The sequence below is a fragment of the Stigmatopora argus genome, chromosome 14 (genome assembly GCF_051989625.1).
Source record: "Stigmatopora argus isolate UIUO_Sarg chromosome 14, RoL_Sarg_1.0, whole genome shotgun sequence".
Taxonomy (NCBI): domain Eukaryota; kingdom Metazoa; phylum Chordata; class Actinopteri; order Syngnathiformes; family Syngnathidae; genus Stigmatopora; species Stigmatopora argus.
The window spans coordinates 7,991,608-8,264,857 of record NC_135400.1 but is presented as its reverse complement, the minus strand read 5'-3'; the positions used below and the strand labels follow the sequence as shown (position 1 = coordinate 8,264,857).

The 273,250-nt window shown below is 39.0% G+C and overlaps 15 protein-coding genes across 33 annotated transcripts; 8 read left to right on the top strand and 7 right to left on the bottom strand.

The window, feature by feature from the left end:
- Window positions 1-7,978: 7,978 nt before the first annotated feature.
- Window positions 7,979-11,716, bottom strand: txn2 (thioredoxin 2). Its single transcript, XM_077618636.1, has 4 exons — window positions 11,598-11,716; window positions 10,427-10,692; window positions 10,200-10,323; window positions 7,979-8,749 (listed from the first exon to the last, which is right to left on the bottom strand). Exons 2-4 carry the CDS (start codon window positions 10,690-10,692, stop codon window positions 8,633-8,635), a joined length of 507 nt encoding a protein of 168 aa, XP_077474762.1. The 5' UTR covers window positions 11,598-11,716; the 3' UTR covers window positions 7,979-8,632.
- Window positions 11,717-18,132: 6,416 nt separating this feature from the next.
- LOC144088305 (CCN family member 1-like) lies at window positions 18,133-31,627 on the top strand. The gene is made up of 5 exons (XM_077618635.1): window positions 18,133-18,352; window positions 21,263-21,476; window positions 24,699-25,139; window positions 25,582-25,760; window positions 28,857-31,627. Exons 1-5 carry the CDS (start codon window positions 18,302-18,304, stop codon window positions 29,163-29,165), a joined length of 1,194 nt encoding a protein of 397 aa, XP_077474761.1. The 5' UTR covers window positions 18,133-18,301; the 3' UTR covers window positions 29,166-31,627.
- Window positions 31,628-32,504: 877 nt separating this feature from the next.
- On the bottom strand, window positions 32,505-36,821 carry LOC144088304 (ATP-dependent RNA helicase DDX39A-like). 2 transcript variants are annotated; one of them, XM_077618633.1, is made up of 10 exons: window positions 36,658-36,821; window positions 35,916-36,132; window positions 35,704-35,831; window positions 34,604-34,880; window positions 34,409-34,527; window positions 34,210-34,341; window positions 33,728-33,837; window positions 33,418-33,562; window positions 33,073-33,220; window positions 32,505-32,702 (listed from the first exon to the last, which is right to left on the bottom strand). In XM_077618633.1, exons 2-10 carry the CDS (start codon window positions 36,121-36,123, stop codon window positions 32,686-32,688), a joined length of 1,284 nt encoding a protein of 427 aa, XP_077474759.1. In that variant the 5' UTR covers window positions 36,124-36,132; window positions 36,658-36,821; the 3' UTR covers window positions 32,505-32,685. The 2 variants fall into 2 exon arrangements, with proteins under 2 accessions (XP_077474759.1, XP_077474760.1); XM_077618634.1 differs by having other exon boundaries at window positions 36,542-36,665.
- Window positions 36,822-37,601: 780 nt separating this feature from the next.
- On the bottom strand, window positions 37,602-42,690 carry gcat (glycine C-acetyltransferase). Its single transcript, XM_077618960.1, has 9 exons — window positions 42,415-42,690; window positions 41,785-41,915; window positions 41,119-41,220; window positions 40,894-41,040; window positions 39,956-40,110; window positions 39,742-39,824; window positions 39,056-39,227; window positions 38,020-38,141; window positions 37,602-37,900 (listed from the first exon to the last, which is right to left on the bottom strand). Exons 1-9 carry the CDS (start codon window positions 42,632-42,634, stop codon window positions 37,749-37,751), a joined length of 1,284 nt encoding a protein of 427 aa, XP_077475086.1. The 5' UTR covers window positions 42,635-42,690; the 3' UTR covers window positions 37,602-37,748.
- A 698-nt stretch (window positions 42,691-43,388) lies between these two features.
- Window positions 43,389-49,856, bottom strand: tom1 (target of myb1 membrane trafficking protein). Of its 6 annotated transcripts, none has more exons than XM_077619681.1 (16): window positions 49,702-49,856; window positions 48,603-48,687; window positions 48,452-48,530; window positions 48,215-48,364; window positions 47,979-48,113; window positions 47,744-47,881; window positions 47,013-47,129; window positions 46,708-46,841; window positions 46,582-46,624; window positions 46,394-46,517; window positions 46,118-46,184; window positions 45,962-46,019; window positions 45,374-45,439; window positions 44,967-45,029; window positions 44,828-44,867; window positions 43,389-44,055 (listed from the first exon to the last, which is right to left on the bottom strand). In XM_077619681.1, the coding sequence occupies exons 1-16, from the start codon at window positions 49,751-49,753 to the stop codon at window positions 43,961-43,963; spliced, it is 1,446 nt and encodes a 481-aa protein (XP_077475807.1). In that variant the 5' UTR covers window positions 49,754-49,856; the 3' UTR covers window positions 43,389-43,960. The 6 variants fall into 6 exon arrangements, with proteins under 6 accessions (XP_077475807.1, XP_077475809.1, XP_077475808.1 ...); XM_077619683.1 differs by having other exon boundaries at window positions 46,708-46,838; XM_077619682.1 differs by having other exon boundaries at window positions 47,744-47,878.
- Window positions 49,857-52,952: 3,096 nt separating this feature from the next.
- LOC144088968 (bMERB domain-containing protein 1) lies at window positions 52,953-59,224 on the bottom strand. 2 transcript variants are annotated; one of them, XM_077619739.1, is made up of 6 exons: window positions 58,894-59,224; window positions 56,987-57,101; window positions 56,048-56,121; window positions 54,588-54,702; window positions 54,160-54,230; window positions 52,953-53,604 (listed from the first exon to the last, which is right to left on the bottom strand). In XM_077619739.1, exons 1-6 carry the CDS (start codon window positions 58,916-58,918, stop codon window positions 53,486-53,488), a joined length of 519 nt encoding a protein of 172 aa, XP_077475865.1. In that variant the 5' UTR covers window positions 58,919-59,224; the 3' UTR covers window positions 52,953-53,485. The 2 variants fall into 2 exon arrangements, with proteins under 2 accessions (XP_077475865.1, XP_077475864.1); XM_077619738.1 differs by lacking the exon at window positions 58,894-59,224 and adding an exon at window positions 57,761-57,971.
- Window positions 59,225-59,362: 138 nt separating this feature from the next.
- mfsd6l (major facilitator superfamily domain containing 6-like) lies at window positions 59,363-63,333 on the bottom strand. 2 transcript variants are annotated; one of them, XM_077619737.1, is made up of 2 exons: window positions 63,187-63,333; window positions 59,363-62,187 (listed from the first exon to the last, which is right to left on the bottom strand). In XM_077619737.1, the coding sequence occupies exon 2, from the start codon at window positions 62,144-62,146 to the stop codon at window positions 60,473-60,475; it is 1,674 nt and encodes a 557-aa protein (XP_077475863.1). In that variant the 5' UTR covers window positions 62,147-62,187; window positions 63,187-63,333; the 3' UTR covers window positions 59,363-60,472. The 2 variants fall into 2 exon arrangements, with proteins under 2 accessions (XP_077475863.1, XP_077475862.1); XM_077619736.1 differs by lacking the exon at window positions 63,187-63,333 and adding an exon at window positions 62,936-63,137.
- A 587-nt stretch (window positions 63,334-63,920) lies between these two features.
- On the bottom strand, window positions 63,921-71,790 carry LOC144088600 (phosphoinositide 3-kinase regulatory subunit 5-like). 4 transcript variants are annotated; one of them, XM_077619111.1, is made up of 18 exons: window positions 71,765-71,790; window positions 71,192-71,294; window positions 70,825-70,925; window positions 69,960-70,028; window positions 69,738-69,876; window positions 69,459-69,528; window positions 69,194-69,371; window positions 68,422-68,590; window positions 68,283-68,351; window positions 67,151-67,839; window positions 66,941-67,063; window positions 66,423-66,548; window positions 65,867-65,960; window positions 65,725-65,801; window positions 65,187-65,280; window positions 64,682-64,755; window positions 64,486-64,604; window positions 63,921-64,424 (listed from the first exon to the last, which is right to left on the bottom strand). In XM_077619111.1, exons 2-18 carry the CDS (start codon window positions 71,289-71,291, stop codon window positions 64,277-64,279), a joined length of 2,439 nt encoding a protein of 812 aa, XP_077475237.1. In that variant the 5' UTR covers window positions 71,292-71,294; window positions 71,765-71,790; the 3' UTR covers window positions 63,921-64,276. The 4 variants fall into 4 exon arrangements, 3 of the variants coding, with proteins under 3 accessions (XP_077475237.1, XP_077475236.1, XP_077475238.1); XM_077619110.1 differs by having other exon boundaries at window positions 71,488-71,783; XM_077619112.1 differs by having other exon boundaries at window positions 64,300-64,424; window positions 64,566-64,604; window positions 71,488-71,783.
- Window positions 71,791-72,163: 373 nt separating this feature from the next.
- ntn1b (netrin 1b) lies at window positions 72,164-109,703 on the top strand. Its single transcript, XM_077619741.1, has 7 exons — window positions 72,164-72,427; window positions 73,630-74,662; window positions 89,226-89,414; window positions 93,852-94,001; window positions 95,824-95,877; window positions 99,425-99,499; window positions 106,434-109,703. Exons 2-7 carry the CDS (start codon window positions 73,648-73,650, stop codon window positions 106,754-106,756), a joined length of 1,806 nt encoding a protein of 601 aa, XP_077475867.1. The 5' UTR covers window positions 72,164-72,427; window positions 73,630-73,647; the 3' UTR covers window positions 106,757-109,703.
- A 1,214-nt stretch (window positions 109,704-110,917) lies between these two features.
- On the top strand, window positions 110,918-175,113 carry usp43b (ubiquitin specific peptidase 43b). 3 transcript variants are annotated; one of them, XM_077619656.1, is made up of 18 exons: window positions 110,918-111,292; window positions 123,070-123,289; window positions 126,833-127,520; window positions 132,960-133,106; window positions 147,500-147,600; window positions 151,471-151,563; window positions 152,823-152,958; window positions 154,236-154,380; window positions 158,301-158,463; window positions 162,190-162,301; window positions 166,295-166,398; window positions 167,229-167,306; window positions 167,402-167,531; window positions 168,578-168,926; window positions 169,184-169,342; window positions 169,822-169,995; window positions 170,925-171,983; window positions 173,523-175,113. In XM_077619656.1, exons 2-18 carry the CDS (start codon window positions 123,222-123,224, stop codon window positions 173,531-173,533), a joined length of 3,717 nt encoding a protein of 1,238 aa, XP_077475782.1. In that variant the 5' UTR covers window positions 110,918-111,292; window positions 123,070-123,221; the 3' UTR covers window positions 173,534-175,113. The 3 variants fall into 3 exon arrangements, with proteins under 3 accessions (XP_077475782.1, XP_077475783.1, XP_077475784.1); XM_077619657.1 differs by having other exon boundaries at window positions 110,919-111,292; window positions 126,518-127,520; XM_077619658.1 differs by lacking the exons at window positions 110,918-111,292; window positions 123,070-123,289 and adding an exon at window positions 126,329-126,426 and having other exon boundaries at window positions 126,518-127,520.
- A 2,934-nt stretch (window positions 175,114-178,047) lies between these two features.
- Window positions 178,048-196,290, top strand: grb2b (growth factor receptor-bound protein 2b). Its single transcript, XM_077619446.1, has 6 exons — window positions 178,048-178,279; window positions 179,758-180,009; window positions 190,357-190,454; window positions 192,967-193,089; window positions 193,435-193,603; window positions 194,453-196,290. Exons 2-6 carry the CDS (start codon window positions 179,932-179,934, stop codon window positions 194,636-194,638), a joined length of 654 nt encoding a protein of 217 aa, XP_077475572.1. The 5' UTR covers window positions 178,048-178,279; window positions 179,758-179,931; the 3' UTR covers window positions 194,639-196,290.
- A 4,122-nt stretch (window positions 196,291-200,412) lies between these two features.
- Window positions 200,413-220,401, top strand: bptf (bromodomain PHD finger transcription factor). 4 transcript variants are annotated; one of them, XM_077618262.1, is made up of 31 exons: window positions 200,413-201,151; window positions 202,167-202,983; window positions 203,760-203,980; window positions 204,051-204,236; window positions 204,815-204,958; window positions 206,106-206,276; window positions 206,380-206,459; window positions 206,650-207,002; window positions 207,681-207,812; window positions 207,915-208,044; window positions 208,202-208,337; window positions 208,423-208,650; window positions 209,080-210,556; window positions 210,683-210,807; window positions 211,259-211,387; window positions 211,548-211,698; window positions 211,892-212,012; window positions 212,107-212,362; window positions 212,435-212,562; window positions 212,652-212,709; window positions 212,814-213,025; window positions 213,437-214,505; window positions 214,622-215,958; window positions 216,033-216,115; window positions 216,200-216,425; window positions 216,585-217,126; window positions 217,207-217,383; window positions 217,469-217,661; window positions 218,077-218,161; window positions 218,454-218,640; window positions 219,657-220,401. In XM_077618262.1, exons 1-31 carry the CDS (start codon window positions 200,641-200,643, stop codon window positions 219,691-219,693), a joined length of 9,702 nt encoding a protein of 3,233 aa, XP_077474388.1. In that variant the 5' UTR covers window positions 200,413-200,640; the 3' UTR covers window positions 219,694-220,401. The 4 variants fall into 4 exon arrangements, with proteins under 4 accessions (XP_077474388.1, XP_077474389.1, XP_077474387.1 ...); XM_077618263.1 differs by having other exon boundaries at window positions 204,812-204,958; window positions 208,426-208,650; XM_077618261.1 differs by having other exon boundaries at window positions 204,812-204,958.
- A 1,094-nt stretch (window positions 220,402-221,495) lies between these two features.
- On the top strand, window positions 221,496-225,511 carry kpna2 (karyopherin alpha 2 (RAG cohort 1, importin alpha 1)). The gene is made up of 11 exons (XM_077618265.1): window positions 221,496-221,634; window positions 221,863-221,969; window positions 222,051-222,191; window positions 222,668-222,756; window positions 222,850-223,118; window positions 223,204-223,298; window positions 223,689-223,952; window positions 224,448-224,681; window positions 224,787-224,969; window positions 225,066-225,215; window positions 225,295-225,511. Exons 2-11 carry the CDS (start codon window positions 221,913-221,915, stop codon window positions 225,382-225,384), a joined length of 1,572 nt encoding a protein of 523 aa, XP_077474391.1. The 5' UTR covers window positions 221,496-221,634; window positions 221,863-221,912; the 3' UTR covers window positions 225,385-225,511.
- Window positions 225,512-226,096: 585 nt separating this feature from the next.
- On the top strand, window positions 226,097-264,180 carry smurf2 (SMAD specific E3 ubiquitin protein ligase 2). 2 transcript variants are annotated; one of them, XM_077619087.1, is made up of 19 exons: window positions 226,097-226,617; window positions 245,066-245,104; window positions 246,346-246,454; window positions 248,313-248,446; window positions 250,331-250,396; window positions 250,644-250,728; window positions 250,911-250,994; window positions 251,117-251,331; window positions 253,074-253,158; window positions 253,710-253,868; window positions 253,980-254,027; window positions 256,257-256,458; window positions 258,172-258,275; window positions 258,533-258,647; window positions 260,161-260,339; window positions 261,210-261,468; window positions 261,550-261,751; window positions 262,076-262,151; window positions 263,467-264,180. In XM_077619087.1, the coding sequence occupies exons 1-19, from the start codon at window positions 226,566-226,568 to the stop codon at window positions 263,564-263,566; spliced, it is 2,313 nt and encodes a 770-aa protein (XP_077475213.1). In that variant the 5' UTR covers window positions 226,097-226,565; the 3' UTR covers window positions 263,567-264,180. The 2 variants fall into 2 exon arrangements, with proteins under 2 accessions (XP_077475213.1, XP_077475212.1); XM_077619086.1 differs by having other exon boundaries at window positions 250,620-250,728.
- A 2,728-nt stretch (window positions 264,181-266,908) lies between these two features.
- On the top strand, window positions 266,909-272,480 carry ddx5 (DEAD (Asp-Glu-Ala-Asp) box helicase 5). Of its 2 annotated transcripts, none has more exons than XM_077618649.1 (13): window positions 266,909-267,080; window positions 267,681-267,864; window positions 267,987-268,083; window positions 268,619-268,752; window positions 268,829-268,894; window positions 268,996-269,137; window positions 269,247-269,407; window positions 269,485-269,657; window positions 269,836-269,946; window positions 270,023-270,084; window positions 270,157-270,216; window positions 271,409-271,643; window positions 271,782-272,038. In XM_077618649.1, exons 1-13 carry the CDS (start codon window positions 267,034-267,036, stop codon window positions 271,807-271,809), a joined length of 1,500 nt encoding a protein of 499 aa, XP_077474775.1. In that variant the 5' UTR covers window positions 266,909-267,033; the 3' UTR covers window positions 271,810-272,038. The 2 variants fall into 2 exon arrangements, with proteins under 2 accessions (XP_077474775.1, XP_077474774.1); XM_077618648.1 differs by having other exon boundaries at window positions 266,910-267,080; window positions 271,409-271,630; window positions 271,782-272,480.
- The last annotated feature ends 770 nt before the right edge of the window (window positions 272,481-273,250 follow it).

The window sequence follows — 273,250 nt, the reverse complement described above, 5'->3', positions numbered from 1 at the left end:
TCCAGGTGTGGAGTTTGCATGTTCTCCCCGGGCCTTTGTGGGTTTTTTCCGGTTTCCTCCCACATTCCAAAAACATGCTTGGTAGGCTTGTTGGACAATCTAACTATTGCCCCTAGGTGTTACGATCGCGCCGCGACGTCGTGGCGCGATCGGGAAGATTCGGACCCAGTTGCGGGGAAGCAAGGGGAGGTGAGGCGTGCAGTTCTCATGACAGTAGCTTTAATCACTCAAACGCTTTACAAAATAACAAGGGCTTGTATATCCCAAAACGTACAGAACTGGAGTATGGGGAATAATACCTAGTAGCGATGTATGCTGTGACAAGTGGTGTGTCACGTAGGAATTACGCAGTGTCCGGCATGAACGATCCGACAATGACTAACCATTTGCGTGGTGCTTAAATACCCACATCAGGAGGTAATCACAGACTGTTTGCCGATGCTCTGACCTGACGGCAAACCAGGAGGGACAAATGGGCCACTCCTGACACTAGGTATGAGTGTCCGCCACCTCAGCACCCCCGGCACCCAAGTGGGGATAAAGCAGTTCAGAAAATGAATGAAAAATTGTCATCAGTTCAGTGTGCCCGTTTGTTGTGGTTCTTTATATAGGCAAGCCGGTATAGGCTCCAGCACCCCGTGACCGTTGTGACAATAAGCGGTACGGATGTTGACAGATTCTGATTAAACACTGAAGTGATGACAACTGCTCCAATAATCTCTCACCCTAATTGTTTTCTTACAATGTATGTGAAATGCGTGAGAGTTGTTACCTTCTTCCATGAAATGTTATTTGTCCACGAGCACCACACTCCAGAAGTGTTGTTTATCAGGTCAGGGTGTTTTGCTCTTTCTTAGATGGTGGAACCATAACATCCTATTGATTGGAATTCAGATTTATATGTGTGCAAGTTACTTGAGATATCCCCAACAGACGATGGAATTACTTTTTTATGTGAAAATGTTCCATCTAATGCCTCTGTCCATCATCATAATGTGTTCATTTCGACAGCACTAATATATAGACATGCTTCATACGTGGATACATATATGCTGTATATATATTCAGTGCAAATACATACTGTGAACTTTAATTGTTTAAGCCAATTTTTACAAAAATGATTAAAATTGTTAGTCAATTTCAACAGTGTTAGTGTTTCCTGAAAAAATCAGGAAAATATTTTTAGAATGTGTTGATATACTAATGTAACTAATCTGTGCATTTTTAGATTTAATGTATACTATTCCATCTCGACAGTAAAGACTATCCCAGCAGACTTCTTGCGAAAGTTGGACTACACCCTGGATTGGTCAATCAGGGCATAGTAACGGTAAAATTTCCTCTCTATATGTATATAAGGAATACATACAATATAGAAGTTGTTATGGGAGATTTCAGACTAGATATAAATCAAATTAAGGTTATTCATAAAAATATGCTTGGAAGAAACTCCTTTATTGTATTTAGAACTATTATTTTCCACAGTAATTCTGTTTTAATATCTTCTTTAAAATCTCACGTGGATAAATTGTGCACTTACATTATGAATGCGAAACTTGGATCAGATCATTTTCATTTTTGGGTAAAAAAAATAGTGTGAAGTGGAGCTCCATCTGAACTTAGCCAAAAGGTTGCCAGATAATCAGATGTGTAATTCATTTTGACTGGGTGGGGCGAAAGAACGAACCGCTCCCAGTCAACACAGATTGGATGTTTAGCATTGTGGCCGATAATCATGGGCTGCCACAATTAACTGACTCAACGATTAGCAAAATAACCATCACCTATTTGGTCAATAAACTGTTTAGAGACACTTTTGACCTCAAAATTGTCATAATGCTTTTTAGCCTCTTGAAAAAAACCTATGGGGATGCTTTATGAAGCAAAATATCTTTTAAAAATATACAGAAGAGGAATTTAAAAATTGTGGAAGAATGAATAAATAAATATGTATATGATACGAAACTGGCATTGATAGTAATAGACATCGAATTCATTTGAGCCGGAATGGCTGCCAGTGAGTGATCATATTTCACTCCCATTGACAGCGGTTGCTGTCCAATCCATTTTGACTGGGTGGTCTGGCTGCATGTAATGTTTACAATAAACAGAACGGTTCGGTGTGAACTTGTTTACCTCAGATATTCTCCTGATCTTAGACTGGGCCAAGTGGAACTGCTGGCCATGTGCCAGTATAAATGCCACAACCAGCAGGGAGACATTAATGGTGGAATTAAAGAGGGGGGGTGAAGAGTTTGTGAAAAGGGATTAATGAATCAACAACACTTTTGATCAGTTGGGGATAATTAAAGTTATGGTTTGGGACGTGAGAACTTGGATGAACGAAGGAAGGCTATACAAAGGGAATGGAGCTTGAATAAATATGTTTTTTTAAGTTCGTTTTTTTTCTATCCTACATTAGAGTTGATTCCAAATGCAAACCAGATGATGATGTTGCAATATCCTGGGATGGAAAAAAAAGTTTGCACTATTGCATCAGTATGTACTTACTATTATTCAATACAATACTGCATTATTCAGTCACTGTATATTAGAGTAGATGTGGCAAATTCAAAGCCCGGGGGCAAGGTCTGTCCTGCAATGTCATTTTGTTTGTTCCATGGAAGTAAATATTGTGGATCTAACTTTTTTTCCAGAGAAATAAATTTTAAATGAATCATTTTTCCCCTTTAAAAAACATGTTTTCTGTTTTTTCCTCATCTATTTGTAGAAATAAAAGCAATGTTAACTGTTTTCGGTTTAAAACAATCCAAACAAACAAAAACCAAAAATCAATAAAATAATATTTGCTATTAAGAGGCTAAAAAAGTGATTTGATTTTCTTGACAAACTTTTTTAGTTAAATCACATTTTTTGAATAATGTGTGATTTATGTTTGCAATGTGTCATTACAGAGGGAAATGCCACAGTTTACTGACCGATCATTGCATGTATGTGGAGTACAACAACGAACATTCAGCATGTTTGGCCTATTTGGAAATATCAATAAATCTCACTCTGCTCTTTGCTGGGATGGGTGGGAAGTATTTGACATGTCAGTTGCTGGGTCAAAGGTTAGCTTGTTATACTGCTTGAGCTGGACCAGACGGAGAATGGGACAACAGAAGAGAGGAGGAAGAAAAACAGTTCTCCACCGAATAAGCAACTTTGACATAGAAGCTCCTTTAGAAAAAAAATATATATATACTAAATACTAAAAAGGCACAGAGAACTCCTCTTCCAAAGCCAAGTGAAAGTTACATACCTCTAGAGCAAGGGTGTCAGACTCGGGTTGGTTTGCAGGCCACTTTAACGTCAACTTGATTTCACGTGGGCCAGACCATTTTAGATATAATATTTAAATTTTTTTTTTAAATAAATGGATTAAAAGAACTGGATTAAAAGCCCTGAATAGTCCGTTTTTTAGGGCTAAAACAATGTTTATTTTAGCTTTTTTAATATATAGATTTTACAAAATGATTTTTGAACTAAAAACACAGAAAAAATGGATTAAAAAATTACAATTATTGATTTAAAAGGGGGAAAATCAGGAAATGTAATATACATCTATACTCTTCATTTTAATTCGATCCTAAAACAGAAAGTCGGCACTCATGATTTACTTTCCCGGGCCACACAAAATGATACGGCGGGCCAGATTTGGCCCCCGGGCCGCCACTTTGACACATTTGCTCTAGAGAGTTTTAAAACAATTTCAACTATTATACCTCCAAATCTTTGACTGACTGTGCTAGGCTCCAGCGCCCCGCGACCTTAACAAGGATAAGCAGTGTTGAAAATGAGTGAAGTACTTTATTCATGAGGGTAAAGCTACACTACATTTGAAAATGTAATGATTTGCAGCAAAATTGATGAACACAATTTCCTTTAGCTAAATGTACGCTGCATTCTTAAAACCGTTTGCGTAATTCTACTGACAACACAACACAAGCGTGAGTTTGTTGCACAATAGCACAATGGGGGGAAAAACAATAGCAAATACTTCTGGAGACAAGCAACTAATGGAGGATGATGAAGAAGGGCATGGAATAACCAAATATGGAAACATAACTCTGACCTCAGCATCTCCTTTCTCCTCCTTTCCAGTGTGACCCAGTCTCCTTTTTACTTGCCGTTGGTTGTAATAGCAGTAGGGTGTGTCTGACATTCAGGGTGTGTCACGCTATTATAGCCAGCAGTCAGGAGAAAGGGACCTATTCAGTCTAAACACATTTGAAGGTTTGCATGTTAACTGACTGACCGCACTGTCTATAAAATCACTAAATGTGTGTGGCCATTCATGCTTTGGCGTGGGAATGCGAATCGATTTCCTAGAAAAATTAAAGTAAAATAGATCCAATATGTGATATTAGGAAACAATAAATGCTAAATTTGGCCCTTATGTTTTATCACACTGCATATCATGGAGCAATAGTGTTGATAAAAGTAGGTTTCTAATTGTTTTTGGTTTTGTTTCCAAACACTACCTCGTCAAAATTACAAAAATTATTTAGATTACTTCATACATTATTTCATTCATTTTCTGTAACGCTTGTCCTCACAAGGGTCGTGGGGGGTGCTGGACACCCTGAATCGGTGGCCAGCCAATCGCAGGGCATAAGGAGTGGGACAACCATTCACGCTCACACTCATACCTATAGGAGCCATTTAGAGTGTCCAAAAAAGCCCACAATTCTTGTTTTTGGGACGTGGGAGGAAACCGGAGTACCCGGAGAAAACCCATGCAAGCCTGGGGAGAACATGCACATTTTACACAGTGAGGCCGAAACGCTAACTACTCCGCCACCAGGCCGCCTCATACAATTTAAGTGAAAAAAATGTAGATTTAAGGATGTAATGGTAGGGCCAAGTGTTTGACAACCTTGTCTACAATCCACACAAATAAATTAACACCAAGTCAATACAATTTTGGTGGATACTTACTATATGACACGGGTCTCCCCAGGTTGTGTAAAATGGCAAACAGTGTTAAGTGTAGTCACAGCCAACAACTTTAGCACTCCTGTCTGACCCAGATCTTAAAGCGGTGCCCTCACACCTGACCTACAATGAAAGAAAATTCAACACACGTACAAGAATGTGTTTGCAAAAAATACCATTCATTTCTGAGGCTGACCTTCCAAAACTACATTCAGTGTCGAATAAATAATGAAGAGGCAACTTTCGAGTCCTTCACTGTCTTCCTGTTTTTCGGTAATCAGGACACAGGAAGGAGTGATAAGACACATGTTGGCTCACACGTCTGAGTAAGGAATGTTAAGTGAAGGAAATATAGACAACTTTCCCCTTTCTGTTGGAATGTTGGAAAAAATCTGCTCGGGCCGGGCAATAAATCAATTGATGAATTAATTTGAGTTTTTTTATTGCCAATAATATTGTGAGGGTTTGTTTTAGTTTGTTTATTCAACAGAAAAAAAACTATAAACAAGTTATTCAATGGATTCCATTACATAGTATTCAACCCATTCACAGCCATTGACAATAACGTTACCTCCCACTCAAAACAGATTGGAAGTCTAGCGGCGTCAATGGCCGTGTGCGGTCGATTGGTCGCCGGTCTTTTGGTCGCCGGCCTTTTGGTCGCCGGCCTTTTGGTCGCGGTCTTTTGGTCGCCCGGACCGCGACAATGGGCAACCAAAAGACCGGCCTAATAATTACCAGGGCATTAAGTATAACTAAATAGTAATTCACAGTTTGTATTTAGGGAATTTGAGCAACGATTTAAATGGTAATTACCAATAACCTTCCGGGCGACCAAAAGACCAGCGACCAAAAGATCGGCGACCAAAAGACCGGCGACCAATCGACCTTGTACCGTCAATGACAGCCACTGAGTTGAATGTGTGTTAAACTTGTTTTGACCTTTCTGACTTTTGTTCCTGTCTCTGTAAAATAAAAATCTGATAGAAGAAAAAGGTTCAGTCAACAACCACACCCAGAATTTCAAGTTCAGTGTTATGTATAAAATATCAATACACCAATGAATTTACTGTAAACACAAAAAAAAATCCATGGCCAAGTCAAGATTCTGTGTTATTCAGGGTATTTCTCCATCCACATCATAAAAAATGTAGCCAATGACCTAGTTATTGAAGCCTTAAATTAACACCAAACACTGAATTTCAGTTTCTGAGAAAACTAAACAAATCAGACCAGTCATAGAAGAATTCTGCAGCTCTGCCTGTCTGCAGTTTGACCAGCAGTTCTTGCACGACTTTTTTGCCTTATATGGTCACAAGAGAGAGGAACAAACATTGGCGCAGACCGAGTAGCGAGGATGGAGGTGTGGTCTAGTATTGTGTTAGCCGGAAGAGGTGTAGAGTTACACACTACCCTCGAACCTTTGGAGCCTGTCGTCATTTCTCTGTTCTTGTCTAACAGCACACATCAAGAGGATGAGGTGTCGTGGGGGATCGAAGGTGGTTTCAAGAGAGGCGGGCAATATTTACTTATGGTACATCATTAACAAGGATGCTGTCATTCAGTCCTACACATCCTGAAACTATGTTAGGAATTCCTTTTTATCCTACAGCCAGGATTTCATTCAGCCTAGTATTTGCTTTCATCATTCAAACTAATGTAATGCCAGTGGAATTCCCCTGACTAATCCTCCTGTGGGTGCTACCGAACGTCTCTGCAGGCACACGACCTTGCAGTGATCTCATCAAAGAAGGGAAGAGTTGGGCGAGATGGTTTAAAAATAAAATGCCAGATTGTTTCACCAGATATGTGAGGAATGATTTTTTTTTCTCACACGTACTTTTTTTAAGGAGACAATGAGGGCAAAAGAATGTTGCTGCTGCTAGGTTAGTTGTGTAGGGATGGGGGCAATAATGATACAATAAGTCCACAGTCAACCCAACTTAGTTTGCATTGTAGTGACCTTTTTTTCCTGTCAATGACTAGTGGACAGCTCAAACTATTACACACAATGGACGCTACACCCTGCAGGGGCCATGTATTGTGTTTTTAAGGCATGTGCTACTCGTTCGGCCTCGAGGTTACAGCATCCTTTGTTATTTGTTGAACTTAAAAATGCCATTGAACAACCACTATGAATCCCAGTGGATCGTCCTCACACATTTCAAATGGAAGAATATGAAATTCCAACCAGAAACCTGTTTTGCCTAGTTTGTTCATTCAACTGTATTGTAAAAGCATGGGAATTCATGACGTGTATTCAATTATAATCATAATTGCTTCCACACCCTCTCCTGGTGCGCAGACACAAGATTGTCAAAATACACCAAATAAAAATAGACAGAAGCTCTTGTTAGTAGCATTACTGACAGTGTCATAGAACAGGGATAACAAATTCATCTTTCCCCAGTCCACTGTATCGATTTTAAAAAGAACTACTACTTTAATAGTTGATAAATCTTTTAGAAATATTGCTAATATAAAAATATTCTAAATTATAAAATTTGTTTTGTAACCCTACATGCCTCAATGCACATATTTGATACATGAATTTTCAACTGTACTTTATCTTCATAAAAAGGGACAAATATACAAATTAAAATTGAAAATCTGTAGTTTTAGTTCTGAGGGCTAAGTTAAAAAATGTTTTAGTCTGCGTCACTTGTTTAGTGGTTTAGGTTTCAAAGGGTAAATTTAGTAAACATTTTATTTAAATCTGGCCCTGGGGCCTTGAGTTTGACACCTTTGCAGTCAAGTCATATTTTTCATCATGGGACTTGCCATAAAAAGTTAAAATTTTTCAACTACTTATAAACTGATTTCTCTCTTATTACAACAAAAGAATGCACAATAAATATTTCTGAAAACGTCGTTAATGGGATTCTTTTTTAAATACAATACACAGATGTGAAAGCCATGACGTGCTTTGCTTTTGGCTATGACAAAATGTGAATTGCCTCAGTCACACAAATACTGTTACTTAGCATTTTGAACTACTCTATTTTTTTTTTTTTAAAGACGCATTCTACAAACCAAGTCGATTTCAAAACGTATTTTGATTTCTTTATTACTTCATGTTTTTGTTTAAAGTACAGCATTCATTTGTGTAATAAATGAAATCAAATTTGCCGTTCCTGTTTGTTGTATTTGTTTTGTTCACAGTCTGGGCTTAAAAGGAGCCGATGCACAAACGCACACAATTTTCATCACATTGCTAGGCATATTGGTGTAAAACTATCATTTGTATGGTTTGGATCATGTTAGAGAAACGCTTCCCTCGCGTGTACAAGAGCAGCTATTACAGTTAACCCTGTAGCCACATTCAACTCACTTTTTAAGATGAATTCTCTCTACTACTTTAAATCTTCATCCCTCATTTTACACAATTGTTGTATTTCTCCCTTCTCTTTTCACATAAATGTTCTATAAAGCTCTGAATAAAGCTGTCAATAATGACAGTAAGTGCTCAAGAAAGGTGCCAAGCATTTACTTCCAAAGACAACGGAGGTCCGGATGCATAACTAAAAGACCCGGAGACAGACGAGACAGGAGGGGGGGCAAAAGCGATGAGTTTAGAAAAGAGGGGTGAGCTCAGATGCAACATTGCTGCTTGACAGACTAAACTGGCTTGCCAGGATGATGGAAAATGGCACCGTGATGTTGGTAAAGTGACAGGCCTGGGAAAACGAGTTTATTTCCCAATGATCTTGCTGACAAAGGAATCCAGTTCATCATCCTCTTTGATCCCAGAGAATTGGGCGATAATATCCCCTCCTCTCATGGCGATAACTGTTGGAACAGCAGACACCTGTAAGAGCAAACACAATCACTGTCATAATTTTACCATTTCAGAGACAATGTGACAAGGAGATTTCATGTCAAGTCCCATCTCTTAAATCTGCTTGAGTTTTAATACTACAGCAGTACCTCGTGATACAACAGCTCGTCATACGACGAAAATTTCGATCGAATAATTCGCTCGCGATACAATTAAAATTTCGAGATGCGACCAAGCCAGGTGGCCATGACATGAGAGGCTGTTTATCATTGTAGCACACGGTCTTTTTTTACCGCATCTCTTTCGTGTATAACAAGATCTACGAGCACCGAACGATTTATTCAGACGAGTTTCGATCAAGAAACGCACAACGCGCATGCGTGGGCAAAAAGAGGGCTTTCTGGGTAATGAAGTATACTCGTACACACAACGCCGAAAAGGCAATGGCACTCTTTCTCAGAATAAAACTTCATTACCCACAATCAATAAGTGGGTAAGCTCAGCTGTTGCATTTCCTGTTATTATTATCTAATACGAGGAGTATTATATTACTTCTCGTTCACGGCTCATAAGAACATCAGCAGCACTGGCTTGCAATTCCCTCTGTAATATTTCTGGTCGCAACTCTCTCTCATAGGCGCCGTTCAAAGCGGTTGCGACCAGAGATATTACAAAGGGGGAGTTGCGAGCCAGTGCCACTGATGTTCTTATGAGCAGCGGAGCGATCGCTAATACTACAAGACTACTTCTCGTTGGCAAGTGGTTGTGCGTTATCCTATTGTGAGGACATTTGTGTGCATCATTTTCGGATTATTTTGAAGGAAATACGTAGTACAACAGCAAACAGCCCATTGATAGCGAACGTGAGGGTGGAGGCGTGGCAAACAACTAACCAGGCCAGAACGAAGGTAAAAAGAAAAAAAGATTAAAACAAAATTAGAATTCAGTTTTGTGTAAAGTTACATTAAACATATGTTAATTTAAATTAGTTTATTCCGTTTACGAGTGTGTTGTCGTGGAAAAAAACCTGAACTGGTGTTTTTTAAGACGGTTGGAACGAATTAATTTGTTTTCAATTCATTTCAATGGGAAACGTTCGCTCGAGTTACGAAAACCTCGACATACGATCGCAGTCTCAGAATGGATTATGATCGTATGTCGAGGTACCACTGTATTAGTGTTTTAAAGACCTGGGATATAAATTGATTTTAGTAGAGGAGTTTAATTTTTCGCCATGATTAAAAAAAACATGTAAATTGAGTTTGTTTGTTTTTTTGGCCAAAAAGGAAATTTAGCTTAACCTGTTTTTAAAAAAAAAAAGAATTACCAAGTGTGTAATGACTGTATTTTGGGTTTGACGGGATAAAAATAAGAAAATATTATATTTAGGAAAGAAGTTTTGCAATCCATTTAAAATTTGCTCTAAATCTCTCATGAACATGTTTATGGCCATTTAAAGTAGTTTAAATGTCAAACTCACCCCATATTCAATAGCCAGGTCTGTGTGATCGTCAATGTCGACTTTTGCCATTGCAACACGGCCTTTTTGTTTTGCAATAGCCTTCTCCAACCTTGGCCCAAGGATTTTACAAGGACCACACCATCTAATAACACAACAATTATTGTACTGCAACGTTCAAAGTTTTGTGACAGTGAAAGACATCGAATCAAAAAATATTTAAAAAAATCTGAACTATGTATACTCACTGTGCATGGAAGTCAATCAACACTGGAAGCTGACTATTAATGACCCTCTCTGTGAAGTCCTCATTGTCCTGGACATTAAAGGAGACTTGACGACGGGAGGTGCGAGGAAGATTGTGTGAGGGGGACAGGAAGGATGCTGAGGGTGAGGAAGGCTGCAGGGAGGTGGAAAAGGACGAAGAGGAGATGGCAGTGAAGGATGCTGGGAGGTATCGGATCTCTTTGGCAGAGAGTGTCCAAATCCTGCGCATCAGTAGCCTATGAGCCATCTAAGACAAAGACATGAAACAGAAGAACAAAATATGAAGGTTCATAATCCAAAGTTCTTGTGAAGAAAACTAAGTTGGTTGATTCATGAACTTAGTTATACCTCAGCCAATAATCCGTACTATTTTATACATTGTAATTTTATTAAATGCTGTATTTACCTAGAAAAAATTCCACTGGGGTTGACATAATAAAATTCATGTGTATCAATTCAAATTATTCCATGTTCCACATCGTACCGATGAATGTGAATGCCCACAGTATTTCCACTTTCAAAACAATTTCTTCACAATTCAATAATCTAGTTTTGCTTCGAATAAAACTGTAGGGGTATTTCTATAAGCATTTTGTTTTTATTTGATTTTACTTGTCATTTTAATGCTTGCCTGACTGGTGGATAGTTGCATTTCCCACTCAATTGTTGTGTTTCAATTCATTGTAGTTAAACGTCGTCTTGTAAAAACAATTTTATGTTTCAATATACTTTGAACGTTTTCATGTGTACTAAATTAAGATTGCCAAATAGCGTCCCATCTTAAGGAGCCATGTTTCTAACACGCCTTGGCGAGTGACACATGATATTGACCTGATCAGATCCAAAGCTTCGTTTAAGATCTATTCTTGTTATAAACGCCTTTCTTCTGATCATGTTCCTCTTAAGAAGTTTTGGAGTCATTGTGTGCTAGATATCAGCAATCAGAGTTCTTCCTTCTTCCATTAAGATGCGTTACATATGACTTTGCCCCCTTCGCCCTCCTCCTTGCCCAAATAAGCAGAAACCCGCATTTCACCATTGAAAGACAAACACGATCCTCAAAGAAAAACATTACAATCAGAGAAAAAATGCTAGAAACTTGACACACACGATTAAGAATGTCAAGAAAATAAAGTAGATCAAGATTTTTACCTTCCAGCTTGATGATCGGTGGTTGGTCTCAAGGACCAAAGTATTGCTTCCGGGGTTTGGCAGCCTTTTAAGCTTTTCTTTCACACAGCGTCGTAATTACTGCCCTCTGCTGGTCAAACCTAAAATGGCGTGCATATGAGGGCTAAGTGATTGAAATCCTACCAAGACAACTTAAACAACAATTTCAATAATATTGAGAATGTATTACTTCATCTTATTTACTAAACGTGTCTTTTGGTTGATCTATTTATGATTATTTATTATATCTTAACATCTCATATATTTGTAGGTTTGTTTTTTTGCCTTTTTGATATTTTTTTTCTTGTCAATGGTTATATTTTTATGCATTCATTTATTCATTTTCTGAACTGCTTATCGTCACAATGGTCACGGGGGTGCTGGAGCCTATCCCAGCTCACTATGGGCACGAGGCAGGGGACACCCTGAATCGGTGGCCAGCCAATCGCAGGGCACAAGGAAATGGACAACCATTCACACTCACACTCATACCTAGGGGCAATTTAGAGTATCCAATCAGCCTATCATGCATGTTTTTTGGAATGTGGGAGGAAACCGGAGTACCCGGAGAACACCCACGCAAGCACGGGGAACACATGCAAACTTCCCACAGTGAAGCCCCAGATGGTGTGGTAACAAACATGAGCTAATTATATAACTTGTGATGTTTAATGTCAATTAAAATGATACAAATTTTATTACAAGTCACATGGTCAGCAAACCTGAGGGATAAAAGATTCTTTGGGGCAAATATTGGGAAGCAGGAAGCAAAGAGTATTTTCTCTACTTTTCAAAAACACTGCAGCAAAAGAAGGTGGAGGACGCAATGTGCAGATAAAGTCAAATATTTATTACTGGCATTGAGCAAGGGGGGTTGCAGACGGGAGGTGGATGGACTAGATCACTACAAATAACGTGATATTTGTATCCGAGCAAGCCAGACAGAGTGGTAGGCCACAGTAGAGACACAAGTCCCACTTTCTCACCTCCCATCTGTCAGCTTACATGTAGCCCACCTGCTTCCTGAAAACACCCTCGTCCTGTCTCCTCACTAACTTCAAAGATATTGATGTGAGACACACTCTCTTTCTTGTCTAGAAAAACCAAGATACTATAACTCAACTATATTTCTGGCTGATATTTTCCTCTACTTTTATGATTTCACACATAAAAGGACTCCATCTGTATAAAACACTCTCAAACAAACTTTCCCAAAAGAGCCTATGAAAACAAATTTATATTAAGCTAAATTGAAACGTTTTCTCCTTTCTCCCTATCAAAGTCAGCAAAGGTCCAAAATGGAATATCTCTTATAGCTTATCCTAAATTAATTCATTCATTTTCTGAACCGCTTTATCCTCACTAGGGTCGTGGGGCCTGCTGGAGTCTATCCCTGACTTTGGGTCAGACGCGGGGGACACCTTGAATCGGTGGCCAGCCGATCGCAGGGCACAAGGAGACGGACAACCATTCACACTCGACAATTTAGATTTTAGAGTGTCCAATCAGCCTACCATGCATGTTTTTTGGAATGAGGGAGGAAAAAGGAGTACCCGGAGAAACCCCAGGCAGGCAAACCCCACACAGGTGGAAAAACCTGGATTCGAACCCAGGACCCTAGAGCTGTGAGGCTGATGCACTAACTACTCAGCTGCCAGGACACCCGCTTGTCTGGAATGTATGATATAAAATCTTTCAAGTAATTCTCCCAAATAATAATGACAAGTGGAGATGTTTGCAACCACAACATTAGCTCATCATAACCCTATCTTCTTCCTCCTCCTACTACTACTACTACGACTACTACGACTACTATGACTACTACTACTACCACTACTACTACTACCACCACCACTACTACTAAAACTATTCTTACTACTACTACTACCACTACTACTACCACCACCACCACTACTACTACCACCACCACCACCACCTCCACTACTACTACCACTACTACCACTACCACTACTACTACTACCACCACCACCACCACTACTACCACCACCACCACCACCTCCACTACTACTACTACTACTACTACTACTACTACTACTACTACTACTACTACTACTACTACTACTACTACTACTACCACCACTACCACTACTACTACTACCACCACCACTACTACTACTATTCTTACTACTACTAAAACTATTCTTACTACTACTACTGCTACTACTGAAACTATTCTTACTACTACTACTGCTACTACTAAAACTATTCTTACTACTACTACTGCTACTACTAAAACTATTACTACTACTACTACTGCTACTACTAAGACTATTATTACTACTACTACTACTGCTACTACTAAAATTATTATTACTACTACTACTGCTACTAAAACTATTACTATTACTACTACTACTACTACTACAACTACAACTATTACAACTACTACTACTACTACTACTACTACAACGATTACAACTACTACTACTACTACTACTATATTAGTGCTGCTACTACAATAGAAAAGTCATTTCTGGCAGATGGATGTGTATACCACCTTTTGATTGTTTGGAATTATTTTTCCAACAGAGGACGCTGTCCTAGGAGCAGGGAGTAGGAAATAGGGCAGTGGGTGTTTATTAGACTGTAGCAGTTGGGGTTTGAACAGAGGTGTGCTGTATGTGCAGGCCGAGGTAGGATCGGTGTGTCCGGGACGAGAACACACGAGCCTCAGTCCATCTCACCGCTGGCCTCACATAGCCGTCCTGCACATGTTTACCCTCAAACTGTTTGTGAGTGAGGCTCCTTTTTCAAGATATCACGCCCGCCCCACCGGCCCCCCTTTCTGCCAAATAAACATTGCACCGGAAATTGCATGGATATCTGGGATTTTTGAGGGTCCTACTGGAAAGCGGGAGAGGGCTCGAACAAGGGTGCTCTCTGTGACACCTAGGCGGTGAGGAGGAGGTGTGTATATGGGGGGCGGGGGTCAAAGACTCTGAGGGGGAGGGAGTGGCGTTGGTATCCAGAGAGGAGGGTGCGACCTTGCCTTGGGTGCTGGGATGGGTGGACTCGCATCAGGAATATACCCAGTCACTAGCAAGTATAGGTGACCCAGTTTCATATGACCCCATCAGGAGTGTGTCTAGGTTGACTCCCACGACACTCTAAAAATAAAAAGATAAAAAATTATATATATATATATATATATATATATATATATATATATATATATATATATATATATATATATATATATATATATATATAATCTGTAAAAGATTATAGTAGAAATATATGGAAGCAAAGCACTAATATTCTTAAAGGCAAAGATAGTATGTAGTAGTTGTTTTTTGTTGCTTTTTCTCATATCTTGTTTAAATTTAAAAAGAAAATCAAAATAACATCACACATAATAACAGCTTATGGATCTATCAATCTACGGTAGAGGATGATGACATTGTACCTCTTCTACTTAGTACCACTCTATCATTTTTTTCCAATTTATATTCTTCTCATTCTATCCGGCCTGTAATTGAAATGTCATGTTATTCTGTTTTGTATACCATTTTTGTCATGTGTTCAATTACCCTATATTCAATGCGCTCATGAGACATTTTTATACATGTAAGCGGTAAAACGGGAATGTTCCATTTTTAGTTCAAATGAATGATCTCTTCTTTCATTGGAAGTTTTGAACGTGCTTGCATCTGCAGAGAGATAAACAGCTCTTAACCATAGATGACTGGGCAGCCATGAAATAAGTGTTGAGTGAATTTTTTTTAAATGTGTATGGATGGAGACATGTATATATGACACACCTTTTGCTAATGTTACTCTTATGTGTTTTAGACTTTTAGTGTTTGGGAAGTCAACATTAAAGTTCCAGTTCTTGGTTTAAAAATAACTTTTGGAAGTTAATTCGGTTCCTGTGCTAATCCCTTCTGGGCCTTTCTCTTTGCTTGTTTTTCTGTTCCATATAATCTGTTTTGGAAAAAGTTGGGTGCTAGATGGCCACTTTTAGGTTGTGTCATGGCACTTTTACCGCAGGAAAAGTTGCAGAATATCTCTGAGGTCACTGCTAGATCCGGGGTTTATCCACTTGTCTTGAAGGATGTAGGACAAGGGTGTCAGACTCGGGTTGGTTCGCGGGCCGCATTATCGTCAACTCGGTTTTATGTGGGCCAGACCATTTTAGATATAATATTTTGATTTTTTTTAATAAATGGATTAAAAGAACTGGATTAAAAGCCCTGAATATTCAGTTTTTTATAGATCTAAAACAATGTTTATTTTAGCTTTTTAAAATATTTTTTTAGATTTTACAAAATGATTTTTGAACTAAAAACACAGAAAAAATGTATTGAAACATTACAATTATTGATTTAAAAGGGGGAAAATCAGGAAATTTAATATACATCTATACTCTTCATTTTAATTTGATCCTAAAACAGAAAGTCGGCACTCATGATTGACTTACCCGGGCCGCACAAAATGATGCGGTGGGACAGATTTGGCCCCCGGGCCGTGACTTTGACACCTGTGATGTAGGATATAAAAATGTTATGAACTTGATAAGGACAGAAACAAGAAAAACACCATTACACAATTATCAGGATAAAACAATAGATGCCCAAAACATCCAATTATAATTTAAAAAGGTAAGATTTTAACCATTTTTTGAATGTAGGAAAATGCATACAGGTACGGATGGATTTAAGGAGTTGAATAGGCAGCAACACGTTGTGTATGAACCAACAACAGATTATTATTAGTAGTATTAGCATTTTAAACGTGATTTCCACTTTGAAGACCATTTAACATTCGATTTGTGGTTTGATCTCAGAAAGTAATGAAAAATCTTTCTTCCATTGCTTCCTTCAGTTTACTGTATACATCTTCCCATCACCTCATGTACATCTTTAAAGCTTCACCTGACTCGTTTTGAAGGTTTCCTCTGTGTCACCTGCTATTGCCTAATTTTTCCAACTCTTTCCCATTCATTTTCCGTCCAACTCTAACCATTACTTTGGCTGACTGCCGAGAATGTTTTTCGGTGAACTTGTAAAGCAAACTCGTTTCACTCAGAGTAGACCATTACAAGCTCGCTGTCATCTCAGAATCAAAAGTTCAGAGGCTCACAAAGAGTGAGCTTTTACCAGTAGTGCTGCTATCCTCAAGGGCAAATGACTACCTTTGCGTTGGTGTGTTTGGAAATTTGGTAGGTTTGTTTATTACGTCTGGGATGGAAGCCACTGATGTCAAAAAAATCTTTGAAGTGTGCACTGACATTACATAGGAATATGAGGAAAATGAAAACACTTGTGCACGCGCACTGTTTGGTTTCACGAGCAGCTTTTTCTCTTGACGCACGGGACTTGTTTACACGGCCTGGTTACATCACCTCTGAGCGCTGACAGAGAGAGATGGACTGTGTGGGAAGAGGATGGAGTACTTGCCAATGCAAAATTTTGTACTCTGTAAGCCTCTTTGTGTACATGTCAGTGTCAGCACATACGCCGTAAACAAAATGGGATTGTATCTTATTATTATTTACCCTATACAGGGCATGATCAATTCCCTTTTGTGATCTCGGTGACCTTTGACCTCATGATCCCAAAAATGTAATCACCACTTTTGTTTATTATTATAAACATCCTGTAGGTTTGATAATTGCAATATCTGTTCTTGAGTTATCTTAATCACAAATATACTGACAAACACTAACGCCTTCCGCATGTCTTATCCGCTGGCAGCGGTAATAAACATAAAAAAATAAAAATAAAATAAATTAATAAATCAGTTTTCCCCCCAGTTTTGTTTATTTTAATATATTTCTGTTTATTTTAATAGAAGACATCTGAAAAATATTAATAACAAAAGAAAAATTACAGTTATCTCATTTTTAAAAAACAATTCATGAATTAAAATTGATTTTTTTTGCTATTAGAGCCTCAAAAATGAGGAGATGGAGAATTTTTAGATTCCTTTATTGATCTAACTGCTTATCCTCACAAGGGTTGTGGGGGTCCTGGAAATTATTAAAAGGCACGAGACCCTCAAACTGGTTGCCAGGCAATCGCAGCAATTTTTTTTAGATGTCTGAGCTATTCAACTTTGGGTAAACAGATTGACAAACATGTCTGAACTCCCAGTCCAAATAAATTGGACATTGGACGTCTATCACTGTCAATGGCAGTTAATGCACAGATGGGAAATGAGGTTTTTGTATGTATGCAGTTTTAACATCATGTACACAGGGCATATAACATGTCATGTGGAAAAAAATAGCAAGGTGGAAGGACCTATGGGTGTGAAAAGGACATTAAAGCAGCAAAATATTATTTCCACTTGATCATAAATAAATAAACAGCCAAAGGCCGGGTCGTCTTTGGAATGTAGTAATTCAGATTTTTATGAATGACCGCATTCATGTGTGGCCACACCCCCTTTTAGTCTAAACTACTGCTGGTGCGCACTTAATGCTCATTGGTTTAGAAAAGTAGCAGTGGGTTTGGCTGCTATAAAAAGCATCACGCTCATATAAAAACAACCCTAAAACTTTGATCGATGACATTAAACAAGTGATGGAGGATGTTTCATGAACGTAGAGTGAATTGGATGTAATCTTTTGTGGGCAAACTCTATTGTTGTCGGACCGCAAGAGGATTAATTCTTCTTTAACAAGTCACGCTTCTTGTCTTCTATGTGAATCAGCTGACAGCATGGGCAGACTGCTGGTACTTGCTGTCATGCAAGCGGTGACAGTCGCTTTGGTGAGTGTGAGAGCTTTATCATTTTCTCCAATTGACTTTCCATACAATGGAAGTGCAGAAACAATGGATATAAGCCACTCTAACAATTGTTTATGTATTACCCAAAAGCCCGATTGTATAATTGACCGAAAACACTTCATGAAAAAATGCCACAATGTGTTTATTATCCCATTGTTTTCATCTGATATGGATTTTTTATGACCAAAAATTTATTCATTCATTCATTTTCTTAACCGCTTATCTTCAGAAGGGTCACAGGGGGTGCTGGAGCCTATCCCAGCTAACTACGGGCACCAGGCAGGGTTCACCCTAAATTGGTGGACAGCCAATCGAAGGGCACAAGGAGATGGACATGTGTCGGCCTCACAGTTCTGGGGTCCTGGGTTCGAATCCAGATCGGTCCACCTTTGTGGAGTTTGCATGTTCTACCCGGACTTGCGTGGGTTTTCTCCGGGTACTCTGGTTTCCTCCCACATTTCCCAAAATACCTCTAACCCTAACCTTGTCCATCACCCCGTGCCCTGCAATTGGCAGGCCACCAATTCAGGGTGTTCCCCCGCCTCGTGCCCAAAGTCAGATGGGATAGGCTCCAGCACCCCCTGCGGTTCACAAAATGGATGAATGAATGCCAATATAAGCTATTATTATTAAATAACTGTCCTAAAAACTCCACTAACGCAACAAGAACATTTGTCTTTTGTTTTTTGTATATAATGTTCATATTATGATGAAATTATGAATATTTTACTTTATCTATTCATTTGGGTTTGTGGCTATCGAATTGAATTGAATTGAATGGAACACAGAAACAAGGGTTAAAAAAATCTTACCGTTCTATAGGACTTCATATTAATTAATTAATTACTGTTTGCCTTTGACGGCAATAGACGTCAAATCCATTTGGACCGGGATGAGCTGTCAGTGATTAGTGATAAACAATCACCGTGGAAATTTTAAAGAAAATGACTCATCTGAAGTCAAAGGCACATCAAGGTGATTATTTAATCACCCCAGTTCAAATGGATTTAACATCTATTGCTGCCAATGGCAGTGATTGAGTGAGATAATGAAGCAAGTAGTATATATGCATAAACTGATGATGTGAATGTTTTTTTTAACTGCAAATGATTAAAAAGAAATAATGTTTTGTTGTTTTTTTGCCAAAAATAAAATCTAGCAACCAGTTATTGTTCCATGATAATTATTTTGTTTATTTTTTTAATTATTACTTTCTATTTGGGGACTGACAGCACAAATAGAGAAAAATAGACAGGTTAAATGTTTCAATGTTTAGCAATATTTCAACCCTTGGCCAAGTGACTATTTTTATTTATTATTTTTATTATTATTTCAAAAAGAGCTTGAGCCCTTAGACATTGCATTTTAGCTGATGTAAGCCACAACATTAACATTTCGAATACAAGTCTGCCCTATATGACCCCAAAAAGGATGCAATTCCTTCAAAATATTTTTATGAATGAAAAATATGAATCGTGTTAAAAGAAAACTAAATTAAAATGAATAAAAACAGAGCAACACAGAAGACAATTGTTTAGCATGTCTGCCTTACAGTTCTGAGATCGAGGGTTCAATCCCTGGTGGGGATGTTCTCCTCATGCCTGCGTGGGTTTTCTCTGGGTTTCTTCCCACATCCCAAAAACATGCATGGTAGGCTCATTGATCACTCTAGCTAGGAGTATGTGCGTCCATGTTTTTAATCTCCTTATACCCTGCGATTGGCTGAGAGCCAATTCAGGGTGTCCCCTGCCTATTCTCTATTGTTGGTTTTGACAGGCTCCAGCACCCTCGCGACCATTGTGAGGATAAGCGGCTGGAAAAATTGATGGTTGGTTAAAATTTGAAACATACGTACTGTATTCATGGCCGCTAATAACACTTTAAAGTATTTTTTTGTTAAATTTCATAGTATTTAACTCATTAAGATAAGGATCAATGCCAAAATTCATATGAATTTACTGAGTGCACATGTTTCAGTGCCATTGAGGGAGTTACACATCTAATCTATTTTGAAATTTCTTCATTCGGCCCTATTGAAATGGATTGGATGTCTATTGCAATCAATACCAGCCAACGTGTTTAATGGCTGGCCTGGAAAGGTTTTTTTTTGCGGTATCTATGTTTTTTTGTCCTATTGCCTTTTTTAAAAGTCCTTTAAAAATAAGGGAAAAATCCATAAACCATATTGCCAGGACCAAATATGTATTTATATATAGTAACATACTATAGTATATCTCTAAGTACCTCAATAGAGGTAGTTAAGTTGTTGCATCACGTTCATTTTGTCTTCATTAGTATTCTTTGACTGGTTTATTTTTCACAGTGGACGATTTTCTAGGTCGTTTTCTTACCTGACACGCCGAAACATGTCAGATAAGAACACAATCTAAAAAAAAAATCATTGTCTGTGAAATGAACCAGTCAAAGAGGCAGAGAAACTACATAACATAAAACGCTGAGATACCCCACCAGTCCGTGAGGGGGATTCTATCTGTCCTTGTTTGTTACAATCAGAGACCATTCATTTTCATAAAATGTCTGAGGTTGTTGCAAGTTATTTGAGTGTATGTATGTGTGTGTGTGGGAGGGAGGGAGATGGTACAGAACAAAAGATGTAGGGGAGGTGGTGGTGGGGTTCGGGAACATTGCTTTCATCCATTCTAAACCAGCAAAATCCTGGTAGAAGGTGACGGTTTGTTACAGATATCCCCGTGGGGATTGGCACAGAGCTGGGTATTCAGCCATTGCTCAGCCTGGTGAACTTCGAGGAATTTCTGTGATGTTCGTAACTTGAGTCTAACTATTGTCCTGTGATTTCTAATGTAGCTCTCCATTGCATGGAAATCGCTCCAAGCAGTTTTGACATCTTGTACATCCCTTTCTATTACATAGGTGACTGCAGAGTGTCCGGTGGTGTGCGAGTGTCCAGCCGGGCCACCCTCCTGCCCCGCGGGGGTCAGTTCTGTCCCAGATGGATGTGGCTGCTGCAAAGTATGTGCGGCGCAGCTAAACCAGGACTGTCACGAAGGACAACCCTGTGACCACCATAAAGGCTTAGAGTGCAACTACGGCAACGATGTTGGCCGTACCCACGGCATCTGCAGGGGTAAGAAGTGGTGAGATGGCCACCGCAGAGAGTGGTTTTGGGATTTGATCGGATTTCATGGGGTTTTCTAAAGCTCAGGCCAAGTTAAACTGAATTTTTTGGACTATAAGTCGCACCTGAATATAAGTTGTACTAGCCAAAGAATGCGCAATGAAAGGGATAAAATATATAAGTCTCACGGGAGTATAAGTGCATTTTTGGAGGACAGTTTTTTTTTTACATTTTTCAGACACCAAGAACACCACATGTTAAAAGAATAGTAAAATAGGGAACAATAGACAACATGTCATTTTATTATCTCTTATTTTATCGTATTAACAGATTTTTTTGGATCACTATAGCCTAACAAACACAAAATAATCTGTTGGGGGTCAGAGTTAAAAAATAAAATACACATATAAGTCGCACCTACGTATCGTAGGCCCAGCCGAACTACAAAAAAAGTGTGACTTATAGTCTAGAAAATACGTTAATATCAAAACTGTTTTGAATGAATGCATCTGGACACTTTCAATGCAAATTGTTATGCAATCATGATAAAACAGTATCCAATGTTATAAAATAAAATATCAAAAATAAAACTTTGGTGCCACTTTAAGACAGACTTGACCATAAACCAAAATTAAACAAGCAAAAATAAACACCACGGGAGATCAAGTAGTGTGGTCCAGTTATTGCTAAAAGTGGAATTGGGTCAACATTGCATGTAATCAGAAAGTGACAAAACTTAAAAATGTTTGGGGTGCTGGAGCCTAGCCCAGCTGCCTTCAGGCACCAGGCGGGGGGCACACTGAATTGGTTGCCATCCAAACGCAGGGCACGAGGAGGCGGGCAAGCATTCATGCTCACACTCATACCTAGGGCCAATTTAGAGTGTCCAACTAGCCTATCATACATTTTTTTTGGAATGTGGGAGGAAACCAAAGTACCCGGAAAAAAACCACACAAGCCTGGGGAGAACACGCAAACTCCACACAGGAGGATCGACCTGGCATCGAACCCAGAACCCCGGTGTCATTGAATTTTTCCTTTTTGTTTTCATCGCTTACGGCAGGGGTGTCAGACTCGGGTTGGTTTGCGGGCCGCGTTAACGTCAACTCGATTTCATGTGGACCAGACCATTTTAGATATAATATTTAGATTTTTTTAATATAAATGGATTAAAAGAACTGGATTAAAAGCCCTGAATATTCAGTTTTTTATAGACAATGTTTATTTTAGCTTTTTTTTAAATATATTTTTAGATTTTACAAAATGATTTTTGAACTAAAAACACAGAAAAAAAAGATTTAAAAAATACAATTATTGATTTAAAAGGGGGCAAATCAGGAAATTTAATATACATCTATACTCTTCCTTTTAATTTGATCCTAAAACAGAAAGTCGGCACTCATGATTTACTTTCCCGGGCCACACAAAATGATGCGGCAGGCCAGATTTGGCCCCCAGGCCGCCACTTTGACACATGTGGCTTACGGTATGTGTTTTGTCGATGTTGCCAAATTATTATTTTAAACAAAAACGAAACAATTTTACAAAATTTCACACTAACATAAAATCGTACTTTTGTCTTCATATAAAACCTGAAATTTGGATCTAAGACATCTTGCCATTGGCTTATTTTCAAAATGATGAATTTAAAATCATTCAATGTCTTTTAAGACATTTCAATGATCCGCAGGAACCCTGCCTAAGGGTTGTGTAAGGGAATGTGTATCTTCAGGGAGGAGAATCTGGCTCCTGAGCCATAAGCTGCAGTTTCTCTTTGATAGGAGCTTGAGGTTTGAAGCCAGAGCCACCTTTGAAAAACAGAGCACCTTCATGAGCTGCACACGGAAAACCGTCCAAGTCCGGGATTTATATAAGTAGTTCAGTGTGTACACAAACAACCCCATGAAACACACAAACACGTGCACACACAAGGTGGTATTTTTATGTGTTTATTTGGGGGTGTTTCTATATAAAGGGGGGTATCTGGGGTGAAGTATGAGGGTGTCCCACAAGGAGAGCGACATTGTAAACAAGTCAAAAATCTTTTATGGGCTAAGAATAGAATTTAATGTACAAATTTGGAGATAGTGTTTCTCTCCTGTTTTATGTTTCTCCCAGAAGGCTTGATAAATAAGTGTAAGCCTTAAAAGGGCACTCATTGAAAACATTGTCTGCCATTGATGGTGCTAAACACCCAATTAATTTTGACTGGGAAAGGCGAATGGTTAAAATAAATTGGAGATCTAGGACTGTCAATGATATAGAAACATGAGCCATTAACCCCAGTTTAAATACATCGGATGTCTATTCTTGTCAATGGCAGGTAATGAGTTAAACAGTTTTTAAGAAATTAAGTCTTCGTGGAGGGGCTCTGATTAGTGTTTATTTGCTTTTGCTTTGTTTTTGCATTAATTTTAGGGACATTTTATTTTATAATGTTTACATTTATTTATAATGTTATCTATTGGTAAAATTATATCAAAAATGATTCATAACTTTATATAAAATTTTGATCTGAGGTCCATATATGTGGACATCACTTAATAATGTCGTCTATTGAAAATTAAGGTTGATATTGATTAGATTTTTTAAAAAAAATCCCTACAAAAGGGTTTTAAAAGAGTTAAATGTTAAAGAACACACAAAAATATCAGAGCATAGTATCTATCTCAAATGTTTCTTCTCCGTTATTTGTGCTGTCAACTTTAAATTACAAAATAGTAACTTCAAAGGAAACAAATTCGATCTTGTGGAATAATTCTATCGAACAACAGATTTAGTGAGTTAGTTAATAGTTTCCTTTTTGGCAAGAAACATCAACAACAAAAACTCAAATTGATTATATGATTAATCATCTGCAACTTTGAAAAAATATTGAATGACAGCAAAGGCAAACAGCAATGTTTTTTATAAAAACCTAAAAAAATGTTAAGTTGACTTTTTAAAATTATGACTGATAGTCTTGGAAAAAGGCACGCACATTCTTACAATAAAATTTTAGCAAACAAAAAAAAATACAATGGAATACAGCGCCTGGGATTTATCTTTCAATATCACCAACACACTTTCAAACGTTTCTCCAAACACGATGAAAACCTGAATATTTTTCATGTTTTTTTAAAATACTTTTTCTGTTGTACAATTTTATCCAAGTGTAAGGGCACCATGCAACGTGTATAAAGAAAGCTTTGTGGGATACGCTGCTAATCATCTCGTCTTTCTTCCTATTAGCAAAGGCAGAGGGCCGTTCCTGTGAATACAATGGGCGTATCTACCAAAATGGCGAGAATTTTCAAGCCGGCTGCAAGCACCAGTGTACCTGCATCGACGGGGCGGTGGGTTGCGTCCCTCTTTGCCCCAGCCACGTCCCCTTGGCATCACCTTCCTGCCCGGCCCCGCAACTGGTAAAGGTACCAGGCCAGTGCTGCCTCAGCATCGACTGCCACAAGGGAACGACCATCATGCCACCAGCACATCGTCGACCTCAACCTCCCAGTTACCCGCCGTACCCCTTCCTCCCCTACCCCGTTTACCCTTACGTGAAGCCGTACGCCAAACCTTACCAGAAGCTGTACCCCTACAAAGCCAAAAACGAGATGGACAGTCTGGGAAACGAGCTTATGGAGGTGGGCCGCAAATGGGACAAGCCGCGTGGCCACAAGCACCTGGCGGGTAAGTCATGAGTTGAGCGTCCGTCTGTTTCCTGTGCGCAGTAAAGCATCGTGTTTTAGCCATTTTGACCCCGGGACACACAAATGGCTCCACTGTCAGCCTTTCGCTGCGAGTATGTGTCAGCATTTACGTGGGGCTTGTTTTCCACTAGCTCCCTGCACACCAGAGGTGCTCTCTCTCACACATACACACAGGTCTCATACAGCACATACCTCTGTCACCCAGCCTTCCCTCTCTGTAATCACCCGCTCTATGTGTTAGTGTTGCCTTTTCACTGAATGAAGCCAGTGTGCTTTACATCTCTATTTGCCTCTCCTCCTTCCCTCAACCCCCTCCCCTTCTGCCATTTCAACCTCTAAATTAACGTTCGCTGATTTTATCCTGCAACTTTCTGACCCGTTTTGCGTTGGTACTTCACACTGGATTTTGTTCTTTCTCACAGCATGGAGGCAGGTGGGAGATCAATGCGTGGTCCAGACGACTTCCTGGTCGCAATGTTCTCGCAGTTGCGGGATGGGAATTTCCTCCCGCGTTACTAACGACAACGCTCGCTGTAAGATGGTCAAGGAGACCCGACTGTGTAACATACGGCCATGCAGCTCTGTTTCGATCCCAGCAAAGGTGAGGAATATGCCAGATGCCACCTTAGTTTACCAAATCTTCCATCACATAGCTCCTCCTCCACTACATGATTTTGTACAAATAAGTTCCAACACATCAACAAGGGCTGGCTCTAGAGATGACTGTGTAGTTCCCCTCAAAAAGAGTGCATTCAGCCAAAGCACCTTGTCTGTTCGTGTCTCACATGACTGGAACTCAATGCCAATTAACATATGTGAACTCCCTTCTCTGAATCTCTTAGCTAATCATCTTAAAGCAGGGGTGTCAGACTCGGGTTGGTTCGCGGGCCGCGTTAACGTCAACTCGATTTCATGTGGGCCGGACCATTTCAGATACACTTATATAGACTTTTATAAATGGATTAAAAGAACTGGATTAAAAGCCCTGAATATTCAGTTTTTATAGATCTAAAACAAAGTTTATTTTAGCTTTTTTTAAATATATTTTTAGATTTTACAAAATGATTTTTGAACTAAAAACACAGAAAAAAATCGATTAAAAAATTACAATTATTGATTTAAAAGGGGGAAAATCAGGAAATTTAATATACATCTATACTCTTCATTTTAATTTGATCCTAAAACAGAAAGTCGGCAATCATGATTTACTTTCCCGGGCCACACAATATGATGCGGCGGGCCAGATCTGGCCCCCGGGCCGCCACTTTGACACATGTGGGTTAGCATGTCGGCCTCACAGCTCTGGGGTCCTGGGTTCAAATCCAGGTCACATCCATCTGTGTGGAGTTTGCATGTTCTCCCCGGGCCTGCATGGGTTTTCTCCGGGTACTCCGGTTTTCCTCCCACATTCCAAAGAGTGTACATGGTTGTCCGTCTCCTTGTGTCATGTGATCGACTGGCCACCAATACAGGGGGTCCCCCGCCTCTGGCCCGGAGTCAGCTGGGATAGGATCCAGCACCCCCCCGTGACCCTAATGAGGATCAGGTGGTTCAGAAAATGAGATGAGATGAGCATTGAACAAATTGTACAAAGTAAAATGTGTTCATCCAAGGCTACCAATCCAATGCAATGTTGCCATGCAATACCCCCTAAGGGGCTGGTATATTATCGGGGTAACATTAGAGCAATTAGTGAAACCTGCCCACCAAACACCCTGGGAGAATGCTCAACCTCCCATTTATTCATATTCCAAAACATTTGAGTTAAATGGCACAGGTGGTAATATATTCCTATATTTCCCACATTATATTTTAGAATTAAGTTGTGCTTGTCAAAGCAATTTTAAAGTAACATTTTTATTATATGAATATATTTGCAAACTTTATATATTACATGATAAAAATAGAATAAATAAAAAAACTGTTTGAAGACTGAATTTTAGTTTCAAATATATTTCATTAATTCTACTTGTGTTCAACACAACACAGAAGGCTGGTTTTCACTGAAACAGCATTAATTTCATGCTAATAATAATGAATAAATAAATAAAAAACATGTAAAACCCAAGATACATTGTCTACCACACTATTTTAGCCTGTTTTTCTTCAGTAAAATCTCCAAAGCCAAACTATATGCCTCTAATACTAGAAGGATTGTATTTTGGTATTGTCACATTAAAGTAATTGTCCCACTCAGCCATCTCTTTACTGTGCAATATTTGTTAAAAAGCACTCAAATCACCCACTCTTTTGTTCCTTCACATAATCATCATGCACACCACCCCCGGCAAATGTTCTGCCGACCCACTCAGGAGACTTATGCCTTGTTACGCACCTGTTTCACGTAATGTTTGCATAGCTGTCGTAGGCGTTCAGATGTGCATGACTGTCATTTGTTGCTTATTGTTGACATGCTCTTAACTCGTGCAGTGTTCTGACCTTTTGTTGTTTTCTCTGTCTCTTGACTTTAGAAAATTAACTTTGCTTTCAAGTCTGTGTTTGGGTAATGACTTGTTTCACACTGCTAGTGCCAACAAAATGGTAATGCGATATCACTGGGCTGTCTCAGGAATGCCGTTTTCTGCCAACTGTTTACTTTAACGCTAATCCAGTGGGTGGTGCGTAGGCATGCAATAGCAGGGGTGGCCAAGTCCGGTCCTCGAGAGCCCCTATCCAGTCTGTTTTCCATGTCTCCCTCCACCAACACACCTGAATCAAATCATTGGGATTGGTATGAGGCTTCTGGACAGCTTGCTGATGAGTTGATCATTTGATTCAGGTGTGGTAGAGCAGGGAGATATGGAAAACAAACTGGATAGGGGTTCTCGAAGACCAGACTTGACCACCCCTGCACTAGGGCTTGTATCATCTGACATATAACATTGAGAAAATAATTAAAAATTGGGAAACTTTTTAAAATGCTGCCTTAATTTTGTACATGTGTAAATGTCTGCAATGGTGGAGCATCCAATGAATGATGTCCAATTTTTAAAATTTGGGAATTTATAATAATTGAACTATATAAAAAATTCTGTTCATTCATTTGCTGCTATTCCATCTTGTGAGGCCAATGACTGCCAGTATTAAATAGTTAACACCGAAAATGTAAACTCTATATCACAATATTACCATCAAGAGTAGACCCAAATCAAATTATACTAAGACCACAAATTTCTGATGACCTTTAGTCGCGTAAAAACAAATAAATAACTGCGTAGCAATATTTTTTGCAACCAAAAACCGCATCTAGACATTAGTTTATCGATATTTCAACATTTCTCGATACTTGACAACTGTCCTCATAACTGAGAGGGTATTAGTTTGAACTGGTCGCCGCCCAATCCCAGAGAAAATAGCATTATAAACCCAGGGGGATCTCAAAAATGTAGTAAGAGTACCACCACCTGTGTGGTGTATCCATATCAACGAGAGTAATGCTATTTCATCAACATGAAAGAACAAAAAAATGCATTTCATGTTTAAAAGCAGATAAAAGCTAAATAAAATCCAAGCGACCTGGAATTGAACCCACGACCCTAGAACTGTGAGGCCAACTCGCTAACCACTCATCCGCCAGGCCGCCCGTATTCTTTAATATGCCTGTTTTTAAGAAATTTGAGTTAACGGACACCAGTTGATAGACACTTTTTCCAGGCAAAGATATCATCAATTTAATCTTGCTCCTCTTTCCCTACAGAAAGGAAGAAAGTGCTCTCGTACCCACAAGGCCCCCGAGCCTCATCGCCTGTCCTACGCCGGTTGCAGGAGCACTCGCCTTTACAGGCCCAACTACTGCGGCGTGTGCAAAGACGGCCGGCGCTGCTGCTCACCCCGCCGCACGCGCACCGCCAGCGTCACCTTCGCCTGTCCCGACGGCGAGCGCTTCACCAGATCCGTCATGTTCATTCAGTCGTGCAAGTGCAGCGACGAGTGCAACCACCTCAACGAGGCGGCCATGCCTCCGCAGCTCTGGCTCTACGGAGACACACACAAGTTCATTGACTAGTTCACTGACTAAGCTACACAGAGCCTACATTCCCATCAACAACAACAACAACAACAAAAACATTGTATCCCCCACACAATGTCCCTATTTCACAGGGTAAAAAGGCACTTCCTATTTCAAGATACTTGTGATTTTTTTTTTTTTTTCCATTATGCCAGTTTATTCTAAATCTAATCACTTTTTTCACAATACTGTTTACCAACATTAATTGAGCCAAGACCAAGAAACTAAAATAAAACAAAAACTATTGTGCTTGAAGTCAAAAGAGCCTTCAAAAATAGTAAACCATAAATGGCAAAAATGTGTTTACACTATGCCAAAGACTGACTAAATTAAAATTTCAAATGATTTTTTTTAAAATCCTCTACAGTGTATTAATCAGTTACAGTTCACTTTTTTTTCCTTTCAAATATTATGGAACAACTTTTAAGTGTGAGAGCATTTAACGAAATCCATAAGTACATAACTATTTCATTAAAATCGAAGTTACTACGCAGTGTTAATTCTCCAACTAAAACATATGCCTTTTTTCTTACTACACTAACGTATTTTAACTCATTACTTGCCAGTGACGCTCAATTCCTATTGATTGGGAGGCCTGATAGCACTTTATTTAAAAATCTTAATCTTAAATCATAAAGACCTGGCATTTCAATGATGGCCTAGAAAGGGTTAAACTTTATTTTTCTTTATTATTTGCTTTGGAAAACACATTATTTGTAGAAAAGAGGTCTATATATGCCAATGATATAAACATAACAACTCAAAGCTTTTCCACTAGATGACAAGAGTAAAGAAAATATCTAACTGTTATCAACCATACATTATGTAAATCCATTAATCAATACTATACTTTTTTTTGCTCAATAAAGGTTTAATTTTTTTAATTAAACTAGATTGGGAGAAAAGTAAACAACATGGATATTTCAATTATATAGCCATCAATATGCGGATGATATTTAAATAACAAACACACACACACACACACACACAAAAACATAATTTATATATATTTACAAATAGGGAGTTGCTTTTCAATCACCCTGTAGAATCTTGGAGTTTTTTTCCTGGATTTTTCAGAGAGAAAGGCTAGAATTGAACATCGCTACTTTAGTGTAGATTTAAAATGTGGTGTTTTTTTGGTCCTTGATGGAGAGTTTTGCTTCAAGCTGTGCACCAAGACCCCCCTTGAACTTTTGAGACTTTTTTTGCTTGCTGGGGATGTAAATAGCGGAGACACAAATACACAATTAATTGTTGCTGATTTATTTTGTTGTTCATGAGGGGAAGCGGCCTACTATAGTACTGATAAACCAAAAAAAACGTGGAGAGTACTTGACCCAAAGGCCTGATGATAATGATGATGTTACTTTGACATGCACCAGGCCCTCATTTGGTATTTATTCATTTCTATTTATTGTTGGGTTTCACACACAAGCACCAGAACAACAACAACAACAAAAGAGATCTGAACTACCACAGATTGACCTTGATTATATTAAAGATGGATGACGGTTACAGAAACAAAAAGATGAAATGATGTGTTGAGGTTTGAAATGCATGTCAAAGGTTGTTTACACAGCTGGATTTATCCCCATGCTTTGATTCCACAAGAAACTGAGGCATTTAGCAAGCATCGGAAGAACAAGCCTGCCTGAGAATCTGGCGTTGGGAAAAAGCGAGCGCCTGTTTCTGCGTAAATTACAATCCTGAGAGATAAATCCTTGCTCCCTTGGGTTGCTATAAAAATTGCACACTGTTTGTACTGAGGTAAACCTATCATTTGTGATGGGAGGGCGTAACCGCCGCGCTGGCGAAAAGGGCCTGTCATCAAGCAGCTTCACTTGGAGGCTGAGTCATGAACTGGAACCATTAGTCATGCTTCTTGCTGGTACTGGAAAGTGGAGGCAATGGAGAGACTGTTGTGAGAAGCGTGTTTTAGCCTCACAGCAGGCAACAAGAAAAATGTTATGGACATTTTTAGGGAACTGGATGCAGTCACACTGCTTGTCCTTACAAAATACTTCGAAAAATTCGATTCAATTAGTCGTGCTGGGCCATAGTGGTTTGAGCATTTTTTTTTCTCTCTCCCGACCATATAAGCTTTCTTAGTGAAATTATGTCAGATAAAGGTTTATTTTTTTGGGGGGGATTGTAGGCCATCTGTCCTGTGCTGTTTGCCTAAATAGATGCCGTTGCTCTGAAACTATACCTTTAGTTTTGTTATAGGGACAAACTAGAGCAGGAAAATCCAGGCTATATATGGGCCAACCTTTTTACCAGTTGTTCTGAAATAGTCCGTGTATATTTTAGCACTGAATACATGTGGATTGGGATTTTGTATGCATTTCAGTGCAAAATGTTGAGGATTGTGTAAATCTATGAGTGTACATTAGAGTCCATCTGTAATAACTGCAGCATGATTTGAAATGTTTAATCCATTAAAGACTTCTACAGAGTCAGTTATTTTTGGGTACAAAGAAAATAGTATCAGCCATTATATACATAAGTCAGTGTCAGGCGGTATGAAATGTTAAAATCATATATAGTGCGGGCAAATTTAGGTCACATTAGAGTTGAAATGGACAGGTCATGTGCAAATTTGTTATTCAAAAATGAATGGGAATTAGAACTGGCAATAGAAAAAAAGTTTTTTTGATATTATAATTTCTTGGACACATACTGCTGGGGTCAAGTACAATCTTTTCATCCGCTAAACTTTCCAGGAAACCAGAAAAACTACTTTTTTGTTGTGCCGCAGCAATAAATTGAAAAAGGCATGTTCATCACTCTAATTACTCAAAATATTGTTAAAGAAAATACAATTATTAACAGAGGCATTTAAGGACTGACGTTGGTTTTGTGACAAACTATGAAGTTGACTAATTATAGGCAGATTCATGCCTGACAGACAATATATAATCTACTGAACTGTGTCTGGAATTAATGATGCTAAGATTTCCAAAGGATCTCAAATACTAGTAATTTGCCCTGTATAGGGTTAAATTAGCATACTTTGAACAAAGGGTGTATGATGTACTTTAGAATACTAATGACTGTCATGGAAAAAACAAATTTTCCTTTGAAATTAAAACTTTTTTATTGAACAAATACAGCTTTCTCTTGGTGAAAAACATTAAAATATGATTTGTAATCACACAACTTGCATTTCCTTTACAAAATATGAAGTTATTTTAATTTGTTTTCGCTTTTCTCATTCTAATAGCAGTTTATTTTGGTGTTCTCCCTTCAAGGGTTCCAGAAAACGTGAAAATCCTTGATGTTTTTTTCTACAAGACAAACAAAACCGATCTAGAATTGAAGGTGACAACAGCAAAATGGCTTTTTTAAAAATGTTTAATTTCACTGAACAAAAACATGACAAATAAAATCGACCATATACCATGTCCCCAAAATTGGCAATAAAAATAAAGTATGATGAACAGGAACCATCGGAGCTTTCAAATACAAAAGAAAAGTAGGTCTAAGCAAAGAGGCGATGTCTGCCGGCCCGGTAGATTCATCTGGACTGCTCGACTAAAGTGGAAAAAGAGAGCAGACATAAGTGTGTTAAAAAAACCACCCAAAACCTCACAGGACAACAGCTGAACATATCAACTTCTCAACAGGTGAAACATGTAAAAGCTGTTTCAATTTGATGTGAGCTGTGTAGCTGCATAACAGCAACAACTGTTTTCCCAAGTTGCCCAAACGACTAAATAACACCGATTATCTGCACCCCACTCTTGACATCAGACTCCAATGAGCATTTGCACGGAGGATAATTACAGGTGATTTACAGTAAAGTGACCACAATCTATTTAATTCACACTCTTATCTATTCCAGTGGGTCGGACCACCGGGCTCAGCCTCATTAAAGCTGCTATTAACAAATGCCGGGACTTACTGTAAGAGGAGATGTCGATTTCATCGGGCAGCTCGCCCACATTGACCTCAAACCGGTCCTGCACGTCGTTCAGGGTCTTGGCGTCAGTCTCGTCCGACACAAAGGTTATAGCTAGGCCCTTGGTGCCAAACCTACCAGCGCGAGCGACCTGGTTGACACACAAATGTGGAATAATCATTCACCTTTTAAAAAAGTAGGGTTTCTTTCAGTATTTTTATAAGCCGGGTGGGCATTTTTTTTATGATGTTACCAAATGACCGGCCGGATTTGATGAGCAGGCCCAATTTGATGTTGACTTCTCATGGAAAAGGGGAGAAAAGTGAAGGAAATATTTTACATTCTTACCCTGTGTAAATAAGTGTCTGAGTCTTCTGGCATGTCGTAGTTGAATACTATATTGACTCGCTCGATGTCCATCCCTCGACCAAACAGGTTGGTGGACACCAAAATGCGCCTTTGGAAATTTTTGAATTGCTGATAGCGAGACAGTCTGCAGAGGGGAAGCAAAGTATCATAGGTTCAGTCTTACTCTACCCGCTACTCTTTGAAGGATATTATGTGTACACCAAAATGGTGCCACCAAAAAGCAGCATTATGATACTTGGGGAGGTCAGCAGAGCACATTTCATGAAAGAAACACGTGTGGTAGCCTCACCTCTCCTGCTGAGCCATGCCCTTGTGGATGGCAATGGCAGGGAAATTCTGCTCCACCAAAAGTTGTGACAAGGCAATGCAGCGCTGGACTCTCTTGACGAAGATCACCACCTAGAGGCAGAGCCGGGCATCGCATACTTGAGTCATCAGTCTACAAAATTCCTCCTTGGTCACACTGCCTATTTGTAAATACACCTGCAAGAAGAGGTTTGGCTACCCCTGACAATTTCCATCATAAACCATTGGCTATTTGGTTCTGCAACTTCATCTATATACATTATATCTATAATATATAGACCGATGGTTGCTGGGCATGCACGCTACTTTCAAATTTGTTCCATAGATTTTACACTATATGGATGCAAAATGCACATATGTGAGTCTAATAAGTTTCAATTCTGGTATGTTAATAGAAAATTAATGACAATGGTGGAACTCCTCAGCGTGTTTATACCTTTTTTATACCATTGTAATTTATCTCACCTGGTTAAATTCCAACACATCCAGAAGGTCAAAGAGCTTGCGGTTCTTCTCACTATCCTTCAACTTGCAGTAGTACTGTTGCAGGCCGTGGAGGGTCAGTTTGGTCTCATCATCCACAAATACCTCCATGGGCTAATAAACAAGTGAAGAACTCAAGTTTAGGCCTGGTAGAAAGCAACCTCATGTGCGTTTCACTCACATCCTGCATGAATTTGCGACAGACTGGTCGGATCTCCTTGCTTAGCGTGGCACTGAACATCATGACCTGCTTCTCGTGCGGCGTCATCCTGAAGATGTCCTGTACGTCACATCTCATGTCTGCACAAAGGCAAATCAAACTAAGAAACTACCCGTAAAAATAATCAACACCTGAAAATAGCTCAAAGGAACCTACCAAGTTGTTCTAACATTTTGTCACACTCATCCAGGACAAAATGTTTGACGTTTTTCAGGTTAAGCGTCTTGTTCCTGATCAAAGCGAGGATGCGGCCTGGCGTTCCGACGACTATGTGGGGGCAGTTCTTCTTCAGCACGTCCTCGTCGTTTTTGATGGCCAGCCCGCCGAAGAACACCACCGTTTTGATGGTGGGCATATATTTTGAGAAGCGCTCGTATTCTTTGCTGACCTGGAAGGCCAGTTCTCGCGTGTGGGCCATGACTAACACGGCTACCTAAACAAAAACAAAAAAAGAACAGTTAATTTTCTGGACAATAGACAACATGCAATCATGTGATGCTTTTCAGCCGTCCTCCAGTGAATAATTTAAACGAGTTTGTAACTCAGTCCATTAGAATTGGAAGGGCTACCAGGCCTCCCCTTTTCAGATGAATCGCAAATTTCCACCCCTTCCTTGTCATTATTTAGTGCACCTCAGTGTATATACACGTGCATATTTGACATCACAAAATGGCTGCTAGTGTAAATCGTGTCATTTTTTCCCTTTGAAAATTATGATCGGTTAAAAGGTTTGACCATATGAATGAAGACCAAAAACACCACTGACCATACGAACAGTTTCTGTTGGATTATAAAACTATTCAGTATCATATTTGTCGTTGAATCCTAATATTTACAAGTTGACTAAATATCAAGTTTCAAACCAATTTGTCATGCACATTTGCCAGGCCATAGGACATCAATATTACAACTTCTAACAAACAAATGTAGAATATTATTTTGTCTTTGTGGTCCTCAAATGTTGCTGTATTTGGTCAGAGTCAAGAAAAAAAACAAGTTTGGAGATGTAGGCTACGAAGGCCGTTGTAAATAAGTCTTTCTTTGAAATATTAAGGAAACATCATACAGCATGTAAAATCCGACAAATTAGGCCCATACGTTAAATAGCAGTAACGTTTGTTCACGGGCTTGTTGATATAAATAAACAACGCACCCTTTGGACTAAAGAAACCACTTGATTTTTATAACATCATAAAACTACCTTCAACAAAGAAACAATTTAAAAAAAAAACAAGGTGTGAATGAGGAATACTAACCTGTCCATCGACTGGTTCAATTTGTTGAAGCGTTGCCAACACAAACACAGCCGTCTTGCCCATTCCTGATTTTGCTTGGCATAGGATGTCCATACCCAAGATAGCTTGTGGGATGCATTCATGCTGGACTATCAAGTCAAAAAAAGTATCTTGATCAACAAAAAACGTCAACATAACAACTTCAGGCTATGACAAGTTAAGCAAGGCATCACCTTCGGATGGATGTTCAAAGCCACAATCGATAATGGCGCGGAGTAACTCTGGTTTAAGCAAGAAATCCCTGAAGCCAGAACTGTGGATTGAAACGTAGGACCCCTTCACCTCCTTCTTGCCGCCGGGGGTTGCACTCTCAGTTGCCCCTTGAGGTTCGTCGTCGTCTTCGTAGTCGAGCAGCTCATTCTCAACATCATTCTCTGCCATCTTGTCACACTACAACAATAAAATCATACAATAAACTGCACTTGGAAAGCTCTATCAATCAGTAATAAGACAACAGTTAGAAAAAAGTATCCCATGGCAACATGTGTGGTGGCTCACTTGAATTTAAGGCGGTATAAACACGGGAGTTCATGCTAATGCTAAAATGAATCGCATTCTTTGGAACATAGCAGCTAAGGCCTCGAACTTAAAATTTGCCGGTTGGCTGCATTGTTGGAGTAACAATTCACTGGGTGGTATTTTAGCAAGGCTAAGAGAAAAATGCCATCGGGGTGTTTGAGATGAACAACTAGGAGGATCTAAACTAAGCAAATTGTGAATTAATGATACTTTCACTGACTAAGTCAGTCAACCTCATTGATGCTAGGCTACAGTATGCTAACCCGCTTTCCAGCTGCACCTCATTCAAACGCAAATGATGATTATATTCAATGGGTGATCCGCGTACAACTCTTGGATAATTTCAAAAGGACTCGGAAGAGGGGCGACCCGCTTGATATTATTAATTTTCATTACCTGAATAATATGGTCGAGATGTAACTCCAACGATGAAACGAAACCACATGGGAGGCCTCAGAAGGTTTGGACTAGCGACCGGAAGTCCCGCCTATTGCGACCCACGTTTACACCATTGGTGGATTTAGAAGTAGGAAATAAAAAAGGTCAGTGATTGGACAATCGGAAGTTTACTAAAATAGCCCCATGCCAACCTGTCTGTATATAAGCCAATTGGTACCCTAAACACTACTTTACTCATATAAGACTCAAGCTATCAATTCCCCGAAGTGTTAGAGCGTCGACCTCAAAGTTCTGGGGTCCTGGGTTCGATCCCAGGTCGGTCCTCCTGTGTGGAGTTTGCATGTTCTCCCTGATCTTGAGTGGTTTTTCGCTGGGTACTCCGGTTTCGTCCCACATTCCAAAAACACGCATGGTAGGCACTCTAAATTGCCCCTAGGTATGAGTGTGAGCGTGAATGGTTGTCCGTCTCCTCGTGCCCTGCGATTGGCTGGCCACCAATTCAGTGTCCCCTGCCTCGTGCCTGAAGTCAGCTAGGATAGGCTCCAGCACCCCCCGCGACCCTTAATCACTCCTGGGGTCTGCCCCTCTTGAGTGGAGTCTGCATGATCTTCCCATGCCAATATATGAGTTTTCTCCCACATGCCCAAAATATGCATGGTAGGCTGGTTAAACACCAAAATCATCATCCGAGGGATGCGTGTGAGCATAAAGCATTGTTTGTCTCTTTGGGCCCTGTGATTGGCTGGAGACCAACTCAGGGTGTAGCTCACCTCCTGTCCAAAGCTATCTGGGGTAGGTTTCAGCACCCCCACTACCCCAGTGAGGTTAAGCTGCACAGAAATTGAATGAATGGATGGAACTCAGAATGGTGATGTTTACTATCATATCTATTTTGAAATGTCCCAGTAAAGACAGCCCCCTCCAAAAGATTCAAAGGCAGGTTGGAAGTCTTTTACTTTATTTCAGTTTCAGGCGGTGAAACACATCATCAATCGCATTTTTTCTGACCATTACCCAGAAATTTCTGTGCAAGCACTTTACTTTTCATCAGCAGTATCGATGCAAGCAGTAATTTCTAAGTTGTCCTTTCAGGAAATGACTCCATGCTTCCTACCCGTCTGAATGAAAGCATCAACGCAGTGGTCAATGTCTTCATCCGTGTGGGCGGCTGATATTTGAACACGAATTCTGGCTTTGCCTTTTGGTACGACGGGGAAGGAAAATCCGATCACATACACTCCTGTGGATGAGAAAGGCATTTTTATTTTATCTTGAAAGTTGCTCCTCTCTAAATTATGCACAGTATTTACTGTGTGGATAAAGGAAAGAAGAAAAAAAATACTTTGACTTTATTCTCACCTAGCTTTAACATATCATCAGCCATTAGAGAAGCAAGCCGTGCATCACCGAGCATGACTGGACAAATTGGGTGAGCAGAGCCAGAGATGGTAAAGCCAGCATCCGTCATTTTATTGCGGAATCTGTAACAGAACACATGATTACAATCACCTATCTATGTAATAATGAATAGTAATGCAGTGTCACAATGCAGTTTATAGTGTTAAGTCTAACCTTTCTCTTTAGCGCAAGGGTGTCAGACTCGGGTTGGTTCGCGGGCCGCATTAACGTTAACTCGATTTCATGTGGGCCGGACCATTTTAGATATAATATTTAGATGTTTTTTTAAATAAATGGATTAAAAGAACTAGATCAAAAGCCCTGAATATTCAGTTTTTTTTTATAGATCTAAAACAATGCTTATTTGAGCTTTTTTTCTTAGTAAGAGAAAATCATTTATTTAATCATTTGTTTTTCATTGCAAAAGGAAACCAAATTTTTCTTTAATTATGTTCCATATTAAATTGGAAAACAGAAAATATTTTTATATATTTTTAGATTTTACAAAATGATTTTTGAACTAAAAAGAAAAAGAAAAAAATGGATTTAAAAATTTCAATTATTGATTTAAAAGGGGGAAAAATCAGGAAATTTAATATACATCTATAATCTTAATTTTAATTTGATCCTAAAACAGAAAGTCGGCACTCATGATTTACTTTCCCGGGCCACACAAAATGATGTGGCGGGCCAGATTTGGCCCCGGGGCCACCACTTTGACCCCTGTGCTTTAGCGAAAGCAGTGTGTTCTGATTCTAATAGTATTTTTTTCTTCTTCTTCAGAAAATACATGCAAATTTCTTGCCTAGCTTTGAGTTTGACACAAATGATATATTAAAAGAAAATACAGAAAATCTGATTCACTGTTCTGCAATTTCTTGAACTAATTCCAGTTAGTTACTACTTTCACACATTAATGGTTGCTCATTTCCATGCAGTTAGGTAAGATTATTCCTTTCGTATGCAAACACAGTGGACACTAGAATAAAATTGCTACCTCATGGTTTTGGCTGACATGCTCTGCGCAATCTCAGCGGAGGCGAGTAGAAGCTCGACGGCCCGTGTGGCGCAGCCCACCACTGGTGGGGGAAGGGAGTTGGAGAAGAGGTATGGGCGAGATCGCTGCCTCAGCAAGTCAATGAGGGGCTTCGGACCTACCGTGTAGCCACCTGACATGAAGAAGAAAACAGAAAAATCATGCAATTACACCTGATTATTGCATTGGAACTTTTTATAGAACGTTGGACGTGTGTCCACATTCTATTTTTGAAAACTTCTAGTTGTGTTTATGCAAACCTAATGATTGTATGATTCAGTATAATGCTGTCAATGTGGAAAAAAGGCAGAGAAAGCTCAAAACAAGTTTTAAAAAATGTTAAATGTAGAAAAAACGGAATGTGAATAAAGTGCCTCTATTTGTGCTGTCAGCTCCCAAATAAAAAAATAATAACTACATTAACAAACACTTTCTTATGGAATGATCTGCTCATTAATTGGTTGGTACACATCTTATTAGGTTAAAAAAAACAACAACAACTAAAAATGCTCTCAAAATAATCATTTTTCCAAAACTATTTAATTCATAACATCAATTGAGAAGTTGTTATGCCCATGGCTATCCAGTAGCCAAGTGAAAAAGAAGTAATATCAATAAAGAACAGATTTAAGAACAATAAAACGCACCAGCTGCACCTCCTAGTGCTTTTCCCAACGTGGAGTTTACGATATGAACTCGGTCCATCTCTCCCAGCAGCTCATCGGTTCCTCTGTGAATAGATATAATCTTCAACTTCCCAAAAAATAGTAGGCTTCAGAATTTGCCAACAACCCACTGGCATTTGGATGTGGGCCTTTTCAAACACTTAAGGTAAAGGTTAAGGTAAGGTAATGTACTCACCTACCACGGGGCCCAAGAAAACCAGTGGCATGGCATTCATCAATGAAGACCATGGCTCCGTATTGGTCAGCCAGATCACAGATTCCTGTTAATGGTGCAACATCTCCATCCATTGAAAAGACTCCATCTGTCACTACCAACCGCATACGACATGACTGACAAACACAAATATTACGAATGAGTGCCTCAAGTCATTACAAAACTGCAATGCAGCATAGGTCTGGGCAATAAGTTGATTTTATAAATACAGTTTTTCATTACGGATAATTAATTAACAAGTAGTGGGAGTTTTTATATCTTTGTTGTTTTTACCAAAAAGGAAATAAGCAAAAAATAATCACAAAATTATTCCATAAGAAAGAGTTGGTTTGAGAAGTTATTACTTTTTATTTGGGGGCTAACAGCACAGAAGGGTTAGACAAAAAAATCAAAATTTGTCCTAAACATTATTTATATTACTTTTTTCAACATTTAAAACTTCTTTTGGACTCATTATATCGTAAGTGACTTTTTGGTCATTTAAAAAAATAATAATAATAAAAAAAAGACCTGCTTTCCAGATATGTGGACAAGTAGGCCATAAATATTAACATTTGATATACAAGTGTGTCTTACAAGACAATAAGAATGATGTCCACATACATTGTAAGGGCACCAGATGTCAATTATGATGTTTTTATTAATTCAATCATTTTCTGAATGGCCACAAATAACACTCACTATTTTACTCCTTCAGATTTAAATTTGATAGTATTTAATCCTTGTCTGCCATTGACTATGACAAACGTCCAATTCATTTAAATTAACAAGACTTTCAATGCCACTAGGGCAACAGCATCAATGGCAGTCAATGAGTTCAAAGACAAAGGGTTCAACTTGTTTTTCGCGTTTGGTTGGTTCTTATTGTCTGAAATGGGAAAAGGAGGTTTTCCATATACCTGAGACTCCTTGAGCTTCTTTTCCAAATCATTCAGGTCCATGTGTTTATAGCGCAGTCTCTGCGCCCGACACAGACGGATCCCATCAATAATGGAGGCGTGGTTAAGTTCATCTGACAATACGGCATCGTCTGGGCCCAGCAAGACCTACGGACGTAATTGAAATGTCTAATTTAAGACATTTCACAGGTGCAGCCAGATATCACCGGCTAGAGAATGACCCACCTCAAACAGTCCAGCATTGGCATCAAAACAACTGGCATAGAGGATGCAGTCTTCCCTCTCGTGAAACTCTGCCAACTTTTGTTCCAAGTTTTTGTGCAAATCCTGCAAATAACAAAATGTACTCAAATAATTGGCATGTGCAAATGGGAAAGTTTTCTGGAGGACCTGCCTTCTCAGCAAGTATGAAATTAGAAAACAAGGTCAATGCTGTGATAGAATGTTGGAATCAATGTTGTTTAAGATGAGTAATTTTTAAAATTTTGCTGCAGGTCTCTTTCTTTTGTCCGAATAATATCAGAGAGCTTTCGGTAATACAAACAAATGTCATGCATGGTGTAATTAAATCAATAGAGGAACTTTTCAAAATTTAAATTACATTACAAATAAGAGAAATATACATTTTACACTTCATTATGCATTATATTATATTCTGGATTGCAGTAATGTATATCTGCAATTCATCATATTTTGTATATACATATACATATATAAAAGAGAGTGATAGATCTTACTACTACATGACTACATTCATAAGGCATTGTTACACAGCACAATCACATTTAATGCACATCTGTATTTATAGATTTCATATTTGGCATGATAAAACAGATTTGCCTAATGTTTTAGTTACAGATTTGTGCATCCCCTGTTGATTGAAGACTTTACCTGAGTACCACAGATAAATCTGACAGAGCTCAATCCAGCGCCATATGTTTTGAGTGCATCAATGCCTGCTTGAACCACTTCTGGATGACTGGATAGTCCAAGGTAGTTGTTGGCGCAGAAGTTTAAAATCTCTGAGGGAAAAGAGAAATCTCATGTCAAGTTTGGCAACCCACTGCTTCCGAGGCCTTGGTTCGTTGCCGTGTACATTTTATGAAATGTTAAATAAGAAACAGAGGGTAATACTTTTTTACTAAAACTTGAGCACAAAAGACAAATGAATGTTCATTGAACATTTCAGATGAGAAAAAAGTTAACCTGGGCTATAGATAGTTTTTTTTAAATCCCCAAATGTGAGCATATTCATGTTTTGAACATATTTAGTGTTCAGTTTAGTATCATGACCTTCCCATAAAAAAAAATCCAGGTATTTATAGATGAGCTATGAAATCCACTAAAAATATTAAGGATTGTATACCTTATTCCAATGTACCGTGCAGGGAATGTTAAGTAATGAGTGTCACGAATTTCCACGACTTGTGATTTTTAAAAGGAGGCTGTCAAATTACATTACTTGTTAAAACGTGACCCACGACGAGGATATATTTGGAACCGACAATATTTTGATCTCACCGCTTCGGCTTCTGTCCACCTTGATGCGCGGTCCCTGTTTGGACGTAATGATTCTCTCTGCCTTCCACGTCCCTGCCACGCGAATAGATTCGAGCTCGTTGTTCAAAATAGTTTTTGCTTCTGCAACAGCTGCGTAACTTCGATTTCCAAGCGAAGTAGAGAGCCGCAAAACCCCGCGGAGAGGATTCAACAATGTCCAGCCAGTTTTTCCGAGAGACATGTTGGTTAATAAATGCTACTTCTTTCAGCAGACGCCGGAAGTTGACATAACCAAAAGTGAACAAAGGGCGTGGCACTTTGGACCAATCAGATAACAGAAAACGTTTTGTAGTTTTTTTGTATCTGCAATAGCAAATTGCATTTCGTAGCAATAAATGAATAAATGCATTTTTTTAAAAGCATCCTGTTTCTCAACATTGACACCAACAATGGCCTGAAAGACGTTTTCACATTTCTAGGTCAGAAAATGTACATTAAACAATCATACTTTAACCCTTTGTAAGGTAATATGAATATTTTGGGAATGTAAAAAAATACGCTGAAATGAATTGGAAGTCGAGCTCCGTCACTGGAACTAAATCATGTCAAAACATTAATAGTGGAAGGCAGTGAATGTATTGAATATTATGAAATCAAGAAAAATCTACTTTACTTGTCTACTTTACAGTATTGGAAGCCATAAACAGAATATATTTCAGTTTTAATTTAATTTAATTGTTAAATTAATAAAACATTTATGTGGAGTTTGCATGTTTCCCCAGGCATGGCGTGGGTCCTCATGGAATAATCTATTAAATAATTGGTGATTAGATTTTCTTTCTGGCAGGAGAACAACAAAACTCTTTTTGTTAAAAATAATCTGAAATGTAAAAAAGCAAATTAACTATTGAAATTGATTATATTGTTCAAGTCCATCCAAAATAGAATGTCATATATTTCAATAGACTATACATTAGAAAATAAAAAGCAAACTCTTGGTAGTTAGGTAACTCATTTAATTGCACTCGGCATTTAACTTAAAACATGTTCACAAAGACATTTCATGGTGGTAAAAAAAAACAAATAAACAACTAAATTATGTTTCCTTTGCATCCCATTTCAATATTAACATGAAAAATGCCTCAACTTTTTATCTCAGGAACTTCCAATGTTTTTGTTCACATAATTCAACAGTGTTTGCTACTTTGACTGAGATGTTATCTGTAACTCATTAGATGCCACAAATATAATTCATAGCAATATAGTTATCTATGTTGCAAAATTTGTTTAAGTAACAATATTCCAGGTTTCCTTCAATTGTAGGAATGTAATAATAGAAATTGTGCAAATATTTGCATTAGAATCAATAGTAATTACATCAAGTAAAGTCCTCTGGCCCTCATCCACTCATTAAAACCCCAGCAAAGTAAAAGCAGGATACAAAATAGGTAAATATAGGCTGCAGTCCCCCGTGTGCTTTTGATACAGAATACCAAAATACATCTCTATCTGTCCCTGAAGGCAGAGGGATGTTCTGAGAGTTGCGAGTGGCAGGCTGTATTGCAGCTCAGGATTCTGATTGGTTGGCATCCTGGGAAGACTGTCGTACGGAAGGTAACCGCTCAGCTGCTTTTGCTCTTTTTGCCAAGAACCTGTCAAATTCTTCAGAAGGGGAAAACCACTATTAGACATAAAAACACTACTAAAGGAAAATAACAATGAGAAAAGAATCTGATGTGAATGCACGACAATCAAAGATGGATGACATGAATCAGAGTTTATCGGTAGTTGGAGTGAGTTTGCGCTCTCGACTCGCTGCATGTTTTCATTTTGTATTTTTGGGTGTGACTTCGGGCTCTGCATTTTGTTGTCATTGCCAAAATTTTGCATTTATTTTCAGCACAGTTCCCATCTCTCATCACTATAGTCTTTCAATAAACAGACAATTTTGCTATGACTGTAACTCACTACATTGATAAAGTACTTGTGACATACTATGTATGTCACATGAGTACTGCAGAAAGACTTGTAGATGTCCTTAATCCAACAAAACAGGTGTATTGTTATATCTCTTTCCTACCATTGAATCCTACCCTAATTGGGGCATCTCAAAAACTGAAGTGTCTTCCTATTGTCATCACACTGAGCCACTGAAGTCCAGCATTAGATGAGAAGTGACCTTACACAGCCTCCTTGATAATTAGGCAAATCTACCACTAGAGCACTAAGGATACATTATTAACTCTTGGTAAGGATCCAAAACAATGACTGGCCCTGAAACTCATAACTCAAAATTTGGGGCACAAAAACTCATGAATTAAGGTAATAAGTCCAATGGGCTAAGCGTGAAGAAACACAACAAACTTAGTCTGTTGATATATGCACAAGTCAAGTCAGTTACTCGCTAACGCAAGTCATTTAAAAGATTGCATACCTTCGCTCGTGACACCATCAGAGTCCTCAACGTCGTCATACTGTCGCAAACAGAAAATGCAGGTTACAGCACATAAACAGAATGAAATATTCCAAATATTTAATATGTGTAAAAGCTATTTTATTCTCCCACAGTTCACCTCATCATCCAACTCGAGCCACTTTTCAATATCATCCATTACGTTTGACTGCTTGACAGGTATCTAAAAGAGAGGAAAAATGTATCAAATAGAATATAACGATGGTGGCTTTCTCCCGTCAAAATACAAGGACACCACACCACCACAACATGCCACAGAGCAAGTGGCATATCAAGACAGAGCAAAGCAAATATTTATTTCCAAGCTCACCAATGTCAACTCAAAACATAATTGATGTCTTGGACATTTTAAATAGCATGCAAACCAAACAATTTACCGGCTGAAAAATAAAGCGCTGACCAAAGTAAAAGTGAACCGCAACCTTAAACTCCAGCAACAACAACGAAACTGCTAATAAAAAAAGGATGCATGGGGTAATCAGACACAATATTTAGACATGGACCCACCATTCCCCTTTTAATCATCCAGTCTAACTTTGGTGAGGAGCTGTGGGAGGATGCTGGGCTGTAATCCTTCGTTGCATAGGTAGAGAATTATTCCAGAATAGGTTATATAGGTTTAGATTTGTGTCTTGAAACTAATGATTAAATTACTAGAGACACAACAACAGAGCAAGATATACTGAACCATGTGGAGAACAAGAGGCACTGGCATACTATAATACTCATGTGTTCCAGAATTTCAAAAGATGACAATATTAAAATTGTGTATTAAATAAAACTCGTGAGAGATTTCCAATCATGTGGCCATTTTATCATTCTGCTGTGAGGGGAAAAAATACATTAGCCATCAATGCAAAGGCTTGGTGTATTAAAATATGGTTAAAAGTAAATGTGTGTTTAGTAGGAAAGTCAATGAATAAGAAAAAAATATAAAACTATGTCTAAGTTTTCTATTGGAACATTGTCTACTTTGTCCTCAAGGTCTCATTATCAAAAACGACTACCGCAGCCAAAACCTTGACTTTTTTTTCTAGTTACAAGCAACTACCGAGCTACAAAACTATCATCTAAGCAGACAACAACTTTGCTTACCGCTTTAGAGTTTTCATGAGCTTGAAGAAGGCCATCCAATCCAATGTCTATATGCTCACTGAAAACAAATTCACAACAGATTAGGCTTATTATATTTAAAGATTCAGAATAAAACACTCCAAAAACATATCACTGCCAGTCTGATATTTCCAGTACCTTGCTCTTTCAGTTGAACCATTTCTTTTGTGTAAAAATCCATCCACATCATCTACTTCGCTTGTGTCTATTCATAAGACAGAAAAATGTTTTATGAGGTGAGCGAAAGCAACTGTGTTGAGTTTGTAGAATGCAAAAATAAATGACTAGACCAAGTGTAAAATCTCAGCATTAACACATGCAGTAGTTGGATATAGTGCAAGATAATTTTTAATTTTCACAATTAATTTATTGATAGATTAAAAAAAAAATACAACAGCTTTAAAAAAAACTTACTAAGCCCTGCCATCTGGCTGGACAAACTGTCCTCTTTTGATTGGGTGAGCGAGCCTCCATTGACAGCTGATGCAGCCCCAGATTGGCTCATATTGAGGTCTGTTAGGTTTACATATGAATGGCTCTGTAAACAAAGAAAGGATGAGAAGTGACATTGAAACAATGTGTATTTGGAGCAGATCACCTACCTGTTGGGTTGTGTTTGGACCATTTGTTACCTGCCTTTCAAACCTTAAGAAAAGGAATCAAACAATGATAACAAAGGTGGATCAACAACTTTGCAAATTGTGCCCCCTCGGAAAAAAAATCTTTACCTATGGTAGCGCAGGAAGGCAGTGTTCATCTCATCATTGGTTGCTAATAACTCTTCAATCAGTTTCTCCTCACTAAGCCTGGGGACAATCTTCACTATCCTGTCTTGCATTTCCTTACATACTGTGTATAGCTGCTAAAGACACAACCAAAGAGAGTATGTGTGGGTTGGGGGGGTTGTGATAGTGCAGATGTGGCAAATAGATAAAGTGCGAGATCAGTTAAGGGCTACGGGACTGGGTTGCAAATGCTGTATTTCTTTGCAACATTGGTTAAAATAAAACATGCATATGTGTAAGTTTTGTACCTCCAGCAACTCCATGTCAGCTTGTTTTACCGTGATAGGATCCAGTTGACTCATCATATCGGACATCATTGTGAGGTTGCTCCTCACCGCACCCAGCTCTGCCTTTAATGCTCCTACCTGGAGTATTAAACGTTAAAGAGTTAACATTCTTGCAAACACATACACGCAACCCTTTCACTACTGTCTAATAATAAAACATGTATTTTAAATGGGCCTTACAATGGCTTCATTTAATTATATGTTTTGCTTTAACGACAATATAGACAGGCTTTGTCTAACACTACAAGAATTGAACTAAAACTACATTTCCTGTTTTATACAAACCCAAGGAAGAGCTATGTAAGTTACATCTGAATAATAGATCAGGAAGGGGAGTGTGTGAGAAAGTGTGCCAACATGTAATGTGATGAATGGAAATACATCACGCGGTACCTTGACGTAAGACTTTATCTTGTAACTCACTTCACTCATTTATCAAGTTAGTTTTTGAGATAAGCCTGAGCTAAAGGTTAAGTGTTACAATAGAAATGTTTTTGTGTTTTTAACAATGAGAAACTAATGGCTACATTGCCATTTTTTTCTTGACTTCACAATAATGTGTCTGAGAATCACAAGTGAAAAAAATTGCTTCACAAGAAGAAAAAAAAGCAAAACAAAACAAGATTTAACCCCTTAAATCAAAGTACCGCTGGATGGTGAATAAAGAGCAAAATAGCCACAAAGTCCATCACCTGACTGGGAGTAAAGGCCTCTCCTCCCTCTATTGCTTGCTTTAGCTCAAGGGTCTGGGGTGGGATTAGGGGAGGTTTGGAGGACAGCAGCGGAGCAGGGACAGTAGTAATGGCAGGCCCGTTTTGAGACGAGGTCTGCTAAGCCAGGCACAGAAAAGACCCGAAAAGAAAGTTGTCCAAAGATTGTAGGCCAGCATCAAGTAGTCTAGAGACCCGAGTGAGAAAGTGTTGATACCCTTTTGGGAGCTTGGACTGATGGGTAGCCATCTAATTCCGTCGTAGGGAAATCAAGCCCTTTCCTTCGCAGGTCTTCATAGACTGCTACCACACCAGTCAGGTCGGGCGAGCTACGGAATGCGTCTGCCCACGCCTTAAAAAGACGACAAGAGCAAAATAGATTTGACGGTATGTGACCACAGAGATGCAAATACAGATTTAAAAAAGCTTTTCTTCCTCGCAGTGCCGGCCGACCTGTATGATACCGAGAACTCTGTCGTGCACGATAAGAGGAGGGTTGTTCCTGGGAATAATAGAACGGACCAGAACCCCCTCGATGAAATCCCTTGCAGTGACCATGATATGAAACCTGTAGCCACAGTTCTTCACGCAGGTTTCCAGCACCTAGAATCAGAGAATTTTCTGTCTCATTTCTGATAACACGTAACAAATAAAATAATAAGAGGCTGAGGGGTGTGGAAGTAGACTCACAGTGAGTGCCAGCATGACTTCCTTAAAGTTTTTGTTCCCCACAATCCTTTTCTTAATGGCTCTGACTGCATCTTTAGGTCTGGAATGAAAGAATATTGAGATTAGTGATATCCTCGGCTTTGAACAAATATGCACACGCAGAAAAACACACCCTTCTTCGGCGCTGTTGATCATATCACAGATCTCCATGTTGAGAGCCCAGTCTTCTGATGGTAGGCTAGAGCTTGTTGCTATCTCTGTAAAAGACAAAACAAAAGATAGCTCGATGTTAAGGCTACCAAGATTGGTCGAGTAATCACGACAATTTTGACAATTAAATTAGTCAACAAGAAATTTGTAATGAACTGATTGGCTGCCATTGACAGTTTAATCAATTTAAAGCGGGTGATGTAAATGATGTGTTTCTCAGTTTGAACTTTTAAGACTATATACGTATATTGAAATATAGAAAATAATACTGGTTGTGCGAGTGTGTTTTATTCTTGTTTACACAGGAGATAAATTCATCTTCATGTTATCTTATTAAAATAAATACTTCAACCAGCTACCTCTATGAGCAGCAGAACATTTGTTTACACCATCTACAAAGTTTTCACAAAAGGTGAAACATGCCCTGTGCCACAAGGCTTGAGTATTCAAAATAGAAATATAGTTAAAGCATATTTTTTGAAAATTTAAAAATATATCAATTATATCTTAAACATATCACCACTTAAAATAGTGGAAATATTAGTTTCTAATTTAGCAATGTGTCATTACAGTGTATCTCTTAAGCCTTAAAAAGCTTCCAGACCAGTATTATTTTCAACCAAATAACATTCTGACACGCAGTAAATTCAATTAAATAGGCCAAATGATCATGTTATGCTTAGGGTTTTCAACTGTATTTTATTTGCATTAATAAATATAAATGCATGAGAACTGGCATCTGATTGAGGTCACCAGGAAGTGGACCTCATTTCATCCAATCAATTTGCAGCATGACGATCTTTAGACCCCGCCTTTGTCTACCCATTGGTTAACCAGCGCGTCATTTTAGCATTATCTATTCCTCTGTCAGTCTCAATAAAGGCGTAATTATTATTAAAGTAATGCCATTTTGATATATCAAGTATGATATTAGATTTTTGGACTGAAAATAAAATACTAATAAAAGGTCCACAAATGTCGGCGAATAATGACTACGAGGATGCCGGACCTGTATATCGCTACATTGAAACCGTGCATGGGTGGTTGGAAAACAAGCTCACCGATTCGCTGTCCCACGGGCGTGCTGAACGGGTTCCCCAGTAAAAACTCCATTGTGGAAGCTATAAAGGCCCAGCAGAGCACCGATGAACCGGGCGAGCAGACGAGCTCGCTGCTGCTGCACCGCGCCTGCTAGCTGCACAAAGTGGGACACTAGTTGAAGGTGCGTCACGAATTAAAGGGATAGCCTCGTCGAATTATTACCCAGATGCGTTGGTAAAAGTGTGCCACCTGCAGGCAGTTTTTATTACTACAAGCATCGAATGGTTAAGATCCACTGACGAGAAATATTACTTGCTACCATGGAGACAAGTGAAAACATTTATCGTGTCCATACGTCTAGTCTCATTTTCTGAACCGCTTTATCCTCATTAGGGTCGCGAGTGGTGCTGGAGCCTATCCCAGCTGATTGCAGGCAAGAGGCAGGAGACACCCTGGATCGGTGGCCAGCCCTTCGCAGGGCACAAGGAGACGGACAACCATGCACATTCATACCTAGGGGCAATTTAGAATGTCCAATCAGTCTACCCTGCATGTTTTTGGAATGTGGGAGGAAACCGGAGTTCCCGGGGGAAAATAGATGGATAGGGGCTGTCGAGGACCGTACTTGGGGACCCTGCGCCAAACTATAACTCTAAACCTAATCCTAAACCTAACCCTAAACCTAACCGTAAACCTAACCCTAAACTAACCCTAAACCTAACCCTAAACCTAACCCTAAATCTAACCCTAAACCTAACCCTAAACCTAACCCTAAACCTAACCCTAAACATAACCCTAAACATAACCCTAAACGTAACCCTAAAGCTAACCCTAACCCAGCATTTAGGGTTAGGGTTAGAGGTAGGGTTAGAGTTAAGGTTAGGTGTAGGGGTGGCCAATCAAATAATCGGGATGGAGTTGATCATTTGATTCAGGTGTTGTAGAGGAATAAGGCATGGAAAACCGACTGGATAGGGGCTCTCGAGAACCGGACTTGGCCACCCCTGCGCCTAACCCTAACTCTAAATTTAACTCTAACCCTAACTCTAGCCCTAACTCTAACCCTAACCCTAAATCGAACCCTAAATCTAATCCTAAATCTAATCCTAAATCTAACCTAAACCCTAAATCTAACCTTAACCCTAAATCTAACCTTAACCCTAAATCTAACCTTAACCCTAAATCTAACCTTAACCCTAAATCTAACCTTAAACCTAAACCTACCCCTAAACCTAACCCTAACCCTAACCCAGCATTTAGGGTTAGGGTTAGAGGTAGGGTTAGAGCTAGGGTTAGAGTTAGGGTTAGGATCAGGGGTGGCCAAGTCTGGTCTGGCCAAATCAACAACTCATCAGCAAGCTGTCCAGAAGCTTCATAACAATCCCGATGATTTGATTCAGGTGTGCTGGGTGGAGGGAGACATGGAAAACAGACTGGATAGGGGCTCTCGAGGACCGGACTTGACCACCCCTGCCATACACTGTATAGGCTGCATTATGCCATTTACCTAGCATTTATATTGTATAAACAGAATTTTCCATTAAAAGCTTTTTTTATGGCGCAAAATTGACAAAAAGAACAGAATTCATTTGGAACAATCCTTCCTTACATCCAGAAAGTCACATCTCACTAGATTAGCACTTGACAGCAAACAAAGCAAAGGAAGTGAAAGAAGTTGTGCAATGGCCCAGGCGATAACCTGACCCGAATCCAAATGAGCACAAAGTATGAGGCGGAGTGCAAATACTAGTTTGCTGGAAAGGAATACAACGGGAAAGTTTGATTAATTAATTGTGTGCATACAAACACACACACGTGCACCCGTATATACTACATATGCACACACACACAAAAGCATTAAACATCATTTTGCAGGCCTCTGCTAAGTCAAATTTAAAAAAAAACCTAATGAAATTGAAATAAAGTGACAGTTTGTGATCTGGAATTTGTTATTATGTAATTTGTCTTCGTCAAGATACAAACTATGGATCACTCTAGTATTGAAATACAGTTAAAGCTATTGAAGAAAACTACTTAATTGTCAATGCCTCATGACACATTTCTAAAACTATTTTATGTGTCAGCCGAAACAGTGAGACAGCCCACTTTTTCAACTAAGGCCCAATTAGAGAAGGTTGGCATGTCTATCTATTCACACTATGTAGTCCTCTAATTAGTCTTCAGATTAAATTCAGAGGGGACCGTTGGCTCTGCTTGGGTCTGCTCATATGCAACCACATGTGACAGCCTTCCTCCGGCTGCCAAGGAGTCAGATAACTACAAGAAAGAGGCTGGCAGGAAAAGAAAAAAGAAGAATAAAAAACACATTGGTGCACTGCGCAGTTGATGGTAAAGATATTAGTTGCCATGTGAACAATAATGCAGTGTTTTTATCTGGGAAAGGATTGCTTAGCAATTGATTTCGCATTCAGCCCACCACACTTGGGATTTGGTCTAAACGATGATGCTATAAAGGTGATTTCTTTTGAATCAGGAGGCCTGGGGGTGAAGCTACTTTAAACCCACCCACTATGAGTCATCTATGTCCGTCCGCACTGAGGTGTGGGGGCAAGAGAGTGCGTCTGTCAAGGGAAAACTAATAATCCTCAAATGCTGTAACATAATCGCACACGTGGTAAAAGATGGATGCCAAAACATTCAAATACGGGAAAAAAAAACAAGCCATTAAACATAAACTTTAATTTAAGGCAAGGAAAACTGTCTGATTTAATGAACATGTGTACATTCTGAAAGCTCAACTATTTGCTCCTTGAGACTTGATATGAGCAATTAAAAAAAAGTCAGATTCATTTGAGTGATGCCTTTCATACTGCCAAAGTGCTCTCATTTTACTGGTTTACTTTAATCAGCTTCCTTTGGCAAATAACAATATGAATACTCAAAGCTAACACAGTCTGTTCATGCAACATCACTTTAGCATGCATAGATATATTTGTCATCCAGAAAGTTTTCATAGAGGTGGCCAGATGGGGACACTTGACTCATCGGCTGCTATTGATGGTGCAAAACGTCCAATTTATTTTGACTGGGAGTGATGAATTAACAAATTTACTCAGTTTCAACTAGTTTGTCAACGCATTTGTTGCTCTCAGTCAAACTGGATAAGACGTAGCATATGCAAATTGTGATATTACCATACCTGATAATGGAGAAATTAAGTTCAAATGAACTACGACCCCTCAAATATGCATATGCTTTTTCCAAGTAATTGTTTTTTTTTGTAGTTTTTAAACAAAAACATTTTTGATGAGATTCACATGATAAAAGTAATTTCTGTCTTTTTAAACAAATGTCCACTCATATATACTTTGGTTCATTTTGCTATATTTAATATTACTAATGATCGAATGTGCATAGACTAATAACAGTATATTTATAAAGATCTACATTATATACTATCCAGGGGGGTGTCTAGTACATTTTAAGGGGTCCATAGCAAACCACTGACCACCCTAAACAAGTGTGTATGTTATATTTTTTATCTTTTGGGTCTCCAAACTTTCCTAGTGAACTTAATTTGACATCCAGTATATTGTGAAAGCACTCTTGATCCTTTTTTCCACATCTCATTTTTTTCTACTAACAAGGAGACAAAAGAAAAAATGTAGCTTTTGATTTATACAGTCACCAACATTTGAAATAATTCTATGCTGAGAAGCAAATATCTATAACTTTTTAGTAATGTTGCCATCACTTTCTCTCACTTCAAAATCACAGACAACTAGCAGGGAAAAGCAAATGTTGGTATGCACACAACACGGTGTAAACAAGCACAAGGATGCGTTACATAATTGAACACGTGAAGCCGCAACAGTCTTTCAATAGCGTTATTCCAGTTTTAGTGAGAAATGGTGCTGAAGCGTGTGAAGATTTGGTCACCACCTTCCGATCTTGCGTGGCACCTAATTTGAAAGGGAGGCATACAGTAAAAGCTCAGTTATAACTACTTTGTCAACTTTTACAATACGGCATTTGTTTTATTTATTGACAGTATTTTTGGACTATAGGTCGCACCCGCTGAAGAATACATAATGAAGAGGAAAACATAAATATATACCGTATTTTCACGACTATAAGGCGCACCGCATTATAAGGCGCACCCTCAATGAATGACATTTTTTTTCCATATATAAAGCACACTGGATTATAAGGCGCCCTGTCTATTTTGGAGAAAATTTAAGACTTTTAAGTGCACCTTATAGTCGTGAAAATACGGTAAGTCGGATTTTGGAGAGCATTTATTTTATTTTATCAGGAACCGAGAACAGACATACGTTAAAGTAACAATAGTAAATGGAGAACAACAGTTCAGTAACATAACAGTTTTTCTGATTACTAGCCTAAATACAACATAAAAGGCTGTCGGTGGCCAGAAAAGGGGGAAAATTGAAAAAAAGTGTGACTTTTATTCCGGAAAATACGGTATTAAAATTTAGATGCTTGTAAACAGTGCTCACCTTTTGTCCCAGAAATATTTTGCTGTATGGGCTGTAGGACTGCTGCCATTTCTTGGTCTTCTTCTCTTTCTCTGTGAAGAACAACTGTTGAAATTAGTTCTCCTGTTGAACCTTTTAAGGAAAAAGACCAACGGATCTGATCTACAGAGAAATTCTCGTCTCATGATGCCTCCAAAATTGGAACAAAATGCATCAGAATCATCCTTGCAAAGTAATTATACAATTAAACGTGAATAGAAGGGGACTACTTGCTTTAAGACTACTACAGTCTCACGGAAAATTGATTTGGAAAACATACTGAAGAAGAGGGGAAGGGAGAAGAAACAGGCAAAACAACCTAAAATAACTTTGAAAGAAAAAACATCACCTTTCCATCATGAAATAATATTTAGAAATTAAGCTTGTACAGTGTCAATGCAAAACCTCACCTGAGCCGCTCAAACTCCGCATCATCGACAAGAAAGTCTCTGGTCTCCACCAGTTTGCTGATTTGCTGCAGCAGGTCCTCCTCCCTTTTTCTAACCTTGTCGGATTTGCCTTTGTCTGCACAAAAATTTCAAATTTTGACACAAAAAGACAACTAAATCATCCACCAATTTTGCCATTTAGTTTCATTAATACATGACGTGTGGTAGAGTATGTATATGAATTGCTTCCTTGTGCCAACCGATTCAAGGGTCTGCCCCGCCTACTGCCCACAGCTATCTGGAATAGACTCCAGCACCCCTGCAACCCTTGTGGGGATATGAGGCTTGGAACATAAATGAAAATAATCGAACATTTTCAATCTTTATGAATAACAGTTGAGCACATGAAGATTGTTGATCCACTCCTCTTTCTCATCTCTGCTATTTGCCATATTACTCAACATATCTAGTTGAGTAATAATATCTTGTATTGTAATTCTTGAACACAGCAATTCAATTGGTGCATAAACAATAATAGATATCAAGGTCCGGAAGCCTCTTTTGTCAACTAAATAATATTCCATCTTCCAGTTTTCATGGTTGCGGTGGTCACCAACCATGATCTACAATGTGGATTTTAAGAAAAACATTATTGTCCCTTAGGCTAACTTCTTGACAAACAGTACTGACATTCTTTATTTGCTAGCTTGTATTTTAAGTGATTTTAAAAGCAACAACAACAACAAAAGGCCCAGGTTTATGACTCACAAAAACCCCCAATTGAGAAGTCAAGTAGGGAGACCTGTTAAGCCGGTTTGAGACCTATGCAATAACATATTGCATTACGGTATCAGAATTCACTCCTTAAAAGTGAATGAGAAAATATACAGGAACTGCCACACTTTCTTTTGCTGCCAAGATCTAAGACTTTTTAGACGTATATAAGCAAGGCTTATTCGTCTTCCAAAAATCTGTGTTTACAGTACAGTAAGATGATGAAACACAAATCTCACACAAACAAGTAAAACCATTATAGATCAACTCATTCACGGTCAACCCTCCGAGTCCAAATGGATTGGATGTGTACTCATGACAAACTCATTGGAATTCACAGCAAAAGGATGAAAAAACCCACATGATTGGACGCCTATATTCGTCAATAGAACGGCGCGAGTTAAAGCATTCCTAATGTATTGCTGGACGCCGTTACTATCTTCACATTATTGAAAAAAATATGTTCTGTGGAGATCAAAATGAATACATGCAAGCTATCTAGTTATTTATTTTTTATACACTCATTAAATGCAATGCATTCTGTAGCGATCTTTTTAGTTGCCACAGCAACCTTTCTCTCTGCTCTGGTTGTAATACAAACATATGGGGTGGAAATCATCATTGGTCAGTGCATTTCAAAAAATGAGAAATTAGCCTTGAAAATCGAGGGTCAATCCTGATTTAGAAGATTGTTCCACAACACGGACCTGGATTGGACACCAGCTTCTGCAGGTCTCCCTTCAGCCTCGTGATTTCATTACACAACTGAATGTCGTCTATCCTGTGAGGGTAAAAAAAAAAGTACCTGTCATTATAAAATGTGACCTTTTAATCATTGCAGAAAAAAGGAAAGACCGATATTTGATTTAACAGTAACATGAAAGATGTGAAATAATGGAAAAGAGTAGCACTTATATACAGTTTTTAATGCTCATTCACGCTTTCATTGTGAAGTGTGATGTGTTGTCAAAACACACCAGTTGCTATTTTGGTGTTCATCTACGGACATCTCCTTATGGACATCTGCTTATGCACAATAGAAGTGCAAACAATGCTCGTACCGAAATAAAAGGACAGGAAGGACAGAAATAGAAACTCTGCACTGTTGACTGAAGAGTGTGTAAACTTCAAACGCCAGCACCACACTGTGCTAAATTCATGAAATGTTTTACTACTGGAATGATCGTCTGCTTAAGAATGATTAAAACATTATTATTAGATAAATTCCAGCATCCCAATTCTGTGAAATCATAGAAAGATGGTAGTTTGGTAAGTGTGTTCTTAAACTTCTCAAATCATAATTTACATGATTGCTCCTGTTGATGTGGTAGAATGCCATTCTCTGGAGGGTCAACTCTGTTTGCACACCATAACGCAGTTTCAGTATTTCACTATTGTCTACTGAAACTCCTAAAACTGGAATATGGTATGGGCTATGAATATTTTATCAGTCCTTTAAGATGGATGACCAACATGCAACACAACACATACACAATAAAACAATGTAGCTAATAGCTCTAGCAATATTCCAAGTATATATTGACTATCAATGTGAATAAATACTGGTATACACATTTTTTCTTCTTCAAAGGAATTGGCTAACAATGGCCAGATTAGCCGATTGACATGCTTGTTGATTGTCTTACATGTATCTGAGCTCTGATTCTCTCCGCACGAGCACGTTTCGTAGTCGCTCAATTTTGGACAGCTCCTTTTCAATGTCCTCGAGTGTGACCGAGGAATCAGCCATAGAAATGACATCTGCGCAAAGATCAACACTTTCAATAAGTCCCGGGGTTACAAAATTATTCAGTTTTCAACTCACATACACATAAAGTACAGTGCAAAATTATACCGTAGAAGTTATTTGTAATTGTAATGTAACATAAGAGTGAGACTTCAATAAAGAAAGGGTCATTCACAGCTACATTTTTAATAAGCACGTTTATTTGGTGGTTTAATTTTGCATCTGATGGATGAGCCGACGCTCCAGAGACCAAACTAATTTTAACAAGCAATTAAAAAGACAATTTTCCATAATAAGTGCCATTTAAAGGAAGAAATGAACCGTAATGGTGTTTATGATAAAACACCTGTGTTTTTCCTTGCAATAGAAGATGCTTACTTAACAAGTTTGTTTTTGCTCAGCAACAATCATAAAAACAGTTGCAGGCCTTCTAATAAGAGAAAACGGTCTTGTAGGAGAAAATGTACAATATGAGAGACAAATAAGATAAAATTGCTTGTCGGCTGATGCCGGTTTTGATAAAAATAAACTCCAGGTGCCAGTTCACGTGCTAATTGACGCCATCATTTCAGTGTGACTGAATAACTGCAGCAAGCCCCCCATCCTCCTACTCCTTTACTGCTCACCAGTAGGGATGAGTCACCCAGTAGGGCTGAGATTTGGTTTTAATTACCTGAGCTTGGCTGAAAGAACCTTGATACACACTCACATAGTGAGTCACCACTGATGCCACAGCTAATTCCACCAGGATGTTGATGACTTTCTCCTGACACTTCATTCATTTAAATGGACAAACTAATAAATGATCCATATTGGACAATGCTAAGTAAAAGAGATGTCAAAATAACATGGCACCTTGTTTTTAATATTATTCTTTCGCTAAAAAGACTTCCACTTTGCCATGTTGACGTTTGATCAGCCTGTTAATTTTAGGTCTCATTTGCCTAATTGGTTGTCATTGACAGTGGCAGACGACCAATCCATTTAGACTGGGAGATAAGCATTGACAACCAGTCCTCCCAGTTTAAATGATTCAGACGTTTCTCATTGTCAATGGCAGGCAACGATTTGAATACTATGAAAAAAAAGACCCAAGCTTGTTATTATAGGCCATAACCACAGAGCATTTGTTTTTATTCACTTAAATTTGTATTAATTTAGCTCTTATTAGCATTTTAATGTACTATGATGAAAAAATATACATTAAAATATTAATACAAGCTAATTTAGCTTGTATTAACATTTTAATTTATATGTTTTTATTTACAAGAACATTTTATAAAAAAATAACAAAAATGTAGGTTGAATAATAATTGACAATATAATACGCAAAGGTTTATTAGTGTGTGGATTATCGATAGAAATTCTGCGGGCTTTTTAATAAAAAACTGAAACAAATAACACATTACTATGATCCTGCACAAGCAATATTAACTACTAAATGTATAGTTATATTTTCTATTCGTGGGGAGACTAGGGATGTTTTTAAATATTACAACTGACTTAAAGTGTCAACATTTCCAGAAAGTAAGATACAATATAAATATTATGGTATGGCAAAACTAAATAAAGGACAACTGTCCCTTTCTATGTTCTAAAAAAAAAGCACATGGTATGCAAACATTAATTAAGCAAGAAAAAGTATGAATTAAAACAGTTTATCATTCAGAATACTGGACATGCAAAAAATACTTCTAATAACGTTCAATGGCTAATAATACGCTATGTAAAAACAAAACAAAAAAGCAAGTGTTTTAACCTCAACACCAAACATACAAAAAAGAGGTACACAAAACACAAAGTCACCTGATTTCTCATTTTCCTCATCCATTTGTGCCTCATCCAAAATCGCCTTTTCCAGCTGTTAGTTGCTATTCCATCATCTTCAATCAACACTCCCAATGAGTGCAAAATCTGAGATGACAGAAGCACTGCTTTTGGGGAAAATGGGAAAAGCTGCGCGTGGATGCTGAACGCGTTCCAACACTGAAGACACTGAAAGGACCACAGTCTGCAAACCACTGCTCAAAAACGCCTCTTAGTGTCAAACAAATGCAATGACAGGCCACCATTCTAGGATACTATTTCCAACTGACTTAATATCTAAATAAATTGACTTACTTTGTATTAAAAAATATGCTTTATGTTTTTCTTTAGATAACATGGTACAGAAAACATGATTTTCCCAATACAGCAGCCAAGGTAGATGTTCAAAGTTGTTTCCAGGCAGAGTTGGTTTCTTTAATCATTCCAACACAGGACATACATGGAAGAGTTTAAGTTTTCGACATAATTTATTGTTTAAGACACGTACAAAATAAATGTACAGCTCTATCAAGTCACCTGACCTCAGCTTTAGTGGGTGTGACAGAAGTGAACGCCACAGCAGTTCATCCCCACCTTGTGCAAACATTTTGTATTTGTATTTTATTCAGCGGATTTATACTTGAGGCTTACTCGGCTTTTCAACAGAAAAAATGTTTGCCTCAAGATGAAGGGCTTATGTTGATACATATTTGCATTTACAAACAGTTGATGCGCCCCCAAAAACAACAACATACTGAGCAAATGACTGAAAACAACTCAATCAGGTTAAAAATGTCTTCGATTGATCATGTTTCAGTACTATTGACGACAATAGATGTCCAATCCATTAGGACTTGGAGTAGTGGTGTAGTAGCCAATGTGTTCATCTAAAACTATTTGACCTCAACATAATTTCTTAAAAATATTAATTTACAAATTTGAATTGCTTTAGTCTGAGCAATATTAATCTTCAACTTTTTAGAGTCATCTATTTTATATTCTACTTGAATTACCAACTTTTACTGAAGTTCATATCTATAAGAAATTTTGGTTCGCATTACTGAACCTATTATTCGTGATTAATCAATGCTAGTTAATGTGTTAAAGATTCAAGTAAACCCCTACATATTCACATTCATGTTAGCTGTTTTTGTGCTCAGTCCAAAGCCATTTGGGTAAAGGTATCATATATGTTGGCATATACTGAGAAGTTATATTGAGTCAAGAATAGGGCTCTGTTGGAAATCCAGGAACATCTGATCAAATAACTACGCTGATGGGAGTTGAGAAGTTTTACTACCTATAGACAAACAAAAGTGCTTTGTCACCCTATTTTGCCATCTAGGGTGGTGCTCATAAGGTAACAAACCCTGGCAAAGTTGTGAATATGACTGATGATGTGGACTTATGTATTATTATTTTGTTTACAATTTGTTTTGCCAACCATTAAATAATTGTAAACAATTTGCAAATACTGCCAGCATATATTACAGTATAAACACAACCCTCTAGGAAGGTACAAATGGAAACTTTACACTAAAAAATATTAGTGCATTCATTTTCTTTAACACAGTTGAGTTCAGTGGTTTAGACCCCTTGCATTAGTGTTATTATTGCAGCTATCATCTTCCAGCGCTTTATCCAGCCAGTCTCTTTCTTGCTCCGACTCGGAGTCGCTGGCCTCGCTCCCGTCTGCCGCCAAAAGACGAGAATAGTTGATCCTGTACTGTTGAGGGGCGTTCCACTGGAGCAGTGGCAGGCAAGTGCACCACAGGATCAGAGCTGCGGCCACACCTCTGAAGAGCCACACCAGACCAAACCAGCGGACCGCGAACCCACCGGCGAAACTTCCAAGTGCACCCCCTAAGTCAAAAGACAGTGCATTATAGATCCTCCCGATGCTCCTCTCTGTTCCCGGTGTGGCAATGTCATCACTCTGCGCTTTGACGGCCCACCAGAAGGCTCCGCAGCTGAAAGAGCTCAAAATCTGAACGGGCAGCGCAGCCCATGGTCCCCACAGGAAGGAGTAATACATACACTGCAATCCGAGCGCAGCTGCCCCCAGCGCGAGCAGCCTTCCTGAGCCGAGTAGTCTCGTAAGTCGGATGGCTACCAGCGGGAAGGCGCCCTGCGAGAGCAACGCCAGGCTGAGGGACAACCCCATTTGCAACTCGTTGCTGTGGTGATCTTGCATCTGCCACAAGAGGAAATTGTCCACGGTGGAGCGCGTCACCCCCACCAGTATGGCGGTGACAGCGCAAAGCGTCGCGCGACGACAGCCATGCACCAGCTGCACGGCTTTGATCAGTTTGTTAGCCATGCCTCGCTGCTTGTTTAGGTAAAGAGGGAGGAAAGCCGCGACGGGCAAGGCTAGCATGAACACGCCGGCGTAGCAGAAAAAGTGCACGGCGCTCCTGGAGATATGACCCACAATGAAACAGTTTAACTGGCTGACCAGCAGCCCTGATGCTGCGACCCCAATCGCGGCGCCGATTATAGGAGACGACCCGGTGCTGCTGTAGTGGTCAGAGGCGTCAGCGAAATCTAGATAATCGTACAGACCATCCTCTGCTGTCCACTCGAGAGGGGCTGCCACCAGCTCCCACAGGGAGACTGTGATAAGTATTAAGAAAAAGAGTTGGTGTTGAACATCCATCATTTTTAGGCTGGACAGAAAATCTTGGGGTCCTTCCTTGTCATTTTTCTCTGTGTTCAGTTTGAGTTGGGAGCGCTTCTTTCTCACTGAAGTCGAGTTGAAAAAAACAAGGGTCCTGTTTTTTGGTTCGGCAGTACTGTTTGCTGTAGTCTGATTGTCTGAATTTATGATCACTGAATGGGAAAAATTGACAGTGGATTGGGGGACGAGAGTCGTGCTGACTTTTGGTGGCCATTCCGTGGGGGGCGGTGCACTTATCGGGTCAGACTCATTGCAGGCGTTGCGTGTTTGCAGATCTATCGGCGGGACAAGAAGCACGACCAATGCCACCATGGCTGAACACACCAGAGAGCCGTGTAGCACCACTCGTCTCTTGTTGTACATCTTGACGAGGAGGGTGCCGAGGGGGCGCCACACTAGCGATATGAGGTGCTTGGTGCCCATGACGATGCCTGTCATCTCAGGTGTGAGGCCCAGCTGTCTGAAGTAGAGCGTGAGGAATGGGAGCAGGCAGGACTTGCCGCAGGAGAAAAGAAAGTGAAAGGCTCGGGCAAGACCGAGGGTCTGCTTGATGTTGATCTGCTTGGTCTTTTTCATTGTTGACTTCCAGGTTATTTGATGAGCTTTACATGGAGCAACTAAGGGAAAAACAGTTACAGTTAGGTGTGAGGAAAGTAAGCAGTCAAAAATATGAAGCAAAAAAAAAAAGTCTTTGTTTTTACCCTCATTTTGCACCAGCACATTTTGATCATTGTCCAATCAATTTGGGGATCAGTGAATAAACCTCCAAAGTATCCCAAAATAATTATATTATCATCAAACTATTAAAAGACGGTATAAATGACATTCATTTTAAAGAGAGTTGTTTAAAGTATTTAACTATCATAAGGGAGAATTTTGTAGATCTGGAGTAAATAACATAACTAAAAAAAACTTAAAAAAATCTGGGATACTCACCTTTAATTGTTTAAAATAGTTTGAGCATTGATAAAATGTTTGTTTCACTGTCAGGCCACATTCTGCATAAGATAGCTAATCCTCCCTAAAATATATTTGTCATTAGCGGAATACAAATATTACTCTGCTTTGAAGGTGTGGGAAAATGTACAATTAATGATAAATTTAAAAAATTGAATTGATAACTCATGATTCAATTTCAAAAGTGAAATGTTTCATTATTCATACAATCAAACTGCGATTCTAATTCTATAAATAGACATTATAGTATGATACCAAAACATTTTCAAGAATGATGCAGGACATTCTTAAACATAGCATTAAAATATTGATCAGGAATAACTGTCATCTGGACGCAAATCAAAAAGTGAGCATTAATATCATTACCAAAAATATGATTTAAATAGTTCTTGTCAGAGACAAGTGTACCTGATGAAGTGTCCGTCGAGTGAGTGTATAAATACACATCACACAAAAGTTGACGGGAAACACATTGCAGCGAAATGGTTTATTTTGCTGTTTATAAGCAATGAGGAACTTGCCAGTCTGTAACACCTGTCAAGCTGGACCCACCGGTTCGCTTTATGAAGACGTGGAATTACGCGTCCACGTCACATAACACCCGTTTCCTTCACATTTTAAAAAACAAAACATGAAATATTTTTTTTAACCTTTTTTACCTCATTAAATAGTAGTTGCACTTCACTTGTTCCCCTCAGCAGGTGAAGCATTTTCCCACTATTTAATATCGCCACCTGTTCTAAACTTATTCGGGAAAATGTAAAGTCCACTTTTCCACTTGTTCATAAGACGGTAGCGACCTCTTCAGAGTGGAGACCAAAGTGAAAGAAATGTTTGCTTCATTGCTTCATTTGTCATTTATCTGTCACCTTACATTAAAATATTATAATACTTAAATGCACTTTATTCCATTCATTCATTTTCAGAACCACTTTATCCTTACTAGGGTCGCAGGGGGTGCTGGAGCCTGCCATGCACACTCACACACATACCTAGGGGCAATTTAGAGTGTCCAATCAGCCTTCCATGCATGTATTTGGAATGTGGGAGGAAACTGGAGTACCCGGAGGAAACCCACACAGGCCCAGGGAGAATATGTAAACTCCACACAGATGCACCGACCTGGATTTGAACCCAGGATAATTAAATGCACTTCTACATACATAAGAATAAATTAGCATTAATTTAATTCTAAAGGTTAAAGGTCATAAGTCAGAACTTTTTAATAGCTGTCTTATGTGGTGACCACTGTCTCTAAAAGGGTTAAAAATAAAATAATTAACAAAGATTTAGCTTGTTTAATAAATATATGCAAAAAATAAATAAAACAATGATGCATTTAAATCCAACACTTTTAAAGCCCAAACCACCCAATAATTGATCACAAATGAAATGTATTTAAACTCTGAGCTTTTAATGGGCCCTCAGAACAAAAATACTGCAAAATATCAAACATAATTTGTCACAAGTAACACATCTATATGAGACATCAGTTTTCATCAGGGCAAAAATATCAAATTCCATGGATCATATATGAAATATCAAGTGTATCAACCCATGAAGGGTTCAAAATAATTCCTAATAAATCTTGAGTCTATGTTGAAGGTCTGCAAGATTGGTCAAGATACTTGATGAAAATCTTGAAAACTTTTAAATAAACCTCGACCATCGTGCATGCTGCCAATATCAAACTTATTTTATTAGTTGATCCATCAGTATGCTAGTGCTTTTATTCTACTGGCTTTTCCTTCAAGTGTGTGAGGTAGAAAAAGAAATAAAGGGAAGGCAGAGCATGGAGCAATAAGATGCATGCAGAGGCTGGACTTGGCCAGGTAAAGACTTAAAGGATTTCCAGTCTGAACTGCTTCCTGGCTTACAGCACAAAGACACATCAACCCTATGGACACAAGAAAACAATATATGTTTACGGCCGCTCGAATGTGTGATTGGTGTTGTACCTGGTGACACTTTGCAGGAACTTTCTCTCATCTTGATCCAGACACACGGCAAAGGTGTCCCCCTCTTTGCAGCTGCTTACCTCAACTCTGTCGACGTTCACATTTGATATCGTGGAATTCTGCCAAAAGGGTGTTAAGGGTGAATCATGATGTGAGTGAGGTGTTTTATTTACACCATCAAAGGTACACCATTCACCTGTGTGTTGTTCTTTTTAGAGCTTTTCTTTGGGATTTCTGTCACAGATAGCCACAGGCTTTCGGGTCGGGACTCTTGAAAATAAAATTACAAACATGAATAATTTTAAATGGAATCAAACCCTTCATGCAAAAATTACATATAATTTTTTCATCAATCAATTGTCATCGTCAATGGTTAATATTACTTGGATGGATATTGTTGTCAATGGGATCCAATTAGTTATAAATACTATCAAAACAACAACTTTTGAAATTATACTATTATAATATTTATACATTTATTTATCATTATTAAAATAATATGACAATACAATTCGGATTACTGATTTAAAAAGAAAACGCTATTAACTTTTTTTTCAAATGTCAAAATATCAAAAATAGTCACTTGCCATATAAAGGGTTAAACATCTTAAGTTTCAACTTTTGAATAACTGTCCACTATAGTGACCACTGTCCCTGCCAGGGTTAAATGGGTTACAAAGTTGAAAATAAATCTAATGTACCTAAATGTCCAGCTCTGGTGGAAGCTTTGTGAACATTTATGGATGTGCAAATCAAATCTTCTTGGATCCACTGACTCCTTCGACTGCAGGCCACCTGCAACCACCAACGAACTGAAATATTTGCTCAAAATTTGAATGGTGGTTTGTAGTAATTTACATAAATGTATGAAGGTACGTTGCTTTTTCACCATCTAAACTAAAGTACTTTCCGGACTATAAATTGCACTTTTTTCATAGTTCTGATGGGCCTGCGACTTATATATATATATGCACTCCAAAAAATGAGATACTCCAGTGTGAGTTAAATATACATTTTTCTTCTTCATTGTCCATTTTTTGGCTGGTGCGACTTATAGTCCGAAAAACAACTTTGTCAGGTGCTTTAAAAATTTCTTCTCCCCCATCTTTCCCCAAAATGACTTCCTTAAAATGTCTAATTCCATATTTAGAATCCTGAATACGGGATGAAAATAAAGTTATAATCTAATATAATCTATTTATTAGTTAAACCTTTTCCTCATTCGTTGTTTTGTAGCACCTTATTATAGGCAACACTTAGTGTTAAAGGGACAGCCTCGCTCTCTTCATTGATTCCAAATCTCTTGCTTGCAGCACCTGTGAGTACAATGTAGCATTAGACAAAGTGCATTCCTGTTTCTGGCTGTCATAGTTTAACTAACCCATGGCCTTGACTCCTCTGGTTGCAGCCTTGTGTCCAAGCTCTAGTGAATGAATGAAAACTTCACTCCTCTTCCCGCCTCCAGCCAGGCTCAGCTGTGCAAATGAAATGAGAACAGATAATCACATACACAAAAAACATGGAGACATCATGTGTGTGTCAGAAGAGGAAGTAGTTTACTTTATTTTCCACACTATGAGGCGCAACTAAAAGACTTAGTGTGCCTTAATATATGGCTCAATATTGGTTAATCATTGTATGAAATTCCCTTTAGCACAGTTCTAGTTGATGTATAACACAACCCTTAACCATTACTATTACTACGACTACAGCTCCATCTAGTGAATGTATACATATAGCACCGTAATTATTATTACACATCTATTTAGTTGATGTATAACACAACCCCTACTTCTACTACTACTGCACATTATAATGAGCGGGCCCCTTTAATGTGAAAAAAAATCAAGATAGGCCATTCTTTGAATGTACACCTTATATTCCGGTACGCCTTATGGTGCGGAAAATACAGTAATTACAATTTAGTCATTGCTAACCTCAGCCCGGTAAAGCTGCACTAGCAGAGGTTGATCTGCATGCCTACAATAGTAGAGAACCAAGTCAGCCATCAAGGGAAGATGCTCTACTTTGTACTTTGAACTATTATCTTCGTTCCATGCAGGCTGCAATACAGAAAACATTTCTCAAAATAAAATATAAGCATGACATTTTAAGTCCACTGGAATGTTTTTCCCCCCAAAAATTAATATGCTACAATGTGGCTTTTTCGGAGAAAATAAATAACCAAAACATAGCACGTCTCTGCATCATAAAACGACCATTTTCACAATTAAAAAAAAAATACATTTGGAATGCATTACGACACTAGTGCATGCATTTTGGGGTTATTTTTTTCCGTCAAACACAGCTGTTGAAACGTTGGACAGAAAGGTTTTATGAACATTTATGTATTTTATTAAATTATTATTATTTTGTCTATGAAGGTGAAGTCGCATGTTAAGTCTTGTGTCAATGAATGAAGCTGAATATGGGTGGGTGTAATCAGTGCGTTTACCTGACAAAGAACATCTGAAGAAAGACTGAGCAGACTGTGGACACTTCGATCATACCAGGGGTCCATCACACCCAACATCTGGGCTAAATCTGTCGAGCTGTCCTCTTGGGAAAATCTATTAGGCTGTCAACAAAATGCAAGATGACAATTAGTTGCTTTTACTAACTTTCATTTTCATGTAAGGACACAAGGGAAGACTGGTGATCTCACCATAGATGCAGATTTAGTTGAATATTCTGTATCTGTTGATGAGCGTCTTTCACTCGGCTTTCCTGTAAAAGTCCTTTTTGTCGGAACCAAGTAAAACTGCAACTTGCACATCTTGGTGAGTCGGGGACATTTGGCCTCTTTCTGTTGCAGGTCACTGTAAGCCCTCGCCAATCGTCCGGCCTCTCTGTCACGCCCGAAGACCAGTACACGCACCAGGATTTCTGCCAGTGCAGCATCTGATTCGTTGCTGCTCAGAATGGGCCGTCTGCGGATGCAGAGATGCTTCTGGGGGGTGGTGGGATTTTGGAGAGGGCAGGACGCCGTTTGAAACTGATCTTGGCTGGAAGGAGATTTTTTTAGATGTGTTCCAAGACTGCGTGGATTCTTGAAAAACAGGGAAATGTTCTCCAAGCCTATGAGACTTTTAGATTTCTTCTTGGGCTTGTTTCTAGACTTTGACTGGGTTACTTGTCCCTTGGCTGTGTCATCACAGTAATCACTTTCTATGTCTGATGAAGTGTATGTTGGAGATGCATAGCAGCTGAAGGAGGAAGAGTGACAGGATGTGGATGTGGATAGTGAATGGTTCTCCATGACTTCATTTTCCACATCAATGTCATCCTTATCTTGTTGACAAGTTGGTGGAAAATTTAAGTAGCATTCTTTCATGACAATATTTGTGAGAAAATCTGGAACAAGGGGAAAGTGGCTGACTAGTATTTTAGACATGTATAGTTAATGTTTTAAGTCATGTGAATTAGGGTTAGGCGATATGTTGATTTTATATATTAATTTGAGCCTTTAATTGACAATGTTAAAAAAATGCTTAATACAGAATGTTTAACTTTGTTTGATGGGGCAAACAGACAAAAAAGGGGAAAAAAAGATATTGGAATCAGAGGTTTTTCCACTTCATTTACATTATATTACGTGCCTTATAAACATTTGGTATATAATTGTGGCAAACATGATCCAAAAAGTGAAGCCACTTTTTCATTACTGTTCTTTAAAAAAAATAGGCTTTAGGGGGAAAAAATCTGAAACAAAGTGTTAATTTTTGGTGGAAAAAAATCTGACATTTTATTTTTAGTCCAAATCGCCCAACCCTGGAGTGAATGAAACTATCAATTACCAAAGTTGTCATTTTCCCAGTAGCTTGTGTGACATTTTGGAAAGGGTAGTGAAAAAGTCTCAGCACACCCTGATGAGACAGAAAAGATGCTGAGCTTGAGAAGTAGCAAACCGTGATGCTTCTTTTCTAATTTACTTACCTGTATTGGAGTAGTTTTCTCCACTTATTGCAATAAGACTTAAAGTGAGCCGCTCCATAGTCTGTAAAACACTTTGTCTGGCACTTCTCTGATCTGCTGTTGAGGCTGCTGTTTCCATGCAGTAGGTTATTCTCTCCAGTAGCTGCTCCAGCTCAAAAAGCTGTTTCATCTAAGGCAAATTAGGTTATAGGCATCTAAATCACAATGTTTTCCATGAAGAAATTGTTAAACCAGCATATAAGCATAATCAAAGAGGCTGCTACATATCGCAACAATACATTGTATAATCTATTGTATTTGGCGTGGTTACCAAGGTAACCCGATGACTACGGGTTATCTCTAATATTTTATGTTCATATTTAGTAGGTAGATTCAACTAAAAAAACTAATATTTTTATTCATTATAGAAATGTTTTGATTCTTGCCTGGATATGTGGTAATGTCCAATTATAATTTAGATAATTATTAGATCAAATGAGCCTTCATTGCCATTGTACAAGTACAATGAAAAATGGCTTCCAGGTCCCTATTGAAGGAACATGAATGACAGGTTCAGAAATATATATAATAATTATTATTATGAGTTATTAGGCAATAATTTGGAAACTTAAGCCGAAAATACTCAATTAGTTGAATAAGCATGTCATTCTTCATAGGTGTGCCAAAATAAAATATGAAAGCTTTTATAAGCTATAACATTTAAAAAAAGGCCCGCCTTAAAATAAATCCCCTGATACAAAGAATCCAAAAACAAATTAATGCACATTTTCACCTGCAAGGCATCACGTAGTCTTTGCAGGTGGATTTTGGTTCCCAGAACAGCCTGAAAGCTCTGCAGGATGAGAGTAGTAATGATGTCTCGCCTGGACTGATGACTTGCACTCAGTTGTTTAGACACTGATTGTATCTCAGGGGAAATATCTTCATCTGGACTCACTAAAAGCACCATCCTGATTGAGACATATTTACACATAAGAAGAGCGATCTATTCATTCCAAAGACGAAGATGTCAGCTTTGGAGGTCAGATTGCACTTACATGGTTTTAGAGTGTTGGTCCGCAGCAGAAATGCCATGCTCTGCCTTTACTAGTCGCTGGAACGATATGCCTAAAACATATTCAAGTCCACCCAAGTATTTTCTGTACTTTTTAACCATCCCCCTGTACTGAGCATTGGAAAACTGTACACCCACACAACCCTGGATCGAACCCTCGACCCCAGAACTGTGATGCTGACGTGCTATCCATAGTAAAACATTAGGCACATTTTATAGATTTAATTCAGCCATTCATGGATCCCACTACCACCGACTTTACCTGGTGCTCTGAGTTCATTATGAATGATATTCAGCAGATGTTGACAGGAGGTGCAGTAAGGCTCTGGCCATGACAGGAAACGGTGGAAGACTGAGTAAGCTTCCAACAGCACATCACAGTCTGGATGTAAATAAGGAGTCTGTAAGGCAAGAAAATACTAATCGTAAATGAAATAGACATTGCGATAACACATAGTAACTTCTTAAAATGGCATCCCCTCACTTTTAAAAGTGTTGAGGAAAACAGGAGAGTCAGAGGCACGACGAGTTGGTACTGACACTGAACAAGTACCTGCAAATGACAAAAGGTACTTCAATTAAAACGCTGAGTAACATAGTGTTGGGGTTATTTTGGGTACTATTATAAATGTGCTTGAAATATTAATCATTATATGTGGAATATTAATCATTATATGTATATGTGAAATATTAATCATTATAAGCAGACAAACGCTTAGTATAATTGTTACCGAAGGACACTTCCCCCTGCAGCTGGCTCCGAGGACGTTTAATTGTTTTGCCCTAGATCCGAGAACTATTGACTTGACATCTCACCCAATCCCGGGCTCCGAGGACTGTTGATCTGGGTTTGCAATGAAGATCTGTGAAGGACTCTTAAATTGCTTTGACTTGGATTCCGGAGCAGATGGCGATAAGCGAATCGACTTCTGAAAATACTCGCATATTGTTTTTAAAATAGTGTTGCTCGTTTCACCTAATATGGAAATTGTTTTGCTTGCTTGTGTAAATTCTTTTGCAGTTGTTTTTGCCTTCCGACCTTAATTGTTGTTTTGAAGACCTGATATGCAATTGTTGTTGCAGGTTTTTTTTTTAACCTCAATTGTGTTATTCGGTTAGCTTATGCAATTGTTTTGAATAAGAAAACCTTAATTGTTTTGATTCTAATGCAACTAAATGGACAGAAGAGGATATCTTTCTTTAGAATGATCCGTGACGGGGACGAGTCAGGATTGATTCTCACTTGCAAGTTAACGCTGGATTATGTGCTCCCATGTCTTCCTTTTATTAAAGTATATCTATTAATGAACCTATTACATAGAAAACAGTGATGCTGCTTGAGTTTTCACCTCTTTCGTCTTTTTGAGAATTGTCTGCAAGAGGAAGGGGAAGTTATTGGGATCTCTCATCACCAGTTCCTCCAAACACCAGCGGTTCATGCAGAGCCCAGCTGAGCAGACAGACGAAAGCACGCTAGCAACTTATTTCTCGTTTTTGGTTTCACGCTAACAATGTGGCAAATTTGCTCTCTATTATAGGTTTTAACAAAAAAATACAAGCATAAACTAGACCATAAACAAGAGTAAAAGTTTAGATGGAGTTTGTTTGCTGGTGCCTATGTTTCTGTTCCTCCCAAACTTAAAATTTTTGACTTAAGACTTCACAATACTTAGAAATGTCAACTGTGTGTTGTTGTTTGATGCCGTTGGTTCCTACCGTTCCACAGTTGCTTGTCAGGAGTGTTGAATTCAAGATCACAGAGGCAGCGTTCAAGGACATGCTGTATACGATCTTCTGTGCATGAGTTTTGCTCCATTTTCTACAGTTGCAAGCACAATAACCAAAGATTTCCTTTCATGGAGTCAAACAAGCAGTCAGACTAAAATTCTTAACCTGCTGTTAGCAAATTCAGCATATTTCTTTCAGATAAGTCGTAATAAAAGTGAGTCTTCTATGTCTTGAAGCAAACAGATGTAGAACAAATATTCAGTACAATGGAGCCTGTTACTTACCCACATGCCATTGACCAACAAAATGCACAAGTACGTTTTCTGAGAACGCCTGCAAGCCACAACTTCTTGTTTTTCATTCAGAAATTTAAACAGAGATGAGCGATTTTATCTCTCAAAACAAAGACGGAAATGACTCATCAAGTTCAACTTCCACATCCAACTCATTGGTTGTCATTGATGGCAAAAGACATCCAATTCATTTGAATTGGGAGTGCTGCCAGTGTAAAAAATGAATGTATGAATGAATGAACTAATACATTTCTTGATATTCACATACCTATCAACCTCTGCCGATAACTGCCCTTATAAATGATTATGATTCCCCTTACAAACCCCCAAAAAACCTTACAAACACCGTACGAGTCGTACGGTGTTTGTAAGGTTTTTTGGGGGTTTGTAAGGGGAATCATAATCATTTATAAGGGCAGTTATCGGCAGAGGTTGACAGGTATGTATTATCCATAAATGTTCAAGAAATATTTGGAGTTCTGGAGTGGATTTGGAAACTAATTTTGTGCAAATACAATTTTACATGTAACTAGAAATTGCAATCTCTGGAGAAATAGCAGCTTTGCTTTGTTGGTCAGTACACATAATAGAGTAAATAAACACTTCCTTGTCAGCTCTAACCCAATCAGGGGTCCAGCACCTGATGGGCTAAACAATGACAGCTGCAGCTCATCAGACACCAGGAAGCTATTTCAGCCACCCAGAGCTTGACAATTTTGCTGGATTGTCTTTATCAATTCACTGTAAAGTACAAGCTCGCGTTACCTCCTTGTCCGATCTTCACCCTAGGACCACGATTACGATCAGTGACCATGATTACGACCACGGCCACGACCACACACCTTGTAACTTCGCTTTGGATCCCTCAACGGACCTCTCGGCTATCGACCTCCTCGGACCTTCGCCCTGTCCTGGTACCTTTGGAATAAAGGTGAAACCCCCACGACCTGTTTGGGGCCCTTTGCCCACGACCATAACACTCCCTGTTGATTTAGAGCCATTTTGGCATCACAATGTTAAATTTGGGGCATTTTACGTTAACTTTCTTATTGATTTTGGGGTCACTTCCTGGTTGTTGGCAAGCAAGATTATGTGAATCCTATTGGCTTAGATGTTTATGGATGTCAATGGCATGGATGTACATTGCCATCATTAGCATGGACAGCTATAATTGGGATCATTTTGTAAATTCTGGCCGGTGGAGTGAGTGGTCAACGCGTCGGCCTCATATCTCTGAGGTCCTGGGTTCAAATCCAGGTTGATCCTCCTGTGTGGAGTTTGCATGTTCACCCTGGGCCTGCATGGGTTTCCTCTGGGTACTCCAGTTTCCTCCTACATTCCCAAAACATGCACGGTATGCTGATTGGACACTCTAAATTGCCCCTATGTATGAGTCTCCTTGTGCCCTGTGATTGACTGGCTACCGATTCAGGGTGTCCCCTGCCTCTGGCCTGGAGTCAGCTGGGATAGGCTCTAGCACCCTCTGCGACCCTAATGAGGATAAAGCGGTTCAGAAATGAGAGACGGTGCCTCCTTCATGTTTCTCTTAGTTTTATTCTCTCTTAAAACACAGTAAATTCCATCAGGGCCCATTAAAAACAAATAATAAATGATATTTAAAAATCATTTGGCATTTTTTATGCTGCTTCTGACATAGGGTTTAAAATTTTGGCTCTAGCTTGTTCGCCAGCCCTGGTGTAGGATATTAACTAGACCACAAGAGAGCGCTGTCCCCCATCAGTGAAACACCGAGGTCGAACTCTCTCCTCTTTCGAGGAGTGAGAGCACCCCCTTTTCTGGAGCCCATCACCGATGGAATGGGGCAGACAGAGCCGAGGGTGGGCAGACGTGTGACTGACTGCGGACACGCGCAGGCAGGCAGAAACACTCCCAGCCAGCCAATGTCACTTTATCTTTATTAGAGGACCAAAATCCAACTTGTTTTGGGCATCCTAGAGGAAAGGTTATGAATCAAAATTTGTGCGTGTGTTTTTTTCCCCAGCACACTGATTGATTGGTAGATTGTATTGCTTCTTTTCATTTTTTGGGGGTAATATCTCCCCCGCAAATGAGCAGAAAGTTGTCAAATCTTTATTTTCACCGCTGGTAATTTTATTTCTTATCTGTCTCAAGGCAGGAGAAGTCACTACGATGCCAAGCAAGTGGGAGCTTTGCCTCATCTTGGTGACCCTGTGCGCTCTGACCGAGAGGGTCTTCGGGGGCTACGGACTGAGCATGTTCGCCGCCCAGTCCTCCCCGCCGGATCCGTGCTACGACGAGAACGGCAACCCTCGAAGGTGCATCCCCGACTTTGTCAACTCAGCTTTCGGCAAGGACGTGCGCGTATCCAGCACGTGCGGCTCCCCGGCGGCCAGGTACTGCGTGGTGAGCGAGAAGGGCGACGACCGCACGCGGGACTGTCACACCTGCGACGCGGGGGACCCCAAGAAGTGCCACCCGTCCGCTTATTTGACCGATCTGAACAACCCGCACAACCTCACCTGCTGGCAGTCGGAGAACTACGCGCAATACCCGCAGAACGTCACGTTGACTTTGTCTCTGGGCAAGAAGTTCGAGGTCACCTACGTGAGCCTGCAGTTCTGCTCCCCCCGACCAGAATCCATGGCCATCTACAAGTCCATGGACTATGGCAAGTCCTGGGTGCCCTTCCAGTACTACTCCACCCAGTGCAAGAAGATGTACAACCGGCAGAACAAGGCGGCGATCACCAAGCAGAACGAGCAGGAGGCCATCTGCACCGACTCCCACACGGACATGCACCCGCTGACCGGGGGGCTCATCGCCTTCAGCACCCTGGACGGGAGACCCTCGGCGCACGATTTTGACAACTCGCCGGTCCTCCAGGACTGGGTGACGGCCACCGACATCAAGGTCATCTTCAGCCGGCTGCACACCTTCGGGGACGAGAACGAGGACGACTCGGAGTTGGCCCGTGACTCGTACTACTACGCCGTGTCAGACCTGCAGGTGGGCGGACGGTGCAAGTGCAACGGCCACGCGTCCAAGTGCGTCAAGGACAGAGAAGGTCATTTGGTGTGCGAGTGTAAGCACAACACGGCGGGACCAGAGTGCGACAGGTGCAAGCCCTTCCACTATGACCGACCGTGGCAGCGGGCCACCGCCAGGGAAGCCAACGAGTGTGTTGGTAAGCCAAAAATCCTTATTTTCTCGAGTTTCATCAGTAATGTCAGCACGTTCAATTTATTACAGGGCAAGTCAATATTTGCGGTAATTAAAAAATACCAAAAAAATCAAAATCACCCCCAAAAGACCCTAACATTACGGGTCATAAAGGCCACAATATTAATACTACTACATATGGCTTAAATCAGGTGTCCCCAACCACAGGTCCGCGAACCACCTGGTGCCGTTTCATCAGCGTAATAAATAGTAACGTTTTCAATCTCTCCCTCCTACTTAAAACGAGAAAAGTTGTGATAATAATAGTAAATTATTCCCATTATGCTTAGGACTTGTTTTTGTTTTGTTTTGCCGTGGACATCATTTGTGTTAAGAGAACATTCCCCCCCCCCACACACACACACACAATTTTGTCTTAAGTTGTCGCCCTCGGCATTAGCCGGTCCGCGAGAAAATAGAAAGCTTTACCCGACCGTGGTGGCCTAAATGACCCAAAAAGTGATGATCAAGACCACTACATAGTTGATCAATATGTAAAAATGAGTCGTTGTTGTGTTTGTAAATAGGTTTATGTGTAAAACATTTAGCAATTGATGAAGAGATGATGATGAAACTTTATTCATCCCGTACTCAGGAAATTCACTTTGTTGCAGTAGAAAGGTGAAGAAGAAAATCTTAATTTATTTAACACTGCTGTTTTGATTAAGAATATTGCTACTGTAATTATAATTATGTTCAAGTAGTAACAACATATTTAGAAAGTACTCAGGGGAGAAAACAAAGTTTTTATATAAAAGATTACACACCAATATTTTAGTGATTTACTAATTGGCTACTATATTTTTGGAATGTACAACACAGCTATAAATATAAAGGCCTATTCACAAAGGGTGACATGAATCTTAACACAGAAAGAAACTTCATTGCTCTGTCAAAAACATAACGGACGACATTTGACTGTTGCGGCCATTAATAGTTATCAGCCAATTCAACTGTTTGACTTTACAGTGTGTGAATGTGGCTGAGCTCCAGCTCAACAGCAATGATGGATAACCAGCATCTAAAAAAACTGATGGATGTACATTTGCATTAAATTTCACACATCCAAAGCCGTATTTAATATAGATCACTCAAACTCAGTTAAGACTATGTTAACAGAAGTGTCATTTGATGAACATCTTGCTAATTTGATTGACAAAGATGCAGTCAGTGTCATTTCAGATTGGAAAGGCGATAAAGCCTCTTTTAGTGATATTTTATGGCACCTACATAGCTGCCTAAAAACAGTGCGGCATTCAAAATGGGAACTCAGCGGGAGGTCATTCGAATCCTGATTTAAGATTTCAGTGCAAGGGAAAGTATAGCTGTAATATTTGTTTTTTCAAGCAGAGCAAGAGGGCAACTTTGGGGGTTGGGGGGGCAGTATGAACAAGTAAATGTGAAGCAAAGATAGAAAAGTAACAAGATGTGACAATGCGATGGTTTGCTAAACCCAACAGAACAAGTGAGAAAGTTGTTCCCTTTGACCTCTTGCAAATGTGAGTGTATTTTACTAAAACAAAAAAGCTTGTCACTTGGGGGATCTATCTAGCTGCGTGTGGGAAGACCCCATTCACCATCCACTCTTTTTTTTTTTGCATGCGTGGTATTGTGTTATCAGATGAAAACACACACACATAAGAAAACAAACAGAGCGTGTCTTCCGAAAAGAAAATAATGGAGGGAGACTTTGGGGAGGCATTGCTTTAATCAAGTAGGATGAAAAGTGGCTAGCTGGTCCAGAACTTCCCTATTGGGGCATAAGCAACTCAAGTACTTTATAGAAGTACAATGAAGTCAAGAGAAAACCCATATGATGACCCGTGTTGTGTCCGAGGCAGCTGTTTCATATTCTCTCCATGTGCAGTGTAGAAGTGACCCTCTACCACCAAGCCACTCCCTCACACAATGTCGGCCTTACTGATGGGCTGTAAAGGCAACTGTGTGGGAAAGTATTGAATGCCAAGTAGTTGCTGAGTTTTGAAAAGAGTAGATTTTAAAACTCCCGTGTAAATTTTCACTTTTTCCCCTCGTTACAAGGCTTTTTAATTACATTTTTGATAATATCAGGACTTTATTTTCCGCACTACAAGGTGCAGCGGACTGAAAAGCGCACCTTCAATGATGAGTCTATAATAAAATTAGTTTGATCCATTTAAGGCGCACTGGATTATAAAATGCAGCAGTAGTAGTGGTTGTTGTAGTAGTAGGGGATTGTGTTACATATCTGCTAGATGGTTCGCGGGCCACGTTAACGTCAACTTGATTTCATGTGGGCCGGACCATTTTAGATATAATATTTAGATTTATTTTAATAAATGGATTAAAAGAACTGGACTAAACGCCCTGAATATTCAGTTTTTTATAGCATTTTAATATATTTTTAGATTGTACAAAATGATTTTTGAACTAAAAACAGAAAAAAATGATTATAAAATTACAATGATTGATTTAAAAGGGGGTAAATCAGGAAATTTAATATACATCTATACTCCATTTTAATTTGACTCTAAAACAGAAAGTCGGCACTCATGATTTACTTTTCCGGGCCACACAAAATGATGCGGCGGGTCAGATTTGGCCCCCGGGCCGCCACTTTGACACATGTGCGCTAGATGGAGCTGTGGTTGTAGGGGGATGTGTTATACAACCACTAGATGCCGCTCTAGTGGTGGTGGTGGTAGTAGTAGTAGTAATAGTAGTAGTAGTAGTAGTAGTTGTGGGTTGGGTTATACATCCACTAGAATAGATGAAGCTGTAGTATAGTAGTATGTAGAATGATTAAAGGTTGTGTTATACATCAAGTAGATGGAGCTATGCAAAAGGGAATGTCATAAAATGAGTAACCAACTTTTAGTTAGGCCTTATACTGCGGAAAATACGGTACCCTAACTCAATGAACAGATGCAATGTTTTTAGAGTGTTTAGTTGACTAACAGCGTAAATAGACTGTGTGCAAATAAATGTGGTATAAATTTCAAGATAACTACAGTAATCACTTAGAAAGCTTGAAATGAAAGTTTATGAAGTCTGATTTTTATCCATGAATACTTGAATATCCTGCTAAAAGTTGAAATATGACATTGTCTTCCCACCTGCAAGCAAACATTGTAAATGGGTGGGTGTATCAAGAGGTGCGTTGTGTCAAATCAACTATTTTGATTGTGCTGGTTACTATATTAATGCTTGAATTTTAGATATTTTGCGTGACCCTTCATAAATCACAAATGATTGGTGTGAGAAAGATAGGCGATAAACATTTTGAAAGTTTGATTGATGATTTTGCGTTTGAATGGGAGTTGGATTTCTATGAGAGGAACATTGTTGGCATTTTGATTATAGGCCTCAATATGTCAGTTTGTATGAGATACACAATTTCATCTTTAAATGTACATGCATTTTACGACTTTGTTTTCTTGGAACAGTTTCAGGCAGACTTTTCTATTTCCAGGACAAAAAAATAAGCTAAACTACGGTACACATGCTTAATGTTGAGGTAAAAGACTTCCCAATCTCTGACTCAAACCCTATCAAACACCTACGTGATGACCTAGAACTCATTTTACTTCACCTAAATGTTATTCTGACTAAAGGGACAAAAAATCCCAGCTTTCACATAAAATGTCCTTGTACAAGGTAAAAAGTTGCATACAGGATTTTGTCAATTACAGGTTTCTTTTAGTTACTTCAATATTTCTAAAAAAGGAAAGGTCAAATGAAGAGAGAGAGATGAGTAAACAAATTGGATCATTCTGGAGATGGATGTAAAACACATTTGCTCATAAACCAAAAGAAGCGTTTTCAAAATCAACAGCATTGCAGCTTGCAAGTCATGCCGTGAGTCTTGCAAGTCAAAACAATAAGAGCGCCTTTTAAAAACAGTGCATTCTTTCTTAGCTCAACAAGTTTGTTGCATGACAGCAGCTCACAGAAAGAAGAAACACTCGTTAGGACATGAAGCAAGCAAGCTTTTGTGGACCCATAATGCCATACTTTACACATAATTTGTTTTAATTTCTTACTTTTGCTCAGATTTCACAACGTGCCAACTCCAAATGTTCCAAAATATCACAAGATGATAAATTATATTTTTATTAGTTGAAAATTCCTGATTCACCCTAAAGTTTTCAATCATTGCCAATGGTATAGTCAATATTAAACAAACGTTAACATTTGTTCCTTCAATTATAAATGATGAACACCCCCAAGAAATGATAGATTTGCCTCTATTGACAAAAAGAATTGTTCAATTATACCACCAAGGCACCCAAAAAAAACAAAAACAAAAAAATAGAAATATCAATATGAAGTGACCCAGATTATCTCCCAAATCAAATGCATGTGACGAAGCTTGTCCTACCATCAAGGACCAATATATGTCCTAAAATTCAATAGGAATTGACCACAAATCCATAAGAAGCGACCCAGAATTGTTCTAAAATCACCAGGAAATGACCTAAAATCAACAAGTGAACTAGAAATACCTTTCAATCAAAAGGAAGTTACAAGTTAAACAGAAAGTGACTTCGAATCGCCTAAAATTTAACAGGAAATGACCTAAACTCAACTAGAAGTTGAAAACAAAAGTTTATTGACAAACATGAAAGCATTCCCACGCAATTTCTCAGGAAACAGCATTCTTTAATTTAGTTTAACAGCCAAACAGGGATTTGCCCTATCTTTGTCTACAGAACTGACCAGTGGAACCACTTATTGTATGGCCGACCTCCCTTTTGGGTCAACATGTTTTACCCAATCACCATCTGCATCTTATTTGAAGTCCTTCGCATTGGTTTATGAGATGATTGTAGCAAAGCATGATTTCATAGATCTTTCGAGATTATTCTTTTTTTTCTTCTCCCTGGCCCATCACCATGGGCCAGTATGATGGCATAGCCAACCACAATCATTAAATTTAATGCAAGAACATAACATTTAATCCAAGTCTGAAGATGAGAAGACCATAAAAAACAACTGCTTGTGTTCTTATTGTGTTGGGTTGTTTGCTAGGTTTAATGACTACAATAGATGGAACATTACAGCATTCATACGTGCGGTAAAAATAATCAAATTTAAAACCACAAATTGGATTTGATAATAAAGAAAACACGAGAATAGGAGGGAAAAAAAGTAAAATAAGTATAGGGGGGATCATTCCAGGTGAAAGCTAACATAAAACCCTGCAATAGTTGATGGAAAACAGGTGTGTGGCAGGTTGGGGGAACGTTTCTGGGACTCCCAAAAGGCTTGAAAGTCACACACCCTTGAAAATCCCATCAGCAACAGAGTGCCAGTTAGATGGACTGACGAGTCTCAGTCATCTAGAACATGCTGAAGCTTGAATGCGGCTCGGGGATCTTGGAATGGAAAAGTTAAACAATGTGGCTGGCAGCAGTGTAGTGAGTAGAAATACGCCCAATGGTGACCTTCACATCACTGGAGGAACAGTCATTATCAAGCATTTACCTTATTTCTGCCGGTTTATGCAATATATATATCATTTGATATGTACTCGTATTTTTATCAGGTGAACAGAATGCAAAATACCGTAATATAGAACATAGTTGCATGTCATTTTAGAATGTAGAGCAGATCTTTTTTTGGCTTTCATTGACAGGGTCAAATTGCATTGGCAATTTTTTTGTCTTTATGAATAGAAGAATAGCAGAAAACGAACTATGATAATAAAGCATGTTTTTAAAAAGGCTATTCTATATAAACTATCAACAATGGTGGAATACATTCTTGTGACAAGTTTCTGGACAGTTTTTTTCTGGAAGTGTTCAGCCAACTTAATAAAAAACATGTAACAGAGACTAATTTGCAGTATATTATGAAAACCATGTCTTAAATCAACACAACAACAACAATTCCTTCCAAATTTTGTCTCCTCCAGCCCTCCTTGTAATGTGAGCCAGTCTGACGTTAGAGAGAAAAATCTGTATACAAAAGACAAAAGAAACATATTTTGTAGATTTAAAAAAAAGAATCCATGTTGTGTTACAGCAAAGTCCTCTGCATGCCTTCCCGATTTGGTTGTTTTTTAATAATAGTGCATAATTCAAGACAGAAAGGAGCCATGTACTACCATACAGATAGCAAAAAGGTCCATGTTCTCCATGTGACTATGTGGGTTTTCTCCGGGTACTCCCAAATGCCAAAAAACACACGCTAAGCTGGTTGAACACTCTAAATAATCCTTATATATGAGTGTGAGCATGAATGTTTGGTTTTTCTTATTGTGCCCTGTGATTGGCTAAAGACCATTTCAGGGTGTACCTGGCCTACTGCTGGTTGCGATAAGCTCCAGCACCCCCGCAACCCTTGCAAGGATATGTTGAATGGAAAATGAATGAACGAATGAATGAAAAATGATCTAACAACGACAAGTGGTCTAAGTGAACAATTTGTTGCTTGAAAAGGCATCTCCTTTTTTGTCTTATCCTTTTTTAGAGTCATGTGCCTGTGACTTTTCGAACTGTTTGCCCGGCTGTTTATTTTCCTTTCTATGAGGTACACTTTACAGCTGAAACAGTCACATAAGTCTTCATGCACGTGTAGAGGCTCAAGTCTTTGTGCAAAGACTGTCTGCATGGGGTTGATGGGGAAAATCCAGCGACATCAGGACCACCAACAGTGTCCACATTGAGCCTCTTTCAAAAAGTGTGAAGGAGGGCAGGCTAGGAATGATTAATTCGTGGGCGGTGGGACACGCTTCGTGGCCCGGCGTCAGACCCCGAGCCGGGTCTCTTGCTGCACCGCCAACCGACACAGACAGCTCAGTGTCCGTACAGTTTTTACTCAATGCCACTTAAAATATTATTGAATCTTGAGGTTAAACCTGAAAGAATATTCATGATATTCTATGCTGAAAGTCATTGAGAATGTGACTTACAGGAGTAGGTGGCCCTCTGCGATAGCGGGTTCAATCCCTGGTGGGTTCCGATTTTCCAGTTGTGGAAGTCCACGTCGTCCTAGCCCCTCTGTGGGTTTTTTCAGGGTTCTCTTTTTTTCAATGTCCCATTTTGTGGTTTCTCAACTAATTTTTTGGAGAAAGCATGTCACAGCTAAGTCTTTTAGAGTCAAGGATCACATTTGGAGTGTGTTTGTCCTGCTCACCTATGGCAAAAAGCAGATGGCTCACCTATAGAACAACATCCCAGCTACACTCTTACAGAAGCAGACAATTGAAAGTGTTTCTATCTGAGACTGTTTCCTCTTTCAGGAAAACCTTAACTGCTGTCTAAACCTCACTGAGGATCTCATAGAGCATTTCGGTTGTGTTTGCGCTATTTACACAGACATCGAAGCCCAATTTCTCATGATAGAGAGGTGGAGATTACGCAGGGTGTCTGGTTCCCACTGGGAAAAATAATGACCTCAGACAGTGGCCAGAGACATGAGTCGGAGTGTCTGAGCTTTATTTTATAAGGTTTTAGTATTGTGGAATGTCAGGATTTCATCTGTAAAAATAAACGTTATACACCATAGTGTATGAAGAATTTACTGTGATTTCGGATAAACATTTGACTATTAACTTGGTACAGGAAATATCAGGGTATGACAGGGCATGGTGAGTGTGACATTTTAAGGCATTGGCTGACATTGAAGACAATAGACATCTAATCATTTTGATTGGGAAGGCTAGCAGCGATGATTTGTCTATCACCGTCAATGGCTGACAATGTGCATAGAATGAGGACCACTTGAGGGCATAACTCACCAAATAAATAAACCATTCTCCAGTTTTTATGTAAATGCCAAGCCACTTATCCTCATTAGAGTCGCAGGGGTGCTGGGGCCTATGCCATCCTACTATGGGCAGAAAGGCGGAATACTCCCTGAACTGATTGCCAGCCAGTCGCAGATTAAAAAAAAACAACTATATATGTACTCGTATCTCCTACATGAGGCACTTTTTAAAAATCCAAATATTAGGACAATTTTGAGATCAACATTATTTTGAATCCAGTCAATGAATATCAATGTCGTTCCGATGAATTGAGGCTTTCTTGCTCAAACAATAATAAAAGTCATTGTGAAACCAATATATCATTATTTAATGTATGGAGGGGGCCTGTTAGCGCGAATTTTAGTCACCCATAGGGATACCTCGTACCACACGTACTAAAGGACTAACCTGCACAATGAAAATGTATTTTCATTGTTAAAATACATCTGTTTTTAGCTAGACGTCATCGTCAGAGGATATTTACTATGTAATGTTACAACTTTGGAACGCTCTCCTAACAAACACTGCATGGAAAATAAGTGTAGGGCACTGGTTTCATCAACAGCTGAGAGTCCTCAGCTGTAGACTGCCACAATGGGCTATTTTCTCTTGAATAATGTTGACGGTTCACTGCAAAGGATTGCCAGAAGCTGGTTTGATTCAGGAAGAACCAAGCCTTTTCCTCTTTAGCAAGTACCAACGTCCTGGAGGCCACCTAGCAACCAGCACAAACTTTGAGACCAAAGTGAATGGAGTACCTCAGTGTTTCCATTAAAAACAATGGCTGACCATTAATTCCTGGACTTTTTCCTTCCTATCTGGAGAAAATGTGGCCAGTCTGTCATCCTCTTTTAAGGCACATTTCATGTCCTGCTTTGTTTTTTTTATATTGGAAGTGCACAATACAAAATGTGAGCTCACAAACAGTGCCAACTTACATCTTTCTATGTATCGAATCTTACTGACAAGTTATCTCTCTGTCCTCTGTGCACCTTCCCGGACTCTCCAAATGAATACAAAATGGAAAATAAGTGTAAAAACTCAAGTTGGAGGGTGAACACACATAGAGTAGACATTTTTGACATAGTGATCTGGTTTGTTTGAAAGCAAAGAGCAGAAAAGCATAATAAACATGCCACCACAATGTGGATTTTCATTTCAGCATTATGATTTACAGCCCAGTGGCTTCCTACAACCCTGCCCTTTTTTTTTCTTCAACTGCACAGCGCGTGCCGGAGTGTTATAATAACCTCCCAGCTCCGTGGGGGACATTTGGACCTGAGCCGAACATTGACCAGAAAAGTGTTTGGTGCAGGTTCAGTCTTAAGAGAGCAGTGCTCTAGACCACAAGCTTTATAGGTATAAGTATTAGTTTTTTAGCTCATTGGCTGCTAGTGTTGCACCTACTATACTATTATCAGAAAGGAGGCCCGATGCGGCTTTAAAATGCGTTTTTGGCAAGTACTGAGCAATAATGGTCCGATAGTGTGCCATATGTACTCTTTGAGATTTAGTTTCCGACCGCCAGTCGACCTTCCTTAGATGGCCACCAGTTACAAACACCACTTTGATAGAAGCAGCGCTAATGTGGTATAATGACTCTGACTGTGGCCTTTACGAAATTACGACTCCCAGGCTTAATTCCAAATTTTAAAAAAATCTATTTGAGTATTTGAGAGCATATTAAGACTCAAGTTTTAGAAGAGTTCACACATATCAGGTAGGCACAAAGGTTGTTATGCTGTGCCCTATACAAAGCCATGATAATATTTATTTTACATTCAAATGAGTATAAAGTAGTTTTAAAAACAATCGATATGTTTTCATAAAGCATGGCATCGATCCCGACCACCTGATGTGTAGGGGTTCCCTTGCTTGACTTTTATGCAGGTAAGCATGGGATTGATTCCCTCTTGGTTATGTTATGATTATGCGTGCTAATGGTTGTCTGTCTCTCTGTGGTGACCAGTTTATGGTATAGTCTACCTTTCGTCCGGAGTCCTCTGGGATAAGCTCCAGCAACCCTTGCGAAGGGCTGATCTGCTAGAAGTAGTTTTAAGTTTTGAGTGTTTGGTGACCCCATGGTAGATCTGAACCAACAATTTAAATTTAGTTCAGTACAGTTTAAGCCCAGCACAATTGCGCTTTTGTATGTTGTGTGCATGAACATACATTTTTAAGTAATCTTTGAAAATCATACCATATTATTTAGTTTAATAATGTATAAAAAAGTGATTGACTGGCAACCATTTCAGGGTGTCCCCTGCCTGGTGCCCATAGTTGACTTGGATAGGCTCCAGCACCCCCCATGACCTTTGTGAGGATAAGCACTACAGAAAACGATTGATGGTTGGTATCACAAACCAAATAATGGTATTGATGCAACACCATCAGCTGCCATTAGTCGCGCCATATGCACAATCCGTTGTTACTAGAAAGGGTGAATGAACATCATTCAGTCCTCCGAGTGAAAACAGATTGGACGTCTACTTCGTCCATGGCACTGAATGACGATCATTCACAGTCAGTCCTCTCAGCTTGTGCTCCTGGTCACGAGCAGGTCGTTACCAAGTGTCACAAATGTGATCACCACCCCACCAGCTAAGCTTAAACGGCCTTGCCTAATGGAGCATTGTGTGCACTCATGTCACTTTATGTCACCCAATGACTGTTTATGTCAAGGCAGTGAATTCCGCGTTTGCCCAGCAACAGGGCCGTTTACAAGTGCACAAAAGCACGGGGATGCTTGATTGCTTCGCTAATTGATCTCAACCAGAGATCACACGGCTTTGCCTGTAAAGACAGGGAACGCCTACTGTGACATCGCCAGTCAATGGAAAGCTTTCGTTTTGCAAGAGCCGTTCGTAAGTAGAGGAGAATGAATTTTAAAAAAAAAGTGGAAAACCAAAAAGACTTTCTTATTCATCCTCCTTTTTTAATCATAATTGCTCTGTTTATTTTATAGATTCAGCTTACTTAACCTTTTTAAACACCAATGCACCAAGCAATAACAAAAATAGTGGACAGCAGATTTCTCCAAACAAGCCAACTGAAGCATCCTCTAACTAAAAGTTGAGATGGCGTTCTAGATACTGGGAGAAATTCAATTTATCTCAGTTTATAGCTTTTAATCTCTTATCTGGTCCTAGGGCAAAAACAACAATCTTAGGAGCGTCTCAGAGGTGAAACGTAAGATGAGACGACTACTCCCTGCAGGAAGAGAGGTGTTACCGCGTGATTGGAAAAGGTGACATCTTTAGATCCACTTAGGATTCAAAAGGATACTATATTGTATTGGCAGTAAAACATGCTAACTTCCGAGCTACTGCAGACCAGAGCTAGCCTATCCCAGCTAACTATGTGGTGTATAATAAAATAAAATCTGATAAAAATATACATTTAATTTTATAATAGTTTGTTGTTAATTTTACAATATTTTTTTTGTTGCATATTTAATGGTATGATTCTGGCAACCACAGCTGCCAGTATTTTCTCTTTTTTTTTACTGTGTACATTAGAATGGAACCTTAAAATATTTAAAAATGGCACCCACGCATACTAGACTACTTTTACATAAGCATGGTAAAATCTGGGTAATTGCAACTGAAATTGGATGTCGAATGGGACGTCTAATAGTGACAAATTGATTACAATTCAGACCAGAAGACTGAGAAGAGCCACATGATTGGATGTCTGTCATTGTGGTTCTATAGATAAGTTAACGAAGCGAACAAATCCAACCTGCATTCTCAATCTGGGAATGTTCATGTGTGTAGTGAGAATTTTTTTTCTGCCACTTCTGGATAAACGCCTACACCAAAACGTGGGATATGTAATTTCCATCCAATATGCACACCCACTCTGAGTGGCTCCTTCACTAAGCCTGATAGATGACCCTTAAACATAAATAGAAAAGCATGGCTCCAAGTGGGCCTTTTCCACCAAATGAAAGCAGGAACAAGACATTCATGGGGAAATATTAATTCAAAATCACAAGCAGAACCTAATAGCTGCATTTTAAAGATAAAATCTAAAAAGAATCCGTGTTTATTAAAGACAATTTTTAAATATTTTAATGTCTACTGCAAGTCCATGTTGCCCTCTCTTGTTATGATTAAGTACATAGTAAAAAATGAAAAATCTGACTCCTCAACAATATCAATTTTGGTATTTTAGTAAGTCGATGCACATAGTTCACTTTTGAGGGCCACACAAAATGATGGGCTGGGCCAGGTCTGGCCCCGAGACCTTGAGTTTGAAACCCCGCACCACCGTTATTTTTCTTGGGTATCTATATTTAGATGACACGTGCTCCAAGGTGGCTTGCATCTTATCGGCGTTCACGTTATTGTCGCTGCTTGACAAGAATTGTGGTGACCGTGTGAGTGAGATAGCACAGTGCTCACTCAAAGGGTCTGGGGACAGCTGTGAAGATAGCGTTTATTAGTCCCCCGGCAATCACACTTTTATAATACGAATGTCCTGATACAGTTTTTCTTACTTACAATATTCATTTTTTATTATGTTTTTCCAATACTGATCCATTACAACCAGTATTATGCATATCATTTTCATTTGGGTTTACAAAATGAACTGTATTGTCATAAACATGGTCCATCAACCCAACTAGTAATAATTTATTAAATAAAAGGAAGAGGAGCATTCAGAAATCAGATTTCAGCCTAACTGGCCAAATTCAAAGCATCTCCAAAATAAACAAAAATATGCCCCTTTAATATAATACAATTCAATATAATAGACGTCCAATTTATTCAAACTGCGAGCTATTGGTTTTTATACTGATGTATCACTATACATTTAAATATTGTATTTAATATTTACAGTTTATGAAAAATATAGTTTTTGATAAAACAAATACTTTATTTTTAGGTTAAATTGAAAACAAAAACACTGAATGTCAAGCAGCCCAAAAAGCTGATTTTGATTATTTTAGGCTACATAGGCTTACATATTTACATATATATGTTCATTGACATGAATATATGAAATATGTTCATTAATATGTGCTGTCCCTTATTAAATAAATCAAACTAAAACTCAAAATGTTGCTAAATGATTGATTACTGTATTATTTGGACTATCAGACGCACCTGCAAAATCTGACAAGAAAATTTAGATATATAAACAGAGTTTGTAATCTGAAGTTTCCAGTAATTTGATATTCATGTGGTTGAATAAGTCTCTAGCTGCCATTGACAGCAGTAAACGTCCATCTCTTTTGACTTGGAGTGTCGAATGAACATACTTTCATTCGCCTGTTCCAGTCAAAAGGGATTGGACATCTATAGCATTGAAAGATGAATATTCACAGCCGATAAAGGCTCGATGCTCTGCTTTGATTTGGCATTTCTCTCAAAGTACAACAATGTTCCTCAGTGCTAAACCAGAGGCATTCTCCCAAAAAACATACCCCCCTTCCATTTCCCCTCACACTTTTCCCTAAAGTGGAGATAACATCTGGGATAAGAAAGCGGGAAAGAGCAAATAGGGAACGGGAGGAGGGAGCACGTGTGTGTGAATTCTTCAAAATGTTGTGTGTTCGATGAGCCCGAAGGAGGGAACCATGGGAGATAAGCTTGTGACAGCTGCCAAACACCTCCGCATGAGTGGAAGTGTGTGCGTGTATTTGTAATGGGCCCCCGTTCAAGGAGGGGTGTATGCATGAATCCCCACCACCTGCCGGCCTGAGTCCCTTCTGGCAGGTGTGAGTCCGTTTGTATGTGATTTAAAGCCCTGATGATTGTGAGGCATATGTGTCAGTGTTATCAGCAGCCAGCATCTCAGTGCAATAACATTAAAACATGAGGTGCACTGATGGTAGAGATTAGAGAAACGTGAGGAAACGTGAGCTCTGTGCATTTGGAACGCATTCATGAAGGATGCAAGGAGGAGCATATCGGGATATGATATTAAAGAAGGTAATCCAACAAAAAGGTGAAACTGCCGTGTGATTTAAATGTATAGTGAGGGTTTGAGAATATGTGCTGGAGCAGTACTTTTAACTAAAAACGTGGCAAAAGCATATTTACAACGACAACAACAACAAAAAACATTTCATTCTTCTAATAAAACTGATAATGTAATGCTTAATGTAACAAGGTGTGATCAGAAAAAGGAAATATCTTCAAGTCATCAAACGTCTGCATTTTTTCCCTCTGGGGATGAATTTAAAATCGAATTGTTGAAAGAAAGACTCCTGTTTTAGGTGTATTTTAAGGGAAGGATAGATGATCTAATCATTGTGAAGACCCTCAGTCTGGCCAAACAAAATCTTACAAAATGAAGCAAAAGACAAGTAAAATGAATACAGTTTAATGGAACAAATGTTAGAATTTTCAGTTGGGAAAAATGGGTAAATTGAGATTGGTTCAAATTATTTGCCTTTTTTTTACAATATAATGTCAATTACATCATTACATTACATCATTTTGCATAATTTAAATTTTCTTGCATTTAAAAGTATTGCTGACGGCGCCAAATATCCAATCCATTGTTACTGAGTGAAAATAGATTGGACTTTAAGTGGCCTTATAAACTGTTAAACTCGATCTGAGTTCTGTCTGTCTTTTGTTCTCAATGTTTTTGGAATTTTATTATTTCATTATTTAAAGGCATATTAGTATAAGTGTGATGACGCGACATATTGTGTTTATTAACACCAAAGAAGGTTGCAAAAAATGTTGTTTTCGCATGCTACTCTGCAAATTGCTACGATAAAGCATTTTGTCGGAGTTTTGACCATTCATTGCTTGTCTCGCCATGTCCCGCTGAGCAGCCTGCCACTGCAACCTTCACGCTCGTCGCTGCCGCTTCAACATGGAATTGTTCAAGCTGTCGGGCCGCAGAAGCGGCGGGGTGTGCCTCAACTGTCGTCACAACACGGCAGGACGTCATTGCCACTACTGCAAGGAAGGTTTCTACAGGGACATGACCAAATCCATTTCCCATCGGAGAGCTTGCAAAGGTAAAAATATGCGTTAATCTAAATGTATTATTATTTATGACACTAATTACGTGTTAGGCACGTTGGCCTCACAGTTCTGAGATCGAGGGTTCGATACCAGGTCCGGACCATATAGTATAGAGTTTTTATGTTCTCCTCGAGCTTGCGTGGGTTTTCTCCGGGTACTCCGGTTTCCCCCCACATCCCAAAAACATGCATCGTAGACTGGTTGGACACTCTAAATTGCCCTTAGGTATGAGTGTGAGCGTGAATGGTTGTCCGTCTCCTTGTGCCCTGCGATTGGCTGGCCACCAATTCAGGGTGGTCCCATGCCTGGTGCCCATAATTTGCTGGGATAGGCTCTGGCATCCTACGCGACCCTTGTGAGGATAAGCGGTTCCGAAAATGAATGAATGAGTTATTGGGACTTTTATTGAAGTGTTTTTAATTATATTTTTATACTCTTTAATTCATTCAGTGTCATTGACAGTTGGTATCAAGTTTTTTTTAGTTTATCACTGGAAGACCTCCAAAGCATTTGAACAGTTGACAAGAAATGAGTGTTCAATTAATTTGTTGAATAAAAACCTAATCAGAATAAAAAAATTGAAATGTTACAAATACAAGAAATACAAAAACGATTCCAGAAACCAATTGCTGTTGATTGAAAGACTAAACAAAAATGACTTAGACCACACATGTCAAAGTGGCGGCCCGGGGGCCAAATCTGGCCCGCCACATCATTTTGTGCAGACCGGGAAAGTAAATCATGAGTGCCGACTTTCTGTTTTAGGATCAAATTAAAATGAAGAGTATGGATGTATATTAAATTTCCTGATTTTCCCCCTTTTAAATCAATAATTGTAATTTTTTAATCGTTTTTTTCTGTGTTTTTAGTTCAAAATCATTTTGTAAAATCGAAAAATATATAAAAAAGCTAAAATACACTGTTTTAGATCTATAAAAACGGAATATTCAGGGCTTTGAATCCAGTTCTTTTAATCCATTTATTAAAAAAAAATCGAAATATATCTAAAATGGTCCAGCCCACATGAAATCGAGTTGACATTAACGTGGCCCGCGAACCAACCCGAGTCTGACACCCTTGACTTACACCTTGGATCTTGTGTTGAAAAGTCAACGCTGTCAAAAACAAGGGCTTCTGGGGTTGTCATCGGACATTAGCCAGTCATGAATTCCTGTAGGATTCCTGGAGAAATCCCTTTTTCACAAACAGTAACCAGTCAATACTCCTACAGTCATGCTTGAGGTATTAAAGAAATTCTTTGGGAAGTTTAAAATAAAGGAGCCACCTGTCTCGTTGCTGGTGAACTGACCCGTACAACCACAAAGCTCTTTGGGGTCCCCTGTGAATGACTGACAAGACATAACATAACAAACAGAAACTGAGGTGTTAGCTGATCCTGGAACCAGCTCACTAATCTATTCATACTTGTGATGAGACGCACATACATGAACACATGAAGTGGTAAAAGATCCTGATCCAGGTGTGGGCACATACCCAAGGATTATTGAAGAAAATAGGAGAACATCTTGTGCCGACCAGATTATTTTACTGTACAGAAAGGTAAATTTATGAGATATTATTTAGTGCGTGGATGCTGGGTAAATATTTGTTCTCTTTTTGTCGACTTTACAGCGCACGGCACAGCCCACATGATTTATATTTATGGACTAAGAACAGGTTTTTCCATACAGATTCTCTAGAAATGCATTCTAGTCTAATTATATTGTATCTTCTTTTTCCTGAATGTTTGCTAAATTTAATTTACATTTTGTTATATTCTTCATCCTTCTTCCTTTCCATTTGGGATAATCATCTAAGCAAAATTAAATGAAGACCAAAGTTTTCCAAACTGAGACCCCCCCAAAAAACGATCAAAAAGCTGTCTGATAAACACAGCTTTGGGATCAATTTACTACTTGTGGTAAGGCTGTGTTGAACAAATGCTTGATAGATCACCCACACTTCCAGCATTGTTTAACTCTGCCAGTCTAAACATTTTCACACATTAGAAGAGGGGTTACTTTCAAAGTTTGGATGTGGTGTCAGGTTAATGGAAAAGAATTTCTTAGACGGATATTTTTAAAGTCTTTTTAAACAGCCGGATCAGTACCGGACTAGCCTCAAAACCTCGCCACCTTCTTTCCGGTGCTTGTTAAATGTTTAGATTTTACAAAATGATTTTTGAACTAAAAACACAGAAAAAAGGATTAAAAAAATACAATTATTGATTTGAAAGGGGGGGAAATCAGGAAATTTAATATACATCTATACTCTTCATTTTAATTTGATCCTAAAACAGATAGTCGGCACTCATGATTTACTTTCCCGGGCCACACAAAATGATGCGGTGGGCCAGATTTGGCCCCCGGGCCGCCACTTTGACACGTGTATTACATCATCTGCCATGTTTAGATTTTTTTAAGGGCTTTTGATTGAGTTTGAGTTTGTTCTTTTTTAACAAGGGACAGCACATATTAATGAACATATTCATTTTCATGTTAATGAACATATATATGTAAATATGTAAGATTGTAACAGAGGGCTAATTTCCATATTTAGTCCCTTGTGTGGATTGAGTTAATAAGATACATAGAAATAAAAAAAATGTTCCATTTCACCTCCAAAGCAAGTTGATGTGTTTTATAGCTGATACATTCCAGACATTTGACTGCAAACTAATGTTGCACGAATGAAAAAAAGTCTCTTTATACCAATTCCTATAACCGATGCTGAAACTATACCAATACCACAATTTTCAACATTTAAAAATGACAATATACATCATTTTTAATTGATTTCAATGTAATTGTGCTTAACCAATCAATATATCAATCCAGATCGATTAATTCTTACACTCCGAGTTGCAAGGGGATGCAACCTATTTCAACTTTCCTTCAAACGGAGAACATACTTATCAATCTTATCACATTATCCAAAATACAAATGAATATCATCAACTAAATATAATCAATAAGTGAAGAGGAACACAGAAGCCAATCCCAGTTGCCTTTGGTCGACAGTACACTCTAAACTGGTCAACAGCCAATCACGGAACAATTATACATGAACAACTATTCAGACTAACATCAGCGTCTTTAGTCACGCTACCATGAATATTTTGGTGAAACAACATTCTAATAAAATGACTGGCCCTGAACTTCAAACACTGCCTCATATAATTGTTTGGCACAAAGTTTGCACACTCACGGCACAATTTTTTCACATTCAACATGCAGCTAAATGCTTAAGCAGACTTTGAAGTGTTCCACTCAAGCATTAACGGGAAACATGATTCAGCCAAGGTTTGCAAAGATGTCGTTGCCAAAAAAAATGTGTTTCGGAAAGTCAATCTGAAGAGCACGCAAGCGTGGCAAATCACAAACTCTGTTTGTGCTGCTTAGAGACAAAAACATACCTGTATACTTTTCAGTATTAAAACATAAGCCCAAAAACATTCCAGCCAACATGCGATAATTGATTACAATTTCCAGACGTGCCAAAAATTCACAAAAGAAAAAAAAGTTCATTTCTAACGGCTCCGACAACTCAAAAGCTGTATTTAACAATGCCAAACATCCAATTCATTTTGACTAGAATAATATATGTGGTTGTATGCTATTTTCTTTTCTGTAACACTACTGTAAGGTTTGCGTTTTGCAGTGGCGGGCCGTCAGGGCCTTCAAGGCCTTCTCTGCCGGCCTAAGAAATATCTGAATCATATATTATATTTTGTCCATCAATACTTATTAAATAATTCCAAATTGTCTGTTAGCTTCCTTTCATTGCTTTCCCCCCTGGTTGCACTGCTTCCAGATGTGTATTTTCATATTGAAGCATTTAACCAATCACATTTCAGCCATTATTTGTTGCCAGGGTCAGAAATCTGTCTCAAGGCCTTCAAGATCAGTTCTGCAGGCTCTGCTGCATTAAACAAGCGTCGATAAGACTGTTGCTTTAACCAATCAGATTTCGAGTTGGCAGCACCACAATGCCTTGTCGCAGGCGTAGGGATACGCCATTGCCTTCTCGCAGGCAATATGGCTATATTCCTAAATAATATTTCAATTGTGGGCCCGGTTCTGATGTCTAAAAAGCTCCAGTGTTTGTATTTAAGCTCCAGTGTTTGTATTTAATCACTAAATGCTGCTAGGAAGTGGATTTTACCCCATTGTAGTGCAATTTTTGCCGTTTCACTATTGACGTCCATCGCTGTCTTTTCCTGGGAAAATCACACCCCGGTCCGATTGTAATGTCTGAAAAGCTCCAGTATTTGTAATTAATCATTAAATGCTGCTGGGGAGTGGATTTTACCCGTTGAAGGCGCTATGAGAAAATGCATGGACCGCCACTGGCGTTTTGAGATTGTTGAATAAGCTGTACTCTTCAAGTTCATTCTTCTCACGTTCTGTCCTGTTATTTGCTCTCTCCAGCATGCGACTGCCATCCAGTCGGCGCAGCAGGGAAGACGTGTAACCAAACGACAGGGCAATGCCCTTGCAAGGACGGAGTTGCGGGGATCACCTGTAACCGCTGTGCAAAGGGCTACCAGCAAAGTCGCTCTCCCATCGCCCCTTGCATCAGTAAGCATTTCTCCCAGTTGGCAAAAGTTGAAAAATCCTAGAAAATAAAATGTCATTATACAATTATAAATGGTAACATGCAATCAGATTGCTCTACAATTGTCTTGGGGTCAAAAAACTACCATTTCCAATTGACAATCTGTGCGGGTGTATGTTAGTGATTTGTTTATGAGCAATAGTAAAGCAATATCCCCCAGATTGAGGCCAAAGACACAGCTGCTAAAAGTCAATAATCATATTTCATAGTGGGTAAAGAGAATTTTCTGATTTTGTGACCCTTTTTCCTGCTGGCATTTACCAGCGACACGTACATAAATATAGCTCGATGCTATCTAATTTTCTCATGTTTTTAAAATAGTTTTCATTTGTTAACTGCAGTACAAAGGAAAAAAAACAGATATAGATAAACAGATAGTTGCTTTGTGGAGTTTGTATGAACAGTAAAGAACCTTAAATTGGTCATTAGTGTGAGTAAAGGCTTGACAAATGTGATATTTTATAAGAGGGATTACATCAATTTAATAATTAGGTGCTTTTGTTAAGAATTAGCTCACTCTAGGGCTGGATAATAAATCGATTGTATGAATTCATTATTTTTTTTTCTATTATGGGTTATTCATAAAAAAAAAAAAAGAATTATTATTTTTGTGGCTGTTTTTGACCTAAAATCTAGCTACCAGTTATTAGATACTGTAGTTTCTAAAAGAAATAATTAGTCTCTTTGTGATGTTATTACTTTTTATTTGGGATCTGAACGCACAAATAGGAAGAGATAACAAAAAATATATTTATGGCAGATGTTTTGCACTTTATTCAGCATTTAGCATTATTTCACCCTTTATGGGGCAAGTGATTATTTTTGGTAATATTTTTTCACCACTATAATACCAATAGCTACATAATATACATAAGATCACAACACATTTTGGATCATGAAGGTTACATGACAAAAATAATGAAGAAAATTGTAAATCAATAAATGAATTTGTTTAAATGTGAAAAAATCCAATTCTGGTGAAAAGTATTGGAGATTTATAACCTACAGCAAGGCATCTGGCCTACAGAAGTAGATGTTCTATACAGTAAAGAAACAACACCATGTTCATCCAATAGTAAATATTTTTTTATCTTAGTAAAAGTGTGGCCATATGTTGGCACTTTTTATTCATCTCACTTGAGGGCTGCTTTCATTTTTCTTGAATTGATAACTTCAAATGCTTGTGTGTGCAGGTTTTTTAGCACTGAATTCACATCTTGTTGGTTTTATATCCATTTCCATTACTCTGGGTGGATATTAAACCACAGCCTGGATAAAAACAGTGCTACCTTTGACCTAACGAGGCCTTATGCGCCTTTTTTGTCATGCGTCTCACAGTAAATCACCAGAACGACTCCAAACAAATGGCAGATTCTCTATATTTATTGGCTGTATCTGCTGGCTGCCAGTCCCACTGAGATAGAAATCATATTTGTTTTGTTTTGATTTTTTATCAAAAAGTATCAAGTATCTGACTAGTGTTAATAGATAAGACATGTCTGTAGCCGCAGAAATAGGTCCCCAGTGTGGTTTACATTCTTATCATGAAGTGGAAAAGCAGAATATATTTGGTTCTCTGTCAGTTCCAGTTTGGCTCTGTGCAGTGAAAGCATACCACAATCAGGCGAAAGCACAAAAGTCAGTTTACCACGAGGGCACATGTAGAATAAGATGTAATTTATAAGAGTTTACTCTTGTGTATTTCATGTATGATTTGAAAAGTATTACACGTGCTCCTAACCAGGAATAAGTGCATACTCAGGTTGTTCCATTTCTGCACCACAGAGATTCCAGTTGCATCCCCTACAGCGATTTACAGCAGCTACGATGAAACATCAGGTCAGTAACAACAAATTGTACATTTATGTTAAATATACATTGGAAAAATCCCAATACATAATTATGTTTCAATTAGAAAACAAAAAAGGACACAGTTTGGTCCTTAGCATTACAGCCAGTAGCTTTTTTCCTTCTTTTAATGGCACCCTGTGGCGTCTTTGCCCATATTCCCAGCCTGCCCGGCAGCCTCCGTAGGGTTTGGACCTTAATCTGATTACATGCTTCATTTGCACCAGTTTGTATTTCAATCAAGGCTGACTGCGCTGGCAGCGAAGTCTTGACTCAAGCTATTGTTCATTTATTCTGCAAAGTCACCATGCTGGAGCACAGACATGAGACAATGTGCCACGACAGTATTTACCCATTGCTTTAGAGTCATTTTGTGTGTTTTTTCACAGCTCATTAGGTTTAGATCAGAGGTGTTGAACTGGTGGGCTGCCGCATTGTTTTGTGTGACCCATAAAAGTACATCATTACCTCTTTTTTTTGTTGATAAAATAAAATTTAGGTACAAATTTTTAAATTTACTGTTTATTTTCCTTCAATAACAGCGATTTTTTTTATTGATGCCAGAGTGTCTGAGTGGTACAGTACTTGTCCCCAACCCACAAGTTGCGTTTTTTTTTTAAATTCATTCCATAAACAAAAAAAGGAATGTTTACTGATTCCCCTTATTGCTAATTAAAAAATTGTGAGTGAATAAAACATAAAAGAAAAGAAAAAATATATATAAAGGAACTGCTTTCCTCTCTTCAATTAGAATGCTCCAAAATTAATTATATATTTTATAGTTTCCTACCCATTTTTAAAAGGCATTACAAGATGACAAGAAATAAAAGGAAATAATTGTTATTTACAGGCTCAAAAACAACTGATTTTATACAATTTTGAATTTAACAATGTCTTTCAAATTAACTGCTTTAGAATTAATCACGGGAGCCCTGGTTTACCCCCCCAATGACGGCGCACGACATCCAGTTTATTCGCCCCTCCCGGTGAAAAGGGATTGGACGTCTCATGGCGTCAACGGCAGCCAAATGAGTTAAATATTTATACGGGTCGGCCAACATAATGGCAATGACAGGGCAAAGCTTGGATTCTGTTGTGACACCTCCCTCCAAATTAAAAGCCGTGCGGTCCCCTTGCGACCCCTCGGAATGAGCGTGGCGCTGCTGCAGAGCCACACAATGGGGGCGTTTGTCTTCTCAGCAGGAGATTGGACCTTAATGAGTGCTGTGGGTGTAATGGCTCAGAGTCTGCGGCGATTGCTCAGAGGGGGCGCAATGTCAGTGTCGTCTATCAAAGGGGGTTTGCGATAAAGGGCCCCCAAAGGCCAGTGGCAGATAGAGGCCCCGTCCACACTCTTTACCACATTCACATGGAAATCAAGCATGCTTGATATGGACTAGTCAAATTCATTTACTTTGGGATTTCTGTGTTATTGTTTAAAAAAAAAGACCCCCCCACCTGAGAATGCCACAAGGCACCCCCCCCCCAAAAAAATACTTCCCCTACATACATGAATTCAACCCTCATCCCACAAACCAAATGACTTTTTCTTTTTTAAGAGGGCGGAGAGGGGCGTTTTTTCTTCCTCCATCATTACCCAGGCAACCTCATTCACACAGAGCATAATGGAAAAGAAAAGGGACGACTGGACGGAGAGCTGGAAGAAATAATGAAGTTTGTCCATATTCAGGCAAGCTGAAAGGTTCTCCCTCTCTCAACTGCCCCCTCCTTCCTCTTTACACTACCCAGTCCAGCTTTCCCACCCCCCAGAAAAGGGAGTAGAAGCCCCTACAGCTCAGCGAGTACAAGAGTTAGGGAAACACCAGTAGATGATCTGCTTCCAATTTATGTCAGTCAGTGGAAAGTGGAAAGAAAAAATGATTCCAATTGGAAGTTTTTTGCCCCCGTAATGAGCAGGGCATGATGACAAAAGCAGGAGTCGTCTTAACAGTGTGGCACTCAAGGCCAAGTGCCCATAAAACTCTTATGAGATGACTTATAGTTTGGGTAGCATCTCTCAACCGGTGCCATATTGTTGTCTTTTTAGGATGATGTAAAGGTTGACATCGCTCCCACTTGGGGACGTCCAAGTTGGCACAATTCAATCTAGAAAGCCAAACTCTACCATAAATTGTAAACTGGTGCTTCTCAAAGTGATTATAATTGCCTATAATGATCAATTAAATGTTATTTTTACCTTAACATATGGTTTTAATAGTATTTCAAAGACAAAAGTAGGTAATCAGATTTTTGGGAAATTCCAGACAAAGTGGTTAGCACGGCCGCCTCACAGTTGTGAGGTCAAGGGTTCAATTCCGGGCTTTGGCCTTTTTGTGTGGAGTTAACATGAAGACTAAGTCTGGCCAGCATTACCCAAATGTAATGTTCACATACGTATGTGGATGCCAAGTCTAAAAAAATATACTGTATATATATTTTTTGTTATTATTGATATCATTATAATATACAAAATTAATAAATACCGCAATTCTGTTGCTCAGAGTTGTCTGGGATGGGCTCCAGCACTCATCGCGACCCTTTTGAGAATAAGTGGTATGGAAAATGAATGAAATAAATATTATTATAATAATATAAAACACTACATAATGAATAATATTGATTGTACTTATAAGAGCAAGAATATAACAGTCTTGGATTTTTCATTATCCTTTAGTTTTGCAATTTATTATATTTATTTATTATGTATTATTATTTCTCTAATTATTTGAATTTCAAAATGAATTTCCAAGTTCCCTCATACATTTTTACAACTCAGAAAGTACTACAATTCAATATTTATCACACAAAAGCCATTTGTGATTGTATTTTGTCAGAAGAAAAATAATTTTCAATTTTTTTGGAGTGATATTAAAGAAATTCACAAATAAGATTTCTGGAATAACAGAGGATCAGTTCCAAAGAAATATCTACAAATGCCAAACCACAAATATTTGGGGTTTTACTATAACGGTAACGGGGACCATGTGAGAGAAGTGTTAATTTCAAGCAGAGGACCATTTCTTAATGCTTTATAGTGGGACCTTATGGAGGTACACACTAAAACCCAATCCTAATAAATCTTATTCATAATCATAAACATCCAGCAAGGTTGTCAAACAATGACACTTTCAAATGGGACAGTCTTTTGGAGTTACAGTACATTTTAGATTTAAACAATAGTAAATAGTAAAACATTTTTATATGAATAAACACAGATTTAAAGACACTAATTGGAGAAATTGCTTGGTAATATTCTTTTTAAAATAATAACCAATACATGTGGTGTATCAAATAATCTAGAGAATAATTCAATGTGTTTGGACCTTTTTTACCATTTCAAATACTTCTGCATTGTCTTAATAATATCTAATCCAATTTTAATGGATTTTTAAACCATTGTTGACCAAAATTGTTGGCCAACAATCACTTTTCCACCAAAAATGTTGACGTATAAAACCAATCTCTGAATACAGATACTTTTGCTTTAAGTGTAACTGTGTTAATGCCAAACTAAAATGTGTATTTCTCCTATTCCCAGATTGCGAATCCTACTGTAAATCTTCCAAGGGGAAGATGAAAATCACCATGAAGAAGTACTGTAAAAAAGACTACGGTAAGTGAGTCCGCTAGGGAAGAATGTGTTGCCGCAGACGTTAAATGTCTCAATTAATCAGCATCTCCACTGCGCCGCTGCTCTGCCACTGATGACTTGAACAGTCGTAACCATGATGCATGCTCATCTGTACTTACATCTTCTCTCTTTGTGATGGAATAATTAGGGGAATTCTGGCATTCCTCACTTTATGAGGAGAAATGTGTATTTAGGCAGTGACATCAGGGAACGTCTTGTGGTGCAGTGACTAAAATCTTAACTCAATGCCTGCCATTGACGGCGTTTGACGTCTGATCCATTTGAGCTGGGAGGACTGGCAGCGAAGGTTCAAATGGATCAGAAGTCTACTAGTGAGAAACTAGAGTTTTGGCGAGATAGAGAAAAAGAGGGAGAAAGTAGGCCTTGAGGAAAATCCATGAATGAGTTATTTGAGTTTATGAATGTATTTACTATACAGCGTGTTACCAATATTAAACCGAGGTCGTTTTTTAAAAATTCGGCCTTGGTAATAAATCAATAGACGGCCCGGCAGGTGATTGGTTGCCGCGTCGGCCTCATAGTTCTGGGGTCGTGTGTTTGATCCCAGGTCTGGACCCTCATGTATGGAGTTTGCATGTTCTCCTTGGGCTTGCGTGGGTTTTATCCAGGTACTCTGGTTTCCTCCTATATCCCAAAAACATGCAGGGTAGGTTGGTTGAACACTCTAAATTGGCCCTAGGTATGAGTTTGAGCGTGAATGGTTGTCTCTCTCCTTGTCCCTTGCAATTGGCTGGCCACCATGTCGTAGCTGGAATAGACTCCAGGGCCCCCATGACCAATGTTTCCTCTAAGCTGCGCGCGTGCGCAATTATGCACTACTCTCGTCTTCTCTGCGCACAGCAAATCATATGGAGCGCACAAAATAAAATCCCCTTTTTTTTTAGCTGTGAGGCCGACGCGCGAACCACTCATCCGCCGGGCTGCCCATTCATAGATTCATCGATATTAATCATTACATTTTATTATTACTAAATCATTTATGTGTAGTAGACATACACCTGCTACTGGTGTGTGCCCATAACGAGCAATGATGATATTGCTCACACCGGTACTCAGTGTGCTCAGGGAGGTTGTCTTTCTGTCCAGACAAACAAAAAATTAGACGGAACATTTCCCATGACCCTTGTGAGGATAAGCGGTTCAGAAAATGAATCAATGATTAATCAACTTTAGCATTTAAAAAACTTTGGATTTTGGATTTTTGTTGTTTTGCTCTATGCCAAAAAAGGCCATCTGGCAGTCATTGATACAATATTATGATTATTATACATTGTACATTATACATATTATTATTATTATTACTATTATTATTATTACTATTATTATTATTTTATATTATTATTAATATTATGATTATTATACATTATTATATTCAATTATTCCATAAGTGTTTGTTTCTATGTGTAGATATCACTTTGCATTTACCACTGACAGAACTAATAGGCGGAGTGAAAAAGATGACTTTTCTTTACCAATCTGTTTGAACTAGGAGGTTTGGCAGTGAATGAACATACTAGTGACAGATACATTTTACTTCATTACAGAAGAATGAAAAGAGCCAGTTGATTGGACATTGATCATCGTCATGTCCCTCAGCCCTAACTTTAATCTTTGTTATACATTACTTACTTCCCAGACATGTCAAAATTCTATGCAAATCTATATTCGAGGGCAAACAAACAGCCACATAGCTTCCACTCACAATTTATGAAAATTTGGCTCTTACACAAACAAATGGCAGCATCTCAAAATAATCTGGAAGCAAATCAAGAATCCATCCAAAATGATATGTAGTTCCCTTCTGATTTTTACCAGATGTTGTGTTTATAGAGTTAGCTTTTACAATCAACATCCTCAACCAGAAGTGGTCGGGGCAAAGTGTGGTTGTTTTGCCGCTATTATTAAGCATTTCATTTTATTTGATGACAATCTTCCCTGAAATGAATTATTCTTTGGAACTTGAGGAGAAGGAAACAATATTTCTTGGCTTTCATCACTATCAAGCAAAACCTCCAGTCTGGTTTATAATTGAGGACACGTCTCATCAGAAAGGCTAAAATCAGAAAATAAACATTTATCTCCCGTAGATCACACACTTGGAGTTGCATATTGATTTGTAGTAAGATTTGGTAAACTCATCTATATCACAGATCTGGCTTTGAATATTGGCTTTACATTCATGACATATTAATTGAGCATGCCAAATCACAGGTGCAAAACCTAAGGCCCCAGGGCCATAACTGGCCCACAAAAGCAAATCATAAGGACCGACTTCATGTTTCTTGCTAAATTAGTAAAATATCAGATATTCATAGCGTGATTTTTTTGCATATTTATTCTTATGAATCCTCCTTTTTTAATTTAGTTTTAAATGCCTCACTGTTTTCAAACCTAGTTCAACTTTTAGCGTGTTAGCTCCTCCCACCACATAGTCACATGACACATAGACTCCCTAATGTCATTATGTGTATTCAAATAAACGTTAGAAAATCCATTTAAGTATGTATTGAGAAAATATCGAAAATGACAAAAGAAAGCCTAATCTTGCTCGTTGATCACCTTTCATGTCAGCTGCTAAATAAAATTCCTCCCCATTTTTGCATCAAATTAGAATGAAGGTTAGTCATCTTTATATTCAAGTAGAAAATGATCACTGAAAAGTTTTCGCTTTGAAACACATTTCTATTTTAAGTTTTTCCGAATACACAAAGAATAAAATAGCTCACATATAATATATTCTTTTCTTTTTTGTTGGGTGGTGTGCAGTGAGAATTTTGGAATGTGCACTATTTACTTCGGCCTATTAAAAGTTGAGAAACACTACACCGACCTGGGGACTTGAATTGCAAAACTTTTTATTCCCGGGCTAATTTTCGGCAAGCCGACAAGTAGTCCAAATCAAACCGGTCTGTCAATTCCCACTGGTTTTCTTTCTGAAGTTCTTCTGGAAACATGTGATTCTGTCTGAAGCGCTCTGTGGTTGTGTTACAGACATCTTTGCTTAGCATGCATCCCTTTCTTTTCACTTGAATTCATTTCTCAGGCTTGTCGCCTTGCTTTTATTGGTCTCCCCCTATTCTCCTTGGGGGTGTCGCAACCCCTATGTGCGTGGCCACGCGGGCCCCCCGGGGGTCACGGGAAGGGGCCCTCTGTTTAAACAGAGCTGTGCACTCGGCCTGCGCCGAGCATTCCTCGGGGCTCAAACAGGTGGTAAATTAGGCAGACGGTGACGGATCGCCACCTCATAGAGAAAAAAAATATGTTTTGTTGATTCAATTTTTGTTTTTCATCGGCGCTGTTGCTACGGAGACAGTGGGCACAATGGGATTATTTTCTTGCCCGACATCCTCCTCAGCACACACGTTCCCTCCCTGCTTGTGCCACCGGGAGAACAATGAATCAAAGCCGGCCGTGTTTACCGACACTCCGCCATGGCGGTCAAAGGCGCGGAAGCCCCCTCGGCGCTCAACCGAGTCCCCTATCATTCTCTCAGCTGATAACCAGATGGGACAGGGGCCTCCCGCTGTAATTAAGTGAGCTCTAATTTCATTAGCCCCGGCCTGTCGATGGTGAGCAGTGTCAAGCTGCAGCACACTGCCCAAAGCAGTTTAACCCAGTGGGAGGTTTGGCTGCGAGGTCGTCTCATTTGGCAGCCATTGTGTGAGCGCGGCGCTATTTCACACTTATCGTTTCCTCTCACAAAACCTCTGTTTTCCATGCGTCTCACCACACTGTCACTATTTTGCGACACACTCTTTGACCCGCCGCTGAGTGAGCCTTCTTTCGCCGGCGGCTATTTAGTTTCAAGCGAGTGGCCGGACGTGTGGGGATTTGTGTGTGTTCAAACACAAAGTGAGACTATACTTGAGAGAGGACAAGTGAAAGATACTTAGAGGAAACGAGGCTCCATGCCTGGATGCCGCAGAGAAGAGGCCTCTGCCTCCAGTGGATTCTCACGCTGGGAAGTTGGATGGCGCGCTGGGAGCAGAACCCGGATAGCTCATGAGGTCGAACTATATTCCGATTCTCCTGGAACTTATTCTGTGGCTGGGAAGACAAATAGTGGCCTCTCCTCCCTCCCTCCGCACCACGCACGCACCCTTTATGCGTCTGGATGAAGGAGAGGTCCGCGATTGAATGGCAGGCCTGTGAGAGCGCACTCGACTCAGCCCAACAAACCTTCTTTCTGTGGACATTGTGCTCATTTTCTGCACACATACATCAAATTGCCACGCCCCACTCATTGGATTCCCAAATTGACCTGCAAAGAGAACACCTGCATTTAAAAAAAACGCTGCCATTTTTAAACTTGTCCCATTTACTGATTGATTAGGTTGAGGGTTCAATCCCAGGCCAGTCCTCACTGTGTTGAGTTTGCATGTTCTGCACTGCTTATGTGGGTTTTCTCTGGGTACTGATGTTTCCTCTCACATCCCAAAAACATGCAGGGTAAGCTGGTTGACCACTCTAAATTGCCCCTAGGTATGAGTGTGAGCGTGTCATTGGCTGCCATTCACAGACATACAGTCAATGTGAAGTGGGAGGGTTGGTAGCGAACGAACAGATTTCTTATTCGCTACCACACTCACAGTTCAAACTTGATTGGACATTTTAGTGATAAACGCATTTAAATTCTGTCTGGCAGCAAATTAAGGAACAACTAACTGCAAAAAATTAACAATTTGAATTTTACTACCACGATTTTAATATAAAACAAAAATCTGCCAAAAAAAGTGAAATTCCGACACCACAGCTGCCATTTTCTTCTGATAAAGAGCCATAAAAAATAGCACGTTTTATTATATTGTGTATGCATTAAATAATAAGATTTACTTGTTAATCTCCTCAAATTCTGAGAGCCTTCACTACTTATGTAATTATATTTAGCTACTTTAATTCAGTTCCTGTCATTTACGGCAGTTGACTTCAAATCTTCTTCAACAAAATGATCACTACCAACCATCCAAAATTTAGAATGACATCCAGGGAAATGTAGTACACAATGGTTTAATTCCCAAATGAAAACCATAGTTCCTCAATGGTTAGATTTGCCTAATAACAGAGAATAGCAATTGCAGCATTACATGATTTGAAGATCATTGTTAAGATGACTACTATCCACACGCATCTGCTTTGCGTGACAATCGTGAGTGATTCCCTGTCATTCAAGGCAGTGTTTCTTAGGATTCAAATTGTTTGCACCATTTTAAATAAATATGAATAAAAAAGTTCAAATCAAACCCATATTGCAATTTCCTTCAAGCCAAGATGAACGCCAGAGATGTGTCCCTTTTCGGGAAAATCAAAGTGAAGAAATGTTCTGTTTGGCTCTGCCCAGCGAGGGAGCTTTAATTCATCTCTCATGTGCAGTTTGTCTGCTGTAAGATGGGATCGGCTTTAAAAACGTATTATATTCATTCATTACATTAATTGCAAATTTTATTCAAACTAATGCCTATAGCTTATTTTGAATGGTTGGACTTCATTTTGAATATTTCATATTTTTTAGGCGGTTCATCATTTATAACCTTTTTCATTGGATGCACTTGAGTTTTGTTGTTCAAAATATTTTGAGGAAAAGTTTTATGCCTACCACAATCTTGGACACGCATTTTCTAAATAAAACACTTTTTAACTAAATGGAAATTTGATCAACCCTCCCTCCAAAAAACAAAAAAAAATGGAAAGGTTGGCTTCTAGTTTCTTTCAAGAATATCATCTTTTTCTCTCCCCTTTTTGTGCTGTTAGCTCACAAATAGAAAGTAATAAGTACACAAATAAACAAACTTATATTGCATAATCTATTGAATAACAACTTGCTAGATTTCCTTTTTGGAAATAAATAAATAGAATAAACAATCAAATGGAGATTAACAGTTCTTCAAACATATCTTGTTTTTCAAACTGTAATCTTTGTGTCCTTTTGGAGTTTATTTTGTGTTTTTCCATTTAATCTTGGCTTTTACTCTCTGTGTAAGTTGTTGTTGTGAATGTCCATTGTTTTCACCTATTGTGTCTTCCCCGATGTGTCGTTAACCTATGTGTGTATGTATTTAAGTTCCCTTTGTTTGTTCCTTTTAGTGTTGTTGGGTGTGACCTTGTTTCGTCCATTCTCTAGCTTTTGGTTTACCTTTGTATTTTTGGACCCCCTGCTTTCGTTTGCACAGTTTTTTCTCTCTCTTTAATTAAACCTTTTGAGTCCCCATGCCCCTGCCTGGCCTCCCTGTTTTCAGCCAATTGGGACCATTCCTCGTTTTCACGCCGTGATACAAACACCCGAGCTTAATCCAAATCACTGCGGAAATGCATTCATTCATTTTCTGAACCGGTTTATCCTCACAAGGGTCGGAGGGCCGTTATGTCTTCCAACTAGGCTTCCAAAATTAATCGATTAATAAATTGTCAGCTTTCTCGATCGTGCTAATCTATAGATCATTTTTGGACATTCAAATTAGTACACATTGTTTGCAATTATTGATTTAAAATGAGGAAACACAGGAAATAATCTACAATCTTCATTTGAATTTCCTCATAAAACAGAAAGTTGGCACTCATCATTTACTTTCTCGGGCCACACAAAATGATGCGGTGGGCCAGATTTGGCCCGCGGGCCACCACTTTGACACATGTGACTTAGAGTGTCCAATCAGCCTACCATGTTTTTGGAGTGTGGAAGGAAACTGGAGTACCCGGACAAAACCCACACAGGCCCGGGGAGATCATGCAAACTCCACACAAGTGGACAGACCTGGATTCAAACCCAAGACCCCAGAGCTGTGACGTGCTAACCACTCAGCCGCCAGGCAGCCTACTATGAAAATGCATGAAAGATATTTAAAAATTGCATTTTCTACTACATGGATTTTAACAAAAATCTTGTTCTATTCTCTTGTAGCTGTCCAGATGCATGTGCTCAAAGGAGACAAGGCAGGTGAGTGGTGGAAATTCACCGTCAACATCATATCGGTCTACAAACAAGGGGAGCAGCGCATCCGTCGCGGGGACCAGCTGCTGTGGGTGCGTTCCAAGGACGTGGCCTGCAAATGCCCCAAGATCAAACCCGGCAGGAAGTACCTGCTCATGGGCTCGGACGATGACGACTCCCCCGGGCAGAGCGGGGTGGTGGCGGACAAGGGAAGCTTGCTCATCCCTTGGAAAGACTTGTGGGGACGCCGTCTCCGGAAGTTCCAGCAGCGCGACAAGAGGGGAAAGTGCTAAAGAAAAGGAAGAGAGAGAGAGAGAGAAAAAAAAGGTGAGGGGGGGGAAAGATCTCCAATAGGATGCAAGGAAAAGGGATTACAACAAACTGGGAGAATCATTCCTAGAAAGATCCAGGTGAAAAGTAAGAGTGCTGCTGATCTGATTTTGGACAAAAGATTTAAAAACAAAAACAAAAAAAACATGTTTTTTTTCTTGAAGGAGGTCATTCTGTTTCTGTTTGCAGAGTTTGCACCTAATGCTAAGGATGAGTCACAAATCAAAAACCTGTGATTTTGGAAAATTTCCTGACTTGAACAACACAAAAAAAGAAAGAAAGAAAGAAAGAAAAGAAAAGAAAAGGGCTTCCAACCCTTTCTTAAGTGAAATTGTTCTGTGTTCATACTGTGGGCTTGTTATAAGCAGCTCTTGCAAATACCACTTTATAGTACCAGTATGTTGTTGTGGTGACCTCTGCAATGTAAAATTACTTTGAGTGTATACATAGAAAATAGAGGATGTCATAGCATCAACTTGACGTAGAATAGACACACCAATACTGCACTTACTCGGACTAGTTGACTATTTTAGAACATATAAGATATGTTCACATTTTTTGACGTGACATTTAAAAGGTCAAACGTATACGCTGAGTGCCATTTCATGCAAAAGTATCTTTATAGCTACAACTGACTGATTTACGTGATAATAACAATTGGAAAGATAATAATGCTTATTTTTCTGATAACTTTATTCCTTGCAGGCCTAAACCACAAAAGAATTGACAGCAAATCAACACTCTTTAAACTTTGACCTGTTAATCGTCTCTTGGAGAAAAAAAAACTGGAAAAAAAATCAAATATATTTTTTGTTTAAATCATTTATATGATATATCAGGATTTTACTTAAAATTTTATACATAGGAGTATGTAAGCATTTAATTTGGGGGGTGGAGAACTCAACCAGTTAACTACATTAATAACTAACTCTATTTACTTTATTTTCCATTCTAAAATAGTGACATTTTAATTAGTAACCCCCTTTCCCAGATTGATATTACTGTAAATATTCAAAAAGAGTTTGTGCTATTTGTTCCTATTTGCTCAGTGATTGCGCACCGCTGACACACAACACAATGACCTGCTGATAAATGGACTTTTCAAAAGAAATATAGCTTAATGTTTAGGTTTTTTTTTAAACTAATTGCAAACTGACACAAAAAAAGCCGTCCAGTTCATATAAAGTGGGAGGACTTGGTGTCCAAGTGCATTATTCCATACCAGCAGTGAGTAAAAATACAGTGGTGCCTTTAGATGCAAAAAAATATATATAACTTAACCCCACATGGCATGTCCACATATGTGGACTAAAGTTAATATTAAACGGACAAAGTGGCAAAAACTAGAGAACTTGAAATAATTAGAAAAGAAAAATAAGATTTAAAAAATAACTGAAACTGAAGTGTGCGCTAACAAAACTAAACATACTGAACTTAAAAGTCACAAAATGGCAACATCCATAATACCATACTTGTTTTGAATTATCTTTTTCCCAATCTTCCACCTGAAAAATAAACATATTGTACTAAAATTATTAATAAAACAAATTTTTAAAACATTCCAGTAAAATAAACACCACCCCAAGAAAAAATTCAATTGATCTGAATTAGAAAGAATATCAAACTAAATAATTTGCAGGGTTTTTTTGGTTAATTGTGAGCCACCAATACCTTTTCAGTTATATTTTTTGCAATGAAATACAATTCTATTAATTGTACTTCATTAAAAAAGTATAATTAGAGTTTTTGTACTTTTGTTTGTTTCTGTTACGATAAAAAACAAATATCCCATAAAGCAATGTATTGTAAGGATGCATGGATACAATACATTCAATTTTTTATGTCAAATTTCCTTAGTACAGCTTATAGTTCATGGTAAAATCAAAAAGTACAGTTACAGTAGTCATTATTGTATTTGTATATTTTTATAAATATAATATAAATCAATAAAATGCTAATAAATACAAAAGTAAAAATACTAAAAACAGAATACGGTCTATTTATGGCCCCCAATAACACACTGAAGTTTCTTTTTTCCCAGTATTGGACTCATTGCCTGCCATTGACAAGTATGCACGTCCAATTCAATGGGAGGTGTGGCTGTGCATGCTCATATTTCAGTACCACTGACAGCGCCTGATATCCAATCTATCTGGAATTGTGAATGTTGGTTAGATGGCAGCCATTGAATTCCTTATACTTGGTTAAATAAATAGCTAAGCATAGCTCAAAGCACTAAAATCCAACTTAAATAACTGCAGATGACTGATTGCTGAATCTATTATTATTAATGCAGTTATGCAGCTTTGGTGTTGTGGTGATAGTTATGTGGAGTAATGAAGAAACACAAATTGTATTGAATCCAATACTTTGTTTTTTTTCGCTCGTTTTTATATGAAGTATAACTCTACAATGGTTCTAATATTCAGGATGTCATATGCAGACTTAACTGAGTTTGCACTAATATTCTCACATTAACCCACCGGTTGCACTTCAGTTTTGTGTGCATCGTGACTTATGTATTTGACATTTTAAAAACAGGCTTCTAGTATCTGCCAAAATGTGTGATTTTTCCAAGTGTTTTTTTGCAGAACAGTAGAACAACCATAATTCTGCACCCCCGCCATGATCGCATCTGAATTATTATGTTCACCAGTGAATAGCGGTTGCCATCAAAAAGGTGGTGTTACTATGTCTTGTAATACTAATATATTATGTTTATCAAAGGAATATATTTAATGACGTGTGAAATAATGTGGCTTTTGTGATTTTTTTTTGTCTTTTTTTTTTACCTTGATCACATTTTGCATTGTAGATGGTTGTAAGGAAAAGTATTGATGTGGTTGCAAGTTGAACAGCCTACTAGCAATGAAAATTAATTCATCTGAAATAAAGCTGTTTAGTATTTTCCCTGTTGGAAACAGATTTTTTTGTCTTTTTGCTAAATGAATTTAACAAAACTGCATACAATTACACTGGTTTTTAATTGATATGATATTCTTTTAGAGCGGCCCGGTGGGTCAGTGGTTAGCGCGTCGGGCTATAAACAGATCAATTTTGATCATAAAAAAGGATATCTATCGTAACAATGATGTTACCTAAAAATTTAATCTAGAGTCCAGATGTTCCTGAAACTGGGAGGCATCATCAGTCACTTTATTCAGATGGGGATTTTAAAACAAAATACTACATTGTGGCCATGTTTCAAATGGGGGTCCACCTGAGTTGACACCATGATGATTTCCTCAAATACTCAAAAGGGAGCCACCTGTTATGAAGTCAGTGAAGTTTAAGCTGTGTTTTCAATTAACCTTGGCTCACCGCGGTTACTGGCTGTAAAACATGTCCGACTTGCTAATAAACCACAGGAAGCAGAATAAGATACTATTTGTTTCTTTGCAAAGAGACAGAATATTGAGGTATCACCAAGAAATCACACTTAATCTTAATCATTCATCTTATAGACTTTTTGAGCACCTTATGTGAGTGTTTTGGATTTTTTTTCCATTTCACAGAGTTATATACTTGAATGAGTTGTGTGGGTGAACTTTTGGAGAACCCTGACCTTAACTTCACCTAATCAAGCACCACTAGAACTAAGTAGACAATCTCCATACGTCCTCCATTTGAAAATGAATAGAAAAAAAGAAAAAATGGGCTGATGAAGCAGTAAAGGTAATGGCACACTCAATTTCATTTCCTGAATGTATAATAAGATGATTCAAGACTTTTAGCCAGGTAGAAAGAGAGACTATGTTTTAGTGCAAAAATAGACACTTTTCTTTTTGTTATTTTTTCTTGATTTATTAATTTACTGACCACTTGGGAGAACTATTAAAACAAACTCTGCACACATTCCCTTATTAACTTTTACTCCTATGAAAACAGTGTGTTCTTGCAGCTTTGCAAGTATTTTGAACTGACCAAAAACAAGATGATCAAATTGCCAATGACAAAATAATTGCTGCTAACCCTCCCAGTAAAATTGTAATTGGCAGACAGTGCATTAATATGACTTTTAACTCTCTCTTTGTTACATCTTTTATATTGGGAGAACCTGTAAAGCAGAGGTGGCCAACTCCGGTCCTCGAAAGCCCCGATCCGGTCCGTTTTCTATTATCACCCTCCTCTACCACACCTGAATCAAATGATCAACTCATCAGTAAGCTGTCCAGAAGCTTGATACCGATCCTGATTGTTTGATTATTGTTGTTGGAGGGAGATATGGAAAACAAACCGGACTGGCGTTGACCACCCCTGCTGTAGAGGATGAACTATTTTGACACAAGAAGAAGAAATACTATATTAATAGATGATAAGAAGCCTCATGACAGTTCAACAAGGGGCAAACATTGGTGATGATCTGGACAGAAAGTCATATTTTCCACAAGACAGTCCTTTCTGGTTCCTCGTTCCAAAAAAGTGAAGAAAAGTCCCATCAGTAGCAGCAGTTTGGAACTTTCCAGAGTTGCACAGCTGCCATTGTCTTCCTGTTAACGGTAAGCCTTCATTTTGGATTAAAAATAATAATAAAATTCCGCTGGCTGGGTTTGCTGTTCCCAGTGATGTGACACAATGAGGTTAGTTATCCCAGGCAGAAAGGCCTTTTTGCCCTTTGTGACAACTGGCAAGAAATGGACATGTATGCTGAATTGTACCTCCAGAGTATTGCTACAATAACAGAATGTTATGGATTTAACTATTTGGAGCAGGGGTGTCAGACTTGGGTTGGTCCGCTTTAACGTCAACTTGATTTCACGTGGGTCGGACCATTTTAGATATAATATTTAGATTTTTTTTTAATAAATGGATTAAAAGAACTGGATTAAAAGCCCTGAATATTCAGTTTTTTATAGATCTAAAACAATGTTTATTTTAGCTTTTTTTATATATTTTTAGATTTTACAAAATGATTTCTGAACTAAAACACAGAAAAATTGATTAAAAAATTACAATGATTGATTTAAAAGGGGTAATATGATTTAGAGGGTATTGCATTATTAATTTGTTCTTTGGATTTCCCCTTATTGTAGTAGTTTGAAATTAAGACATTAACATATTTTTTCTTAATCAAACCGCTCAACCAAATGTGTTAATGAGCCAATCAAAACTAGACAGGGCAGTAAATATATATGGTAACTAGAAATTGCTGTTTCTAGTTGCTTTGCAAAGCTTCCAAACGACTATAAATGTGACACAAAGTTTCGTCTCTCTGTCAGTTATTGCAGAACTCATTGTTTGTTTTAGAACTGTGCAATTATTTCACAAATTGTATGAATCATTCATCTTAAAATGTGAGACAACCTCTTGTATAAATGACTGGCAGTTGCTGAAGTCATTTAAATATTCAAATTTCATATTTAGAGCTATTATAATGTAGATAATGTTTGAATTTTAAAAAAATGACAGCCTACAAGCATTTTATGATGTCAGTTATACATACCATCACACATGCACACTAAAAGACAAATTTAAGGTAAATTTTGGGAAATAGTACTGGCATTAATAAAAAGTCCAACTGCCACTTCCTGAAAATGCTGACTTTTTCAATTACTTTTATCTCTACGATTACACTTGAAATTCAGTGTGGATTTATTTTAAATTTAAATTTTCTAAACAATATTGGATGGCGATGATAAAGGTGTTGTGTTTCCTTTCAAATATTATTCCATTAAAACAGTGTTGTAGTGTTTATCATAAAAAGGTAGTTATGTATTTTATTGCACTGCACTGCCATATGCAGTTTATTTAAAAAGAAGTATAGAAAAGGACGACTTGGGACTGCTTCAGTCAATAGTTATGAATTATTGGTTGAAGAGACAAGCCACAAAACAGTCAAAAATGACGGCCCCCAATAAAATATACTAAGTAGCAATGCTACTCTATTTCCAACCAAAAAAATACACTCATTACTTAATGTTTGAGGGAAATATATTGTCAGGATTCAATCATTTCAGTAATATCACGTTCATTCATTCATTCATTTTCTGAACCGCATATCCTCACAAGGGTTGTGGGGGGTGCAGGAGCCTATCCCAGCTAACTATGGTGGTCAGCCAATTGCAGATTCTACACAGTAATATTAAGTAATTTCACCATATTGTCAAAGCATTGTGGTGTGTACTGTTAATCCTCATGTCTATTATTGGGGTATTTATCACACTGTGCAGAGAGAAGTAATTATTGAGCCCTGCCTAAATGAGTTTGGGCACAGAGTTGAGAAGCCTGAGATACTTAAGTGGATTAACTGTTTGGAAAGAAAAAAAAAAGAAGAGGGAACACCCGAGAAGATCACAGCGACTGATTTGCATCATCAACTTGAAGCGCTTGCGTGGCTAATCTGTGCTCACAGGGCAGTGATGCACATCAGGGGAATGGCTAAAGAAAGCATTCCTCTCATGAGCAATAGCACCCACGCGTTTGTCAAATTTCACATTTGAATTTATTACATCTGGACGTCTATTTAACCATGCATGGAATTGTATTATTGTTGTTTTCTTTACTTCAACTAAACGTTTAAATAGCTTGATGGAAATCCTAAACATCATGTTTAACAACAACAACAAAATCATAAACAAAATAAAAACATCATAAAATAAAATGATGTGAGTATGTGAAGGCGACTGTTCAGATTTGCACAATGTTAAGAAACTTTAACGATATAGTAAGTTTGCACAGAATCATACTCTTTGAGATATATAAATCAATGCCTTACCTTTACCATGTACTCAATTTTGATTGACAGTCAGAAATGTGGTACATCAAAATGTTTTTTGTTCCGTTAAATCATTTGGGCTGGTGTTGAACTGCATAATATTTTCGTTACTCCAATTAGTGACCGTATGAAAATATTAAACGCGGCTCTCGTTATCATGCAATTCTACACCTCTGAAAAACTACAAACACAAATATTCTCCAGTTGGATTGACAGTGTCAATCAAAAAAGAATTTGATTTTTACGACTTGAGGCAGGAATATTTTCCACACTTGTTGAATATCATTATTTTGTGGCTGTCTATTTAGCTGTCTTTGAATAATGTAACAGATTTAGTTACAATTTCCTTTCCCTTCTTAACAGTACAGTGCTTTCAATGTTACCGTAACGCTACTCCTGTTTTGCTACTTCAAGTTGACTGGCACTGCCCAATCAGAAGACAATTTAAAAAAAAAAAAAATGTAGTCAAGACAAATTCAAAATCTAATTGCTAATGACAATATTTTCATTTTAATAATGGTTTAAATCAAATGAACACTAGGAAATCTTAGCCCTTTGTTGAGCGCATATGGGCTGAAATCTGATTGGACAAAAACAATCTAAGGCTGCATTTGTACAGCACACCCAACTTGAATTTGAAATATTTGTTCATTCCAATTTGGTTGTGTTCATATTGCAAAATTATGCGAACTGCAGTGTAGAGGAATTCCCATCCATGATGTCATACGCATGCACACTGTAATGCGTGTTGCAGTGTTTGCTAAAATATGGCAACGACGTCATTCTTTTGTGGCAAATTTATGCCCCTAGAGCCATTTTTTTCCATCTCATGATCAGGTAGAAGAAGGTATTATTGCACCCCCCTTAAAAGAACCAAATACCTTCACCATTCTTTAACATAACATTTCCCCAAACAGGAATATCTCCCCCAAAAACTGTACATTTTTCTGCAGACATCCGTCCCATGTGGCTATTTTTCCCAAGCCCTCTTTCCCAGTCATGTGATGCGAAGTAGCCTAGTGGGAACTAAAGAGTGAAGCATCTTTGGGGATGTAAGGAGAGCTTAAAGAGGCACTTCATATCAGGCCATTGCACCGCACACACCGGGATACATATAGGCGCAAACGTGCCTGCGCACACACACCCACACACTCAACAAATGCATTACACCCTCCGCATTTGACACTAACACCTTTTTAGAGTCCTCCCAACCCCCGACTTTTCTTTCAATCTCCAATTCATCCCCCCCCAAACCTCTCCATTTCTCTGTCTGTCTTTCAATGCTCATGGTTCAAAAGCTGTATTTCTGGCTTACTACATTGGGGGCACAAAAGCTCTTCTCATGCATCCTGGAGAAACCCCACTAGAGAGGCCTCCATCCCATCTTGGAAACGAGAGTGCACACAGACAGAGAGCTTTCTTCTCATTACCATTTCCATACAGGATTAAGCCACTTGGCTTTTGGATCTTGTGTAGTATATTTTAACCCTCCCCGACTCCCATGTGCATTCTCCGGCTCTTACTTAAATGCGCAATGAGACAATAGGCTCATAAAATAGTTCTTTTTCATGTCTATCCTCACACACAATCACATGAAGACCAGAGTGAATAGATCTCATTGAAGAGTATTTCATTTATTTTTATTTCCTGAAGGAGCCCCTTCCTGTTCCACCCTGCACAATAAACCATTAAATGCAATTTGACATCTTTTGTAATAAAAAGATTCTTAGCGGTCTTTTTTTTTAAAGCTTTATTAAGATGTGTATCATTACTATTGATTTAACCACATATTTAGTGGTCACTAAAAGTGGACATCTCGGATGTTTAATGCTTTAAAGCGCAATTTGAATTTTTTAAAATCATTGTTGCATATTTTATGTATTTTCATAACTATATGTCTTATAGCTGATTCATTATCGCAGTCTAGCTCAAACTACCATGTAGCCAGCCACAATTGTGTGTGTAAAAGTCGTGGTGATGGTATGTTAAGTCAGAGAGCAGTATTGGCCAAATTATGTCCCCTTTAAATTAATAAAACTTTTCCAATTTATCTGTTTTTACAAACAAAAAGTGCAGTATGTTGACCTGTACCAAAACTCAAATGAATATATCTATTTCAATCATCTGCAATTAAAAACACTCAAATGAATCCCTTATGTATTTAGGTAAAGTACAGATACTGACATAATTAGCTCAAATACACAAGTAAAGTATTTGCACTGTATCTCACTATTCCTCAAAAATGCTTGTTAAGCATGATAATAGCTTGACCTCCAAATTTTGGCAGATTACTTAAAGGTGTATTATATAGGAGATTCCACTATAATCTTGTCTTAAGTCAACAAGTGGCCGCGAATGTGTTTTTTATACTTTAAATCGGTGACAAAAATGGAAAATGGAAAAAAAAACTTGGAATTTTCCTCCTAAATGCTTGGCTCTGCTCCTGCAACACTCCCATTCCTCATTGGGGTACATTCATATTTGAAATGCTCCCAGACAAAAGCAAACTCCAAAGTGACTTTGGGGTCTGGGATCTTCAAATAAACCCGGCCCGGGTGTCATGGGGACCAGGAAGTGGAATTAACTGCTATATTAGCTGACCTTCATCTTGTTGTTTGTCGCAACGTGGCTGGCTGGGTCCGAGGTTGGCCTGTAACCACGGTCTCCGGGCCCAACAATGTGGGCATTTCCCTCGCAGAAAACACACACACACACACACACACACACACACACACAGACACAGGCTTTGGAGTTTACTGAGCAAACATGAAGAACTGTGCCAAACACTTCTCGCTCCCACATTTCACAATCACTTTTTCTATTGCCATCCCCCTCCCGCAACCCCTATCTTTGCTCTTACTCGTCCATGGAGCTCTGAGAAGCTCGCAGACTGTTCTGGGTTGAGTGTGAGACAGAAGTTGTGGGAAAACAAAGCACTGACCTATGATGAGATTTAGTGTTTGAAAAACTATTGAAGCATGTGTCAGTATGTCTGTAATTTGCTGAATCTTGGCAAATATTAAGCCTGCTTCTCAACAATCAAGTCTTATTTTACATTGGCCCAGGCGTCATAAAGTTTTTATCGCCAATTTATTGAAACAGTCATTATAATGAATTAGTAAAATTTTTGAAAATATCTTCTGACACTACTGTATACCAGTGGCTGTCTGAATTTTCTAGTGACGCCTTCAGCTATCGGAATCAATCCAACCCTCAAAAACTATTTTATGGCTATAAAACCTCTACTGCAGCTACAGCTGCGACACATAAAAAATCATCAATAATAAACTCATACAATTGAAATATTATTTAGGAATATAGCCATATTTTACTCACCAAAAATCCTTTTTAACACTACACAATATCTATCCTTCTTTTCTATCGCCATCGAAGCTAATGCTGAAAAGTCGAACCTGTCCTGTCGTATTTCTGGCATACATTTTTATTCGATTTAGTGCTGAAAATGTTCCTTCCCGGTTGTGACAGGCTTGCTTGCTTTGGAGTTGTCCGACCTTTCTTAATGATGTCCAGCTTTTTTTTCTTGAAAAGTCCATCTTAAAAATGGCTTTGACAGCAAATCTGCAAACAAATCCATTTCTTCTCCTCCTTCAGCCATTGCGGGTTGACAAAACCGCTATTAAATCAACACAACAATATATTTGCTTGTGCAGCTCGCTCCAGATACAGTTTGGTAGCTCTGGCTAGTCCACTCATAGTTGGTGAAAGTGATGATGTATCCCTACGCCTGCGAGAAGGCAATGACATATCCCTACGCCTGCGAGAAGGCCTTGGTGTCACCAAATCGAATTCTGATTGGTTAAAGCAACAGTCTTATCGACGCTTGTTTAATGTAGCAGAGCCTGCAGAACTGATTGTGAAGGCCTTGAGGCAGATTTCTGACCCTGGCAACAAATAATGGCTGAAATATGATTGGTAATTATACAAGGACAATGCGCAACATTCTTAGTGCCCATATGTAGTCAGGATAGGCTGCTATCCTTGTGTAGATAAGCGGCTCAGAAAATGAAGAAATGAATGAATGAATATACTTTTTATAAATGACCCTCTTTCACCGAATCTGTTTTGTTCCATATAATATATATAATATTTTATTTGACTCTATTGCATGCAATCATTCAGGCTTTCTCCAGGAGTGGTAGCATGAAGATTAGAAGTTTATCCAATTAGTCTTTTACCCTACTGAAGGATCAGGCATATCTAAAGGATGTGGCCACAGTGAAGTGCAGTTGAAATTCCTGCAGATTACTGCATTCAATAAAAACTGAGAGGCCTAAAACCAGAGGCACCACTGTTTATAATCTGGATTTTTTTTTCTTTTTCTCAACTAATATTCATTGACGTTTCTGAAGGTTTTAAACAGGAGCTTTCCAGACAGGAAATCTCAGATAATTGAGGCGTGAAAGATAACTGCTTCACTTCAAAAAGACCCCACACTGTGTCTGCTTGATCTCATTCAAACTTTTCTAATAAAAGTTAAGAATTCTGTTGCTTTTGCCTGAAAATGTGTGGGATTTCTATAATAAGACTCGTATTATCATTTGTATTTCATCATAAACCGAAATTAAAGTAAAAAAAAAGTTTAAAAAAATCTTAAATATCATTTTCTGAAGCATTTAAGTCAAGAATTATTCTTAACAAGTCGACAATAAAACCTTTGACTGCACCCTAAATTTGAATTGGTGTGGTTTTGACCAACTGGCAGAGTTTTGCGATGTGGTTATCACTTTTGCAGTTCAACATAATTTTTTACAACATATAAAACCCAGTGGTCAGCAAAACGTTCTCGCCATCATCTCAAATCTGGGCTTTCACTTAAATGCAACTCCCAAAGGAGGGTCAACATTGGTGATACACTTTTTCTGACACATATTGCCCCCTGCAGGGGAAATGTTGGAGATTGGTGAGAGGATTCTCTTGGAAAGATCCACACATTTATTAATTATCATGTAACATAAAATCACTAAAACGCATTTTTAAATCATTGGCTTCTACTGCCAGCAATAGAGGTCCAAACCATTTGAACTAGGAGAGTTGGCAGCAAATGAACAAATGGATATGACGTCTACCAGTGATCAATTTGTAAAAAAAAAAAACTTTTTGGTTTTCTTTTTTATTGTTGACATTAAAACACATTATTAAATCATTGACTTCTAATGTCAAATGCTAATGTCCAAACCATTTGAACTATGAGAGTTGGCAGCAAATGTACAAATGGATATGACGTCTACCAGTGATCAGTTCGTTAAATAAAAATCTATTTTTGGTTTTATTTTTTATTGTTGACATTAAAACACATGATTAAATCATTGGCTTCTACTGCCAGCAATAAAGGTCCAAACCATTTGAATTAGGAAGGTTGGCAGTAATTGAACAAATGAATAGAATGTCTACCAGTGATAAATTTATATAAATAGTTCCTTTTTTGGCTTTATTTTTTCTTTATGGGTATAAACTAAACACATTATTAATTCATTGGCTTCTACTACCAGCAATAGAGGTCCAAACCATTTGACCTAGGAGGGTTGGCAGTGAATGACCGATTGGTGATAGTCATTTAAAAAGTTCTAGTATTTCTGTTTTTCTCTTTTATGATTTTATGCCTATCATCATCAATGGCACTGAAAGAGTTCATTAGTTTTTTATAGTAATTCCTTTCTCAAAGATGTCACCACAGATGCGATGAGAATGTGAAGACTTTTTCATCCACAGAGACATTTACATCCGAGATGGAATTATTGCTCTTGCCATTTATCATCACTGCAATGCTGAGCATGTATAGTGTTGTCTTGTGTCTTCACCCACACAACTGGGTGGTCTTCTGATCCCAAAGTGACCCCTGATGCAGACCTTTGTGCAGAGCGCCTCTGCTCCGACATGAACCCTACTTTTGTTTTTGTGACAGGGGCCACTGATTCACGACACATTATGTACTATACAAAGGAACAACCAGATGGTCTTTTTTTTTTCTTTTCAAAACCAGGGCAAAACTTTTAGTATGTCAAATCAAATGTTGTTCTCTGTTGACATTGGAAAATACTCTGAAAAACACAAATAAAATATTGAATTTATATCTCACACAGAATTGACTACAATTGAGCATTTTGATCATATTCATTCTCTCCCATTAAATTATATCAGTCAAATGTGTTATTTAGTGGTTTCCTGCAGAAAAAAATGCAAAGCAAGGTGGTAGAGAATAATGATCAATTAATTTTGAAATTATGACTATTATGTAATATTAGCACCCATTTATTTACAATAATAAATGGAGAGTCTTAAAAAAAGGCAGAGAATTTAAATAACATTTTAAACAAACAAAATACAATCCAATTAAGTCTGATGGCAGAGAACTGGGTCAGGTTCGTTCAAATATTAACCATAAGATGTTGCCATTTCTTTTCCAACCGTGTCACTATATGTGGTTAAAATGTGGTTAAATGTGTATACTTTTTATACTTTTTATTTCATAGCTCACTCTGAGCCTTCCCCTCAGGCTTATAAAGAACTGGAGTAAACCCTGTACACTTATTATTGTTCATTTGTGCATATGAATATTCATTATATAAAAATATAATTTTTGGAGTGTAGAATCTAAAAAAACAAAAACACAAATTTATTGATTTTACATTATTTCTCATACTTGTTTTCTCTGGTGTTTCCTTTTTTAAAACTAATAAGGTTTGTTGTTTCATGAAGAGACAGCAGTTAATACTTTCCTTTTTCCGTTTGTACATTGATATTTTAACGTTTAACTTTAAGCCAACACAGTTATTGATACATTCATTTATTCATCTGCCATACTCCTTTTCCACACAAGGGTCACGGGGGTGCTGGAACCTACCTCAGTCAACCATGGGAAGCAGGCAGGGGAAACACATTTGTTTCCAGTCAATTGCTTTTTTGATACATTATTAAACTAAATAATATAGTATGAGTTTAAAAGATGACTTAAAAATGTATGGACATACAAAAGCACAATTGTGTTGGGTTTTAACTGTACTTAACTGAATTTAAATGTTGGTTCAGGTCTCCCATGTCGTCATCAACGACTCAAAACTTAAAATTAGGGACAGCCATTTTTGAGAGACTACCCCCTTCTCAAATAACAATGGACAGAGATAGACATCAATTTTGCAATGATCGTTTGATCAAATTGTGAGAAAAGCTTAGAGACCACTTTTTCAAAATCCAAATGGAGGCTGCCAGTGGAGGGATTTCGGCACAATGGTTGCATGTAATAAATCAGGGGGCCATGAAAAAAGCTGTAAGGCACAATCCTCCCACTAACATGCTAAATACCCGGTTTTATGAGCAAAAGGCCTTTTTAAATTCCTACCTCTCCTTCCTTCTTTTTACATTGTAAAAGTAGCTTTTTTTTCTCCAGCACAGTAATAAATGAACCTAAAGTGTCAGGCCAGCATCAGCATCTTCTCGTGCATATCAAGCTTCAAATATTGAAGTCCGACCCACCATTTTTGTAACGTGTAGTTGCATACCTGTCAACCTCTGCCGATAACTGCCCTTATAAATGATTATGATTCCCCTTACAAACCCCAAAAAAACCTTACAAACACCGTACCGGTGTTTGTAAGGTTTTTGGGGGGTTTGTAAGGGGAATCATAATCATTTATAAGGGCAGTTATCGGCAGAGGTTGACAGGTATGTAGTTGGGGCTTTGGGATGGATCTGTGTGCGTTCACCTTGTGTGTCCTGTCCATGTGAATATTTTATGCAATTCGCCTATTGTATTTTCTAATCAAACCCTGTCTGTCTATTTAAACCCTGTGTGTTTGTCAGTCTTTGTCGGATCATCTACTTTACCCTGCTTTGTCTGCGTTACGCTATGTTGCCTTGCCATGTTTCAAGTTCCTCGTTTCCCCATGTCTTCCATGTCAGGTTTGGTTTTGTTATTTAATTATAAGTCCTTGTTATTTTATTGACACACCTTCTTAATTAGTTATTTAAGTTTTTGTCAGAGCACTCCTTCCACGTCCACGAATGGTTCTCTCTCTCTTTGTACCCTGCGATTGGCTGGCCACCAATTCAGGGTGTCCCCTGCCTGGTGCCTGTAGTTTAGCTGTGATAGGCTCCAGCACCCCCACAACCCTAAGCAGTTTAGAAAATGAATGAATGAATGTTGATTACAACACATGTATACAGTGCATAATTCTGACACATAGATTAATATATGACAGTATTTTAATGCCTGAACTTGGGTATTATCGATATTATCAATAAACAAATTACTAATATAAGTTTGATTTTAAAAAAATAGAATCCTTTTCATTTTTGACAGAGAACCTTTTGATTTTTGGACCTCTGTGAACTTTATTTTAATTAAATATCAAAATGGTTTAGGGTTTTTTCTTATCTAGTTATTTATTCTTATCTATTTATTTTTTTATTTTAGTTTATTTCATGTGTTTCTGTTTTCTTACCCAACAAAACAAGTCATAGAATTAACGTTTTACCAGAGGAGGGAGCCATAATCTTGTTTATACTGTGACTGTGGAAGAAAATAGCATTTCACCAGCAAAGGGAACCATGTCATTTTTGTTGTGCCACTGTTAGTAAAAATGCTCTTATATATTTTGAGACACCATAAAGAATTTGATCTGAGGTATTTTAATGTGGGAAGCAAGATTACATAATCTGAAAAAAAGAAACAATAAGTCAAAGTTGTTGGAATTTCAATTTGGGCCTTTAAGGGTCTCACATTTCATCCCATATTTCAAAAACATGCATGTTGTCCATAATTTAAATGCAAACGTGATTGTGAATGGCGTTTTGTGGCCCACTACTGTTGAATTAAGTCTGCAGGTAAGGCTCCAACTCACCTGCAATTCTAATGAGGCCACTCACATCTTAAAAATGGCTGGTTCAAAGGACTTCAATAAAACAAACACATTTTCAGGTCAGAAAAGAAATTCTGGCAATGATTGCTCTTTACTGTGCTCGCTGCTCCAAGCACTTTCTGCATCACTAAAAAGGAAATTTGCACTTCAATAGAGACTAAATGTGACATCACATTCCAAATCTTTTTATTTATAGACCAGGTAAACAACTACAGATCTGTGATCAAAAAGTAAATGTTTCCATGTATTTAATACACGAATAGACGCAGCGTGAGCCTTTTTTTTTAGTCAAAAATCATGTTCACATTTAAGCAGATGCTTTAATTTTTGATGATTGATAATTGTTGTCGTCAACTAATGTGGTGAAGAATATTTAGGGGGCGGGTGAGAAGTGGGGAAGCAATAAAGCCATGAGCGTATTTCACGTGTCGAGAATTGAAAACGCATTTCTTCTTCTCTGCCAGCTGGTTGCTTTGCTGCATGGGAGTCTAATTTCCTGCTGTAACTGATAACGGTTGACATCTGGTGTCTCTAAGACGGGTTGTGGATGAAAAGGCAAAGATATGTCTGGTCTCCACCATTTGGATGAATCGCTGTGTAAATTGATTTGTGTATGCTGTTTGGTCAATAGTTGTCAACCGTCTGGCGCAGGTGTTATTTCTTTATTTATCTTTTTTTTTTTTAGGAGGCCGGAGGCTTTTGTCCAGTGCTCAGCAGCAGCTGCAGAAATCCATAAAAGAAATCATATGACCTGCGCCAACAGCATTAAGATGAAAGACAAGTGACAAGATGTGAGTTATTGCCAGCTCAGATGGGGCCTGCATAATCTGGGATTTGATGGAAGCCAGATATCGCCCACACGGCCCCTTCTGTTTCCTTTCTACAGAAACATATCCGCAACAAAGGTCAGTGCTTGTAAAAACTTGGGAAAAAGTTCATTTGATCTAACCAGCTTTGCATAAGAAAATCTAGCAGACATGCTACTAGTAGTCTCATCTTGGATGATACATTTAATTTAATTGAATCAATTAATTTGAGGTTTTTTTTTTATATTTCAGATGAAAAATAAATCAATTAAAAGTTTTTGTTATTGTTTGCCAAAATTGAGATGTAATTCCATGAGGAACAATTATTTCTTTGTGAAGCTATTATCTTGTTTTGGGGAGCTGACAGCAAAAAATAGGGTGAAAGAAAATCTATTACCACTTACCTAAGATTATGAGAAGCTTTGAACAAAAAAAAAAATCTTATGAAAGAGTGTCTGTTTGTGGCGTTATGGCTCAGTCTAGCAAATGTTCTCTGTCACCATCACGGTCTTAGAAGATGACATTATTCCTGTCGTTGTCATTACAGATAAATTATGCCACCAGTTGTAAGCATGCCATCACTCAATATTGAACCCACATTGTGGGTTCAATGATCTCCATGATTTCCATGATATTCCACCATTTCTATCTCTCCACTAACTAAGAGGCACCTAATATCAAATTAACAAAAAAATGGAGGTGAAGGTACTCGGTCGTTTGGTCGCCGGTCTTTTGGTCGCCCGGAAGGTTATTGATAATTACCATTTTAATCGTTGCTCAAATTCCCTAAATACAAACTGCGAATTATTATTTAGTCATACTTAATGCCCTATTAATTATTAGGCTAAAGAAAAGCTCCAAATTTCCCGTACTTTTATTGTGTTTTGTTGGAGAACTTGTTAAGACCCTGACTGACGTAGCTTCTTAAAGGGACAACGCATGTACATACAAACACTTATACACTCACACGTCCGCTCAGTGAAACTGCTCAGGGCCATTGTTGGCTTTTATTGATGCGTAGACCGTGTTGTTTTACCTTGTTTTGTCACCGGTCTTTTGGTCGTCGGTCTTTTGGTCGCCGGTCTTTTGGTCGCTGGTCTTTTGGTCGCCCGTTGTTTGGGTCCGGGCGACCAAAAGACCGCGACCAAAAGTCCGGCGACCAAAAGACGGCGACCAAAAGACCGGCGACCAAACGACCGCACATGGGAGGGGAATAGAATTACTATAGAATAGATGGCAGCAGCTTTAAAATGTCCGCAGGGTCATTATTGCAGTAGATAAAAGACTGAATGTCTCATATAACCAATCTATTGGAGAAAAAAAAAGAGAAATACTTGGGACTTTCATCACATCATACGCCGCTCGTTCATTTTAGCTATCGGATGCTAACATGGGAGATAATCATCATCATCGGTGAGGCTGCTAGGAAAGGAACATCATTCTGACGTGATGTATTTCTTACATTTAATAGCGTTTGCTGTGGGGAGGGGAGCATTTACTCAATGCTGGAAGAAAATCTAGTGGGAGTGTTGGTGGGGCAGCCCTGAACACTTAAATGAGGCTCTTTAACTTCATGCCAAAGGAATGATGGTAATAATCCAGGACACGGTAACCTGTGATGAATACATTCCAAAAGATCTCCCACACATTCACACTCAAATGCAAAATGCACCCTTCACTGGACTGGTGCAAAAAGCTCTGCCATTAAAGAGAAGAGAAGTGAATGAAGACCATCGGAAAATTGTGTCATCAAAACAAGCCACAAAACATGACATCAGGGAAGGCCTATCCTGTGTAATTCGGGGTCAAGGAGCCAAACCATAAATTCCCACTTTATGACAATGACACAGGGTTTAAATACATAGGCAGCAGATCATAAAACAAATACAAACACCTGAGTCACATGAAGGAAGCAGACACAGCAAGTGGAACACATTCATAATCACACAGAAGGAAAACACACACATCCACCTAAGACCCCAACAAAATGTAACACAGCTTATCGACCCCTGACCGTAAAGGGTCAAGGTGGTGCAATTTTCATATTCATTCATTCCTTCCTTTGCTTAACCCCTTCATCCTCAGAAAGGTTGTGGGGGTGCAGGAGCCTATCCCAGCTGACTTTCGGGCATGAGGCGGGGGACACCCTGAATTGGTGGCCAACCAATCGCAGGGCACCCGGACGAGGAGACAAAACCATTCACGCTCACACTCATACTTAGGGGCAATTTAAATTGTCCAACCAGTCTACCATGCATGTTTTTGGAATGTGGGATGAAACCGGAGGACCCAGAAAAAACCCATGCAGGCCTAGGGAGAACATGCAAACTCCACACAGGTGGACCAACCTGGATTTAAACCTAGGACCCAGAACTGTGAGGCTGACGCGTTAACCACTCAGAGTTTCATGTATTTTTACTTTTAAATTATGAGTACGTATAGCTCTCAAGGAATAATATTTGAAAATATGAATTGTTTATGGCTCTCTCCATCAAAAAGCTTCCCGACCCCTGGTATAAGCTCTCAAGTGTGAACTTTTAAAAATAGTTGCCCCTAAAGTAGGGGTCTCAAACCAGTCCTCGGGGGCCGCTGCGGGGGCAGGTTTTTGCTCCAAACGATCCAACACAAACAGTTTAACCCAGGGGTGTCAGACTCGGGTTGGTTCGCGGGCCGCTTTAACGTCAACTTGATTTCACGTGGGCTGGACCATTTTAGATATAATATTTAGATATTTTTTTATATAAATGGATTAAAAGAACTGGATTAAAATCCCTGAATATTCAGTTTTTTTTATAGATCTAAAACAATGTTTATTTTAGCTTTTTTATATATATTTTTAGATTTTACAAAATGATTTTTGGACTAAAAACACAGAAAAAATGATTAAAAAATTACAATTATTGATCTAAAAGGGGGGAAAATCAGGAAATTTAATAAACATCTATACTCTTCATTTTAATTTGATCCTAAAACAGAAAGTCAGCACTCTTGATTTACTTTCCCCGGCCACACAAAATGATGCGGCGGGCCAGATTTGGCCCCCGGGCCGCCACTTTAACACAGTTTAACCAATGAGGTTTCTGCTGAAAAAAAGCAGCACCTGACTCAATCCACTGATTGTACTTGTAGAATACCAGATTGGTGGAAAAATTTCCTTATACAGGTTGGAACGAAAACCCGCACCCACTAAGGTCCTTTCTGGAATAGTTTGGGGATCACTGCCCTAAAGTGTCAAGGTGGTGTCATTTTATTATAATTATCATTATTTAGAAAAACAGTTGTTTGTTTTATCGCAAACTGTTCTGATTAGGCCTAAACAATTGTCAGGTGGGTGTGTTTGTGTGTTGCGCGTGCTGTGGATTGGAGTGGGAGGAGGCGCGCACACACGCACACGCACAAGCGCACACGCGTCCCACGATCACAAGCCTGGGACCAGTCTGCCGGTGAAAGGGGCTCCCGTCGTGCCCCCCCACCCCGTGCCGTGCCGGCGGCGACGTCTCGCCACGGGTGATAAACAACGCCTTGAGTCAAGTGTTGCGATGGACGCGGAAGGTGGCGTGCGTGGTGGGCGGACGAGGAGAACAGGGTGCTGCTGTGATGGCGATGGTGTCACCTCTGGGCGCGCGTCCATGTGCTTCGCAGGCAGGGAAGACTGGGCGAGAAGAAGTGGCATGCGGACGACGGAATTGACAGCGCAATGATGAGGAGGAACGCGAGACCGGACCCACGAGGTTCTCGTGGAGGTACCGCTGCTAACATGGAACAGAGGGAGGACATGCCCCCGTCGAAGGAGGACAAGCGCAGGCGAGAGAAAAAGCCCAAATCCGTCAAGCTTTTTCGGAAGACATCGCTCAAGTCCGTGGGGAGTTTCATGAACCGAATCATGAAAACTCTCGGCACTTTCAGCCACTTTGCGGACGCGCAGGACGCGGAGGACGATGACGGGGGGTTTAAGAATGGCGCACCTTGCACCCTCAGTGCCAGCTCAGGGATTGTCAAAGAGGATGTACAGGTGCCTCGGTTGGCCAAGAACCCTCCTCTGGGCAGGGATAAACTACTTCATAGCTATGGGGACAAGATGCCTGGCGTTCTGGGTTTGAAAAACCACGGGAACACGTGTTTCATGAACGCCGTGGTGCAGTGTATGAGCAACACCGACCTGCTGGCCGAGTACTTGGGACTGGAGAGGTATAAGTTGGACCTGAGTGACAGGGCTCTAAATGGGCTTGAGACCCGCTTTGCTCATGGAGAGGTGACGGAGCACTTGGCCTCGCTTGTTAGGGCTCTGTGGACTTTGGAATATACCCCACAGCTCTCTGTGGACTTCAAGGTAAGACCACCCAACCCAAGGATGACCTTCTTCTATAATGTAGAGCAGTGATGTGTAACCATAGTACTAGAGAAAATGACAACTGTGAAAATTAATGAATGAATTCATTATAGCAGCGTCAATAATATTTAAATTCACAACTAGGGAAGTCCCTGATCCAATTGAATTATCAGAAATTTGCGCCCGATCACGTCATTTCAACAGGATCGGGATCGAATGGAAAATATTGTATTTTTAAAATGTGTTTATTCATTCATTCATCTTCTATCCCAGTCGACTTCGGGCAAAAAGGCGGAGTACACCCTACACTGGTCGCCAGTCAGTCATAGGGCACACAGAGAGACAAACGACCATTCGCATTCACAAACATACCGCCACCAGCGGGAATCGAGCCCACACCTGCTTGCACCCAATTCAGGCGAGTGAACGTCTACACTAGGGGTGTCGAACAAGTTAGACAAAAAGAGCCAACATTTTAAACTATGCGAGATAAAGAGCCTTATGGCCGAAGCAGCATAAAAAAAAATCAAATCTGCCCAATTACTTTTTAAATATCATTTATTTGTTTTTAATGGGCCCTGATGAATTTGAGTATGTTTTAAGAGAGAATAAAAATAAGAGAAATTTGAAACAAGGCAAAGAGACACAGTATATACAAATTATGATCAGAAGCAAAGAGCCGCATGTGGCTCGAGAGCCGTGTGTTCGCCACCCCTGCTCTACAACATTCAGGATCATTAATATCTTTTTAAAGGGCCACAACTATATAAATATATACTGTTTTGTACAAAGCAGGACGCAGAAGTAAACTTTAACAGTAGGAAAATGTTATGCTTGCTCCCATGGGAAAATAATGAAAAGATAGCATGACGCAAGAGTGATAATGTCAGAAGTATGGAAATATTTCTCATTTGAAAGTGGAGTTTTTTTCTCTCTATGATAAAATTCCGAGGTAGCAGATTGGTATTATTTTTCAGAAGAACCTGTTGTAAAAATGCTGCCAATTTACCCACAAAAAGAAAGCAATTTATTATTAAATTAGACTCACTTTGTGGTGGCTAGCACACACTCCAATTGGTTGAGATTGAGGCTGACAAGGATCAACAAGTAAAGTCACCACAAGCAAGTTAAAGTAGTGGAATATTTTCCACTTTTAAAATGATACATTTACCCTTTGGATCTATTTTATGTGACATTTATGCTTGGTTTTGTGCTGAGAGAGATTTTTCTGATGTATGAGTAGAATATTTTGGCTCTTGGCTCTGAAAAGGTTGGAAAAACTCTGATATGACGCTTTCTTAACCTTGTTTGAGCCAAGACACATATTTTGAAAAAGAAAATCTCAAAGGTCGGGAAACACTTGAAGACAAAATCTTATCACCAAATGTCACAAAAAGTACTGTTCTATCTACCCCTTTTAAAAAGAATGATATACCTACTCTACTCTATATTAACTCTTTCAGTGCCTTTGGCGGTGATGGATGTCCAAACATGGCTCTTTTCGTCCTTTTCTCTTAAATTTTAAAAGCTCTTTTTCACTGTTAGATGTCCAATCCATTTGACCTAGGAGGTTGGCAGCAGATTAAACATTTGTTTCTTTACTGTCAACCGTAAAAGTTCAAATAAATTGGACGTGTGTCATCGTCATTGGCAGCTAATGATTTCACGGCTATAATTTCTGCACCACTACTACTGTTATATAATTAATTATTGGACTTTAAGGTATCACAAATTTTTGCAGCTTTTACAAATGGGCTATAAATCATGGTTAATAAAGCAGTATTCAAAATATTACTCACCTCTACAAGCTGTACATTGATAAAATAACATTCTTTTTTTTCCATTTATTCAACGTGGAAAATCTGAAAACCTTTTGACTGAAAATGAAGATCATTTTGAAGTTTATTTGTTGATTTCTGTTGAAGAAATGCTTCCAATTTTATTTGGCCACTATTGTGTCAACCCTTCAGAGACTGTCGATTGGACCTTGAGGGAAGGTAATATAACTATATAGGCCTTCAAATTTTGACAGTGTGCTTTATTTTTCTCTCAAATTGTGATTTGTTGATAGCAAGCAAAATTGTTAACTCCATGACCTCGGTGGTCTCCTGTCAGCTGATAAGCAGGCTTCTGTTTAATGTCACCAGAGCCCACACAGGGGTCATTAGGTGCTCCATTTCCGTGCTTTTCCCACCATAGTATTTCTCTGTTGTCCTAACAATAGTCTGAAAATACTAAATAAATCAAAAACAGGTAAGTTTGTGAAAGACTTGACTTCTGATGATCACGTGCTGTGACAGATTTGTATGAGGAGATCCTCTAGCTCTTCTTTACACTGCCTGTGCTTAACATAGAAGGGGGTGGGGGGCTATACTTAATCTGCCTGCAGCTCTTTGTACTGGATTTCTATGAGCTGAGGCAAGAAGTAGATAATATGGAAGAGTGAACAAAGAAACTCAACAATGCATCCATTCTTGGAATTGCTAATTACTCTGTTGGAAAATGATACATATACACATGTACGCTTACCGGAACACGTTAGCCCATATTGATTCCTATGACTTTCCTCACTCTTCAATATATTGGAGCGAGGAAGGTAAAGCTATAAAGCTTGTCTGAGAAGCACAAGCAGTAAGTGTAGTCCTTTTTGCAGCGTGTTACATCGACAGTTGACAGCCCTTGATTGATTGACTCCTACATAATATTGTTGTTGGATCCACCCCCCGCTCGCCTCTTCATTGTTAGCCCCAAAAATCTCCTATTTAGACCGCAATACTGCATGCATTCTTCACATCTTAACCACTGATTTAAACCAAGAAAATTCCAATCATGAAATCCAAACACCTCTACCACCACACACACACTTGCACACCGTAGAAAGTCCAGGGTTTATACAGCCAAACCCTTCTAAAATGGCCTGTTGAGTAATAGCAAAGCAGCTTGCCAGAAGGCATTCGAAAATGACCCTAGAGCTTTACTATTGGAAGGGGGTGAACAAAGCTCATAGCTTCAGAAAAATCTTAAAGAATATGAGTCAGTGCTATTTCTGGAAGATCTTTTAAAGGGGCACTAAAAGGAGTTACATTGAAATCATTCTCAGAGGTATTTATATCTTAATTGCTGGAGCATCACAGTTATTTTGAGTTGTAAAATACAACATTTGAAGTAGGCATGGGCAAAAAAAAATCAATTTTATGAGATAATTTGAGTTGTTTACTTCTATTGAGATTTAAAAAATATATATATAGTTTTTAAAAATGTTTTTTTGCCGAAAAGGAAATCATGCAACCAATTATTCTATGAGAAAGATGTCCTTTTGAAGTGATAATTATAATCAGGAGTTACTGCACAAACAGGGGGGGGGAAGCTGATGTTATGTACTTTATTTGCATTTTTTTGTTTGTTTAACATTTAATATTTGGTAACCCTTTCTAGGGCAGGTCACTACTTTTTGTAATAAACATAAACATCTACTGTCCATATACAAGGGCATGACATTTTGACTAGAACACAATAACATTTGATTTACAATCCAAAAGATTATGTTAACATAACTCGATGCTGGATCCCAATTAGAAATGTTATTAAATTAATATTAATTATTATTATTTGTATATATTTTATGTAAACGAATAACACATCAAATTATAACAAATCAAATACAATTCCATTGTACAGACTTGACCATGCCATTGACAGGGATAGACGTCAAATTCATTTAAATATTAAGAGATTGGCTTTGAGTCTTTGTCTTTTGTTGTCATTACCTCTTAAAAAAGGAGAAACAAAATCTGGAATATTTTTTTTTTAAATTGTCAAAAGCACCAGGGATTTTATTTTTTTTAGGCCATATCCCCGGCCCAGATTTTTATTTATTTTTGTTACCTTGGACCTAGTTTAGCGTCATACTCCTTATTCTGTCCAGGACCGCTACAATGCAAATGTAAATGTGCTCCCATTTGCTGAAAAGAAAAAGTTCTTCAAAGAAAGTTGAATGAATGAAATAGGTTGTTTGGCTGTGCGTCTCGGTCAAGAGGAACAAAAAAAAACATCACAGAAAAGTCCTGCTGAATGCTTGGAGCTCTGCCACATTCCGCAACCACCTGGTTTATGGGATGACATAAGCTAATGGAGTTTTTAATTTGTTTCCCATTGTTATAGTTATCTTGTTTCTAGTGATTTAGTAATGTCAAGGCATGTAGAACAGCTGTGGCTGAGTGTTTTCTACCCAATGTGGCAGCAGAAGTAGGCTTTTGATGTGGACACTTCTTGTTGGTTTTCTGAATCCCCCCTGGCAAGATGTGTGTTTGCGTAGAGGGGCCTGGACAGGGACAAACCCTTCAAGTCAAACAGTTACTCCATAGACAATTTATCAGTTTCCATAACATGAGATGCCTGAGAAAGAAGGGAGTGCAGTTAAACATGCAAGGTGGATGACCTCCAATGTTGTTCTGGACCAAAGGTTGAACGGTTGGTAGGCTAATAACAGCGGAAGCTGCAATGTTATCTTTTGAAAAATGTTGTCATTTCTTTTGTGGAAATGATCGGCGGCATTACAGTCTTACGTTTGGACCTATCCACAGTTCCCACAGTTGGTAGATAACATATCGCTGTTTGTGAATCATCCCTGTGTTTAAAGATAATCTCCAGTAGGACAAACACTAAAAGAGCGATATTCGTTAGATAATGATCTTTAGACTTTGAGCCTTTGGGGTGAATGAAGCCTCACTTTCGCTTTTTGGTCAGGACCATTTTATGACTCTGCCAAGGAATTGCCCACCTTTCCAGCAGATTTTAGCGTTTTCCTTTACCAGAAGTAGAGGAGGTTTAGTGACGTTGCCAGACCTTCGATTTAGTATATGATGTCGTAGTGTAAATTGACCCATAACAGGCACATAGCGTGCAGTATATGATGGGATTAGGAAGCAAAGAGTACAGTCTGTTGCCCCTCTTCTGTAATCTGTCATCTGTGTTTGTGTTTTTCTAGGATGGCAATCAAAAATCAAACTTTTAATTCTGTTCGAAAAGAGTTTGGGACTGAGGTATACGTACTGTATTAATACGTAAAATGGCCGTTTTATTTTTTGATTAGAAGTCTATAATGTGTTAGACTTTAGTATTTGAAGTGCTTTATGTTTCTTTGAAGAAATAGAAGTCGGGTATGTTTTTAAAATTGTTAAACTGTGCAAGCTCTAAATGAAAAACCCACAAATATAATGATACTCTGGTTTGCCACTTGGAGAAGTAATTATTTCAGAATAGATTTAAAACAATGCATTTTATCATAGAAAATGTGTGTCTGCCGTGTGTTTTGAATAAGGGAAAGTCTGAAAGATACTGAAATAATACAATAGAAAGTGTTTGGGCTCATGATCAATTATTCAGACTAAATATCCCAGTTTTGCTGCAAGAACGTTATTTCGTTATTTGTCTCTGCAGGCTATCGTGTCAAAGTATGGATCGCAATTCCGTGGCAATTCCCAACATGATGCCCTGGAGTTCCTTCTGTGGCTACTGGATCGCGTCCATGAAGACATCAATCTGGCCTCCCACAATAATAACAATACAACCAAAGCTTGTGAAAAGGTGAGAATACATTTATTATTACTTCGATTGTTTTTGCAGCAATGAAAATGCCATTTTCAACTGTACTACAGACGCTCCCCTACTTACGAACATTCGAGTTACAAACAACGGTACATACGAACATGTCTGCAAATTGCGTTTATGTCGAAAACTGTTCGTAAGTTCGATTTTGTATTGCGCGCCTTTTTCCGAGTAGTGCTTCTTTCCGCCGCTAATACCGACGCCTGGCGCTGTGAGAGCTCAGCTCACCCAGCATCCACCTTCCTCTGCCCAGTTCGTTGCAGTGCGGAAGTGCGTGAACGTATCTCCAGTGCGCAAAGAACCTTTTTATCATTAAATATCTCGTGCATCCATTATTCAATATGGTTGGTGAAAAGCGAAAGGCTTCTATTGAGGGAGGTGCAAGGAAGAGGCAAGCCGTTTCATTTGAAATGAGTGGCAATAATAACGAAGCTTGATGCGCGTGAGAAAGTGGTGAGCATTGCACGCGAATACAACTTGAATCTTTTGACCGTCAGTACCATTTATAAACATAAAGATCAGGCAGCAGGACCCAAATATTGAACGTTGCACAAAGTTTGCAAATCAATTGAATGATGCCATACAGTGCTACCGCATCCTTTATGATGAAAAAAAAAGAAAACTGCAAACGTCATTAGATAGCTTCTTTTGGCCAGTTTTTAGTAAATCTCTCTCTCTCTCTAATGTATGTATACAGTACTGTATGTATTCTCTCCATTTTATTAAATGTTTTTTTCAGTACAAACCAATGCGTGTTACTTATACAAGCCTTAAACATACAAATGCACTTATATAAACCTTCAATATACTTATATAGGCTTCAATATACTTATATAGGCCTTCAACATAAATTATAATACAAAATATAGCACTGAGCAACTTACGAACAAATTCAACTTATGAACAATCGCTCGGAACCTAACTCGTTCGTAAGTAGGGGAGCGTCTGTATTTATATAATCAAGATGCTAAGTGTGTTCTTAACTAATTACGTCAAAAAGATCCCTTTATACTTTATAAAGATCTGATGTATGTGACTATATTACTATTGTTACTTTAACGTGTTTGTTTTTGGTTTCTGATAAAATGAAAAAAATGCCCTATCAAAAATGCAATTTATATTACAGGGCAATTTATATATAGTTTTTTTTTCTCCATTGTGTATTTTTGCCTGGTGCGACTTATAGTCTGAAAAATACGGTACATGCCATGTGTAGTTTTATCAGGATGACAACCATTAACATAATTTATGAGAGGAGTTACACTTGCTGATGGAGAATCATTAGGAAATGCAGTTCATCTATTAGAACTCCTTCCTCGGGCGTTAGCTCAAATGATTTATTCTGATTTTCTGTCATTATGGGATCTGGAGATATCTACATCAGAACGTCTTCTCTCAAGGCTATGGCATAGTTATTTAAATATACGGACAGCCAACATGCAAACTCGTGCGCTGATAACTCATAATCCTCTGAATCGAGACAATACTTTTGATTCCCAGAACACAAAGACACACAAACAAATGATTAGCACAACACACAAAGCAGTGGGCAAAAAAAGACACTAGAGGGAAAAGAAAATAAGCAAATGAATCCACAACATTGAACCTGATGAAGAAAATCAGTCCAGATGGGAATGTGGTAGTAATGCTACATGTGGGTAATTATCTCTTCAGTAGGCCACACTGTTCAAAGCAAAAACAAAACCAGCACTAGACAAGTTTTCTTTTATATTAGTCTGACCATTTTGGCACCATTCAGTGTTGGCCTCTTGCAGGTTATCAGAGACTTTGTGTTTATCAGGAAGAAAACATGTGGTCAAATATTCCTCTGAGGGAAATAGGAGGGAACATCACTTTGTACCATGTTTGTCTCCCCATGAATCATAGTCTCCTCCCTTGTATTATCTTCATTAGCTTCATCCCTGTGAAGCTCGAACACACTTTACCTCAATAAGAATGTATAATGCTGTTGTGGTATGCAATGTGCTATCACTACAGCACAAAGGAGCTTTGTGAGGGGCTCCGATGGGGCCATCGTGAGGGCAACACTTTGAGTAAGTGTCTCACTCATGCTCACTCATAGTCACATTACCTGGGTGAGAGTTTTCTCTAACAGACTATTATTTATCCTTTGTGGACTCTTCAAAATTTGAAAATGTTCCACCTTTGTTTTATTCTAGGGTGTGAGGTCTTTGAGGTCAGAGTCACTTTGATGCAAGGCTCAAACAGCTTTGATAAGTACATACACATGAGCATTTGAAGCTAGTCAACAATATTAATTTATAATGCGTCTTATTCCTCCTGTGGACCTCTGATCATTATTTTTAACCATATGGTTCTTTTTTTTATAACAGCACAAAACATCTACTCTTAAGATTTTACAGTGGTACCTCGAGATACAAGCTTAATTCGTTCCGGGACTGAGCTCGTATGTCGATATTCTCGTAACTCGAACGAATGTTTCCCATTGAAATGAACTAAAAACAAATTAATTCGTTCCAACCCTCTTAAAAAACACCAAAAACAGGATATTGGATTGGAAAAAATGTTTTATTTCTTCTAATTCGCCATCTATTAACAAAGTAACACATAACTAGTGGTTTAATATTACTAAAATGTGTTTAATAGTACTAAAATTTGCAAAGCAATTCTCATATATATATATATATATATATATATATATAGATTGCTCAATGCGAACGATTTTGTTTCTTTTCTCAACATGTTATGATCTTTCTCTGTCTTTTTGTCTCCTTGAAAATATCGCTGTCTCAAAGAATTGTCAATCTAATTTTGGGTGGAAAAAAATCGTATATTTTATGTTTAAGTCTAGTGTTTAGTGTCCTCAGCTTTCCTCATGTAGTTTGTGAATGAATATGCAAGGCCAGGTGACATTTCATAAACCTACTCTATATAACCCACACACATTCTAACATTTTGTGCCGAATCTCCATGGTTTTGACTCTTGGCATTCGCTCTCCTTGATTTGTTGATCGTTTATCACTTTGGAAACAGAGCGAGTGTGATGTTCGCTCGCAATCGTTCGCTCTTGCTTGCTTTTGCTCTGAATGTGGCTCTTTGTAAGTTGGAGGAAGAAAGAGACACTTGTTGTGCAGACCTAGTTTTCTGAGAGAGAGGAGAGGAGAGAGAGAGAGAGAGTGGGAAAGATTTGGGACAGAGTTCTGTGGTGACGCGTGGCAATGGAATGGAAGGCAAAACAGTAAGCAGTAGTGACAGTAGGAGAGATCAGGAACAAGTGAAAGGAATTACTTCTTTGATTCTGCATGACATTTCCTTTGTAGAACCTGTAGAATGTGGACTTTTGCACATTAATAAATGCGCCTAGCTGACCAAAAACACTTCTGTTGGTGACAGGGAGCGATTGGTCTCTGTTGTCATGGCTAGAAAATGAAGAAATTTAAAAACATATCTTTCGTGGATCATTTCTGCACCGAAAATGTGATTGGTATGGGCCTTGATTTAATTTCAGCATCATATTAGACTTCCTTATAATTTTCTACCTTCTGTTTGTAACCAAATTTGCATGTTGGAAGTAACTTATCATGAACTGAGATATTAAAGAAAAGGTTTCTGAATAAGACAAAAAGCGGGTAATAATAAGGCTAAGGCTACCACTAACGATTACTTTAAATACATCAGATTGAAAAATACTGAATTTCCATCTCCTTATTTCAAACCAAAACATTTTTTTGTAATTTAGAGTAAATAAAAGGCACAAATATACAATCATTATCAGTCATTAACTACTATGTTCTGACCTGAAAATTTCAATGGACCATCCTAAATGCTGAAATTGATGTGACTAGAATCCATTTTAACATTAACAAGGTGTCAAAAGGTTAAATCAGATTTCAAAATAATTTTCCATTCATCATAATATATAATCATCTATTAGTTGTCAATCGATTGGTCGCCACAGTGCCAAAATAATATTGATGCTCAGCAGCCGTGAAGCCCAATTTGTATTCCACAGTATGCTTGCTTATTCTCACTAGCCTAGAAGAAGAATGTACTCTCGGCCGACGTTAGAAATGTATTTTTTTGACCCGCACATTGGAAAACTGCAAACAATCGTTGTTTCCTTTTACGTAGTCTACCTGTGTATGCTCACAGCTGGTGTCTGCTGTGTGGTCAGTGCCACTCACCACTTAAGTCAGGGCTGCATGCGAATGATTGTGAGATTTGTGTGTTGTCGGTGTGCACACGTGTTTCCTCCCGCTTCTGGCTCTCTGCTGGCTCTGCCAACCTGAAATGGCTTCCTGTGGCTTGTAGCCACCCAGCTGGAAAAGCAGCTTGGAGGGAACGGTGTGAATATGACCACTGAGTACACCTCTGACCCAGATTAATGGCCATTGACTATGATTCTGAGAGGCACAGCGTATGTCAAGGAACACTTTTTGTATACAGAATAGACTAAAACCAAGACAAGAATATTCAATCCCGTTCAAGGTTGTTCACTGTAGCAGAGACATAACTGATGGTTTGGTGCTCTCGTGCAGCGCAAGGATTGTAAATGATTCTTTTGTTATGAAAATGTTATTTTCATTATGCAAGGTTGTGGAAATATGCTTCATTAAAACAAAATGATATCAATTCAAATGTGCTGTTCGCCAAACAAATTAAGGAATGCGTACTGGGACGCTCAATGAACTCTTTAAAACCTAATCGATATAACATTTTTAACGTTTGTTAGCTTATTGCATATGTGGTTGGTAGTAAATGGACTGATATATCGACCAATGTGGAATAGTTGTGTGAATTTAACACCACAGCTATTTTTCTATTCACGTTTATAAGAATAAACTCCATGGATAATGTCTTAAAAAATAGCAAGTTCATTTAAAAAATATCTACAAAACATACAATATATTTTAAAATTATTTAGAATGCGACTAAACATGCAATTTATAAATATCAACATCATAAAACTAAAAAGTTTTGGGTGGCCATCTTTCTGTCTTAAAAATAGCAAGTTAATTTCAAAAATATCTACAAAACATACAATATCTTTTAAATGATTTAGAATGCGACTAAACATGCAATTTATAAATATCAACATGATAAAAATAAAAGAAGTTTTGTGTGGCCATCTTTCTTCAATTAAATATTCCGGGACATCACTTCATAAGAGTTATGAGGCTTTTTTAAACAAAAAAAAACAGCTTTCACTATCACTTATCAATATCTAATTGTGATATTGTCAAACTTTGCTACGTGGAAGGAAGATCCGAACATGTACCCTTAAATTTAAAGTGTTTGGCTAGAAATAAAATTAAATCAGGGAGGTATGTCTATCACATTAAGCCTAAATTTAACGTGCAAAATCTGTCGTATTTGAAAATAATTACCATGCTATTACTGAAAACGATTATCAACAGGATTAATGTAGGAATAATTATTCATCATTAGGTCTTAAAAATCATTTCATTTGTTGTAACAACCGTGACAACTGTCAGGTACCAGAGGCTGCCGTGTGCCTTTTATCGTGTGCTGTGGATTTGCCAGCACTTCTCAGCTCATCTGTTTAGAAGACCGACCCCCCCTTCATTAGAATGAATCTTTCCGCTGCTCTCCTGGTGGTAGGAAGAATCTTCTAATCTAAAGGTATCGTGTCACATTCACTGGTAAACTATGCCTCTGGTGCTCTGTTTTCAATTAAATGTTGCTCAAGTGTGCTCCTTCACTGTGTAGTTTTATATCCTCTTCTCTTTGAGAGCTTGGATATTTCCATAGAAACAAGGAAGGAAGGAAGGATGCTGTTAAGAGGGAGATTCATGTGGCATCTGTTTGCTGTTTACTACCCCACTGAACCAATCCTGATATTCCAGCCCCAACCTATAGATATTTTCATTCTATCTCTTTAGTTCATTACGACAAATTGAATCTGTATGCGTGGAATTGATTAGGTAAATTAATTCAATTTCAGACACAGAAAACATGAAGCACGTGTTTTTGGAAACAAGCTACAGCCATTCTTAAGTTTAGCTCATTTACCTAATACCGCACCAGCATTGCATTTCTCTACTAATTACTAAGCAGCTTTCATGTGTGAAGAGTTTTGGAGCAAAAGGTATGTGTTTGACTCTCTCAAGTGTGTTTTAAGACACATGGGAAATGTTTTCAAGTGTCCTTACATGGTGAATGAAATCATCATAAGATCCTGAGTACTTGTTGAAAGGAGACCAGCCGTAACACTCTTCGAAGGCCATTTAAAAGTGACTTCTTGGAAAGGTTCTACGTTGAAACTGACATGATCATTTTGAGAGATATTTAATATATGGTTTTAGTTTAGCACCAGCAGAGAATTGTATTCAGATTAAAAACCGGCAGGGAGTTGTAATTTCATCATAGTGGCTTCGTGCCCACCGAGAATCCATGTGGTTATTAGGCCTAGTATTTCTTACTGTGTGCAGTAATGTTAGTTAAGAACCACTTGACTTCACCATGCAAATAACATAGAGAATCTTCCATCTTCACTAAGGCCGTCAAGATAGAGGACATTTTTTACTACTACATTTAGTTCTTGTGTTAGCAATCTTCCACCAACCCGGACCGGAAATGATTTCCTATTGGAATTTATTGGTCTTGGTCTTATCTCTGCTTGTCTAACGGCATATTCACACCAGGGAAGTCCATAGTCTGCTTTCTTTTGTTCAGACCAAAATATGGACCCTATCTGGTCTGGTTCCTTTTCACATTGCAATTCTCGCAAGAGTCTCAGAACTTGACAAAAAAATTCACTGAGCTGCAAACATCATTCAACCGTTTGGAAAAAAAAGGGTCTGGCTGTCATAACAAGGTAAAATACAGAAGTAAGAAGTCATTGAGTTGTGATACTTACCAGACAACACTACCTATAATGTGGCTGCGGAAGCCTGTTTGTTACATGCAAAAAAGAGTGTGATTTCAGAATTGGTTTGCACCACGGTGTAGACCAGAACTGAGACCACCTCTCGGCCAAGGTCTTGAACCAGCTGTCTAATTTGCACCAAAGTTCACTGGTTGGTAATCACGCCAGCGCAAAAGGTGCGCACCACAAACTTTTTGGGTTTAGTCCTGACCAAACTATGAATGTGCAAATGTGTGCACTGAGTGTTGGTCTTGTCTCGTTCTCGACTCCCAAAATTCCTTTTGGTCTTGAGCACAACCCCGTTCCTACATCGTGCATAAAAAAGTCATTTCACCCAGTTTCTACACCCCATAACTGGTTGATTTTGGAGGGCGACAGCAAAACAGTTTTCTTTTATACCAAAAAGCTAACATGCTTGGCAAAATAACACTTTAAACACCATCAAACTGCAATATGACAAACACAAATGTTTCGTACTCCTCGCAATTTGCCCCACACAAATGCTGAAGAACAGAAAGTCTTTAGAGTAAATGGATATTCGAGAAAACATTGGAATAGATGAAGATGAGTTCAATTGAATAGATTTTTTGTGTGTGGGAGGACAATAATAATGTGTGCTGGAGCACCATGCAGTGAAAGTGAGTAATTGAGTCAAGATGGTCGTCAAGCACCAAGAAATGTGAGTGCAGGTGTGTCTGAAAATAGAGATTGAAAAGCCTGAAGAAGTTTTTCCAGCAGATTTAGTATAGTACTTAGTTTTTTTGTTGAGTTATCGTCAGCCAGACAGATAACAGCTCCAAGGAGTGACTCGGTCCTTCTTCCAGCCCTCACAACATAGAAATCGTTTTTTCGTAAAATGTGGAAAAAAGGTATCGTATAAGTCTTCATAGGACCCCAAGCGCCTTCGTTTGAATTCAGAACGGACTTCTTAAATTCCATATTTGTATGTTAGTTTGGTTTTGGTTCCAGTTTTTTTAATCATATTTTTTAAGCACTGAGTGTGACAGTTTCATTTTCCTCTGTTGCATTCTAATTTTCTAATTAGGCATGCAAATTACAGCATCCTTGCTATCCTTCAGAGTTCCTTAACAATGATGAAGTATCATCCTCTAATGCTTCTAACAATCCTGATTAGCTCAAGTGGGTAAGTAAATTATTCATTTTTAAATGATCATGAATTAATATCCTACTTTTTGTGAACAGGTCATTGAATACTAAAGAGTAGTTGCCACAATGCATAGGATTTTGTTCCAACATGAACTGTTGTAATGTATCCTTAGAAAATCACCTATTTAGAAGAATGAACAAATGGCTCCAAGGGACTTTTTAAGTTATAATACAATAGACACATGTTCACTTGATGTGGTACTACTGTTAAATTAGGCTATGTTAACTCCGCACGTTGAAGTGACCCACTTCCGATTTTTTTTCGGCTTTTGTTAGATACTTTCTTGGGGGTTTAAATGGGCCGAGTCGCCTGAAATCATGTATTTTCAATTCTGATCTAGGCCACTTTCGGCAACATTTAGCGGAACGTGGCGGGAGTCCAAACTGTCCAGGTAGGCTGTGTTCAGACTACTTCTTTATGAACCAATCAATTTTTTTAAATATTATCTTTTTGCTTAACCATAACTTTTCAGACTGCCATTTTCCCATTAAGTTCTTTCAAATACTATGTACTAGCTCCTAGTCCAACTTGTGCTCAGCCTAAATTGACGCGCCTGTACAGAACATTGAAAACAAATGACGTCACGAGCACCCTACACATGCTGGATTTATGTTGTTCACAATATTCAACTCATTCTAAAACTGCCACGTTAACTGGGCCTATCCACTTTGCAGATTAGAGTCTTAGGCCTCATTAAATCTAGCTTCAAAGTTCTTCATTTTTACGACAGGGGTCAAGCCAGCCTCCATTCTGAAATACGAGCTCTAGCCAGCCTTGAATGGTGGGATCCTTCAACCCGGCTTTGGGTTATTTAAGCCCTTCAAATACTTATTAGCTGTAACAAATGGCTGTCCCTCCGCTGCTTCGGTGACTGAACAATTCAGACTGCAGCCACATTCCCAAAAATGTGGCCGATTTTCGAATTTAAATCTTCATAAAAACTAAACTGGGTCTGATTTGAAAATATCCGACTAGGGCCATTCAGACCATCACGAAAGTCAGATAAAGGCCCCAAAAAATCAGAATGGGGTCACTTCAGCTTGCAGTATTAACAAAGCCATAGCCCTTAGACTGAACTTTATTTAACAATACTGTCTTTTATAGTAGCACTATTACTTTCCTCATCATTCATTTACTCAGCAGACACGATTTTGGCATACACCTAGAGTATGTCTGTGGTATTTTAGTCCTAACACCTAGCCTTCATATTTCCGTGATGACCACTTGAAGGTTTCCGTGGTCCTTGGCTCGCATTCTCAATTACTTCAGGATAGTGCATTCCCTTCCACGCCACAGTTAGTTTGAATTATTCACATCTGTACTATTACTGGGAGCATTGTGCCCCCCCTTTAAAATCACAGCTCCCACCATGAAAGCCCATCAGGATACTACAAGGTACTCCGCTAAGATGGGGGGTACCCTTTCTGCGTTTGTAACAAGTGGATCTATTCTCAGAGTTGAATCACTCCAAGCAACAACCTTGAAGTGAATTATTGACCAGATCCATGGTGGGACGGAGTGCATCATTAATTTGTGGCATTTTAGGATCTCGTGCTGAAAGACGAATGTCCACCTATCTTACATTTAACAGCAGTGGTAGTGATTTTTGTCATTCAGAATCCTTCTGATTTAAATGGATAATGACTAAATGCGACAGTTTCAAGACTGACAAATAGTCTTTTAAGAACATCGATCCCCTCTTTTGTTCAATCCCACTCTTTTAAGCATCATTGTGTTGTCCCCAACAGTTTTTAACTAAAAATACAGCTCTCTATTGTTTTAGCAATTCAGTTTCATGTTCTTTCTTTGTAAAACAAATATACATTGGAATAGGTGTACAATGATTAATGCGCATTATGCGAAAATACAGATGAAGTAAATACAATTCAGAGATTTCTTCATTTTTATTTACTATTTAAACATTACAACCACTTTAAATATATTGTATATGTGTGTCTTTCTGTTGACTACAAGTACACAATGAAAAGGAAGAAGCAAATTTATTCAATTAAATTAGGATTCCTATGTGCTATATAGGCTGAATGCAATAGAAATAGGCTTTCTCTCAGTCACCATTTAATAGATTGGTGACTTTCCATATACTGACTGTTTTGTTGACCTATATACCAAATTGTTTTAAAGCAAAGAGACGATACAGACCACAAGTCTGATGTCACAACTCAAATTTCAAGTTCACGAGGCAACTTTTATTTAAAATTTACAGGGGCCACAAAGCTAATTATGCATATTCCAATAATACCCAACAAAAATCGACATTTAATTGACTTGTATACAACTATATAAAGTATTCCTTCTATGACAGCTGTGTTGTTTCTAATAACAGGCTGCACAACACAATACTCCAGCGGCTTTAGCTGTAGCCTCCCGATGACAGAGCTGAGCCAGCAACGTGACTCCAACTTACCCCTCAGTTGAACTGAATCTTTGTCATTTATCTAAATCCCAGAAATCAATTACAGCACGCTAGGTGCCATAGTGACGGATTTTATTTTCTCCATCCACCTCAAGGCACTGGCACAAGGCCTCTCCTGGCACTGAGGATTAGAGATTAAGCAGAGGTAGACAATTCTTTGGGTCAACGTATTGTGAATATTAGTGACTGCACATTTCTGTTTAAAAAGATGTTAGGTTTATCTTGTAAATAAACCTAACATCTAGCAAAAAGTAGAAGGAAAGGTGAATATACTTGCGTTTAAGGAGGAGAATCTTAGACAGAAAATCACATCAAATATGGGCCATAAGGAGCCTTAATCCCTCGTGCCTACTATCTCAATCTTTTATCCGAGACCTCTGCTGACCATTTGCTTATGGCCAGCTTTTATTGAAGGACCAGAGGACCACAAGCGAATGGCAGAGGTGGACAAAGGTGGGGGCAAGGAAACAAATTAACATAGAATGCAGGAAGGCTTCAAACCCAAAAAACAAGCCTGAGAGGATCATTCTAATATAATCACTGTGTGTGCTGTAAGAAAGTAAATTTAAATTATTATTACATTTGTGCACAATTCAATAATGCAGATTACTTGCTCCTCTAGAAAAGAGAGCAATACGACACCATGAAAAATGTATCACTTTTTTTGTTTTCGTTTCAAAGATTAACCATGATGGTTTCTGTCTGGGTTATTTGGAAAATACATCTAACAGCTAGCAATAAAATACACAGGATATTAATGGAGTTCTTTCTGATTGAGTCTCAAACCCACTGTAGTCAGGCTACGACCGCCATTTATTATCTTTTATTATTGAGGGACCAAGACAGGACAAGGAAAGACAGAGGCTGATGAGGGCAAAGGTGAGGGCAGGCAAGTAAATTAACATAGAATACATGAAGGTTCAAATGCCAAGATAAGGGAGCCTGGCAAGAAAAATCAAAAAAGATACCCAATCTGATGATAAACTATATCTAGTGTAACGAAAGCCTAAAAATCAAATGTTTCCACATTATTCCGACAGTTTTTAAAGTGGTTTGGTTAGATTTTGGTAGTTACTTCCATGCTACATTATATTCTAGGTTTTTTTTTTTACCTCACCAAAAGTTTTCTAGGTACAGCTGCTTCTATCAGTCTGAGAAGTAATGTATTGATTGAGCTTTTACTGTGCGTACTGGTCTTTAGACAACGGTTCTTAAATTTTTTACACTAAGTACAACCTAAAATATATGTAGTTTTCCACATATACCACTATCGTGACAACATTCAACTACAGTAGAGTAGAAAGACCAAGTGTCTATTTGGAAAAAGTCAGTCTGTTCAAAAATCTCCAAGCTGTGGAACATTACAGACCACACGTACTGACATGACAAAGCTAGTTTAGACACTTACCTAAAATCAAATACAAAAGATTGCACTAAATTGTATCTAAATACAATTTTATAATGTTGGGAATAATTCTTTCACATACCACTAGAGATCCTGACTAGATAGTAACGAAGCTTTGATCAGAGAAAAAAAAAGGCCTCTGTCTCACAGGATCTCATTCTCCGGGGATTTCTTTATCATCATTTAGATTAGTGAGGCCTTATCAAAATTACGTTAGTACAGTTATAACCAGTTTTACTGCCACACTCAATTGATGCTGTTAACACATAACTGACACCTCATTCTATTTACGTCTGCTATCAGTTCCCCAGAAGTGATGAGCATAACTATACAGTACATGTCTGTACACATTGGCCTGAATGTTCCCTTGTTATCACTACATTGTTATCGTAAATGCCAGAAGAAGCACAGAGTACATATTGTGTATTGAAACCAAAAAAGGAACCTGATTTTCTTTTTTTTTAATCTCTCACTTCTCACTGTGAACCTAAAATTACATCATCTAAATCAATAAAAGAACAGGTGCCTTGAACTTTTCTTTCATGTTCTTTTCTGACATTTTGCATCAGAATTCAACCTAAAGAAGAAAAATCCACGTAAATCGGAGAGAATAAGAACAAAGTAAATGCGTGCCATTGCGCATGCTTGACGAAGCACATTGTGGTAAGAAGGTCACGTTTCAGTCTTGTGCTTGGTGTTTTCTTAGGTTGAATACACTTGGAAGAATAGATTTAGCATTTAAAACATTATCAAATTGTGGAAGTCAAGGCAGATTTGTCATTTGACTAACTCCTTGCACATTCCTTTGCATTTTTGCTTCATTTGTGAGTGATGGTTGAATTGCCTGCATAAATCTGAATGGGACCTGAAATGTTAAAAATGGCAGTGAAAGTAAACACGGATTATTTGGTCTAGGCATAAAAGCATAGAATAATATATAAAATAATTACATATAATAACAATGAATATTTAAGTACATGATTTTTAGCCTGAAGGCAGATGTTTGCGTGTTGCATTAGAGGCAGCTGGACTCAAATACAGGCACAAAAGCTAATTACTGGCACTCTTTTTTATCACTTCCATGTATGGATTCATTTTTTTTCAGCATGTAAATTAGAACCAAACCAACATCGCCATACTAGCAATTTATGGTCTTCATTGTCTTTGATAGCATTGACATTTGCAAATGACTTCACATGTCACATGGCACATTTAGTAGGTCTCTAGAAGCAAAGCAAATATAATTTTACAATGGGACTCAATGATAATGGAGTCCAGTCTAAGGTCATTAGATAATGCTGTGGTCTCAACTTGAACCTTATTCTAACACAATTCCACTTATAATAATCACATGACACTCGTAGGTAGAAGACAAACGTGATTGCTGTAGACCAAGGGTGTCAGACTCGGGTTGGTTCGCGGGCCGCGTTAACGTCAACTCAATTTCATGTGGGCCGGACCATTTTAGATGTAATATTTAGATTTTTTTTAATATAAATGATTAAATGAACTGGATTAAAAACCCTGAATATTCAGTTTTTTATAGATCTAAAACAATGTTTATTTTAGCTTTAAAAAATATATATTTTTAGACTTTACAAAATTATTTTTGAACTAAAAACACAGAAAAAATGGATTAAAAAATTATTATTGATTTAAAAGGGGGAAAATCAGGAAATTTAATATACATCTATACTCTTCATTTTAATTTGATCCTAAAACATGATTTACTTTCCCGGGCCACACAAAATGATGCGGTGGGCCAGATTTGGCCCCCGGGCCGCCACTTTGACACTATTGTAGACAAATCCTCCATATTTCAGTTTCTGAAATCTTATTGGTGTTATGTTGTTGAACGTAGATATAGATGAGAGCAAGGAAAAAAGTAAATGGGGGGAAAACATCATTTATTTGAACTTAACTGAGAAAACAACAAACATGTTTGTACAAAGGCAGAAAAGAAAATGTCAAAGCCCAAATGAAAAAGATAACGCATAAAAACACAATTACATTTTCATGATTGACAGATGGTGGTTACCTATTTTAGTATGTTGAAATTTGAAAGATGAATTTTAGGTGAATGACATTGTTGCAGATGTAACAGCTAATCAAAAATGAAGTATACTATTTGCTTTTGCAGCAAAAATAGAACCTGCAATGCAAGATTGACTCACAAACTATGATTTGTTGATTCCACCCTTCTGCCATGTTGGCGTGCAGACGGCAGGTCTTAGTTTTCTGTCATTACTGCAGACATTTCTTCTAGTTATAAATGTACTTTCTTCTATATATCTGAGGCCATCTGTCTTTTCCTCTTGTAGGAATAGTAGGTAAAAAAGAAAAGACTGGCATCCCAGGGGGTTGCGTGTCTATCTCGGTGCTTTCACAAATTGTCTTTTTTTTCTCCATTTGATCGGTGGATAACATCTGGCAATTTTGGAGCCATATTGTGGATTTTTTGAAGAATATTTATCTTTTTATTTTTTTCCTGCAGGGTCCTGATGAAGAGGAAAATCTGCTCCAACCTGACCTATCCCTTTCCCAACAGCTCACGCAACATAGCTTCGTCCAGGAACATTTTCAGGCACAGTACAAGTAAGTGGTCATATTGTTTTTTGATGTTACGAATACAACTATTACATTTCTGTCTGCCGTATGATACACGAATGGTACTAATGAATATTATTATTATACGAAACACTGTCAGTATTTATCATGTTGTCTGTGTATGGCAATGAATGGTTACGTTACGTGTGCATATAATTCTAGTTAGTTTTTAACATGTCAAGATGTCCTGATTTTAAAATAACCATCACGAAACTGTTCAAATCTCATTATAATTGTATAATGACAATAAGAGCATTCAATTCGGTACACGGTCGATTGGTCGCCGGTCTTTTGGTCGACGATCTTTTGGTCGCCGATCTTTTGGTCGCCGGTCTTTTGGTCGCCCGGAAGGTGATTGATAATTACCATTTAAATCGTTGCTCAAATTCCCTAAATACAAACTGTGTATTACTATTTAGTCATACTTAATGCCCTAGTAATTATGAGGCTAAAGAAAAGCTCCAAATTTCCCGGACTTTTATTGTTTTTTGTTGGAGAACTTGTTAAGACCCTGATTGACATAGCTTCTTAAAGGGACAACGCATGTACATACAAACTCTTATACACTCACACGTCGGCTCAGTGAAACTGCTCATGGCCATTGTTGGCTTTTATTAATGCATAGACCGTGTTGTTTTACCTTGTTTTGTCGCCGGTCGATTGGTCGCCGGTCTTTTGGTCGCCCAGACCGCGACAACAGGCGACCAAAAGACCGGCGACCAATCGACCGCAGACGTTCAATTCAATTATCATCTTACTATTCCTCTCATGTATATGTCCAATTATGAATAACTTTGAGTTTACATATCTTTGATCATTAATATGACGATAGTAACCTTTGAGTAACCTTAAATATGCAAATTGCACTACTTACCATGTATCCCTCTTTCATATACACCAAGCTGATACTAAAGCAAGCGAAGGGTGTCGTGGAAGATAACAGAGGTTTCACCTTTTTAAAAAGTGCCACCTCAGACTGAACTTGCTCTAATCTTGTTTACAAAGCTGCCAATTCCTTGCAACGTTGTCAGCTCGCTGGGATTGACGAAAAATACTGCTCGTAGTATGCGCATTGTAATTCCCTTTCGAAAATGCTTGAACTATTTGCTTTGGACATGAATAATATTACAGCTTGCAAGATAATGCATAGGTTGATTCACTTTCGTCATGGAGGTTTACTCAACGAAAGGGTCAGACGTTTACCACAGGCTGAATGCAGGCGCACATGCCTTTGAGACAAATACTCTGAAAACTGGGATTAGGTGGGTATTTCTTGACTCCTGTCTCTCTAATTTCCTCTGAAGTCCTCGGGCCTCAGATCTTCCACAGGAAAGCTTTACTGGGGGGTGTCTGACGCAATGCAATATTGAGAATTGATGGAGCTGTTTGTCACTGGAGTTACACAAACTTGACTGCAATTGATGGAGATAGACGGACAATCCATTTAAACTGGAAGGGGTGGCAGCAAATGAACAAATGTTTTAATGCTGTCAGCCTTTCCAGTTCGGATAGAGTGGATTTCTCCTCAGGACAAACCCATTGAAATTCACAGAAGAAGGATAGAAAGAGCGGCGTTTGACGATTATAATTGTCAAAGACAAAGAGAATTTTAGTATAAACTGAACTATATTCTGATTTGATTATTTTACAGACAAGGGAGGAAATTCTGTGGCTACTACTTTTTTTTTAACTTTAATTAATATGCTTCTAGGTGCTTCCAATTGTCGATGGGACTTTTCGGCGAGATAGCAAATGTTGCCCCACGTGACCTGAAGAGGCAGTTTGGCGCAATTGGTGCTTAGAGTTTATGGGCCCAGTAGATGATCTGTTTTATTACAGGCATATTGTGACTTCCTCTGGTGAATTATGTTGTCCATATTTAGTTTTAATGGCCTGTCTATTTCACAGCTTTGGCATCGTGAACATTTTTCAAAAGGCTAAGTTTAAGAAAAAAGGAATTTGCTTCTTCATTGATGAGTGTTGTTATTATTCCATTCAAACTATTCGAACTATTAATTTTTTTAGTCTTATGGGGACCTTTCATTTTGATATAATGCTTCCTAAGGAAGGACGAATGAAAGTCTACAATACTTGGAGTTCGGCTACATCTACAAGAGGAAAGATACATCCTTCGACCTTTGCACGCTCACTCCATTAGCCCATCACTGAACATCACCTCTCCCTTTTTAAAGCTTTTCTCCTTTTAAGTGTTTTCGAACTGTGCCGAGCCCATCCATGTTTTAGTGCGGCCTGAGTGTGATTTGCATGCACAGAGCGCAACGGCCCCTCGCTGTTTCCTGGCGAGGATCAGACATCCGTAGGGCAGCCATTCCACTCTGCCAAGAGGGAATGATCCAGTGTGAGCCAGTGTCAGCTGGGCGTTCTTCAATAGAGCTTTATTCACCCCACATTTTTCACATCCATCCAATGAGAAAGGACAAAACAACTCATCAGCTCATCTACTTTGCAACCATGTTTTTTTTAACCGCAAATAGAGAATTTTACGTTTGAACTACTGTCATTTTTGGACTATAAACCGCCACTTTTATTTCTCCAAGTGAACCCTGCAGCTTTAGTAAGGGAGAGGCCTATTTATTGATTTGTTTTGGGGGCAAACGGGCTTCCAGCTTTTCCTGTTAAAAATAAAAATCAACATTTCTGTCCACTCCATGAATTTCACCATTTTGGACTGTGTACTAAGTCTTTACCGGCTAGCTCGAGTGTTCGTAGAAAAGTTACAACACCACTCTTGAGTTCCAATGTGTATTTGCACATGCTCGCAGTATATTAATTAAATGTCATAATAATTGTATAATGCATATTGTTTAAATCTCATTATACTTGTATAATGACAATAAAAGCATTCAATTTAATTCAATTCTCAAACCAATCTCTATTTGTGCGAAAACTACAGTAGTTATTTTCATGTACATTTTGTACAACTTATTGTCAAGAGAAAACTATTGGTTCCATTGGTTGTTAGACATATTTCAAAAGAATGGATATCCAAAGTGTGCCACAACTGGTTTTAGTTTTACGTGTCTCTATAGTTTCTGACTGCCTCAGAGAACTTCTGAATGAGGATGATCCAACTCAGCCTGTTGATGTTAACAGAATTTTTTAATCACTCAAATTGTACTGTGTAACATACCTTTATCATCATCTTCCATCTTGTGGAAGACCTCCTGTGTGTGGTTCCAGTTTTTGTCCAACTTTTGAGTCTGTATCCGTTTTTGCTACTGCAACCAAAATGGCACCGTTCAAGTGGCAGCCGGTGGCGGTAGCTCCGTCCACTCTTGCTCGTTTCGTGTTTTTGCTGATTTTCTATCTTAATGATTTGATTTGGTGATTCTTAATGATCCCATTTACTTTGATTTGCTTTGCTGTTCTGCAGACTTTGCGACTGTACTGTCTAACTTATAACTATGCCTTTTCCTGCTACTGTCACAATGAAATTTCCCACATACGGAATGAATAAAAGTTATCCAATCCAAGTACAACAAAATTGTGTTCCAGGTACAGCCCGACCAAGACACTTATATCATCCACTCATGGCTTTATCGTTGCTATACGCAGGAAAAGTCATTTAAGTTATCTACATTTCCTTGCACCAATCCCACTGTGGCATTAAATGAGCTTTAGATGCAACGCCGGGAGTGATGCAATATGATGGAAAGGCTGTCTTTCCCATTCTTTCAATCAGATATTAATGTAACTATATTTTGGGGGGCTGGGGTGTTCTTCAAATGTGATGTAATTAAGCCACTTCATTGCTGCCTGACCTAATCAGTGAAACTTGGAGATTGATTTGAAAGTTTAGTTTGAGAAACTAATCTATACATACTTTGTTTTGCACAGATCTTCACTGACATGCCCCCATTGTTTGAAACAGAGCAACACCTTTGACCCTTTCCTTTGCATCTCACTGCCTATTCCTCTTCGCCAGACCAGGTCAGTATTATGATTTTTATATTAGTGATATAATAGTAATTATTGATTACTTTGAGCAGAGTGTCACCAATGTCTTTCAATTTGTTGTTTCTCCGTCGACTTTCAGTGCAGTGTAACTGGATCCAATTGACTTGATGGGTTACTATGGTCTGGAATCTATGCAAACAGAAGGGTCTAAAATAGAAAGCATCTGCAAAAGAGTCCTTTGAAAAAGCAACTCTGTCAGCTAATGACATCCACATTAAGATGCTTGCATAGCTGCAAACAGGCTGACGTAAGCATGTTGTGTAAAACACTGTTTGCGAACAAAGCCTTCCACTTTAACTGAGGTACAATACAGAAATGGCTGTAGACACTAAAGCTCCTTTGGGATCACTAATGGGATGCACTATCGCTACTGATGATGCATTTGGTGTTATCCTGGTGACCAGTCATTTAGATTTTGGTTGTTAATTCATCTAGTGTAATTGTATGTCATTAAAGTATTGTTAGATTATATTTTGGAGTCAACAGTGGCTAAGATTTATTGTACATAGGAATTCGAAGTAAGATTGCGCTTAAATTGTAAATAGTTGTCTGCTCCACTCACTAGTTTAAGAGGAAAAATAAATCATGATCCAAGACATACAGATATGAAAGCCTTTCAAACCTTTTGTTTTTATACTTATACTTATATACTGTGTATATTCTCACTTGGTGAGCCATATATTCATACACGCAGATCATTTTCAAGCAAATATGTCCCGTTCTAAATAACCCAAACACTCAAGTGTCTCATCTGGGTGTTGCATTCTTTGCATAATGGATCAGTTTGTTTACCTAGTATGGCTGCAAATCTATCTTGCATTATGGAGCAGGAATGCTCAGACTGTTGCAAATTGCAAGCTAGTTTTAAAATCTCCATGTCAAAATGAGTGACGAACAATTCTGTTAACCCTGTGAACCTTACAAAGAGAGGTGAGGAGTAACTGTTGCCCAACCTTGTTATCTTGAAAAAGATTCGTAAAAAGGGTGGCTATAGAGGTCAGAGCCAAGGGCTCCCTGCCTTTAAAAATGCAATACATTCCATTATTTGGCAGTCATAAAACTTAACTCTTAATGATCCATTATTAATGTTGAAATGTATTGATTTATTCATGACAGTCTTCTTTTGTCCGCCATGTACCATAGAAAAGAGCAGTCTACTTAAACTCAGAGAACTCCAAAAAGAGGTTATGTTGCTGATATTTTTTCTTGACTGTATATGTCGCTTTTGGCAGGCCCTTGTGTGTGACTCTGGTATTCAGCACCAAAGGACAAAGGTATCTGCGGGTCGGACTGGCCGTGCCTCTGTTTGGCTCAGTCGCCTGCTTGAGGAGGATGGTGGCTGACGAAGGCAACATTTCCCCAGATCAGGTAAACATAAGTCTGATGTGTCTTCGTTCTTTTAGATTAGGGATTCCCAAACAAGTCCAGAAAGGGGCCGTAGTGAATGCAGGTTTTTGATCCAACTGTCCAGCATGGACTCTTTAACCAATGTGGTTGACTGCAATCAAATGAAAGCACTTTAAGACACTAGATTGGTGAAAATGTATCCTCTTAATGAAAATGTGCAGCCCCTGAGGACCGATTTGGACACTCCTGTTTTAGATTTGCATAGTATTAAAACCTTAAGTGCCATAACAGGAAAGAAAAAAAGTACATTTTGAAGTTTCCTTAGATCAAGGGTTTAAGTCTAAAGTTTGAGGAGTTTGCATGTTCCATACGTGTGTGGGTGTTCTATGGGTACTCTGGTTTTGTCCCACATTACAAAAATATACATGCTAGGTTGAACACTCTAAATCAAGGGTGTCAGACTCGGGTTGGTTCGCGGGCTAACGTCAACTCGATTTCATGTTGGCCGGACCATTTTAGATATATTTCGATTTTTTTTAAATAAATGGATTAAATGAACTGGATTAAAGGCCCTGAATATTCAGTTTTTTATAGATCTAAAACAATGTTTATTTTAGCTTTTATATATATATATATATATATATATATATATATTTAGATTTTACAAAATGATTTTTGAACTAAAAACAAAGAAAATATGGATTAAAAAAATAGCAATTATCGATTTAAAAGGGAGAAAATCAGGAAATTTACTATACATCTATACTCTTCATTTTAATTTGATCCTAAAACAGAAAGTCGGCACTCATGATTTACTTTCCCGGGCCACACAAAATGATGTGGCGGGCCAGATTTGGCCCCCGGACCGCCACTTTGACACCTGTGCTCTAAATTATCCCTTGGTATGAGTGTGTGTGCCAGTGATTGTTTTTTTTCTCTCATTGTACCCTGCGACTGGTTGGCAATCAATTCAGGATGTCACCCACCTGGTGCCTGTATTTAACTGGGATAGGCTCCAGCACCCCTGTGACCCTCGTGGGGATAATAGGTCATGGAAAATTAATAAAAGAAAAAAGTTTCTTGGGTGTATCGGGTGGATATTGTTAGTGTACAAACTGCAAACTGACTGACAAATATTATTTCGAATAACTATTAGCATTTTTAAGTAAATCAACAAATGTTTTTCCATTTTCTGAACCGCTTATCCTCACAAGGATCCCGGAGCCTTACCCAGCTAATTTGTCAGTTTAAAAAAAAGATCCCTGAATAAATTTCCTGCTCTATCTCTTACTCTATAGGTGATCCTGACTGAGGTCTACTCCACTGGGTTCCAACGCTCCTTCTTTGATGAAGACGATCTAACCAGTATAGCAGAAAATGATGTAATCTATGCCTTCCAAGCTCCGCCCCTCTACATCAGAGGCGGCTCTGCACGAACATCAGGTGAGCTCCTGTTTGGAAATGTAGCATGAGGTTGTAACAAGCTTGAGGTATTTGAAGTCCATATTTTGATGTTTGCTGGTTTCATTACTTGCTTTATAGTTTAAGCAAACAGTCAGTTTTTTCCTTTTGTATTCTTAATGAAACCCGTAGGGAGTGCACTTTACTACGGGGGGGCCTTGAGGAGCACATTGAAAAGTATATAGCATCACATTGAGCCCGGTGAATTATGCACAATCCTCTTTTGGTATTATATTTACTTCTCCAATATTTTCACTGCATTCAAACTGTTTCACAGCTAGTAGTTTTGTAAATGTTTTCCTTGTTTTGTGGTGAAAACAACTATAACTTCTATTTTTCAATTAATCACAGGCATGTGGATCGCTGTACAGCGTTAAATTAGAACTGGACTTTAGGATTTTTTTTTACTAGTCATTACAAAAGCAAACACACACAATAACAAAACTTCCTGGTTTATAGATAGTGTGTATTATTTAAATTGCCTTCCAAACAGCCACTTCTTTCCTTTTCTACCATTTCCTCTACCATTCCAAAAACACACACTAACATTACATATATTTTATGTCTGTCCTTATTAAATTATCTTCTCTATTATTAAAAGTTATCTTCACCTCGGTTTTAGTTTTAGCTGAAAGTTACAGTTAAAGTGACAGTTCCAAATACGCACATATTTTTTAACAGTCATTTGCTGTAACCTAACAGTTAAAATGTAGTCATGGTCATTTATTATTATAGTTTGTTAATAATACGATTTTCTCTTATTAAATACATTTTTCGATACAATTTACACTCTTAGAGACAATTCTGGCAGCCAATCCTGCCAGTATTTCGATGTTTGTATGATTTTGTCTTATTGATTTATTTTTCATTCAAGCGTAGATCTTCCTAGTTAAATATAATATGGAAGATAAGTATACATTTTAAGTGGTTTACTTCTTAACTCTTTAGTTGGCATTGAAAATGTCAGGCATCCAATCACATGGCTCTTTTCTTACTTCTGCTGTGAATTCAAATGAATTTATTGTCCAATCTATTAGAACTGAGAGGTCTGGCAGCAAATGCCCTTACCAGTTTAAATGGATTGGACGTCTTATGTTGTCAATGGCAGCCAATGAGTTAATGAAGTAAAAAATCAAGGTTTTGCCTTAACCCATTTACTCCATGTTAAATGTCAAATACATCTTCATCCTATAAATACATTTTGGCCAATCTTATGCTGCCAATCACGTGCCACAGTACCTGCTCTACCAGCATAATGGTGCCTCAGTGCAAAAACATGAAAGCGAGGTCCAACAAGGCATGCTTGAATGAATTTGGAGCAGAAGAACACTTTCGGGATTCAACAGAACAGAGTAAACTCACCAATCTTCTTCTGCATGAATAAGCGGGGAAAAGTTAGCTTCACGTTGTTATAATTCCTGCACCTACTTTATTATTTAGTTCCCGTATCAGTTTACCTTGCCATAGTAATGTACCAAAACATGTTGTCTCTTTAGGTCTCATGCTTTGTGTTGTGTTTGGGGAGCGGAATTCTTCAGAGGAAAGTCAGTTCTAATTATAAATTGACTGTGTGTTCTTCTTCCCGATGGCCGCTCGCCTGAAAGTAGCATGAGAGTGCAAAGCAAGCAATGACCAACTCGCAAATCGCTGATTCCTTCATTTTTTTTGCTTTCCTCCCAGATTTAGAGTCAAACTATGATTTAGCTGTTGGTGTCAAAGTTAAACTGCGATACCACGAAAATAACATCTAAAAATAACAGGATAGAAGTAAGAGAAGACAAGAAACAGATGTGTAGAAACCAAACAGTATTTGACAGCAGGCCATAAAATATTTGATTTAATGAAGTATGAACGCCCGCTCTCTCTGGTGGGTGGCAGTCCCGTGTAAGTCTCAGTGGGACAGCCCAGGAGGTGACCTCAGCATTTTAGAGAACACGTTTCACTGGGCTTTTAAAAGGAGATTTCCTTCATGCATCATTCCTAGAGCTGTCCGGGGTGACATCTCATCGCCCATGATTTCGAGTGAGTGTCATCACAAGTTTGATTCGTGCAACTTTACTGAGCTAGAAAATGCAATTTCTGAAGGAATTCCGTGGGGAAGCTTGTTCGGATGACTCCTGTGGGTCGATTCCTGTTGATTTGGGGGCATTCTCAAGTCACTTCCTGTTCATTTTTAGTCCCTTCCTGTTTATTTTGGGGCCACTTTTATGCTGATTGACGTATAATCTGTTTGGACTCCGGCCCTTGTCAGTCCGAACAGATCGGACTTCTATTGCTGTCTAATTCAGGGAATTAGTTCATTTTTGCGGCAATTATGGATAGCATTCGGTCGATTTTGGGGTATTCCCGGGTCAATTTTCATTCTAAGACACTTAAGGTTGATTTTTTTGGGGAAACTGTATTTTCGGTCCAGGTTGAGGGTATTTAAGAATCCCTTCAGGTTGATTTTGGCCAATTTACGGAAGTTTTTGTCCAAAATTATGACATTTTTGTGGGTGCTGTATGCGTGTACGGGGAATTTTGTCAGATTTTGGCCGATCTGTAAATTTTTGACAAAAAATGATCGCTTTTCTGCGTGTTGTGAATTTTTTTGATATACTTGGAACATTGCAAATTGGTCAGTGTGTGTGGATTGTGCATCCCACCAAAACACAGTAAAGAAAAACATTTTACGTGGGAATCTTTTCTTCGCAAAGCATCCCCGCAATTTCTAGCTGTGCATTCTCATCAGAATTAGAATTTCCAAGGTCAAGACTTGGCAATCAGCATATTCATATTAAAGCTTCGATGGCCTATTTGTAGACTTTGATTAGTTTTGAATAGGTCTTGCCCTTCTTACAGCGCGCAGATTAATGGGCTCGGCACACCCCAATTATTTCCGAGAGGAAGGATATGTGCTAACACAGTTGTTTGCTGCTTGCCTGGCAAAAAATCACACTCATCACAGCCGCGCTGGCATTGATGAATGGCGTGTCTGAAGAACAACAGGCCTTAATAAAACATTGTGGTTTGGGGAGGACTCAGTAACTTTGGCCAATCAATAACTCCTTGTCTTGCCGCGTGATTTATCACAGTCAACTTCGTAGGCGCTGACCCACGTGCTGAGCGCCGAGGTTGTCAAGCGCATGACAAAAATGCAGCTCGACCGGCATCACATTTCACAGGGATATATAAAACTCTTTTTCTGTCACACCCCTTCTAACACAAGGAGGATGATCACCACCTGCATCAGTTAAGGCACAGGTGTCAAAGTGGCGGCCCAGGGGCCAAATCTGGCCCGCCGAATGATTTTGTGCGGCCCGAGAAAGTAAATCATGAGTGCCGACTTTCTGTTTTAGGATCAAATTAAAATGAAGAGTATAGATGTACATTAAATTTCCTGATTTTCCCCCTTTTAAATCAATAATTGTAATTTTTTAATCATTTTTTTCTGTTTTTAGTTCAAAAATCATTTTGTAAAATCGAAAAATATATATAAAAAAAGCTAAAATAAACATTGTTTTAATCTATAAAACACTGAATATTCAGGGGTTTTGATCCAGTTCTTTCAATCCATTTATAAAAAAAATATCTAAATATTATATCTAAAATGGTCCAGCCCACATGAAACCGAGTTGACGTTAATGCGGTCCACGAACCAACCCGAGTCTGACACCCTTGAGTTAAGGGCTCCTGCTGAGAGAGTTCATACCTGCCAGCAGTCCATCTGTTCCATGAATCACACCTCCAAATAGAAAAATACCATCTCATTCATACCAGTCACCTTCCTCACTCACGGTTCACAGTGTTAAATTTCAACTTAGTGCAGTAAATCAATCATTTTACTAGAAGAAATCTGAAGGATTTTCTACGGCATGAGATGTTTTTTTTTTTTAAATGTGTCTCCATGTGTGTTTCTTAAGGATATCATCACAGTCTACCATCTTCTACCTGTGCCACTGGTCCTGAGGGAAAAAGATTACCTACATCTGGGGCACTGTCCTCCGAATTCCTCAACCAGGGGGTCCCTGTAAAGATTTTGCTGTTGGTATGCAATTCAGCGGGAGCAGGCCAACAAACTGTGAGGTGGGTGGGTGCCTTCTTTATTGATTTGAATTGAATTGAATGCTTTTATTGTCAATATACAAGTATAATGAGATGTCAAGCTTTCACCACGTAGTGCACAAATAACAACAACAAAAAGACAATTTTATAATCAATACATAAGGAATAAATAAGTAGTTCACGTGAGATCAGTTGTTATGATCGGGGAGTGGAAGACCCCAAAGCAGGCGAGGGCTGTGAGTCTGGTTCTCGAATCTTTATTAGAATGATCCAAGTGGAAGGCCAGGCGCCTGAGGGGATGGCGTCGCCACGCCGTTAGTCGTATCCGTGGTCGTGGTCGTGGAGGCCGAGGGTAGTCGGAATCCTGGGAGCAAAACAAGAGGTCGTATATCAATGAAGGAAGGCGAGAAAATACAAGAGGGTACCTCACTGTGAGCAGATCAGACGATCCCGCAGCGTGGTCCTGTTCCAGGTGGCCTTAAATACTCCTCACTGGCTAATGACTCACACCTGGCAGCCCTCAAGTCATTAGAGGCAGGGCCTGTGGTTGGGTGGCGGGCGCAACCAGCCACCAATCTCGTCTGGGGCCTGACATCAGTAAAGTGGAGCGGCCTTGTTCCGTCTGAAGTCCAGGATGAGGTCCATGGTTTTGGGTCTATGGACTCAACAACAAAGAAACAAACACATAGATAATCAATACATAGGAATGATAAATCACAAGTAATACAAAGTACCATATTTTGCTGTTTAATATACCCCCCATTTAATATACCCGGGTATATTAAATGGCAGGGGTATATTAAATGGCGCACAAACGGGAAGGTACGATCCACTACGCACTCTTTATGCGGTGACGGGGTGCATCAACGTTTTGCAGACTAAAACTACTTACTGCTCAGATTAAAACTACTTACTGCTGAATAAAGTCTGACTCGGAATTTTAATGGACTTAAGTATCTATAATTATGCCCCCATGAACAACATACAAATCTTGCCAAAAAAGCTGAGTTGCCGTTTAATATACCCGGGTATATTAAACGGTAGGGGTATATTAAATGGCGCACAAACGGGAGGCTCAAAAAAGCAAAAATCATTTAATACACCCGGGTATATTAAACAGCAAAATACGGTAATAGATAAATTAAATGGTCAACATATTAAATAAGGAGTATTCAACATGGGTAAGGGGTACGAAGTGACTAACGTGGCTAGCAATAAGTCTTGATTAGGACCTAGGTGTAGAACTCGTCCTTGAGTCTGTTTGTTTTGGTTTTTTATGCCTTTGTAGCACCTTGCAGAGGCCAGCAGGTTAAAGTGGAAACCGGGATGTGTATTTTCTTTTATAGTGCTTTACTTTTATAACATATCTCAGCTTCCACTTTAGTATTATATCGATTCATATCATGTTTTTCCTCTTACCCCCCTAGTTTAGAAATTTCTTTTGGAAGGAGCGTAGCAGAAATGCCACAAAAGAGTCAAACAGGAAACTAAGTTAATCTCTTGATGGTCTTGAACTAAGCTCTCGTTTTGCTGAACTTGATATGTTGACATCTCATTTAATATCATGGCTACTTTATTTTGTATGTGCACCTTTTAGAGGTGAATTCCTCCCTTAATTTAGATTAAGGTTGATTATTTACTCCTTTCTGGTACGTATACAATCGATTGTTCTATATTGTCAGTAACTGAATGAGCGGAGTTTGGATTTCAGGCACTTTTAAATCTCAACACTGATCTACTTGAGTGATTATTATCATAGAGTTGCTCTCCCTCCTCTGTGAATCTGGGATGCTCGGTCATTTTATATTTAGCTCTACTCTGTGCCAGAAGCACGTCAAGGTCATTTCACCTCCCTGGAAAATAAATGGCTCGCATTCATCTCTCTGCGAGATGAGTTTGAAACCAAATGACTGAGAAATCTAACGTTGGCTCGCTGATTCATCAGACGCTTGTCTCCCTTGTCCAGTTTCCCTCGATCAATAAAGGTGAGCTGGCCACCGCGGCCGTGAGAAAGTCCAATCTCGACCGTGAGAGTCTGACTCATTTGTGTCAGTTTCTCCTTCAAAAATGGCACACTGACATCGATCAAAGCACCCACCCACCGATCTCAGATTCACCAGATGACCGTGGGAGACTTTGCTTTGCCAAAAGGATGACATTGAAGTCACGTGTCTCAAAGTGGCTCACTATGATCATGAAAAGATCACTGAAATGTGAAAATTACTTGGTTTCTCTGTGTGCCCTGTCTAAAAAGTATAATTTTCTCCGACAACATCAATGTTTTATTTAATCTGGTTTGACAATGGCAAGGCCAAGTTATTAATTAAAAGGGGTCAACATATTGAAGCATAGTATTTTTAAGACCCAAACTCTTGCAAGGCTTGCATTTTAATTTAAGCTAATTGGGAACTGATGAGGGTAAAAACAAAGAATTATTTTTCTTTCTGAGAAAAATGATGTCCATATCATAAGTGGATGCCAAGCCCTTGTAGTCCAAAATTTAACATTGTAGTCTTTGACAACCAAAAATGTGATGTCCAAACATGTGGACGCCAGTTCATAGGAAGATATAGGGTTATCCATCTTTTATTTAGTTAGCTTACTAGTTCCTATTTCTTGATAAGGAAGATTAAGTTAATATTTGTTTTATTTATGAATACAAAAGGTCAAAATAACTCTTCAAATGCAATGTTTCTATGTCCTTCAGGGCTTGTATCTTCTTGCACACCTCTCATACATGTGTTTATATGAGTTACTACAAGTTAGCAAACACCACCTTACTTCTCACAACCCTGTCTATATACGCTTCAGTTATAACTACCATGAAAGTTCCTTCCAAAATTACAGTGAGTCATCCTTTGTGAAATGTAAAAATGCCACCAACATAAGGAACATCCCTTTTTATTCATTTTAAAATATTTTTCTTGTCCTTTTTTTAATATAATGTATTTTTACAGTCAAATTTAATCAACCAAAGTCCTTATAGTACCTTGTTTTAACAAAATATATCAAAATGACCTTCAATACTTATTCAACTTTTTCACTCCTGTTGTGAATTCCAATTAGATTATCACTAGTAGACATCCAATCCATTTTAACGGTCCTTCTCATTTTAAACTAATTGAACGACTACCGAAGTCAATGGTAGCTAATGACTTAGGTGACAGTGAATCTGAAATGAAATAATTGGTTTACTTAAAAGTCATCACATCACTTCTAGTTGAACTCGCGTACAAATGATCATATTAATGGAGGTGAAGTGGATGTTGTTTTGTTTCATTGATTCACCCGGAAGTTCCCAAGAGTACATTTACTTTGGGAATAAATAGAATCTTAAAGAAGCTGTTGACTCTCACCACATGATCAAAAATTAAAGTCTCCATCAGATGCATTTGCGAGTCTGGTTAAATTAAGTACGGTGTCATCTTAAAATGCAAATGTCTCCTCTTTCTTTCTTTTTATTTCTTACCACCACTGTATTTATAGGACATGAATATGTAATTTGTTTTTACTCTGTAGCCCACTTTGTTGCCTGCTTACGTGGACTTCTACTAATAAGTCTACTAAAGTAGACAATGAAGGATTACGCCCAATTAATGTATTATAATAAATGTGACATGGGTCCATTATTTTAGAGTGATTGTTTTGCCTCTTCTCATCCAACAATTTATGTGTATTCCATCGTTTGTTTCATCATAAGTTTTATGTAAGCTTAACTAAGTGTTTTTTTCTGTGCTCTACTTTTAGGTTTGGTCCTCCATTCTTAATGAGGGAGGACAGGTCTATTTCCTGGGATCAGCTCCAACAAAGCATTCTGAGCAAGTTATACTACCTGATGATCAATGGGGCTCAAGCACAGGTACTGGAAATATACTTTTAAAAATGGGATAATGAATGCTAATGAATCAGGAGAGGCTCCAGCACCCCGTGCGACCCTTGTGAGGATGAGCATTTCAGAAAATGAATGAATGAATATATAATAATGCTAATTATGTTTCGGTAGGACTCACAGACCCCAAGGGAACATTTGCTAATTTTATCGGACAATTGTCATCTTAATACCATCTCCATATCAACCATTCCAATAAAGTAGTAGTAGTAGTAGTAGTAAAAGTAGTAGTAAAAGTAGTAGTAGTAGTAAAAGTAGAAGTAGTAGTAAAAGTAGTAGTAGTAGTAGTAGTAGAAGTAGTAGTAGTACTAGTAGTAAAAGTAGTAGTAGTAGTAGAAGTAGTAGTAGTACTAGTAGTAAAAGTAGTAGTAGTAGTAGTAAAAGTAGTAGTAGTGGTAGTAGTAGTAAAAGTGGTAGTAGTAGTAAAAGTAGTAGTAGTAAAAGTAGTAAAAGTAGTAGTAGTAGTAAAAGTAGTAGTAGTAGTAGAAGTAGTAGTAGTAGTAGTAGAAGTAGTAAAAGTAGTAGTAGTGGTCGTAGTAGTAGTAAAAGTAGTAGTAGTAGTAAAAGTAGTAGTAGTAGTAGTAAAAGTAGTAGTAGTAGTAGTAAAAGTAGTAGTAGTAAAAGTAGTAGTAGTAGTAGTAGAAGTAGTAGTAGAAGTAGTAGTAGTAATAGTCTGTAAAGTACATCAAGTATTCCAGAGTCACCCTCTGTAGTGAAAGAGCAGATGTTTTCTCCGCTTTGAAACCAAATCAATAGCTGCTTGTGTCAATTAATGACACTGTCAAATGGATTTTTCCACTTGCGTCTAATTTTAGCCTCTGTAAAGAATGAAATTCAAAAGCCGTTGTTTTTTTTCGCTCAGTCATTTTCCCTGCTACTGAATTTGCTGGAAAGGATTTGAAAAGGTTGGCAGAGTGCCTACTAAAGCAAGAAGAGCAATATAATCTATCACAAAACACTGAGTGAGCCCAAGTTATTGATCATTTTCTTGCAAGCTTTGAGAAGGACATTTTGTTGGCACAGATGAGACCTAGTGGGCTTAAAATATTCCATTTTGCAGGGTGTATGTGTGCATATGGAAAGTCAAGGTGGTAAATAGTATTTAGTGTGAGAAATAACAGGGGTCATCCTGATACACAAGCGCTCAAGATAATGAATCCCTCCCGATGCCTTTAGCGAAAACAAACATGTTAACTTTGGTTTCCAAAGACTTTCTCATGATGTAACAAACTTACGTTGCCTGCGCACTGTGGGCCTTTTCCATCAGGGCTCAGATATGAATTTTTCACAGGTTTTCTCATCCCAGTAGTCACACTGACAGCTGTGATTTTCACAGCAAGCTCACATTTTGTACACTCGCACCTTTTACTACGAAATCCCTAGCCTGTACACTGACTATCTTTACATACCCAAATATTCGGGTTAGTGACAGTTCAGTCCTTCCACATTTTCACTTGTCTGTAAAGTACCAGTTTGCATGCAATGACTAAAATTGGATCTTTACCCAAACTATTTCATTTGTAGATGATTGTCATCATATACTTCAGTATGTTAAGGGAGACAATCTCATTGTTGTCGTTGTTATGAATTCCTTTGGAGGACCATTTTGTTTGCCAACTAGAGCTGGCATGAATAATTCACTAAGTACGTATCCCCTAATTGATTTTCAAATTAGTCAACAATTTGATGGCAAAATTATGTTTATGTACCAAAATTGTATCCTAGAATATTTGTCTATTTGAATGTGTACAGCTACCAATGAATGACACACTGTTACCCCCAAATCCCACTTACTCTCACTCATGCCTGCGTCTTTCTACTCGGACCGCCGCCACCATTTTAATCAATAGAAGTTGGTCAATAAAACAATACGGAGAAGGTCCATTTTCTGCTCCGGCAACCTCCAGTTGGATCAAGTCTAAGAGTTTAGAGCCCACTAAATAGGAGTATTTATTCATTCATTCATTTTCTGAACCGCTTATCCTCACAACGGTCATGGAGGGTGCTGAAGCCTATCCCAGCCAACAATGAGCAGTAGGCAGACTGCACCGTGAATTGTTTACTAGCCAATCCCAGGGCACAGTAAGACGAGCAACCATTTACACTCGTACTCATACCTAGGGACAAGAGAGGGTTCAACTAGGCTACTATGTATGGTTTTGGGATATGGGAGGAAACCTGAGTACCCGGAGAAAACCCACACAGGGGAAACCTGCAAACTCCGCACAGGTTGTAACTCGCTGGGGATTTAACTTGTGATCTCAAAATTGTGTGCCAAATATGCAAAATACTCTTTCACCATGCCGCTTGCTTTTTTGTATGTATGTATACGTGTGTGTGTGTGTGTGTGTGTGTGTGTGTGTGTGTGTGCGTGTGTGTGCGTGTGTGTGTGTGTGTGTGTGTGTGTGTGTGTGTGTGTGTGTGCATGTGCGCATGCGTGTGTGTGTGCATGTGCGCATGCGTGTGTGTGTGTATATATATGTATATATGTGTGTGTATATATGTATATATGTGTGTGTATATATGTATATATGTGTGTGTATACGCATATGTATATATGTGTATACATACACGTGTGTGTATATATATATATACACATACAGATATACATACATATATATACATACATATATACACATACATATATACATACATATATACATATATATATATATATATATATATATATATATATATATATATATATATATATATATATATATATATATATATACACATATATATATAATACTGTCAGGAAAATTACATTATTTTGATGAGCCTCACTTACTCTTATATTGAGAAAGAAATACAAACCCCAATGCTTTTTAAAAGGTATTATATTTTTATGATTTTGCTGAATGTGTGTTATCAGGATTTTCAGTTCTCCTGCCTACCTATTTAAAAATGTCTTGGACAAATCTGATCAATTATTTTTTTTCAACGTGACCTTCTTAACTAGTATTAACTATACTAATGGCCCAATGTAATGTGCTTCAACTGGTTCATATAGTAGCATTTGAAGAGAATATCTCTCAGGAATTTGCTCTCTTGTCAGATGCTGCGTTCTTGGTGGAGTTAGTGTGGGTGTTTGTGTTTGGGCTCAGCCTACATCCACTGACCACATTTCATTTGAGAAGAAAGGAAATCTGTTTCATTTTTGCAAAGCTCCTTCTTTACTAAAGCACCTGGTATCTGATGAGAGCACAGAAGAAGGCAAATATATTGCTCTTTTTATTGCTTCTTCTGTTTTCGTTCTCGCTTTGGCCTTTTGAACCTGCTCAAAAATATTACTTTGCTCTTTTTCAACATTTTGCTTTCTCGCTGAACTTTGTGTTTGTTGTTTTAGACGACACTGAACCACAATCACCTCGTATACACTTGGTGTTACAATTTTATTATTGACCACAATCTGAGAACTGGTTTCCACTTGTTCAATTTTACAGTGTTTTCGGACAACTTTATATGCTGTACAGATAGTATTAAGTATCATTTAACAGTTATTATGCTTATTTTAAGTAAAATGTTAACAATAAAACACTAGTTAAAGCGAAGCACAATTCTCAATATCATTGATATTTTTTTTTTAAATCAGCCACCCGATGGTGCAGTGGTTCTTCCGCCTTAGTTTAGTACCGGCAGTCCGGGTTTGATTCCCACTCTGTCGGTGGCAGTGTTGACAGTGCACAAATAGTAAAATGGTAATACATTAGTTCATCTTAGGGTTAATAAAAAAAATACATTTAGGGTCACATTTGTTGCACCACAGGTTTGATTTCAAATGACATTTTTCAGTTTTTAATTCAGTGATTCAAATCAAACAATTCAAATTCAATGAAGGTTATTCAGTTAAAGTTGGGCAAGTTTAGAAATTTACATTCATTTTCTGATACTACAAATATCAGCCCTATAACAATGTCTTCGTTGATGTTTAATACATCCCACTCGCTATTTTTCTTCCAGAATAACAAAGTCCTCTTTAACATCCGGGTGGTTGGAGGATCATCATTTTACAGCTACTTATCACCACAGGACAATCGCCCACTCTTCCATCCTGCTGTTGACAGGTCAGTTCTTACTGTGAATCATAATTGAGGGTTAAATTGTATTGAGTGACTACTGTTTCTTCACCATACTGTGTTCTATATTTTGTGGTGAAATATTTGATCTGCATAGACTTAGGGTGCTAATTATGATAGCTGCTGAATTGATTTCTCTACTGTACTTTAAAAGTACCAAAAACGTTCAATTTTTGTGTATTTTTCAGTGTCATCTGGAAATGGCTGAGATTAAATGTTTCAGCGGTCATTAGTAAATTCGCAGATATGATTTGAATTAGCAGACTGTATTCGGCGAAAAATATATATTTTTTGGAAATGATAATGGCTGCATTAAAAATGAAAAAAAATCCATACATCATAAAACTAGTAAATAAATAAAACATTTAAAAAAATGTGGTGAAAGTCTACCTTACCACATTACTTTCAGTATCATCAAGTGAACATTTTACTGTGAGGATACAAACATTTGTTCTTTTCTGAGAGAGAACGATGATAGAAAGTATACATTTTTTGTTGGGTTCATTCAATTGTGTACCAGACGTTTTAACATATGATTTTTATCTGATTTCAAGATTTTTCTGAGCGACCACTTTCATGAACACTCTCTTGTTTAACAGTAGTTGAAAGGGTTAAACATGTCGCAATTAAAAGATATTAATAGTTAAAGTACTACAAAGATATTCATGGCTATGTTTCCTGTAAATGATGACATCTAGTGGATGAAATTCTATAGTTGGTATTTTCTCTGTGGCTACTTTTTTCCAAGTAAAACAAACTTGGAAATGCACAGTTCACACTGAAAGGAAATCGGTAATAAATTTGTTGCTGTCTTTTAGAGCCCTGAAACTGTGCAGCACAGGAGGACCGCCACATGTGAAGCTCATCATTGAATGGGAGTATAGAATTAAAGATTGGTAAATGGCCTTTTTTTGCTTTAGCGGGACATTTTAACATGAATCTTCAACTCTGTGTATTCTCGGTTAAATCCTATTTGCATTCTGGGTTGCAGCCTATTTGGTAACATACAGGAGGAGGTGGTGAAGGATGCGGACAGTGTGAGAAATCAGCAGCAACAGCATGTCCAACACTACAGTTGCTCCTTAGATGAGTGTTTTCAACTTTACACCAAAGAAGAGCAGGTAGGTTACTTCAAGTTATGTGCTAAATCATTTCCTATGTTTTTGTTGTGTATTGCAAAGTTTTTATCAGTGAAGATAAGAAACGAAAAATCAAATTGAGAAACATTTTAGTTAACTAATATTAACCAAATCCATTAATTTAAAAAAGAATAATTGTGTGTTCCCAGCGTTTTCAAATTATAGGAAATTAGAAATGACTGACTCACTGCTCATCCCATCAGACCTACAGTGAATCAATTGAGCCGCATCATAGATTTGGCACAAGTTTTACGCCGGATGCCCTTCCTGACACATCCCACATTAGCGGGAATCAAACCTGGGCTACCACAACGGCAGTGGGGAGCGCAGGCAACTGAGGCTGCCTATTTAAAATTCAAATAAAAAACACTAATCCCATCGTTTTCAGATTTTACCCCCAAAAGCAAGATGTCTACATGTTAAAATGACTGACAATTGAGTATATTTTAACCAAGGGTGTCAGACTTGGGTTGGTTCACGGGCCGCGTTAACGTCAACTCGATTTCATGTGGGCCGGACCATTTTAGATATAATATTTAGATTTTTTTATATATACAAATGGATTAAATGAACTGGATTAAAGTCCCTGAATATTCAGTTTTTTATAGATCTAAAACAATGTTTATTTTAGCTTTTTTTAAATATATTTTTAGATTTTACAAAATGATTTTTGAACTAAAAACACAGAAAATGTTTATTAAAAAATTACAATTATTGATTTAAAAGGGGGGAAATCTGGAAATGTTATATACATCTATACTCTTCATTTTAATTTGATCCTAAAACAGAAAGTCGGCACTCCTGATTTACTTTCCCGGGCCACACAAAAGGATGCGGCGGGCCAGATTTGGCCCCCGGGCCGCCACTTTGACACATGTGATTTAAACAATCAATCTAAAAACAATAACACCTCGGCAATTTGAACCTCTCATTACTCAGGTTCCATTACTTACTTCATTTGAAAAACTTAGGTAGCTTCTTTAGAGCTAGTCAAAATATTGAACATAACTTCATTTCATACCTTTCAGCTCGCCCCTGATGATGCCTGGAAGTGTCCGCACTGTAAACAGCTTCAGCAGGGTATGGTGAAGATGAGCTTGTGGACACTACCGGACATCCTCATCCTCCACCTGAAGCGCTTCCGACAAGTGGGCGAGCGGAGAAACAAGTTGACCACGTTCGTCAATTTCCCATTGGTGGACCTGGACATGACGCCGCACGTGGTGAACCGCAACCTCGGCACAAATCAGTCTCCGCCTCCACTTCAGCCAGGCTGGAAGCAATCCAGACGACCCGTCCTGGCTCCCCCCGACTTCTTGTATGATCTGTATGCCGTGTGCAACCACCATGGTGGGATGCACGGGGGTCATTACACAGGTCAGACACCAGCTTCCTCATCATAATATTTTGGAGGGTGGAATGATATGGTCTAAAAATAACATTTTCATTTTTTTCAGCATGAATTTGATTTATGTTATTTTCAGACCCCAATATTTTTTCGGAGGCAATACCAGCAAAACAGAAAAAGCACAAATCAAATTAATATTATATATATTTTAAATTCTGTAATGACCCAAACGTACATTCAAGATTTTTTGAGTTTAACTGAATTTTGTTTTTACTGTAACCGTCAGCCTTTTGTCGAAACTCTGTGGACGGTCAGTGGTACAACTACGATGACAGCAATGCTGAGGCAGTTCCCGAGGGTGACGTGTGCACACGAGGCGCCTACATCCTCTTCTATCAAAGACGAAAAACCATCCCACCGTGGTCTGCAAGCTCTTCAGTAACTGGTTAGACTTTGTTTTTCTGTTGTTCGCTTCAGCCTAAAGATATAAACAGTTTTGTCGCAATCACAATTGGAGAGTATTTTACTGGCCACTAGGGAGCAGTGTCTATCTTTGGGGGTTAAATAATAGTACAGAGAGGATTTTAAAAGTCCAAATAATATTAAATAGACACCATACAAACACTGTCCCATATTGTGGTTATTTGCCTATTGCGGCCGTTCTTGGTACCTATTAACTGCGATAAATGAGGTATTACTGTATTATGCAGACAAGAGTCATAATTATATTAAAACACTGTCTTTGGAATTTACTGAAGCTAAATGAATGTGAGCATTCGTGTGCATCTTTAACTACCGTATTTTCACGACTTTAAGGCGCACTTAAAAGTCTTAAATTTTCTCCAAAATAGATAGGGCGCCTTATAATCCAGTGTGCTATATATATGGGAAAAAATAAAAATGTGTCATTCATTCTTCCCACAGGCTCCACCAGCTCGACCGCTTCCGATCACTGGCTCGTGCGGCTCACGGGGGGTAGTGACAGAAGTGGCCTAGCGTCGGTAGCATCCAGTTCTGGAACCCCGGTGCCAATGCAGGCTCCGGAATCTACTGACCAGCCAGTGTTCCGAGAAGAACCTCGCAAAACAGCACACACAAGTAAATATATGTATCATCTTATGTCTCTTTGAATTGTGCATATAAACAAACAAACTAGAACTTGAACATTTAAAATGTATTCATCGATTCATTTTCTGAACCGCTTATCCTCACAAGGGTTGCGGAGGGTGCTGGAGCCTTTCCCAGCTAACTACGGGCACCAGACAGGGGACACCCTGAATTTGGAGGCCAGCCAATCGCAGGGCATAGGGAGATGGACAACCATTCACGCTCACACTCATACATAATTTATAATGTTCAACCAGCCTACCAAGCATGTTTTGGGGATGTGGGAGGAAACCGGAGTACCTGGAGAAAACCCAGCCCAGGCAGAACATGTAAAATTCACACAAGGTCCAAACCTGGGATTGAACCCTGGATCTCAGAATTGATATAAGAAATTTACCGTATTTTCACGACTATAAGGTGCCCTTAAAAGTCTTAAATTTTCTCCAAAATAGACAGGGTGGCTTATAATCTAGTGTACTTCATATATGGAAAAAAAATGTGTCATTCATTGAGGGGGCACCTTATAATGCGGTGCGCTTTATAGTCGTGAAAATACGGTAATTTGTGCGAGGGTGGACGTTGACTTCCCTTTTAAATGAATTTGAATGTTCTTCTAGTCTTTGACATTTTTGGAGGGATAGTGTGGCCCGATGTTTTTAAGTCGTTGACTGCCATGGATGGCGATAAATGTTCAATCCATTTGAATGCACTCATTCATTCACTTTTTTAAATTTGCCTCTTGTGCAAATGGATTGGATGCCTACTAGCGATGACCTCATTTTTACTCACAGCAGAAAGATGAAAAGAAGCACAATCATCATCAACACTGAATGAGTTGATGTAGAATTCTGTGGCTTGACTGAAAAAGTCGGAAACACTGGGCGAACATGCTACTAACATACTGGTTATTCTTCCCTTAGATGGATTTGAGTCCAAGCCATTTGTCCGTGGGACCCAGGCAAGAAGTGTTAGCATGAGATCGCCAACTAAGCTTAAGGATCCTTTGAGCAAAGTCTTGCCTCTGAGGTGGTCTTTCGGAGCAAAGGACCGTATCAAGCATTCGGTGGAGGCCCAGTCTGGGGAGCTCGTAGAATATCTGGAGTCTGGCCGCCGTCCACGATGCACCAAAGACCCCATCGTGGCACTGGTGGCCACTCCGCCGGAAAGGCATGCCCAGGGAAGAGCATTTGTGGGAGCTCAGGAGTGCAGCTCGCCAAGTGGAAGCAGCCTTAGTTGCACAGAAACATGCTATTCTCCCAAAATCCCAGAAGGACAAAGCAGGCCTGGTCCGGAGAGACTGCTCAGCAACAACGTCAAAGGCAGGGATGACGGTTCCCTGAGGGCAAGGTCAACTAATAAAAGAGGGAGACAGGAGCAAAGCAGGACTGTGGATCTACAATTTCAGAGAATGGCCATGTTAGGGATGCACAATAGCCACAGCGCACCTCCAAGTAGAGATTCCACACTAAGAAAAAACAAGGTCTATTTCAGTGGGTGCAGCAGAGCCCCGAAAGAAACAATGGACGTACAAAGGGGACGGGAGGATCAGAGCCAGGAGAGCCTCGTGGCCTTTTTTAAACCGGCTTTCATTCGGAAAGACATCCCGAGATCCCCGCTAAAGGATCACGAAAGACGTGCTAACGGATACGGACATTTAGGAAAGCTGGCTAGCGGCGATTTCACCAAATTGTCGCTCTCCAACGGAATGCTGACTTCGGCGGCTAAAGAGGAGCGAAAGGTCAACCTTCTCCCCTGCTGCAAGGTCCAGCTGTTGAACGGACAGGCCTCGTGTTACGACTGCGCCGATATCAAGCGAGCGCACAGCTCCGGCAACATTCAGACCAAGCTGGATGGGACCATCCACCGATGCGCCTCACTGCAGAGAAATGGCAATGTTACGGTGCCTAACCGTGTCCCACTCTCAGACAAGCCTAGTTTTGCCACCTTGCAGAGGACACGATTCAGTTCCACCTCCCTGGGTAAGTAAGGACATTTTTAAATACAGTAATCCCTCGAATTTCACAGATAATGCAGACCAGACATGGCCGCGATTACCCCTATTATTATGACTACACGTTTTTGCACCTCTACAAAAATACAAGTACAAATGCCCAATTACCTGAAAGTGTAATTATTAAATGTTACAGTTGTAGGAATATGAAAGGACTCATGTAATTGTGAGCTTGACGTTTTTAAGAATATTTTCTAAATGATTCAGGAAAAACTATCGTTAAAAACGTTCACTTTAAAGTTTTCTAAAAATGTGGATTGTGATTCATCAGAAGGCCCTTCATAAGGAGTAAGAAAAAAAGCTAAGAATATGAAAATAACTAAAAAAAATGCCCATTTGAGCATTGGATGCTGACATGAAGGTCTGAGTTATCAATTTTTAAGGACTTTCAAAAGGCAGATCTGCCTCATGGCTTCTTCAGCCATTTTGTCATATTTTCCTATCTTATATTTCCCAAAATTTGAAGGGGAAAATAATATTAGCCTTAGTTGATGTTAATTTATAGTTTGGGAAAAATTCTGAAATATTTAAGGCACAGTCAAAAATAAAAATGTTCAGTTTTGACCGAAGTTGAGTGGCTTACAATTCGCAATAGTTTGATTTATAATAGTAACTCATGGAAATCTTATTCAAATAAAGTTTTCATAATGAAGCATTGGTTGGATATATAGTTAACAACAGGCCCAAATACAAAATCTGAATACATTTGAATTCAGTGTTGTCTTAAAAATACGAAGGAATACAATTTTCTATTTTGAGAGCTACAAGCCGTCGTCGGATCTTTTTAAAAATTATTTTATTTTTTTTAAATTTTGCTTTGACTTTGAACAAAAATGTGATAGGTGAGCGGAGTTTGCTGTCAGTAAACTCAAGTCACTTCACAGCACGCAGCAGTTTGGCATTGTGGAAAAAAATAACTAAAAAACAGGCCTCAAGCTGTTTTATGCCATTTCCAATTAAATTTGTTGTCAAACTAGAAGTACATCAAAGACAATTACACGTTATTCGTTTAAAACAGGCACATAGTCTTGCCATCTGCTAGTATAATCCTAATAAAATGGGAACGACATAGCTAACAAATAATTGAATTGAAATGAATTGAATTGGATGCCTTTATTGTCTTTATACAAGTATAATGATATTTAAAGCTTTACTAGAAAGTGCACAAACAACAACAAACAAACAGACAAATCATCAATAAATAATAACAATTACTAATAATAAATTATCAATAAATAAGTAATAAATAAATAAGTAGTTAACAACATAAATAAGTAGTGAAGTGCACAAATAACCAAAAAATAAATAATCAATAAATAATAAAATAATAATAATAAATAAGTAATTTATATGTATATGTATAAGATTTATGTATATGCATAAATACTGTAGTTTAGTAAGTTGTATATCTTCAAACAATGTTTGCCATTCTTTTTTTGATTGAAGTGTGTTCATTTTAGTTGATTAAAAATGACTGTTACTAACTAATGCATCTATTTTTCATCAGTGCCTCTGTGACATCCCACAATGACTTGCAGACCGAGACATCAGCCACCGAAAACATTGCTGGAAAAGTGTCATCACTCCTCTGTTTATACAGTAGTACTGTTACTCTTTACCTGTGCGTGTCTTAAACTAAATCTATGCAGAGTTGAATTACTGAGGTGAGTTACTTACTGTCATTCATTGGAATTGTGTCTTAGCACTTTTGTCTCCTGCTATTATTACTGTATGTCATTTTAGAATACAGTGAACCTTTGCTATTCCCATTCCAAAAAGGGTTTATAATCACCCCTAGATGAGGGAAATAAGTATGTTTGTGAGAATGAAATCCCTCAGTTCACTTTAATGTAGTTCCAAGGCACAAAGATCCCAAATGATGGTGCCAAAGTCATTTGGTGGAAGCACAAAAAGAGCAGTTTGAGTTTTTCACCAAATTATGTAACCCTAAATAATTATAAATTATTATTTTTTTAAATCTGCTGACAGGCAAAGATGACGAATTAGCAGGAGTTTACTATATTTTAAAATTTAAGGTGTGTACCCACAGTATACATAGAGAAAAGTAGATTTAAATTTAAATTCAAATGCTTTGTTGGGATCGTTTTACACACTGAAGAAAATGCACTGTAAATTGGCTGTTCAATCATGATGTTTATATAATATTGCACTTTTATAGAACCTACTTTCTTCGACAACTGAGGTTGTATGCCCTTCCAAATTTAGGTTCAGTATGACACTGTTCCGAATTAAACTATGTGTTTGTTTGTGTTTTTAAGTGACACATTGAATGAAAAGATGTTGTATGGGGACATAGTGATGAATTGCAACATATTCAGGAAATTGCTTAGCTTCCAACTTGGTTAAAGATTTAAAGTTCACACACACACACACAATTGCACAACTGCAACAAAATATATTTAATTTTTTTTTTTGCACCTTAGCAGTGTGTGTTTTGTAAAATGTAATATTTATAACGCAGTTAGATTAATTGAAGTTCCACCTCTGCTTATAAAAAATAAGTGGAAGTAGCAATGTTTTAAACGTGTGAAATTTAAAACCATTTTGTACAAACAAATGATAAACAATGAAAATATCTAATGGTAGTTACAGTTAAACTTCCATTTGAAAATTAAGAAAATTATTAGGACAATATTCCGATTGTTATAAAGTAGGAAGAAAAGCACAAATTAAAAGAGCCTCCTCAAAGGTCTAAATTAGCCATTGTCATATGTCTTCTCCTTTTCTTTCTTTTTTTTTATTTTTGTCTTTTATACGTTGTAAAAGCATCACACTGAGAATTTCACTATTTGGGAATGTGAAGGAGCGACCCGATTGGTTGCCACCGTTAACTGTAGAGGAATAATCTCTCTTCATCAAAAGGAAATGAAGAATGTTTATAGATTATATTTTATTACTAACTTTTTTTAAAGTCTACATTTTGTACTGACATAATATTGGAAGTGTTTCATCTTGTTTTTAGAGGGGGCGTGGTTAAACTGGACACAACACACTTTAAGTCCCTGTAATGGACTTTCTATATTAGCTTCATGTACTGACATTTTCTGGATTTCACATTAAACACATTTCCTCACAAATGTACGTTTAGCAGTACAGTTATTTACAAAAATGCTTAAGAAATAATGTCTACTATCATATCTAAAAGTATGTAGTAGTATGATTATTGTGGTATTCCAAGATTTCTCACTGAATGTGTACAACCGTATGTTTTTTCCTCAGATTAATGTTCTAAGGAAGGTTTTTACACATCTGTGAAAATGTTTTAAATTACTTTTTTAATCATAGACTAAATTGGCGGCCATAAGTGAGACTGTGCCCATAAAAAGTTATGGAAAAACCGATGACAGATTTTAGTTTTGTTGATGTGAGGTTCATTTTGGGGGGAAAAATGGTTGAATTCCATTACATCCAACTTTATGGCAAATGGTTGAATTTATAAATGATGAATTCATCATTGGCTCTGCAGTTATTTTTACTGAAGCCTAGTTACTGTCCACAATTTAAGCATCAAATAAATCAGCGGAGAGGGGTTTCTGCTTGGTTCCAGACAGGTTTCAACGTCACCAAACTGGCTTGATGGTGGTGGCTCATGGTGAGTAATGACAAACATTATCGTGTCCTAGTTCTGTAAAGCCATGGTCAAATACTGTTTTTTTATAGTTCCCCTGAAAGTGTTATACACAAAACATATACTGTTGTTACATTAGTATTGTGCAGTGCCTTTCAATTTGCACATTTAATTTCCCTCGGGTTTTAATGTGAACAATTCCACAGAAATAATTGGCAATACAGATAAGAAAAAATATAAACAAGCATATTTTACAAGTATGTCTCATGTTTATGTGATCATTTCTTACTAGGCAAAAGTCATATAAAGGAATGAACAACCAATTGATACATGTCGTCAGACACATTTAAGATTTTTTTCTATAGATAAGCACCAAACAATTTTGAAATTATCAATTTTCTGTTAGGATATTTCATCACCTCATGTAGTTAAACAAATAGTATTTTCAAATATTTTCAAACTCCATTCGTTGAGGATACTGTAATTTATGGTGGCTGATTCAATGAATGCAAAGCAGACTTAAATCTTACCACTAGGTAGCAGTATTGACAATGTATTTTTTTTGTCTGTCCCAGCTGGACCTCAACTTTAAAAACGATAACAAAACAATACATCATTACATCTATAACCTTTTTTAACCTAACTTACTAATGACTGTGCCATTTAACAGTACATATAATGTATTAAATGTGGCCCTTGAACATGAGCACTGATGTACATGCTGATGCTCATCCCATCGACCAACACGGCCATATGTGGGTGACAGTTCTGTGTTGGTGTGGTTTTTCAAGGGGGTGGTGTCGGGGTGGGGGGCGTCGAAGCGGAACAGCCGGGGCGGGCGGAGTTTTAGTTCCCACAAACGCAGATTGACATAAACGGATTAAAACGTGATACATAGACATCTCAGTGAGCAGCTAGGGCCGTCCCTGCTATGCGTTGCTTTTTCCGCCATATTGTGTGATCTCGTTATGGTTTTATCGTAATCTGTCAAAACAAAAATAAACAAATTAAATCTATTTTTTAACTCCTAATGCGACTACTCTTAAAACTAGATTTGTGAATGTGAGGGGGAAAATGGATAGGGATGGGTAGGGTGGTCTTTATTTTTTTTAATCTGACTTTTTATATTAATATGATTTTAGTTGGCATCAAACCAACAAATGCACTATTTCAAGGATTCGGGTAATGCTTACATCTCCTAATGTAAGTAAATTGTGGTTATGAGAGTTTTTTTAAATGATAATAATCTCGATAACCTTTGATCCCAGAAAAGGAGTAAAATACTTTTTTAAAGATACCTTTATATATCTCCCCTTAATTGGCGACTATTATTGCTGATTAAAAATGTATCTTAAATTATTTTTATTCGTTCATTTTCCAAACCGCTTATAATCACATGGTTACCGGGAAATTATTTTTATTTTTATTTATTGTGTTTTACATGGTCATTTTTGAAACAAAAAAACCTTACTCTACATGGTCATTTTTGCAAGAAAAAGGCCTTACTATGCATGGTCATTTTTGCAAAAAAATGCCTTACTATACATGGTCATTTTTGCAAGAAAAAAGCCTTACTATACATGTGTTGTATTGGGCATTCATACTTTAAAAACATTGTTTTCATCATAACGTGCATTAGTTAGTGGGGGGAGCTGTAAATATTTTTTGGTTGGGCTTTAATCCTTTCAAATACAGTATTGCACATTATGAACATTGTGATGACATGCACTTTAGTGTTTGTTTTTTACTTCTAGACATTTAAACAGTGGCGGGCCGTCCGGGCCTTCAAGGCCTTCTCTGCTGGCCTAAGAAATATCTGAATCATATATTATATTTTGTCCATCAATACTTATTATTCCAAATGGTCTGTTAGCTTCCTTTCATTGCTTTTCCCCCTGGTTCCACTGCTTCCAGATGTGTGTATTCCTAACATTTTCGGGCAATGTTTGCCCGTACACCATTGACGTTCATTGCTGTCTTTTCCCGGGAAAATAACCCCCCGGCCCGGTTGTAATGTCTGAAAAGCTCCAGTATTTGTATTTAATCATGAAATGCTGCTAGGAAGTGGATTTTACCCCATTTTTGTGCATTGATTTATTGATTATTTTTTATGTGTCACAGATGTAGCTGCAGTAGAGGTTTTATAGCCATAAAATAGTTTTGGAGGGTTGGATTGATACGTTGAAGGCGCTACGAGAAAATGCACGGACCGCCACTGTGTTTTTGTTAATACCCAAGCAGTGCTCAATTTTACCACATTCAATATGGCAGCAATATTTTTGTGTCAGTCACAGAAACAGAGAGTTATAATTCATTCTTCTGCAGTCATAACTTTTCTTTCAGTTTTAAATGAATATTTAGGTGTCCTACAATCGGGCCACTCTGCCACATAAAAGATGGCGGGCACGCTAGCGTTCAATATGGTGATAAATAGGGCGGTCTCGATCACACGTCTACGGCTGACCATCCCAGCCCAGCAGAAGGAAGCGGAAATAAACGTCGCCAAGCTTATGCTATCAGCTCGAGTCAGGCTCCGAAGACGGACTGGCGGCGATACATGACACACATCGGGGGATTTTTTTTTCCTCCACCAAAAGCGAGGCTATCGGTGCGGTTTACAACGCGTTAGGGATTTCTTTCTTACGGTGGTAACATCGATGCGGAATATTTGAGTGGTAAGTATCACTTTTTCGCCCGAGTTGTCCACTGTTTCCTCTTCGCGACGCAGGCTAGTCAAGTTCAGTAAAGCTAGCGTGGCTAACTGTGCCACTCGGCTAGCAACAACAGCTTGCGCTATGAAAAAAAGCTGTCATATTGATCAACGCGAAGCCAGCAGTGAGCTTCCCCCGACATTTCTCAGCATTTCGCTTAAAGTTAAACGCGCGATCACTTGTTGACCCATGTCGCCCCTTCTTTTGCTGCTTGTGATGCATTAGTAGAAGTGAGTTTAAGAATCGTTCGGCATTGTTATCCTTATCCGAACGTTAGCCGGGATGCTAAACCTAGCCTGGGGAGACTGGGCGCAGTCTTGGGGAGGACTAACGGGAGAAGTAGTCAGTGTCAGTTTTTGAAAATAGAATTTAACAATTCGTGTAAAGCGTGTTAGTCTTTTTGAAAACGTGCGTCTAGCCAACACTACAAGAGAACATATATTAAGGTTATTAGCACTAAAAGCAACTCTGTAGCACTTGGAACTCAGTGTTTTCTGTTTTCTTGACTGATGAAATGATTTATTGATAACGTTTGAGAATAATATTTTGTACGCAATGTCTGTGCATTGCAAACGTTTTTTATGTGTGGTATTTATTTTTTGTGCAATCCGACATTTTTTTTCTTTAATATGTGTCCCACAGCCTCTGTTCTAACATCTCTTAACATTTGGGGTGATATTTTTTTCCATTTAATCCTAGTCCTCTTCACTTTCAGTAATCAAGTCATCTTTAATGAGTTTAGGGATTGTACAGTTGTGTTAGATTGACGGGAATTTGTAGACAACTTAATGCGATATCGCTGCCTTATCCGTTTAACAAGTCGAGGTTGAGCTAACGTATCACTAACGGCTCTACATAATCTCTAGTCTGCACAGGTGTTTAGCCGTCAATGACAAGGATTTACTCTCCACTAAAAAAGTGGAGGCTGTCCTTATTTTCCCCTTTCACATCCACTTGGACACAGAATGGCAAATCTGAGTGTTTTAAAAGGCTGAAACCTTTGTTATGTGCCACATGGGAGTTTGGTGTGCTCCCATTGTGGGTGTTTACGTGTATCTTGTTTTGGTCATTCAGAATACACATACACATGTAGGGAGGAGCGTTTGTGTATGTGTATGTGTTTACATATGTATGTATTGGTGGCATTGCTCATTGGTAGAGTAGTCATTTCCCAACCCAGAATTTGCAGGTTCGATTCCCTGCCCTTGTGATCTTGCCCAAGCATTCTCAAGCAAGATACTGAACCCCACATTGTCCCTAATAGGCTGTCATCAGTAGTTTAATGACCATGTAGTGTTAAAGCACTGAGTGCTGTGAAGGTGGTAAGGCACTATACAAGTATAAGGAGGATCCTTATAGCCTAACTAAAATGGCTGAATGATACGGCTTGGATATGGTTTGTTTTAAATTAATCTCACAATGTGATTTGCTTTCCCTTACAGGAACCTCGCAGCAACCTTTATGTAAGGCCAAAGCCCTAAAGCAGCGGGTCACCGACGGGGAGGAGAGACTCGGAGAAAAGCATCTGGTGGTAGAAGTAGCAGAAGCACTGTTTTTATTTTTTATTCAGTCGCTGAATAGCAACTTGAGCCAAGACGCTATCTCGGACGCACGTCATGGAAGCCATTGCCAAATACGATTTCAAAGCTACTGCTGAAGATGAGCTTAGCTTTAAGCGAGGAGAGGTCCTTAAGGTAAGTGAAAAGCCTTTTTTATCTGAAGGGATCTTTTTATCAAAGCAAAGTCTGAATGCCCAAAAGTGTGTGTGTTTCCTACTTATTTTGATGTTTGCACAATGAACTGGTTTGCATAAGAAGGCCATGCAACACCCTTAGATACTAGCGTACTTATTTTCCTTTTGATTGTTTTACATACAAATATGTGAATGTGCACCCCTTTTATTCGTGGTTAGGCTTTCAGATTGTTTTTTTTTTTTTAACTATCCTGTTATTTGCTCTAACTACCCATGTTTTGCCATGATCAGAGGGCAGAATGAACCAAAAGTTGCTGATATATTTAGGTTGAATGTCTATACATGCAATAGATATGAATATTTCTAATGCAAAATGAGAGCAAATGTTGAGTCTATGTCAAAGCTAATTATATGTCGCACTATATATTAAAATATATCCGCATAATTTTTATATCGATATATTGCCCATCCTTAGGGTGACTAATGATGGCAGAATATTGTTTACTCTTGAAAATTGCATTCAATTGGAAATCTGTTTAAAGGTCTGTAAAAAACAATCATAAATATTACAGGACCAAACTGAATAGTAGTCTTTGAAGATTACAGAGCCCTTAGCAGCCGCAGGAAGTACATCCTCTGCCAGGGCCTTAATGAGGATGGAGTCAATGTTGGCCTCCACTTGAGGTCCTGAGAGACTGTTCTTTCCCAGGAACTTGAAGGTCTCAACCCTTAATACAGCATTTGGACAGTGTGAGGAGTAACTGTGGTGAAGTATTTTTCCCTGAAGTATACTTGTTCTCAACCGCCTTGAGCTCGTTCAGGTCCAAATTCCGTGAGCACGGCAGAGAACTGCTGCAGTTAGGCAGACTCTTTGCTGTCATTTAGGGAGGAGTTGGAGAGATGTGCAAGGTGATCTGCAGTCGCCCATGTTGCAAGAAAAGAGCAGTGGGGAAATTACATGTCTTTTGAAAGAGGCCCAGTACTGATGGTTTGTTGGCTTCCCTCATCTTCACCTGCTGTGAATGCACTGACAGACGGTTGGAAAGATGCTGAGCTGGGAGAGAGAATTTTAGGGATGAGGCTGTCCAAGACAGAGCTGAAGTCTGTTGTGTGCGTCCTTGGGCTATTGAGGTGTTCCACGTAGAATTTCTTTTCAAGCTATTTTTTCGAGAGAAGATGAAGCGAAAATAGACTGGCATAATACTGCCCCTGGCAGCCTCCACAATTCTTCTGAATCATTTGTTGGCTGCTTTCCCCATGAGACTAATTTGCTTTTTGAAGCAAGCGTGATGTTCCTTCCTCCATCCGATTCAATCCCCTGTCTCTCGCTCATTTATCTTTATCCGGTTTTCCTCGTTTCCTCCCCATCGTTATAACCGCATCCATCCTTTACCATCATGTTTGAGTGACTGCTTATTTTTATGTTTAATCCACAAATGCATGCTGGTTAAAAAAAAGAGAGAACTCTGTTATATAACATGTATCTTTTTAAATTGCATTTCTCGGATTTTCTTTTTCAAAGGAGATAAGATTTCGTGCCGTATAATGGATAAATAATGCTGGGATTGAGCTGGATGCTTTTTTTTTCGCTTGGCAAATTAATTCATCTCTTTGTCCAAGCTTGCTTTTACGTCCAACCAGGGGTCTTGCATTACCATAAGGCACACTACTTGAACACATAATTGCATATGAGAACACTGTGTACAGCGTTGAAAACAAGTTTAAGAACTAAATTGCCAGTATAGCAAAATTGAGTGGTTGTACTACTCTTGATGACAATAGACATGCAATCCTTTTGAACTGTGAGAACTACTAGAAATAAACTCATTTAAATTCCCACCAGAAGTTTGAAAGGGAGCCACACGGTCGGATGTTTATCACCGTCAATGGGACTCAAAATCATAAAGGAAAACTTTAATTTTGTTTTAAGACATAAACTTCAAAATTAAAATTAATTATTAAAAAAAAATAAACACGACGCCCCCACACACATACATACCCTAGACCAAGGGTGTCAGACTCGGGTTGGTCCGCAGGCCGCTTTAACGTCAACTTAATTTCATGTGGACCAGACGATTTTAGATATAATATTTAGCTTTTTTAATAAATGGATTAAAAGCCCTGAAGATTCAGTTTTATATAAATCTAAAACAAAATTTATTTTAGCTTTTTTATATATATTTTTAGATTTTACAAAATGATTTTTGTTCTAAAAACACAGAAAAAAACGATTAAAAAATTAAAATTATTGATTTAAAAGGGCGAAAATCAGGAAATTAAATATACATCTATACTCTTCATTTTAATTTGATCTTAAAACAGAAAGTCAGCACTCATGATTTACTTTCCTGGGCCACACAAAATGATGCGGCGGGCCAGATTTGGCCCCCGGGCCGCCACTTTGACACAGGTGCCCTAGACAATGTACACGTATGTGCACACACAAAAATTGAAACGACTAAAATTGTATATGACCTCAATGGTGCATAAACATTATGTAAATCCCAGTTTTCGCTGCTTTGCCTGTCGCATAATGCACAAAACGACTAAACCCAACTTTGACGCCCAAGAAGACCCATGCTGTGTTTGTTTTGATTTGGCTGGTGGTGGGGAGGGGGTTGCGACAGGGCAGATTCTGAACAAAGGGAGTGCACAATTTATCCGTCTGGACACAGAGCAAATAAGTAAACTTGGATTTAGGAGAAGAAAAAAAACAATAACAACAAATAGTTGGGGGCTATTTTTTGTTTATTTTATTCTTGTTGTTTTTGGTATGCCAGACTAATCCATAACATTCGTACAATAATTATCAGATCATTATCATGCATCCCTACTTAAAAATAATAATAATTCTTCACCAGTGTCTCAAATTTTGACTCAGTGCGTCTGCATCTACTCGTTTAAATGCGAGGGAGATAGTTGCTAAAACTGCTACATTAACTCACTATAAAACACAATAAATCCTTAGAGATAAATACCCCAAAAATATCCCAACGCTGGTTAGTTAATCCAGACATTACAGCAACCTTGTCTTCAATGTTACACTGCATCATAGACTGATATAATTGAAATTCCACACACTAGGCGATTCCAGTCAGATCAATTGAATCTAATCTGCATCTGCATTTTATTGTGTAGCTTTTATGCTCCCAGTTAGTGAAAAGAACCCTGACACAGCCATACATTTTTTTCCGAGATTTTTCTGTGGACGCTTGTAAGATGAAAGAAAGCCCTCACTGTCCATTGGTCACTAGGATATTTAGTAATCAGGTTCCACAACTTGCCTTCATCGAGCAATCACTGCGTCACTGTGTTTAACGACAGCTGGCTGCCCTAGCCATGCTCCCCTTTAATTTGGAGCCTTTAGTCATTCGGCAATGTTTAGATCTGCCATTTGCCGGCGCATGAGTCAGATCACAGCTTCTTCGTGCGAAAGATAACGATTTGGAAGACTGTTATGTGATAGCAAAAATAGATTTGTGATTGCAATTATTGAATAGATCAGTGCCTGGACTGAATTACTTTTTGCTGAATGTTGTATTTCTGGAGCTGCCTTTCGGTTTTTACATCTTATGATTGAAAGTTGAAGCAAGATATCGAAAGCCTTGCCACTGCCCCAAGCACTGTCCTCATTTCCTCTTTAAATAAATGAAGATTAACAGACAGTCATACATACAGAATAATCTACTGTCAATGAATTTTACATCTGTGTCAACAGTTCTTATTAAAACTCATTCTGTTGACTATCTAGAGAACACAGTGCACGTGGCACACTTAGCCATCAAATATTGGTGTTTGATAAATGGTAATTGTTGATATCTCAAATTCATAGAATTTTATAGGCAGTCAGCAAAACAAAAAATGTTGCACTAAACATTGTTTTAAACCAGATTTTTTTTTCTTTAGGAATAATTTACAACTGACACTTTCTCTTAAGTTCCCCAAATTAAATTGAATTAAGAGTAGGTTTTTTTTCTCAACTATTGTAAAAGGTTATTGCATTTTTGTGCATTCATATTAACAGCACAGCTTAACGTTTCTCACATCCTGTTTGTCGTCCAAACCCATCTGCAACTTCCTGTATCTCCATGACCAATTCCACCAACTCTTGTCTTATAGACGTACTGACGATGCAAAGACTCCAGTGCGACAAAGACTTGAGGCTTTTAGTCCTCTGTCGAACCTTAGATGTTCTTTTTCCTCTTGATGTGATCTTGCTAACTATGTTTTCTGTTCAAATCCGCAAATCATTATCTAGGAAGCTTCTTGAGTCTATTGCCTTGTTACTTTTTATGAACAATTATGGCAATTGCCAATCATTTGACCGTATTGATCATGGTCGATGAAAAAAGTTACGTCAGCGCTGACTTCCAATATTTTAATGCGAGTAGATTACAAATGTTTCTTTATATATTAATCCCCTGCCATTGACAAGACTTAAATTGATTTTAGAATAGCTGTGAATGCCTTTTTTTCAATGGCATTGATAGTGCCTATCTTCCAATTCAATTTGACTGGGAGTCAAAATGGATTGGACATCTAGCACCATTAGTGACAGGCAATAAGTTAAGGTCTTTTGGGGTGAACCAGACAAATCACTTCTAGCCTTCTCTGAATTTCTTGCTGGTTCGCCTTCAAATGCAGAACTGAGAGGTTAATAAATCCCTGTCTGGTTGCTCATTGTTCAGTTTGTCACTCTTCGCTGCAGCGCAAATGGATTTTCTGAAGAGAATGAGACATGCAATTTCCATTTTATTATAAGAAAGTTTGATTTGGAGAAATATGTTTGACTCATATTTTGACATCAACCGTTCATTTTTTTTCTTTTTAATTATCAATGACCACTTTTTTTGTTTCTTTAACAGAAGGATAGTAAAAACCTTTGAAGGTGCATTTTCTGGAGGGATTAGAAAAAAACCCTTAGCTACAGTTATTGCATAAGGCTTCTCTTTCCTCATATGCATGATTTCACTCTTCTTTGGTAGAAACCTGTTACTTAATCTGCTTCAATTAGCTGAATCTGTTCTAGCTTGAGAAGTCACGGTGTTAGTGTTAAGTGATTCAAGTTCTTGAGAGTCCAGTAAAGCAGATGGATGGATGGATGAGTGCTCAATGTTGACACGCAAGTGTCTAACTCCTCCAGCTCTGTGGTCAGATGTTTTATATAGAGGTACCTATCATACATTATTGCGATTTATGGGTATTTCAAAGATATGTATTTCCGACCAATATCACTATAACAAAAGTCCAATTAGGAAATCCTGTGAAAAGTTAGAAAAGGTGTGCTAATCCCAATCTATTGTGACTCCAGAATGAGTGCTTGTTTGCGCAGTTTTGATCATAAACAGAAGAGAGACAGAATAAATTAATACATGTATTACATTATTGCAGATTCGTGTATAAGGCTCTAAAACACAGGTGTCAAAGTGGCGGCCCAGGGCCAAATCTGGCCCGCCGCATCATTTTGTGCGGCCCGAGTAAGTAAATTAGGAGTGCCAACTTTCTTTTAGGATCAAATTCAAATGAGGGGTTATAGATGTATATTATATTTCCTGATTTTCCCCTTTTTAAATCAATAATTGCAATTTTTATCAATTTTTTTCTTTTGGTGTTTTTAGGTCAAAAAGCATTTTGTAAAATCTAAAAATATATATATACAAATTTTCGGTTTTTCACTTTCATATTGAATATAATTAAAAAATTGTTTCCATTTGAAATAAAAAACAAATGATTATTAGATGTTTTCCCTTACTAAGAAAATAAGTTCAAATAAACAGTTTTATATCTATAAAAAAACTGAATATTTAAGGCTTTTGATCCAGTTCTTATAATCCAATTTAAAAAAAATCTAAAATGGTCCGGCCCACATGAAATCAACTTGATGTTATTGCGGTCCGCGAACCAACCCGAGTTTGACACCCTTGCTCTAAAAGGTCCAAACAATGATGACAGCCACGTTGACATGTTCACCTTAGAGTTCCTCCCACCATAAAGGATGAATGCTCTTCCAATATGACACCACTTTATTACTTGACACTACTACCACTGCATGTGAATATGACAAAAGCTGCCTTTGTGAGGACGTGCTGGAAAGTGTTTGCATAAACTACCTCCAACTTTTTGTTTTGTCTCATTTGGTACCTGTCTCTATTTGCACCGTCTGCCACAAATCAACATACACCCGCAGCATATGTTGCATGATTTACTTAGTTCAACTCCCAAATATCCACTCCGTCCTAATACCTGCTCAATGGTACAATATTTAATATGTACAGTACGTCAATACAAACACGTTTGGAGTTGGTAGCCCAAACCTCTCCGCCTGACTTTGATGAAGAAATGATTGCGCTTAGGTTCACTAGTCGTTTTACCAGACACAGTGTTTAGTTGTAGTCTTTTTCCATTGGGAAATATTTAGCAACATTTTAAAATCAACCACCAAAATTGCCAAATTGTGGTGCCTTCTGTTTTTTTTCTCTAGTGAAACAGGAGTGCTAATTAGATGCTAGAACTGATGAACATTTGTTAGTTCTGATGTTCTCGTGTGAATATGAGTAGACGATTTATTTTTCAGAAAGGATTGGTGCGGGTAACACTAGAAGCCTTTTGCTTGGTTATCAGATGTGCACATAGCTTGACACAATACTTTCTAAAGAGATGATTGTTATTCTTTTTTGGGGAGTCCTCCATTGATTTTTTTTGAGAGGCTTCTATCTATTTATCAAGTTACTGTTTTTTTTTAAACTGGCTTCCACCATGTCTTTTCTTCCTGATCTTCCTCTACTTGGCTAAAATGCTGAGTCAGACAGCTGTAATTAGGACTCCTCCACATCACCACATCATTTCCTGCTGCTGAGCCAAAAGGAGACATCTGTATTTAAAGCAGTGCCATCATTCTCACTCATGACTCTTAAAGTTCTACACTTATGAAGTTCCTATACTGCAAATTGTTGGAAAAACATTTAGAAAACCTCAGAAATCAGACAATAACAACAACAACAGACACTAGACAATTAAATGTCTATATACAAAACATATGTATAGTAAGACTACATTAATTAAAATATATTTATCATTCATTGGAGACTAAAAAGCATTAAAAGCTTTTGTCTTTCACTTGGTTCAATGTCACTGCTTCTTTTTAAAAGTAAAACCATCATGTGACTATGGTTTTTCGTTTCCCTCCTATAACCATTGTGTGTTTTGATGATATCAAATTTAAAACTAAACATAGGAGCACAATTTTAATTGCATCCGGTTTTGTAACAAATATTTTTGTTATTCATATCCTTTTTACTGGACATATATTAATATTTGTTTTACTCATTACAAGTGTGTTTCAAAATTTGAGTTGTAATTTGTGTATTATGTTGCTGCAAGTTCATCTGTAGAAGGGAGGTCACACACGTGGTCTTGGCCATAAGCATCATTGTCCATTTAAACGCTTTTGTTTTGTGAAATCAGTGTAATCTTCCTCATTCTGCGACAGCTCATGACCTCCTCTTGTCTTTTCCACTCAATCTGATGCTTCCCTGCTGGGTCTAAAGGGGGTCACAATCATTTGCGTGACTTTTCTGAACTACCGTATTTACTCGCATATAAGCCGCTTTTGTCGGACAAAACAAATGATGACTGAATCGAGGTTCTGACAAAAATAGTACACAAGTTAGAGATTTTCAATCTAGCCATTTATGTTTACTCATGGTTATTGACGAAAGTGCTGTAATATTCCAATGCGAGACGAGGTCTGCAGTGGCAGCTGTGGAGAAAATAATCCCTGGTATGGGCTTTATTTTATAAAAAACGATCTATTGTGGCGCAAACAGATTAAAAATCATCAGCAAAAAGAGGATACAAATCATTCAATGGCTTTCCTTAAGAATGAACTTTCATCCAGTTGATACTCCTTTTAGAAATTTTTCAATTACGTTATTTCCTCTAAATATCCTCTTACTGGCAATCTGTATACAGCTCTGCTACTGGTTATCTTTTTTTTCCCCTTCCAGGCTCATTTTTTGGTTTTGTACGCTGATACTTGCTGAATATCGACCAAACATTCGTCTTTTCATGTCAGGGCAACTATTTGAAGCTCTTCTATAACACAGCCAAAATCCACATTTACTATTGATATCCTCCTTCAACCAAATTGTTTTTTATGTCCACTGCCTCATCTACTTGAAGATTCAAGGTCAGCAGCTGAGAGACTAGTGACAGCTGGCAGTCTGCAAGCTCGTTGGTGCAAATAGACCCTCGGTTAGGCTAATAGGGAAACTGTCTTGGCAGGGTTAAAGAAATGATCAGTTTTCGGGAGTGTTGAATACAAATTGAGAAGTACAAACAGGATTTTAAGAACAAGATACTTCAAGTTCCCCCCCAGCCAAAAAAAGCATGTTTTCCTCTGAATTATGAAGAGACAGTGCTATCAAAGTCTCTGAATTTATAAAATTCTAATGAGTGGAACACGAGCATTTGTCATGCATGATTCTACCTCCCGTTTCTCAGGGTTTATATTAATGCTCTCCCTGCTCATATTCAAGCTGCTGTAATGCATTGCTCATCTCTTTTGCATTTTGAGACCGCTGGGCTCTTTGTGGAAGAATCTAACAGGAGTATGGAGCTTAGCACTGGCATCAGGTGCAAATGTGACTATTTATTAGCAACATTGTCATAAGATGAAACACATTTTTCTCAACAAATTTGCTTGAAATGTATGAAGCAAATTTAGCTTAACCTGATATTCTAAATCAGGGGTGGCCATTACGTACATTGGCGAAGAAATATTGATAGATCGCCAAAGAACTAATTGGTAGATCTGACAACTAACATTTTGATCCCTCCCTTCTGTCTATCTCCTTAGCTAGGTTCTTACACATTTGACATGTCCGCCCGCAATAAGCTTTAGCATGAATCAAGAGTGGATTTTTACCCACGCTACCATAAATGGTGATAGTCTACTGCAGGGGTGTCAGACTCGGGTTGGTTCGCGGGCCGCGTTAACGTCAACCCGATTTCATATGGGCCGGACCATTTTAGATATAATATTTAGGTTTTTTTAATAAATGGAATAAAAGAACTGGATTAAAAGCCCTGAATATTCAGTTTTTTTATAGATCTAAAACAATGTTTATTTTAGCTTTTGTATATATTTTTAGATTTTACAAAATCATTTTTGAACTAAAAACAGAAAAAAATGATTAAAACATTACAAATATTGATTAAAAGGGGGAAAATCATGAAATGTAATATACATCTATACTCTTCATTTTAATTTGATCCTAAAACAGAAAGTCGGCACTCATGATTTACTTTCCCGGGCCACACAAAATGATGCGGCGGGCCAGATTTGGCCCCCGGGCCGCCACTTTGACACATGTGGTCTACTGCGAGGTATATCATTTATAATTGCTGAGCTTTGTCAGTGGCCTGTAAAAAAAGGTAGATCGTGGAAGGTTAACTCCTTAAAGTAGAGCTTGGAGCAAAAAAGTTTGAACACATTGCAGTAAGATGTGTGATACCTTTCCACAAATGTGATATGTTAGAAGTGCAAGCAGTGGATTGCAGTCCGGTGCTTCTCGTTTCAGCACCACCCCTGTTGGTTAAAGTGTCTGTGCAACAAAAAGCTGCACCCGCAGCGGCCCTCCCGCTTGGCCCAACCCTGAATTCTAAAATTCTAACCCCAACAACAAAGTAGATCGCCTGAGGTTGGCTCATTGAAAAGTAAATCTTGGAGCAAAACAGTGTGAGCGCCCCTGTTCGAAATTAACCTTTGTGACCTGTAATAAGAGTATGGACAACCAATCCAATTTAACAGCAAAAGGTGTCGGCAAATGAACATTCATTCACTGCCAATCCTCCTAGTTTAAACGGCTTGGACGTCTTTTCCCATCAAATAATAGCCAATGAGTTACCGTAAGATTGAGGATTGGATCAATCTTTTTGCTGGTTTATTTTTGGATTTGTTCCAGTTGAATCTTTTTAATAGGTGATCTTCATTTGTACAAATGTATTCTGCCATCCACTATGGAAAATTGCTCCATTCTTTTTACAATGGGAATATGCAACTGTCTTAAATGAATCACTTCTTTTAAGTGTTTATTTTTGGATTCCTAGTGCTAATGCAGTCCAGATTGTTCCCTGTGTGTTATCCATTAAAGATATACAAGACCATCTTTACAAGTATTTTAGCTTTCAAAGTATTTTTTTATATTCCTAGTTAGGTTAGTTCTTACAAAATGACAGAAGACAAGTAAAATATTCACATGGGGTCATGGGTTTCTATTTATAAAGCTGGTCCTTTGCAAAATGAATGACCCTACTGATTAGTTTTTTGTTTTTTCTCCATTACCAGGTATTAAATGAAGAGTGTGATCAGAACTGGTACAAGGCAGAGCTAAATGGAAAAGATGGCTTCATTCCTAAGAATTACATAGAGATGAAAGCCCATCCGTAAGTATTGTAATGTTCATTTCTATAACATCGGTTAGTTAATTCGCTCCCATTAATAAACATTTTCCACATAACATGTTGAGAGTTTCTGATCGGGATTCATTAGCTTTTCTTATATATCAATTTTGCATGCAAGTAGTAACCCAGTACTTTGCAAAATAAAAATTGAACCAACAAATGATTTATGTACTATGGTAATTACTTTCCCTTGTTACTAATTCTGAACATTTTTATTTAAGGCACAATAAATATGGGGGGGGGGGACCTTGCATAACAACACAGGATGTTCTGGCATGACTACTGTGACCTACCACAACATGGTGACCTCTTGCATAACATAATAATTGGCTATACAAGCTTTGTATCCAAACATCCAACTTTACAAAGATAATTCTCAGTTTTGATAGTTACACTCGGCTAGGTGTTAACCTAACATTATTCACTATTGTAAGGGTATTTCACATAACAGGCTGCATCATATAATTTGCTTTCCCTGAATTTGAAACTGAAAATCATACTTTCGTGAAGTCATCTCACTGTTCTTGTGTAGTAGAATCTTTTTCATGACAACTTGTCATCAAGCCGTCGTTTGGCTTTCTACTCTAAATTATTCATCAAATTGCTAATAGCGTCCAGTAAATAAATAATGACTCTACAGAATTTTAAAATGCGTTTCCTAGAGTGTCTGTACATTTTTAATATTATGTTTTCATTGACTGATGACTGACTGTCTGAGGAAATAGTTTCATAGTCATAGTAGTTGTAGAAATGTTTTTTGCAATTTGTACGTCTGCTAAGAAAAACATTCCTAACACGCACAGTATACTTTATGGCAAGGTGGTGCGAAATAGTTAGGAGATTTTACAAATGTCCATAGTTGTTTGTTATTCAATTTTTTTCCTCCACCTCTGCCACGTGTGTGGTCTTAACACCACAATGACCACCAGCATGCAATGTTTGTAGAGTGGAGTAATGGTAGAGTCAGTCTTGGTATGAGTTACACATTTTAAAATATTTAAAATATCCGTTTAGTGCACTTTCTGTAAGTCAGACTTCTGTTTTTTTGTGGCATGTCAGCGCATGTTGCACTATCTGAGCCTCAGTGACGTAGCAGCTGTGGCAAATGGGGAACACAATAATCAAATTTGAGGTTAAATCTAATAATAACACTGTTGTAAGAATACTTGGCTGCAATTTACAGCGGTAGACACCCAATCCATTGGAACTGAGAAGGCCAACGGCAAATGAACATTTGTTCAGTTCTCCGAACCGGGCGTTTACTAGTGATAAACACGTTTAAATTCACAGCAGAAAGATGTTAAGTAGCTTTAAAAGAAAATCTTCTCAAAATATAATATCAACAAAAGCTAAACAGTGACTTCAATAATATTCACTTGAACTAAAGCTTGGCCAGTGTACATGTAATATGCTGCAGGCATTTTTTCTTAATTAAGTATTGACTGTATTGTTGCACAATGGAGTCCTTTTTTGCACGGTGGGTTAATTGTTGAGGATGCAACAATGCAATTTTTTTCAGACGGTATGACTAGAAAACATAAACGTGATGTAAGTTTCACTCAAGTATTGTGCTTTTTCTAGTCACAATTAAGAGAAACAAAAATCCAAACTGAATGTTATTAAGTACATTTCACTCTAAGGCAGGGAGACTCAAAAAAGGGAATTTTTGAAGTGTATTGGCGGACATGAGCAAGTAACAACACTGCAGGACAGTGACCTTGAGCAAGTAAACACTGCCATTTTAGTGACCACGCTGAACTCAGGATGAAATTCACAGGAACCCAGCTGTGATGTTGCGGCAGTCAATTAGTAGTGTCATCTGTAAATTATAAGAATGTGTTCGCACAGAAAACCAATGGAAATTCTGTTGTTTCTTAAATGGCATGATTTAAACGTTTCATTTCCAATTACCAAAATGTGTCTTCCATCTGTCTTGTTTTTATTGAATTGTTAAAAAAAGTTTTTTGTTTTTACTTGTCCAAATCCAAATGTAAAATATTTCCACTCTACAGGATTTATTACACTTGCTTTGAGCATTCTTATATTAGCTTCCCACGAAAGCTTCCAGTTTTTATTTCCATTTCCTCTGTTACTCTCGTTTTTGCTATTTTTTGTTGTTTCATTTGTAGCAATGATGAAATGAAGAAATATTTTTTTTAAACCCCCAGGTTTATCCCCTGATTGCGATCTTTGAAAATAATATGCTGATGCTTTGAATTTGGCTGCTTAGGCAAAGTTCTGCTTTTTTAGGGTGCTCCTCTATTTTCTATTGGAAACCATGAATATCTAAATGTATGCCTTAGCTGCAAGACTGCTGAAGTCGCTATTTAAACAACTTTGTTAGCAAGTGTGTGATGCTGCCAAACTATTGTTGATTTGCTTCGGCAAAGATCACACCTTTTATTCATTAGACTTTGCTGGTGTTGTCACTTGAATGACAGCCAATGACCTCGTGGATGAAAACAGTCATTCAAGTGTTTGTCATCTCCCCCAGGTGGTTTTTTGGGAAGATCCCACGGGCCAAAGCAGAGGAAATGCTCAACAAACAAAGGCACGATGGCGCTTTCCTCATCAGAGAGAGCGAAAGTGCACCGGGTGACTTCTCCCTCTCCGTCAAGTGAGTACCCCTGCGCAAACTTTTTAAAGTTTTTAACATTAGCGAACCGTCACTGCTCTCTCTCCTAACAAGTGATTAGCTTGACGGGTTTCCGAGCTTTCGCGATCTGAGTCATCAGCGGAGCCACTTCCTTATTCTCAAGAAGGCTCAGTTGGGTTTACCCGTTAGCTTCTTTTTTCAGTATTTGCTCACTTCCTCTTCTTTTGTCTCCATTTTGTCCTTCCCTAAAGATGCATCACACCATCTGCATGTTGCGCTATACTCTTTCCGCTCTGATGATTGATCAGTATTAGTGTCCACTTCATTTGAAGGCACTTTTATTGAATTTTCTTTTACCTTATTCAGGTTTGGGAACGATGTGCAGCACTTCAAGGTTCTCCGTGATGGTGCCGGAAAGTATTTCCTGTGGGTGGTCAAGTTTAACTCCCTCAATGAGTTGGTGGACTACCATCGCTCCACCTCCGTCTCCCGTAACCAGCAAATCTTTTTGCGAGACATCGAGCAGGTCCACCAGGTAATAATGAATTCGTACAAACTGGGAGGAGTGGCTATGATTATTCATATTTTAGTGCCTTTTGACGTTCAATCCAATTTGTCATGATACTCGTATTTTCAACTCAGTATTGATACATAAAAATACTCAATAGCTTTTAGATACATTTAAAAAAAACACCTAAAAGCTACTTTTGTCGCCATACCAAAATTTTGACCTTCATATTGATATGATACATTAAAAAAGTACTAAATACCTTTTTCGATACATTAAAAAATATGTTATTTTAATGATTTTTTTGTGCCTGCCATTGAATATGATAGACATCCAATTGTGGCTCTATAAATACAAAATTAACTCTTTAAATAAATTTAAACTGTCAGGGTTTGGTGCCACTCTCCCACTTTAAACCGATTGGACCCCTAGTGCCCTCTATGGTAGCCAATGAGTTAACAAGGAAAATGCAAAAATGTCTTCCGTTACTATCAAGCAAGATGAAATTCACCCCATGACACCAAATTTCTTTAACCTTTGGTTCTGCAAAAATAAAAAAGGAGTCCTGATAAAATTGCAAAACAAGAAAACAAAAAAATAACAGTTTGTTGATATAGAGAGGTTAAAAAGAGTAATCTGGCAATTATAGCTGACCACTGTTTCCAAACGATAAAATGCAAAAAATAGTGGCTGGTTAATCATAGGTTGGCATAATATTCCTCCACTGTAACCAATAACTACAAAATGTATCAAATAGGCTTTTATACAAATTTACACGATAGGAAAAAAAATCACTGGAATTTTCACTTGAACGTATCTTGCTACGTTTCTATGATCGCCTGGCTAACCTCTCTCAATCTCTTTCTCTCCGACCAGCATCCCACATACGTGCAAGCGCTCTTTGACTTCGACCCCCAGGAGGAAGGCGAATTGGGTTTCCGACGCGGCGACTTCATCCAAGTCCTGGACAACTCTGATCCCAACTGGTGGAAAGGCGGTTGCCACGGCCAAACGGGCATGTTCCCGCGCAACTATGTCACGCCGGTCAATCGGAACATGTGAAAAAAAAAAATCCCTCCGACATCCACCGCACCATCACCACCACCACCACCATCATCTTCATCATCATCATCCTCATTCTAGATTACAGCAGTCCCCCCGCACTCATCTGATCCCTAAACAACCCCTTCTCTTTGCCAACCCCACCCATATCAGGAGCAGAGAGGAAGAATGCAAACAAGTGAAAGTAAGAGAGAGAGAGATAAGACAGGAGTGCTGTCCTAAGCGGTGCTTTGTGATGGGTGGCAGCTGAGCAAAATCCACCGAGACTGAGACTGTGAACGCCTCGCTGAGGATCGGAAACGCTTCCGAGGCAAAGAGAGAAAGAACCAAAATGATTCGACTCCCGCAGCCGCTTCTGTCTTCTCCTTAACTTCTTAACATTCTGCCGCCTTGTGTTTGCCGCATGTTCTTTTATCAGCCACATCTGTTTTAAAGGAAAAAGAAAAGAAAAATGTTTAAAAAAAAAAGATTGTTTTTAAAAAAAATAAATAAATGACAAAAGAACTGAGGCCATATACAGCAAGTTTTCATGTCTACGATAATTGGCTCGTGAGCATTGTACATCAGCCCGCCGGCTGTATAAAGAAATCGACTATAGAGAGAATCCATTTTTTAAGAATATATATTATATATTTGTATGTGTTTTGTCTGTATTACCTCTCATCGCAAGTTTGTAAATTATGTTCAATGGTTTGTTTGTTTGGGTAAGACCTAGTAGCTCCAGAATGTCCTGAGTTTTCCAAGCTTGGGAGAACGCTCGACAGCATTATCTCCTCTTGATCCTCCACTTAGCATCATGAGAAGAAACCAATCGCGCCGGGACGCTTTTGTCATTGAACGGCAAGCGTACGCGGCCGTTAATGCAAGCCATGTATGATGTCAGCCACCTTTCACCCCCCTCTTTCCCCAAAGGCAATGTATTTGTCACAGCCATTTGAATGTAGCTGACAGAGTCCGCAGACTTAAGCATGAGGGAATCTACACAACCGCGCAAAGGAAAACGCGCTATAATGTTACCCCCGTTCGTTTGTCACACGTTAACGTACAGCTCCTTTATGCAGATACTTTGCTACAACGCCCTCCTCGACATACATGCGCACGCAATGAAAATTGAGATAGGATAATGGCGTGTAATCACCAGTCTGCAACTGGCACAGATGGACGCTTCCCAAAACTGAGAGATTGTCTTTTTTTTTGGTTGTTGTTGTTCAGATGTCAGATCATCTTCAATGATATTAAAGAATTTTGTCTTTTCCATTTTTATCAAACGTGTCCAGCACTTTTTGGTTTTGTTGTATTTTAGTTATTTTTGGTCAAAAATTTCCAGCTCCATTATGGTCCAGTCTGTCCGTGTTTTTGTTGGTTTCTTGCTCTCTGGATAGTGCCTTTCTCTCTGGTGTTTTAGCGTCTCCGATTTGTTCCCTTTTTGTGGGGCCTGACAGTCCTACAGTGAGAAACGGTGTACATAATCAAACCTGTCCCGCCATCCTCTCCAACATCAACTCGCCTTCACTTTAGTCCCCACCTACATGGAACTCTTATTTAAGTGTCTCTCGCCTTGTCTTACCTAATGATACTGTTTCGGTTTTGCTTTTTCTTTTTTTTCAATTTTTTTTCTTTTCAATTAATAAAATGCAATTATTAAAAAAATACATGCTTTGCCGTGTATTGTTTTTGAAATTGTGGCTTGATACTAGTGGTGTTTGTTGCATGTGGGCCTGCGTGGGTTTTCTCCGAGTGCTCCAATTTCTTCCCACATTCCAAAGACATGTATGATGGGCTGATTGGACACTCTAAATTGCCCCCAAGTATGAGTGTAGGCGTGAGTGGTTGTATGTCTCCTTGTGCCCTGCGATTGACTGGCCACCGATTCAGAGTGTCCCCCCTCACGGTACACGGTCGATTGGTCGCCCGGAAGATAAGTGATAATTACCATATTTTCACGACTATAAGGCGCACTTCAAAGTCTTAAATTTTCTCCAAAATAGACAGGGCGCCTTATAATCCAGTGTTCTTTATATATAGAAAAAAAAAAGTGTCATTCATTGAGGGTGCGGCTTATAATGTGGTGCGCCTTATAGTCGTGAAAATACGGTACCATTTAAATCGTTGCTCAAATTCCCTAAATACAAACTGCAAATTACTATTTAGTCATACTTAATGCCTTGGTAATTATTAGGCTAAAGAAAAGCTCCAAATTTCCCGGACTTTTATTGTTTTTTGTTGGAGAACTTGTTAAGACCCTGACTGACATAGCTTCTTAAAGGGACAACGCATGTACATACAAACTCGTATACACTCACACGTCGGCTCAGTGAAACTGCTCATGGCCATTGTTGACTTTTATTGATGCGTAGACCGTGTTGTTTTACCTTGTTTTGTTGCTGGTCTTCTGGTCGTAAGTCTTTTGGTCGCCCGTTGTCGCGGTCGGGGCAACCAATCGACCGCACACGCCCCCTCACGCCCGAAAGTCAGCTGAGATAGGCTCCGGCACCCTCCGCGACCCTTGTGAGGACAATGCAGTTCAGAAAATGAATGAATTACCTCGAGTAGCAATTTTAGCAGAGCAAGCGAATTCTGGAGACCTCCCGCCGGGTGCTCTAGTCTTCAAAATTGGGTCAAAACCAATCAATCCAACAATTTAACCTGCTGAAATGAATTTATCGTAGGTGTATAAATAATCATTTTTTTGGAAGTAGAGTTATCACTGAATCCAATTATGCTCTGAGTCTACAGTCTAGACGTGGGCTGACTATGCATCCTTTGCATATTCTCACCTCCAAGCAAACTATTATGCTCCACTGCCTCGTGGAGATTTTATGCAATTCTTGTTCAAAATGGGACAAAGTTCTACTGGCTCTGTTTTCCAACATGCTAAGAGCTATTGGTTCGAAAAGCTGCGTCCCCTCCCCCGCTTCTGCCCACAGGCACTTTTGTTTGCCAGCTGAATGGGTCAGTGAGATACGTACTTCTATCTGTGGCAGCTTCATGGTAATGTGTGTCCAACAAAGCATGGATGACACAGTACATGTTTTCATTCTGGCAATGGTTGCAATGGAGTTTTGTATCTGTGGTACATGGTACAAACTCTTTTTTGTCTTGAGTCTTTAACACACGCTCGTTGCATCAGCAGTGCCCTTCTTACTTATCTCCTCTGGACTCTCTTCTACTTATGAAAGACATCAGCCTGCTTCAGCGCTTCCATTGAAACTGATGACGCATTCACGCACAACTCGTGGAGCTGGTTTTCAAATGAAAGGCTCCTTTAATGTTCTCAAGGAAGAAATTTGATGATAAAACAATATTCTTGGTGATTTATCTTTGGTAAATGGTAAGGTTTTTACAAAAAAAAAGCTTTTTTTTTCTCTTGAGTGATGAAACCATTTGTAAAAGTAGGTGCATATTCAATGCAATGTGTGGCTGTGGGCTGCAGGCTCTTTACCATATGTTGTGTCCAGCAGAATGTCATTCCAGCATTTTAAGATGATTGAAGGATTTGCACAAAACGGGCCATGGAAGTTAAGCTTTGCAATCAAATGACCCGTTTGTGCAGGGCACATTATGTTTAAAATTTCCTGTCACTCCATTGGGTGTCAAATCCCAGGCCTTGAGGTCACTTTTGGTGACCTGCGCAGTACTTTTTTTGTTCTTCATAGACTGTGTTCATATTTGAAATTTATTTCATTTTATTTAAACAATGTTTGCTTCGCGTGTATGTGAGATAAGATGTACTACTACCAATGTTCCCTCTAAGCTGCGCGCGTGCGCAATTGCGCACTACTCTCGTCTTCTTCGCGCAGCAGCAATCATATGGCGCGCAGTAAATAAAATCCAACCTATTTTTACCCCTTTCCCCATGATGGCGCCGTTTACGCGGCAGCCAGTGGCAGTAGCTCTGTCCACTCTTATGTTTTTCGTGTTTTACAGCCCTTCTATCAAGCGGTGAAATCGGGTGAGAACTGTCTAAATCTACTGTGTGTGTGGTTGGGTGCGTGCGTGCGTGTCTGTGTGTCTAGTATGTGTGATCATTTGTCTTCAACCTACACAATGGACTATAAATGGAAATTAGCCCTCGGCTACAATCTTACATATATATGTTCATTAACATGAATATAAATATGTTCATTAATATGTGCTATCCCTTATTAAATAAATTGCATATCAATGGAAACTTGACTATCTCAAGTGACACGTTCAGCAGAAAAGTCATTTGAACGAGAATGAGAAGTGAGAAGGACAGATGTGTAAAATAAGGTCAAATTTAAGTCGGATTTGTGCATATTCTAATGGCATTTATGAAGATGTTTTATTCATAGATATTTTTTCATTCATTTTCTGAACCGCTTTATCCACTTTATCACTCGCGGGGGGTGCTGGAGCCTATCCCTGCTGACTTTGGGCCAGGGGCGGGGGACACCCTGGATCGGTGGCCAGCTGATCGCAGGGCACAAGGAGACGGACAGCCATGCACACTCAGACCCATACCTAGGGGCAATTTTAGAGTGTCCAATCAGCCTATAATGCATCTTTTTGGGATGTGGGAGGAAAATGGAGTACTCAGAGAAAACCCACGCAGGCCCAGGGCGAATATGCCAATTCAACACAGGTGAACCGACCTGGATTTGAACCCAGGACTCCAGAGCCCGTGCTTATTTTTCAACTCTGGTTAGTCCTGTTAATCATATCACATTTAGCTGCAAGCTGAAGTGTAACCCTCTTTGTCTCCTAAAACATACTCTACTGTACTCTACTCGTACTCATGTGATACTCGTACTTTAAAATGCCCGTATTTGTGAATGCTTTTTTGTATGCATGCCCTTCTGTATGTTGTTGGTTTGCTTGTTGTGGTCTTTTTAAGTCATGTTTAGCAGCAAAAGGGTAAAATGAAATTATCTGGCTATACCTAAGACCCCCAATAAAATGGGCCGACCACTGTAATCTTGAAAAAGTTACTTTATAACCCCTGGCATTTACTAATTCTTTATTTTACTTGCTCCCTTCAGTTGATAAGTCAGAGACGAGGACAACTATCTGTTATTATTTTGTTCTGTTTGTAGTGTTTTATGTACTGATACTCTAGGTTAGTCTAGTAAAATAAAAATAAAATATATGGAATTGATAAAAGCACATCCATATTGGCCATGCATACTTAAAGGGGTTGAAAATTAAAATGCCAGTCTTGAAAATGTGTTGTTTTCTTCCAGATCACTTCAAGTTGCTTTGTCCTGTCATTTTACTGCCACCTGCTGGTTATATATTGAATGCGTATAAATATTGTAATTATATATGCATACAAGTCATTTGTACTGTTTTCCTAGATATTTTAAATTCGGTTAATGTGTGGCTGCCTTGAAATTATGGAAATATGAATTGAAGTGGCTACTTTAAAAATCAATTTAATTTAATCCATACCCCATTGAGCACCCTCTTTAATTGAAAGAAATGGAAAAATATACATAACTTGTATTAATACAATAAGTACAATAGTCATGTATTTTATTTGTATTTTTGTTTCCCCATGTACATGTAAATATATTGAACAACTGTCTTTTATATGAATGTATAGGTGTTGTCTTGCACTTAAAGTTATTTTCATTAACAAAAATCGTCACTTTATTTGTTTAATGAAAATAAAGAGGGGAAATTGAACAATAGTGATGTTGGTGCAACAAATAGTAAACTAATAGTAGTAGTAGTAGTTTCTTTGGTTTTTTGTTGCCACTTGGAGCCAGTAGCTGTACCACGTGACCCGAGTGGTAGGGGCCTTGTGTTTGCAGACCCAGAGACAGAAAAGAAAAATGGCGGCTCTAGGCGAACCCGAACGGGACGCCGGGCTAACGTTTTGAGCTTTCACAGCCGAGGAAACTCACGGGCTTCGCGGCTTTGCATGCCCGCTGCCCCCCGATCGCACCGGTCCTACACGAGGACCGAATTTCGTCGGCTTCCTCGTCGCCTAAGCGGACGCAACCATAGGGATTGTAAAATAAACGCGTTCGCCTATCATGAGAGGGAAAAGGGGCAGGCCGCCCAAACCGCTAGCAACCGAGGAGCATTCGCCAGCTCCGGCTACGACCAGGGGCTTGCGGCCGAGGAGGAATATCAAGCCCCGCTTCCGAGACAGCGGGGACGAGGAGGTCGAGAGTCCCGCCCGGAAAGCACCTAAGCCGGCGAGGAAAAAGAAAGCGGGATCTGTCATCTCGACGCGAGGTAGGGGACGAGGCAAAGGTGGCCGCGGTGGAAGAGGGGGTCGCGGAGGCAAGAGGACGCCTGGCAACAAAAACATAGTTTACGACGACCACGAGAGCGAAGAGGACGACGACGCGGTCAGTTTGCGATCGGAGGAGGAAGAAGTCGTTGAGGAGGACCCTCGATCCGAAGAGGACGAGGGCCTCAAGAATGACTCGGACTGCGTGGATGATGTACTGGACGAGGAGGAGGAGGAGGTGGAGGAGGATGCCAGCTACTGTACGGAGAGTAGCTTTCGGAGTCAGAGCACACATGCCAGCACCCCGGGTAAATTAACAGAAAAAATACCAAAATGTGTTATTGATTAAGTGACGTTTCTCGTAAATCCCTCCGATGGTTTGCATGTTTTGATACACGAAGCACTTAGGTTATTGTTCAAAATGGAGAACGCACACTAATGGAATACAGGCCGCGGTCTGTGCCCCGTATGCAGGTGGATTCGAGAGTTAGCTCGAGCCAGCTAAACGTGTTTACTTTTTTTAGTAGCACGTCACTTAGACATTTGTGACCTGCTTTGACGTGTACGGCTCCGGGTTATGGCATTGTTTTGGATTCCTGGGTGTAGCATCCAACGCTAGCGTTAGCAAGCCAAATTAGCTTGTACATCCAAACATGTTGCTGTCAACCACAACTGGCAAGTGTAATCACACCAGTACAAGTACTAAATTACTCAGATAGTACTTTGGGTATACAAAGTTGGACAACTGGTTTCGATCCTTAACTCGTTGACACAGATAGACGTCCAATTCATTAAAATAGAGGATAGATTGTGAATGCTTAGGGTTCACTACTATTGACGGGGCTAGATGTCCAATCCATTTTGATTAGGAGGGGCGAATGCGCATGACTTAATTACCAAAACATTTTATATGTTGATTGAAAGTTTATAATTTAAACCTTTTGATTGCTGGGCATAATAAACAAAACTTTCTAGGGATCTTGTACTGGGAAAATAAACGTGTTGCATGTTGTAAACGCATTGTTTACAAACATTCAGCTAAGGCACCCTTACATTACCAAAAGAATACTATCAACAAATATGAATCTTATTCCCAAATGGGTCTAACTAGAGTGAAATTTGTACCTACATCAATAAAAGGCAACTCATGATTATTATTCTGTTAATTATAAATTACATTTAACAAATCTTATTTCCATTTCGTCCCATCTAAACGGGAAATTGCTTCAATCTTATGAATCGATTTTAGCACATTTGTTCTTGCCTTAAGGCTTAAGTTTGTCTTTGAAAAGACTAATTTGCTGATACTGATATGTCCCACAGGAAGGAAGAAGGTCCACCGACCCCGCACCCCCATTCTGGAGGAGAAAAACATTCCTTCTCTTGATCTACCCCAATCGTCTGAGGATCTCCTGGTCCCGCGTGAAGAGCTGCTAAACGCCACCTCCGTCTACGAGGTGCTTCGGAACTTCAGCGCGGTACTCCGGCTCTCCCCCTTCCGCTTTGAGGACTTTTGCGCGGCACTCATCGGCCAAGAACAATGCACTTTAATCGCCGAGACTCACATTTCTCTACTGAAGGCCATCTTGCATGAAGAGGAAACTTCCAACACTAGTTTCGGTCCCGTAGACCTCAAGGATAGCGTCAACTCCACGCTTTACTTCATCGACGGCATGACGTGGCCTGAGGTGTTACGGGCCTACTGTGAGAGTGACAAAGAGTATCACTACGTCCTCCCTTATCAGGAACTGATTGATTATCCTTTTGGTCCTGTCGAAAATAAGATCAAGGTGCTTCAGTTTCTGGTGAACCAGTTTCTCACGACCAACGTTGCTCGTGAAGAGCTGATGTCCGATGGCGTCATGCAGTATGACGACCACTGTCGCGTGTGTCATCGACTGGGTGACCTGCTCTGCTGCGAAACCTGCTCTGCGGTTTACCACTTGGAGTGTGTAAAGCCACCGCTAAAGGAGGTCCCGGAAGATGAGTGGCAGTGCGAGGTCTGTGTGGCGCATCAAGTACCCGGCGTTACGGACTGTGTGACGGAAGCGCAGAAGAACAGGCCCTACATACGCCAGGAGCCTATTGGTTATGACCGACATCAGAGAAAATACTGGTTTCTGAGCCGAAGAATTATTATGTAAGTCAAAGGGCCCCGGCGCAAATAGTTTCCGTCAAAGATTTTGCGTATGATCTTATTTGGTGTATCTCTAAACTACTGAATCCGCAACAGGGAGGCAGATAGCTCAATTCATAGGAAGACTCAAACATTTGTGACTCTGAATCTTTATATTTTTATGACATTTATGTGCACTCATGGAATAAGTAGTATTGAAAATAAGTTACCTTTTCCCATGATATTTTTTAATTTGCAAAACTTAACATTTGTAATGGAAATGCTTGAAATATATTTTTTTTAAAAACATTCGACTACCGCAAAAACTTTACGCTTTCACAAGGAGGTTTAGATACCAAAATGTTTAATTTATACGACACAGGACATGACATAATTTCGTCTGCTCAATTCTCTTGGAATAAATGATATATTTTTAACTTCACTTTTATTTTGCGAAAAACTAAGCAATATTTGTGAGGGATTGTCTCAGAAATTTATCAGCAAAATAATTCACCGCTCAGTCTGCGCTGCGGAATATTCATTCAGTTCAATATCATACCTGACAATTGAAAGAATTATATAGTTAATTATAGTTATATATAGATGCTTTGTAGTTGCACTCTGGGGGTCCCAGGTACAATTGAGCCAAATGTATGAATCCAAAATTGCACTATGAATGAATTTAAACTTCATAAATTAGAATGAATGATAAATAGCCAATGACAAGGATTTTTTTTTAGGTTTTATATAATTTATGACATGTTTTCCAACCTTTTCTAATGTTTTTTTCTTGTTACCAGTGAAGAGGATGGAGAGCACGAAAAGAAAAAAATCTGGTATTATAGCAGCAAAGCCCAGCTTAACGAGCTCCTCGAGTGCCTCGATAAGGAGTACTGGGAAACGGACCTCTTTGCCACTCTGGAAGAGATGAAGGTGGAAGTTCAAACTCATATGGACATCACAGAGGAACTTACCAATACAGCTTGTGGAAACAATAAAGCCTACCTCACTGCTGTCAATGGTAAGTATTTGAAGTTAGTTTTGTTGTAGGTCTTACCATCAGATGCCAATTTGTGTCCTTTTTATGACAGAGAATCTCAAGGAACGTTTAAAGATCCGACTGAAAACACACAAGTCAGACGGGCAAGAAGATGAAGTGAAGCCGCCAGCAGAAACAAGTTCTGCACAGACAGTGAGTGATACGGCCAAAGTCAAATCACAGCTTGGAGATGGAGAGCCAATGGACACCGAAATCCAGGATGCCACCACTTCACGGGGTAAATAGAAACGGAATACCGTATTTTTTGAGACTATAAGTCACACTAGCCAAAAAATGAAAGGGAAAAAACAGATATCAGTCACACTGGAGTATCAGTCACATTTTGGGAGGGAATTTTATTTGATAAAATCCAACACAAAACAGGCAATTCATCTTGAAAGGTGTTTGAAATAGAAAACAAATAAAATAATATTAAAAATAAGAATACAAACTGATTATATAATTTAAAACCAAAAATGTAATTTATTGTTTTTGGTAAGCCCTTCTCAGTTGTTTTTTTTACACGGCTCCCCTCTGAGGGGATAAGCCAAACATCTACGCACCACCAGTTTTGAAGTGCCCTCTTGCGGTTCGGTGTAAAAATATCGTGAAATGATATAATAGTGTTTGAATAATTTCATACGAATTGCGCCATACACCAAACTATGGGGGGAAAAGAAAAAAACTGCGGCTTATAGTCTGGAAAATACACTAGCTGTGTTTATTTAACACACTGCAGCCCACTCATTTGCCCTGTACTGAATTATCTATTTATTTTTGCGAAAACATACTCATTTAAAGTTCTCTCAACAGCAGTCACCATGCCAACTGATGCGCAGGAGAGCGTCGTGTCGGATTCTAAGTCCAACACAATGCCACAGGATTCAACTGAATTTCCTGATTCCAACATAGAATCCCAGAATGGGGAATCTCCTTCAGTAGCAAAGCAGGAAAAGACAGGTACTCAAATGTCGATTCCTTCCATGGCTATCTATTGGTATCTTTAGCAATTTAGAGCAAGGGTGTCAGACTCGGGTTGGTTCGCGGGCCGCGTTAACGTCAACTTGATTTCATGTGGGCCGGACCATTTTAGATATAATATTTAGATTTTTTTTTTAATAAATTGATGAAAGGCCCTGAATATTCAGTTTTTTATAGATCTAAAACAATGTTTATTTTAGCTTTTTATATATTTTTAGATTTTACAAAATGATTTTGAAGAAAAAATGGATTAAAAAAATTACAATTATTGATTTAAAAGGGGGAAAATCAGGAAATTTTATATACATCTATACTCTTCATTTTAATTTGATCCTAAAACAGAAAGTTGGCACTCATGATTTACTTTCCCGGGCCACACAAAATGATGCGGCGGGCCAGATTTGGCCCCCGGGCCGCCACTTTGACACGTGATTTAGAGTAATAGCCTTTCTGTGCAATTGCCACACTATTTTATCATTTCAGCAACCTACTTTGCTTATTACACCACTATCAGTACATTGGAAATTAATCTAGCATCAATATGAGACTCTTTTTTAATGTGGCTGTAATTAGATGAAATTCATTCATTCATCTTCCATACTGTCCATCCTCGAAAGGGTTGCGGGGGTTGCTGGAGCCTAACCCAGCTGTCTTTGGGCGAAAGGCAGACCACACCCTAGACTGGTCGCCAGTTAGTCGTAGGGCACACAGAGAGACAAACAACCATCCGCACCCCCAATCACACCGCCATTAGCGGGGATTGAGCCCGCGCCTGGCCGCACCGAAGTCAGGCGAGTGAACCACTACACCACGAGGTGGCGGATGAAGAATATATTTTCAACATTTTTTCATTTTTGCACAAAATCATACCCTTTGCATTAATAATCTAGTCACATCGTTACAGTGTTTAACACTGAGTACACCAATTATGGCGGAATAATTATGGTTTTACAAAAGCATTGTTTTCATGCCCTACCTGCTTCCGCCTTGCTAAATTTGGCTTAGTAACAAGTGCTCATTTTCAATACCATTGTAGTGCCACTGAGAAATAAACTTTCATTTCACCAGTTCTACTTGTAAAACATGTGTTTATCCATTTTTTCTGCTTCACCTAATTTCTTTAAAGGTGAGAATACAAAAGTCAAGCCGAGCAGTGAATGCACGCTAGAAGAAGCCCATGACAAGCAACCAGAAGGAGGTTGCCAGGTCTCGAACAGCGTGACTTCCAGTAAACCAGAGCAGCCGGACCTGTTTGAGAGGTCCTCTCGGTCTTCTTTTACCAGTCAAGATGGCACAGGTGCATCATTTTATGGGAACTCCATTTTATATTTTAGATCAGGGATGGTTTTGTAGTTTGTTGTTCTCCCAAAGTAACACAACATTCTTTTTCTGATTGACAGAGGAGGCTAATGAAAATCTCAGGAACAGTACAGCAACTGGATCAGTGCCAGAAGCTATAAACCCCAGAAAAAGCAAAGAGGTGACAAAGGCGGCATAATGTTTTTTAAATAGACACTAAAAATAGGCCTGCATTTAATTGAAACAAATAGACTTAAATATTTCATTGACGTTATTTACTCAACAAAGGCCTGCATTTAATTGAAACAAATAGACTTAAATATTTCATTGATGTTATTTAGCTAACTAAAGCTTCCATTTTTGTGTTTTAGTCATCTCCTGCTGGCCCAGATGTCGAAACGTCACATTCCAGCTTTTTAAAAAGTGACCTTACGGTCAACTTGAACAATTTGTTCAAACTGGGCCAGGAAGGTAAATATAGGGTATACCACAACCAATACAGCACCAACATCCTGGCTCTCAACAAGCATCAGCACAGAGAAGATCACGACAAAAGGCGCCACCTCTCCCACAAGTTCAGCTTGACCACTGCGTCTGAGTTCAAGTGGAACGGCTCCATCTACGGATCCCGGGGCCCGACAATCAACACCCTTCGTTTCAACATCATCCAGCTGGAGAGCAATGTCCCGACGCCTTTTATGCACCTTAACTGGGCAGCACACAGGTTAGAATTTTGATCCAGATGTTTCATTTTTGTCATGTCTTTGTTTGGACGTCAAAACAGCAATGTACTTTAGTTAGAGATATTTTGTTAAAGTTTAATCCGCACATTACTACTATTTGTCTTAATGAGAAGCAAAATGTTCTGACTTCACGCTGGTACCTTTATCGACATAAATGGGAATTCACAGTACTTTTAAATGTGTTACTACTCCTAGTGAGCTAGGGCTGTGCAATTCTATGACCGGGAATAGGATTTTTTTTCTTTTTTAAAGGGTGTCGGTGATCATTTGTGTCATATATTTAATCGATCCTATATATAAGCAGAAGTGAACTGACTTAGTTTGGCAATTTCAAACAGTCCCTCATAAAGTTTATTACAAGTCAGATGAGGTCAATTTTTAAAACTAAGCATATAACAAAGAAATTTGTGCACTAAAATCTTTTTTTTAATGTTATTTAATCAACGCTAGCTACCTTAATGCTCATTTACAACGGTAGATGCCATTGTATAAAAACTGTTTCAAATAATTGTGATAGGAATCAAGATTTCATTAATTTTTGCAGTAAATCTAAGCAGTTAACAAGCTGATACTTGAACACAAAAACAGATATTGGACCACTCGTTTTGCCATTCTTACAATTGAATAACAATATAAAACATGTTTTTATTCATTTCTAGAAGCAACTGGAACAAAGCAGTACAAATGTGCAGCAAGGCGAGGGAATTTGCCCTGGCCTTGGCCATACTGGAGTGTGCCATCAAACCAGTTGTCATGCTGCCTGTGTGGAAAGAGTCTCTCGGACACACAAGGTTACGTGTGTGTCACTACAGGAACTTTACAACAGTCACATAGTAAACAATATATTTGATTAGGACTAGATACGTTTTTTAAAATAAGTTTTCCTGTAACAGGCTACATCGTATGACTGCCATGGAGCGTGAAGAAAAAGAGAAGGTGAAAAAACGGGAGAAAAAACTGGAGGACGAGGAGACTCTCCAGCAGGCCACATGGGTGAAATATAGTGTTAACATCAAACACCAGGTGAGGAAAAAGTTGCAGGAAAAAAATGACTTTTCTGTCTTCATATAATCATGATTAACGATATTGAAACCTTGTCATGTACATTTTTACATTTTAGCATTACATTTGTAGACTATTAAATGTGCTTCACCATAATTTCTTGTTTTATATTGACAAGGTGTGGAAGCAAAAGGGTGAGGAGTACAGAGTGACGGGGTATGGTGGCTGGAGCTGGGTCAGTAAGACTCGTGTACTACGTTTTGTTACCAAGTTACCAGGAAACACCAACGCAAACTATCGAAAAGAATTTGAAGGTAAGGAACAAAATTGAGGTTTTTTTTTAAATATAGCCTAAAATTGCCAATACCTAAACACCAATACCTTATTCTGTCTTCATAGCAGCCAAAGCAAGCAAGGGAAATTCTGCATGCACAAATGAACAGAAAATGGCACAAGATGAAAAGAACCCCACTCAAAATACAGAAGAAAACAAGCAGCAGACCTCATCAGAACAAGAAACACCTAAAGAGGAAACAAAGCTTTTAGAAGAGAAGCAAGAAAAGGGTGAAAATTGCAAACTGGAGATTGAACCCAGCCTAAATCCCATACCTAAAAATGAAGAAAAGGGTAATATATTTTTAATTACAGTGGTACCTTGAAAAACAGACCAACGGTTGCATTCAACCAAATGACACCATTTTTATGTCATTTATAGTTAGTTGTTTTTGTTCGTCAGTGTAGTCGCGTCCACCATACAATCTAATAAACTTTTCAGTGGATTTTTTTTAATAACATTTATGAAGCTTGTGTGTAAATCCTCCAGTTATGCCACATGCCCTCTTTGAAATGTTCTCTTTATTTTCTCATGTTTGTCAACAATGGCATTTCTGTTGTTTAGTCCTTAAAAACAATCATTTGCTGCTTGTACAGATAGTTACAGTTTTATAACTTCTTGAAGTGAAATTATCCAAATGTCATCATTGATGTCCCAGTAGAGTTTGATGGGTTCTCCTTTAGAGCTCTCAAGGTATTTAATAATCTTACTATTTCTTCTAGGAACCATTGAAAACAAAGGCTCTTCGGTACCTGTTGAACAGTCTGAAAAAGAAGAACCAATCCAGAAATCTGACCAACTCAAAGAGGAGACCCCTGTACCGAAGCCTTTATATGACGTTGTCAACGTGAGTGAAGGATTCTATTTACGGACAATTTATAAACAGAAGGTAAAGCCTTCTAAATTGGATGGACTCTTGGAGCGGCGTGTTAAACAATTCACTTTAGAAGAGAAGGAGAGACTGGAGCGGTTCAGACCGTCGGCATTGCTGTCAAAAATTGCTTCTGCACGGTCTTCCTCTGTAGTCAAGACTGAAGGAACTGCATCAGTTAAACAGCGGCCTATTGAGAGTGCCGTTAAAACGGAAGAAAAGCAAGAGAACGATGCAGTTGTTAAAAAGCTTGAGTTTGAAGAGGAACATAATGAAGGCAAAATAAAAACAGATGTTGAATTGGACTCTCAGGCAATCAACCACAGCATGCAGTCAGAAATCTGTCATTTGCATAGCAATAGTGGAGCTGCTACGCCACTCAAAGAAGTTAATGGAGAACCTGCTGGAAGCACTGGGATCAACGGTAAAACCAATTATAAATCTGAAGCAACGGGGACTCCGGAGAAATCTCAGAAACAAGAGGCAGTGCCATTGGGGGAGAACATAAAGAAACGTAGCTTTGAGGAAATGGAGCGAGACAGTCGGCAAACTAATACGGAGATCACGGGTGCCGACGACGAAAGCAAGACCAATGCTGAGCAGGTGAATGGAGAAACTGGGATCATTGCTGGTTCAAATCCAGTCCAAGGAGAAAACAAAGAGCCTATCAAACCTTTAATGAATGGAAATGTTTCCCAAAGTGCTTCACAATATGGCAGTCATCCACCTTCAAAGATCCCTAAACTTGAGCATCATGTGGCTATTACACGAGATTCTCAAAATATTACAGAAAATGACAAGGTTCCAATTGTAGATTCAGAAGGAATAGTGCCTGCTACTTCTCAAAGTTCAACTCCGTCTTCCCTTAATAGTTTGGACAACTGCAGTAACACAAATGATGTAAAGACATCCACGCAAAATGTACTACAGTCTCCAAATCGCACAGACTCTTCGACTTCAACCTCCACCAATAAGCCAGTCATCTCTCAGAAGTCTGCCAGTGCAGGTGTCACTAATTCAAAGCTGAGCATCACCACCGCAAATGGTTCTATGGCGATAAGCTCCGAGTATACCACGAGTGACAGAGTCAGTCTTCTCAAATTCAGCAAATTTAAGAAGGCGCGATCAGGCACAGCACTACCATCCTATCGCAAGTTTGTCACCAAAAGCAGCAAAAAGAGCATCTTCGTCCTGCCCAACGATGACCTGAAGAGGCTGGCGAGGAGAGGAGGGTTCCGAGAGGTTCCCATATTTAACTACAATGCAAAACCAGCCCTGGATATTTGGCCCTATCCCTCGCCTCGGCCTACGTTTGGAATCACATGGAGGTTAGCATTGCATCTTTTTTTTTCTTTTTGGGGACTATTCCAACTGTTGTTTATATGACTGTTTCTTCTCTAAGGTTAGAAATGTATTTGGGAAATCTCTTCATTATTTTTCCTTTCCCTGGTTAGATACCGTCTTCAGACAGTGAGATCACTGGCAGGAGTTAGCCTAATGCTCCGGTTACTGTGGGCCTGTCTAAGGTGGGATGACATGGCTGTGAAGCCTTCCATTGGTGTAGGACTTACAAGGAAAGGTAGGAACACAACCGTATACAGTTGTATTTTTATCATTTATTTGCTTATGAGAATAGGTCGTGTTTTCTTTTTTTTTACCATGTAAAGCTTCACGTTAATGTAACTTTTGCATATTTTGCCTGAGAAGTGTTTTGGATTGGATTGGATAACTTTATTCATCACGTATTCGGGAAATTTTATTGTGACCGTAGCAAGAGGGTGAGAATGCAGATACGGAAAAGACATAGTTATAAGTTAGACAGCAAAGGTCGCAGAAGTATTTGGGTTTCTTCTTACATTACAAACCATAATTCAAGTTTTTAAATTCCCCTCATATTGGGTGGTTTGTATGTGTGCTATGATTGACTAGCGACATGTCCATGGTGTGTCCCGCTAATATCAGCCCTCATATGGACTAGTGAATTGAAAATGGATGGGTGATATAATTAACATGTTGGATTATGTTTCTAGAAACCACAGAGACAGATATCACCACAACAGAGATCATTAAACGAAGAGATGTGGGACATTATGGCATCTACTCAGAATACTGTATCAGGAAGATTATCTGTCCTCTTGGAAACAAGGATTCTACAAAAGGTAGCATATATATGCAGTAGTAATTTAGGAACTGGCATACCTACTGCAAACCTAACAACTTTGCCGAAACAGGACTCAACTGTGGCGCAGTGCATGGAGGCCTGAAAGCTTTAGGATAAACCATTTAATAATGCTTTACTTCTCTCTTTCTTATGAAAAGAAACTCCGACTCCACAAAGGAAAGGTCTGCGATCGAGTGCTTTGCGGCCCAAGAAACAGGAGTCAACCAAACCAACTGGACCTATTGCCGTGGAGAAATGGATTCCTGAAGAGGACCTGGAGTTGTGGGAGATCAGAGCCTTTGCCGAAAAGTGAGAATCATATTGCAACTTAAGAATGTCAGGAGATGATTATTTTTGGAGCTGACCCTTTTCCAAATGCCATATTTCAACTAATGTCACTCACTATGAAAAACTCAACACTGTGAAAGTGCATTCAGTACGTTAGTGGAACACTATTTCATGAAGGTAGTTCACGTACTACCCGTTTTCCTTGCTTTTATAGATTGGAGAAAGATAAATCGCAGGGAATAGATTCCTCCAAAACGATCATTTTTAAGAGCGCAGAAGATGTCAAGCTGCATTTGGAGAATCAGCTTAAACAGACTAGATTGGCTGCCCAGCAGGTGAGAAAACGGCACATTACTGCTGTTTACCTTATGAGACGTCTAATTTGTAGTGATTTTAAAAAGTAAATCTTCATCGAATGTGCTGTTTTAGAAACGTTTTGAACAACAAGCAGCAACCACTGCTACAACAACAACACCCACCACCTCCTCCATCACCACTTCCTCCAGCACTTTAGCTTCTGTTAGTACACCTATGTCTACTGGACAGAGAACACTTGCGGTCACATCGGGAACCAAGATGGTCTTGGCCTCCAAATTGGGCTCTCCACTCTCCCTGCAACAAGACAAGAACTTCCACCAATCTTTTGCCACATGGGTCAAACAGGGTCAACCCAGTAGTAACACAGGTAAATGTTCATGTAAGATATTTATCCATCTAAAACATAAAAACACATTTTATTCCTTTGTTCTTTCAAAAGAGGAGAATAAAAGCACCAGCATATTCCCGTCTGGCCCTCCTGCAAACTTGAGAACCTACAGTACGCTTCACCCTACAACTGGGAATATCAACCTCAGAGCTACTAACTCATCATCTTCGCAACAAAAGGTATTTGGCCTTTGGAATTTGAGCCATAGTGAACCTTACCTAAAGTAAGGCATCATATTAAACAACAGTTGCTATTGTTTTGGGTCCAGATGATGAAAGCAGGAAGCCAAACTCAAGCTGGTGCAAATCCTCTGTTGGCTTCACAAGGTATTATTTCTATAGTTTATTTCTATTTCTTTTAAATATACTTACCCAATTGAACTATTGCCTTAAAGATTAAATCATTTTTTTTTAAATTTCCTTGCTACTAGGCAATTCCCAAAAGGTCCAGATGGGCCTAAACCAAGTTGGATCTGCTGTATCTGGCTCTACTCCTGTGCAGACAACTGATGGTCAGAGAGTCACAGGTCCCTTGCCAACACCTGGGCAGCGACCAGCGGCTCCCTCCCAGCCAAGTAGACCACAGCAGGGTCAAGTCAAACTCACGATGGCACAGCTCATGCAGTTAACACAGAGTGCTGAGGTGAGGGATTGTTTAAAACGTCCAAAGTTCTATCGTAGAACATTTGTTCGAATAAATCTTCATTCACCCCTCCCAGTCAAAATGAACTAGACAGCCAGCGTCGTCAATGGATGCCAATGAGAGCCCTATACTGGCTTAAACTTGTCTTGAGCTTTCATTCTTGGTCTTTTGGTCTTATTTAATCCTTGAAATTCCAAAAATGGCATATTCTGTTTTTGTTGGGGAAAAATAAATAAGAGCTTCCATTTTAGGCTATATCACGCAGCCTTACTATGTACTATTCTTAAATAACCCCTGCAACACCTATTCTTTTTAAGAAGGAATAAAAATAGCATTCACTTTAAAGGGCAAGAAAATAGCTTATTTTTTAACATTTGACTTTTGATTGTATTTTTTCCTTTACCACTTCAGGCAGGAAATCCCGGTCTAACTGTAGTGATCCAAGGTCAAGGCCAGACTGAGGGCCAGCTGCAGATTGTCCCACAGGGTGTGACAGTCATCCCTGCGGCTGGTCAGCAGCTTATGCAGGCAGCCATGCCCAATGGCCAAGTACATCGCTTCCTCTTCACTCCAATGCCAGCATCTTCATCACTTCCAACTTCTGCCCCTGTTGCAGCTGTTCCTGCAAAACCTACTGCATTACCGAATCCCCAAACCCAAATAGCAACCCCTGCTATATCCAAATCCACCGTCCAGACTACTCCTTCACCCTTGGCGCAGACCCAAATGGCAGCACCTCTCCCTTCCCCGACACAACCCATTCCAGCTCCTTCTCCCCAACCGAGTTCAAATTTGTGCTCCAACCCAACCTCCGTTCCTGCACCTCCCCAAGTGACAACCTCCATTCCTACAACAGTGCACGTTTCGCCGCAAGCACCAGTACAAACCATCATTTCTGCACCACCAACACAAATAACTCCTGTTGCAACCCAGGCTACGTCACAAACACTAGTTTCATCGTCGTTAACAGCCTCCCTCCCAGTACAACCCGCAGTGGCAAAATCTGTGCCTGCCTTACAACTAAATGTAGACCAATCTGTGATTCAACCCCAAATATTAGAAAATACTCAAACAGCAGTGGCTGTGGCTGTTACAGGACAAGTTTCCCCTCAATCCCAGATCCAGACTCAAACTTTGTCCACATCAACAACCTTTAAATCTGCTCCTGTCCCGGTGAATGTTACAGTCCCTCCCTCTACTTTTGTCCCACTGGCAGGGAATACTGCTGTCCAATTTGCTAAATCCAACCAATTGCAGTGCATATCGACATCTCTCCCCTCACCTGTCCAAGTCTCAACATCCGCCCTCACTTCCGTTTCTTGTCCTGTCATCGCTGTAGTATCAAATCAAATTGGCGTCCTATCTTCGGCTAACGCACTTAGCCAAATTCCAACTGTAGCCCCCCTTCCTCTTCATCCACCTGCAGCAAATGCTGTGGTCACACCAGTCACAGCAACATGTACAACACCTTCAGTGCCAGGTAATGAGCCGATTACATTTATACACCCCTAACTGCATTTTGTGATTTAAGATATTTACTTCTGAATATTTTGTGCATTCATTTTGCATCTCTATTTCCCTCCTATCCTATTACAGCACTAATAGAGCAAAGGACTGCTCAGCCCCAGGTTTGGAAACCAGGTACATGTGAGGCCCGCATTCCAGTCCATTCTGTTCAACAGGCAACCATTCACAACCCACCTGCCCTAACTGCAGTTCCTGTCTGCACTCTGGCATCAGGCTCTGGTTCGCCTTTGCCACAGGCGTCTATTTCCCTGCAATCTCATATACAGCACCCTGCAACAGTTTCTGTACAGCAGGTATCTCAGATTCCTCTCACTGCGGTGCAGCTCCAAATGAAGGCATTACCCGTCTCCACGGTGGTGACTACAATTAGACAGCCCCAGGTAGTCAATCAACTGCAGCCCCGAACTCCAAATCAAATCTGTGCACAGATTCAGGTCCAGCCTTCTGGTCAAGCTCAACAAATGCAACACATTCAGTCTCCGCCTCATCTCCAGGCGCAAGCCCAACTCCACCCTCAAATCAGAGTTCAATTTCAGCCACAGACTCAGCAAGCATCCCAACCCAAAGTGCATCCGCTTCCTCAAATTCAACCCCAGGTTCAGTTTCAGTCTCCGAAGCCAGCCTTGCCCCAGGTCCAAGTTCAACAGCAACCAAGGGTCCAAGCCCAGTACCCGTCACAAACACAAGGTGCACCTCAAACGCAATTGCAAATCCAACCTCAAACTCTCCAACAGCCTCAGGCTTCAGCCCAACCTCAGGTTCAGGTCCAGTTTCAGCAAACAAACCAGATTCCCACCCCAACTCAAGCTTTGCAGCAAACTCCAATTGGGAGTCCCTCACCAATTCAAACACAATTCAAAGCTCCGTCACAAACGCAGGTTCAAATACAAACCCAACCCCATGTGCAAGGGCAGGTCCAAGTCCAATTCCAATCGCCAAACCAAACCCATGTTAAAGCTCAGCCTCAGCTTCAGGTCCAGCCCTCCATTCGGCATCAGCTTATCACTCTTCCAGGGATTCAACAACCGGTGCAGCTCTTGTCAGCTCTTCCACCTCACGTTGCGGCCCAGATCCAAGCGCAGATCCAAGCACAAGCACAGCAGCAAGGCGGTGCCGTTCCGCAGCAGATCAAACTACAACTGCCTATCCAGATCCAACAGACGGGAGGTCAAATACAGGCCCACCAAATCCAGAACATGGTGACCATCCAAACACCCACAAACCTGCAGGACAAACTGCAAAATGTGCAGCAACAAAGAGACCAGCAGCCACAGTCGCATCAGCAGCAGCACCACCCAGTTCAACAACAACCTACACCACCTAAGAAAAAGAAATATCACGAGAAGAAGGAGCTCAAGGATCCAAATCAGTTGGCCGTGAGCCCAGGAGATGGCCTTCATAAACAAGTAAGACTATCAAACAATGACCAGTCAGTTGGTGCACATTTCAGCACTGATATGATTTGTATTGTCGCGGTCAGGTGGGAGCTAAGCAGAGTGTAACCACGGAACAGCTAAAGCAGAGGAAAACGCTAGCTGCCGCTGAGCGAGAAGAGAACCAAAGGTTTGGCAATTTAGCTTGATTGAATTTACATTAAACATTGTTTGTGGTGGACACTTGCTGTAATGTCCTGTCTACTTCCTCTAGAATGATTGTGTGCAACCAGGTGATGAAATACATTTTGGATAAGATAGAGAAGGATGAGAAGCAAGCGGCCAAGAAAAGAAAAAAGGAAGAAGTTGTTGAGCAAAAGCGCTCTAAGCAGAATGCCACCAAGCTGACGGCATTGTTGTACAAGCACAAAGAACATCTGAAGGCTGAGATTCTAAAAAAGAGGGCTCTGCTGGATAAAGACCTTCAGCTGCAAGTGCAGGTGAGAAGTTAGAGGATTTGTATGACAAGTTAAACCTCGTGGTTAAAACAGTAAATATATAGAGTTAGAATGAAGGCCCGTCAGGCTTATAAAGCACTGGCGGAAAGCCTACATTCAGAGTTCTGTTTGTCATGACACATTTCCTTTCATTGCACACAGGAGGAGCTGAGACGGGACATTGCCAAACTACACAAAGAAAAGGAGAAGGCTCGAGCGGCCATTGCCCAGGCCGCGGCAGCAACTGTCAAGTCATCCTCCCTCTCCTCGCACTCCTCACACTCTTCTCACTCCATACATTCTTCCCACCCCTCACACTCAAAACATTCCTCTCACAGCACCCGCACACCCGGACCGTCTTCCTCATTGCATAAACGCAAGCGGGAAGAGCAGCAAGACAAAGACCGAAACAGGGATAAGGAGAGGCATCGTGACAAGAAACGGGAACGAGACAAAGACCAGGATCGGTGCAAAGATAGAGAAAAAGACCGAGACCGCAATCGAGAGAAGGAGAGGGTGCAAGAACAAGAGCACACCCGACCTCTGGACAGGGAGAAGGGCAGAGAAAGGGACAGAGACAAAGACCGAGATCCTTTCTCACTAAAACACAAGAAAAAGAAGAAGCAGCTGTCCTCTACTTCAAGGGATCACAAGAAGGACAATAAACTGTACTGTATCTGTAAAACGCCGTACGATGAGTCCAAGTAAGCTGTCCATCAGAGCACACTACAATGAAGACTTGCTCATGTTGATTTGATTCCAGTCAATCTGTCTTTGCGCTCAGGTTTTACATAGGGTGTGACCTGTGCTCCAATTGGTTCCATGGTGCCTGTGTGGGCATCACTGAGAAGGAAGCCAAGAAGTTAGAGGACTTTGTGTGTAATGATTGTAAAAGGGGCCATGAAGGAGGAAGCAAAGAGGAGCTCTACTGCATCTGTCGGACACCATACGACGAATCACAGTATGGTTTTTTTACACCTACTTTCATTATGTAAGTGATGTGGTTTTCTGACTATGATTTTTTTTTCATAACTACCCGCTTTCAGGTTTTACATCGGTTGTGACCGGTGCCAGAACTGGTACCATGGGCGCTGTGTGGGCATCCTACAGAGCGAGGCCAATCACATTGACGTGTACGTTTGCCCTCAGTGTCAGTCAACAGAAGACGCCATGACGGTCCTCACGCCACTTACCGACAAAGATTATGACGGCCTCAAAAGAATATTACGCTCCTTACAGGTATGCAGCCTTCTTTGGACACAAAAGTGTTCACTGAATCATCATGTTCTGAAAGCATCAGAGGTACCCATCGGTGAATCTTTATTTTGTACAATCTTTCATGTCCTGTTATCAAGTTTACAGGATCATGCCTAGAATGTTCTTTTGTGAGGAATTATCGTTGTTTTCCCCATTAGCTCAGCTGATTCTCATTGAAATGCTGTTGATTTAATTTATTTAAATATAGGGTAATGCTTTACTCTGGTTGTTGGCGAAATCTCAGTTGGCCAGCATTTTCACTGTAATGCATTCTGATCAGGTTCGAAGTGTAACAAAGTACTCATCAGCCAATGGGTTTAATCTCAAAACACATTTACATGAGAATCTGTTCGGTACTGTTTGAAAACATCTTAGTATTATATTCCTCTTTAAACAGTCTCACAAGATGGCGTGGCCTTTCCTTGAACCAGTGGCTGCACATGACGCACCAGATTATTATCGCGTCATTAAAGAACCAATGGGTAAGAGCAAGTATTTTGTCATCAATTTGATTTTTGCTTCTGTCTCACAATGATTTTAACAACCAAGCAAATATTCAGCATATCGATCATACGATGTTACCATTTCACTTTCAACCATATCACTAGACAAAGTTATTTTATACTTTCTTGTGTAGCACTGTTTTAATCTAGTGAAGGGGTAAGCATACCCTGAGACCCCGCCAGGTTTATAAAGCAGCAATGATTTAAAGTTGAGTTTGCTATAAAGGGTTAACCATTTCCAAATGACACTAACTCGAATTCTCCCTGGCAGACTTTTCCACAATGGAAAGCCGTTTACAAAAACGGCATTACCGCAAGCTCACTGAGTTTGTGGCCGACGTGACCAAAATCTTTGACAACTGTCGCTACTACAACCCCAATGACACGCCCTTCTTTCAGTGTGCGGAAGTGCTCGAAGGCTTCTTTGTACAGAAGCTCAAATGTTTCAAAGCTGGCAGGTAAATTCCGCTTCTCCCCAAAATAGTGTTGTCCTAGCTTCAACATGCTTTTTATTTTTACTTTCTGTTCTGCATCTTTTTCACTAGTTGATTGCTTCTCTCGCATGCGTTTAACTGAGTTCATCTATTGCTTGAACTACCGGTTTGCATGAATTCACAGAGATACTCATTTTTTTTGCCATGTTTGGCTCAGAAGAAGAGTTAACTGATCTCCCCAAGTCAAGACTTAATGTCCATGAAGTGCTTGTTGACGACATTCGCCCGCCATGTCTGGGTTTGTTCACCTTTGCTGCATGCTTTTGATTTATGCCATCCCATTTTCTTCTGTCTTGCAGATTGTCAGATTCTTAAATGGGCCAGTCTAGCTGGACTCTGGACTGGACTAAAAATCATGGCAAGATTGTTCAGTAATCACCGTAAAGTGGCAGCCATGTTGAAGTTAGACCGTCAGTTGAATGATGAGGAAGCTTTTTTTTTTTGTGCGTCAATCCACATCAAGTTAATCTTGATCAACAAGCTGCCACAGCAGTTAGCATTTTGGGGGTGATTTTTATTACAAATGGCCCAATTTCTATTTTATGATGTACTGTACATCTTGGGTTAAGTTGGAGTCAAGTTTACCAGCTGAATATTTTATTACAGACATATTTATGAGAAGTATCACTTGACTCCACCTCCTTGGTTTGATCAGTGTTTAAGGTTAATGTACATACTTTTATCGTGTACAGTGGTTGTAATATATCTTGTTTTTTAACAAATAATCTTTACATGAGAGTACCTGATCAACATTGATCATTATTTGGTTCCACTGCTGCCCAAAATATGTAGTTTGTAGAAGTTGTCATTAAGGAAAAAGGCATTCCCTGAACATAACATCTAAAGTGACATTAGGACCATCTGTCAGAGAAGCTTTTTTTTGTTTGGTTTTTGCATCCGCTGTGTTTGTGCGATCATTGTCCACATTTCACAACAACAGAACATAAGGTTCAACTACACCCTCTCTCCACGTGTTGTAGGTCTCATAACAACAAGCTACAGTCTTCGGCCTCTTAGAACACGTGGCACATTGCTGAAGTGCAGAAAAATACAAAAACATTTGCCAAGATGTTGTTTGGCCCTTCCCCACTGTCCCTCTGTGACACCCACCCTGTGTTGGGGATGTGCTCCTTTAAGGGAGCAATCAAGCACTGTTGCTTTTACAGAGTCAGTCAGACCCACCATTTATCTCCAAAGGACCTTTTTTTTTATTTTGTGTGTGTCTGTTATCGTAATCAGAACTGTATGGACGAGCTGGCATTTCACAGGAACTTTACCTCAGAGAAAAGACTCAAGGAGCTCTCATGTTTCCACTTTATTTTTTGATCACGTCTTTGGCTTTTTTCGTCATTCTGGTTATAGTCACTGGCCATCCAAATGGGAAGTCTGAAATGGAATTAATGGCTGAGTTTTACTGAGCATACTAAAATTATGTTGTATCTACATCATTTTTGTACTGTTTCTATTGTTCAGGCTGGAGTGGCATGAGAAGGCAGTTCAGTACTAAATGTCTGGACAACAGTAGATGCTTGTTAGGCTCTTTACCTTGCTCTGCAATAGTGACTGACTGGAGAATGACAAATCTGTGTATTTGAAGGTTTCTGCTCTGTTTGTAAAAAAAAGAAAAAAAGAAGAAAAAAAAGTCGAATTTTGACTTGATTTTTTTTTATTACAGCTAAGAAAATATGTATGTATATGAAAGTGAATAAAATGTTGAAATATTGACTTTTTTTCTATTTTTACACATTCTATTAGCATGTGTATAAAAAATAGCTATATTCTCAAGAATACAGGAATGTAATGTGTTTTTCAAAAAATAGAAATACACAACTGCCCAACATGCTAATATCAATGTGTAACTTTTTGATAAAATTCCCACAATTTATTGCATTGATCAATCCATTCCTTTGTGTTAAATCAGTGCTTCTCAATGATTTTCTGTTGTGCTCCTCAAAAGAAAATGCTATTTGAGAAGCATTGCGTTAAAAGGATATGAGTACAATTCCTGGAAGCTGAAAAACTTTCCACTTGTTGCAGGCACAACAGATGTGTAGCCTTTAAAAGTGGTGAAGCAAGATGTAGACGGGGCCAAATCAATCACTCAAATAACTTAAGCATATTTCTTTTTAAAATTCATTTTAACTTCCTTAATTTAGTTTTCATAAATGTTAAATGTGTGTAGACCAAAATTGGTTAATTGGGAGAATGTCTGTTAACCATTTAAAGCTCAAACCACTAAATACATTATAGAACATTAAAATTCTTTTAACTCTGAGCCTTTAATAGACCTTTAGAACAAGAAGACTACAAAATTTCAAATATAATTTGTTGTGAATTTGTATCAGGTTCATGCTTCATCCGTTTTTTTACAAGTGTTCAAAATTAATGTATTCAATGTTATATAGGGTTAAATTTGTATTTTATTCAATAGATCATTAAGGAATTTATTGTAAATTTAAAAAAAGTAAATAAAGCCAAGATACTGCATGTCAAAGCGGATTTTGACATCAGTGGTTCTGAATAGTATTAACTATCCATTGATAATTTAAAATGAAAATGATGTTTTTTTCTGTACTTTTTTGTCCACTGCAACAGTACAGCACGAAAAACCTATAAAGTTAAAAAGGCAAGCTAAATAAAACTTCAAAATAAAAATGAAAAACACATGATAGACATTAATAATAAATGCTGTTTGTATATTTGAATGAGAAATATAATGCTTTGTCGGTTTAATAATGGTAACGTGGCCATATGGAGCACGTTGATACTACACATAATTCTCGCGAGAATTCGTATATGACAGCTTCCTGCGCGGTGGTTGTTTCTTTTCAAACCGTCCAATTAGGTGAGGCGGCTGGTTGCTTGTGCTCAAATGGCCCTATCAGAATGCGTTGTCACAGGAATTTAAAGGTCTCTGCGTCATTTTCTGCACAGTTTGAACCACTTCGCTAGAAGCTGGTGAGTTACTACTGCGTTCTCGTCCATTTTTTTCACCATTCAATAATGTGTTCTAACTTATTTTAAATTAATTGTCTATAATTAATGTTTTGCTTCATAGCTTGTTCTGTAATAGTAATATTGCTTAAACGGTGAAATGTTCTGCTTGATGCGTATTCTGTCGTCATGCTAAAGTGTCACGAGGCGTCGCCAAGTTTATGTAAGCTAACTTTGATTTTTCTACGGCAGGAACTGCTATTTTTCCTCACTGCCGCCTTGCATTATTGACATTGTTGAAAATGTCCGAGAACGTCGCCCGACTGAACAGGTTCAAGAACAAAGGCAAAGATGTCAATGTAGGTGTCAAAAGTCAACTTGCTAGCCCACTTTGGCGTTCTTGACATTTGGTGTTTGTGTTTAAAAAAAAACTTGCACAGGAGCTTCGACGAAGGAGGGTGGAGGTTAACGTCGAGCTTCGAAAAGCCAAGAAAGATGACCAAATGTTCAAAAGAAGGAACGTGGCTGAGTTTCCAGAAGAGGCCACATCTCCACTTCAAGAGAAAAATCAAAACGGCCAGGTGAGCAAAGTCTGCTATTGCAACGTGTGTTCCTTTCAATGTACATATCGAAGAGAACACTTACTTCACTCATTGGCTGTTAGTGACGGTGGCAGACGGCTATGACCAACAATTGCAGCAAATATTTAAAAAGGGTAGGCAACAGTCGCATTTTTAGGGACATTTTTTAAAAAAATGGCATTTGAACAGGTCCTGTGCATTCCCGTCAAATGTTGTTGGTTTATTTTATGACTCATTAAAATTCACTGCAGATGGACCATGAAAAGAGCCTCATGGTTGGATGGCAATCACAATCAATGGTGCTGGAAAAAATGAACATCCTACTCAATAAATAGCTTACTTGAAATGTTTGAATGGCAATAATCTACTGGGTGATTGCTATCTTAAAAAAATAAATACTCGGAGAGGCATTTATCTCTGATGGAAATATACTGAATTGTATCTAATTATATCTCCATACTTTGTTTTTCCCCAAGACTTCCAGCCAGTGGACGGTTGCAGAAATTCTCACTGGAATAAACAGTGGTAACATTGATTCACAGCTGCAAGCAACACAGGCTGCACGGTAAGGCTAAAATTCCAATTCATCTACTTTAGGTCCTTCTAGTTGCTTTTTTCTTACGTTTCTATTGACCTGTTTTGTGTATTCGGAATGTAGAAAACTGCTCTCCCGGGAGAGGCATCCCCCTATTGACCAGATCATCAGTGCAGGATTAATCCCCAAGTTTGTGGCTTTCTTGGGACAGTCTGACTGTCCCCCCATCCAATTTGAATCGTCCTGGGCCTTGACCAACATCGCCTCTGGAACGTCGGACCAGACAAATGCTGTGGTCCAGGGCGGGGCTATTCCTGCATTCATTAACCTGGTCACATCCCCCCACCAGCACATTAGCGAGCAAGCGGTCTGGGCTCTTGGAAACATCGCAGGTAATTTTGAAGTCACTGTTTAGGCTAGTAAGTGACCTTTGCCAATTGAATTGGATGTATAATATCCTTTGAATCGTATGTGTAGGTGATGGCTCAGCACTGAGGGACAAGGTGATCAAGCATGGAGCTGTGGCTGCCCTGCTTAATCTACTAGCAGTGCCTGACCTCACTGAATTAAGTGTAAGTGCCTTCCTCTTTTAGATGGTCACGAGATGGCATTTAAAATAGTCTAAGAATGGCTATTTTGTACACTTCTGGGAAATATTGGCTTATTTAAGCCTTTCCCAGAATTATATACAGGGAGTCCCCTCAGATTTCCCCAGTCTCGAAAGCTGCATAACATTACAAACATTTAGGCCAGCATATGGGATTTGCGCTGTCAAACAGCGCCACCGTGCGTCCAGGCACAATGACTACATGTATACACTTTAATTATTCAGCCTTTCAAAGAATATCACTATACATAACTGCTGTGCTCTTTCAGTGCCCTGCATGCTATGTTGGCTGCTTAAAAATGTATTTTGTACTGAAAAGGTTTGAGTAAATGCAAAATGTCTTTCCCTCTCCCAGCCCGGCTACTTGAGAAACGTGACCTGGACCGTTTCCAACCTCTGCCGGAACAAGAACCCTTCGCCTCCTCTGGTTGCAGTCCAGCAGCTCTTACCTGCTCTCATACGCCTCCTTCACCACAACGACAAGGAAGTGTTGGCCGACGCCTGCTGGGGGGTTTCGTACCTGACCGATGGCTCTAATGAGCGTATTGAGGTGGTGGTGGATGCGGGCTTGGTACCTCGCATGGTTGAACTGCTTGGGACTGGAGAATTGTCTGTGCTGGTAAGTATTGAAATGACATTTAAAGTGGCTGTCCCATCTGTATTTTAATGTATCTTCTTGGAGGTAAAATATTGAGGTGTTTTTAAAGATCTTTCATAATTGCTGATAATCCATCCAGTTTTTCTGTTTGCCCCTTTTTTAGTCTCGCTATATTATTTCAATCCTACAGTGACAGTGGACAATATTGGACAGCTTTCAAAAGTTGACACTTAACACCTTTAACTATGTAGTGATCATTTTAGTCATTAAAAATTAGCTCAAACCCTATTAGCATTTATTATACATTATTTTAATGATCTTAGTTTTTTATGTTACTGTTAATAAAATTGAATAAATAAAAATGCACTAGTTACAACTCGAATAAACTCCCTAAATAATCTCAGAGTTGTATATCGTGCATGGCATTGATGGCGACAGAATGATATTCATTTAAACAGGATTGGCTGTGAATGCCCATCTGTCAGTGCCACTGATTGTGAATTTGTTCACCCGCAGACCCCTTCTCTGCGTGCCATTGGCAACATAGTGACGGGCACAGATGAGCAGACTCAGGCAGTACTTGATGCAGGAGCCCTGGGGATGTTCGCCCCACTACTGTGCCACAACAAGGCCAACATTCAGAAGGAGGCCGCCTGGGCTTTATCCAACATCACGGCGGGCAAAAGCACCCAAATCCAGGAAGTCATAGACGCCGGCCTCATTCCGCATATGGTTAACGTGCTTGTGAGGGTATGCCGTGATTTTTTTTTTATTGTGCTTCTCAAACACCTACCACAGGATGTGCCCTTTACTCACTCATTGTTTCCACCCCTTTCCCCCTGAACTTTTCCACAGGGTGACTACAAAACTCAGAAAGAGGCTGTGTGGGCTGTGACGAACTTCACCAGTGGGGGCAGTGTGGACCAAGTGGTCTGTCTGGTGCGGTGTAATGTGCTTGAGCCTCTTCTCAACCTACTGTCCTCAAAGGACAGCAAGACTGTTCTCGTAATCTTGGATGCCATCAACAATATATTTTTGGTAAGATGCAAAATATATTCAAGAATGATGCCTTGATTCTGGGGAATGGGGAAGCAATCACTTAAATTGTTTTTCCCCCTTCCCTATTCCTTTAAGGCTGGTGACAAAATAGGAGAGTCAGAAAAGTTGGCGCTAATGATTGAAGAATGTGGTGGACTGGACCGGATCGAAGCGCTTCAGTCTCATGAGAACGAGTCCATTTACAGAGCGGCTCTCAATCTGATTGAGAAGTACTTCTCTGGAGAGGTAACTGGGGAAAAATCAAATCATAAGTGCCCATTTTTGCATTTGAATGTTCTAAATTTGTTTTGATTTGATATCCTAGGAAGAAGAGTTGCAGTCTGTTGCCCCAGAAGCAACTTCCGATGGATATGAATTTCAAATGAATGAAAACCAGAGCACTTTTGATTTCTAAGTGTTACTCTCCTCTACCCTCTACGGTTTGTCCTTGTTCATGTCAATGTGCTATTCTATGGCCTGTGGTTGTATGTGATGTACATACGGTTTTAAACACTTGATGTAAATAAAGATGACTCTCAGTAGGCGTTTTATATATTTATTCATTTACAATTTAAATTTGAGATGGGGCCAGATATTTTATTTTTCCCTGGAGATTCCTTTGTGTGCTTTCGGCAATACCTGGATTGCGTTTATCTTCAACTTTTTGTTCCAAAATCAACCCTTTTCATAACCATTTAACATCAAAGATGCAAGCTATTGATATATAAATACTATTTCTATAATATGGCCTATCAGATGGCCAGGGTGTCAATGTTTTTTTTTAATTACCAAGAAGAATCCTTAAAAGCCAAATACTATTTTAGAAAAATAAGTGTGCCATTGCAAAATTAAACTTAGAAAAAAAATAGAAACTTGTATCAAAACCTAAATCTGTTTTCTACTAAGCTACCCTGGTGCCAGGGTAGAAAGAAATATTGGGAAAATGTATCAATTTCTACTCTTGTTTAGTCATCTAACAGCAAGAAAGTAGTATACTAATAAATTTACATCTCAATTTGTAATCACTTTCCCAACAGTCACAGCTAAACTGTGATTAATACAAAGGGGGCGTGAAGGTTACCGTGTGCTCTTAAAGCAACAGTACACCCGGAATCACCAACCTTGAGGACACACTCAAGGGGTGGGAGTTGTGTGGGTGTGAGGTAGAGAGAAGCTTGGAGCTTTTGTGCCACATGTGAGGGGAAATGTTTGGTGTCTTGTCGTCACTGGCCAGCTCCCCGCAGCCGAGGCAGAGCCAGGGGCAACCTCCTCGAGTGGGATCCACGCCGGAGGACTCCACACTTGCACTCCCCGCCAGAGGAGAGGAGAGGTCGGCTCCCAGGATGTAACACCGCCTCAAGAACAACTCATCTCTTTAAATTAACCAGCCAGTTCACCCTCTTTATGTTCCTTTTTATGTATTTATTTTCAGTATTTCCACATTTTTTTTGCAATGGCACTTGTGTCCACATCTGGGCCAGAATGCCTTGATTGCATTATTGTCTAAAACTGGCGGAGAGACTGATAAATCTCGCTCTTTCTCCCCCACCTAACGCCTCCTTTTGTACGCGTCGTCAAGGCTGGAACAAAGAGGTGATGTCTAACCAAGGAGTTCGGCGGAATGGGCCCGTCAAGCTGCGATTAACAGGTAGAAAACGATGTTTTTTTCAAGACCTCTCAAACTATTGCTTCTATTCCTTCGCACACTAGCTAGGAGGGCTCGGTGTATTTCCTGGAGAGGAGGAACGGTTCCCATGGGCCACGGAGTTGGCTCATCGCCGGTTCACTCTTCCTTCATTTCCACGGCGGCCCATTTGCACCTTAACCACACAAAAATAATAATAAATTAAAGAAACTGCTGAATCTTGTCACACTTCTGACAATCTCCCGCATCGCTAGCCACTACATTTTGGGGAGAAATGTTTCTTATTGTTAAATGGGGACTGTAATTGTTGCCACTTAACCAGCTGTGAGTCGGGTCCGGGACTCCTTATGATGTCGTCACTGTGATTCGTACGTCGTTTGTTAATGAAACGTATAAATGTGACGATCTAAGTTATAAATGGATTATATTATTCTGGCACCGTCTTTAGCGAAGTCGGGCTGTCAGACTAGTGCATTTAAAGTTGACTAGCAGGGGTTGGTTAGCTCGCTAAGTTAGCCCGGTGCCGGCTGGTTCTAAAATAATTAAAGTCTTTAGAAATGTGTTATTTAAATTAGTATTCCTTAGGATCTTCCTGTCTTATACGTGTAATTTTGAAATACACTATTTGTATTTCTTTTAAATGTAAAGTGGAAAAAGCTTGGGAAATTCACGCATCAAACTGAATATAGTATACATTTTTAAACAAAACAATGCTATTTTTCATTTCTTGTTCAAAATTCATGTTAGAACACAATTTTAAGAAGCTGAGGATGAATATGACCACGTTTTCCTTTAAATTTTATGCACTGATCTTTATTCAACGAAAAGCAACATAAAATCCAGGCAATTTTTAGGTTGTTTAACTGTTATTATTAGTGATATTAAAATATACACAAATATGTCTTTGTTTTTACTACTTGAATAGGAATCAGAATTACTTTAAAATAAATTGTTTTTACAGTTTACCCAATCAAATGAAGTATCCCAAATGTATTCCTCATGATGTCATTATTACTCATTATCACATGCAATTGTGCTCTATTCATTGTGCATGGGTATTAATGACATCACAAAATTGCCGTGTCCTTAAAATGCGACAAATGTTTAAACATATATTTTATCTGTCATCAGAGGTGTAGAACATTTGCTTAAATGAACTGAGCATCTGTCTTTTAAGTGAAGGTCATGTTGCGCTTTAAGAAAAAGATGTTTTTCTTTATTTTATGTGGAACTCTACATCCGTTAACCCTTTCTGCTATACTGTGAGAATTTTGTTTAAACTTGTGGTTTGCCACTCTCGTATATATGTCCCGGCTACTACTTAAGAATCACCAAATAGAGGTTATTTATTTGATGGTGGTCTCCACATCTCATAATAGATGTCTGTATGCTATTGTCTCATGGTAAATTATGATATATCACATGATCACCAACTCTTAACATTGTGAAATTTTAGCCCTGTGCTAATGTTGTTGTGCTTTCTCCTGCGTGCTCCTCCAAAGCTGTTTGGTTCATGCCTTTTCAACTAAAATAGCAAGGTTTACATGAGATCTCAATGTTTTGACTGCAAGACGGCTTGCCTCATTTTTTTGATCTTCTTCCAGGACCTGACTGGCAACACATTCCCTGGAAAGTGTATGTTTATATCTGAAGGTGCCAAGTGCAATATTTAAGCGATCGTGTTTTCTGATAAACCTAAGTGGAGTCAGCAAGGACTGATTTTAGTGAGACGGATTGATGACCTCCACACATTTGATTGCCAAATTGACTACAAATATTCACGTATGTTTAAGCTTGTCATAAATCACATGCATAGGGAAAATAGTATTGAGTACTTTTAATATGAATTTAAACCTGGGCGGCTTGGAGGGTGAGTGGTTAGCTCGTCGGCCTCACAGTTCTCGGGTCCTGGGTTCAAATGCAGGTCACTCCACCTGTGTGGAGTTTGCATGTTCTCCCTGGGCTTGTGTGGGTTTTCTCGGGGTACTCCGGTTTCCTCCCACATTCCAAAAACATGCATGGTAGTCTTGTTAGACACTGTAAATTGCCCTTAGGTCTGTGTCTGAGCGTAAATGATTGTTTGTTTCCTGGTGCCCTGGGATTGGCTGGCTATTCAGGGTGATGACCCCCACCCCGTGCCTGTAGTCAGCTGGGATAGGCTCCAGCACCCCCCGCAACCCTATTGAGGATAAAGGGGTTTTAGAAAATGAATGAATGAACCACGTGTTGGTATAGTAGAATCAATGTGTAATAAGAAGTAAACTTATAAAACTAAAAGCATTTGACCAGTACAGTTTAGTAGTGCTGAATGCAGCAATCGCGATTTTAGCCCACTATATTAGCACGCAAGAGCCATTTTAAAATCGAATGAGTCCATTACACTGTGAATTAGTTTGTCACTGTGGTTGGAGACTGCAGTGGTCTCCTGGAATGCCAGGAATGCGAGTCCGCTGTGGAAAATGGAGCAAGCCGGACCTCGTAGACCATCTCACCTCTTAACGCTGAGTGACACTATACACCCCGCCACGTTGAGTAACAATAGTAACTCATCACCTCTTGAAATGAGTTCGTTGTCGTTTGACAACTTAGTCTTTCACCGCGGTGGGCAGTGTGCCGCCCCCGTCAAGAAATGCAGAATTGAACAGCGAGTGTGATAGGAAGGCCACTGTCTGCTGCTTAAACCCAAACCTTAAGTGCACACTATGATTATGTGTGTGTCTTTGTTTAGCCCTGCACAGCTGTGTATATACATGAGTTGAATCACAGTTCTGCAATGCTTCACATGGAGTCATGGGTCCAAATAATGTCATTTGGGCATTGTGGTTGGATGCTGAATGTTGACAATCACCTCAACCATCCCCCTAAATTATCGCAATAATTACTATATCGTCTTAGAGTGTACCATAATCAAACTGAATTGACGTATTGGTTAAGGACAATTCAATAAAATTGATTTAAATGTTTTTTGCACAAGCAGTTTTATGAGAATTGTTCTAAAATTGTGAAAAAGTTTAGAATTTCTATTTCTTAAGATTTGTTGTTTGTCTTGTTAACTTATTCATTGATATTGAGGTTGATAGACATCCATTTGAATTAGGTTGGAAGGCCATCACTGGCAATTGCATCAAATGAGTAAATCATTCAATAATACCTGAAATGTTTGATGAATCTCGTCTAGGGTTGTTTTTACTGGGGTTTTCTATTTATTTTTAGCTGAGAGTTAGCACGTGAGTTGTTTGGCATATGGTTTGCTCATTGGAATTCTTTGGTGTGGACCAGCGTGCAGTGCTAGAATCTCAGCGGGATTCCCTCGTATTCTCAACTCACATTCCCACCTCTTCCTCTCTGAGCCACTCCTTTTCTTTCCGATTCGAAGCTTTGACCGCGTCCAAAGTGCTTTTCGCACCCACCCTGGTCAAAAATGTCCCAACCGTCGCAAGTATATCCGAGTCGGTTTCCATGCGAGAAGAAAAAGAGTGCAAGAAAACCAGCCACTTGCGACAACAGTATGCAGGGGCTTTGCATTTTATATTACTTTGTGTGAACAGCTAAGCTGTTTTGATGCAGCTTTAATTGTACGATAAAACTCCAACAGCGTGGCTTAGCGTGAGCACATGACCTTCTCATCAAGAGACTTTTTTTAATGTGGTTTCACTCGGCGCTTGGTACATTTAGGTTCTGTCGGTCACAGCTGCGTGCAAGTGATTTGGGTTCATCATTTGGGTATTCAGAGAGGAAACATGCACATTGACGCCACTGAGCTCGCTTCAGCTTGCAAACATTTCCATTTTTGGCCATTACAAGTATATCGTGCAGGAGATGAAAAAGACAAGAGTGGAATCGTAAAACAGGATTGTAATGAGCAGTTATTACATCTCTTTTGTAAACATTTTCCTTCTGCCTGCTGAGAGACTCCTATAACTTTGAACATTGTTCCATCAATTATTTGATTGGCTGGACCCATTGCTCCGTTTAGTTCAACTGCTTTTCAATGAAGACAAAGTGCTAGTGGCCAGATGTAGGAAGTGAACAAGCTGTCAGAGAGGAAGTGCACCCCAGACCCCCAAATTTACCAGGAAATCGCCCCATGCACTTGGAGTGTGCAGCAATAGATTACCACCGGTTTATTTATTCTGATTCTTTGTTAGCATCATTGGACAAATAGCAGAACACTGCAGTGCAGTTCAGCCTGTTGTATGATAAAGGAACTAAAATTCAGGACATCCTAATTTAAAGTTTTTTCTGAGCTTTCTTTTTTAGAAGATCGAACTTTCATACCATGACTGACTCAGTTCAGAAGCAGTTTTAGTAAAATGTGCATTACGTTAAATGTAGTTTGTGCTCTCGACTGAGCAACTGTTCTTGGGCTTAGTATAGCCGGTATAGTAAGTTTTTGTATGTTGAGTAGTTAGAACAAGCTCAAACTAACTACGACCGACCAACATTACGCTTTTAAATAAGTAACAAGTCCTCAAGAACAAAGTGAATTACCTTTTGAGCCCACCCTGGGCAGTCTAAAAACACTTTTTTTGTGTGTGTGACGAGTTTATTATAACCTGCAACAGCATGCTTATTTCAAAATCAAATTAGATGTAAACTGTTTGTTTTTTTATAGATGTTTCAAGATGGTTTTGTAATTGTGGTGTTTTAGGATTATAGTTGCAATTTTAAAATATTCACATAGTCACTGTTATTTTTTTTTACTTAGTTTTCATTGGCAGAATTTTTTTCTTCTGTGAAACGAAACATGCTTCTTTCTGTGCACTTGATTGAGGATTATTTATTATAATACCTCGAATATTCTACTACCACTATCTTATCTCCCCCCAAAAAACCTCACTGTGTTGTCCAAGTGGAAATGGATTGTTTTCTAGCATGTCAATGATGAATTAGCACCATGAGCTTTTGAAAATCCCTTACATTTCCAGACAGATTTTGTCTGTCTTGCGACTATCAAATTTTAAAGCATTTCTTGTAAGCCCTGATAAATGTACCAGAGGGCAGCAGCATGTTGGTTTCTGACTATGGAAAGATCATCAATTTGAATTCAGTGGTCTGCTATGACAGCCTTTTTACAATATCAGACATATTTAATCACAAATCAGACATTCTGCTGTCAACACTGACCAGCCGATAACTTCTGAATCCTCATCACAAAGCGAGTTCTTCCTCTCCGTGTTTGTACAGACACATTATTACAGCTTTAGCACTCTCCTTGTTAGTGGAGCACATTTGTTTTATGAGCTGCGTCTGGTTCACAGTCTTGATGGGCAGTCTATCAATTTGCCAGAGTGTTCAGTTTGACGGAGGAGTGAAACTTGATATAAATACGCCAGTGTTCTAAAACTTGTTAAATAGAGGTTAATACAATTAAGTCTGACTTCAGTCAAGCAGACGGAGGTCTTTCACTTTTCCAATGTTACTTACTGGAAAGTGTGTGTGTGTGTCGTCGGCGTAGAAGCCGCAAAAACGACAACAGCTGACTGGAGACGTCTGTCTGTGTCTGATTCCGACTCATGAGCCCCTTCAGTCGCCAAAGGAGAAGGGATCAGAAGAGGGTTGTTTATATTCACACCAGATCCCATTTCAAATGGCATCTCTGCTCAAGTTGAACAAATACACTAGTAAATTCCTGCACACGGGAGCAAACTTTAGATTTCAAGCCCAGGTCTTTGCGCTCCAGATGTGCACGAATCCTCAAAAGCACCGCGACACCGCTCACAAACTCTTGACGAGTATGGAGATTGACAGTGTAGCTGTCAAATTAAATTTGCCTGCTTCATGGGAACTTGGAAAGTTGGATCCATATCTGAGTGTCCATTTTTTTTTACTCTCAATCTAGAACAAATTTTACAGAAAATGTTCATGTTCAATAATTTACTTTGTATCAGGCATTACTTTGAGTTTTGCAGACAGTTTTAAATGATCTTATAAAACATTAATCATCATCCATTAGTTCCTTTGCCAACCCATGCTGGCTACATGGTGTTCAGCCAAGTGAGCTACAATAATATTTTGACTGCTTTAATAACCAGTTTTATGAAATAGTTTGCAAACTGCTCTTTAATAGTTAAGAGAATCGTTTCCTCAATACTCAAGGCACCAATTATTTACTCCCTATGACCCAATATAATGGATTGTATTTATTACCACAGCCTTGGCCTAGGGGAATGACTGCAATCAATACATTGTTATGATTTCATAATAATTGTGCCCTTAATATTCTATGTGTCTTCACATGTTCTGTCACCACCCACAGTGCATTGCCACTGCAGCGTTACTAAGACTGCAGTCGTGCTGGGCTTCCAATGGTGTGTGCTAATATGTGCTGCATAAAACATGACAGCTACATTGACAGCTAGTGTGTGATTTGATGGGTGAGCACATTAATTTACAATTTTCATTGTGTGGTTGCCTTCAATGTTATGTTTTACAAGCAGGCGACAGAAGCATGCAAAAAACGTGTTTTATATAGAATTATTCATTTATTTGCTGAACCGTTTATACTCAGAAATGTTGTGGGGGTGCTGGAGCCTATCCTAGCTAACTACGGGCATCAGGTGGGGGACACCATGAATCGGTGGCCATCCAATCCCACGGCACAAGGACAACCGTTCACGCTTACACTAATACCAAGGGGCAATTATGAGTGTTCATTCTAGTAACATTTTTTAAATTAAAATGATTGAATTTCTTGAGCAGCCCGGCAAATGAGTGGTTAGCGCGTCGGCCCCACAGTGGGAGACCTGGGTTCAAATCCTGGTCGGTCCACCTGTATGGTGTTTGCATGTTCTCCCCGGTACTCGGACGTTTCGTCGAAAGACCTTTGGTCCCCGGACGTTTGGTCCCCGGACGTTTGGTCGACCGGACGTTTGGTCGACCGGACGTTTGGTCGACCGGACGTTTGGTCGTCCGGACGTTTGGTCGACCGGACGTTTGGTAGAACGGACGTTTGGTCGCCGGGTTGTTACTGTTGAAACCAGCTCTCAAAATTATCATGAGAGTTTAATATCTAAATATCTAATATCAAAATATCAACAGTAAACTCTGTCATAATTTGACAGCGAGCGAACCTGGCGTCCGGTCGACCAAACGTCCGGTCGACCAAATGTCCGGGGACCAAACATCTTTCGACAAAACGTCCGGTCGCGGTTCTCCCCGGGCCTGTGGGTTTTCTCCGGGTACTCCAGTTTCCTCCCACATTCCAAAGAAATGCATGGTCGGCTGATTAGACACTCTAAACTGCCCCTAGGTATGACTGTTAGCGTGGATGGTTGTTTGTCTCCTTGTGCCCTGTGATTGGCTGGCCACCAATTCAGGGTGTCCCCCGCCTCTGGCCCGAAGTCAGCTGGGATAGGCTCCAGCACCCTCCGTGACCCTACTGAGGATAAAGCGGCTAAGAAAATGAGATGAGATGAGATGGATTTCTTGGAAAAAAACAACTAAAGCACTGGCCGCCACAATAATGAAACTAACTGGAAGACGCCATACACCAGTGATGTCCCTTGGTAACAACTGTATTTTTTAGTAAACAGTGAATTGTTACAACTTTTATTCTAAGACTGTTTACGATATTTTTAGGTAATTATTGAAGTAACATAAATGAAATCTCAAACAGCACACAGTAGACTTTTAATCCAGGAGCACTGGAAGTCATATCTCTCTTTGAGAAGGCATGATGTCATTGTTGCTTGGGTTAATGATGTCTTTTAGGTGGTTGCAATCCACTTTGTGCATGACTGAGGAAAAACTTCCTCACATGCACCTACCTACAGACTGCAGCAGCACCAGTTCTCCTCAGTGAAACATCAACCCCTAATCCACATTGACTGCTCGTGATGAACTCCTCTCTTGTCACACAATGACAGGAAGGCGCAAAAGAAAACGTAGACCCAGTATTCTCTCTCCCGCGCCATTGGTTTCCTCATCCATTTTCCATCTGAAGGATTTCTGACGCTTTCATCTACGATTATGACATAACTGTCCTGATTCTTAAAGTCTAACACATTTGCTGGCAGTGGAGATGGTAGGAAAGGCGGGGGGATTGGGATGATGTAATTTTTGCTTCTCAATGAAGTTGCAAGATCATTTGAAACCTAAACGTCCTTGCACTGGCTCCAGACAGGGTGGTGGCGTGCATCTTAGCTTCTGTGCGATGTGCCGTGTCTCCATGACATCAGAGGGGACAGCGGAGCCAAGAGGCTAGCAGAGCCATGCAGTCACTCCGCTTGGGTCCCAGCCAGTAGCATTGCAAGCTTGCAGAAGCCCTGAGCTCCGTTTTCCTCGCAGTTTTGACTTCTCACTGTAGCGGTGACGGTACAGTGGAAGACTTTACTCGCCTGGCTGACACTCTGTTAGGCACGTTGTCGCACACAGAGTGGAAAGAGAGATTGATGCACTCAACATGGGCAGCAAGAATGCATCTCAAATTTGCCAAAGTGGCATGGTTTCCCACTATTTGGAGCCGAAAATAGTTGGGGTGGACTCCTATTATGCAATTGCAGAGGACTGAATCACGTAAGGAAAAGGTGACGTGGGATTGGTGAAATGTTCTCACACTAAAAATGTTGCCATGCTCCCCTCTCACGCCCGCCCGTGCGGGGCGAGTTTCCTTGTGTAGTCAAACTGGTTCCTGCAGATCAACTCAAATGCCAACATTGTTGGACTTCTTTCAATTGCGCACCACTTAGAAACTGGTTTGTTCAGAAAAACATTACCGTACCAAGGCTGATCTCATGAGTGGGTGGCCGCTCAACCTTCTGGCCAATTCGTTTAAACTGGGAGGACTGGCTGTGAATTATTCATCTCTCCCACTCATTGATTTTTTCGAACTGCTTATTCCTACAAGGGTCGTGGAGGGTGCTGGAGCCAGGGTCGCGGAGGGTCCTGGAGCCTATCCCAGCTGACTTTGGGTACCAGGTGGGGGACACCCTAAATTGGTTCTGCTTCTCCCAGTCACATTGAATTGGATTTCTTGCATCTAAGTTTCAGCCAATGAGTACCCTCTATTACAGGGGATTCAGACTCTGGTTGGTCCGTGGGCCGCGTTAATGTCAACTTTGATTTCACGTGGGCCGGACCATTTTAGATATAATATTTAAAAAAAATATATAAATGGATTAAAATAACTGAATTAAAAGCCCTGAATATTCAGTTTTTTTTATAGATCTAAAACAATGTTTATTTTAGCTTTTTATATATATTTTTAGATTTTACAAAATGATTTTTGAACTAAAAACACAGAAGAAAAATTGATTAAAAAATTACAATTATTGATTTAAAAGGGGGAAAATCAGGAAATTTAATATACATCTATACTCTTCATTTTAATTTGATCCTAAAACAGGAAGTCGGCACTCATGATTTACTTTCCCGGGCCACAAAAAATGATGCGGCGGGCCAGATTTGGCCCCCGGGCCGCCACTTTGACACAAGTGCTCTATTGGGTTAAACTTGTTTTCAGATTTCTTTTGTTCAGGAAAAAAATCTTTCAGGCTTTTGGTGAACAAAAATCGGAGATTTTATTTTTAGGCATAGTGCCCAGCCCTGTATTCTGGTAATATTATTTGTTTTTGGCTGGTCTATCAAATGGATAGCGTAAATATGAAGATGGTCTCGGGTCTGCAAGGGGATAGTGACGACTGCACAACAGCAACAAATTGTAATGATGTTAGCGCATATTGAGTGTTTTGCGTGAAACTGAGGTTTCTTTTGTACAATTTAATTTGTGGTTTACTTGTGACTTCATGTGATGCTATTGCTTAAAAGTGGAATTAACCCTTTAAGTTTTACTTGATCTTTTATGACTTTTGCACTATATACAAATTCATATTATAAATACAGATGTTTAAGCCAATTTGAAGTGGGGGTTGGATGACGACATTGGATTGATACTCTATCAATCACTCAAAATCAGATGATTTGGATTTGTCCGTACATTAATGTTATTGGGACAAATTCCTTTGTGTACTGAAATTGTGATTTCACCTCTGAGTTAGTGTACTGTCACTGATAGACAAATACCTGTTCCTATTTACGGAATGTATCTGCTGTTGGAATTGTTGTAAACTGAGAGACTCCTTTACATTCTGAATGACAGATTGACTGGAACAAATTCTCGAAGTGAGATAAATAACTGCAGGATCTTATATTTGACTACCAGACACAGGCTTGCATCCACTCTGCTCTGTTTTTGAGAGTCTCTCCACAGAGATTCTGCATGACAGGAAGTGAGGCTCACAAACTGTCAAAACAATCTCAAGTAACACAATGGCGACCACTAAGTCCAAGAACACGCACGCCATTTGAAACCAATCTAATGTGAAAGCATGACGCAGCTGTTGACCACAGAGTTATTATTATGAGCATTTAGATTCATGTTTAGAACCTTGAATAAAAGAAATAAAGTACTGAGATATAAATTGACTGTCATAGAAATTCAGTCAATCAGTTTTGGAGTTGAGAGATGATTTGTCTGATCTGAGAGCAAGATGTGCTTCCAGAGATCTTTCATTACTACTTGCAGGTGCAGAGTAAGATGGATGATGATTATTTGTGGGTTCTTTGATTCCTGGCATTTTGCAAAGCTCGTATATATTGTCTTTTCTCCAAGACTAGTCCAAGTCAATTTAAATGTGGATGCCCTTTACCTAAGGGTGTGGTAAAAATGCATTCTGTCACTTAGCGATACAAGTCACCATATCTCCTGTTTTCTTATTCTTTTGTTATTTTTCAATGTAATACCACCCCTCGCCCTCCCTCATACTGGTGTTCCTTTGTCTTGGAACATCTGCGATAAAGCAGTACCCCTGCTTTAAATACTTAAGTTATTGAAACGCAACAGATTTGACTCTTTGAACAAAATGACGAGTGAGAAGAGTCTGTTACCTTCGCTTATCCTTCCTAGTATTCTAAATCTTCTATTCAGAAGTAGTGTAGGCAGGTCTTTTAAAAAGAAATGTGTTTGTAAACAGCAGCCATGAGTGCACTTAATGATTGAATTGTGTGATAACCTCAGTTGCACTTGAACTAGACTAAACCATTTTTTTTGGGTCAATATTTTGTCATGCGCTTGGTCCATACACTTCTGTACTTCTAATAATGTAATGAAAAATACAATGAAATGGTTCTGATGTGAAAGATGCAAACGTTAGCTCGCTGATGGCCTGATAAGAAAGAAAATAATTCTGTTCTGGACCCCTATTTTTTTGTCAATACTCCAAGATATCGATTGCTTGCACATCGCTAATGTTACAACTGCCATCAATTTCAATTCAATTCTTCCTTCATGCTGTTGAATGTCTAGATTTAATGAAATTGACTACATTTCTCTTAAAGGAATAGATAATACAAAACAATTTTGAGAGTTCCGTTATTGAAAAATCTCAGACATTTGATTGAAAACCCTTCAAACTTGAAAGCCCTAATTTACTAATTCCCATAGCCTCTGGAATAAACTAGTACAGAAGAATTTGAGGGAATCTGATCTAAAATGTTCACAATGTAAAGAAATTCCCAGACATATTATTGTACTATCAAAGGTCAACGTGGAAAATATTTTCTTCCATTTATGTTTTTGTTACTCACCTTTGTTTGGGGTAAGTCTGCTTTCAACTTGAAAACATATCAATCAAGTGAACATCAACAATGGGTCGCGGGAGGTTTAAAGTTGGAGAGGAAACTCCAAGAAAATATACCAATAAAGCATAGCAGGCACCATGGAGTATATAATAATGTAGTTTGCCATACTATTTCTTTAAAATTTGCCATTATTTAAACAGTTAAAACGTGTCACTTATTTGTTTTTAAACAAACGAGGGATAGAACAATGTAGAATAGTAAAGCTTTCCTTTCACTTATATGACAATCTTTGTATCACTTTCAACTAATTCAATTGTGATTATCAAACATTTTGAAAAGTCTAGTTTTCAGCATATACCCAGCTACCTAACGCACACTTAAAAAGTATTAGGAAAATGTTTGTGTTCATTCTTTCCACTCTTCTTAAACATGGGTATGAGCTGTAGCTTCTGGTATTACATTTTTTTTCTTATACTTTAACTAGTATAACTGTGAACACTTTAGTTGATTCATGTTTTAATCGATTGAGAGATTCAGTCGAGAACCTTAAAACCAAACGTTGCACAACATCATAGACTGATCAGAGTGTGAGATTAGCCACCAGCAGTTTCACTCAAACAGCTATCCGGCTATTTCTTTTTAGTTGTTGTCAATTTGGCAGCGGCTAGGGTGGAGTGTGAAAAGAGAAACCTTTTGTTCGAAAGAGAACAATGCTAGGCATGAAGGTGCACCGTCCAAGGACTATCAAACTTGTTCGTCAGACAGAAAAAAGGTCTAGGCATGGTGGCAAAAGTGTGCAGGAAGTGCGATGGTGTTGTTTGCCAAAGATATGTCAGATTATCTAAAGGTTTGAGTAAATGTACAGGACTAGACTAGAGGAACTAGGTGGTCAGGAAGAGAGGTCAGGGTTCATAATTTACTTTGCATTGGCATTCTAGCTGATAAACATTGGTTTTGTAACCAAGAAAAACAATGAGTTGAGCCACGCGTGCTGACCAGTCGCAGAAATTCTTGCCTCATGGCGGAAAAGCAGGTTTTGTTTACAGAGAATTAAGCGTTGCCAACTGGTGCTGTCTGGGGCGTTTATGGTTCTTCGCTAATAGAAGATTGCTTGATATTTCCAAACGACCTGCCCCTCTGCTGTTTTCTTTTCTACCCCTCTTCAGACATGGATGGGAAAGGTGAACAATTACCAGCCGGGTGTCTCAGTTCCCACACACCCAATTTCCTCCCCCTTGCAGTCTCCAGTGTAATGGTTAACCACAGAGCAAGAGACTGGAGGCACTCTGAGCCCACTTTTCTTCCCCACTGTGCTCTTTTCTTTTTCCCATGCCTCACTTTGTTTGTGTACGAATGTGATGATTTCGTCCGCTTACTGTATATGACGAAGAAAAAGTCGTAACGCTGACTTTTAATCCAGATTGTTACCATGACGACGTGGCTCCTTTACCTCCCCCCCTTGACATCACGTGACCTCTCGCCTTCCCAGGTGTTTGGCTTGCGCAACGCGAAGCGCATTGATTCGCCTCACATTGGAGCCCTTTGTGCGTCCGTCTGGGGGGAAACTCGGCCCATCCTCACCCTGCAGGTGGAACTCAAACGTCAGCCTAAAGGACTCAGTTTTCCCGATTAAACGCTGCTGTTACCATTGTGCTTATTATGTATGACGTCGTCAGGGGTTGCTGGATGATGCTGCGTCTATCTTCCCATGTCTTACCATTTTTTTCACAACCCAATATAAAATGTGTGACATAATTTATGGTAGTTCAATGTATTACTCGGCACAATTCTAGCGCCTGTGTGATTTATTGATGTGTTGCATTGAGGGGTTACTCAGTAATAGCCTTGCTTTGGTTTATCGCACATCAGTTTCTTCTGGTTTAATTTGCAACTAAAGGGAAATGGCCCCCATGCCCATCTTTTATTCTCTTATCTCTCTTTGTGAATATCTCAGTGGTGCTACCGACTGTTCTGTCTGCGTTTCGCTGACTCTTCCCCTCCCAAAAGCCCAGTCATTAGTCGGAGCTGCAGTGCGACCGGAATGAGAAACACAGGCAGTACAGAGACACCCTTCTCTCAGTTTTGCTTCAGTACTCTCCGTCGCTATGATGACTGAGGATTTCAAATGGGCCAAGATGCGAAAGGGTTATTTGATGCGCTCTTCCGGGCTGTGTCAGTGTGTTTTTGTGTGAGAAAAGTGGTAGGATGAAAGCAGTCAGTCATTTGAAACATATCCATCTCTATTTTACTAAGCTTGAAATGCTAGGAAAAGGTACACGCAAGTCCAACATAAGGCTTATGCTGTCCAAAATTTAACTTGATAAATGATGAACTATAAAAAGTTTTGTGTGAACTTGTTTGAATTTGGGATTTTTCCCTTAGATTGGACTGGCAGTTCTGAGTTTTTATGTTTTTGTTTTTTTTAATCGAGATTCCGTCCTTCCTGTGTGCTTATTTTCCCATTCCCAAGATTCTGCTTTTGATTTATCCAAATTGTGCAGCGCAGCCGGGACAGATGTGCATGTACCGCTTGGCTGGTTTGTGATCGGCTCCATTAAAGGTTTACCACCGCTGGTACTCTCTTGTGGTGGCATCACACACACAAAAAAGCCAAAGAAAAGTGACATCATGCATGACGGCGGTTTTAGAAGGGCATTTTTCTCACGATTAAATTCCAATTTGTACGACATCATAGACATTTGACTTCCACTGTATTTCCATGCCTGTACTTTTCTGTCTCATTTCTTCCACATCTTTATGGATTGGATTTCTTGAGCCTACTGTTCGCTACGTTGCCACATCATCACTTGAGATTCAGATGCAAACAATGCAAATCCAAAGTTTGGCCAAGACCAAGAGTATTTTCTTTGCATTAATTACTGTAAATATTGACTCATCCCACATTTTTTTTCACTGCATTTGATGTAAATCCCCATTGTCCAGAACATTTATCAAGCATTCTCTCTGTCACATCTCATTTTGTGTCTCTGCAATGTTTTTCCTGCACTGCTTGCCCAGACTGGTCACATGTTGATGCTATAACCAAACTGGACACATTTTTATAATGGATTGGCCCTTAACATATCACTCATGGCACGCTCCATTACCATGGGACAGATGAGGGAGCACACTCAAAGTTTTCCCGAGCAAAGCCATTTTTTATGATTTGCTTTCATGCCATTTTGCATTTGAATGGCACTCTTGATACCATGTTAAACAATGTTCTGATTATGATTAATACGGCTATAGAGGAAGAACTTCCACCATGTTATGCATGCCTCTTTATGCACAACAGTGTACTGTAGACTGAAATTTGGTAAATTCTTGTAAGCTTAGCTACTGTCTGGGAAAGGAGAGTACCACTGAACTCCTCTTTGCAGGCAAAAATGTGCAACCAGTAAATCACACGGCAAAGGCGTGGACACTGCCGCGGACACTGGCGTACTGTCTGTTTTTTCAGATTTCACTCAATCCGGTGTCAGCAATTTCTTTTCGAGTTCTCATTTTCAGTTTGTCAACTTGCAAAGGAATTCATTGCCTGCCATTGAGAGCGATAGACGTCCAATCCATTTGAAGTGAAACGGGAATGTTCATTCGCTGCCATCCTCGTACTTCAAATGGATTAGATGTCTACTAGTGATAAATGTGAACCTGCACACCGTCTAAATGTGTTGCATTTCTGGCTCTACTAGTGATGGGGGAATGTAGAATGATTGAAGGAGGTGCTTTCAGGACTGTCTGAGAGCTATATTTTTCTAATGGACGGAATTCCAGATTGCTGTCCTTGCACTTTTTATTCAGAATTTCACATCCCAATTGAATTCCATGCAACCGTGGTCTTCCGCTAAGTCTGGTGGTTTTTGCTCCAGCTTCTGTTGTCAGCCCTGTATGTTTTCCTAAGGATCCTATATAGGTATAATTTTAGTGTTCCTTCCTGTAACAGTGAATCACGGAGGACTGCATATGTTCTTATTGGAATTTTTGCAGCTTTTTCTTCTGCGTGGCTTGGTTGGAGGTGGCTCATTATGTGGGAATCCTTTCTTCTCCGATGTCTTGGATAGTCACACCTTGGCACTTTGGACATTCACTAGTTTATCTTTTGTTATCTGCCTGATTAGCCTTTTTTTAAATGCTTTTTGTTTTCTTGCCAATTTTGTTTGGCTTCCCGTTTCAGAATATAGTTGTTATACGGAAATAGTAAAGCAGTAAATATAGTACAGCAGATTTATGCTAATTTTACCAAATCTCTTCCGACCAACCTACAAAACAAGAACACATTCATTTAAATATTGATTTACAATTGAATATTCGGGGTGTGTATCACCTACCTCAATTCATCTGGACAATATTAAAAAGTTGTTATTATTATTTGCCAAAGCCTGCCACCATTTGATTCAAGGGTCTTTGATCAATTTCATGTGATATGCACACATTTAATCAGTTTATTCAGTTTCACCAAAAGCAATAAAACATGAAAAATTGTATTGCTGAAACATTTCACATGTTTGGATTAAAACCCTTTTGATCAAAGTGGCAAATCTAAAAAAATGACAATATTGTTAGATATTTTGTGTTTTGAGTTTAGATTTGATTGTGTTCCACTCAAAATCGGTGTATCGATCCAAAATGTCAGAAAGGATGGGTGATGGTTTTCCCATCCTTTCTGACATTTTGGTTCTTCCACTAAAGCGGGATTGATTTTCCTGTCTGTCAATCCCATCTAAAGACAAATCAAATAGCAAGAGAGGAATTATTACTTTTTTCCAAAAGCAACACATTTGGTCTACCAAGAGATTTGCTACACAGTATACTTACCCTGTGTTGTGCATTTATGACACGAAAGAATTTAAATAGATGAAAACACTAGCCAGATCAGTGTCTGCCATTAAAACCAAACTGAAGTGTACTGTTTCATCTCAGTTGACGTTATTTGGATAGCGAAACTCAGATCTGCCACCTGTTACCTTAACTCTCTTACCACTTAAACCCCTTTTACTCCCCTCTGACAAAACCCCAGTGGTGGATGTTCACATAAACACACCATCTTCTGTGTGCCTGTTAATAATTGGTTAGATAGATGGAGCTGGATTGAACATGTCTCTGGGCCCGTGTGCTCGAGCACGTGCACAGCTGTGTGTTCAGCCCGACTGGAAGCAATGTATACCAGATGTTGCAGAAATGAGTAGGTTTCTATGGAACGCAACACATTCCCAGGGATGTTTGCGGAAAGAAATTCTTCCTCATCTGTCGAGCATGTTTTGCTCGGCACCCCCAAGCGACGTTTTGCTTCTCATTTACCTCTTCCTTTTTGTGAATGTATTATTAAGGTTGAATGTTTTACAGTCTCAATATTTACAGAATTCGCAGCGTTTCATTTACTACACATGTACCTCACTTTGTTTATCGGTGAGATAAAAATCTTTTGGCTTGACCTCAAATAATGCAAGCTGATCTATAGTTGTGTGTGTGTGTGTGTCTGAGTATGTGCGGAATGGGATGGAGAAGTAGATAAATATGCAACGACTGCAGACTGCATGGCTAAGACCGCAGTCTGGCACTATAGGTGTGCCCTTGTCTATTTGTGTGAATAAAGTCGGAATATTCCCACCTGCATGTGCAAAAAAAGGGGAAAAACATGACAGCGCTATTCTGCATTGCTGTCATTTGTGTCCATGATAGGTGTGAAATTGACTTGTTAAGAACTTATTTTGGTGCCTGTTACATCATTCGGGACAGTTTTTAATTTAACTGTTGTCACAATATCCCTAAGCTATTACAAATCATTTCCTCATACATTGGCCATGAGTGTTCAAATATTCAACCAGTACATAATACAATGTTATTAGGAGTAACCCATTTATTGCCATTGCCATTTAGTTGTACAAATATGCCTCAAACACATGATGGGATATATCTTTTTATAACCATAAACTGGGGATGAATCAATTCGGAATATAAACTAGATGAAAATCTCACACTCATCAAAGTCGCTCCTGGACTTCACTGTTGTTTTTTATTCATTTGTTTTTATCTGTTTGTACTAGCCTGAGTGAATTGTTTTCTAAATACATTTTAGACTGCTTTTTTATCATCTTTGCAGAAAAAAATAGGATTTATGACAACCATTTGTAATTCAACCGATTTTTTTGTTTCGTAATAGCCTGTAATGTTGGGACTCTATGCTTTTTTTTTACATTTAAGCCTTACTTGTAGTTTAAAAAGAAAAAACTAAGTTCTGGCTGTGAAATGAAATTTTGTGTGTTACATTACTTTGAAACAGCCCTTATAATAAAATAAATATTGAATAATATTTAGTACAGGGAAATGAGTTTTCAGACCAAACCCTTTTATCTACTAGTAATAGAAACTAATCTTGACTCACTGCCTTTAGCCGTTAATCCAGATGCCCAGGTGCTGACGGCACTTCCTCATCCGTACCCAAGCAGGCATATCCTTCATCACATTTGCTGCCTTCATTTTCTGAGTGCATTTGCTTCAATAGCCATTGAAATCTATTTGTTTTGGGGATTTTGCCCATTTTGCCTCTCTGTGTCTTTTTATCTTAAAGGCTGTATGTAGATGTACATACTTCAGAGTGTTTTTGACTTATTGTATTGTATTTTACTGCCTCTTGCCCAAAGTCGGCTTAGATAGGCTACAGTCAAAATTGGGTAGATGGATGTGTTGTCACCAAACTGTTTTGTGTTCTATTTCTGTATGCCCATTATTAAAGATGACATTTTTAGAACTATTATATACACTGGATTTAACTTGTTTTACTTAGTGTTAGAATATTAACAGAAAGCAAACATATTTGCTAAAGATCACTGTCTTTAGTCATTAATATTCAACCATCTTTTTTTCTTTTCAGTCCTCTGTGCCAAAAACCTCGTCAAGAAGGACTTTTTCCGTAAGTATGAGAGATTTTAGATGTATATATATATATATATTTTTAATTACTCAAAAGTCTATTTCACCGGTTATTTGTAAAAACACAAGATATTTTCAAATTACAAAATTTCAGACATGTTGGTTGGATGAAATTGTTTATTAAAAACGACTGTTTAGAATAGAAGTATTGTTGTCTGCAGCATCATATTTTACATAAAATTTGCATGAAAGGCACACAAAAGAAAGGGCTAGATCAAATTGACTCTTTCTCAATATGTTCAATATTATACACATCCAAGTGTCTCAAATAAACCTAAAATACAGAGAGTGTACATACACGACTTGTGTCTTGTAACTCTTTTGCCCTCACTGACCAGGGAAAAGTTGTCCTTTCCCTGTGAAAATTGACTTGTGTGGTGTTTTGTTATGGTATGTTTGGGTCAGGGTGTCATGGTGAATGCACATGTAAAGGTTTAGTGCTCACTCAGGTGGCTTTTGTGGTGCCCATTCCTGCCATTCCAAAGCTCCAGAGCTTTGCAAACATTGAGTTTCAGGGAGTCGGGAGAAAGCAGTATGGAGTTGTTTGACTGGCCAATTTTTCATCACAGACTCATCATAGACCACATGTGTCAAAGTGGCGGCCCGGGGGCCAAATCTGGCCCGCCGCATCATTTTGTGTGGTCCGAGAAAGTAAATCATGAGTGCCGACTTTCAGTTTTAGGATCAAATTAAAATGAAGAGAATAGATGTATATTAAATGTCTTTATTTTCCCCCTTTTAAATCAATAATTGTAATTTTTTAATCAATTTTTCTTGTGTTTTTAGTTCAAAAATCATTTTGTAAAATCTAAAAATGTATTTAAAAAAGCTAAAATAAACATCGTTTTAGATCTATAAAAAAACTTCTTCCATATCATATGTTTCCCAACCACCTCAACATTTGGTGACATTAGGTCGGTGTGAAAATTTGATTTTGGGATTTTTTTTAAGTTTAATTGATTCCTAGTGATAAAACCTTGATGAGAACAACTTTATATTGTTAATATAGGCAACATGGTTTTAAATTAGAAGATTTTCAGATGGTGGTGTGCCTTGAGTTTTTTTTTATTGGAAAAAGTGTACCGCAGCTCAAAAAAGCTTGGGAAACACCACAGTAGAGGCTTTAAAGTTGTAAATGATTTATTCTTCTCTTTCTCATTCCAAGTGCACCTTATAAAGTGGTGGTTTGATTAGTATGGTGGTACTTTTCTCTCACTACAGGCCTCCCTGATCCTTTTGCCAAGGTGGTTGTGGATGGTTCGGGGCAATGCCACTCGACAGATACTGTGAGAAACACACTTGACCCAAAGTGGAACCAACACTATGACTTGTGAGTACCGTATTTCTTCGTGTGAAATTAGATTTAAAAAGTTGTAAAACTTTGTTTAAAGACTCACATTGTTTACACTTCCCTGTTTAAACTTAGTAGTACATTTACAAATGTCAGGATTTAAACAGCACCAGCTGTAATCTCTCACACCTTTCTAGACACGGAGTTATGACATAACCCATCAATTCGGGCAAACAGTCTAAAAATGTCCCTTGGAACAGCGTTTCAAACACAGAAATAGACTCTGGTAGTATTTTCTTCCAATGACTGAAACACGTGCATGTCTAGTACATTTAGCCTGATCTCCCTTTCCAAAGATGGCTTGTCCTGTGAAAGTAACCTGGAAAAAATACAGACAGTGCGCCTGAGTGAATGTGAGAGTGAAAGTTTCCAATGTTTATCCAACCGACGAGCATAGAAGGAAGTGCAAGTCTCAGTTTGTTTGGTTGCCAGGGATACCAGACTCTCTTTTTACATTGTCGATATACTATCTGTTCATCTCAAATTTGACTTTCAGGGGAAAAATGGTGTGCATAAATTTACTTTTAATGTATTTTGATGGAGACATACTTCAACTCAAATTTGCAGTTGATGTTTCCACCAAAATTAGGTTGGATGTTTCATCCTTTGACTTAGACTAATTAAAACTACACCCATGCATACTACTGCGTTGGGCTAGGTATTGCAGATTGACACAAATAAATTGATAATTATAAAATATTTCTTAACAAGCTATTCATGTCCTTATATATTGGAAACCGAACGTCAAATTGAGATATGCATATTGTGTCACTTTATATCCCAATATACTAAGATAGTGGGACCTCTACTTGTGTAGCCTTCCTGTGTTTAACGTTGTACGTCACTGGTAGGAAAACTGCATGTTAAAAAGGGATTATCGCCTTTAGGAAGGTCAAGGACTATGATAGGTTCGGATGCAAAGTACTGTATAATAAACCTAAACTGGAAAACAATATATTCCATCAAGATGTCTGACTTTAAAGTTTGGGATCAATTTTGCACATATAGACAGTGTGTCTGGAACTGATGATTTCCAGCTGCTCAAGAGTTGTTGTTATTGTTTTTGCTTAGTCTTTTTTTTTTCAAACAGGTGATGTCATTACGATAGACAACTTGATGTGTGTTTAAAAAATCCATGTGGTTTCAGTGAGACAAAAGTATATAACAAATAAGCAACTTAGTCTGCCAACACACGCAAAAAAAGATGTTTGTGGGAGGTTTAGGCACGAAACACTAACAGCATTACTTTATTTTACAATATATTCATTTTAATTATCGGTCATAAAAAGTAGACAAAAACAACTTCTTACAAGGTACAAGTCTAGTCAGTTTTTTTTGCACATGATTCTCTATTGAAGGCATCACTCTGCACATATGTATGTTATCAGACACTGGTCGTATTAAAGTTTGTAGCCAGACTAATTAATTGTATTTTAAGGCAGGTGTTGCAGATGAACAGGATTTTATAGTCCAGCACTTCCCTCCTGCCACGTCTGTCTGACCTAGCCGTGCTCTGACATCGCACCCCAGACAGGCATTTGGCATTGGCTCAAAATGTCCAGACGTCTTACTCACAGACTATTGTTTCATATCCCTTTTAGTAACTGCTATGATAATTACAGTGGGATCCCCTTCTGTCAGTTCTACAGTTTTATTTATAAGGCGCGAGTCCACCCAAGTACATGTTTCAAAAGTTGCAGTCATGTTATAATCGCATGCATAATAATAGGTCATCATTTTGAATTCTTCATTCTCAGACAGAAGAGTCTCGTTTTGTTGTTTGAGGGGAAGAATTATGAATATATTTTCTTTACTTGTGTTTCTTTTTCCACTTCAGATACATTGGGAAATCAGATTCTATCACTATCAGTGTGTGGAACCACAAGAAGATACATAAGAAACAAGGGGCTGGCTTCCTGGGATGTGTTCGCCTTTTGTCCAATGCTATCAACCGCCTTAAAGACACAGGCTGTAAGTCAACTCTTTCAAAAATGTATTATTACATATTGTAATCCTTAATCCCATTTAAACACCCTCAAACCAACCCAAAGAGAACCTTGACCGATTAAAGCCCTATAGTTTAGTGGGACGTCTACGGACACTTTTTCCATGAATTGCCAAGACAAATGAACTTACACAAAAACAATCAGCACATGCAGTCTGTGCAAAACAAAACATATTTTTGGTACTCCTTTTTTTGACCTACGCAGCAAATTCCTCCTCGCACACTTACCACTAGCAAAAGGAGTGTGGTCCTAAAACAATTCTGTAGCAGTTATTGACATTTAGTTGTCATAACACCGAGAGTAAAATAAGAACCACAGGTTAAATGCTACAAAAGGTGGTATATTATGTCTTCACTCATTTTGTCAGACACAAGCCAGACTTGGCTGTCAGTTGAGTCAACCATCAAACTACATGACCCTGTTATTACACTAAAATGGCTGGTCATTTTACTAAATAAAGCTTTAGAAATGATAGTCTGCAGGGTTCCAAGTTGACTTTTTTAGGAACTTGCCCTTTGGAGTTTCCTGATCAGTTTTAAGGGTCGATACAAAAAGCACCCTTAAGGTACTTAACATCCACACAAACAGTGAAGACTGATGCTATCATGGAAGAAAAGTTATCGAGTCATCATGGCAGAACTAGTGGACATATAAAATGGACTTTCAGGAAAACTTAACTACAATATGGACCAAGGCAAAAACATGTGTTCGGCGCCACTGCACTAAAACATGCTTAAAATGACTAAGCTTCGCCGCATAGCACATAATTTGTCCCAACCCGACTTGGACGAGGCCATCGCAGAGAGATAACAAGAGCGTGCCACTGTGGGCTAGGTTCCTTCTATATCTTGTCTGCTGATCCAAACAGTCAGTCATTTCATGCAGACATGCTTTGCGGTCCAACTTTAAAGTAGTTCTCTTGTTGTGTATTAATTAGTCAGTCTTTTTAGGCATACATTGAGTGGTAACTTTGTCCAATTTAATAGCCCCATATCTTTGGAACATTTGTGTCTAATTATACAGTTGTCTTATTCCTTTACTGTTCCTTCATATAGAATTGCAATGGGCTCATTTCTTGTCTTTGTAAAACAGCCCTTGTTTGTAAATTAAATGCATCAATGTGAGCGAGTGCATTCCTGCAGACGTCTTTGCTGTTTTGTGTTTGTGTCTATGTGGCTGCTGACCTCCCGCCAGCCTTGTAATGGTTTGACCATTGCCTGTTTTGGTCCTTGTTTAGTCTAGACAGACATCCTGAGCTGATCTGCATGACACCCAGACAACAGAGAAGAGATAGTGGCCGTTTTCATGTCTGCAGGCAAACATGGGATTATTTTTTTGGTGTTGTTTGTTTGTTTTTTCCTTCCTCCCTGATGTCTCTCTTTCGCCCTTTCTCAAATTCCATTCGTTAAGAACTGCACACAGATTTTACAGACTTGGCTATAGTTCATGTCCATGTTAAGACAGAGTGGAATAGTGCACGCTTTGTACTGACATTTGTCAAATGTTTGACCTTTGCATTTGAACCAAAGCCTGGTCTCTCAACCATTGCTCGGTCGGTCAGATTTTTACAGCCGGTGGCCATTGCATAGACTGGAACATTTGTTTTGGGACACGCACTCAAGTATGTGACCTGCAGACAAATGGACAAATGAATATTTTAAGCACATGGCCCTGTAACTAAGCTAGGGGAAGATCGTGCAGAATAGCAGGACTTCTACAATGAAAAGAGTGTCTCACTTTTAATAATTATTGTTCCAGTCTAGATTTATGAAACTGATGAGTCTCTTCTCCAATCTGATCTTACCAACTCTGTTCTCATTTCCTGTTTGTCCCTGTATTCCCTTCACAGACCAGAGGCTAGACTTGAATAAGCTGAGTCCAAATGATAGTGACACAGTAAGAGGCCAGATTGTGGGTGAGTGCACATGGACACATGCATAAGAATCACATCAGACCCAACAATAATCATTCGAATGGGGAATTACATGCCACTAGTTATTGTTTCTCTTGGACATGTGTTGTTTATTATAGTCTTACATGGTGTCAGATTTTAAAATACGCCAGAACAAAAACAAATCATTTATGACTCAATTATCTGCCAATATAATTTGCTATAATGAGATGTTTACTAATTTCAGTGTGTGCATCTGTCTGCTACGTAGTAAGCTTGCAGTCCAGAGACCGGATAGGCACAGGAGGCCCGGTTGTCGACTGCAGTCGTCTTTTTGACAATGATCTTCCAGATGGGTGAGCCTCCTTGAAGGAATGTCTCATCAATTTCCAGAGGAGCTTTTAAGACAATGCTGCAGGGCTCAAACAATACATTCTACTAAATTAAATGTGGAGAAAGTATATATAGTTCAAGCAAATAGCTGCTTAACAGTTCTACAAGTGCACTCACTGCTTGGCATGTGTATTTCTAATGTTAGCTGGGAGGAGAGGAGAACTGCATCTGGACGTATCCAATACTTGAACCACATCACACGGACCACACAGTGGGAGCGGCCGACCAGGTGAGTCTGCTGTTTAGCCCGCAGAGCCTCAATTTAAGACCTAATTTTCATTCAAACAGCACAAAAAAACGACCATTACCTTATTCAGTTCACTATATTTTGCGACCTGTTGTTTCTCCTAGACCTGCATCAGAGTACTCAAGTCCTGGGCGGCCACTTAGCTGCATTGTGGATGAAAATACTCCCATTAGCACAAACGGTGCCACGCCTACTACGCCGTTGCAGCCAAATGGCGGTGACCAGCGGGCCCAGGAGAGACGTGTTCGATCCCAGAGGCACCGCAACTACATGAGCAGAACGCACCTGCACACACCTCCAGACCTTCCAGAGGGATATGGTCTGTGACATCACAATACCACCTTCATTATTTATTTGATATCCTCCTGAATACCAGTAGTTCAAATTTGGCCTCTGTAGAGGACATTTGTAGACATTTGTAAACCTAAATATCTCCGACCCAGTGCATCCAATCGCATGAACTCCTTTTGTATAGAGGACATTCAGAGCTTACCAATGATACCATATTTCTTTTGCAGTATTCCAATTACTTCACATAGATTGGGGAATTCCAAAATAAATGTGATAAGACATTTTTCCCTGGTAGTCAGGAAGATATGACAACTAAAAAAGGATAAAGGATCAATATAGCTATAAACTATCTCATCTCATTTTCTGAACCACTTTATCCTCACTAGGATCGCGGGGGGTGCTGGAGCCTATCCCAGCTGACTTCGGGCCAGAGGCAGAGGGGGGACACCCTGAATTGGTGGCCAGCTAATCACAGGGCACAAGGAGACAAACAACCATTCACACTCACACTCATACCTAGAGGCAATTTAAAGTGTCTAATCAGCCTACCATGCATGTCTTCGGAATGCGTGAGGAAACCGCAGTACCTGGAGAAAACCCACGCAGGCCCGGGAAGAACATGCAATCTCCACTCAGGTGGACCAACCTGGATTTTAAACCCAGGTTCCCCACTGTGAGGGCGACGTGCAAACCACTCACGCGCCGGGCCGTTCAGCTATATACTGTAAATTGATGAAAATAACCCAACAACCAAATTGTGAAGTCGGGGCGCTAACCAGTTCATCCACCATACTAAACCACCCCTACCGTCCTCCCTGGAGAACACTAAGCTCAGTAAAGTGTCTTAGCCCTCATTCAGCCCACAACCACTCCCTGATACTGTTGCTCCACACAAACTGCCTTTAATTCTGGCTCAATTTTAGACAATCTAATTGAATTGATATAGTTGTTTAAGCCTGGCTACTGCCATTCACGCCTCTCCAACCTTTTAATCTTTTCTGCACCAACTCAAACAATCAGACACATTCATGTGAAAAGTAAATGCTCACACCAGCTGCAGTCATCCGCATGTCTTTGGGAGTTTTGTTTATTCTCAAGGGATGTTACTCACTGGGCTTTTAAAGACAGAGCTATAGAAGCATATCCTAGCCATAGCTTTGTGATCAGTTCCTCATATTACATACATATCCTAGCTTCTCACTTGAAATTGTAGAGTGCAATGCTTTGCAGATTTCATCTAAAAGAATGTTAAAAACTTAATCTAAAGAGATCCAGCAAGTTTTCTATTAAGGCCAGCTTGATATTTAAAAAAAAAACCTCCTAATTCACTGATGTTTTTCATTCTGTAAATCTCAATTAACCCATAGATGTCTAAATTTACATTTAACAAATATATATACCAAAAAGGCTATACACGTATGAAAATAATAATTTTAAGTAGATATAAAGAAGGGCAAGAATATATAGAACATTTCTTTATTAAAATAACTATTTTTTCAATAAAACATTTAGTACATTCAATAAATACGGGAAACACGAAAAATTAATGTAAAAAAAAAAAAGGAGGAATTTATTGCTACATTCCTCCCACTTCAAATGATGGGATGACAAACTCGTCTCAATTCACAGCAGAAGTATGATTGGGCACCACATAGTTAGATGTCTTGCATCATCAATGGCACTAAAAGAGTTCAATTTCAATTCAGGTATCAAGGGGTTAATTTCTCACCTTGGCTCGTTTAATAGAACTCGTGTTTAATCCTTTTACAGAGCAGAGGACCACACAGCAAGGCCAAGTGTACTTCCTTCACACTCAGACAGGTGTCAGCACATGGCACGACCCCAGAGTCCCCAGGTATGTGACCTCCTGGATCTGTGGCAGGAAATGCAGTGAAAAATGAAGTTTTATTCTGAGAAAGGGTGCCATTGGCAATCGGTGTTGTTGCACGAGTATACTTCATTACCCAGAAAGCCCTCTTTTTTGCCCGCACATGCGCGTTGTGCGTTTCCTGGTCGAAACTCGTCTGAATAAATCGTTCAGTGCTCGTAGATATCAGTAATACACGAAAGAGATGCGGCAAAAAAAGACAGTGCGCTACAATGATAAACAGCCTCTCATGTCATGGCCACCTGGCTTGGTCGCATCTCATAATTTTGATCGTATCGCGGGCGAATCATTTGATCGAAATTTTCGGTGTACCACGAGCATGTTGTACCACGAGCTGATCGTAGGCCAAGGTACCACTGTACTATGAAATACTATGGATTTACTATTTCACACTGGATTGCTGTTTTGATCCAGGAACATGGTCTGTTTATTCTGGCGTGTAAATTGTCGCCATTTGTTGTTGTTCTAATTAATATTACACATTTTAATGTGTTGTTTTTGATTCTGTCCCTTGTCAGAGATCTTAGTAATGTGAACTGTGAGGAACTGGGTCCACTCCCTCCTGGATGGGAGATACGGAACACTGCCACAGGAAGAGTTTACTTTGTGGACCACAATAACAGAACCACACAATTCACTGACCCACGTCTCTCTGCCAACCTGCATCGAGTCCTTAAGTGAGTTTTTGACTTATTGTACACATACCTTATCGTGAAATCATTAAACCTGGCAAGAAAACAGTTTGGTTTTTTTTCTTGGACTCAATTGTCTTTGTTTTGCATTTGCAGTCCAAGCCCAAATGGCTCACGAGGAGGCATTGAAAGTCAGAATGTGAGGTAAGATTTGTTTTTCATTCCAGGAAGCCGATGTTGCACACGGCCACACACTGCACATTTTCCATCGTCCACGCAAACATAACACATGCTCAAAGCCTCGTAGAGTTTCTGATCACAAAGACATTTTAGCATTCAATCCGTCACTTATCTGCTTTTGGCAAGACATCTGACTGGGGGGAAAAAAAGACTAGACTTTACATCCAGCAAGCAGCCCATGAAAATAATGCCCAAGTCTGTTAATAAATTGTGTGCTTGAGTCAATCTGTGAGGGTTTATGCATTGGTTTATGTATTTGTGCATTGTCCAAGTCTTTGAGCACAGCTCAAACACGTGTTCACAATGTCTTTGGCTATGCAGCTGTTCAAACACCTTCTGTACTGTTAATGGCCTTAGAATTACCCAAAAGCCTTTGCCTCGCAAAGATGGAGCACTGGACGGGTGCCTTGAAGGGCCTCCTCTCTCTGACCTCATTCCTCCTCAACGCAGGGACGGAATGCAATGCAGAGGGATCTGGTTTCTTCTTTTCCCGTTCACTCGGATCAAAGAACATGCGAGGATTTTCTACTCGTTTTTCTTTTTCACATCTGGGGTGCCCTGTAAAGTTAAAAAAAAAAAAAAAAAAAAACGACTCTGACACGTTAGTATCTACAGCGTTTACGAGTTTTCCTAAGAAAGATTATGCGGAAGAGTTGTTCTGGTGAAGTACAACACATTCGAGGCAGTGCTGTAATGGCATTTGTGTTCATTATTGTCTCCATTGTGACTATTTCGGTGATTGGCACTATTACGGTGAACAAACTTTTCATTGGATACATTGTTTTAAGTAACAGAATTGTGGAGTTAGGTGTCATGCGACAAGATTAGTAGTTTTGCTTTATATTTGTAATTAAAACATGATGAGGATAAACGGCACGGAAAATGGCTGCTTAAATTGATTTGCAATACAATGTTGGCTTGTCAAATCATTGATTCATCTTGCAATTTACTGCTGGTAAACAACCGTTTTTTTATGTTAAGATATTAGGAAATATCTGGAGAACATATCAAGCATCATGGAATACCATCAAGACATCTGCCTTTTATCAATTCAGGGATTTTCAACCCCCCCATGTTCCGTCATACCACAAAAATGTTTGATATACTGTCTAAAGCTGTCAATTTTTTTTGTTCTGAATTCTGCTTTTTATTTCATTGACACTTTGTCTGAGAATCCAGCAGGAGGTTTTTACTAAATATTTCCCTCGTGATGTTACTCACCCAACTGGTCGGGGTCAATTTTCAGAAACTAAATCCTAGATTCCAGACCTGTTTAGAATATATAGCCATAGAAATAGTTAGGGTGTCATTTTTGATTGATGGTATAACATCCTTCATCTTGATGTTGTCTCACAGCGGTTAATGTAGAGAGAAGTGCGAGAACATGTTGTGTGCCTTCTTAGACCCCCACCCCATCCTCCAAGTTGTCCGCTCGACTGGCATGCTGGCGGGCGAGTACACTTCCTACTTCCTATCCCTCCCTCAGAGTGAAGTCTGCAGGAAATAAAAAGGGATTCAAGAGGAGTTCTTGAGAGTCTTTTGGAGCCCTGTGGCTTTCTGGGCTAACAGGAAGTGATTGGAAAGCCTAACTCAATTTCACTTGGAAGACACTACAAACTAAGCAAAGTTGTCAATTTGATTATACACAATGCAAGGCATTAGAAGGATACTCGAGAGCAATTGTGGTCAAATTTAACCTCTGTCAACTGCAGATTTACTGCATCTGCCCACTGTTTTGCCTCTGTCTTTGTATGCACTTTCTTAAATTTTAGTCTCCTCTCAGATTTGACAATTTAGAATTTCTGTTGAGATCATTAGTACCAAAATTCCACCAACATGTTGGATATTAACTACATTAAACTTTCTCAGTGAAAATGAAATAAAGACTGGGGGGAAACTATCCAATATTGCAGTACAAAATACTATGTTTCCCTCCATTGTGATTACTTATGTCATGTTTGTACTGACTAAGACTGCCCTCTTTTGAGATTTTATCACCTTTTGTTTTGGCGTGTGATTACATTGCCATGTGGCTAAGTAGCTCATAAGCCATATGTATGTTTCAATTATGTGAATGAGTCTTAAATATAATACAAAATTAGATTAATAAACTGCTGTCCTAGTTTTTCACTGTATTCATATACTTTGAGCTCTTTTTATTTTCTTTAATTCTTCATTTCTTTTGTTCATCAGTCGCCAGAACGAGCTAAAGGATCAGGTCCAGCAGGCTCTGGTATCCACTGGTCAGCTTCCAGAAGAGGCAGAGTGTCTCACGGTACCCAAGTACAAGAGAGACCTAGTCCAGAAACTCAAGATCCTCAGACAGGAACTGTCTCAGCAGCAGCCACAGGCTGGGCATTGTCGCATTGAGGTGTCCCGTGAGGAAATATTTGAGGTGAGAAGGAAATTACTAATGCATCTGTGATGTAATCACACAGTCTACGTCTCACTAACTAATTGGGATGGTAGATACATCATGAAAGTCAGTGACACATCCAAATAATATATTGCTATTTTTCTTTTTGAAAGTATTTTATAAATATTTAGTTGTTTGCTTTTTTGTTAAGGCTGAAACAGAATGCTGTTTTTTTTTACTGTACTGTATTTTTTCTCCACCACCCCAATAATACAAAATGAAGAGTAAGAACAAATATATAAATCGCATTGAGTATAAGTCACATTTTAGCGAGGGCAATTTTATGTTTTATCAGGAACCAACAAACGTGCGTTAAAGTAACAATAGTAAAATTAAGTACTAATGGCTAAATTGACAACTATTAATATAACAGACTGTCGGTGGTCAGAGAGAAAAAAATGAAGTTGCACTTGAGTGGCAGGCCCAGCCAAACTATTAAAAAAAATGCTACTTATAGTCCGTAAAATAAGTAAGTACATTTAACTTCAATTCTATAGAAAATTTGGATTCAAATATCAGTAAACAGAGTTTTAAGTTTGGGAACAAATTAAACTTGTGAGTCAACATACCACTCTTACATACCATACTTAACTATTTCAAGTTATTTTTAGAGTCACGTCAAGTTATTTGCACATTTTATCACCCTGTTTCTTATGTATCTCCATAAACATTGTCTCCTGGCAGTTTGACAAGACACACACACACACACACTCATCAAATGATGTGTAGCGCTTTTCTGTTTCCAATCTAAAGCAGACCCCTTGCTCAAGTTTGTTCGCTCGGGGAGTGTTGCAGCATCTATGAGGCACAGGGGCTTTATCAGAGCAACAACACCTGCAGCAGACTACACGACCCTCATAAAATATGTGGTGGAATGTGCTGGAACAGCCATGTCTGTTAATCTCAACGTAGACATTTTTGTTGGCTGATCTCACTGTGAGAGAGACAGGCGGTAGGGCGAAAGACATCCTAAGGAGCTTCACCAGATCCTTTGAAGCATTAGATCATGACTGAACGGGCAAGTGTTAGCCCGTTGACTGTCGGAACCTTCTTAATGTGTACTTTTTAGTGTAGATAAGACCTTCCCTTTTACTCTAAAAGCACCTTTTAAATTGTCTGCCTCCTCTGAAGGGAAGAGTGGAACGTGGCAGTGAAAGAGGCTGTGTTATTATAGTCTTATGACTGCGTTTATTATAACTGCCCCTAATCCATTTTTAATGGACCCTGCCCTTAATACTGCGAGCAGTCTGCACATGGGATGAATGCTTATTGAGCTTGAGCATGACAGCCGTAAACCAATTGATCTGAAGTCTGAAAGTAGCACAAAACAACAAGAGTTTCTTCAGCAGCACCATCTCAAATGAAGTAAAATATCACGTTTGTATTTGTATGGTTGAATATTTTCATCTCCAATATTTTTTCGACGACTGTGCACTACTATAGTTCAGTTTATATATAGAATTTAATGGTAGTGGTGTGTGTACATTGGAAACTTTCCCTCACTCATTGGCTGCCATTGACAGTGGTAGACAGTTAATCCATTTGAATTAGGAGGCACCTGATTCGCTGCCAAACCTCCTAGTTCAAATTGATTGGATGTCTACTAATGATAAACTTGTTTAAATTGACAGGAGGATGAAAATCGCCATATAATTGTCAATGGCACTGAACAGCATTGTATGCCAATTGCAGGAATCCTATCGACAGGTGATGAAGATGAGGCCAAAGGATCTTTGGAAAAGGCTCATGGTGAAATTTCGGGGTGAAGAAGGACTTGACTATGGAGGAGTGGCCAGGTAGGAAAGTTTTAGAAGGTGCAATACGGGATTGAAAAGTAATTGCTCACATATGCCGCAGACGCTTACAAAGACTACATTTATGTAAAAGCTACCAAGCTCACTTCATTTTAGTTCCCTGGCACAAAACTACTACTGTTTTGGTGTGAAAATGTTCTGAACAAAACATTGGGGAAAAAGGTGAGGTACATCAAACTGAAAATTATTCACTGTTTAATATTTTCTTTTTGCTTTTTTATTTTTGAATTTCTCTCCAGGGAGTGGCTCTATCTACTATCACATGAGATGTTAAACCCATACTATGGCCTGTTCCAGTACTCACGCGATGACATCTACACTTTACAGATTAACCCTGACTCTGCAGTCAACCCAGTGAGTCATGAACACTACAGAAATCAAGACTGCAGTTTAATTCTAATTCTTATATGGTACTCTGAAGGAGCAAATGATTTAATTTCACCCAGTTGCCATCTCGGCTATTATTTAGCTACTAGCCACAATAGTTAGTGGCATTTATTCATTCATTTTCTGAACCGCTTATCCCCACAAGGGTCGCGGGGGGTGCTTCAGCCTATCTAAATTAAGGGACGATGAGATGAGCAACCAATCACACTCACATGTAGGGACAATTTAGAACGTTCAACCAGGGTAGCACGCATGTTTTTGGGATGTGGGAGGAAACCAAAGTACCCGGAGAAGACCCATGCAAACTCCACACCACGTGTCAAAGTGGCGGCCCGGGGGCCAAATCTGGCCCACGGCATCATTTTGTGTGGCCCGGGAAAGTAAATCATGAGTGCCGACTTTCTGTTTTAGGATCAAATTAAAATGAAGAGTATAGATGTATATTCAATTTCCTGATTTTCCCCCTTTTATATCAATAATTGTAATTTTTTAATCCATTTTTTCTGTGTTTTTAGTTCAAACATAATTTTGTAAAATCTAAAAATATATAATAAAAGCTAAAATAAACATTGTTTTAGATCTATAAAAAAACTGAATATTCAGGGATTTTAATCCAGTGCTTTAAATCCATTTATAAAAAAAAGTCTATCTAAGTTTATCTAAAATGGTCCGGCCCACATGAAATTGAGTTGATGTTAATGCAGCCCGCGAACCAACCCGAGTCTGATACCCCTGCTACACACAGTGAGGATCGACCTGGGATCGAAACTTTGAGGCCAACACGCAAACCACACGGCCGCCGGGCCATCAGCTAGTGATATATTATGAGATTTTAATTATAGGTAATGTAATTAGGAATACATTTTTAAGCCTTTGAAATGAAGGGTTAACCACACTTTTAAATTTGCATTATTGTTGATTTTAACGGTAATAGTAGTGTATTGGTGGCAATGATACTAAATTGAAAGATACCAGAGTTGCTGCAACTAAGGAATATTTACTTTATGGTTGTCTTTGCAAGTAGGCATAATCAGATAAAACTGGTGACTATATGCATTCTTGAGAATCTTCAAGAGTAAAAAGGCCCAAACATCAAATCCTCTGTCAATGAGTAGCCAGCACGTTGTCAAGTCTGACAGTTCCTACAAACTACCATGGAAACTGATCACCTGAAAAAAATGTTCACAATTCAAGCCTACTTTATTTTTACCTATAGTCCTTCAGCCAGGAGACGTTTTCAAAATTGTACAGTCTTTCAAATAATGATTCAAGCCTTATTTGCAAAATGTACACATTGTTAATGAATTGCCACTTTTTCCAAAATGATTACATCTTTTATTAGTATTATTTTGAACTTGTGAAAATGTGTCCACAAATTGCCTTTTGCTAGTAATAGTCATTGAATACTTTTGAATGTAACTGATGAGCAAGTACCCAAAGTATGTGACCTATTAAAGATTTGTGTGCCCTCTTTGTCTAGGAGCACTTGTCATACTTCCACTTTGTGGGCCGTATCATGGGAATGGCAGTGTTCCATGGCCACTACATTGATGGAGGCTTTACCTTACCCTTCTACAAACAGCTACTAGGTAAACCCATTACGCTGGATGACATGGAGTCTGTAGATCCAGACCTGCACAACAGCCTCGTCTGGATTCTGTGAGTACACGAGGCATTTTTTCAAGTGGTGTGTGGAGCTTCTCTATGTATCAATTTGATATTATATTTTAAACAACTGATTTTCAAGAACACTTCATATTTTGAGGGCATCTTTTTAATATAAAACAGAAGATAAAAGGGATGACAGCGCCTCCTAGGGTTGGTTGTAGAGTAAATCTCAAGGAATGAGATTTTATGTGCCATGTGTTATCTTTATATCAATTCATTTTAATTCGTCTTTAAAGCTAGATGGGCATTTGACTATTTTTGATTATTTAAAAAACTTGACTAATATAATTATATTTTTTTATTTACTATGAATTATCCTTTTTAAATATGTTACATTCATATGTAATTAGATAAAGAAGGTATTAAGTGTTAATACATTTGGACTCAGTTTTATTATATTTAATAATTTATGAAGTGTGGCCTGGCGGCTTGAGTGGTTAGCACGTCAGCCTCACAGTTCTGGGGTCCTGGGTTCAAATCCAGGTCGGTCTACCCGATTCAGGGTGTCCCTCACCTTTGGCTTGAAATCAGCTGGGATAGGCTCCAGCACCCCCCGCGACCCTAGTAAGGATAAAGCGCATCAGAAAATGAATGAATTTATGAAGTTAAACAAAAATGTTAATTAAAATAAAATTATTTAAATTAAAATGAACAAAAACAGAAATACGCTCTGCTTTTGACCACCCAAAAAACAGTCATTGTTTATTATTTTTACTTATGATTATTACTTCATAGAATTTCATTTGTTTTAATCCCATTGCAGTCCATTTTTACCTCCTCCCTTTGATTATTATGTTTTCCCACGGTGTCAAATCCTGCGACTGACTGAAAACGTTAAATGAACCTCTTACGACTTCTCAGGGACAATGACATCACAGGCGTGTTGGATCACACCTTCTGTGTGGAACACAATGCTTACGGAGAGATCATCCAGCATGAACTTAAACCCAACGGAAAGAGCATCCCCGTCACACAGGACACCAAGAAGGAATACGTCCGCCTGTACGTCAACTGGCGCTTTCTGCGAGGCATCGAAGCTCAGTTCCTCGCTCTGCAAAAGGGCTTTAATGAAGTCATCCCCCAGCACCTATTGAAGGCTTTTGATGAAAAAGAACTGGAGGTACTATTGTCAAAAATGGATTCATTGCAGTGTACAATGGCAATACTAAAATAAATGAATTCTGCTTTTGTCTTTCCGCAGCTGATCGTATGCGGTTTAGGGAAAATTGACATCAACGATTGGAAGTCTAATACGAGGCTCAAACATTGCACCCCAGAAAGTAACATTGTGAAGTGGTTCTGGAAAGCTGTGGAGTCTTTCGATGAGGAGCGAAGAGCCCGTCTGCTACAGTTCGTCACGGGGTCTTCTAGGGTTCCACTGCAAGGCTTTAAGGCCCTCCAAGGTGAAGTAATAAAACCAATTTTGACCTTGTTCGGACCGCGATAAATGGACATATCCTTGACATCAATGGGGCAAATTTAACGGCAGCTTCTGCTCATTTAGCTTTAGTGACGCTTCTAACTAATTGAGGGCTCTTGTCTTTGTCTCTGAGAACATCATCGCATTAGCTTTACTAGTTTGACATCAATACTGTAGAAACCCAACAGCACTACATATTGATGACTCAAAACATGATTTGTACCTGTAATGATTCTCAGTGATTAGATCTTCAAAAGTAACTGGTGTCACTTTTAGTGAAGTAATCTTTTAATGTCCTTTAATATAGGTGCTGCTGGCCCACGACTATTCACCATCCACCAAATTGATGCCAATGCCAACAACCTCCCCAAAGCCCATACCTGGTAAGAAAACTGTAGAGGGAAAATGTAGTTTTTTTGTTGAGATAAATATCTCAATGAAAAACACTTTTCCTGTATTTATTAAAACTGAGAAAAATGTGGATTTAATCAAATAAATGGGATTTAAAATCTTCATTGAGCTGTGTTGAAAACAACTTTTAATAATGTTATCCTTTCTTTTCGTATTCTATATGTGCTATATGTTTCAACCAATATATTTTTGTCCTTATCATTAATAGTTTTTAACTTATTGGCTGAGGTACATTGTCTAATTATACTAATTATGCTCAAATGCAGCGGCGGTCCGTGACTTTTCTAGCGACGCCTTCACCTATGTCTGAATCAATCCAACCCTCAAAAACTATTTTATGGCTATAAAACCTCTATTGCAACTACAGCTGCGAGACATAAAAAAATCATCAATAATAACCTCATACAATTGAAATATTATTTAGGAATATAGCCATATTTTACTCACCAAAAATCATTTTTACCTGTACACAATATCCATCCTCCTTTCTTTCCTCCTTTTCTATCGCCATCGAAGCTAATGCTGAAAGTCGAGCCTCTCTCGTCGTATTTCTGGCAAACGTTTTTATTCAATTTAGTGCTGAAAATGTTCGTTCCCGGTTGTGACAGGCTTGCTTGCTTTGGAGTTGTCCGCCCATCCTTAATGATGTCCAGCTTTTTTTTCTTGAAAAGTCCGTCTTGAAAATGGCTTTGACAGTAAATGTGCAAACAAATCTATTTCTTCTCCTCCTTCAGCCATTGCAGGTTGACAAAACCGCTACTAAATCAACACAACAATATATTTGCTTGTGCAGCTTGCTACAGATACAGCTTGCTAGCTCTGGCTAGTCCACTCTATCACTAGCCAATCATAGTTGGTGAAAGCGATAACGTATTCCTACGCCTGCGACAAGGCAATGACGTATCCCTACGCCTGCAAAAAGGCCTTGGTGTCACCAAATCAAATTCTGATTGGTTAAAGCAACAGTCTTATCGACGCTTGTTTAATGCAGCAGAGCCTGCAGAACTGTTTGTGAAGGCCTTGAGGCAGATTTCTCACCCTGGCAACAAATAATGGCTGAAATGTGATTGGTTAAATGCTTCAATATGAAAACACACATCTGGAAGCAGTGCAATCAGGGGGGAAAGCAATGAAAGGAAGCTAACAGACAATTTGGAATTATTTAATAAGTATTGATGGACAAAATATAATATATGATTCAGATATTTCTTAGGCCAGCAGAGAAGGCCTTGAAGGCCCTGACGGCACACCACATATTGTAAACTCATCTCTATTTTTTTTTTTCAGTTTCAACCGGATTGACATTCCTCCATATGAAAGCTACGACAAACTATATGACAAGTTACTCACTGCCATTGAGGAGACGTGTGGTTTTGCTGTGGAGTAAGTGTAAAGATGCACAGCACAACAGCCTGCAGAAGCCTGTGATTTTTTTTTTATTTTTTTTTACACACATGGACCACTCTGGTCTTTTTTGGTAATTGAAAAAAACTGCAGCTGCTAATAACTAAGACTATTTACTAACTTGTGGAACACGCAGGATTTGCTGGCTCTTCCTCTTTTTTTTTCTTCTACGTTAATTCAAGCATTTAAAAAAAAATATTCCATGTAGCAAGGATCACTCTAAACCAACAAATGCATATACAAAGAGTGGTGCGTAGTACAGGGTAATTTGATGGTTACTGTAACCACTTGGAAACATTAATTCTCAATATGGAGTGTGCCTTGGACTGACTAGATGGGAGCGAGTGGTAACGCTGCACGTGCCGATGTGAGAATGAGACTGAAATGGGCAGCCTTATTTCCATCTCTTTCCAAAGACAACATTAAGGAACCCCAAGAATTGCTGCACACGATGCAGTCCCATCATCACTCATCGTCAACTAGTTTGTCTGAACATGAATATGTGAACAAAGCGCTTGCAATGTGGTATTTTTATATAACAGGGAAAATGGAAGCGATTTAGTCCATTGCTAATATATCTAATTTATTTCTAAAATATATCAAGTCTCCCTATTTTCATTGTGTCAGAAAATTACAAAGTGTTACTGTCTAAATTAGAAAAGGAACTAGTAAGACAACTATTACTATTCACTCAAATATAGTATTTTGGTTTATTTAAAACACACTTATAATCTTTAACAGATGCTATATAGGCTTGCAAACTTTACACACAAATCATTTGCGGCTTTCCGATATAAATACCGCAACATTAACGTGAGATGCGAGACACATTTTACAGAAAGTGACAGATCATTCCTGGCTGCTTTCAGGCATGAAGATGTGGAGAAAAAATAATAATCTCGCGCCGTCCCATGCAAAAGTTTAACAGTCCTCACTGTCTTTCCAGTATGCTATCCTGATCGTTTCTATGTTCTCTGCTTACTGGTTGTCTAAATTTGTTGCGGTGAAGAAGAAGGAAACAACATCAAGCATGCGCCGTAAGTGTATGATATCTAAGTCATCAACCTGTGCGTCTGAAGAAGAACATTACCGTTTGTATTCAAACAACAACTCCTACTGCAATTGGTTTTGGGATTGCGAATAGGTGGCGATCCGATAAATTACAATGTAGCGGAATGTCGACGTAAAGTAAGCCGGTAGGTTCTGTACACACTTAAACCGCTTAAACACCGTCACAAATCAGGATTTCAGGGCATGTTTAAAAGGGGCTAAAGCTGGTCATTGTTGAATCATCGTTAACACTGAGCAGACCCTTTAAAATCTACTGATATAATTCTGCAGCTGAACATGTTTTGTTTGTATTATTTTTACCTAATTGTCAACAATCACTCATTATTAATTGGGTTGTTAGCATGACTTCAAAAGTTCACTTTTGTTCCTAGAGTCCAAAATCTTACATAGCGTCAGGATTTATCTTTACTTTGGCACCCATATAGTTTCATGTATATTGACTGTTTTATTTTCTGAATTCCACATACAATGGTGATGCTTTTTAGTGCCAAATACTAAAGAAAAACAAGAATAAAATGAGGACACTCTGTGGAGTTTAACACATTTTGGGTTCCCTTTTCATGTGTTTTTAAAGCAGCAAAATTTGACCATCGTACCTTATTTTCTTTAAAAAAAAAAGACATCCACATTTATATTGTTTTAGCATCAACTAATTGTTGCATGTCAAAATACTTGGTTGGAAATTGGCTGAATGGGATAATTTTTGGCTAAAAAGCTGATCATTTGTGAGATTGTTTTCTAGTATTGAACATACAATTATTGAATGTTTTCTAAAACATGCTGCCTATTTAGCAACCTCTCTGACCTTGAACTGTTCTTACATATGCATACACACAAAAGAAAAGTTAACGGTTATGTTTTTTTTATGTAAACAAGTCAATGCAAAGTGACAAGTGTCCTCACATGGTGCTTTGTACAGTAAAATATATTGTTCACATGTGGCTCAGACATCCTGTAATTTATGTTTAACTTAATTTGATTTTGTCAAATCGGTGGATAACATGTTGCACAAAACCAGAGAGAGGTTGCTATTGGTATTGAATGGTGACCCCTAGGGTATATTCATCCACTTAGAAGTCCAGTGCACAAGGAAATAGATGATGACACTTCCAACACTGCTCAATGACGCTTCATTGCTGCTTCTCATTGAAGAAGTTAGCTTCCTCTCAAACCAGTTAGGATCGAGAAATGCAGCTCTTGCCTTTCTGGATTTGACATATAGCATGATCCACTAGGACTATTATCTCTCCTAGCTGACTGATGCAATTCCATGTATGTTAACACTACCATTTTGTAAGAGTATTTTATTTTTGTGTGTAATTAGTTCTAATTAAACCCGCCTTTGTCTAACAACGTAAGGCTTTGTACAAATATAAAATCTTGCCTTTGTTTTGCCCTTTTCTCTTTTGATTTTTTTTTCCTTCCTAATTCAAATCGGAAAAAAATGCAACACAGAAAAGTGCCTTTTTAAATCTGCTGATTATTTACATTTTTAAATGGAATGTATCAATTACCCCATGTAAATGATTGGAAACCTTTGAAGAACATTCTTCTGAGGTTGTCTGAGAATGTTGTGTAGATTTGAAAACGTAAGAGAGAAAAGTCTTGCAGTACTTGCAGTGTAGTATTAAATACTCTGAATATTTACATATTGCATAATATATACAACAAATATAATGTGGCAGGTCTTTTGCAGCCTGTTTTACATTTACATAGGTTATTTCCCCTTTGAAATTATTTCTGAAGACATCCACACCGGCGAGGGTGTGTAAACTTGTACAGCTACATCATTTTATATTCATCATAGATTCAATGAAGTGGCATTTATCTTGGTCTGTCGTTTTTTTTTTCATATTTACAAAACCATTTGAACGGTAGCGGATATATATACATGAAAGAAGTGATTAAATAATTTAAAACTGTAACAAACAAGAAATTATGATATGCGCTCATTTTTGGGTTGGTCCTAGTGACGTCAATTATGATACTATTTTACCGGCCACCGCATTACTGGATTTTGTTTGGAACATATCCATCCGCAATTTGAATAGTCCGTCGAAATGAACGTCATGGTGAATAATAGAGCCTAGAGTAAATTTAATTGTTGCGTTTTTTAGTTTTGGTTACATACAAACACATCCCAATTACACCTTTAGACGTCAACCACATGTATTTAGCCCACAGTACGATAGGCATGTGCCATGAAGTTGAACGCGGATGAATATGTCGGAAGTCGTACTTCCGCTTGCTATAAAAACAGGACCTTCTTTTTTTCGAGCCGGCATTTCAGCACCGCTACCGCTCCCAACTTAATTCGGTAGCTGGATTCGTCCGTTTAGTTTTTCTTTTAGATTTAACAACTCACAAATAGCAAACAACATGCCTGGCTACTCCGACAGAGATCGCGGCAGGGACAGAGATCGTGGGTGAGTACATTTTCCCTCCGTTTGTTCGGGGCGGTTTTCCCCTCGTGGAAAATGGCGGACCGGTCTTAACCGGTATTTTAATGAGTAAAACCATACGTTTTTCTGCCGTTTAGGCGTTCAACACATTAGTATCGACGTTAACAAAACGGCTGCTGAAATGGCAATTATTTTCGACAATCTCCTAAAAGTCTCCTCGTGTCTCTAGTTCGAGGCCTCTTCTGGCCTCGTGCCTGCTATGGCTGCTTTTCGCTAGCTTCAAGCTACTACTTTGTTAGCTTGTTCGACGTTTTATAATGTACAACGTCTTTGTGGTTGAAAGCTTGTGCACTTATCGTAGCTTTTAATCATTCCCAAGTTATTGGTTGTGTTGAACTCGTAACACCTGTTAGGGTGTATCGCCGTTAGCCTTTATCGCCATGTGCTTTAGGTAAAGCACATCCAAAATGCCGGCTTTTTCCATTGTTCCTCTGCCGGTTGGAAAGTATATAACAACTAGCTAGACATATTGCCACGCTGACGTAGATCAGACACGTCGCCACAATTTGAATGGCGACCGAACACTTTTCTTTGCCTGGCTTGATCGATCTCTGTGTATTTCAGTTACGGTGGTGGCCCTCACCGTTTTGGTGGTGGCCGTGGTGGTGGTGGCGGCGGCGGAGGTGGCGGGGGAAAGTTCGGAAACCCCGGCGAACGCCTCCGGAAGAAACACTGGAATCTGGACGAGCTTCCCAAGTTTGAGAAAAACTTTTACCAGGAGCACCCAGACGTTTCGAGGAGGCCTCTGGTGAGCATCGGCACTCTGAGTGTTATGCAACACATCTGCGCGACTCGTACCCACGTGTTGGCGTTATGCAATCCCCACATGCGCTGTAGTAATTCATCTCATTTTTCCCCATCCATTTTTAGCAAGCAGTCGAACAGTACAGAAGTGCTAAAACAATCACCGTGAAGGGAAGAAGTTGCCCGAATCCAATTATAAATTTCCACGAGGCAAGCTTTCCTTGTAAGTATGACATTGTAATAAAGGAGGGGCATTAAAATAAAAAACACTATTGTCCAAATTATTTAAACAGCCTCCACTAGTGGTATGAAAAATTAACAATTTAAGGCTCACCGTACGGATTTTCTCACAATATGCCGACACAATAATTATTGATGCATTGGTCAGGAAATCAATCTACGATCTATTAATCAGTCAATGAGGTATTTCCAATTGGAAATATAACAGTATTTTTTTCACTGAGGATTCAATGCAACATTTCTGCTAATAAATACAGCACCACTATGAAATTGCAATATTGGTATAAACAAATGTCTTAACTCATCATATGCTATTGATAATGATAGGCATCCAATTCATTTTGGGAGATCTGGCTCATGGTTGAGTGCTGTTGATGATCATAGGCACCCAATTTACTTTTCGCTGGCACGAGCGGAAGAACCCATTAGCTTCCACCCCCTTTAAAGTGAATTGGGTGCCATCAAATGCTGCCAATATGTTAAGTGAATGTTTATACATGGATTACTCTTCCAACCAGCCTACGTTATGGATGTGATCAACAAGCTAAGCTGGACGGAGCCGACTCCCATTCAGGCCCAGGGCTGGCCTTTAGCACTGAGTGGACACGATATGGTTGGCATCGCACAGACCGGTTCTGGGAAAACTCTCTCGGTGAGGCTGGAGGCTTATTTGAGATGGCATTTACGCTTCATTGGACCTTTTGTAATTTTTTCCCTCTGGTTTTCAGTATCTGTTGCCTGCAATTGTTCACATTAACCACCAGCCTTTCCTGGAGCGTGGAGACGGGCCAATTGTGAGTATTGTTTTGTACTCGAAATGAAGAATCAAAATGTTCATTATGTAATGTAAATCCAAATGCATCTGCCATGTTTAAAGTTGGATTTGTTTTGACAGTGCTTGGTGCTCGCCCCAACGCGTGAGCTGGCACAGCAGGTTCAACAGGTTGCCGCAGAGTATGGTAGGGCTTCTCGCCTTAAGTCAACGTGCATCTATGGTGGAGCACCCAAGGGACCACAAATTCGGGATCTTGAAAGAGGTAAAGTCTCAGGTCTTTTTTAAAAAACTAATCTTAGCCAATGGCAATGACTGAGTTCATTAAGGCCTGCCATGTGTGCCAATTATTCTCAAATGTTTTTTCCTCAAAGGTGTGGAGATCTGCATCGCCACTCCAGGCAGACTTATCGACTTCCTCGAAGCAGGCAAGACCAACCTGCAGCGTTGCACTTACCTCGTTTTGGATGAAGCTGACAGAATGCTAGACATGGGTTTTGAACCACAGATCAGGAAAATTGTGGACCAGATTCGAGTGAGTAATTAATTGGCCTTTTGGATTCCGGAATCACATGTTCATCGTATGCCTAACCATGTTTATCATTATTCCAGCCTGATCGCCAGACGCTCATGTGGAGCGCCACCTGGCCAAAAGAGGTGCGTCAGCTGGCTGAAGACTTCCTGAAAGACTATGTGCAGATCAATGTTGGCGCTCTGCAGCTCAGCGCCAACCACAACATTCTCCAAATAGTTGATGTCTGCAATGATGGCGAGAAAGAAAACAAGTTAGTACATTATCTTGTGCCTAAATTTTTTGGGATCACCCATTTGTTGTGCTTGAGCATCAGCTCGTCCATATTCAAAAGACGCAAGCATGGCAATGCTTTGAATTTGGTGGCTTAGGCCCTGCTCTGCTGTTCGAGTACCCCTCTAGTAATACAATTTTTTTTGCTTTCCCAAAAGGCTCATTCGTTTGTTGGAGGAGATCATGAGTGAGAAGGAGAACAAGACCATCATCTTTGTCGAGACAAAGAGGCGATGTGATGACCTGACGAGGCGGATGAGACGAGATGGGTGAGTTTTTAGGCGATACATTAACAGAACTATAAACCTTCTTGGCACATCAATAACATTCTCCTCTGTGGTTTAGATGGCCAGCTATGGGAATCCATGGAGATAAGAGCCAGCAAGAGCGAGACTGGGTTCTAAATGGTAAATTTGCTCTCGCCCATTGATGCGGTGCAATATCCGAAGGTTGTAACACCCGTTTTGCTTTATTTTCAGAGTTTAAATATGGAAAAGCCCCTATTCTGATCGCAACTGACGTTGCGTCCCGTGGTTTAGGTCAGTATCCCCCGTGATGCCTTAAAGTCTTTGGCATTTGTTTAGAAGAAAGTATATTTGCTTTCTTTAACTTTTCTGCTTCTTTCTGAGTCTCTCCCATGGCCCAAAGGAGCAGTGTGTATGGCAGGGGCTTGGCATGACAAGCCCAGGTGTCCAGAGGGGGAAGGAGGATTCTTGATGCCCTGACTGGCGAGGCACGGGTCTCCCAGTCGCGCACATAAGCAGAGGTGTCGAGGTCCGAGTGCCGCATACGACGCGCTGGCCTATCTAAAAGTGGGGGATGTCCACAGTACCCACCCCCTCCGACACACATGCTCGCCCTCTCTCTGGCAACTGTTTGGACTGCGTCACGCACCCAGGCTCTGTAACTGTCCCAGCTGAAAGCCCCGCCGCCAAGTTCCGAGTCCTTTCCAAAGGCGCTTTCGGTTGCGTAGACTTGTTGTAAAGCATGGGTGGCGTCGCTGTTGCAGTTCAACTTGTGTCGGATGAGCAGCTTGTAAGATCGATTGGAATCTCACCTCTGCAATAACATGGCTACTGGCGCTTTTGGTGACAGTGGGACATGCTAGTTGGACAAATTCCAAGCTCACACTCTCCTCCCTCACCTGTGTTTCAAAAGTCATGTCGAGACCTGCCTACGAGAGACTATGCAATCGCTGGGACACAGTTGCCCCGGGTGCCCCGTTTTTTGGAGGCATCCTGCACACTGGTTCACATCTCCACTTTGTTGGCTAAAGACTGCCTGTGTGAACGTTGACGAGTGGACTTTGAGCCGATCGCTCACACTAGGAGGCAGTAGTGTGCATAGTGGCCCTACTGTTTAGACAATGGGGTGCCGGGTGGGGGGTTGCGCTGCGATGGGAACGGACTAGTGAATGCATACTCCAAAGAAGGGTAAGACTCGGCGATCCCATTTCATGGCCTGGTCACAACCTGGAGGACTTTTTTTTTTATTCTTCTCTTTTTTTTGCCTCCTTACGCTAACCGAATGGAGTGTGCATCGGTTCTCTCTTCCCACTGTAGTCTCCCCATATGTTTTGAATTCAGTTTTCAAGTTGCCACTTTAGGACTTTTCCAAGCCTGCGACGCTACTAACGATGCTTTGTTTGATCTGGTTGTTGTGGTGGCGCCGGTGCACGTCTGTGTGCCGTCCTCCTCTTCCCCTTTGCCACACCGCAACACAATCTTACAGATGTTGAGGACGTGAAATTTGTCATCAACTTTGACTACCCCAACAACTCTGAGGATTATATCCACCGCATTGGCAGAACGGCCCGTAGCCAAAAGACTGGCACGGCCTACACCTTCTTCACCCCCAACAACGCGCGGCAAGCTAGCGACCTCATCTCTGTTCTCCGTGAGGCCAACCAGGCCATCAACCCCAAGCTCCTCCAAATGGGTGAAATCAGAGGAGGTAAATCAAATTGGTGAGATACGGAAACGGTGCCGTCAAACGCAGCCGCTTATACTTCTCTGCTGATGTCCTCTGAAAAGGATGTCATTTTTTAACTTTGTTCAGTCCAGGGGACACTAACTCTTAAATGTTCTTTTGCTCATCTTTGCAGGTCGTTCAAGGGGAGGCAGAGGTGGTGATTTCAACCACAGGGATCGCTATTCCTCCGGAAGGCGAGATTTTGGTGGCTTTAGAGAGCGGGATAGTGGTAGAGGCTACGACAACGGACCAAACGATAGCTTTAGCGCAAATGCTCAGAACGAAGGCTACGGGGGGGATGGCGGCGCTAGCAATGGCTTTAGCGGGAGCTACAATGGCAACGGACAGTCGTTTAATCACCAGGCGCCACCCTTCCCTCCTCAGAACAACTTCCAAGGACCGCAGAATGGTATGAGTCACCCTCCATACTCCTTCCCCCAAGCACAACCCCCCCAGCAGCACCCTCCTCCTCCAGGAATTACGCCCTACCCCATGCAACCGCAGTTCTCTCAATAAACGCAAAGTAATTTATTTCATTTAAGTTACCTTATTTAGGTTTTTTTATATATATTTTTTCGCAACTGGGTTACAAACATCAACCTTTTTTGAGCATTTTAAGATCAGCGGTGCAACCACTAGTCTTGCACATTTTTTTGTCCTCGTCTCCCTCTCTATTGCTATTTAATTTGTTACATTCCTTGGTAATGTTTAGTTATGTTTTGTATTAAGTAATTTCAGGAGATTTGTCTTCATGCGTATCCTTGAAAGTGATGTTACCTCCCACCATGGAAGTGCGCTGCATGATCTTTTCAATAAACACAAAAAAAATGAATTTTGTCTTCATTTGTGTCTTAGATTATTAAAATGCTTGTGCTGTCACATTTATTGCTATATAACCCAGTAACGAGTAAAAATATCCCATTGAGTTATTTGCCATGTGCGCATTACCACTCTTATCCCTTTATCGGATTGATGGCACTAGCCGTCCAATTCATTTTTTTAATACTAATTTGCCCCCCCAGTCAAAAAAGATGGCCCAGCACTGATAATGGTAGTGGAAGATAAGTGTTCACGCTTAAATTTTTACTTTTAACAATTCATGATAAATGCAATATTAAATTAACAATTTAGTGCAATGTACACTAAAATAATTATAAATAGCAATTGAGACCAACATCATTGTCTGAGTAGTTTTGCTTTAATTGAGGCAAATGGCCAGCCAGCCAATCATTGGGCAGCATGCATTTACGCGACGCAGCCAATCACGGTATTGACCATACTTGCGTATGAGGCCAAAGCTGACCCTGATGAATGGCTGCCGGACCATGTGCAAATAGAAGAACACCCGTTGAAACTACTGGACATCTTTAGTTTTTCGAGTGAGAAAGGTCTGTTTTGCAAAACATGCAGCGAAGCTAAAGTTGTGAGCGAATCTCCCGATGGAGAAAAAATAGCACTCAATGGAATCCTGACTACTTCAAGCGACATTCAGCAGAAAAGTCGTTCTAACGAAAATAAGTGCGAAGGGCAGACGTGGACAAAAGGTAAAATTTAAGTCAGAGTTGTGCAAATTCTAGCGACATTAAGATGTTTTATGCATGT

Excerpts from the sequence above, each read along its gene's own strand:
- txn2 (XM_077618636.1), bottom strand. The coding sequence starts at position 10,692 with ATGGCTCATAGGCTACTGATGCGCAGGATTTGGACACTCTCTGCCAAA. Across the intron at positions 10,324-10,426 it reads TTGATTGACTTCCATGCACA|ATGGTGTGGTCCTTGTAAAA; the intron begins GTGAGTATACAT and ends TTGTGTTATTAG. Across the intron at positions 8,750-10,199 it reads ACCTGGCTATTGAATATGGG|GTGTCTGCTGTTCCAACAGT; the intron begins GTGAGTTTGACA and ends TTGCTCTTACAG.
- LOC144088305 (XM_077618635.1), top strand. The coding sequence starts at position 18,302 with ATGGGCAGACTGCTGGTACTTGCTGTCATGCAAGCGGTGACAGTCGCT. Across the intron at positions 25,140-25,581 it reads TGGCCACAAGCACCTGGCGG|CATGGAGGCAGGTGGGAGAT; the intron begins GTAAGTCATGAG and ends TCTTTCTCACAG. Across the intron at positions 25,761-28,856 it reads CTGTTTCGATCCCAGCAAAG|AAAGGAAGAAAGTGCTCTCG; the intron begins GTGAGGAATATG and ends CTTTCCCTACAG.
- LOC144088304 (XM_077618633.1), bottom strand. The coding sequence starts at position 36,123 with ATGGCAGAGAATGATGTTGAGAATGAGCTGCTCGACTACGAAGACGAC. Across the intron at positions 34,881-35,703 it reads TTGAACCAGTCGATGGACAG|GTAGCCGTGTTAGTCATGGC; the intron begins GTTAGTATTCCT and ends GTTTTTGTTTAG. Across the intron at positions 34,342-34,408 it reads GTCGCAAATTCATGCAGGAT|CCCATGGAGGTATTTGTGGA; the intron begins GTGAGTGAAACG and ends CTTGTTTATTAG.
- gcat (XM_077618960.1), bottom strand. The coding sequence starts at position 42,634 with ATGTCTCTCGGAAAAACTGGCTGGACATTGTTGAATCCTCTCCGCGGG. Across the intron at positions 41,916-42,414 it reads GGTGGACAGAAGCCGAAGCG|AGATTTTAAACTTCTGCGCC; the intron begins GTGAGATCAAAA and ends CTTTTCCCTCAG. Across the intron at positions 41,041-41,118 it reads CCAATGCTGGACTGTTTGAG|GTCTTGCTGGGCCCAGACGA; the intron begins GTGGGTCATTCT and ends TTACGTCCGTAG.
- tom1 (XM_077619681.1), bottom strand. The coding sequence starts at position 49,753 with ATGGAGTTTTTACTGGGGAACCCGTTCAGCACGCCCGTGGGACAGCGA. Across the intron at positions 48,531-48,602 it reads ATCAACAGCGCCGAAGAAGG|ACCTAAAGATGCAGTCAGAG; the intron begins GTGTGTTTTTCT and ends CTTTCATTCCAG. Across the intron at positions 44,868-44,966 it reads GGCTCGAGTTGGATGATGAG|TATGACGACGTTGAGGACTC; the intron begins GTGAACTGTGGG and ends TGTTTGCGACAG.
- LOC144088968 (XM_077619738.1), bottom strand. The coding sequence starts at position 57,869 with ATGAATGAAGTGTCAGGAGAAAGTCATCAACATCCTGGTGGAATTAGC. Across the intron at positions 56,122-56,986 it reads GAATCAGAGCTCAGATACAT|GATAGACGACATTCAGTTGT; the intron begins GTAAGACAATCA and ends TTACCCTCACAG. Across the intron at positions 53,605-54,159 it reads AAATATTTCTGGGACAAAAG|GTGCCACGCAAGATCGGAAG; the intron begins GTGAGCACTGTT and ends CTTTCAAATTAG.
- mfsd6l (XM_077619737.1), bottom strand. The coding sequence starts at position 62,146 with ATGAAAAAGACCAAGCAGATCAACATCAAGCAGACCCTCGGTCTTGCC.
- LOC144088600 (XM_077619110.1), bottom strand. Across the intron at positions 65,961-66,422 it reads TGCAGCTTTACCGGGCTGAG|CTGAGCCTGGCTGGAGGCGG; the intron begins GTTAGCAATGAC and ends TCATTTGCACAG. Across the intron at positions 64,605-64,681 it reads CTAAAAAGAACAACACACAG|AATTCCACGATATCAAATGT; the intron begins GTGAATGGTGTA and ends CCCTTTTGGCAG.
- ntn1b (XM_077619741.1), top strand. The coding sequence starts at position 73,648 with ATGCCAAGCAAGTGGGAGCTTTGCCTCATCTTGGTGACCCTGTGCGCT. Across the intron at positions 94,002-95,823 it reads TCCCATCGCCCCTTGCATCA|AGATTCCAGTTGCATCCCCT; the intron begins GTAAGCATTTCT and ends TCTGCACCACAG. Across the intron at positions 99,500-106,433 it reads GTACTGTAAAAAAGACTACG|CTGTCCAGATGCATGTGCTC; the intron begins GTAAGTGAGTCC and ends ATTCTCTTGTAG.
- usp43b (XM_077619656.1), top strand. The coding sequence starts at position 123,222 with ATGGAAGCCAGATATCGCCCACACGGCCCCTTCTGTTTCCTTTCTACA. Across the intron at positions 133,107-147,499 it reads CAACCAAAGCTTGTGAAAAG|GGTCCTGATGAAGAGGAAAA; the intron begins GTGAGAATACAT and ends TTTTTCCTGCAG. Across the intron at positions 169,996-170,924 it reads TCGCAAAACAGCACACACAA|ATGGATTTGAGTCCAAGCCA; the intron begins GTAAATATATGT and ends TTCTTCCCTTAG.
- grb2b (XM_077619446.1), top strand. The coding sequence starts at position 179,932 with ATGGAAGCCATTGCCAAATACGATTTCAAAGCTACTGCTGAAGATGAG. Across the intron at positions 180,010-190,356 it reads AGCGAGGAGAGGTCCTTAAG|GTATTAAATGAAGAGTGTGA; the intron begins GTAAGTGAAAAG and ends CTCCATTACCAG. Across the intron at positions 193,090-193,434 it reads GACTTCTCCCTCTCCGTCAA|GTTTGGGAACGATGTGCAGC; the intron begins GTGAGTACCCCT and ends TACCTTATTCAG.
- bptf (XM_077618261.1), top strand. The coding sequence starts at position 200,641 with ATGAGAGGGAAAAGGGGCAGGCCGCCCAAACCGCTAGCAACCGAGGAG. Across the intron at positions 212,363-212,434 it reads TCAACCCAGTAGTAACACAG|AGGAGAATAAAAGCACCAGC; the intron begins GTAAATGTTCAT and ends TTCTTTCAAAAG. Across the intron at positions 218,162-218,453 it reads CGTCATTAAAGAACCAATGG|ACTTTTCCACAATGGAAAGC; the intron begins GTAAGAGCAAGT and ends TCTCCCTGGCAG.
- kpna2 (XM_077618265.1), top strand. The coding sequence starts at position 221,913 with ATGTCCGAGAACGTCGCCCGACTGAACAGGTTCAAGAACAAAGGCAAA. Across the intron at positions 222,192-222,667 it reads AGAAAAATCAAAACGGCCAG|ACTTCCAGCCAGTGGACGGT; the intron begins GTGAGCAAAGTC and ends TTTTTCCCCAAG. Across the intron at positions 222,757-222,849 it reads CAAGCAACACAGGCTGCACG|AAAACTGCTCTCCCGGGAGA; the intron begins GTAAGGCTAAAA and ends TTCGGAATGTAG.
- smurf2 (XM_077619086.1), top strand. The coding sequence starts at position 226,566 with ATGTCTAACCAAGGAGTTCGGCGGAATGGGCCCGTCAAGCTGCGATTA. Across the intron at positions 253,159-253,709 it reads CACGACCCCAGAGTCCCCAG|AGATCTTAGTAATGTGAACT; the intron begins GTATGTGACCTC and ends GTCCCTTGTCAG. Across the intron at positions 261,469-261,549 it reads TTGATGAAAAAGAACTGGAG|CTGATCGTATGCGGTTTAGG; the intron begins GTACTATTGTCA and ends GTCTTTCCGCAG.
- ddx5 (XM_077618648.1), top strand. The coding sequence starts at position 267,034 with ATGCCTGGCTACTCCGACAGAGATCGCGGCAGGGACAGAGATCGTGG. Across the intron at positions 268,753-268,828 it reads GTTCTGGGAAAACTCTCTCG|TATCTGTTGCCTGCAATTGT; the intron begins GTGAGGCTGGAG and ends TCTGGTTTTCAG. Across the intron at positions 269,138-269,246 it reads AATTCGGGATCTTGAAAGAG|GTGTGGAGATCTGCATCGCC; the intron begins GTAAAGTCTCAG and ends TTTTCCTCAAAG.